The following is a 243,793-nucleotide window of genomic DNA, read 5'->3' as shown; positions in this document are numbered from 1 at the left end:
AAGAAATAAATCTCATAATTGATCGCGAATGGAATTTCACAGGAAAGAGTATCGTCATATTGTCTTCACTTAATAATGTTGACATAGTCACGGTACACACAAACGGCTAAACGACGCGTCAATTTGTGTTTAAGCAGTTCGCAGCACGTGACTTCAGATGATATTTCGTTATCAGTAGACTGCAAAAACATTATAAATCAATAAAAATTGAACGATTAAAAAGTACACAATTAGTTAGCTTTTGTACAAACATGAATGACATGAGTGTGTATCTATTTATACTGATACGTATCAGACTTTATTTATTTCTTTAAACGCGATTGCTATCATCTTCTGTCTATTTGTGCCATACGTATATAGGCACAAAATAATTAATTACATAGTTCTTACTCGTTACAATCTTTATTGATTCATTATCACACAGTCTGTTGCTAATCAGAGATTCGCGCTTCGAGTTACGTGCTGCAAAATAATTCCAATTAAGCATTGTAATTAACATTGTCATTAATATTATCCGTTCTTATGTCTGCTTTTCAGTATTTTTTTTTTTAATTATATATGCGTATGTCTTAAATGCAAAAGAAAATATAAGTTGATAGAGCGAGAGGAGACCCATGCACATGTCAAATCACATATTGTCTGATTTGATGAGCCAATTATTAACGTTATATTATTATTTTTTATTATATTGTGCATATTTTTAGAAAAAAGTGTTATGCGCGAAATTGTTTTGTTTGGCCTATATTCTCTTCGAAAATTTTTGGAATATAGTCAATATTAAAAAAATGCAGAATATGGTATTTGGCAGCTAGAGGAAAATATTCGAAAAATTTAGAGCATCTGTATCACAAGAGAGTGATGCGCAAATGCGCCTCGAGGATGCTGGCTGCATTGTTCGCGAAACCTAAAACGCGAACTCTCATGCCGCGTGCCTCAAGTGCTGGAAAGTAACTTACGTCTCGGCATCCCACAACTGTATTCCGTATAATGATAGAGATTGATACGAGTTAGGAAGCGCTTGACGAGCGAAATGGAGCGGCTGGTGCCTGCAAATTCGTCTAATTTCGTTGTTGCTCGTCTCCTTCCCTCCTTTTCAACACCGCAATTCCGAGAATTTGCGATTGACATATCTCTGAAATTTTGTGATACTCGTCCCGAAGCTACCTGACGCTGAGTTTTACAAGGCTCATTAACGCAGAAAATCTGTTGTTGCAATAATGTTGCAGAATGCTCGGTACGGATAACCGGATTATTTAATTAACGGACGCATTTAGTAGCGCGCGAAATTTCGCGAGCGGAGTAGCGGATGCGAACAGACTCTCAATCGCGTAATCCACTTTCAGCGAGAGTTATATTTCCATAATGTAATTGTAGAATTATGGAGATTGGATTTGGCAAGTTACGAATCACCCTTGCGTAACGAATATTAGCTCTGCAATAAAGTTTACATACTATTCGTTGCAGTATTAACGAAACATTTGGATAAAGATAGATATTCATATAGAGAACTGACAAAGAGCAATGATCAATTTATTAATAAATTTGGAAACATTCAATGCGACATTATTATATTTGTTATATTTTATATATATATATATATATATATATACACACAATGTAATATATATTTTGGATCAAATTTATATTTACATTATATATTTACATATCAAAATAATTAATGGCTAATGGCTAACATAAGTTTATGTTACCGGATCCATATATCAGTAATACGCCTATTTGCTTCTTGTCACAGTGTGAAGGAACAGAAAATTTTTCTCACAGTTGTGCGAAGGTAAATTTTCTACGAAACACTATGTGAGGATGCGCACGAGCCAAAATAGCAGCTCACCGTTATGCAAGCGACATTGAGTTTGTGTTTTACCCGTCGTTACACCCTATGATTGCACCAATTCGAGCCTCGCCCTGCTCGTGTGATGCTCGTCACTTTCCATCTTGTGACTCTGTTTTTTTGCGTTCGTTTGCATAATATAGGCACCGATATATCCTCGCGCATAGTGATTTTACAAACTCGAAAGCCCATGCCCGCTGTAAACATGAATTTTTCATTATGTGCGTTTCTAAACAATTGCCGTACTGCAGCCGAGAATGATTTAAATATGCGTTCTAAATGCATGCGCTCGTAGAAATAAACTATTGCGTAGAAAATAACGATGAGATGGTAGTAGTAATAATAGTAGTGATTGTAGTAGTACTAGTAGTAGTAAGAGATATCTTCTCTCGAGAATGTTCTGAACTCCTGCCAAAACGCCAATGAGAGATTGCAAATGTTTATCTCGGCGCTAAGAGATTCCCCATGACGTCAATTTGTCACGTGCCTTATATTCGACGCACATGATTAATTGCGCTCATAGATACACGGAATTTGCAGATTAGATAATCGAATGTTGCCTGTAGCAGGTACCATTACCGTACAGGTAGTTATATCCGATAAGGTTGAGTTACACATGTGCACCGGCTGTGCATATTGCGCCGTTTCGTAATGATAACGATGAGGAAAGACTTTTATCTCGATTATTTTCGCTAACGATTTGCACGCATAATTTAATATCCTCAAATTTTAGCGATAAATATATTTTTGTATTTTCCATTTTCGGTGGACGATACTGAGTTATTGAATTTTACGATATACCACAAATAGATCGTATAACCCCTGCAGCGAAAATTCGAATCAACATTATATAGTGCTTATCGTGGTACCGGAATATTTTGCAAAATTCTGGAAATAAAAATATTCATCCGAATGTATATATATTTGTCCATTCATTCGTTTTATTTTGCTGTGAGGAAGTGTGTGTTCTTATGTACGTATAGTACAGCTATGACGTCAGCAATCGACCACGCGAAATAGGTCTCGGCTCTCACTGAGACACAAATTTACGGATTGTGTACCAAAGTATACATTTTCTATCGTACTTAGAATGTATATACGTTATAAATAGAAATTATATTATTTGCGGAATTTTGTGGCACAAAGAAATCGCGGCTATATAATGAATATTGATAGCAGACAATGTAATACACATATTTATTTTGCACATATTTATTATCATATTATATATAATTACAAATGCGATTCATATATTATTAATTGCTCAGTATTATAGTTTATGAATTAATTTTTTTTTTTTTAATTGTTTATAGCAGAAAATGTCAAAGTTTATTTTCATGTGGACGTAAATTATTTTATTATTTACATAATTATTAAGGTAAATTACTCTTTCGCTCGAAGTCGAGAATAATGCATGAATGTTTTTTTTATTCCTTGTAATATATTAATTTTTACTTCACAAATACTCTGCTTTAGGAAATTCAAATTCATGTGCCACAGAATTTTTGTAAAGCAATGCATAGCGTGCGACAGCTGTGCGACCAGAAAATAGGAATATGATACAAAACCGATATATACCGCAATACAGCCACAAACAATCGAAAAATCAAGTACATACAGTATTGTCACGACTCATCGCCAAACTATTGTCGATACTATGCATAAATAAAGTATCAATACCATTTACAAAAAAAGTGTGTTAAAACATTAAAATGCGAAAGCAAAAGTATCAGCGTTACACATAGATATTATTGACACAGATATAATAAATCTTATTATGGAATTCATGCTTTTTAGATAATCGTTATCATATTATCACACATTATATTATCTCTTTCCTTTAATTATTATCGTATTTCTTTTAAATATTATTATAGCGCATCATAATTACAAAGAATAAAAGAACAATTTAAAAGAAAGAATTATTATTTCCGGCGATGATAAGTCAACACATGCTCATAATACGTACTGTTTTGAAGTTGAAGCATACTGCGACGCAAAATGATATGCGACGAAAAACATTACATAACAATTTAATATTGTTTGTTATGTTATTACGAGCACATACACACAGGCACACACACATGTACATTTACACATATATGTATATAGGTACATTATACATATTTTTTAACAATTTTTTAACAATTATTCAAAAAAAAAATATCTTAAATTATTAATCTCTTTTCTCTCTTTAAATTTAAATATATAGATATATGTTATATGTCGTTTTTGATAATTGATTATTTAATAATGTTCCTTCATTAATTTATCGAAAATTTACATTTATTTTATGTTTAGTATTAAAATGCTTATTTTATTTAAATTGCGTGATAATTCTTCTCTCTCGTTTCATTAAATTTAAAAAAATATTTTTAATTTGTCCCATATATATATATATATATATATATATATATATATATATATTCGATTCTATTATGTAAAATTTATTATACTATGCAACTTTATAAATTAATTGTTCAAATAATTTTTTAGCGTATAACATTATTTTACATTATATTATCCAAAAGATAATTGAGAATTTTCGACAATTTATACGCTTGGTTGCGTTTCACAGATTAAATTCGTTGATTTCGCGGGTATATCGTCTGTAATTGTCATTTGCGATTCCCCGCATGCGCCAAATAGGGAGTGAAGATGACTTCCTGAGGTGTATTTCGTGCTTATGTTCCGAAGCGGTTTACGATCGGTGGAGCGTATCCATGAGCATTCGTGCCTGATGTTGTGACACGTTGCACTGGTGGCAACGACAGCTCTGTTTCCAATACGCGCTATTACATATATGCTAAAACGGAGAGTATGCAGAAATAAATCCCAAATCACAATCCACTTTTGTCATCTGGCGTTAACAAAAGGTCTCTTCAAATGCAAAATCGATTGGCTACTATCACTCGCCATTTTCGACATTTGATAACTTTCTAGATGAGTTTTTAATTAAGAATCTGATAAAAATTGAAAAACATCGCATATATTCGAATTTAAATTTGAAATGAGATATTACGTATACATTTAATAATTTGAAATCACCAAAGATATATACATTTCAAAATAAAACTTTGAAATAGGTTTTTTAGAATAAAAATTTTAATTTTATTAATATTACAAAGATTACAACTCGGTATTATATTATTAATGGCAGCATTAATTACAACTCAGCATTATATTATTATTGGAAGTAGCCTTATATTACTATTGTTTTCCAATTCTATTAATAATCTCGCTTTGTGTTCGTAAAACAACTTGTGTCAGAATCCAGTCGTACATGTTACCAAATATATCGACTATGTTCTGTTACGGACATAATTTACAACCTTATAAATCCCATCTAGTCACGTGTTGCGGAGGGTCGATGAGCCATTGTCCTTCCTGTCGTGCACTACTGTGTTCCTTGCTTGAATATTACTACCAATTCATTGTTTCTTTATACTTAAAGCGCAATTAATAATGTTTACCTATAGCATTACTTACATCTGTCGCAGATCGGATGGAAATTTAGTCTGTATTATATTCTGTATTTATGTTTAAAAAATCTGGATATAATTGTATATCTATTATGTCATAAAACAAAACTTTTCTTAAATTATCCAAATAATCAAAAATATAGCAACTCTTTATTTATATAAGTATTTTTTATATATAAATATTATTAATTATATTGAATATGTAACTATTATCTTTTTTGTGCGCATAGTATAAATGTTAAAATTTCTCTCTGATTTGTCAAAAACTTGAAAAATTGAAACATTTTGAAAAAAACATTCAAAGAAAACATTCAAATTCGATATTTAATTTTAGTTAGAATTCGAACATTCGGCATACACAGTTGAAAGTTTAATTGAAGTAATATTACAGATGTATCGCGGAATCAATTCTGCGTAATTAATGGTCGAATATGCCATTATTAGATTTGATAATAATTCGTTTAAACAATGCAATTTAACATTGACGGGAATTACTATTAAATCGATGATGAGTATATCAAATTATTTTGATCACAGTTATTTCCCTGTGAGAATAGTCATTTGGGGGCTTGCGCTTGACCACGCAGGCACAGTACCGTTGTGCGCGATGTATCACGATTTATGATGCCTACAGGAACAGAGCTATGCAGGTATCGCATGGTATTCATCACTAGGATTGTTCAGTGAAAGGTTGTACTATCGCATGAATTTAAGCAATTTGCTGGGATACATATCGATCCCCCTTTGATAGCTGTACGAGCGTGGAGATTTCATATAGGTATATCTTTAATAAAATATCTCGCGTATCAGGCCGATACAATCTTCACGAGGGATATATCGGCGCTGGCGAGCGTTATTTATTTTGCACCCTGCTTCAAGAACGACTTTATTTACGATATAACAATTATTTAGATCGCATAATGGATGGATACACGAAGGTAAAGAGCGTCTAAAATATGTGAAAGTGAATGTAGCACGAATGGAAATGTTTGTATGTGTATCAGATATATTTTTCGGCCTTTTTTAAATACCGTGTCCTATTTTGCGGTTGTATAAATAAAAGGTGAAAGATAAATGATATATGTTGCTTATAAATCATTTTATTTTGATAGAAAGCATATGGTGGTTATTATAACAGATTCACTCGGTTTCAAGCGTAAATAAAGTTTGAAGAAGAATAACAGAAATTCTTCGGATGCATTAATCCTTCTCGTGAAAATGCTCGTTCTTACATAGGTTTGGTACAAAAGATTCTGCAAGAACTTTTTATGAGATTTTTTTTTTAACATTGAGATAGGTAATTGTTTTATTCGCGATAGAGAGTTGCTTTATTCGTGTGCCTTTTCTTAAGACTATAATGGAATTGTAAGCTCAGACATTTTTGTAAAAATGTGATGGATAAATTTTACAAATAATTAGACAAACCATTTTTACATATAAATGTATTACATATAAGTTTTATTTTTGGCTTCTTTTTAAATACTGGCTATATAGAATAATATAGAATAAGAAATATAACTTTGAATGATAATAATTATTTCTTACAAAAGTGGCATAATGTTTCTTTGTTGCTTTAATCTCTCTCGGTATAGATCTTTGAATTTTTGAGAGTATTCAGATAACAGAAGCGTACAGTTTATGTCGCCGCATACATAATGCATTGCAATGTTTGCCACGCGTTGTTCTATCGAACTTCATCCGCTATGTTGAACTTTAAGCCTCTAGGCAAAGCTCGAAATAGCTACGTACAGTCACGCACAGTTTCGCGAGCTGCTAATGTTACTGCTAGTACGTCTGTTAATAGCGCCGCCATCATGCGTACTGTATACTCTCTGTGCATATGCAATGAAGCACAATCAGGAAAATGCATCTTTTATAATGGATTCCGCAAACTCTATATATATACAGTTCATAAATGAGTTTTTATAAATTATGAGCAAACTTGTACCGCATTCATTAGGCTAACAATACGCATTTGATATAAGAGTTAATTTGTTTTTATATATAATATTATATATAATAAATTAATGAAGTTGTGTGCTTTTGCTTAGATGTATTAATATGCTAAAAGAAAGTTTATTATACATCTGGTATATGTTGTATATAAACGAATGTTCACTAAAATTACTAGTACGTACGTATTATAAATTAACATTTTCATATCGATATATCATTTAAGATAAATCATGAAAAGATAACAATCGTAATATATATGTATAAATAATTATTAAAATAATAACTGGGTTCTACATTTTAGTACAAAATTAACTTAAATTTAATTTTGAAAATGGATAGTGTATGTAAAATTTAATTATAAGATAAATTGATGTATGCTAGAAATTCATCACATTATTATGTATGTTTCAACATAGTTTATATAATCTTATACATTACTAAATCTTTACATTACTGTGATAGTTTGATATGTAATTCCCGCAATCTTGTTAGAGCTTCATTCATTATTTCTTGAAGTTGCAAGATGACTTTGAAGCTTCGAAACTTCATCTACAATGCGTTAACAATTTACAAGTTTGCTTGTGGAGTAAAATAATTTACACAGAAGGTGTATAACTCTCTCTTTCTCTCTCTTCTCTTGTACATAATAAATAATTACAATATCTCTAATTTGAAAGTTGATTTGACGAAACGTTAAAATATTTGCGACACATTTCCACCGTTGCAATTATTATAATCGAAGCTCTCCATTTTATAGTGGAACGATCAGATTATAAGCACATAATCATAAATATTCGCGATACGGTCGTGTATCATATAAATTTGTACGCTACTAAATGATAAACGTAGCATCACGGACATTCAACAATTTCCCAAGAGGCCGATATGTGTTCCTTGACAAATTCGATATCTTCGTATTTCGGCTCGTGCGTCACGGCGAAACGTATAGCGTTGATGTTACCTAAAAATCGATGCCCGCGATCGAGAATTGTGCTACCGGACGTATAGAGGAGCGCATTCGCAGACGTCACGTGTGCTTTTTGTAGGATCCGCCGCTATATGACAATGTGTGTGCGTCGGTCTGGTCGGCGAAGTTCTGCTCTATCCTTCTTCTGTGCCCGTTCCTCTTTCTTTTCCACATCCATGACGTCATCGCCACCCCCCTACCCATAGTCACCCGGTCACACTTCGACCCACGGCGATCTATCTCTGTCTTTTTCCCTTCTCTCTTTCTCTTGTACTCTTTTTCCCTTTTTATCACACCCGCTCGCACTCTCTCCCTCTCTGTCACAGAAAGAATCGCGAATCTGGCAGGGGTCGATACACCCCTGTCCCTACTCACACGATCCTGCCATCTCGACCGCCCCTGCGCGGTTCAGCCGCGCACACACATGGATTGCCGCATACGAACGCAAAAATTGCGAGAAAACGAGAGGGAGAGAGAAAGAGAAAAGAAAGGAAAAGGGGTTGCAGAGGGTGAGCGTACGAGAAAGCCAGGAGAAAAGAGAAGAACAGATGAGACTGGAGGAGAGAGCGAGAGGAGCAATGTACCGTCAATGAAGAAGAAAAATAGAAAAGTTTACTGAAAGAAGCGAAAGAAAGAGAGAGAGAAAGGGAACACTTGCGCGCTGGAAAAAAAAGGTGGAAGATAAGTGGACAGTGCAATGTATATACGTATAGGAAAACTTTGAAGCGAAACAAACGTGGCGAAAGGTGTCCTACCGTACGAAGTAGCTAGCACGTTAGAAAGAAAATAAGACAAATAAATAGCGTTAGAGCGATCACGTACTTGAAGATTCCATTGGGACTATGAGAAGAAGAAAAAAAAGAGAGAGTAGCACGAACGGGAATAAGGGTTAAGGATTAAAGGCAAAGAGAATCAAGGGATACAACAATAGATACGTACGGTAATGATTGATATAGAGTGGCGATGCGAATAAATGAGAGAGAGAGAGAGAGAAAAAAATAAAGAGAGAGGGTGAGAATTTATGGCCTTGCACACTCGAAAATTCGACAAGGATGCGGTCTAAGGAGAAAAACGGAGCGTTTTGAACGAAGTTGAAGCGCGGATAATGCAGGCGGAGAAGCGTGTGAAGAAACGGTGCGATTTATGGACGAAATATTAAAATGAGCGCGAGCGAGAGGAAACTAAAGAGGGATAAATATATGCGCTTCTCTCGAAAGTTTATCCAAGTATCCGCGTAAGTGAGCGAAAATCGGAAACGATCTAAATGGAGCGATATAAGGAGAGATCATTTTCTGCGAAGACGAGAGACGCAACCCAAGCGAAGGAAGAACGATTCGGTATAGGCGAAAGTGGGACAAATAAATAGCATTAGCGTGATCGCGTGCGAGTGAACTGATGGAGGGGAAGCAATTAGGATCAGGAAATAATTCTAGCGGATCGAAAAGATGAAGGCGTAGAGCAGCGAGTTGCAATCGACGCGAGTAAATGAAACTTTAAAACATCGCATAAAGAATGTTCGGTGATAATACAGGAAGACGATTGAATTATGGCACATTCTTGGTTGGAAAACGAGACGAATAGGGAACAGATGACGGTGAATGAGAAAAGGAGTCGCATTAAGCGATGGCGCGATGCCACCGCAAAGAGGATGAGGATCTCGCTCTGCAATTGAATAGCGATCTGCAGCAAGATATGTTTCTTTTTGCCTGTCTAACAGAATAGGAATCACTCGCTTTAAACTTTTGATAACGATGGAACTTTTAATGGAGCTTTATATAAAGGATCAGAATTATATATATATATATATTTCTCGCCAAAAGATCAAAGAAACATTTGCTTTTAAGATCGGGGACAATGGAAAGAGATTGATTCTGCGAGCGAATAATGTGCTCCCGTTAGCCTCAGTAAATTACAGAATGAAGAGTAAATAGTGACGCAGCTCGAGCGGACAGGGCAGAGGTTGAGGGAGAGTGAAACGATTAAATAACGAAAGATGTGGAAGGAACGGAAGGGGTGTCTTGGGGCGGCCGATGACGCGAGCGGTTTACGTGTCTGCGTGCAAACGCAATACGCACACACAGAGAAGCGCCCTCTGGTGTGACGTCACAAGGGCGGGGTTCACTCGTTAACGGCATTCGGCTTGCATCAGCATCCTGCAAAAGAATGTGCAACACGTGGGACGGGGCTGGTCCAGACCGTATCGTCGCCTGGCCCTGTCCTGAAAACTAATGTCGTTCTCTACCAAGGAGCATCATCTTGCCCTTCGGCAAGTGGTCGCGCGACCACGTCAAGGGTAAAAAGTCGGCCACGCGCGCGCCGTCGTCGTCGTCGTAGTTCTCGAGAGACGCACAACACTCGGTCCATTGTTTCGCGATCCCTCTTATTCCTTTTGTTATCCCTTAACAGCGAATTAACCGCAGCCTTTCGCTTGCCTCTCGTGGACGAAAAAAAAAAAAGTTTGCAAAAAAATCTTGATCGTCGTCAAATTCACAACAAAGAACGCGAGAATCATAAAGTTAATGGCTAACGCTTTAAATGTGCACGCGCGCTTTGTCGCGTTTCATAAGATCATTAAAAAGTTATTGCGGGAATATGATATTCTCGCGCGCGCGGGATATATTACTTCAACTACTTGTCACTGCGGTCGAACTATTCCTTTTGATGGAATAAAATTCCTCGGTATTCTCTCTACGAAATGACGATTGTGGCACTGTAATGAATGTAATGAGTTATATTTGGAGAGTATTTTTGCAAACGTAAAATTGAATTGATAATAACACGATATTATGTAAGAGAAAAGCGTCGTACGTAATCTTTTTTTTTTTAATACGAAATGAAACTCGAATGCGCTAAAACAGTCGGTGCAGCATTACGGTTTGCCGTAAATGCACTCGACAATTTGTTTTTTTTTTTTGTGGCGGAAAATGGTTATTTTCCGTTTAATGGCGCTTCTACCTGCGTTCGACAGTGCAGCATCGGGTACTTCGTCGTCCGTGCATCTATCGAAATTGTGCCTCATTTTCCGCCCTTCATCCGCACGACAGATTGGAAGAGCGTGTGCCGAGATGGCACATTAGGCACATCCAGTATAGACCGCACGTGTGAAAGGGCGCATACGGATGGAACGACGGAAACCGTGGTAGGAATTCCGTTTAGTAGTAGGATGTTCGAGATTCTTAGAACGCGAATGGCGACTTACGTGCACATCAGGCTACATGGAAAGCGCACTCGCTCCGTTACATATATATATGTATGTACGTACGTATGAGCATCGCGATCGACTGCAAGAACGGTCTGATCGCTCTACTGGGATCACGAAGAGGTATGTCGGGAAATCCTCGGTGCATCCGCGAAACTACGCCGGAAGATCGATCACGATCGTATCTCGTGGAGGAGGCATCGTCGAGCTCGAGGACGATCGCGACGCAATTGCGGAAGTAAATTCCGTGGTAGACGGAAATGGATGATTTGTTTCGAGCATGTGTCGGAAGCTCGGGAAGACGAAACATGGGGATGTAATAATGGATGCAGTTGAGAGACAGAGAGAGAGAGAGAGAGAGAGAGAGAGAGACAAGGAGAGCTTGTATTTCGCGACGCTTATCTCTGTTATTGGCATTTGATTAATGCATTACCTCTTGTTTAATTAGCTTGCTTTAATTTTTAATAGAGGCACGACAGAAAGAAAACGATTCTCGTATAACTTAAAATTTTTCGTAACTTAAATACTCTATTATCGTAACAAAATTTTCTTGAAGATGTACAATATTTCCTTAGAGATGCGACTAAAAGAAAGATTTTGTTGTTTCACATAAAAAGGATTTCGTTATCATATTATTCTATTTCATATTATTCGTGTCGAGAATTTATCTACGCAAATGTAAAAACAATTCTGCCGTTTGGAGAGAAAATACAAAACGCTACATCAACCTTTGCGTTTTCCGTATTTTTGTTAAAAGCCACAGTATCCGTATTAATGATTAATTTTTTGGGAAATTTTTTAACTTACAGGATAAAATTCCCTGAATTGTAGCAAAATATACTTAAAAACTCGGACGAGTTATTGACTGACGGTGTAAATGAACTTTAACCTTAGTCTTTTCACCTCTCGTAATAATTCTATTGAAAAAGAGGTGGAATTGTAGAGAGAATCTAGTCTTGCTAACTTATTTTTTATTTCTTATTAAATGCACAACTTGTCGGTCTCGCGAACTATTCTTGTAAAATAACAATTTTTTATGTACAATTTTTTATTTATATCTGCGATTTTATCCGCCATTTTTTAATAATTTATTACATTTATTATTAATAAATGTTCTGAAAATATATATTACTTAAACGCATAATCTTAAGACTAATAATAAATAAATGTTTTACATTCAGCAATATGCATGATCAAATCGCGATGACAAATAGTCATACGTTATCTCGGCCATGCCTATGCAATAAAATATATCATTTGATTGCATTTCCAATATTGCGTTTCTGCAATATTGATCGCTATTTGCCGACATATTTGTTACGTCTCTGTATTATAATAAATTCAGGTCATGACGCGAATATTTGCAAACATTTTCGGTACGCGTAAAGTATCAGCATAATAGGCAGAACAGAATTTTCCTTGACAGATGCTAATTAAAATACGCGTGCGCTGATTGTATTATTGGCTCTACCATTCGCGCGTGTTTCCGAGAAGTCAGCTGTGAAGTTTATGTGCACTAATTAAGAATTACGATATACAAAATTTGATATGCAACATTTTCTCTTCTTTGTTTGTATGTATACACACATGCATATTAATTGAATAAACATCAAATATCCTGTTATAAAAGTATAACTGAACGTGTTTTATATTTTTTTATACGATATACAATAAACTGATATACATTTTCCGATATTCGAAAAAACTTGGTCGCGTTTACAGACTTAGATATGGAGAAGCATTAGTATCGAAAATACTCGAATAGTATCTCTAAAAATGAAATAAAGCTAATATTTGAATTTGTTTCATTTTCATGAATCCACTGTGTGTGGACGGATATATAAATATAGTTCTCGCATAATTTATTGTACATCTCTTACGCTTAATGAAAATTGCACGAGTCTACTTGATCTAATTTTATCTCACACATTCGGGCGCAGTATATTTGCATTCTGATATTCCTGGCAACATCTGCAAGTAATAATCGTCAACGCGGCGTCTATAAATTCCTCGGATATAAGCATAATAGTTGTTTCAAAGCATTCAAGCATTGATTGATACTTGCAATTGATATTGTTGCGTATTGTATTCTCAGACTTACTCCACATTACAGAGTACGAATTAATCGACAACGCAATTGATTGTTCTACAAATTTTGAAGTTAATTGATGTTCCGATAAAATAACAATGTTAATTTTTATCAAATGTACATACATAGCGTTATTCGCAAGCATTCGCCGAGTCATCAATAAAAATCACTAATGGCAGATTTTTACAGCGCGCACAAAAAATTTCCTTCTTCCTTTCAAATAAGTTTCTTCAAGCGCGTTCTGGCATCTATTATATCGATGCCGGACAGCGTCCGCGTCGCTAAAGTTCAAATACGTCGAGGATGTTCTCGCTCTTGATCGGTAGACATCACCGACGAATCGGCACAATTGCCAACTGGCACTTTGTTGCAATCGAATTCGAGGAGATTCGATGCGCGTGTATATAGGTGTCTGTAGTATCTCACGATGTAAAGACAGGGCCGAAAGGGAGGACTAGTTTCGTAACTAGTTTCTCGGCCATGGTTGCATGTCCTCGAGAGCGAGAACAATGTCGATACACGTGCACGACGTCTTTCACCAATGGTCGCGCCAACGCGCGAAGGGAGCCACGGGCTTGCATGTCGTCCAGTAAGAGAGTTACGACGATATCCCGAACTTACCCGGACCCGAGAAACTTGCCCGAGAAACTTTTGGCAAAGAGGCGGACAGAAAGACCGAGAGAGGTACAGAACAGAGAATGACGGACGAGCAGGCGGTGCCGAGTCAACGTTGACGCGGCAGAACCAAGAAGAACGAAAATATATATATATATACTCGCGCGTTATACCTTTCCGCTCTATCGGATATCTGTATAAAGTTAAATGCCGAACGAGATTTGGAGGCTTTCGATTGGAGTTGCTGATCTGGCACCCCCAAAGTCGATAATTAAATGCGTAAATTAATTGCTCAGCTCTATATTAGCAGTTGTGAATTTATCAATTCGCACGTTGTATTATATTAACGAAGTCATTATTATTTTTCTAATTTAAAAAATCTGATCAATATTGCAATATTTTATACAAATTTTAAACCTAAGCGATACTAACATTTTTCTAAGTTTAACGCTAAAATCTTTAATGATGTCATTATGAACTACATTGTTTTTAATGTTATTATTTAAGCAGTTGCGGCTATAACGAAAAAGTTTCTTCTCTTCTTATAGACAATGTTATGCAGCGGCTCGTTATCTAGTTCAGTGATCAACATAAGGACAGTAAGAAAGTTTGTTAATTTTAAAGTTTTTTAATTAATCCATTGACAGATTGTCAATGCGTCGCATTAACTTGAGAAATATGTTAAAATGCGTTATCGGATATCCGGATATGATTTATCCATGAAAACAACAGGGGTGAATTAAAAGAAATATATTGGAATGGCTATTTTAAGAAGAGAAAGGTCGGATCTTTTCCAACTTTTATAAGCTTTGGATATATGATGCGGTAATTCAAACTAAGAGGTACATATTTTTTATACGTGATCGTTCGCAGGTTTAAAAGTTGAAATAACATCAATGGTAAATTGAGGTATTCGATTCCCTGCGAATATCATCGAAAGCATAAAATATACGAAAAAATATTTCAAGCGATGGCACTTTTACGGTATGAATAGCCTTTCATACTTATGCATTTATATATTTCCGAATAGCATTTCCAAAAGAAGAAATATTTGGACTTTTATAATAAATTATAAAAGTTTGCACACATTCCAATTAATTAAATCCGACATCCAAAGAAACGCGAAAAGTCATCACACAATACCCCTGTAATGTGAATTGAATATAAAATGTAATTTCTTCGGAAAAAAAGATAGTATACGTTCTGAAAAATATTGTTGAAAATTCTCCTGAAGTAGAAACATGTCATCGAATTCTTCTCTCAATAATAGTTTTCGACGGAGGGAGGGGAGAGGTATCTTTTTATTGACTGTCCATTTTCAACAGAAAAATATTCTTTCTTTAGAACTAGTCACGATTGAAGTAACTTTTATTGAAGGAGAATATAGAAAAATCCAATATTTATTTGATAAAATAATACTGAATTTTCTTATATGAAATTGGATTATAGGAAGAGATCAAGGTTCTGCTCGGGTGAATTAAGATTATCGGCCAATGCAGTTTCTATAAGAGAATCGAGCATATTATTTCTGCGAAGCGCAATGAAATGTGGTTTTCGCTGTAGATGTAATGTACAAAACATGAGTTTTTACAGTTTAAAGCGAAAATACACCACTCATGAGTTCGCAACTTGTAAATTTCAAAGTAAACTTTCTGTTTCTAACATTATACACCTTGATATGGAGCATATATAAAAATCGATTCGAGACGTAGAGAGAATATTTACATAAAGGAAAAGTTAGATTTTAAACTTAGATAAAATATTTTAATGTATACTTAGAATATATGCATTTCACTTGCGTTTCGTTATCCGACGATGGAATGCATTTTAAACACGCAATCAAAAAGATATGAACAGAATGCGAAAACAGAAGTTTGAATATGTTTGCACTAGTGTGCATAATTAGCGCGCAGCAAATAAAGAAACAATTTTTTATATATATGAATTCTGTCAAATACACATAATATTTGAGCTTAAATAATTTTTATAAAACTTAAATGACATGAAGTCTTTCTTAATTAAAGTTTATTTTCTCTTGAGGAAACTGCAGCAATCGATTACTAATGATATAAAGTCGACAATAATTTCGCTTTAGAGTGTCGTTATTAAAGGTCTACAATCGTATTTCTCCACTTGAATGAGATGTTAATTTAGCGAGAAAACATTAAGAGCGACCTTACCTTGTTATCGAAAATGATGGAATTGCTTTTCGTTTTTTAGATTATTTCTTTACCCCTTTGATTTCTCTGTCATAGAAAATTGTATACATCTATTTCGGATATAAATTTAAATAGAAATCGGAAAATCGGGTATGGATCTATTTCCCTCTCTCATATTTTTTTACAGACAGTAATAATTCTTTAGAAAACGGGAGATGTAAATCCATAAATATTTATATTTTATTACATTTTATACAATATTTGAGCGTCAATTTACTTTTTTCTCTTCCACATTACTCTTGGGAAAAAATAATGGTGACATACTACTATTCATAATCATGCAAAATATAATGCAATTAATATTTTTTAGCTGAATATCTATTTATGTTATATCTGGTTTAATATTTATTAGTGTAATATTTTCAATTAATTTTTTTACATCGCATACATTTTCTCAGTGTTCTCATTTTACGTTGATATGCCGAAGATTTGTAATGATCAAATATAGATTTAAATTTTGTTATTTATGAAGAAGGATTTATTAAAAATTGAATATCCTCTCCAATATTGTCGATAAGCAGCAACTGATGCACGAACTAATTATTGAGAGTATATATGAAACTGGTATTGCGTTTAGCTCAAATATAATCTCGCCTTTTGCATCAGGTATATGATGATATAGGAGAATCTTAACAATCTCACTTATTAGACAAATAGATAGAAACATTTTAACAAAGTTATTTAAAAAAAATTAATATATATAGTAATAAAAATAATATTATTAGAAACATTAGACGCTATAATAATTTGAGAAATTCTAGTTTCATAAATAGTAATATAATTACAATATAATTGCGTTCGCATAAAAAAAACGCAGCAATGACAGTAATACGAAAGGCACAATGGCCGATGGGGATGAGGACATTCGAAGTGACGTTCTTCGTGACAGAATTGGAGTAGCAACATATTTTCGTTACTGAGACCGATCGGTCGATGGTCCAAAGTCGACTGTCGGTCCGCGACGGTGCTGTCGGATACTGTCGGTGGCGTCCCGACGCTTGCGCCCCAGGTTCCGCTACTCAGACGGCGCCCCGACGCTGGTACCGTCGGACGGAGCGATCGGTCGGGCCAACAGTCAGCCTCCAGTGAGCCAAGCAAGCTCTCTTTCCCTCCCTAACGCTCCCCCCTTTCACATATACATGCACACGCATATATACAGGATATACGGCACACACCGATACACACACGTACACGCACCACAAGGAGAGAGAGAGAGACACAGACACACACACACAGACAGACACGTGCGCACGTATATACTCTGTCCGCCGACATCCTGCGAGAATTTCCATCCACCGAACGACACGAGAGGGAGTCCGAGTTCCTGGCTCCGTCCCTCACGGCTGCAGTGCGTTCCCAAACAGCCACGAGACAACCTCGAACTACTCGCACGCACGCACGCACACGGTGTTAAAGAGACACGAGGACGAACGAGACGTTCCCGAGGGTTCCTCGTGGTGCTGAGAAGTCGATGAGTTTGGCTGCTGGACAGCCCGCCACGCGACTGTGTCGTCGTTGATATCAACACTAAATGCCGTAATTCATAATTTCCTTTCCTCGTCCTCCGTTTAATTCTGTCATTTGTCTGTCACATATATTTAACCCTTTCTGTCGGTATCCGCGAGATGATCCAAATGCCGCGAAAAGAGCCTACACTCGCAAGCCAGGGTCCGCTCGAGTGAATTGTGCTGACTGTTTAAAGGACCGAAAAGTTATATACGTGTGTTTGTGGGGAAGACCCCGTGAGACCAATCGTGCTCCAATCGAAGTGCGCGAATTGAATTTCTCGTCCCGATAATGTCGTTTTGCAACGTATTCGATTCGTAATTTCGATTTTGGTGTTGGAATATTTGAAACGAAGAGTCGCGATAAAACAAACAAATAAAAAACCTCTGCGAGGATTTTTTTTTAAAACGCGATGCTATAAGCGCATAATACGGTATTGCCGAAGGTTTCTGCGTCGCTTTCAACGCCTTATAGAGATTCGCCCTGAATAAATACGAGGGTAGGAAACATACGTACGCGGAAATAACGACCCTCGTAGAAAACGAGACGCGCTCCGTCAGAAGCGAAATGTCTCAAGTAAAAGCTGATCTCCGATACTGTCAAAGCCGATGGAAAAGGTAGCACCGTTAAATCGTCAAGCGGAAATCGGATCAAAGTCAATCGAGTGGCATCAAATCAAAATTAAACAAAATTTTTTTAATTAAGAATTATTGACTATCTTAAGTCGCTTCGAAGTAGAAACGGCGCGATATAAAAGACTTACAAATCGGATGAGGTGAAACCAGGTTTTGCAAGGAGGAGACTCTCTCTTTTCCCATTTATCGCGTCAAGAACCGCCAAATCTAAAGTAGTAGTTCGAGCGAAGGAACGTCCGAGCAAATATCACGAACTGCCAGTTGAAAATCTGAAACTATATCGGGGACAACGAATTGTGTCTCGATACGAGACCTAGCACGCGACATTAACGAGATAAATATTTTCACGTTAATTCTCTATCACATTGCCGAGACTGTACAGTGTTTCGCGGTAGACAAATATAGATTATTCAAAGACGTGAGTGAATACGTGGACGGATCTGCTTAATCCGATGACCTAGTGCCGTATGAAGGAGGGTTAGAACGAGAGACAAGTAAACGAGACACGTCCCAAAGTAATGAGGTCTAATGACGTGTAAATAGGTGTACATACAGGGAAGTTCTTATATTATATTAACGCGCGTGATTTCTTTCAAGCAAAAGAGCGATTCTACTTAATTTTTTCTCGTCTTTCTTGGCTTCCTCTCTCTTTCTCTCTTTCTCGCTTGCTCTCGCTCTTGCTCTCCATATTTCTCTATCTTCTTCCTCTCTCTTTGCTTCTCTCTATCACTATATAAAATATATATCAATTATATATTAAGTATTTAAGTCTCACTTTATATCTCTATATGTTCTATATTCAATAATAGAGCTTAGATTATATAAAAATACACGCACTTGTGTAAGCATATACAAATTGATATATCGTTAATACCGCGTTACATTTACGGAAGCTTGTTCAAAATAAGACATGCACACACACACAATTCGCGAGTAGTACTTTTAAACTCGCGTTAATATACGTATTATACATATTACATATTACGTATATATATTAGCGTATATGAATACGTGTACATATAGTTCTATATACAATCTATAATCTCTGTCGTTCTAATTTTTCGTCAAAGTGTTTTCTCGCTGATTTTGTAGTATTCGAAAAGCAGGTCGGAGCAGTACGGGTATCCAGCGCTTAGCCTTTTAGCCCCGGCGCGATAATTAATTAGCTCGCGGGCATCGTTAGAGTGAAACAACGTCGAGCCGCGCCTAGGACTCGAGGAAAGAAAGCGAGAGAAGGAGCGACGGGAAACTCGCATTTCCGTCACTAAAGGGAGAAACGTACGAGCGCGTAATCAATTATCAGGATTTGCACGAAATCACGTCTCACGACCGTGTCAAAACGCCTGTCGTCTTGTGAAATTACTTTGGGGGATCTATGCTAGTCCTAAAGAGAAATTTTCTTATACGATCGTCGACACTTTCTCAAGAAAACTTTTCTCGCTTTATTTGCCTCCAGGCTATGTAGGCCGCTCAAGCTTAATGTAAAGGAAAGGTAAAAAAAAAACGGGGACCAATTTTTTACTCTTATTCTCACATAGACTATCTCTCTCTCTATATATATATATATATATATATATCTCTCTCTATCCTCTTCTCTCCTTTTCTATCTCTTTCTCTCTCTTTCACTTTCTCTATCTACCTTGATATTCTTAACTAAGTCGCCTACCGGACTACCCATAAATCTCTGTACGCTCTGTCCGTGTTAAGTCTGTTGTGGACCAGTGAATGCAGGAAATACGAGGAACGGAGTTGCGATTCATGCAAGCAATAAATCAGAGACCAACTACGTATGACCACGGCACCGAAGAAGTAACGGGAATAACGTTACAGCACCGTAGAAGCACGAAACCGAAGGTGTCAATCACGCCGAAATTAGTTAAAGTTAAGCTAAACTAGATTCTAAAAGATTTGGTCCAATAGAAAAAAAAAAAAGCGATTGCCGAAGACGAACTTTATTCGCACTTTTTAGCTGCGTTAGGCAAGGATATAAATACATACGCGAGTGCTATACGTGTAAATCCTAAAAGAAATTACACGAAATTGTAACAGCACGAGAAACTTTGAATTCGAGAGCAGGAGAAAGAGTAGAGGAAGCTAGGTTGAAAAGTACTTTTCTGATCGAGCATCGCGATATTAGATACAGCGGAAACAAAGAAAAAACGTGAAAATCCAATTGTCAAAAAGTAATTTCACGAATCGTTCGATTCCGAGCGAGAGACAACGGCTTCCCCAGGAACGAGCCGTGCGGAGAACGAGGAAGAGCGCGTGTGGCGGCATTTGCGTATTCGACAAGGATGGCATTATCCTGAAACGGGCATGACGCCCTTGGCCTCGAGATGCGACGAGACCACGACCCTCCTGTTATTGCTGCTACTCGAACTGGCACCCGGGGCACGTTGCTATTCGCGCGCGGCCACGACCTCCGCATCGTCCTTACCGAGATAGCATCTACAGTCCTCGGCGAGGGTGCGAGTGATGCCGCTTCTCGGCAGCATTATGACCATCGCCGTCGATAGTCCGACAACGGCGTCCACGAGCGTCTTCGAGGGGAACATGTCGTGGTCTCGACCAATTAGTGGTGGCTCTACGTTTTCGAGTAACGAGGCCCACCCGACACGTGCGATCTCGTACGGTGAGCGTCAGGTCGCAGCAGCTACCAGCGATCGCCTCCACAGCGGCGGAGGTGCTGAGAGAGAAGAAGCGAAGAACGAGGAGAATCCTGCGAAGAACAACGAAAAATACACCGAGGGCGGCGAGCGTGGCATCGCGACGGGGAGTAAGGGCGACGTGGCGACAAGAAAGGAAGCTTCCCACCATTGTGGCCAGACTTCAGAAACTCAAGTTTGTGGCAGAAACACCGTAGGCGCGACAAAGAGTGGGGAAACTGCATTTACTGGCGAAGAAAACGTGGCAGGGATAGGCACTGGGGGTGGCGGCGGTGAACAAAGTGTCGACGGTATAGGCAGTACTAACGATAGTGTAAATGTGAGTACAGCACGTGCAAGTGTATCGAATAGCACGGAGGAGGGAGTCGCGATCGAATACGGGAAGGGTCTGTTGCTCTTCGGTTTTAGCGACACGATGGAGGACATGATCGGTTCGTTCAACGACTCGTTCAACACGAGTCACCGTTATCCTTCGAACATTAGCTTGTATAACGAGACTTTGATCGTTCGGGGTGAGGGTCTGTATCCGTCGGGATATACCCTTCCGCACATTGTGCTCGCGTCTATCCTCGCGACGATGCTGATGATCGTCATCGTCGTGGGAAATATGCTAGTGATAATCGCCATCGCCACGGAGAAGGCGCTCAAGAACATACAGAATTGGTTTATAGCCAGCCTCGCGGTAGCGGACTTCTTTCTCGGCCTCGTCATCATGCCGTTCTCGCTCGCTAACGAGATCATGGGCTACTGGATCTTCGGTTATTGGTGGTGCGACATTTATTCCGCCATGGACGTGCTCCTGTGTACAGCCAGCATCATGAATCTCTGCCTCATCAGTCTCGACAGATTTTGGAGCATCACGCAAGCGGTCGACTACCTGAAGAAAAGAACGCCGGCTAGAGCGGCGCTCATGATTGCTCTCGTCTGGCTGTTATCGGCCCTCGTTTGTATACCTCCGTTACTCGGATGGAAAAGACCCACTCCGGAGGAAGAGTATCCCAAATGCGTGGTGAGTCGATATTTTTATATTAAACGAGCGAACCGTTATTTATTGATTTTAACTTATTGATTATGCGCATATCGAATATTAATCGTTATACAATACTTCAGAGTGTTTAATCTGGGCGATAAGTGGCGACTCGTAAGCCGATATCGCGGCGATAGTTGCATAAGAATTTTGAGTTACATAAAATTACATAAATCGTAGTTACATCGGAAGCACGGAAAATTGAATCGAATTAGGTTTCTATAATGAATAGGAAAATTGAAGTATCCCCGCAAACGTCATTTACAGTTCTAATCGTTTATTTGCCTTCTTCCGTTATTAAATTGTTGCAAGGGAAGAATTATTAGAGCAAAGAGGTCAGGCGTCGAATTCAATTACTTTAGGCAATTAGAATCTTTCTGCGTTGTACATGATGTCAGAAGCAAGGAATGAGTTAAAATTGAGATAAAGTTTATTTTTACAATCAAATTATAAATAAAACGGATTTTTAAAAAATTCCTTTTTTATGTAATCCTTAATCATTTAAATTAATTTATTCGCTCTTAATTTGATCAAGATCGATAAAATCTTGATTACTTTTTATAGCGGCACCGATGTAAATTCTTTTATCTTTATTTTATATTTATGAATCTCATCTCCATGGTAATAATTAACAACAATGATATCCCACGAAATATAATTTTATTTTCTTCATGTGACATTTTTTAAAAATATTTTACGAATAATTTAGCCCGCATGACTGGCGTTTTGATGCACTTCGATAAGTATGGATGGCTCGCGTTTAAAGCACTTTGATGAATTCATTCATGCGCAAAAAACATCGTAACGGGCCGGCCGTTATATAAAAGACGAAGCATTAAGCAACCCATAAGCCTCTTTCCCTACTGTAAGAGAAAACGCAGTACGGAATTCGCGATGGATTTTTACCTTTAAAATCCTCTTCAATCCGCGGGTGTATTACCGAGGCGGGTGAGTAGCCTAAAAGGCAGTGTCCCCGATGTATAACCAATTTCCAATCCGAATATTTCCACAACGTATCCTATCGTATACACGCGAGAAGGAAGAAAGTAAGATGTGGAACTCGGGCAGAGAGGCGAAGCCTTCCATGCAACAGCAAAACCCACCCTTATCCCGAGTCCCTTGAATCTCGATCACGCTGATCTCCACAAAACGGCACTGTGAATTGGATTCCTATGCCCGACAGTTCGATCTACTGAATTGGTATACTGAAATTCGTATCGGGTTCCTTACTATCTTGTATCATTTGCGTAACCTTCGTTATTTACTATTATTACGTTTTCTGAAACGTTCTTTAAAACGTTGATATAATAAAAAATGCGAATTTATGTATTAAAATATATGTATATAAAATATATAAATATATAGATATAATATATTTATAATATATTTATAATATATATTTATATATTTATATATACATATATATATATTTAAAATAATAATTATATTTAAATAATATCACTTTATATATATATCGCGAAAAATTTGAAATATTAAAACATATAAGATATGTTTTATTATAATTTATATATTTATTATATGTATTACGTAATTATTTTGCAGATGTAAATATACGTATACAAATTATTATGAACTTTCAGCATTTATTGCTTAAAAAGAATGTTTAGCAGCTCTTCGTCATTTATTACAGTTTCTTACAACGGGAAAATAGGTAATCTAAGCAAAAGAGAGCGAGAGAGAGAGATAGATAGATAGATAGATAGATAGATAGAGAGAGGGAGAGAAAGCAAAAAGTGCTTTCGCGCTATTATAATTGCACACGCTGGCGCATGATTGAGTGCACCCTTAAACTTCCAACGGAACTAATTACCGGGTATAATTGAGCTATACATTCCTACGGTGTATAGTTGCAAAACTTGTTCGTTGTGCGAATCGTTATGATGGATTATAAAGCATTTTGCGAATGTGCAAATACGCACTATACATATGTCTTCAGTGTTTTTTCATATCTACATAAAACACATTCGAATATATAAGTTTAATAACGGTAAACAAGTTACGTACTTTCCTCATTAAATCGTGTAACTTCTATATGACGGTCCATTACGTGCAACTCGCTTATCTGCTCAAGTTGAGCAACGATAATTATATAGAAAAGAATTATATTAAAATTGGCGAAATGGTAGAGCGCAAAGAAAAATAGCAGAGAAAGGAAAAGTGTAAACTCGATCATGAGTAGAGAGCACGGCCTCTTTGCTTGGTATTTGAATGAAGCGGCATATCGTGACGATGGAGAAGCGGTTATTATGTGCACGAAAATCGAGTCCGTCACGAAGACGTGACGGCAAGTGACGAGTCGAGATCTCGAGAATACATACGTCGACTTGGGCGAGGTTGAAGTGTATCGTTTAAGAATCGACTGAATCTACAAATGACATGACATATTGCTAAAAGGATTAAAATTTGTTTCTCGACTGTAGATTGACTTGCCATAAAAAAATTTAGTGTGCTGAATTGCAATATCAATCTTTCGGTATATATATCGCATCTTAGATATATATAATATATATATATATATATATATATATATATATATATATATATATATATTAGAAAAGCGCTGAGTGTTATATCTTATCTGATAAATATATCTTTAATATAAAAGAAAATAAGAATTCTTCCTTTTATATAATGATGAAAAAGCCAATTTTTTTTTTTTAATCACGTAGCCACTTGATTAAATCTCTAAAAATGTGAAAATATGAGATTTGTGATCCATTGTTTTATACACTAAATAGCAATTATGTGTTTTATCAATTTCACGCTTTATCTAAACAGTTAAATTGTCTAATAGTCAAAGAATTTAAATTGTTGTAATATATTACAAAATATAAAATTTCTATGTTGCATCGATATTGTCTACTATTTAAAATACATTTTTTTTTTATATATTTATATTTTTTATAAATTATATATATATATATATTCATATTTTTTATATATTATATATGTATATATATACATATATATCATATGTACGCGATATAAATATAAACTTACATTTATATTTATTATATTTATATATTCTTCTCATTTTTCTCCTTATTTATCGTCTCTTAATCGCACGAAGAGATGCACTTTCCATTCTCGTAATATTTTCCTTTCAGAGGCGCCCTGATGAAAGGATGACACGCGAACATCAGTTAAGGCGCATTTTACTATCTTTTTTTTACTCCACTACTTTCCGCTGTACCTGTCATTATGGCTCTGACAATCTTGTTCTACGATTTCTTGCTCTCTTTCATGTCCTCTTTCCTCATCCATCCAGCCAAAGACACGATGTGAGCCCTCCCAACCGACGATATTGCCATTGGATTTTTCTGACTGGTGACAAATGGAAGAACGACAAGTACCGTACGTCCGGAACGAAGGGGCGGACGATCGCAATCATCGCACTTTAATCTTTTAATGCGATTAGATTGCGCTTCTTTGGCTATTAACAACAGCGGATGGAAAGTGCGATTTGTCTTCTTCACTGTTTCCGCTTATCTTTATTTCACGAAGCTTGGTTGCTAAGAAAATAATACATTTTGTCTTGCATTAGAATAAAGTTATATGGAGAATCTCTCCTTCCCTCCCCCAAAAAATGAAGGATGTTCTTCCCCACAAATTCCATGGCAAAATTGTAGGTGATTTTTTTTCGTCAGGCATAATTGATGAGAACAAGCGGATAAAGTTATAAAATATTTTGTACCATATTCTATTTTGTATCATATATTCGAGAGTTGTGTTTAAAATTTAATGTGTGTATGTGTACATATACATATATAATGAGAAATTTAATATTACGAAGAAAATAATTGCCGTCAATGTTTTAACGCAATTAATTTGCTTTGTCGATGATACAATAGAATTAAAGAACAAAAAATGTGGCTTAATGCTTTTCGCAGTCTTGTATCTAGAATTCGAATAGAATAGATACCAAATTTTGCGCACGTGAACAGGAATTACTTAACGTATTTACTTTAATTATCTATTAGTAAACTACATCAAAGTAGAGAGATAATATCAAAGAGGAATTTAGCAAAATCTAGTCATTAATTCCAAGTCCTGCTTCTGACATAGACTACATCCGGAACGCGAGCACTTATAAAACGTTTTGCAAAGTTTATATCTTCATCATCCAAAGTATCTGAATTTGTTAAAGAAAGTACGCAAGAAGATAGATAGATAGATAGAGAAAGAGAGAGAGAGAAGGAGAGGGATAGACAGAGAGAGAATGAGAGAATATGAGAGAGTATGAGAGAGTTGAACGATACACATTCAGGAAGGAAGTAGTTCTCACTCTGCGTTGTCTTTTAATGCGATTAGTTTAACAACTCCACAACGATGCAACGATGTGCAACGCAGTATAAGTATAACCATTTACAACGAACTTGCAATTGTCCTTAATAAGTGACAATGTGTTTGCCACGTGACTTTTATATGTCGTTCGTACCATAAAAAAATGGAGGAATTTGCTATCAGTATATTTGAAAAATTTCATGCATTTCGATATATTTGTAACCTTCAATATAATAATCTTTCTTTTAAAAGAATATAACGAATTGTTTTTTAAAAATTTCTTTTCTTCCTCTAAAGGATATATCTTGCATTTTTAGTGTGCGTTATATATATTTGGTCTTTGTCTTGATACGAAGCGACAGTGTAACGCACAGTCTTTTGTGTGGAAAAATAACATTACAAATATAAATAATCTAATCATACAACGAAATATCGCAGCAAGATGTTCCTCAAATTCATTTCACTTGAAATAAGTTTGATAAATTGTATGCATAATGCATTTTTTTATCTGAATTAAAAAATGCATTTTGTTTATTCGTTCCGATTATATTTTCTTACTTTTGCTTTTTGAATATTGTTTTTAAAATCTAAATATTATGTATAAATCATTAGATAGAATCTAGAAACTCATTAGTGTAAAACTCTAAGCTGAATTATGATGTCAATTCGTCCAAAATTCCCCACGCAACGTTTTATTATGATTATATATAAATAATTCGTGAGCATATTTACAGAGAAATTCACTTCGACGACTCTTACACTAATAAACAAATTTATTCATATTTAAAAATACAAACTCGAAAATTCTGAAATAAATTCTACACAGTTTCTTAAGACTAAGCAAGAATGAAAACTAATTTTAAAGTTTTACGATTACTGCTTTATATTTATTGCTGGAAATGCAAAATGCATTAATTGATTGTGAAATATTCCACATTTTCATTAACGTATTGCAAAAAAACGTAATACATTACTGAAATAACTTTCTATAGCGTTATTATCTATCAAATTATTTTATTTTTATCATGGCATCTTAAAGCACGTGCATAAATAAATTTAATTCGCGCAAATAAAAATTGTCAAAGAAGTGAATGTTTTTTTCTAAATGCCGTTGCGCAGTTTAATCATCAAAGAAATAACTGCATCTCGATTTGTCGCCTACCAAGTAGAAGAAGACTGGATTAAAAAGTTGAATGGTTCGGGGAAGTAGAAATACTACGGAAGTTTTAAATAGACTGTCCCCAGGTATAATTGCAGATGTTTCAGTACCAGAAATGCTTTAGAAGTAGAATAGGAGTGTGAGTAACAGAAGTGATAAGAATAAGAATAAGAAGTGAATTGTTCATGTTCAATTTGTTTTTCTTCCTATGACACATCGATCAATTAATCATTTTTGATTTATTATATTATATTATATTATTTTTTATATATACTAATAGTATTTTTTTTCTTTAGAATTTACTATTTTTTTATTCTCTTTTTTCATGATTTCCAATTTAAATTATTACATATTAATAAGAATATGAAATATATATGTTATTTCGATTTTTTATAATGGGGGTGTTAATTTAACAAAAGTAAGTTTCGAAGCTTTAAAAATATTCATGAGCCGATTATTGAGTTACAGTATTTATTTAGTAATTGCCTTGGTAATTGCATTTAAAATTCGCATTATTTGTTACTTAATTCTTACAGTCTCAAATCTGCAAGCACACAAATATATGTTTCTTAATTTAATTGAATTGAATAAATTTAATTTTTTGTATATTATATGCGAGAAAATTTTACGTTAGCTCTTTAATCATTCTTCTGTACCCATTGAATCAAGTGTTCATTCACTCATTCGATACAATTACTATACGATTTGTCACGTGTACGCTAAAAATAGCTTACGATGCATAAAAAATAAATTTTTTAAATACCGTAAGCTATTTTTAGCGTACATCTGACAAATCGTATACAGTGATCATCAATGAATGATCAACACAAGCATTCAAAAAATCTCAAACTACTGATAATAATAACCGAGAGACAGAAATAATTCTACCAGTAGAGTGATTTCTAAGGTTGCGCCGCACGGGCTTATATAGCGAGAGCAAACGCTAAGCGCTAGCTATTTTTAGCGTACACGTGGCAAATCGTATAATAATCGTATTGAATGAATGAATGAACACTTGATTCAATGGATATAGAAGAATGATTTAAAGCAGAAACTGTTTTTCGCATTTCTCAATTACAGTCAGTAGTGTGAAATTTTTTGATTATTTATTATATGTAAACACAATATACAAGAAATTAAAATTCATTCAATTTAATTAGGAAGGAAATATATATTTGTGTGCTAGCAGATTTGAGAATGTAAGAATTAATTAACAAATAGTGCGAATTTTAAATGCGACTAAATAAATACTGCGACTCAATAATCGGCTCGTGAATATATTTTTAAAGTTTCAAAACTTACCTCTGTTAGGTTAGCACCCTAAAAAATCGAAATAACATACCTACATATATTTTCTCTCTTTAGATATCTAAATATTCATATTGCATAAATCCCATACACACACACACACACACACATTCTAGTGAAATTAATTTTGTACGTCAAAAGCAATCTGTTAATGTGTTTAAATAGCTTTTATACGCGTAAAAGCTCGCACTCTTGTTACATCTCATTGTATATGTAACAACATCCTATGTAAAGGTTTTAGTGTTTCAGATCATAGAAAACATTTTCTCCAATGAGTTTACAAAATTAACTTTAAAAAACGCCTCACATAATTAGTTTGAGTTGATAAAAGTTTATATGTTGTGAGCGATAAAAAAGCGTGGTCTTTCAGAATTCTGCACGAAACAATGTATTGTTTAAATAGAATTTTTATAGAAATTTAACGCAACATTTATTTTAAACGAAATAATTAAATTGAAGAAAAAACTACAAAGAAAGACATTTCCCATTCGAATTTTTGCTAAGGAAAAATCGATTTCAGATTAATCAAAGAAAGGGGCCGTAGCGCCGTAGCTGACAATGAGACATGTTGTGTATTCCCTCCGGCGCGGTAGTAGAGAGAGCATTTTCTTTGCCTGCCTATAGAAGTTGCGGTGGCGTTGGGCGGTATTAAATACTACGTGAAGCGAATAAATCTAGAGCAGGATGGACGCCCATGCAAATTTATTCCATCTTGCTGATTGAGAGTCACAATTGCTAAATATAAAATTATCCAGAAGATGTTGTATAAACTCTTATAGGAACTCATCATCATTCATGTGTGGTGACCTAGCTATTTGACATTTCATAAAATCTGAAAGTTCAGAGGCCACACGCATGAGTGCTACTATTTTTTTTAAAGATTGCTTTAGACAATGAGACTTCGCGGAAATGGAAAAATTTCTTTTCGCAGAGTTTCGTAAGTTTCTTCTTTAACGCGCCATATATCGCGCGCTAATTGCATATTGTTTTTAAATTATTTCAAAATTAATACCAGTTTCGATAAAAAAAATTGTTATTAACTCGCAAAAATTTGAGACAAATTCTTAATTTTTTAAAAAGTTTTAGTTAGAAAGGAATTTTATGTAATCAGTGATATTCACTGCGAATTTATATATATCATAGCGATAAGAGTTTTATCTTTTTCTACAAGTAGACAATAATCGAAGTCGAGAAAATAATATAGTATAATAACTAATATAATGTAAATATAATAAAAAATATCATATAATATAATAATATACATATACATATATATATAACGATAGCATTAGAAATGCTTATGAATAATTCGCGTTTTCGACATGTCGCGTTTCGCCGGGATTCTTCTCAAAGTTTCGACGGAAAAGATTGTCGATAGGGTACAGATTCTCTTCTATTGTATCCGCATTCCTCATGTCAATACTACTCATGACATTGCTGTATAAAACTTTCATGGAATTCAGGGGAAACCGAAGGTTCCCAGGGAAGGTTCCCACCTCGGGATTGCGTCACTTCCCAAAAGAGCAATTGCGGGAATCACTCCCAAATGCATTTCGCATAAATATATGCAGCTTGCTATCTTGTACCAGGCAGGTAAAGTATGCTCCAGGCATTAAGCTATCTCTATGAAATACATGAATTATTTGCGTCAAAATTAGCGCTTTCTCATGCATCTATATTTAAAGCAATAAAAATATAAAACAAATTAAGTTTATTCTCGTTAAAATTTACATCAATAAATGCCGTGGAGGTGTTTTTGTTCATTTTTATTATTATTATTTTTTTACGAAGTAAGATATTCATCATTGAAGCAACAGAAAACATTTTCACCCTAGTATTTTCTGTTTTACAAATAAGTTCTAATTATTTAGCGATGTAGAAAATATATTTGCATGAATATATTCACTTGACGATCTGATGATATATCTACGGGCAGATTACTAAAATACGCACGGTCGTGTAGAATTTTTGCAGTTGCAAAACTTTGGTTTAATATTTAATTTAGTACGTGACTTTCTTCTTCGCGCTGCGGAGATACTATTTTCTCTCGAACTCGTAAAACGCAAACGGAGCAGCAAAATATGTTATGCCGTTGTTTGGCACTCGGGGCATGCGAAATATTCGTACCTAGCTTCGTGCAATTACAAAAAGTAGCGTGCGCGGAACGTAAATGGCCGACTCGAGTTCCGCGATCGTTCATTTCAAAGATATTAACAAAACTTCGAACGCAGAACATTTTTTATACAAATGCGATTTGTATTTAAATTTTTATTTTTAGCCTCCGCAGAGTCTTAGATATTCAGGAAGCAAAGAGAGAAAGATGAAGTTCTATTGAATCTTGGGGCCGTGACCCGACTCGACCTCCTTGCACTCTCTCGCAGAGCTCGTTGGTTATCTATCGATTCTATTAAAAGGGAATATAAAAATGTAAGACTAACACCTGTTCCTCTCTTGTTTGGTTTCTTCCGTTTGCAAACAGGCACAGTTATCGTCGCTTCGTTAAGCCTTGGCAATAAATTCGTATTTAATCGGCCGCGGTATCCTGATTAAACCTATTAATAAAGTGCTAATGGTACACGTGATGCTTCTTTCTTTTAAAATAAATCACGAAGATAATTGCTTGGTTTAATTGCTTCGTTTTATAAGCGCGAAATTAACAACCTTGTGGTTTCAGTATTTTAGACTTTTTCTGTGGTTCCGTTCATGTCTATTTACTCTCCACTTAATTTGAAACGACAACAAGCCTTACTAGATAGCGCAATATTTGCGACAGTAATTCTTTGAAATAAATATTTGCAGTGTAATCTACAGCTTGGATGCAGGCCAGTTTTATCAGGCGATAAAATGAGAGCCTAAAGAAGCGGGAATAAAATCTTTGCGCGTAAATCATATAAAGTCGTCAAACTTTACTACTTTTAAACTGTTGTCCACGTTTCTTATGTGAAGGTACTCGAGATATCTTTCTTTATAAAACTACTGTTTTCAAAGTAATTTTATTTCAGCAATCTATCTAACAATATAAAGAAATATGAAACGCGATTTATTTTTATTCGATGTTATTTTATTTATAAATATTGTGTTTTTCTCTTTATATTGAAATCTGAAACGATTTCATGTTACGGATGTGATAGCTTTGAAAATATTGAAAAATAGTATATTAATTACAATCTATTTAATTTTGAATATAAATATATTTTTTTCACATGAGCAAATATTATAATTGCAAAATTATTTTCATTTGTTAGTTGAAATCTTGACAATTTTCGCAAAATTGTTGTTGTTGAAATTAAAATCATCACTACGATCAGAAAGAGAGATTAAATACCGCAGAAAGCACCATTGATTTCTCAGCAAATACAAGCGAAAGCATTCATCCACATGCTCAATCACGCGGAATTAACACTATCCTGATTTAGATTACGCGGTTAGATTGTAAATTGTAGATCTTGGTTGAAATTGACATCTGTTCGCTCCTCGTTACAAGAAACTCGGGCAATCTCAGCCGTGAATTGATGAGATAATTGCGTTGAATGCAGTTTAATTGAAATATCTCGGACTTTAACTGGGATGCATGAGACATGTATTACAATGGAATAGTAGTGAGAATGAAAAGTAGCGATGCCGATTCAGTACTTGTTTTGCTAATGCTTCTTTCCTTTTAACTCCCGCAATTCTGGAACACAGGATGCTCTTGCGTTATTTGTGGTACAGTTGTTTCTATACCGTGTCTCCTCGCGGTATTCTGCTGTGTCTTGCTTGCTGACATATTTAGGCGCGGCTTTATTCCGCCTGGCATTCACTAAAGATACTTATATGCAGTGCATGCAAATCGCTCATATCGTAATATCTTGCGATATTGCAAGACGTTGAAACGAATTGGCTGAACAAAAAATTAAAATATTGCAAATTTAGTTTTGTTACAATTATTAAATAATTATTAAATTACTATTAATAAAGATTAGATTTGCACTCCGTCTCTGTATCTCAAAATTGAAAATTCTCAATTCTCAATGTTGAACAACTTTCGAAATAAAAAATTAATAAAATCGCACTGTGTTAGAGGACGTGCAAATCAACTTCCGAATGCCATACGCATCGTATATGACGTTTGCGCATTCTACGCACAGCCAACCTTTTCACTCTATATACGCGTCCTCGGATCCTAGAGTCGACAGCATTAAATTTCACGAGGCAATCAGCAACGCGGTTTGCTCTGAAAATTAAATCGATACGCTGCCACGTATTGCCATATTAAGTCCGTACTACGTGACCGTCGCGCCGGCGAGTGCCAGTAGTGAAATCGAGGTCGAGTCAGCCAGCAGTCCGTGCGTCAGGACGAGAACATGCGGACAACCGCCTTTGTCGTATGCAGGGTATGTACGAACGATCAAAAGGCTAAAGAGCGCCAATTGAGTTGGGGGAAGGGAGAAGGGTCGATATTGAAAACCGACAGGAGAGCTTAAAAAAAAGTCGGGCAGGAGAAAACTTGCGGCTGCCGCTACACAAAAAAAGGCGGAACGAAAAGAGACGAGGGTAATTCATTTCAACGGATGTTACAGTCGAGCGCCCGGTTAATCGGCACTCGCATTCTCTCTCTTTCTTCACCCTATACCGCGGGTTCACATATACCTCGCTTCACGCACATCGGGTTTTATATTTCGTTTGTCTTTTTCTTCTTTTTGCTTCACACTTACTCCTTTCTGACGAGCGGGTTAATGGTACGCAGAACGGTTTTTCGCTCAGGTTAACCTAGTTTTCTCTTGAAAATCACGAGATACCTTTTAAATTATCGTATAACCCGCAATGTATTTTATTCCGTGTAATAGTATCTTGCTCGTTCACAAGCAGAGTAACATACCCAACTTTAAGATTAATACGTATATATAAATCCTGTTTTTGTCGGAAAATTCTGGCCCGTTGAAAATACAGTTGTTTAAGTTATTATATATTTCTCTGATTTATTATCTATTTTATTCCGCTTATTTCACCGATAATAAACCACGATGGGCAATCATACATATATTGCGAATAAATTAACTTAATTAATTAAAATATAGTTGTCTTATAAATTTTGCATGAAAATACATGATCTCTCTGGCTACTTCCTCGTCTTTATAATATTCAAACAAATTATTTCGCAACACCCACGCAAATTTCTGCCTTACCTTAGGAAAATAAATTCCTTGCGGTTTTTTATATGCGGTTTTGCCAGATACTGTTTATGAATAATTTCCAGTTTAAAACATAGTAACGTTGCGCTGCCTCAGGCTAAAAAACTCGTATGCTAAAAAACTCCATGCGTTAAAAAGTTTATTATTAAACAGCCATATTCCAACGCTCGCAACATCGAAGTTTCGCGATCTGCCTCACTACTTCAACAATAAAGTAATCAATTTGTAAATGCTGATTTAAAAGAAATATTTAAATATTTGATTTAATAAATACTGAATTAGTGATTTAGTATATATTTAGTATATATTTAAATATTGAAAAATAAGCGTTTAAATATTATTGAAAATTGAAGAAACATTATTTTTTTATATTTTTTTTATTTCTAATATTTTTAATATATAGATATTTAATTATTCGCAAAATTTATAAAAATAGAAAATAGAAAATATATATAATATATATAATAGAAAATATACCTACATATCTGTCGATTTATAGTTCTTTTCTGAAGCACAATATATATGTCATAAGAAAATGCATTGTTCTATATATTCTTTCGCAGTTAGATATATAGGTTTTATATTTTATTTTGAACTGAAGCTATATGCGCAAAAAAATGATCCTCGTTTCAATCAAACAAATTGAATAAACTGAATAAAGTCTGAAAAACTGAAAATCTTCTGTGAGTCATTTTGTTTCTTTAAAAAAGAAAAAAAACGAACAGAACAAGAAAAGAAAATATATATGAAAATACTGATGCTGATTTTTTAATTGAATACTTTTAAATTAACATATTATTTAGATGAAAATTATCTTATATCGTGAAAATGAGAGTAAATCCGTTTTTATTGTATAATGGCTTTATTTTTATCTTAATTATTCAGCATTTATTCAGACCAGAATTTTTTTATCTAGTCTCTTTTGGCTCCTCAGCGAGATCTCAATTCAGTTTCAAGATTCAAAATTCGGCAATTGTATATTTTCAGTACAGAACATCACAGATTAGAGGTAATATTTATGTGATTCATTTTCTTGTTTCAACAAACATCATTAAAGAGATTTTGTATTCGATATTTGTCCAGATTATCTGTTTTCTCGCTATTACAAGAGTAAATCGTTGATACTTATGTTCTCGAATAAGTTGTCGAATTTTCAAGAGCTCTTTACTGTCGTCAAGTGGAGTACGAGCATGCTCAAGTAGCTATTCTGATTACGTCGGTAAACTCAAAAGTTTTAATCTACTTTTATAAATTATGAAGACTTCATAACTTTCATCAAGTTCAGGAAGTTGTTCTTTAATAAGCTCGAACGAAAGCATGTGAAGATATGCTTGTTTAGAATGAAGTTTTATGAGTTAATATTTTCAATTGTTTCTCATATATACATATGGTGTGTAATTGTGTTTCTTACATATACATATTGCATCATGTCATTTAAATATAAAATACAAATGTTATATACATATTTATTACACATTGTTATACATATGTTATACATGTTTAATTAACAAGAATAATTATATAATATCTATATTAAATACACTCTCATTAGTTTAATTAGATTCGAGATTATTAAATGTCATGGTACCAGTGCCATATTTTATAATATAATATTGTTATAAATAAATAATAATACTAAAAATATATTAACTGCAAATTATAATTAAATGATTACAATAAGTTTTATCTTTTTTTTTGGTATATTATGTTTTTAATAAATTTATATATATGTTTTATAAATTGTCTATAGAGCAGAAGAACATAAAAAGACAAACATATACTATAGGCAGAAAAAGAAATTCAATACAATGCATATACGAAAAGATAGTGCAGCACATGCAAATAATCTCGAAGAAAAATTTACAGCAATATGTACATACGTATTGGTATAAGAAGGTATCAGTGGCTATATATTCAAAATTCAGAGAGAAATAAGAATATAAAGAAGAGAGTTGTTGTTAGCATATTCAATTCAATTTGTCCGGGAAATTCTATGCAAATGAATTTTTTTCAGAACACTTGATCTTAAGAGAATCGACGAGAACGAAAATGTCGTTCGAACGACGAACGTTTTTATGGGGAGAAATCGAGAGAACTTTTCTTTTAAATATATTCGCATCACGTCGAATCGCGCACGGAAGAATATTCCGCGGACAATCGCGGATTTTATCGATCAAGATCATCATCAAGATCGGTCGGCGAGGAATTATAGTTTTAAATCCAAAGTTTAAAACACGTACGCATGGGGTGAAATCTGTGTACGCGACACACGGAAAACATTAGTTTTTCCCTCTGCAAATCCATCCGCGTTAACGTTGCAGGGACGTGACAGCGGCCTTAAGCTCGCCGTTCATCGTGGCCGAGGGATGCATTTCACGGCGCGGCGCAACTCGCAAGCAATTCCGAAGTAATTCGCGGTGACGTACCGGCTCACCGTGCCGCTACACCGGAGAGACGTGTCACGTCGCTGTCGCGTACTTTATTAAAAAATTTCCCAGACAAGAGGCATTCGGCATACCTTGTCCCATCGAGAGAGAGAACGCGGTCGCTGCCTTCTTCCTTCGCGACAGCATTCAACCGCGGCTTTCTAATAGTAGTAGTAGCTGCCATAAAGGGCGTTTTTTAATAAGATCACTGCACGCCCGTCCTAGTTTTCACCTAGTCATCGCGCCTTCTTGTATTGCGTATATTTCGCCCGACTACTGCAGACAAGGCGATGCGCTCTAAATGCCGGTTCTCTCCGTGTCGGTATCCGGACTGCATACAAAGTCTACGTGCGTATATACGACGAATGGAAATACCGTAGCTTTACGGGGGTGAGTTGCATCGCGAGGTTCGCATTTTGACGAACGATCGGAGAATGATATACACCGATGGTCGGGAAAAAAAAGCAGGCAAAGGAACGATATTGGCTGCTGTGCGAAAGCATATAAACATCGAGATACGATAATCGCGGAAGAGAGCAGAGTTATTAGTCACGAGGAAACCTCGTTCCGCCTCCGTAGAAAGGATTACATTATGGATTCAGATTTGTGCGAAGCAGGCAGGTGTATATAGCGGGGCGAGTTAATGGAGGAAAGTAGTCAAGGGAAGAAGTATCGAGGATTCTGAGATTTTACGAGAATCGTACTTCGTTGTACTCCGAGATGAGAATGCATGCGTGGTAGTTTCCACGGAGTTTCAACCACGTGTGATCATTTCACCGCTTTTTGTATTTTTTATTTGCGACGGTTTCGCACTAATGTATATGAAATCTACAAGAGTGCAGAGACTCGTAGTAATAAAATTTTAATCGACCCTAGTACACATTGCGACGAGTAGTATTTTGTAAAAAATTAGTTTTATTTTATTACGCGTTGTCCGTTATTTAAAATTATAAAGCAAATTAATAAATAATTTCTATTTTTATATTTACTTTGATTTTTATTTTCTGCTCACACACACAAATTAATTTTATTTTGATTATTTTTATATACAGAACATCATAAATGCAGAAAAATATTATATATCGCTTTGTACTTTCATTTATCATCGTTTGTTTTCATTGTAACGTTGTACGTTCACATCAACGTAATGAATCTATAAGTATGTCTTCGCGTTTTCAATTTTTAATATCTTTGTTACACAAGGATGTGAAAAAATATATTTTCTATATTTTTATTAATACACCAAACGAATTTCTTTCAGTGAGTTATTTGGAATGCTATTTTACCATTAGGTAAATATGATACTTAGGTAGCCATAGAAAGGCGCGAGAGAAGAGAGGAAAGAAATGTAAATAGATAACACTAACGGCAAATCAGGAATATGTAGAAGAGAGGAAAAGGAAAGATATAACTCTTTCGGTTCTGCTAGATTCGTGCTCCGCTCTCGTGGAATCGTAATGCGTTGGAAACTTTCCGTCGAATGTTAGAAAGCAGCTAGTGCCCTATTCAAGGTGCGGATCACATGCCGTCAAGGAATTCGAAGCGAGAGAGGCACTCAACCGTAACTTTAAGAATGCAAAAGACCGATTATCTAAACGGCTGAACGGAAATAACCAGCTAAAAGCTCATCAATTATGTAGATCTAACATAGTCGAGCGTTCGATATGAATGTTGGAGAACACGATGCTGAACATGTATGTATAAAATGAAGAAACGAAGAAAGGAAGCATGTGTACCTATCATTGCTACCAGTTATTTCTGACTATATTCGACTTTATCATGAATTTACATTTGTATCGAATTTCCACTATATCCTCTATATAATTTACCAACTTTTTCCTTTAATATTAATCACGAATAGAATGGGCTACAGCATGTATTACGAGGAGGCAAAATTATCGTTCAGATCGCCAATTAACCGTGCAATAATTAACAACCATTGATACGCGGCTGACTAATCGAGCGCTTAATTAAAATTTAAACAAACAGCAGAAATCGCCGATATATATTCCGTACGCGGTATATGATCCGGCCGCTTTTAATTATTCGGCATCCATATCTAATTATTTATTTAATGTGCTTGTTAGAGTTAAATTGCGTCCGCGGCACGCCACTTACACATTTCCTCAAGGCACTAGTTTATACTAGGGGAGGGAAAACTGAGAGTTTAATTTACGCAAAATATTGTTAGATACCACCTTGCCGCGGCACTTCTAACTTTTCTCATTAGCCTCGAGTTTCACTCACAGTTATTTACTTAAACAAATTAGGCATACCCCTCGCGCGCTAGTCCTTATAGAATGGGACTTATCTACTGACGACGCAGCGTTTCCCGTAATCACATAATCTCGTTGCATTCCGCAGAAGAAGAATTTCAGTAGCATCTAATAACTTTTTAAACAAATAATTATCCCGACACACATTAATTACACTAATCATATACCTTTTTCGGTTAAAAGGAAAGAAAAAGGAGCTTTATAAATATAATATAAAAAAGAGATGTATATATGAATTTAATTTTAAGCTATGTATCTTTTACAATCTTTCCTTTCTCCCCTCTTATATATGTACGTAAGTCTGGAGTGTGTACTCGTCTTTTGAAAATGTCAGTATAATATTCAATATCGCACTATCCTCGGGGATTTTCCCGGTCGGTCAGTTTGTCCTTGATCGTTGAGACTTGTCATCGAATCAACAAACTGATACACAACCCTCGGAGAATTCGCTTACGGGCACAATATCTTCTCTCCTTTCTTCTGCCGCGCCGTTTTCTTTATTTTGACAATAAATCTTGCTTTGCTTCTCGTTCCGAGTTTCAAATCGCCGTTGTCGGGGTAAATGTTTTGCCGGGGACGAGAAAGAGAGGGAGGAAAAACTTTTGCTTGTGTGCTGGATGTGGTTGTGTTTTGATTCTTCGGGTGCTCATCCTTTTTCCTCCACTCTCTTCTATTTCGATAGTTACCGCAACTATGGCAAACTTACGAGAAGAAAGCACGGGCGATGTGTAGGGAAAAAGAGCGATAAGGAATTCGAGCCAGAACAGTGAAACCACTGACCCGGTATGTCGACCAAATCTTTCGGCTACATAACCCGTTTCTTCACTTTCTTTCTTTCGTCGATCGTTTCCGCTTGCACTTCGTTACATACAGCTTCCATATGATTGCATCTGTCATCTTATAGATATACATAACAGCTAAATATAATGTGCTTCTAAAACATTACTCGCAATTTACATGAAATCTTCTTTAAAAAACATTTTGTATATTATAAAATATTATGTAATATTGTGTACACATAAAATATTAAATATCTCTTTTTTTATATATGATATAAAGTAAAATTTGATATAAAAAAAATCAGATTTTTATATTTTATGTTTGATAATGTGTGTTTAATAATACTTTCATTTCAATGTTTAATAATATTGTATATTTAATCCAGATAAAAATTTAATAGATTATTTTAATTTTTTTTCAGTGACCTCTCTGTAATTACATTGTGGAAATACTAATTTCGCACGTAGATTATATCGCTAAAGTTTCATTACATATTGCTATTTGATTTTAAACTATAGTAAATATCGTATTCATGTTATCTTCTTTTAATGCTCTGTGACTTAATTAACCGGATTACAATGCATACTTGTTAAGCATTATCGAAAGCGAATACGCAATTATAGTATCACGTACTCGTGTTACGCTTCATTAAATAATATATAATAATATATAATATAGAACAGAGCAGAGCGTTGTAAAGATGCGCTTTGAGAGCGTGAAATATTCGGCGAAAGAGCAGTGGACAATTTTACGATGAAAGAGTGCATCCAAGTCTTCATAGAAAAACCTCCTCTTTTTTCATTACCTCCAATTTAGCTAAATGATGGCTTAAATGAAAGTTTATGACTAGTAGATTAACCCTTAGAAATATTACGTTGAGGCGAGCAAACGGTTCAAAAAAATAAGAGATCCAAAAAATTTGTTAGCAACGCTTAAAATTACTACAAATCGAATAAAAATAACATTCGAACTTCTGTTAGACCTAATGTAGAATTTCTATTTTTTTTTTGTTTGATTTGTTGTAATTTAAAGTGTCTCCATTTGTTGCTAATAACTTTTTTGGATCTCTTATTCCTTTGGAACGCTTGCTCGCCTCAACATAATATTTTTAGGGTTAATCCTCTAGACATAAACTTTCATTTAAGCCATTCATTTACCTCAATTGCAGGTGGTAAAAAAAAGATAAATTTAGTTTAGTCGCACTCGTTGCTTCCGCTTCGATGTAGATTTTTTGCTTCGCGTTTTCTCGCTTTATCTAAAGCAAATAAACGGCGCTGGTCTACAAATTGCAAACGATTAAATCCGCGAAGATTGATTCTCTACTGTGTGTTCGTTTCCAATTACGCGCTGTTTAATCGGCTATGTTGAATATAATGTTAACCGAGTTAGCCAAAACTATACACGCGCTATTGTAAAACACACAATACGTATAATATCCAAATATCATTAACGATAATTGCAAACCATATTGTAATGGATACAAGCGCGCGCATGACATATCGTATTGATGCTTCAATGACGTTGTCCATAATGCTAATTACACTATACGTAATTACTCACATTATTATACGTGAAGCGCAATTTGTAATAGTGATTAATAGAATGTAATACCTAAATACACGTATCAAATTTGATGTGACAAAAGTATTGATATACTGGCATCTTATGTACGCTGACAACTACAATCTAATCTTGGTACAATTTTTTATTATTAGAAATTTAAAGATGATGTATGTATATACGATGATGTTTGCAAATACGAGTGACTAAGTGCCATAAATATTTGATCAATTTTTGAAAATCCTAATTGACTCAAAATTATATATAAAAATTCATATTTTTTTGTTCTTATGTTTAAAGATGAAATAGTTTAATTAATATAATTATGAGATATCTACGACAGTTCTCGCGCACATACGCACAGATATATATATTCTTGAATTCGCTCGAATTGTTTCTCGAATTGAATTTTTCGATATATTTCAAAAAAGAATAATCTCATGTGAATCTCATGCGTTCCACAAGAATGGTTTATGCGATTTCATCTCTTATGATTTTTCACCTTTTATGATTTCCGCGAAATATTTTCCGACGCTATGATCGAAATTGCGAAATAACTCTAGGATAGAGACGTTAAAGAATCCTAACGCGCGAGACATTCAATTCATATAAATACAATATGAAAAAACGAAGAAAAGATAGAGAATAGTGCCACGTATCATCGTCCAATTACGATTCCGACGAGAAGTATCGGTGTCACGTAATTTCAAGCACTTCTACATTTACATGTCGCGGCGAACTGAATCGGAAAGCAGTGCCCGTAATGACAAATTGCGTAATACGATTAATGATATTTTCGAGTCACGTACAGCAACTATTTGTAACTATAAAACGGATAATGTTCAATTTCCGTCTCGTCGCCTACAGTGTCGCTCGAACCGATTACCATCCATGATATGCGTGTAAGTTGCAGATTGCATGTGCATTAAGATAGACACGAGGCAAGCTTTATCAACAGAAGAAGATGTTACAATTCTTATACGATAACAACGGCACGTAGCCGTTATCACCAAACGTATATTGATTGCGAATGATTATGCTTTGACGTAATCTCGTCCACGTTATCAGAGAGTTATAATATCATATCGTATAATTATTTCTCTAATTATCGTAATAAGGCATATTATTCTCAATACCATTTTTACGAACGAACAATTCTTTGGAAACTTGATTCTAGACTTATCGCTTGAGCAACTTCAACGGTGTTGAAGTATTCTTTTCCAAGTAATTTGAATAATTGCTCATCGTATAATATTACTCGAGAAGCACAATAATGATTCGTATCGCTTCAAAGGCAGCGTCATTTGAACTTGCACGTTCCATGATTTCCTTTTCGCAATGCTCCGAAGACATTTCGATGTACCGATTCTTCAACGGTGTAAAGTCTGGCTACACGAAACTTTCTATCGTGCATGATTGTGCAGGCGAGAGAAGGAATAGCTTTCCCTTTGGAATTCGCGTTATTTCGAAGTTGTTATGCACGATCGACACACCATTTTCACGGATGCAACCCGACGTCTCCGATTTCTGGAGTCAATTGCCAAGACGGGCTTCGTGCATCTTCGTTCGTTCGTTCGTTCATCTCTTCTCCTTCTCATTGACCCTTTACTCTTTTGCTCTTCCTTTTGCCGATACTCACTTCCGACGGAAGAAAACCTTCCCTCATCTCTCTCCTCGCCTTGGTCGAATCATCCAATCTATTTTTTCCTCGCATGATGATCGAATTTCGCTTAGCACGAGTAGTCACGTATATTCTGACCGTGCTCTGTCGACCCGTTTCAATTTCAATCCCTGTCGGACTTGGTAGACGAGCGGCGGGTGCAGAAAGTACGCTTATCACTGATTATTGCCGGCAAATCTTTCTGTTTCGATGCTTGGAGCGAGAGACATAATTTATAGAAGTCCTACGTGTTCTGCTTAGGGGATTAAAAATTTAGCGCGATTGATCGTAAATTTTGATATGATATATTGTAAATGACAAGATATAAAAATGTAAGATGAAACGCGCGAGTATTCTTTTATCTTGGATATCACATTGCGTGTGTCTCTTTATTATTATTTTAATATTTCTCTAGTAATTCTTAACTTCCGCATCTGTAGTTGCATTGATATGCAATAAAGCAGAACGATGTAATAATACATTTAAGATAAAACATTATCCATCGTGGTTCCACCCTTGTGGCCACCGCGTTAGTCTTGATCAACGTAATTTAGGTTAACACGCCATCAGCTTTAGCCCCTGAGCCTGTCGATAAATTGTGTTCATTATATTCCCCGCTGTACGTCCGATTCAAAATTTCTCGAGCGATTCTTGCCGAACCGTCTACTTCATAATTGGTGAGAGAATCCGTGTTTCGGAATAATAAATAATTTTAGAGAATAAACGAGCCAATAATAAATGTATCAAGATTGTTACAATAAGATATCTCGGATATAGTAAATATAATATGTATAATAATGTAACACCAAAAAACCACAAAAATACAAGGAATAATAATTCTAAAAAGAATTACTATAGATATTTCATACATTAAATCCCTATACTAATACTATCCCTATTGAATCCCTATACTAAGGCACAATAAACGCAAAAATCTCTTAATATCGATAATTATCATGAAAATTTAAAGTGACATACTGCGAAAAAAAGCATAGCATATTATATTTCAAATTGTTTAACAATACTTTACAAATATCGATGCATAGATTTTTTCTCCTCTCTTTCCCCTTTTCTCTTCCTCTCTCTTTATGTCATGAGAACGATCGGTGATATGAAGTTTACTCTGGAAAGTTTGTGGAGAGAGGAGAGAGTCATGATGAATTCTGGCAGCGGCGGGTACGAACGGGTACAGGATAGATGACCGAGAAGAGACAATGCTGAAAAGAGATGAAGGAAGGGATGGAGGAAGAGGCGGTTAAAGGGGGAGAGAAAGAGGAAGGGAAGGAAGGAAAGCTCGTCCTCCTTCATTACTAGGTCCTTTCCCTTGCTGGATAAAGGACCAGTTCGAAGCGTACGATCGATGTCGGAGAGGAGAACAAAACCCGGGGTCCGGATTTTCGCTCTATCTCAGGCTGTAGCGTGAGCAGCGGCAGATCGTGAAGCTGAGCACAGAAGCTGCTGGATACCCTTATCGGCAGAGGGATCGATATATACAATTCCAGTGTTTCCGTCTTATCTGCGAATATACAGCCGCCGGTGCTTGTGGACGACGCATCCTCATGCTCTCATCTCTAGAGAGAGAGAGAGAGAGAGAGAGAGAGAGAGAGAAAGTCCGTAATATCGCTAGGATCCGCCAAACGGCCAGAAACGCTATACTGATATCCGAAACGGTGGATCCTAAAACCCGACTAATTAAATTGAATCGACTATCGCAAAGACGATACAAGATTCGAGATACAAAATCTGTTTTTGAGAGAGTTCGTTCGTATTTTATCAGCTGTCTAAATTTTGCGAAAATTATCAAAGGCATATCGATCTGGCGATGAGTGATTTATCAATGTATGTATATGCGATCGCAAGATAAAAATTCACGACACAATTTTCGATATGCTAAATCCATTCGATTTTACGGAGAAAGTGTTGGGAGGAATAATCATGCAATTTATATTCTCTCTGCAACGAATTAATTAACATTAACGCTTAAGTGAACCTCTGTATAACGAGGAGATACCGAGCACAGAACTGATATACATGTCTAATGTTATATTCACATAGTACATAACTGTGTCGGCACTTTATGGCTACATGATTGTATATCGCGGAGGGTGAGCAAATTAGATAAACACATTTGTATATATATCGTCGCCAATAACATAATTTCTTTTAATTTACTAACATTATTCAAGGATGGGGAGAGAAAAGGGAAAGGGTGAGATATAGAGAGCATAATTTCTTTCTAATACAATTATCTTGTGTTTGGTATAGCTGCCAATTTCCGGGATTAAATTATTTCTGCATTTCATTTAAATGTAATAGTTTAATGCTACTATTTACTAATTAATTTGAATTGATACGAATTATTCTGCACTGTAATCTTCGTTAATGGCATATTTTACATCTAATATTTAATAAACACATTACGCTCTCTCTCAATTTATCAGTATAATTTAATTTTGCAAACTTTAACCAACATACTTTTAGTTTTACTATTGTTATTTACGATTAACTGAACATTAATATATACGAGCGCGAGATATTTGTTTAATGAGAAAAGGCTGATTATTAATTATTAATTAATCCATTAACTTGGAGAACACTGATTAGATAAATAGCTCGAGAATATCAAAAGAGTTTCAAGAAAATCGATATATTCTCTTTTTATTGATATCATGTATTTGTAATCTGACACATGTATGTATATACATTTAATACATCACTCGATATTTCGATTGCCTTGGCGATTAACTCACAATCAACTGTTATCTTTGATGATATTAGAAAAGTATCCGATTGATGTTTTCTCATTATCGATGTTATCAATAAGTAGATTTGTACTATAACAAGTTTCGGTATCTTTCAGAAAAAGATGATGACCGTGAAAACATGAAAACTCCGAGGGGTAAACCGCTGACCAAAATTGTGTACACCAATCCCTACTAATGCCCAATTATTGGGCATTACTGTACCCTAGTAATGCGTAATAATGCCTAACCTAACCCTAACCGCTTATAATAAACATGAAAATTTCTCTAAATTTTAAGTATAAAAAATATATTATTTATGAGGCGCATTGGACGAAAAGCTCGAACAAAACAATTTCTGTTCTAAAAAAATAATAATGACGTTAATTAATAGCTAATAAAACCCGGCTAGTAATGCCCATTAATGTACACCAATGCCCACCAATGCCCACTAATGCCCACTAATTCCCCAAATCTGTACACCGCAATGCCCTCAGCGGTTTGCCCCTCGGAAAACTCTATTCGTTTCTTTGCTCTTCGAACGCTAAAAAACTTGAAGAGACGCAAATCGAGCGAAATATGTATGCGTTTCCGAAGCATTACTTTTCGCCCGCGATTTTATACGCAATGCAATATGCTTCGTCGTAGTCGCGTTCGGAGATTAGATATATAAGCAAGCTCTCGGGCTATCCTTCATCATTAAGGAGAAGTCTGGCAGTAATCAGTGCCCATCCTTTACAGTCAGTGCCTTATCCCGCCGTAAAACGTAGCCTCGGCAGTTTCTGATAAACAAGTAGAAGATTGCTCGCAAAACGTCAGTTGCTAGAATCAATTTATTATATACTTAACTTCCTGACATTTTCAAGACTTTAATATACGAACGCATAAAGATACGGACAATTGAAAATATAGATGCACAAACAATAGAAATGTGAATTTAATTTAACATAAATTAGTCTCCTCGTCTTATAACGTTAGGATATACTGAAGGAATGGATATACTATAGGATATTAAATCTCCCTCTCTCTCTCTCTCTGAAACTAAATTTCTAATTTAACACAAGGAGAATTTATTATCGTGATTTCTACAGAAAATTTAGAAACCTTTTCTTAATATGTTAAAAAAACTAAAGAAAAAATAATATAATTTTAATCAATATTTTATGCTGCGGATATAATGAATGATATTCTATGTATCACATTCATTTTTCACACAGTACTTTTTACAAAAGGTTCAATCTGATTTTTCTTTGTCATATCCTAAGTCAACATTTCTCGATCAATATAAAAATCTTATACGGAAGGTTGACTAGTATATACGGATGACAGATTCGATATCAAAACCAGATGCGACTGAAGCAGACGAGGCGTGAAACGGATTAAAGAGACCGTATAGAAATAAGGATTGGAAGATTAAGATATGGACGATAGGCACGCTGTAAGGGATTGACGAGAGCGGTAGCAAAAATGATGGACGGAGAATAAACATCCAGCTAGGCGAATGGATGCCAGTGAGAATTCTGGCCTCTGCGAAAAGTCCCATCCTTGAAAATATATATACTGCACAAACCACTCGAGTCGGGTCAACCTCTTGCAAATGTGCCACGTCCAAGTAGAAGAGTAGAGCAAACCGTAAAGCCTTTTAAAGTTTGAACTAGGGGAGCATTTTGTCATGGAAAAGCATGACAAGGCGTATATGCGGATGGCTGGTCGCTTACTTTCAAAGTTAAATTTTTGATTTGCTTTTAAAATTTGATTTTAAAATTCGTAAAAAAAAGGTAATTTTATCTCGTCGTAGTTGTCGCGACTTTATCTGTATCGAAAGATCTAGGGTTCCATCTTGAAAGAGGAAAGAATGGAACTATTAAAATATTTAAAATTGCCACGATATTATTAATGCATAGCATCAAACTTATGATTTACATTCGCAATTGGAGAAACGGCGTAATATTCGCTGCATTTCCTAAGAAAAGTTAGCCTCGCACAAACAGACTCTGAAATCAGAATTAGGTAGCAGCATCTTTATTTTACAAAAGTCCGGATATAGAGAAAGAAACTTGAAGAACTTGAGACAGTAGTCTCTCAGTTCATTGTTACTACTTAAACATTCAAATAGAAAGCTTCAAAAGAAAACTCAACATCCTACTCGTCTAATCTTAATACTCTTGTATATGTATAAAGCCATCTTTTTATTTATTATGTTGTACAAAATGTTTGGCTACGGACTTCTTAACATAGTTACATTAGAAGAAGGTATTTTTTAATTATAGAAGTCGTTCTATTATATTTTTCATATTTTTAAAACTTTTCTTTCAAAGCATGTATATCATTTTATTTAAAAAAAATCACATTATACAGTAATTTTTATGGGCTTCTTTCCATGGTCGGGCTGGAATAAATGTAAATGTATACGTATACTATATCATGTGAGCGCGAAAAAGCAAGGGATCCAATATCGTGATGACACGATGAAACTTTGTCAGTTCTAGTCGTTACATATCCCCGAAGATTTACATGTCATGTTAACGTATGAAAGCAACTACATTAACTCTCAAAGCAAACGCGAAACTGGAGTTGGTGTTAAGTGTAATGTCAAACATTAACGATGTTTATAAGTATACAACTTCTGATTATATTTTTTAAAATATTTGATTATATTTTTGATTATATTTTTATATATAAAAAAAGAGAAGAAAAGAGAAAGAAACAAAGATATGCAAATTAAATATATAAAATATTAATTAAAGAGCCAATAAGTCATAGATATATATGTCATAAATATAGCTGTTGTAAGTGTGCATGTTTTTTTTTTACAATACAAAAGTTTTAAGTTTCAAAATTTGACAAAAGATTGCGATAAAATAACGATGCAAATCTGATATTGAACTAAATCATTGCTCGCAAAAGTAAAGTATAAAAAAGTGCAGTAAGCAATATTTTATATAGCACGATGAAATCGTTCGCGATATTCAGGAAATGTCATGTTTTATATCTTCGAATTTTCGTAATAATTAATGCGGCCACGATATGGCATTACGTTACATTACACCGCATTGCAAAGGGCAATTTCCGATAAATGCCATAGCGGAGTATGATTTCGGTTTTGCGTTTTGCAGTTTGTGGCCCTTTTGTTATTTCCGGTGTCGGTCATATACCATTTGACTATGCTCACAATATATGTATTTGTAGAGGAACAAATGCTAATATTGTCATGTATAAATCGATAGAGTTCAATGCATGATTTAAATGAACAATACTTTCCTTCAAATTATCTACGATTTTTAATAAAGATTTTTTTTATTGATTAAGATTGCTTTGGATGGTTTCTCTTTGTTTTCATCTATAAAATTAATCTACGCAAAAATTAATCTATGCAAGGGTAAAATTATTGAAAAATGAATGAAAAAGTAAAACCATTTTCTTTAAATCTTTACTGACGCATTCTCTCTCCGGCAGTTTTGCGAATTTAACAGAATTCACGCGTTTTATCGTCTATATTTCATAATACGACGAGAATTAACTCATTTTAGTTCACAGGGAGAAATATACCAACAAACATTTACACAAATGTATTTATATACAGTTTCGTTGCTTGTTGCGGGTAATTTTTATACGCGTTGAATATACACCGTTGTCGCATATCTCCGCAATTATAAATCTGGTCTCTGAATAGTATCGTGAGTTTAGCCGCCATAATAAAAGTAATAAGTGATGAGATTCGCACGTACGTCGGTGAACGAAGAGTGGAACGAGGAAAATGCAGACGTAAAAGAGGATCAGTGGCAGAAATATGGAATGGCTCGTACAAGTCGACGGAGCCCCGACGCGCTTTTCCCCCGAGTTTTATTTTATTTTTTTTTCCCCGCTTACTACTTGAGACTGCGTAAAGCCGAAACGTTCCGCAGATATATTTACCACAAATCGCAGCGGCGAAGAACCGGTGGAATATCAAATCGCTTTACAGAATTTTTACAGTCGGAATGATGAATCGTCGCATTAACCGTGTGTGCGAATTAGCGTGACTTTACAGTAAATTAATAAAAGAGTTTTACATCGAAGCAAAAAAAAAAAAGGCCGAGTATCTCTGAAAATAAGAGGACTTTATTTAGATTAAAAAGAACGTCTGATTAAAGCTTTAAAAAACTGCTTCCATTGCGCTTGTTGAAAAAATTGATCCTAAAAATACAACGTACAATAAGTATTTTATTTCGACGAAGCCACAATTTGATGAAGATATCAAACAGTAGCGATTTACAATAGTCTTGAGCCATTCTATGAAAACTGCAAGAAGGTCTCCGTTTCGGTCACACAATGCACTCGGCATGACAGGCAACGATTTATGCGATCACACGCATTATATTTCCGCGCACGTTGACGGAAGGAGAAAAGGGGTGAGAAAAGAGGGTTGGGAGGAGAGAGAACGCGGTGCAGAGAGCGGCAGGAGGAAAAACGATAGAGGTCAGCGGAGGTGGGTGAGTGGTGCTTTCGCGAGAAAGCCGAATCGTTTGCCGAGAGATTGTGTGGCGCGATGGCGGATTCCTGACTGCGAGCGCGCGTTATTGGCGAGCGGACAGAAAAATCGATGCGAAGTAGCACACGCTTTCGGTTCGGTTCGGTTCGGTTGAGGGGATGTCGGGGCATTTTCTCACCGCACGGCACTCGTATATATCTCACACCATCTCTCCGCTTGTGTATTTTCTTTACCCCCCTTCATTCTCTCGCGCCGCGTGCTTGCAAGAGACAGACGAAGAAGAAATAAACGCGCGAAATCTTTACAGAGAGATGCGCGATAACGAAAACGTAATTTACGAAAAATATTTCAGACTCTTTCGGACGAGGCGCACAGGTGTTAGAATACGGTGAATAAAATATGAAGGCGAAAAAATAAATCTCAGCAGATGATTTTGGGGAAGAGCGCAGAGTGGGCAAAGTGAAAGATGATTTCAGATGCAGGCGCACGTACTTGAAATCTTTATCTGTCTTGTATAAGTTAATAATTCGATCATAGAGAGATGCTTTCTTTATTTTGAGCGAAGGAGAGATGGCTCGCGAGAATAGATAGAATAAATTATTATCGCACATATCGCGCTTTCCTTTACTATTCTATACGCGGCTATTATGTTTTTAGAAGATTACCGTATTATAAATAGTTTTATCCTTGGTTTATCATAACACAAAATTTTATTATTTCACTTAAAGTAAAATTAGACAAAGAGAGAGATCTCAAATGTGCAAATATAATCTTTCTTATTTCAGCTATTTATTTTGTGTGTTAATTAAATTTTAAGTAAAGATTATATATAAATATATTAATCAAATTTATCGTGAGAATATTAAAAGTAACGGTAAAGAATTACCACTGCGCTATTTTTTCGTCATTAATTATCATGTTACAGTTCAAGCGCGATTATGAATGGATTTCCTCGAGTAAGAGGATCATACACAACCGATCGAACTAACTACAGAGCAGCATTTCCCAATCAACGTCCCAGAGCATTATACATCTTTTATATACCCTCGTGGCCACCCGCCACCCTCCACCACCGAGTTACAACTAGGTAGTAGTTCCCATCGCATTGATGGCGTGGTGCATCACTCGCGATATTAGTTTCCGCACTTCTCCAGGGGCTAAACCGTGAATTTCGGATGGATCGTGAGACCGCAGAGCGGACTTTGTCTATGTAGAGAGAAAGGCTAGAGCCGGTGGAACCTTCGCCGACTATACATCGCCTTTAAACAGTTAGTTGTTCTCCGCGGGCTGGTGCCCTCGAGCGTGGAAGTTGACAGTGGACATTAATATCCCATTTGGAGTTGAGAGTTTCGCGGTTTGCACACGCGGGCCACCGTTGCGGCTTCGCGTATTCACCACGGTAGCGTTTAACGCGATTCGATGGCGCGACAAACACCGGGAAGGGAGGATCTTAACGGATATGCTCCGTCATTTATATATACATACAGAATACGAAATGTATCATGTACCGTGTATTCTCTCTCGAAAGTTCTAAAGTTCTCTCTTAAAGAGTGTCGTCAGGTTTCTATAGAAAAACCTCTCCTTTTTTTTTTCCAATTTAGCTAAATGATGACTTAAATGAAAGTTTATGACTAGTAGATTAATCCTTAAAAATATTATATGTTGAGGCGAGCAAATGGTCCGAAGAAATAAGTGTTCCAAAAGAGCCATTCGAAGAAAAAAAAAAAAAAAGAAATAGAACTTCTACATTAGTTCTGTTAGTTCTAACAAAAGTTAAACTACCATTTAGCTCAGTTGGAGATGGTGAAGAAAAGGAAAGGAATTTGGCTGCACTCCTTTCAATCAATCTTTTACGCGAAAATTTTATTCGCTTGTTTAATTTGGATCTAATATTATTTCTCACAACTTCTTAATTTTTGGTATTAAATATCTTGTAATAATTAATCTTGAAGAGCTTGTACCAAACTTTATATTAATTAGAAATGTACTTGTTATATTAATGAATTGCTTCGAAAATTAAGTGCAACTTCCAAATGCTTAACCGAAAAGTTTTTGAAACAATTTCCGTGTTCCTCCGTCTTGTTTCCTAGTTTCAATAACTGAGAGAGAAAATACTCGAAATACTTTATTCGAGTGAGAGTGTTGAGTTTTAGCTCATTAGCCGCTGGATGGATTTATGGGGGTTATCAAGACGACAGTAACGGTGCGCGAATTTTATCAAGAAATATCCATAGACATCGCATGATCTATCGCGGAACGCACTAACGAGATATTAGAAATCGAATCTATCGTCGCGATCCCCCCGACGCGATATTATATATCCCTTCAACGGTGAAACGTGATGGCGAATACTGACGGCGAAAAGAGCACTCTCTCGTCGTTTATATCGGAAGATTATGTTCTATGGAGCATATCGCGTAAGTGTGTATATGCGTGTTAGCGCTTATTTGCTTAATACCCGAATATAGATGCTCATACTGAAGTTACGACCCGTAAATAGCATATAGCTCTTCGCTAGCTGAGTAACTTCCATACCGTGATACCGGATGCCGCAAGGCGGTGGATAGTCCTCTTACATAGGAAACTCTTAGTATCGCCTCGCGAAACTCGCCGATCCACGATGGAGATGTCGTTTGAAATTTTCGAATCCGATGCTTTTACCTCGCGACGTTTTTATCCCGAATTTCGAACAAAGTTTAGTTTCCCGAACGCGGCACCGAACGTTCTTGATCTCTTCCGGAATTGGTTCGCGAGGAATCGCAAACTCCGTTGCCCCAGTCAGATGGGATAACTGCTTGCGCCGAACGGGATGACCAAACTTTTTCTCGAAAAACAAAGATGGGAATGCCGAAGTGGAGCTCGATTTTTGTGCGATTCAACTTAAACGGCGCGGATCCACACGTTCCATCTATTCAAGCGGGAAAATTTCTTCGATTCGACGGGGCTCTCTCCTATCTCTCCGAGCTAGAAAAGTGCCGCCACGATTCAATGCGCTTCGTTTCCTCACTTAAAGTAGGTACACTATGCTAGCGCGTCAAATGCAAGAGAGAGAGAGAGAGAGAGAGAGAGAAAGAGAGAGAAAAAGCGAGATGGAAAAGCGAGGAGGCATACGATGGACGGATCGGGGATGATGGGAGAGAAAGACGTAAGTCTTTCGAGAGAAAAATCGATCGCGCAACGAAATTACAAATAATCCGTCAACCGAATCTGATTCATTCGTATAAGATTGCTTACCGACGACGTGGGGGGAAATTACTCTTCTAGGCGATGCATTATCACGCGCGACAACAATATCCGTTTGGAAATGTACCGAGATTCTACCGGGACAAAGTTTCTGTGCCGCGCGATATCGATGCTGGTGCGCGACTATAACGTCCTTATACAAGTATAGGTAACGACGATTTACGCGGAAGTTACACGGACTGCATTTTTATCCATTTTTTCCTAGATATAATCGAAGCTTCTATTCGCTATTCGTAGAACGATCGTGAATTGCGGCCGTTCCGAGGACGTTTTTTCGAGTTTACGACTTGCCAGGTAGTATTCTTCCACCACACAGGCTTTACACCGTGTTGCGATTTAATATTCACGCGTACGACTCATGAATACATTGTACACGTTGCGGTATCCGCGTAATACATGATTTCATAAACGGCACCAGGCTAGATAATACGCCAGAAGAAGATGGCGAGATAGGAAAGGCGGAGTTTCGGCACGGGCGCGCCGAAATATTCCCCGAAGAAAACCCTGCGAGAACGAAATGAAGTATCGGCGAGCGGAGTAAAGTGAGGAGGAAACTAAGGCGCGCTAAGGGAGGACGCGCTCGGATAAATGGACCGGGCAGGGATGGAAGAAGGAAGGTAAAGCGAAGGAAGGGAAGCGAAGGGGTTATAAGTAAAACGGAGGGCGTAGGGCAGCGCAGTGGCTGTCTTGGTACGTGGAACGAGAGAGCCTGCGGTATTTTAATATCTGACATTCCTGAAACGACCGATCATCCGACTTTACTACCACTAGCGCTGCCGTCCTACTACTACTATTATACTAGGGTCGACTATTACTACAGCGATCACTACATCGCATACGAGTATCTCTCTATTTTTCTGTCCAACAGAGTCCCCGTAACTGCAAATAACGAATATCATTATATTAGTACATACATACATACATATATATATATATATTTGACATTCGTCATTATTTGTATGATTATTATAATTCTAAGTCAATTACAGAGTGGATGATTACGTATACAGTGCAAAATATAATATACATGTACACATATACATATATGTACATATATAAATTATTATTAGAAATTTCCATGTATAATATCATAACAGACTGAATCTTACGATTATCATAATTCCAAGTCAATTACAGAGTGGATGATTCCTCACAGTATATACGTAATCATTCATTCTGTAATTGATTTGGAATTATGATAATCGTTATTACGATTCATTCAGTCTGTAACGATAAACAAGAAGATTTCTAATGATGAATAATTTTTTTTACGAAATTGAAAAAGCGTCGCATATTACGACGCAAATCGTTGTTACTCTTTTTTTGTCTTTTTCTCGAGCCTTTGCCGATCTTTTTAAAACTCCATCTACAAATTGCTGTGACGTCATTCCTCTTCCATATCTTTATATGCCATTGTCCTTTTTGCAAGATCTCTTTTATTTCTCTGAAAGTATTGTTACCATTACTTAGTAAGTGGTAGGTACTGATAAGAAATGCTTCTATCTGAGATGTTCCTTTTTATTAAAGATTCATCTATCAAAACAAAATTCTTCAGCGACTTTCAAGTATGTGATAAATAAAAGTAAGAAAATTTTATAAAATGGAAATCTATCAACAATTAAAAATTGTTCCATTGAAAAATTTTATCATTCTATGATATAAATAATAATAGCGTTAATAATAATTTTCACAAATTATTTATCAATGAATATTATAATATTGTCGATTTTTATTTTATTTGTCAAAAGAGCAAATTGCACAATTATTACAGAAATTAAAGTAAAACAGAAGATTAGAGTAAGATATTGCATGCAGATATTGATAAATGCACATTTTATTTCGTCCCAAAAAGCATAAATATGTCACCAATCGGTCATGTCGAGTTCTTTTCACAAAATTCCTTTAATGGTATATATGGTCTGCTGGTATTTCGACCGCAGCTGCCCCTCTTTCGCTTTCCCTTGTTCAAAACCTGCTCAGCGAATATCTCGTCGTTCATCCACCATGGCTTCGGCACTTACGCGCTCAACTCATTTATCAAATCCAATAGGATGCCACGAAACACGATTTCTCTACGTCCTACGTGAACAGCGAGTTCATGAGGCACCATTCAGCGGCTCGTGGTTTTTGCGGCTATTGAAATATACATCTCGGTCGTGGCATTGTAACTCGCATTTATCACGAGTGCGTTCGTTGTAACGTATAGTTTCATCGCGGATAAGACGAATGCTCTCTATTGAATTAATCCCCAGACAGGTTCATTCATATTTCAATCCCTAAAGGTGCAAAATGGTTCTTTTTATCAAGAAAGGAAATATTGCACCTTGAGCAAGAGTAATTAATTAATTATCTGCGTATCGCAAAAAAAATATATTATATTAGAAATTTGTAAAATAATATTGTTCAAATAAAATATGTATAAGGATCTTTTTTCATAAAATATCTGCAGATTAATGATTTTCGTATATCAAGTATTTTTGCATTTTCTTTAATATTTTTATTTCAAAGAATTTGAGAAAATATTTAGCACACTTTTTTCTATAATATATTTTAAGATAAAAGAAAGATAAATAGGAAAGCCAACATTTTCGCGCATACATTTCCCTATTTTTCTTTGTGTATCAATTGTTTTTAGCAAACTCTTCATCCTGCGAGATAAATAGATGGACGCATGTAGAAACAGACTGCATACACGTGCGAGTATAAGATCAATGAGAAAGGTGGTAGAGAAAAAACATCCCTTTGTCGGCCGTAAAAACAGAACGGAGAGAACACAAGCGGTTAAATCTTAAGTGCTAGGGAACGCTTGAGGAAAGGAAGGCAGGAATGGATTTCCCTACCTGATTTCTCCTCCTCGTTGAGAATTGTAACCTTTGTAGGGAATGGATCTCCTCGAACAATTCTTCATTCCGAGAACACGTTCACTTCATTCGACAGTCGCAGGATCCCGTTGCTTCGTGCTCCGGGGGAAGAGAAAGTACCTTTTCAATTTACTTGACAAATCCACGCGGATTCGCGTAGAGTTCCGATCGAATGTCGGACCATTCGTGACAATCAATGAGAAAGACAGAGGCGAGACGAATGAGAGAAGATCCAAGATTTTTGCGCCGTGTGATACTTTTTACGAAACACGCATTTTCGACGCTATCAGAGAATTCAAGTCTAGAAATTGAAAAGGGATATTTAAAAGTGCTCCCCCTTTTGTCTTTCTCTCTCTCTCTCTCTCTCTCTCTCTTTCCTTCTCTATTTTTCTCTCTCTTCTATTTCTTCCGCCTTATCATTTTTGCCACCAAGTTTCGCTCGCGTAATAATTGTGCATTAATTAACTCGAAAACGTAAATTTCTCGGAAGAGAGCTTTCAAGTTTCAAACTAGGGAATAAGGCATTTATTCTAACTTTTAGAAGCAAGGAATACGATCGATATTTCAAGGAATGGTGAGCAAAGAATATAAGAAATATAAGACGGCCGAGATAACAATTAAAATAATGGAACTTTATTTTTATGACAGTTTTCATCTGATGAATTTTGCGAACGGGAATATATATAAAGAGTGACGCCGCGAATTTATTTGTAAAGAGATCAATAAAATAAACAACGATATATAGAAAGGCTATATCATCTACTTCATAATCTACGCGCGAAATACTCCCGATAACAAGCGACGCGCGGAAATTTTGTCATCGTTGCCACTAATGCTGTGGGTTGCGGGCGGATAATTTCTCGCCACGATTGAATTGCGGTCGATAGTAGTTCCTGTTTTTGTTTCACCCGTTTCTACCATCCATTCCCCGGCCATTATTAGCGGACATATCCGCGATACATCCATACGTTCGCGTGAATAATTTAATTTGCAAAGGCGCATTGCACATCGTGCATTTCCGAGAGTTCTCTAAAATCGAAAAACACGGATCCGACAGATACGATCACGCTTTATGCGCGAGAAGAAGCTGGAACGACAGGAGAAGGGGGAGGGGGGGGGGAGAAAATGCAAATCGCGGAAAGGGGGGAGGGGCGAAGAGTGCTGGAATGAGCGAGCTCTATTGAAAGAGAGAAGCGAGGGAGAATCAGCGAGACAAAGCGCGCTCTATGTACATGGATTATCAGAAGGGCCGTCTAGGCATTCCAATTCGACATAGCCGCTTGACCCGACGATCGAATTCCAATCAGCCGCCCCTAAATCCGGCACTCCGCGCTACCCCGTTTCGTGTATCGAGCCACCACCCTTCTACCTCACGCATGGACTCCGTTGGCCCCTCCCGTTTGGCGGTGAAGCGATCTCGAGGAGATTAACGGCGCTGCGGTATGGCCCGTATGTTTGCTTTGGGATAGCGATCCATGATCTTCGGCTGGTGTTCAAGGTTTTCCGAGTTAACGCGTCCTGATACTACCCGGAATATTGTCCGATGAGACGATCATGTATAGCATCGCGATTAGCTGTAACAAGCATAACCTGGTAATGAAGATTGAGATACAAGAGACGTGATTTCGAGAAATTCGAGACTGAGCTACCGCGAAAGAGAAACTTCAATCCGAGAACTTTTTCCGAGGAGGCAGAATCGATTTAAAGCACAAGCAGTATCAATGAAGAAGGTAAAGTAAGCTATCAAAAAATTCCTTAGAAATTTTACTTATATATCTTAAAATTGAAAAAAAAAACGTCTATCGTAAAATATGAATCGAATTAGTTCTCTAACTAATTGCGGAGAAAGTAAAGTAATTGAACAGAAGGCTAACTGCTTAATGACTAGGGTGGTTACGAAAATAAATTAAACGGAACGAAAGGAAAGAATTTGCACGAGTGAGTTTTTAATCTAAAATCCGGTTCTCTTTCTTTCTCTCTAATTTTTTAATATCATGAATTTACAAAATGTGACAAATTTGACGCAAGCAAGTTTTAATTACACTAAAATGTTAAAATCAGATTCTATTCTCTCGTAATGTGAACATTCTTGTTAGATATCTTTTAGGTTCAATGATTCTGTTATCAGCTACTTGTTGCTACAAATGACGTTAATTTTCGTATCACTAAAGCATAACAAAGCTGCATTATGATTAAGTGAACACGATATACAGCTCGTAGAATGTGTGTATATGTGTACAGCTGTAATCTGGCGTCGAGAGACTTAAAAAAAACGCAAATACAAAAAGCAAAAGTTTATCCGAGTAGATACGAAGGAGCTTTCGATGTGGAACTTTCAAACTTTTTTATTATCTTGTCCTGAGATTCACGATGAGTAAACGGTAAACTTGCAGTCACCGCAACCAGTACTTTGTCCATCCTATTAACTCTTTCTATGACTGACTCGGTTATTCTTCTTAATTATTTGTATCTTACCTTTTTCTTTGAGCTTTAGCAAGACTTCATGTACTTGCAGTAAATTTAAGATTGCCGCTTCGTAATTTCTTTATAGTCAATAATATTTTTATGTCATGCTTAGGCTATTAACTGTGCTAATTTAATTTAAGATTATAATGTGCGTTATGGAATAAAAATTGAAACACCAATATATAAAATATTTATATATTGATATAGTTTGTAACTCTCTTATACAAGAAACGTATTTTAATAAAATTATCGATTTTAACTTATTAAAAAATATAACCGTAATTACATATAGAATGCAACTTATTAATATAATTAAGTTAAAAAATTTCTATACATTAAGTTTTAAAAATTTTGTGTTACTTGTTCACTACTATAATTTTAAAGAGCTTTATAATAACAAAACATTAACAATTTAATTATAAAGATATTTAATTTTAAATATTTTTAAATAATAAACAATAATCTTACACAAATTTTTATTCTGCGAAAAATTTTATTTTGACATAAGAATATCTCTATTAAATCTCTTCAATTAATTTCAAATAAAATTCAGCGAGCTAACAGAATTTTTATTTCAAGTTTAATTGCCGAGATATTTTAACTCTGTACAACTCCATATTTTCGAGAGAATTGCTATGTCCAAAGAATCGGTATATATATATTAAGAATCTGGCTGATCGCGCACGAATGGGTGACCTTTATTCTGCATATATAGGGGTTTTATTCTGTATGTGTATAGGATAAAGTGGAAACGAGAAATCGCAATTTTATAGCGGCCGGTGAAATAATTCGTTCGCTCGACGATGGACGATTCGTCTTTCACCCTTGAAATCACGCGTCCCAAATTCTTCCTATCGAGGGCCGAACTTGTAACGCCAATATAATTCACCTCGCGAGATCCTGACACGAGTGCGATTTGTAATACTCCGAAAGTGGAAGAGCCGTTCCCTACGTGCGAGCTTTGCTTTATTGATGTTCTTAAGGTGTCAAGACGAGCGGTTACTCTTGATTACAAAGAGCCGTTTCTTTGGGAAATCATATATTACTCGCTTAAATACAAAATTAATAAATAATCAATAAATTTACTATCTTCGTACAATTAACAAATTTAAAGAATACATTTTTATTAGCTGAATTAATACAGTATTAATTTAGAAAGAATTTCAATCATTTCAAAGGATACTTTAACAATGCATGTGTCACTTTACAATATCTTAACAGCGATAAAGCGCTGATGAAGAAAATTTGCATCCGGAGTGATCCAGCTACGAAAATTACATCGAAATTTATTATTACTCCGAGAAAAACTCACAGCTCAGATAGAGAACGGCGATAATAGAGTTTGACTGCTTCCGTCTGAAAATGGTAGAGAAATGGTACATATGTCCGGATCACGAACGGGAAATCTTCCACGTATAGCAAGGAACGAGAAAAACTCATTTCGTTCGGTCCACCTTGCTTCTTGGTCCGTCCATCTTGGCAGATGGAATTTACGAACGACTATCCTGAGTGGATCAAAAGAATTTCCACTATCGTTGTAGTATATTCAGTCATATGCAATCTGATCGAAACTGGATTTTACTTTCGCTGAGAATTCGCAAAATTTGCATTTATTATTATTAATTAAAAATAGATGTAGATTCTTGACTTCAATTAGTAGGACACATTGTAAACTTTTACAATATTACACATAATAAATTAGAGTGAAAGATACCGTATTGAAAAGAGATTGCCCTATTCTCGACGAAATCACACAATATTACGTTTTTACGTCTACGCGTGCTATCCGCAGACTTTATTTAATCTTGGCCAGCGGGTCTTTTTCTTTCCATTACGGTAAAGACGATACGAGAACGTGACGTCTTTCACTTTAATGCATCTACGAAGTCGATTAATTCTATTCACGTTGAATTTGTCTCTTAACGCTGTCCACTTTTTCCCAGTCTACTTTCTTTCTCTTCTTTTTCTCTATTCCGAATTTTTTTCCTCTCCCTCTAGATCGCCCCGTTTCTCTCCAAATATCACGTGACTGAAATACGGGCGAAAGAAAACGTCTCTTCAGATACGATCCATATACGATATCCAGCCACGTCCGCAACTAATCTGAAAGTGACACGAGCGTTTGCGATTTCTTTTTGCTTGCTCGTTCACGCTCGGCCGAAATGTCTGTGACAAAAACCGCGTGTACACGTTCAATTAATCATGAGAGGGTGACGTTAATGACGACGACGGAGTGTGTTGGATTAAAAATTCATAATGCCTCGGCGAACACAATGAACTCTTTCGCCACCGCGATGCAGCCGCCGTGTCATCTGTGTTTCGAATTAAATCTATCGCCCTATGCATTCGTGCACGAAGGTAACGTCACTTTGACAATGGCGACGCTCTAATGGACAGCGCGCAATTTCGAGGAAATCGCGATAGAGATCGATTTCGGCTTCCTTTCAAAAGGTTTTATTTTTCAGTAGAAAATTTCTGCTGCTCGAATCTTTTTGTTTGAAACTCATCGGGCAAAATAATCTGTACTTAAATTTTACGGCTGGAAATGCTTCTTTTTTTTTCACTTTAATCCTAACTTCTAAATTACTTGGAAAAGTAATTAATGAAATTTTCTGTACAACTAAGTACGCTGCCAAGATTTCGACGTAAAATTCACTTTTGTGGTTATAAGATATAATTAGGCAAAATAAATAAAATTCGAGAAAGAGAATTCAGTCGAGAAATTACGTATACTACTACTACTACTACTACTACTACTACTACTACTACAAAAATCATTTATATAAACGTATATAGAGTAAAAAGTATTTTTGTAGTTCAAATAATTTTTTATAATAAACTATTCGTATATGCAGATTACAAAAAAACTCAAAAATCATCATTATCATCATTACATTTTTTATTCTCTGTCTCTCTCTCTCTCTCTTCCGCTCTTAGCTAAATTATTTAAAATATTTGAGATTAATGTAGTGATATCTACATTATCTCACATACCGTCAATATATAAAATGGACATAATTACTGTTCGAAGTGCATAAATAAAGACGCTTGTGAACGTATAATGGAATGCGATACTACTGATATCAAACAATATTTGTCGTTGTACACAATGCGACATATGCGATGTTTAAACAGAGATAGAAAGAGAGAGGGGGGTGGGGGAGGGAGAAATTCGAAGCGGAACGGTATTCAACCAATTTCGGTACTTATCAAACACTATTACTCGTATGCTATTATGATTTGTAAATGGAATCCTTTGTTCGGTTCAGTACGATCACTGTTCACGTTTTGTCTTGCTGACGCGATTCATCATCTGATATCTATACATAATCCATCGTATTCAGTGGACTCTATGTGCATATTACGTTCAGTTTTTATGTATATATACATAATATTATGTATATATATAATTCACTAGCGGATCCTGACGTCGATAAGGGGGGGGGGGGTTTGCAAAATTATTTTATTTAATATTTTTGGGGTTTCATGATTAGCTTTTATTCCAGGATCAATGACGTCGATAGCTCTTTAATGTTTGTTTTTCTTTATTTATATTTTTTAAACAAATTCAGCAAAACTGTTTCTTTTAATTTGCAAGGGGGGGGATTAAACCCCCACCCCCCACCCCCAGGATCCGCCAGTGTATATATATATATATTATATAGATATAAAGAATTTCTCGCCTAATTATTTTCATGCAACAAAATTATCTCATCATTTCGTCCTATGTCTGACTTAATCTACACTTAACTCCTTGAATGCGTAATGAGTATAATTTACAATGTATCTTATACATACATATTGTACATATTATATAGATATAAAGAATTTCGCCTAATTATTTTCGTGCAACGAAATTATCTCATCATTTAGTCCTATGTCTGACTTAATCTAAACTTAACTCCTTGAATGCGTAATGAGTATAATTTACAGTGTATCTTATACTTTTATTTATATATATATATATATATATATATATATATATGTATGTATATTAAAAGAATTTCGCCTAATTATTTTCATGCAACGAAATTATCTCATCATTTCGTCCTATGTCTGACTTAATCTACACTTAACTCCTTGAATGCGTAATGAGTATAATTTACAGTGTACGTATCTTATACTTTTATATATATATATATATATATATATATATAATGTACATATAAAATATATATATATATATAAAAGTATAAGATACACTGTAAATTATACTCATTACGCATTCAAGGAGTTAAGTTTAGATTAAGTCAGACATAGGACGAAATGATGAGATAATTTCATTGCACGAAAATAATTAGGCGAAATTCTTTATATCTATATAATATATACAATATGTATGTATAAGATACACTGCAAATTATACTCATTACGCATTCAAGGAGTTAAGTTTAGATTAAGTCAGACATAGGACGAAATGATGAGATAATTTCATTGCACGAAAATAATTAGGCGAAATTCTTTATATCTATATAATATATACAATATGTATGTATAAGATACACTGCAAATTATACTCATTACGCATTCAAGGAGTTAAGTTTAGATTAAGTCAGACATAGGACTAAATGATGAGATAATTTCATTGCACGAAAATAATTAGGCGAAATTCTTTATATCTATATAATATATACAATATGTATGTATAAGTTACACTGGAAATTATACTCATTACGCATTCAAGGAGTTAAGTTTAGATTAAGTCAGACATAGGACTAAATGATGAGATAATTTCGTTGCACGAAAATAATTAGGCGAAATTCTTTATATCTATATAATATATACAATATGTATGTATAAGTTACACTGTAAATTATACTCATTATGCATTCAAGGAGTTAAGTATAGATTAAGTCAGACATAGGACGAAATTATCTCATTATTTCGTCCTATGTCTGACTTAATCTAAACTTAACTCCTTGAATGCGTAATGAGTATAATTTACAGTGTATCTTATACTTATATATGTATATACACTAGCGGATCCTGACGATAGCTCTTTAATGTTTGTTTTTCTTTATTTATATTTTTTAAACAAATTCAGCAAAACTGTTTTTTTTAATTTGCAAGGGGGGGGGAGGTTTAACCCCAGGATCCGCCAGTATATATAATACATGTATGTAAATATGGCTTAAAGGTATCTATATCTCCACACTATCAAATGTGCTTTCAGCCGCAGATGTTCTTTTATGAAATCTATATTTCACGCGAGTACCGAATGTATTTATATCCTTTTAGCTACTTTGATAAATTTTAAAGTCGATTTTACTTGTTGAAAATTTGGTGGAAGCATCTCACAGCTTTTCAGTTACATAAGAAATTTTGAATCTTTTTTTTTTCAAACATTAAATTTAAATTTAGTTAATTAAATCATCATTCTGTTGCATCTATAAAATGCAAACGTTATAAAAGGGATCCTAATATTAAGAGATACATTTCTTTTTTTTTTTGTGAATCGATAGATAGAAAGAGAGTAGAATTTCTTTGCTGCAGCGAATCTTTTCGAGAATTATTCGATTTCGCGAGATTTCAGTGGATAGAACTACACGATGTGGAGTCGTACCGACGATGGCGATGGAAAAGTTGATGTAACACGTGCCCAGAAATTGGTTCGATTCACCCATCCACTATCATGTGTGTATGTAGGAGATAGTGTTATCGCAAAACTCTCAACCATGTTGGTACGCGATCGTACGAAACTCTATGAATACATACCATAAGTTGGGATGAAATTGGTCTAGCAGGCTTATCTTCGCGATAACGTGGAGAAGGACGTTACCTTCTCTATCCTCTGAGAAAACAGTTATAGAAAGCAGCAGGCACTCCGCGAAAACTTCGTTGCAATTAATTAATTAATTAGTCTGGAAAGATTGATTCGACTTAAATGTGTGATAGAATGAAGGATGTGCGAGCAGTTGCGTTCTCATAAGTCGAATACATACACAGACTACTGAAGATGACAGTAAGTTGGTAAGAACAAGGCAGTGGTGTAGCATTAAATTAGTCAGACGCGCAGCTTCGCGTGCGTCTGACAGTTTCGCATGTATGTACATCACTGCCTTACGTCTAAATTTACATGATACATACATAACATCTTTATCCAGTTATATGACTGACGTGATTGTTAATTCTATTAACACGGTATATATTTTATTAATGCGATATATTAACATGTTCGATGAGCTATCGAAACTTTCAAATTTTCGAAATGTAAGCGATCGTAGTTGCATTATTCACAACTTCATGAAATTTAATCCCCCAATATTTTGAGCGTTTTTAAATATCTAGAATTTGAGAGGTATTGATACTTTCGCAAACAATCGTCATTTCTCTTAGTTGACTTCTGTCACGCGTGTTTCAGAAGCTTTGCAACAACCGTCATTTTTCTTACTTTTGGGCTGCGAGACTTTTATACGGATTATTCGCTGAGAAATTTTCGTCCCTTCTCATATATATATATATAGTTATTGTATACATTATATCGTTGTAAAAATAACACTTTAAACAGCAATATGGAAAGCCATTCAATTTCATCGAAATTGTATCATGCTCGAAGTATGCAAAAATAAAATGTACTGAGCAAAATAGTAAACGCTCGTAAGAACGATATTACCTCCCTTCACTATCTTTGTTATATTGCGTTCCATCTTCAAGAGAGGGAGGGAACAGAGAGAGAAATATAATCTCATTCACCTCAAGCATCACGTCTCGCTTATATATCAACTTTGTAACTTATTGTTAGTAGTTATTGGATTTAGCCGAAGACATTTTCGCCTTCGGTTCCTAGCCCAGACACTGTGAGTGTCAACAAGGTATTTCGCTTTTTCGAAATTACTTCGCGGAAACAGCCTTATACTTGGACCGTGCACTTTACGACGGCAGTAAACACGCACTACCGCAGCGATCAAGCGTGAAAATTAAACAGTAACGCAACAACAGTATATACGCTCAGCGTGGATCTTTCCACACACACTGAAACTCGGCTAATTAAATGCGTTGCAGGGAGCACGACAAGTGTGTATATAACGTAACGTCTAGCGAGTGGAGTAATAAAGTGTAACCAAGCGATAGAATCTTGTCAGAGTTAACTGCAGTCGAGAAATTTACTTTAGAACGCGCGTTTTCTTTCACCCGTCCGTCTCTCTCTCTCTTTATCTCCGCATTTCCGTCGGGATACTGCGATAAAATTTAAGCAAAATTGCTCCTTGTTAGAGTTCAAACAAATTCCTGCGCTCCGCTTGTTTCTCCATAGCTATGCTATAAAGCGCATGCGAGACGCGTCGGCTAAGAAAATGAGTGAGGAGCCCCTAAACTCCCCGGCTCGTCAGTAAATACCTCTGTCTTTTCGCCAGCAAGTTGATGCACAAGAGAAAAATCCCCCCGATCCCGCATATTTTCATTTCCCCATTTCCCCGCGTCGCCGTTGCATTATGTAATCGCGATACCGTGTTTGCGCAGAAATTGAAAAGCGCCTCGATACCATTAAGCTCCAATAGAATGCAATTCGATAGAAATATCAGAGAACGGTGCTGAATGACTGAACAAACGTTACTCTACTCTATAAATATTAGATCGCTCGTATATAAAGCTTATTGGTTCTTAATCAAATATTAAATTTCAATATATGTTAATTACGCGTTACATGTGGCAAATTTATTCGATAAAAATTAATTTTACTAATGAATTTTACGCAACAGAGCTTAATTCGTTGTTTTGTTATATTGTAAAATTCTGTTGTAATATCTACATACGGGTTTTTCCTATTTCACGGTAAATAATTCTTTAAAGATTCAATATACGAGCGATGCAAAGTTATCTGTTGCTTTTCGCGGATTTTATTCTCAGGAGAGTTCAATTCTCTCTCTTGCAAATCTATTCTTTCACTTAATCTTGTCTGTACTAAAATTTGTAAAAGGCACTTGTTAACATTTTCGTCAATATGATTAGTATTTTTTTCTAAAAATCAATCTAATTAGTCTAAAAATAATGGCAAGAAATTACACGATGGAAATTAATAATATCAATTTAATCCTCCATTCACAAAATTGATGTTTAGGAAGAAAATATCCATCAGAGAGTAATGATCACTTTTCATTTATATGTATATTATATGTTATTAATAATGATTTATTATTGACTGTATTTCTGTGTACAGATGCGACGAAAGAATCGAGCGGAATCAATTCTCGAAGATTTACTTCACCGCAATAAATTCTTTCGCACTTACGTGAAACGTACACACGAAAATATTTTAGTACCTCTTTCGCGCCACCTTTGCCATTAATGTGACATGGCACACGTGTAGAGAAAAATAGACGGAGCACTCCGGGTTGCTTGTCGAAGGTAGATCTTTCTCGATCGCGGAAACTTCAGCCTGGCACCCGGTGCGCGCCCGGGATACATCCTTCTTTCCCCGATTATACACCCTCGTCTTAAAAATTATCGTTCTTTGCGTATGAGAGGAAGCATCCGTTGGGAGCCGATCGTTTTGATTTATCGTTACGGCGGAAAAGGCACGTAACGACGACGAGATAAAGCGATGCAATTCGTCACCGCGACGACGTCGTCGCTATCGCGAGGAGGACAGGCGTCGAGCGGCATTCTCTCGCGTATCTTCGCGCGGCTTCTTCTCCTCGCGACGTCGAGGCAGCCGCGGAGAACCGAGCGCGAGAAATTGAAAAATATAAGCACCAGCAATGCCTTGTTTCACGACGATCGGAACGTATTTTAACCGCTATGTGCCGCAGGTAGTAGCCGCATTCCGCACGTCTCGCTCGTATTTCTTCTTTCCATCGACGAGCTCTCGCTCTCCTTTCATTATTTTTTTGTTTACCGCAATTCCCGAAGCAATTCCCGATATTGTACATTATACGGATTGATTCGACATGATGCTCGACATTTGTCGGAATTTATCTCGAGAGATTGTACGATTATTATTATCACGATAATCTCTATGCATGTTATTAATTGTTGTAAATTATAATGATTTTGAAAATGGCAAGATTTAAAGGAGGGATGAGAGTGCTTCGAAGCGAAATATCTTAGCTATAATATACATATAAGATATAGAAGAGAGAGAGAGAGAAAGAAAAATATATTATGTATAAATTTGAATTCTTTCAGCTTACAAATGAATAGAAAATTTTTGGCAGTAAAGCAAACCCTCACATTATATAAATGATTGCGTTTCTGATTCAATTATCGCCACTCTAAACTAATTCCATCAAACAATCCAATTCCTTTATTACATCTTTTCATTAAATTAATGATTCGCACTCTACGAAATACAGCGTTTTTGTGAATTGAATTACATTTTCCGCATAGAGTTAATGTTTATTGTTATGATATTTTAATTCGTAGAATATATCATATACTGTATTGGAGGGAGCTTTTTAATAATGCATGAATCTTCAAAAATGGCCCATTTGCGAGATTCTCTTATCAGAAATTTATTAGTGTTATGATAGAAATAAAAAAAGAAGACCCATATAAGAAAAATAATTTCACATAACTTAATATCAAGGCAACAATTTTCATACATTACGAATAACTGAAAATTTAAGAATTTTTAGGAAGTAAACTTTCGAGAGTGTCCAAATCGATAGCAAGAATTTATGCCTTATTTCATAAAAGAGATGCGTTTTGCCGATAAGGTGTAATCATAAAAAAAATATATCACTTTGTTGTATAAAGTTATAATAAAGACAATGTTTATTGTCAAGTGTGAAAAAAAAGTGATATTCTAGGATATATCTATTTTTAACTTTATTTTTACTAAATATTTATTGTCGTACCGTATATTCTCGTTTTAAAAATCAGAAAAGACTATAAAATAACACTGCAAAGTATATAACATTTTATATCGTATATATCCGCGGATTCTCTTCTTATATAGTGCCTTCCCATTTTACCACGAGGTAACCAACACTTTTAGTTTTATCACGCTCATTCCGTGTAATTCTATATCGTCGTCCACAGCGCAAATACGTTTTACGTCGTCCCCGACGACGCTAGGCTCTCGCGTGGACTTCCACACGATTCTACGTGACAAAAACTAAAAAATATAGCCACCATATCGTTTGCTATTTCGTTGAGGGTGGATCGAGGGGTAGATTCGCACGAGACGACCTACATCCATTCTCCTTATCCTCCCGTCTAACCCACGGAAAACCACAGAAGCCCGTTTCCAACGCGCCTTAATCCCGTTTTCCGCGATAAAGGCGGATGTTCGTGACCCTTCCTTCTTCTTCTTCTTCTTCGTGTTGAAAAATTGAGAAACAGTGAATATGTCCGCAAAGAAGAGAGAATAAATGTTTTGTGCCAGGAGGTGTAAATAACGCTGTTATATCGATCCGTGAAGAAGCGACGAACACACGACTTTCACGATACTTTTGCATCTATGAAGACTAATATTTTTATTTATTTATTTATTTATTTTTTCGAAAGAAATTATTACATATCATCGCATTAAAATCAAATTCGTTTCTGTTTTCTATCAGGAGTCAACGAAATTAAGGGATAATTTCAGGGCTCTCTCTCTCTCTCTCTCTCTCTCTCTCTCTCTCTCTCGATTTCAGAATAAATAACATTAATGTTTCCGAATAAAACAAATATAATATAAAGCGAGATTATGATTCACACTGCTTTAATTTTATACGATTTTTCTCTTATTTCCGCATTGGATGTGAACGAAATTTCGGATTGCGAATCGATAAAATTACAAGGGACTAAAAGCTTCTCTAAGTGCCTTCTCTCTAAGTTGTGTTGCTCTACATCATAATTACGGCGACCTGACAAGGTACTTTCCTTTCGCGCGATACGATCTTGTAACAGTGCGTAGAATCACAGTGTGATAATAAAGGTGGAAAGAGCGACGGTATTGTTTCAATTTCGCTGTTAGGTCGGTTACGCGTAACTGTCGACGAGCCATGTCAGCGAAATGAGTCTCGGATTGGGGACGAAAGTTGATAAAACTCGGATGATGAATGATGCTCGATCACGTCATGTCGCCATCGCTGCGTACGCGTTCAATGAAGAGGGGGCAAAATTAAAATGAATCACGGCCCTATACAATGAGAAAGGCTGTCGATGGCCGAGACGATATTCCCCAACTTTTAATTAAAGACGATTTGCGGGGAAAAAAGACGCGCTATTTGCGCTGCGAGTTTACGAGATAGATATATAGATATTTTATTTATACGCACGTGTCTGTGACAATAATGTGGTACACTGGCTGCTTTCTATTTTTAAAAGTCAAGATCTCGTTGACGTCTTTTCATGAGCTAATATTGATAAGAGCAACTGTGACGTTCGTCGCTTTATTGCCATTATACGTCCAGGCAGTGATAATGGACTTGGCGTGGGATATATTCAGACTCGGACGTATATATTACGCAGTTGCCTCGAATTTGCTCAAAATTTATGTCGGATTACATTAGGATTTCGACGGAAGATGCAAGATACGCCACGCCTCGTCGCACACACCCTGTCGGAATATACTAGATTTCAGTAGAATGTTTAGAATGGCCAATTCTAACTGGCATAACTGCGTATTCCGATTCTACCAAACTTCTCGGCCGATTATGTGTAAATCTAACATATTCTGACATATTATGGCAAATACTGACGTGTATATTAACACACACGATATTATCGTCCGTTTTCGCAAAGCAATTCCCTTGACTTAATCTGAATTTCGTTTAATACGCATAACAATGTGACCTATAATTGCCTATAATTGTGCCTATAATTGCGTACTAATTACACGCTCACTGGGACATGTTAATTAAACAATCTATTCAACTATATGTCATATATGTACATGCGTACACGCTAAAATTTCTTCGAAAGCATTTATATATTCGAATACATATATATACATATATGAATATAATATTTGTTAGAAGGTCGAATTAATTTGTCATACGAAACTATGACAAATGCATTGTGTGTACAAAACGAAAACTACAGATAAGAGAGAACGCAGAATTCTAAATTAAATTGATTAGTAAAAGTTATTATTTAAAAATCAAATCTCAAGACATTATAATTATTAATCACTATAATTGTTAGTAATTTTGCTCTATTTCTTTTATTCCATTCCGTTATGAAAATAGTTTGCCGCGTTATTTGGAATGCAAATTTTTCCCGCAATTGCTGACAAAGCCTAATATTATGCAAGCATACCTACGATGTATTATGCACGTGTCTGCAGGCGGTTCGCGCGTATTGTTGTTGCCCGCTCGTCGGGTTCTATTATTAGCATACTTTACACATTTACTTTTAGTATTCCCGCTTAACAATGACATCACGGCAAGAAAACTTCATTCTCGGCAAACGCTCTGCTCTCTACATTAAATCGGGGGGATATTATCCGATAACACAGCTATGTATTATTCTGATACTCATTGTGCCCCTATTACAAGTAATAGCCTAGCGAACACACAGAATTATATTTCACGCTACATAGCTATATACGGTAGCTGACGTGTAAAATACAGGTTAGATGCAATTTTACGCTGCTGTACATAACGGCGACTCGTCACGCGAGATATAATTCATTTCCTATCATATTCATATTTAATTTTTCCATGTATCGCATATTCGTATTAATAACTCGCGTCTCCGCAATATTATCCGTAGTATTATCAGTTTATGCGAACGTAGTATTTTTTCTCTCTCGTAGAGATATTTTATTCTTCTTGCACGTTATATACATTCGCTATATATATTTGACTTGATAGACACAACAGAGGAATAGATAAAACAGAAACTGACGCATATATTTTTCATATATTGTTGCTCCATTCTTTTTTAATATTCCGCTTTAACGTTTCATCATTTCGTTTTAACACTTTTTATATTTGTGTTCAAATCTGTATATTATATTCACGTTTTGAAAAGAATGTACAGAAAATGAATGAATAAAAACTCTAATCGCAATTTCTATATGGATAGTATGTTTTTTTTTTTCAGAAAATTTATGAACAAGGAACAAATTATAAAACGTGATTAGTGATCAAATCGATTGGTGGAACTGGAAAAAGGAAAGCCAGCAATTACATTTTATTTAATAAAGAGTTTACAACTAAAATACAACTAAAATGCAATTTCGTATATTCTCATTTTAATTAAACAGCGCGTTGAGAGGAGGATATCTATTAGATTTAGAAACTAGATAATGCTAGAGTAAATATAGCGAACACTATTTACGATCGAGCTTAACAAGAAATGAGATTCACATGCATTTTCACTATAAAGTAGCGAAAATTGCACATAGCGATATTTTACAGTGGTCTTATTAAAGGCGCTTTTCTACTATCTCTAATCCTCTTTGGTCGCAGCAAACATTAGTCGGTAAGTGTCTCACGGCTGTACTTTAACATCTTAATATTGTGAAAATCTTTTCCTTTTTTCCCGTTCCGGAATGTCGCGTTCTTTTTCGCGAACTTAATGCTTGCCGTTATGCATTTTCCTCGTTGCATCTCCAGACTTAATCTACGCGATTACGCGGTCTATATTTCCCGTTACGACATACGAACACGTTGTACGCAATCAGACGCGATGATCGATGAAACAGTAATCATATCCATTTGTTAGCAAATGTGCAATCAGTATAAGCTATAGATTCCATAATCAAGCATATTTGATATGATCGATGAATAGTTCAAAAAAAAAGAATTATCTATCTTTTAATTTTTATTTAATTTATACAGTACAAATTCATTAATAAATTATCAGTAAACTTCAGTTTATCGTTTTTGTTTAATGAAATCACACTTAATTGAATCATAGTTAATGTTAATGCATATAATTGCACGGTGTTCACGTAAATCGTAGATGTATATTATTGCGTAATTGCTGATGTAAATAATTAAAAGTTCTCGTCTCGGAGAGAATATGTTAAATCTAATGATTGGTGAGGGAGGGGGCGGGGTATAAATTTTGCAATTTAGTTGCGAAACGTAACGGACGAGCGATTATAAAATGGAAATCAAATCGTAATTACATCGCATGTACATCTAATGCATGCGCGCATCGCATGTACGTACATATGGTAGAAATACGCGCTTTACATAATAAATATGATTTCGCGATATCTGCAGTGTCCCCGATTGAAGTGACACTTGAAATTAATGACGTCATCCTAATGCGTTTACATACGCGCCGATTGCCATCGTATTTGCGGGAATCATTAAAAGTCAGTCGCGGACACTCGTCGTTCTTCTCTCGGCGCGGACACCCTGATGAAATGCATCGCGAGCTTTTTTTATCTAGCATGAAAAATTGACGCACGCATGACATTGCGCAATATCGCGGAAATTGTATTACCTTTGTAAATGTTCGTCTAGAAAAAAACTAGATTACGACACATAGTGCGAAAGAGCGCGCATAGTATAGTAAAGAGGCGAGAGATACGAACAAGATTTGCTGCGACGTCGCGCACGGCAAATTCGTATATTTTCGGCCGCACCGAAATGCAATGTGGTTCGCCGTCGTGGTTCGTGGTCGTCCTTTTCGTTTACGGGCATTTTAGCACGTTCTCGCGCCGGGGTTTCAGTTGCACCCGATACCGTGATCGATGCGACGACGATGGGGGAGGACGAACGAGGCGTTCGAGTCCACCACCGAAGCCAGGTCGGGTTTCCAAGCCGGAGAGAAGATCGACCCGATGCGATTTTTTTTTCTTTTTTACTATTTATATTTTACGCGACGCGCGTTTTTATCCTCTATAAATAGTGCGAAAACGGATAACAGTCAGAATGGAAAGGCGCACCCGGAGGCGGCCGCCGCACATCAACAAAAGGAGGGCAAAACACACATTCCCGCGCATTCCCCACATATATATATACACGTATGTATGTGAACGTGCTCGATGCACGTGCGAGCGTATGTATGGGAACGCACACGTAATAGAGCGCGTTCGTACGTATTTATGCGAAAATGTTCCTCGAAGACGTCGAGTCACGCCAACCTGTAGGTCTCTGTCCTCTCGCTTGATAGGCGATTTCGTAACTGCCTACCTCTACTACCTACTTACCTTCCGGTCCACGTAATAGCTACCCTCTCGCACATACGTATATATTTGCGTGGTGGCGCCTAGGAACCAAAAGGGAAGACCCCGCTCTCTCTCTCTCTCTCTCTTTTTCTCCCTCTTTCTGCCTCGTTTTTTCCTATCACCTTTAGAAATCGTAGCTTCATTTTCTTGGCTCGCAATAAGGTGAAGGTACATGCGCTGTGACCCGTTGCCAAACTCGTGCTGCTCATAAAAAACGTAAACTCGCGCTTATAGCTTTACTGTTGAGTGTGAAAAGTATGATATTTGTAGAAGTTCTATTCGTTGTTTTATTTGTTCTATTCGTGAATTTATTATCTGCGTTTTTTTCGGAAAAAACAATACAATATAATACAAATTTTTTTTATGTATTTGAGATTTGTATCTTTTAGAGTATCTTATTTTAAAGATGTTTCTTTTTAGAGGTTTTATATATGTTTATCCAAATAAATTAAAAATGTAATTGTATGGAGGTGTCTGAACCTTTTTCTAGAACTGATACACTTGTTAAGGTATAAATGTGTATACGTAATATGAATTATTTAGAATTACAATTAAAACTATCTTTAATATTCATATTTGCAATTGAAAAGTTAAATTGATAACTAAAATTAAAAACTTTAGAATTAAAATTTATAACTAAATATATTATAGAATAGTAATAAGAAATTTATATTCTTTTCTATAGCAAAACGTAATTGATTACATTATACGAATTAAATTTTGCATTGGTAGAGCCGCGGCTGCATTTAATGAAAAAGATGAACAGCGGTTATTCACTTCAATTTCTGATATGGAAATTATTCGATCGTGTACCAATTTCGAATAGATGTAGGAAGCATATTAGCTGAGAGATTATGCATTGGGGTTATGCATGTTTGACGGTGGTAATCGAATTAACTTCCGTTTCGATTCTAAAAGGAACCCGTTTGCGTGATGGAAGCCTATAATCACGTCGAAAGCAATACCGTGTCGATGCGAAGAACAATACGATAATTGATCGAACGCACAATAGATATGATATTGCCGCGGCATTCCCGGCTGACGCTTATCGAACCCTCGAATATCAATTCGTTATTCAGCTCGGCTTCTTATACAAATGTCAGAGGTATATGTATAATCCCTTGTTTTCTTTGCGCCACACTTTCCGATCAGCTTTTGTACTCCGCTGAAGCGGGTTACCATCCGATAGATGGATTCAGTTATCGAGAGTCATCGAGTTAGTAGTGCAAAGTCGATACAAGCCCGCCACGTGTAATCTTGTTCCGACTTTCGTCGTCCGTTCTATCGAGAAAAATGCGTTTAGAAGAGTGTTTCGAAGATGCAAACTTGAAATATTATACAAGATAGAAATATCAACGCGCGATACGTAAATTAAACTTGTAATATTTACGATAGTACGAGAGTAATTCTTACTTTAACAGAGAAAAAGGTATTGTGTAAAGTTTGAAACAATGTCTTTTCCGCTAATTTTTCATCCCAAAAATATGGACTGCTATTGAAGGAGAGAAGTAACTGCAACCGAAATCCGATAGCTCCGAAACACTTTGTAGGATTGATAGCGAATCGTAAATGATAGATGACCGTCGAATATCGCAATATCCTGGGCGCAGATTGCTCGTCGGGAGAGGAGCCGAGAGACAACTTTAAACGCCCGTGGTATATATAAAAATGTGTACAGTCTCTATGGAGGAAAGAAATCAAGATATCGCGTGTCTTGATTGATGCTCGGGCGGTACATCGGTTCGACGAGGTCACGCGAATCCCGTGCACCGACCGGCATGCACATGCAACTAACTCCCCATGCTGCATGTGCATCGCCCGCAATACACACCGTATCATCGGATATATAGATGCGCATAATTACGAAGGTGATGTCGGGGGAGTCGTGGGGCGCCGTATACCGTATTCGGGTCATTTGAGGCGAGTACACGTTGCCCGATGTATTCGGGCAATGTACCCGTATACCGCTCTCGGGTCACTCTCCAAGATTACTTTGTGTACGAAAGAAACGGGGGAAACACGGCCAATTTCCGGCGTATTCTCTGCGGCGGCATGGAACGCGGATGGATGAACGTAATATTGTGCCATGATTAATCGTTTCGCCGTTCAGTGAAATTCGCGTCGTTCACGTCAGCGAGATATATGTATATGTATATGCGCGTTACTACGCTTATATACATCGACGTGTCGATACCATAGATTGCGTAAAGCCCGGTTTTTGGATGCTGCCAGCGTAATATGCTGTATCGCAAGTTGTTGCCGCGTATAAATTATAAACTAGGGTGACATAAATTTTCCAAAAATAAAACTTGCGAATTTTTAGTTTTCCGTTATTTTTCAAGTTTAACGACACGTTTTCGACGCTCGAGTGCGACTTTCCGCACACAAATCGCTCCTTCTTCTAAAGCCATCATTCACAATCGATCACAAACGAAATTGAGTTTTGAAATGATTAAAGATAAACGCTCAAAATAGATAAACATGTGTGTTTTGCAATATTTATTATATCCTGTATACATATCATTCGTAAAAGCAATTTTAGCATCAGATGTTAACCTTTTAATTTTAACATTTTTTGCCTTGTCTTTTAATGCCATCAATCAATGAAGAATATTTTAGATATCAAACAAGTAATATTTTTAGCGAATTAAAGAAATTATATAAATATATATAAATTTTACAAAGGAACAAAGAAGTGAAAGAGATTATGATCAGACGGTGACAACGATAAAATCGCGTAATTATGCGAACAAGATTACATCTGAATCTCATCAATTTTGCTTGGCTTTTGTTGGACGGCGTGTTTAGCGTGCATTCTTTTTCCTCCCCCTTCACCCACCTTTATCGAAGATGCGGGTCGGCTTCATAAATGACCGTAAAAGTTCTTTTTTAAGCGAGCAACTTTTAATTTCGAGTTGACGTTCGCTTTAACCACCGTAAAGAAAAGTGGTTTAATATCGTCGGGTCGCCAATACAAACCAGGGAAAGTATAACTTTACGAAGCTGGGCGAGCGAAATTTCCACGTCCGAAAAAGTTGGAGTTTGCCGCGCGAATTTCGTTGCTGGTGACCTCCTTTTTTTTATCCTCCCTTCCCCAACGCTATCGACCCCTCCGGAAACTCTCTCTTTCTCTGACGTCTCTATCCTTCCCTTTCTCTCCATCTCCTCCCTTGTTTCGACTACGTCACCTGTTCATTACGCACACAGAGCGTAACATTTAATTGACTTGGCGGCCGGTTTGCTATACGGGGCGGGATGCGGGGCACGTGTTCTTTACTTTACTTTTTTTTTTTTTTTTTTCAAGATGTGACCTTTAGCGGATAAACCAATATATTCGCGGGATTAAATCGCAATTCTTTCCTGTATGGATTGCGCATTGTCATCGACCGTTTATCTTATCTTGATTTATAGCGGACAAAACGATCGAGAGCACCGAATGGAAGTTGAGTTTGCTCCCGTGAACTCCCTGGCTGATTACATCGTATTGGATACTCCCTCGTGCAGTCAGATAATATATCGTGCAGTGTAAAACGTGAAACTCATCATTCATATGCGATTCGTAATATTTTTCTGATGAAAAAGAACAAAGAATCAAAGTAACTCTTATTAAATCTTTGTGACTTAAATTATTGATATTATATTTAATGAATTAAATTATTAATTGAAATTATTAATAACAGCAAGCACACACAAAAATTTTTTTACAATTTATTAAAAATTTTATACGCATATTTACAATTGTCAAATATATTCGCTTTCTTGATAAATTGAAATATCTAAATGCACGAAAATTATCAACAAATAAATATTCGACAAACATTGATTATTATAAAAAAAGAGAGAACGAGAGAAAAAATACATTCTCTTTAATAATGAAATATTTCTCTTAGGGAATTCATTATGGTACCATAATTGCCAGTGCTGTCGCATTTACTCTGATTGTTGCAGTTACTCTTTAGCCAGGCTGAAATTGCCGACCCGTCTTTCGACCGTTGATAATTATGTTTATTATATATTCCTATTGTATGTGCACGCGCACAGGAACGGGTCGCATTCTCTATGTGCAATGTGCATTCCCGAGCAGCTTGATAGCGCTTTGCGTCCATTCGCTAACATTTTCCCACGTTAAACCGCGGTGGGAGGCCCTATCGTTCCGGGATCCGGCCGGAGAGAGTGACTCCTTTGCTTATTATGTACAAAGACTTAAGAGGGTAGAGCCGGAATGGCACCAAGGGGATGCGTGGGATATAGACCCTGCCGACTCTCTTTGTGCAACGGCATCGTGATTGCACATTATATATGGACGACAAAAGTGGCTTTTCTTTACGCATTTCTCTTTTCTTTGTCACTTTTTTCGCTTCTCCTTGCTTTCACTTGCCGCCCCAATTATTTGCATCGGCTCATTTTGTCGATCATCGCGTCTTTCTTTGATAGTTGCGTTGATAAACCGCTGACAGGTCTTTGTCATGAACCTTCGTCACCTCTGCGACGCCTACATTGAATATTGTACGTCACTTGCGTGACTATATTAACTTGAAAAAAATGGTGCGTAGCGATGTCAAAGGAGTGATTACGCATATACTTGGAATCGAGTAATATTATTTTAATTTTATACCAGTGTCTCCTCCGAGAGACATTACTTTCACTTATGATTTTGAACTTAATATTTTGTCATATTACTTTTCGATTGATTGAACTCGAATATTTGATAAAATTCTCGCAAACAAAATAGACTAAAAAAGTTACGCCATAATGCTTGAACGTTTTTTTTTTTCCTTCTACGTCCGGAAAACTGCAGGGACGATATATCAAATCGCGCTAGTAAGTCACCGCAAAACTATTTCTCTCGAATCGGCACGAGCATGTCAACGTTCAAGAGTCGACATGTCGTGACACCGATTCGAGAAAAATATCGCGACATCCATCTGAGATTGAGATATGCGACTGAGATAGGGTGAGTTAAATCGCAATGTTCGGATTTTTCAGTGCTGATGATACGACGATGAAAATGACTATACAGGAATTTCTTCGATCCGGCGATGGAAAATATTTGCAATGTCATTCCAATATTTGCGCGCCACCCTTCCGCGGATGATTACAATGGAGTCACGTTACGTCCGCGTTTTCCGTATCGCTGATTACGTGTGTACATAGGTACATCATACATACACGTTCGCGTGCGCGTGTGCACGGCAAACAGGGAGTCACTTGTGTAAATTACAACGACAAATGCGCGGATTGGGGCGCGAGCAACGGGCGAAATAGGGTGATGATAAAGGAGAGAGGGATTAGTTTTTGTAATGCTGGTGGAAAAAGCTTGACGAGTAGGTAGCAACCAGCTCTTTCCTCTCCTTCTCTCTTTCTCTCTCTTACTCTCTGTTTAGTTCTCTCAGCCGCTCAGCATCCATAGGCAACCAGCCAGCGGCATTAAAAGCGGAAACGGTAAACGGAACCGGATGCGGAAGCACACAGCTAGGCCGGAAGTGACCCGTTTGCCGGTGCAACGACGAAAATGGCGATGTCGGCTTCCGTTCGACGGATTCACCGCAGTTTATACGCAATGATCCTCGACGTACCGAGATCGTGCTTCGCGAGCTGCACGAGGTGACAAGCGATGCGGTCGACGGTAGAAACTGCAAAAGCTACCGGAGATATATATGATAGAATAAAGGAGACAAATATGCTTTTTTATTTTTCAGCGAGAATTTTGCTGAAATAAATTGCATCGCGATGAAGTATAGAAACACATTGTCGACTAATCTTTCAGTATATTGAAAACACACACATAGACTGGTGAAGAGCTTTTATTAATTTTCAACAAGTATTTCCTTCCTTTCAAGTAAAAACATCAATTAATTTTTTTATCCTAGAATTATTATATACCTTAGTAAAGATATAGTCTAACAAAAAGAAAAAAAGCAGGAAAGAATGTATTTCGTTTGCTCTAATGAATTATCGTAACGATTGACTGAGGAATAAAAACTGACGTGATAAGTCTCTATTTCTCCACAATCACTACGCTCTGTAATTTATCTTTATTCTTCACACTTGTTAGTAATGTAAAGAAACGTGACAAACAAAAATAAAAGAGAATGTAGAGCAAGGGGAGATCGAATTACTCGTGTAACCACACTATCGAAAGACGGATTGCGTCTTGACGATAATCAAAAACCGTGGGAATCGGTAGCCGGAGGCTACTGTGATTAGAGGAGGATTACGATGGTAAATACACGACGCTGTAGATTGGTAAAGGGAAGGAAGAAGTTGCGGGAAGAAGCGGAACGTTGGAGAATCGATCGTTAGGTTAATTTGATCGGACCTTTACGAGAGGACATTGAGAAGAAAGTGTGAAATAGTTGCGGAGAAAGAAGAACGGACAAAGACGAAGGATGTGAGATAATTCAAGAATGGTGAGAGAACGGGATGTGGGGGGAGAGAGAGAGAGAGAGAGTGGATAAACCGAGAAAGAAAAGCAGGGAATCCCAAGCGACCAGAAGCGAAATGGCTGCAGCTGATGTACAAGATTAAAAAGTCTTTTTCCTTCGTGTTGGTTTGCGGTGCTCTCCGTGGACCAGCGCGGCGGCACTTGTACTTGGTTTTAATTCCTAGAATCTCCCCCTCGCTTATCCCTTCATCCCTTCCTCCCCTTTCCAAGCTCTCGTTTTTCGCTATTCTTCATTCGCTTCATTTTCTAAACAGAATTCTGGCTTCTCTCGCACGGCGGTAAATCCACGACGGCCCCGTATTTTACAACAAATACGAGCTCGTCGGAATTGAATAAGTGCGCGAGCGATCGGAGAAATTTTTCCATTTACCTTAATCAATTACCGACCGTATCTCCTACCCGTACAATCGCGGTTTGCGTATGTACGACCGACAATGAGTTATCGCTCGGAAGTTATACTACCCCATTTTTGTCGTCGGAAAGGATCGCGACGTACGTATATATATATCACACGCGATATATAAATTTATCTAATTCTCCGTATGATTTGTAGTTTGAAGCTAATTTCATTTGCAGAAGCAAGACTCGTCGTGCGATTCACATCTGAGAGATTCGTGAAATATAATCAGAATATAAATTTATTACGATCCGTCACTGATATATTACGTAAGCATATTATATATTTTAGCTATTCAAATTTGTTCATTAAATTAAACGTCATCTAAATAATTTCTTGTTTCAATGCGTCATCGTGTCAGACAAATCATGTTAATAATTTTACATAATTTTTCTATTGACAAAAAAACAAATATATGTATATACACACATATATTTAGTTAATTTAATTTGTCGCGCGTATTGTTATAAAATAACAATTTTTATCTAAATATTCAAGTATTACCAAATGAGAATTGTGTTATTTGGTAAAGTAAATTGCAGAGAATGTTGGAGGAAGGGGCACAAATGCCCCTTTGAAAGTAGACTCTCTCTCTCCTTTGGGATTTCAATCGAATTATCTCGAGATTGTCGAACACGTCGAGACTCCCAGAATAAACAAACTGGATTGTATGTATAGAAAGATATCTCTACTCTAAATAGTAGAACGTTTATTTTAAAAGCAGAAATTTTGTAAAGAATTCATTTTTTAGATCCTATATATTCGCATTAATAAATATTGACTATATTAAATAATATTTGTCACTATGTACGATACTGCTATTGACAATTCATTTATTTTTATTAGCGCTGCTTTCTCTTTCCCCTCTTTATATATCTAATCCGCTAGCGTCCGTCCAATTAGAGTAATTAAAAAAGGTTCGCGTATATTCGCGCGCGAATATACGCGAAATATTTTAAATGAATACAAAATACCGCGCTCTGGTTTATTACACGTATGTAATTAATGCATCATAAACAGAACAGACGTCACATCATCCAATATATATATATATATATACATTTCGCATATTTTTCCGTTTTTTATTACGCGAAGTAGGTAGTATGCGATCGCTTCGCGCATTACAAGAAATTATGCTAATTACTCGGCATCGCGCGCATTAGTGAGAAACTGCGGCACAGTATAATTAAAAGAGATTTTCCTTCCCTCCCTCCCTCCCTCTCTTTCTCCCCTTCTCACCGTCCCTTCAACAAACGTAAATGGAAACGTTCTAATGGTGAAGTACTTCTTACGCTCTATTCATCCCCTAAGCAGCAGGCTCCGCCCATCAGTATGCTGATTTATGCAACGCGTAGGAAGATTAACATTTTTTTCCAAGTTCTCTCTCTCTCTCTCTCTCTCTCTCTCTCTCTCTCTCTCTCCTCATTTGCATTAATCCTTCCGCGGTAATAATTCACGCCGAAGGGCAATGATATTACACCGACTTCGTGCGTCCGCGCATACGTGACCCCCGCGATACGCAAATCAAAAAGCACCCGTTGCTACTACGTGCAAGAGCGAATATGTAAGAACAGATTTACAAACCGTGACGCTTGTTCTCAGTACCATAAATACCAATCGCGTGTGCGACACATCGGGGTCCGCGTGTCTCACGTGACTATTTTATACTGCCCGCGAGCCGCCATAGATTCAGATAAAATGCGCCGGATATCATTAGTAAAGAAAACTCAAGCTGACATGCGACCAACGTACGAAGATTACCGGCGCATTTACGCAGAAACAGTCTGCATCGTGTTGGACTTGCGAGTAAAAATCATGGAAAATGAGTATTTTCTTTTTAAATCAAAATTATGTCCTATTACGAAGACTTAAACTTAATCACACATACGTATATATTTATATAGCAAAATAAAATATAATATATTAATAATACTATTATGCATATATAATAATTAGTATTATTTTCTCTCTCGTTTGTCTCTCTTCTCCTTTTGTCAAATATTTGTGAAGAGTTATTAAAATATAGCGCTCGTAAATAAATGTACAATTGTATCGATTTCCAACAACGATAAGATGATAAACTGAAAATACCTTTGCCAACATCAGCACTATTTGTTATCAGCAGTAACGCTGAATCGAATTTGATTGAACTTGTCATAAAAGGTGAAATCATATTTGTGATGTGCCTGATATCATCGTTCGATGCTGGCGTAGATGAAGTAAATAATGTCGGATATTTGAGAGCGATTGTATTTAGTTTTATTGTTCCCTATATATTCGCACGTGTATATTAACTACGTATGCATTGCCGCGATCTCGTTGATTCATCGCCAATGTTAGCCCAGCCATTTAATTGAAACAATTGTAAAATGTATTTTAAAGGAACAATTCACGAGCAATTCAATAGCATTTAACAATAACGTATATAGTACATGTCAAATTCAGTTTGACTCGTCGATCATATCAGTAATTTTGTGGTATATTATCGAAAACCAGATATTTTTAATGTTCAATATGAAGTAGGAGATATGTGGTTTCTACATTATTTTGAATATACGATACTCCACACTTTGTATAATCCGACTAATTGTATAATTTAGAAATAAAAAATAATTCGCGAAATGTAAACACTTATTAATACGCGATGTTTAAAATTTTTTTATGGAAAATAGTTTTTTTTAGGCTGCAATGAAAAATGAGGCCGAAATGAATAACGTCCTTCTCTCAAAGGATAAAATCAGAAAATCTCCGAATTTAAAAGTCTGTTTTTTTTTTCAAATTACTCGTTATTCATGGCAAAGTTATTGCCAGCATTACCATTTAGAGTGATTAAGGATTCAGGAGATAGAATCGTTCTCGAGTATTCTGCGGTAGATCGATCCGCTGTCTGGGTAACCCCTTTTCTAGAAGTCGCTCACACTAACTTTATCGCGTGGCTGAGATCGCTCACTGTTCTTCTCGTTGCATTTTTTTTTCTCGTGCTCCCTGTGCTTTAAAGTACGCTCACACGCGGAACTCTCGATAAACCACTCCGTTACACAACCTCCAACACAGCCTGTGCGGTTCGGCCCCGTAGCGAATTTTCTGCCTGCTATTTTCTAGCTTATCACGACGGTCAACTTCATTTATTAAACGGATCAGCCTCTTTTATCGTTTTGCATATTCCTTGGTTACAGCACCCCGAGAGGCGATTAAATTTTTCCTTATACGAAGGCGCCGCCTTCAGTCGTCCTGAAATGAATTACTTTTCGCGACCGAATGTAACTTATTCGACTGTATTCGTTTGATATGTCTTCGGTCAGTCGCGCGTGTTTGCGTGTTTCAATTAATTTGTATGTAAATATTCAACGAGACGATAAGAGATACGGTTTCCAATGGAAACTCGGAAAAATTTTCCTCTCTCTTGTTGTTATTATCAGATTTAAAGAATTCTTAAAGCTGACGTTTCGAAGACTATTCAATTTTAGAAGTTTTTTTTAAAATTGGATTTTGCGATTATTAATCGTTGAAATTCTCTTCTATCAATTTAAAAATCCTTCCCACTGCAGAATTTTCCAATTAATTGGTTGTAGCATTATAACGTCGAAACAATAAAACCTTATAACAATTTCATACCCAGAAATATTTTTTGAAACTCATCGAAAAAAATGTATGATGTAATAAATATCTTCGTGAAACATATGAAACGTCAATCAGAGTTTGCACAATGTATGTTGCTTGATTGCATATACATATTGTATAGGAAAGCTGGTGGTATAGAGGAATATTGTTTCATTATACGAATAAAACGAAATCTCTCTTTTCCTGTTCTCGCAATAAATCTATATGTTCAAATAAATTTTCATTACGTAGATACATATTATATATGTTATAGAAACTACGCGTTAAAGAGTTTAATGAATTAGATTTAAAGTCAATTTTAAGTACAAATTATTTAGAAATTAGTTAATTATAAATATTTTTAAGTAATTGTAACACAATTTTTTTTAAAAGCGTGCCGAGTGATAATTAAGAAAATCACAACGTGAAAGCTAAAGAATCGTTGACGGAAAAGAAATTAAGCTGTAAGTATATAGAATTCGTTTTTGTTTTGCCGTGAAAATAAATGCAAGCATAAAAATAATATTAAGAGACAGGGAAAGACGAGAAATTAAATTGATTTTTCAATTAAATTATGCGATTGATAAAATTCTTGTATACAAAATTTTTACATACAAATTTTTATACAATTTCTGAAACACAAATTATAAAAATAAATTAATATAATAGAAAATAAATTATTCAAATGTGTATATTTTATATACATATATATATATAAAACATTCTTTCCGAGCTATATATACATGTATGTAGCTTGGAAAGAATGTTGTAGACTGAATTCTTTCTTTATCAACATATTTGAATTACATTTTCCTTCGAAATACGTGATATTACATCACATTATATATGCATAGACGTTTTGTACATGTATATAATTATTCGTTGCATAGAACAATTGCTTTCCACGTTCAATCAATCTACAAGAACTAAGCTGAGCGTCGCAGATGATCGCATTTAGCGTTAGATAGCGGTAGATTTCGAAATGAGCAAACACAGATGACACACCACGTACAAAACAATGACTAAATAATGGTATTTAGCCCGAGAGTTGCCGTCGAACTCGAGATCACGAACAAAGTTGCCGTGGAAACATCCAACTGCAGTTAGTCTGCGGAACAAATCTGCCTCCGGGACCCGTACGATATCTTCACGGATGAGTTCAGCTTTAACATTTGTCGTGTTTCGACAAGGGTCATTTCGTTCTCGCTTACGCAAAACTTGCCCGAATCGTATGCATCGCTTTCGGTCTTCCCGGTGATCTTACCTTAAGAGGCGAGACCTCCCTCGATCTTTAGTGCGCTCTGAACCGCTATTAGGGGTGTCGGTCGCATGAGAAAAGCGTAAAGCGAACAGATAAGAGAGGAATGGAATTCTCTCTGTGAAATTAACTTTCGCGAAATGTCCACCGAGAAAAGCGCACAATCGTGTCTTCTTCCACACCTACAGTGTCGTTCGCGGTTCTGTATTATCTGGCTATGTTTCTCCAGCCACCATTCAGCGGATTATTTCACCGTGAACTGTGAAAAATCGTGTAATGGGTTCTGCACGGCGAACGATCAAATCTAGAGGGTCAGTTAGCATATAAATTGTGACTTTTAATATTACGAAACTTTATAATATCTATATTTCTGTATAACTTTATAAAAAATAGTTTAAAAAAAAAAGCTCGAGAAAAGAATAAAATACAATAAAAAAAAAAAAGAATTAAAAATATAGTTAAAATTCTTTAGAGCTATTCTTGCGATCAGAGACGAAATTTATTGAAATTGAATAAAGGGCTCGTGGCCTAATGTTCGTTTAACGCTATTACACGTACGGAATAATAATTTTGCCAGATGCCATAATCCGTATACAGCATGTCGGAATTGGGGATAATAATCACATTGCATCCACACATTCGGGCCATTTCGCGCACTTCCATTTCGGCCTTAGTTTTATTATCCACCATGCGCAACGATGACAAAGTGGAGAACCACTCGTATCCGTTCGAGTGCTATTACATACCGCACTAACCGCGGTATACATGCATTGTGGCACATATTTCGCATCGCGTGATTTCGTTCTGGAAGAGAATTTCCGCGTCTGCGAAGGGATGCGTGTAATTAATTCGAATTTCGCTCGCGCGTTTTCACCGCTTGCGCGGAAATCTGTCCGATCGATTTCGCCGCGTTAATTCGCTTCTCGCGTTCAGCATTGTCCTCGTGTTTATACAGTGCGTATGTTCTTTTTTCCCCTTTCCCGTGAACAATGGACCCGCCTCTACTTCCCTTCGCGGTCCGATCGTGACCCGCGACCATTTCGACGAAATCCCGTCGAACATTCACGCGAGAGAGAGAGAGAGAGAGAGCTAATCCGGACGGAAGAAACGCGCAGAATCGAATTAGCTTTACTCTCGATTTGATGCACTTCGCACGGAACCGCATCCGCATCCGCGTTTGTTGCGATTGAGGAATGTGTTTTCCATCGATTCACCCGGAACGATTTTCCATTTACGACCCACCCTAATGTGATTTATCCCCTTGCCAGTTTCTGCGTAGATACTGTGGTGGCAATTCAATGGTTTGCTGGAAACCAGCTTTGTTCCGCCATGATTTTTGTACAACTAAACGATTCGATTAACTCGCTTCATGCTGTCGCCGTTGATTTACAACGACTATTTCTCTGCGGAATATTTTTACCACGAATTATTCGCGCAGTTTTTTACAAAATTGTATACGGTGTGTGTAAACGAGCAAAATTCTTCTATAAACAAAAATTCTGATCGGTAATGCTACAGTGTAATTAATTAGACAAACTGACAGCAACAGCTCGATCATCGCTTACATGCTGTACCATCCAAATTCAGTTCCTTAATATCCTAATAAAGCTATGCTCAAACACCTCTCTCATCTATCGCGTCAACTATGTTCCGAAATTAAGTTTAAAGATTAAACAGAAGTTTCGATTGTCGACCGTGTGACACGCGAAATAAGGAAATTCAGCGTAACAAATTTATCGTGTAAACAGTCGGACAAAATTTGTACGAAATAACTTGGTCGCGCGCGGTACAAAGCACCAAGAGAATTCATTCATTTCATTGTTAAATGAAATGCCGCGCATGGCATTAAAGCGCGTTTTACGCGATATGAGGTAAACCGTAAAGTAAATAACGCAACATTAAACGCAGAGATATTTATATCGCGTGCACAGTGGTTTTCCTAGTCCAGAATGCAGCCATCATTACATTGCATTAGTACAAAATCGAAGTTTATGACATAAGCGCTAAATGAATGCTTATATGGCAGCATGAAGTTCAACCAGATATAAATTCTCATATTCAAACGCATCAACGTATTATTTCTAAAAGCAGCTTTTATCTTTTTTAAAAAAATTCAGTTGACAAAAAAATACATAAAAAATATTTTCTAATTTTTCTATAAAATTGACGAAATTCAATGAAAATCGATTTCTTTTATTACAGAGTTAGTTGTAGATATATAGTAGTATATATAGTAGTATAGTTGTAGATATATAGTAGTATATATCTACATGGTAGTTTTACTGAAACAACATCGCGTTGTTTCAGTAAAACTACCATGTAGATATATGCGGCCCTCGAAAAATCCGGACGGCGAAACGAAAAAAAATTGTTACGAGTTATGAGTCAATTACGAGTAATAAGACGCGATTGCGACACTTAAAGGAGAAACCGACTCAGATATCTTCCGGACATTCTAAGGGAAAGAGAATAGTTGCTTCCGGGGTTCATAAATGGTTAAAGACGAGGCCGTAACTTCGCATTCGTCAAATTTTTCGCAAAAAAAAAAAAAAAAAAAAAGTTGTATTTTTCTTCATGTTGCAAAATTCTGCTTTTAATTGTGAATCCAGTTACGTAGAATGGCATGCGCCATGTTATCGATTTCTATTGGCACGCAATTTGTGCTATGGAATTTGGATAGCGTATTCGAGAACTTGGCCATCGATTATGGTATAGAGGATGTCTCTGGGGACGCAGTGATAAATTTTATCGGGTATCACTATTTTACTTATTCGGTGTCGGATACCACAGGAATCGAAGTATGCTATCGGATAGCTTCTTCAAATGCATTGATATCTTATAGCGTCGTTATCGGCTGATTGAAAAGTATAAGTTATAAAAAATTAATAGGATAATAAATAACTATGACTGAAATATTACTATGTAATATAAAAATATACAAAGAAAATGTATGTCTCGATAATGGTTGTTCGATAATCGTTTCTTTGATGCAAACGTAATTGATTTTTTCTTTGTGAAAATTTGTTTAGAGAGCATTTACTCTAAAGAGAAATCTTTTCATTTTTAACTTTCATTTTTCTACTTCAAATATCTTGAATTGAAACTGTTAATATTAAAGTCCTCTTGAAATTGACTCGAAAAAGATTCTGTCGCCCATTTACGTTCATGAGATTTAGTTCCCGAAACCTCATTAATCTTTAATATCAGTTATTAATTAAGTATTCCATTACATTTTTGTTAAGAAAAAGTCAATCTTAAATTCATCAAAGAATCTATGAGTGAAAGAGAATACGATAAAGTTTTTCGCAGAAGCAGAATTCCTAATATTCATTATTTCATGTTATCATTATACATATCAATTTATTTTATAATAAATCATTAATTTAAAAAAAACATAAAAGCATAAAAGAATTTCATTAAAATTAATACTTTTATCTTTTATTAAATTAAAAAAGTAATTCTAATAACTTTAGCTTCTGAAAATGGATTCTTCATTAAAATGATGTCGTTATAACAGGACTTTAGCTATACATGTAAAAAATATATAAAGAATTTAGGGTGCGCTATACTTAACAGATCAAATCTTAAAAATAAACAATTAAAATGTTCATAAATCATAAAGTGGCATTAATACTTTTTGTTTGATTGCTTATTTAATAACGCGTATTTCTTAATATGTGATACTTAAGAAAAATATAAACTCTTTTTTAATTGAAATTATACATGTAAGTACACTTCTAATAAATGTCACGTAGAAGTTTCATACAGGCTTTTGTTATGTGACATTTATTACTACCCCCATTCTCATTTTTTTCATACTTTTATAGAGAATCGATCCCTGAGTATCACTTGAATAGAAGCAACAGATTCACATATATGATATAAACACACATTTGCATTTTTGAATATATATTTATACATTTCAGTGAATTTTTGAAGATGGAGGAGCGGATATATGGTTATTTAAAATATTTAATTTCTATTTAAAATATTTTTGAGTAATTTCTCTACGAAAAGAGAAAATGGTTTCCGATTTTAGCTTACAATTAGTGCTGAATTCATATCGTGCTCATAATAAAAATGTCACATTTTTAAAAGAGTTGTCGGAATTTCGCGAAACATTCTATGTAAAAAGTTATATATACGCATGCCAGATCCGAGTAAGAGACTATGAGGTTTTAGCATACCTACCGCAATCGGTTTCGGCCCAAGTTTCGCAAAGCCGCTTCACCACGGATGTAGTGTAGTGGCGCAATAAGCATAATTAAATAGACTGTGTGCACATAATTATGCTCATAGTGTACAGCCGCGATTACAAAGCAAAATATACGTTGTGCGGTACATTGTACAGAAACGATAGCCTGCCTCTATTTACACTGAACGCGGAGAATGGGCTCTCTGCAATTTATCAACTGACCTATTTCCTAAAATCATGCAGCGAGTTGAACAACACATACGTCCATTGAGGAATTGAGATTTGACAGACTTCAGACAATGATTTTTTCACTTTCAATGTATCTTTTTGCGCTTTTTTGAAATATAAATATATTAACATACATATGTAGACCTTTCACGTATTAAGTATCGACAATTTTATGAGATTTCAACAAAAACTTACAATTAGATAAGAAATTTTGACGTTCAATGAATGAAAAAACTTTGCAAAAATATAAGTTTCAAATATATTTCTTAAGTCAGACATAGAACTATTACTGACTCAATCAAACTCTCTCTCTCCTTCCATAATTAATAGTAGACAGAGTCTACTAAAAATGTCATCTCAATAAAAATATCTTGACGGCAAAAAATATATCGTCTTTGAGAACTAGAGTGAGTTAACTTGCTGCTGATTATAAACGGTGTGTGAAAAAAAATACATCCTACACAGCGGACGCCTACATGTTACGGTGAAAGTATAGGCACATCGTAGTTACAAGAGACTCACTTTTTTATACGCAATTTTTATGGATAAGGGTAAACGGTGCTCAGATATGTTCATTGAGTCAGTGAGGAGCAAATGTCAGTAAAATTTCTAGAAAATTTCTTCTGGTAGATAGGGAGGATATAAAATCACAATATTATCTTAGGAAGACTCGAATAAATTTTGATTTTTTTTTTGTTCAAACTCGCCTCTAAATTTCGCGGATATCTCGCGGATGCTTCTTATGGAGTTTGTCACTGAATTACTAATTACCTGTGTATAATTAGCATACAAATCTCCTTGCGAAAAGAACAATCCGACATTGAGAAGTATCTTTCGAAACCGAAGGGATCCGAAGGATGAAAAGGAAGAGATATATCTGCTCCTCGTTAATCAGCATTTAAAAATAAAGAAAGAACAAGACGAGCGGCAGTTTTATCATGGCGCTCGTATTTCGGGGAACTGTAAAATAATGCGGTCAGAAATCGAAGGAAACACGAGACAACGAATTTAAATTACCCGGAAGTTTGCGATGTATGGTCATAAATTTTTTTAAGATTTTCTCGGCTTAGCTATAAAAAAGAATCGATAAGGATGTTTTTATAGAATGCGCCAGAGGGAAGTTCTTATCTAATAATAGAATGTAAAAAAGTAAACTGCAACAAAGTTGAAACGTCAAGTAATGTATTGATTACGTCATTTTGTACTAAAAAAACCTATGATGAAAGTTATATTAATATATTAGTATTGTTTATCAAGAAGTTTATCAATGTATTATTTCTTAAATCATAGTATAACTAATTATATTATATTAATTAAACTACTTTGTGCTTATAATAATATTGTGATGTAATCAATTTAATCAGGCAATAATGCAATGCATAATATTATTAAAAGAATATATCTCGATCATTGGCGGATTCGGGGGGGGAGGGGTTAACCCCCCCTTGCAAATTAAAAGAAACAGTTTTGCTGAATTTGTTTAAAAAATATAAATAAAGAAAAACAAACATTAAAGAGCTATCGACGTCAGGATCCGCTAGTGTATATATATATAAGTATAAGATACACTGTAAATTATACTCATTACGCATTCAAGGAGTTAAGTGTAGATTAAGTCAGACATAGGACGAAATGATAAGATAATTTCATTGCACGAAAATAATTAGATGAAATTCTTTATATCTATATAATATATATTATATATAATATATAATATATATTATATAGATATAAAGAATTTCATCTAATTATTTTCGTGCATGAAATTATCTCATTATTTCATCCTATGTCTGACTTAATCTAAACTTAATTCCTTGAATGCGTAATGAGTATAATTTACAGTGTATCTTATACATACATATTGTATATATTATATAGATATAAAGAATTTCGCCTAATTATTTTCGTGCAACGAAATTATCTCATCATTTCGTCGTATGTCTGACTTAATCTAAACTTAACTCCTTGAATGCGTAATGAGTATAATTTCCAGTGTATTTTATACATACATATTGTACATATTATATATATATAAAGAATTTTGCCTAATTATTTTCGTGCATGAAATTATCTCATCATTTCATCCTATGTCTGACTTAATCTATACTTAACTCCTTGAATGCGTAATGAGTATATAATTTACAGTGTATCTTATACTTATATATATATATATATATAATATATATATATTTATATATATATATATTATATATATATAAAAGTATAAGATACACTATAAATTATACTCATTACGCATTCAAGGAATTAAGTATAGATTAAATCAGACATACGACGAAATGATGAGATAATTTTGTTGCATGAAAATAATTAGACGAAATTCCTTATATCTATATAATATACATATATATATATATATATATATATATATATATATATATATATAAGTATAAGATACACTGGAAATTATACTCATTACGCATTCAAGGAGTTAAGTTTAGATTAAGTCAGACATACGACGAAATGATGAAATAATTTCGTAGCACAAAAATAATTAGGCGAAATTCTTTATATCTATATAATATATACAATATGTATGTATAAGATACATTGTAAATTATACTCATTACGCATTCAAGGAGTTAAGTGTAGATTAAGTCAGACATAGGACGAAATGATAAGATAATTTCATTGCACGAAAATAATTAGATGAAATTCTTTATATCTATATAATATATATTATATCTATATAATATATATTATATAGATATAAAGAATTTCATCTAATTATTTTCGTGCAATGAAATTATCTCATCATTTCGTCCTATGTCTGACTTAATCTATACTTAACTCCTTGAATGCGTAATGAGTATAATTTACAATATATCTTATACATACATGTATATATATTATATATATATATATATGTATATAAAGAATTTCGCCTAATTATTTTCGTGCATGAAATTATCTCATTATTTCATCCTATGTCTGACTTAATCTAAACTTAATTCCTTGAATGCGTAATGAGTATAATTTACAGTGTATCTTATACATACATATTGTATATATTATATAGATATAAAGAATTTCGCCTAATTATTTTCGTGCAACGAAATTATCTCATCATTTCGTCGTATGTCTGACTTAATCTAAACTTAACTCCTTGAATGCGTAATGAGTATAATTTCCAGTGTATTTTATACATACATATTGTACATATTATATATATATAAAGAATTTTGCCTAATTATTTTCGTGCATGAAATTATCTCATTATTTCATCCTATGTCTGACTTAATCTATACTTAACTCCTTGAATGCGTAATGAGTATATAATTTACAGTGTATCTTATACTTATATATATATATATATAATATATATATAATATACATATATATATATATATATATATATATATAAGTATAAGATACACTGGAAATTATACTCATTACGCATTCAAGGAGTTAAGTTTAGATTAAGTCAGACATACGACGAAATGATGAGATAATTTCGTTGCACAAAAATAATTAGGCGAAATTCTTTATATCTATATAATATATACAATATGTATGTATAAGATACATTGTAAATTATACTCATTACGCATTCAAGGAGTTAAGTATAGATTAAGTCAGACATAGAACGAAATGATGAGATAATTTCGTTGCATGAAAATAATTAGGCGAGAAATTCTTTATATCTATATAATATATATATATATATATATATATACTGGGGGATTCTGAGAGAGGGGAGGGGGTTAACCCCCACCCCCCCCTGTAAATTAAAAGAAACAGTTTTGCTGAATTTGTTTAAAAAATATAAATAAAGAAAAACAAACATTAAAGAGCTATCGACGTCGTTGATCCTGGAATAAAAGTTAATCCTGAAATCAAAACTATTAAATAAAATAATTTTGCAACCCCCCCTCCTCCCCCCATTATCGACGTCAGGATCCGTTAGTGATCTCGATATATAACGCGATAATTACATAGAAAGCACAAATCCATATAAAAAGCATTCTACTTGTTTGTTGCTTATTTATTCGAACAAAATATCAGTGTTTAATATTGTATATCATATAATGAAGAACAATGATAATGACGAGAAAATAAGTTTTTATTATATTATTATTTTGCGATTATGTAAAAGAGAAAAGAAAAAGAGAGATATCATGTTGCAAATGCATCATGGAATGAAAGAAAAAGGTCTGAGATTAAATTATTATCAACTATGGAACAATTCACTCGATGCTAATACAAAACCTAAAGCAAGAAACGATGATATTGCGTGTATAAATCAAATAGACAATCGATATGCTTATCTCACCCTTTCTTTGAGCGCTGGTTCTTTCCTTCATGCGAATATTTGCTTGTTAAATTTCTGAACTGAATTTTCTCAAAACCCAGTAATAACGCTATCAAAGATTTAATGGCATTTTTATCACATAATATCAATATTATGTGTGCGTAGCTTTACATTTTATTCATATAATGATACTATGATCATTTATATTCATATGCTTTCTTGAAGACAAACAATTTTTTTATAAAAATATTTATAATTTATTAAATATTTAATAATTTTTAATAAAATATTTTTTATTGCATAAGAAGAATGAATATAATGAATATGACGCTAACATAAATTTATTAGATATTTTTAAACAATGAAAAAGGAATGTAATTATTACGGATCACAAAGCAAGGAAATATTTGATATTCTAGCATTGTCTATAGAAGTTTGCATATATGTAATATATATGTCATATTGTTGAATAGTTTGTGACATCGCGAGAATGATACACGCACATTTCCTCAATTATTAGTATAATATGATGCGCGGTGATGCGGTAAACATGCTGATGCAGGTACCATTACCGTCATGTTTGTTTAATTATCCTTCGCTATATTATATTCGTTTAATTCATAATCCCTGTATAAGCCGCATTATAAATATATATATATATGTTGACAGTCATACGTTTCTCTTTTCCTTTCTTCATTGAGAAAGAGAAAGAAAGAGTATCATTAATAACTGAGCATATTAAAGCATTTTATGAATTAACAACTTTCATTAATCTTCATAAACGAGTATAAAGTAATTTTTTACTTTATCAGGCCTTTATATTGCCTTAATGTAATTTAATAAGTATTGTTATACATATGTTATACATATATTATTCTTTATAAATTGTTATATAACAGAATAATATAATTAGCAATATAGAAGAGATTAGCTTCTGTTAATTGTTCCTAAAGTAGTCTGACGATAGGTTTGAGCTGCAATGAGTATGCTCTTTGATAGGGCGGAAATCTCAGCTCGAAATTTAGCAATACAGAATTCATGTTTTGGTGAATACGCGCCCTTAACAATCTATTGTACTATAGAGAGAGCGCTATGTTTGTAGTCACCCTGTAGCGTAACCAATGGCGCTTATAACTACAGTATTAGGGTTATCAGGTTCGAATTTGGAAAGCAGGATATTTTGACAATAACTCAATTATAATATTATAACTTACTGTACAATGGCTATGACTTAACTTGGATGTAGAATTCAGACTCAAGCACCGATAGTCGACCTGACTTATCCTTTACCATTCGATCTCTTAGCAATTTGAAACACGTAAACATGGATATGGATGTACATAATTACAGATTTCGATTTTATAGATACACGTGTCATAATAAATTTCATAAAAAACACTATTGTGGTTCAAAGGTGAGTTTTAATGAATGATGATCAGCCGACCACTTCCTTGCAAATATTTACTACTTTATCTTCAGTTAGACAATGACGATTATCCGCAAGGCGGATGAAGTATGCTAATCAGTGAAATGACTATGAAAGTGGACGCATTTAATACGTTAATATTATTCAATGAAAAGCATGCAGCCTCTATGCCGTCGCTGATCGGTCGCTTGATGGTATCTTTACGGTTTGTTAGATGGTCACGGGTCATCACTCGGCCGTGCTGATGATGTGCGACCCATTTGCGGTGAAGCGGTCACCGTGTCGGACGGTCACGACCGAATACATCTATAATATCGCACTACCGGAACTCTTCTAACGCCCTTTCCAAATCGCGTATTATCCCCTGACTAATAAATCCGTTCGATATTTCGAAATGTCCAAATTGTAACGTTTATTTTTGTCGGCACGTATATCGCTTTCGATGAATGAAATTGTTTTATGCTGCGATAAATATATAATGTAACTGTAGAACAAATTAGAAATATATAGAAAAAAATCTTACTTCTTTCACATAAATTTTATTTTCTTTACTAAAGCTAAAATTTCATCTTAATTTTTATATATTATATATTTTTCATATTGATACATATTATCTTTTCATTTTGCTTGTGCAGAATATAATTGGAACAGCTTAACGAAATTAATGGCAGCATAAATATTACGTAAAATCTACGATCTGCTTTCTACTCCGTCATTTGTCTGCCAGAAAGGTGAGAAAAACTCGTTTAACTAAAAGCACCCGATGTTCGCTCATCAAATTCATCATCCTGGGATGAATTGGGTGTAAGCGTCGCTTAAACGAGGTTGATAAAAAAATCAATCACGTCATATAGAGATATATGCCTGATGCATCAAAGTGCATTAACGATGTGCATCGTTTAGATGCAACGTGCAATATCGGCTCGTACTATATGGAACGCTAACGCGTCATGGGACATTCAACGTCGCTGTTTGAAGGAGAATGTATATATACATTGTCAATGCGTGGGCTTTTGATTGATTTGGTACTAGAATTGGAATTAATTATAAGATACGCGAGAACAGGGTAGAGAGACTACTACCGTATAACATTTAAAAAATAGTTTCGCTATATTAGATCTCTTGTTCAATATAATATTATATAAATATATATATATATATATATATATATATGTATATATGTGAAGCTTCTTTTATCATGCAGTATCTAGTTTTACGAAAGCTAGAATATACGTAAAGCTTGCGTATATCGCTGAAATTGAATTTTAGATTGAAAGCTTAAATATTCGCTTAATGCGTCTTGTCTGGAAATTTATCATATGAGAAAATATATTACTCTGCTTAAAAAAAATACACATTTAGAGAAATACCAAAAAGATAAATATGAAATAAAAAATAAATATGAAATGTTATATATATAAAATGAATATAAAATAAAAGAAATATAAATATAATGATTTTATATACAACTAATAATTACACACACACACACAGTTTTTGTATTGTTGGCAAATAAAAATAAACTCAAATGAATATAATATCAGAGATAAATACAAAAATTAATATATATATATATATATATATATATATATATATATATACATATATATATAAAGTTTCGCATTGATTATGAAAGTTTCTCAATTCAAACGAATACCTTTTCAAATCATGCATTTAGTCAACATTATTTATGTTGCAGCAATACAAATCGTACCATTAATTAACGAAACGGACGATAGTAAGCCCATTTGCATGTAGGTAAGCTGCAATTATCTCCTAGGCGTTTTATTTACCTGACATTGAAATCCCATCGCATCCGTTAGTTACTTAGCGGAGCGCGAAAGCGAGGAGATTACGAATGTTATTGCATTTAATTAACTTTGCGCAATTCCCGCGAACTTACGGTACAGCGTAAACTATAGCGCGTGACATAGTTAGCGCTAATTACGTTGTCTCGGAGATTGGTCGAGTATTCAATAGTCTTCCTGCGCCAATCGATCGCGCAACACTATTATCCTCACGTCGATCCTGACGAATTTCCATCAAGTTTTTTGTTTGGAGGATTTGTCTTTGTTTACCGAAATGTCACTTTTTTACCTCGAATTCGTTATACGATACGTGACCGGTTTGGCGTGCGAATAAACTACACGGAGGAAATATTATAGTAAAAATTACAATATAATTTTTGCAATCGTGTGGAACGTACTAACATATAAAAAATTCACAATATTTTTATTCAACACGTATTATATTTTCACAAACGAGCATTGTATATGTACAATAATTTTTGAAATATTTCGATGCACAAACAATAGAACAAATGCATAATTTACAGTTTTTTATAGAAATAAATATTGTTAATGTCATATTCCATCTTTATATATTTTTCATGTAATTTGTATAACTGTACTAAATGTATTTTTTTATGTAATTTTTATTATACTAAATGTGTATTTTTCATGTAATTTTTACTATAAAAAATGTCCTTCTTATACGTGTGTCATATCGATCTTATGTAATGTGTACACAGACAGAGCTACTACCACATAACACTCTGCCCCAGGCACGATACATTAATAATTGAACAACTGTTGATGCCAATCAATAGAAAAAAATGAAAAAAACGTACCGACCGATCACTGCAGCCGTATGCATATGCAATCCCAATTCTCTCGGGAAAATGAAAGAAAGATTCATTTATTTTACCGCAGCTAATTGTCTTTTCGGAATTATTTATATACGACTGAATCCGTTCCGTGAAAGAGGACGAAACGCAATCGCAACGGGCTTTAGTCGCAATGAACCGTTTCTCTTATTTTCACGATTGACTTTCGATGTATTCGACAACGTGACTATCACTTGGTGAAATTACAGTACACAAGGGTCGATTAAATGAAAATCGCGCCACAGGCGCACTACATTTTTCAACAGAGACAGTAGACAACTTTGGTAGAGAATTGCATTCGACGATTCACCGATTGGACAATATACATATAGAAATAGAGAAAGAGAAAAGAGTAGTCTCCATTTACCATATCCATAAATCGCATACGGCGATATATATATATATATGCACATACGAATAATATATAAGGAAAAAGACACGCGCATCTACATTTGTTAGGAGAGTACTGAAGAGAAATATCGTTCCGACGAAACGTTTTATTTAATCCCTTGCACAGAGACCATAATCGCGTTTTTAGCATATTCTTCCGTATTTTTCCAAGCGTCGGTATATACCGAGTGTGTAAGTAACGAATGATTTAAACGAAATTTTTTCTACACGGCACTTGTCCACGCTTATTTCATGAATATTTGAGCATATTTCTCACTACCAAGCGTAGAAAATGTCCATGTAATACGCATGTGAACACGGTACAATGCTATTGTAATCGCGGTTATGTATACCGAATGCTTCCGTTATTTGAAGTCAAAGCACAAAAATTATTGTAATATTACGAGATAATTTTTCGCTACATATTTGAAATTTAATCCTGTTGTAATGCAAAACTACTGAACGATTTTATGCTACGAAATAACGCTCTGATCGAGTGTTGCGATAAATTAAGTTTGCAGAATATAAATTTTATTTTCTTTCAATCAAGAATTTGCACAACATTATATTTTATTAAACTCGTTATTAAATTGATGTTATTAAACGTTTTGATGTAACGTGTGTTCTTCGCCATTTGTTTTTACATTAAAAATATATGTGTTTATAGCATATGATTATTAGCACTCAAAATATATTTGCTAACGATGTATTATATGACTAAATCAATTTCATTTATTTACTATATGAGAATATTTTTGATGCAAATGAATCTGACACATGTATGAAACATTTGTATAATTCTCATATAAACTTTATATTATTTAATCAATTACAATATACTATATTTTGTAGCATGAAAATTATTTTGTCAGAGATGTATACAGTATACATATAGCAATATATATATATATATATATATATATATATATAATTTAATAAACGAGAAATTCGAAAGGAGACATAAAATAATTAATAAGACTTAATATACTTTTTTTATACACAAATGTGTTGCATTCATATTCTGTGTGATTATTACTATATTTAAAATTAATTATGATTTTTGTTATGATTATTAGCGAATCAATAAATAAATATTATTTATTAATATTTTACTGCACAGCTATAATTGCACAGGGGCATTGCATAAGTTTTTCTCGTTAGTAATATGCAAATATTATTATAAAGATGTAATTATATTTCAACAAATCGTAAAAAAATCTCTTTGTAAAATGCTTCATGTAATATACTTTTAAACCGCAACGGTAATCCCTGCAGTGGATTCATTAATAACGCAATACTGTTTTGAACCTGTGCAAACGTACGTTTAATATTTATTGGCCACAACTACGTATAAATACATTTCTCTCTTTTCATATAATATTAATAATTACCTCATGATTGCTTAAATTTATTTTATCATAATTTACCTTAATTTATAATGATTTCAAAGGATATTCAATAAAATAATAACAAAAAAAAATTATATTAATAATGGTAAAACGGATAATTAATGTATTAAAACTTGTGTATAGAAGAAAAATATATCTCAATATATCTATTAAATTTTTATATAGTAAATTAAAAGATATAATTGAAATTGTAAAGTTTACGATCATTGGTTTATTATATGATAGCGAACGAAAACGCATACATATAATTAGATTAGAAAAATTTAGAAAAATTTGCAATCCATATATTATATATATACGCATTTATATATGGATTACAGATTTCTCTCTTTTCTCTAATTGTATGTGTGTCAATTGCAGTAATTTCGGCGTATTTAAAATCTCTCTTTTATGTTCGTTGAGATTTTTCTATTCTCTGCAAATAGCACAAATTTTATTTCACTTTATCTCTAACAAAACCTTCCTGTCATCGGCAGCGCAACCTATTTCATTCCAGAATCGACTGATATCGCTTGGTAGCAAATTAGTCATCTTGTCATGCGCTTCTCTAATTTTGGATTAATACGAAATGAAAGCTAAAACTGAATTCAGGTTTCAGAAATATACCAAAGATAATTTCATTTTGGTTGTTGAAACATGCAACGTCTATCTCATCTGTTATTCCGTATGTAGTCTCTTATTGGTTTAATACGTTACTCGCTCTTTTATGTGAATCATTACACATTTCCGATGACATTTCGTAGTCACTTTCATGTGATTCCAAATATCCCGAAAATTCTTAACTTTACTAACCCTTTATTAACGCGCTTCTTTCGTTTAAATCTCTCTCACGGTGCTCTATTAGATATTTCCTAAATCTTTTAGCATCTTAACAAAAAGTTAAGCATTTATATTTCAAAAATTAAAAATACGTATTTTAATAACGCATCTGTATTATGTTAAATCGTCAATAATAAATATTATTCTGAAACGCGCAGCACTTTCATCAGACTTTCATCAGGCTATATTCATCAGTATTAATAATCATCAGACAATTATAATATCGAGAGCTATCTAAAGTTGCGCTTTAATAATTTTGCTAGAAAATAACGACGACCGCCTCGGAATAGCAAAGTAATTGAGCGATCTGCCGCTAAATCTCGCTTAAGTCCTCTTTTATATTCCCCTGACAGATCCACTCTCGGATGGAAGTAGTATACCTACGCTTCGTGTCGTCGAAAGGAGTTCATTCGCGCGAACGTCTTTAAGAGATAAACGGAATAATAAAAGAATAAAGCAGCGGAAGAGGAGTTGAAAGAAAAAGAGGAAGAGATAAGGTGGAAACAAGAACGTATATATGCACTGATACATAAATTTGAGTTACTTTTACATGAACGGATATTTTTCATTCACCCTGTAGATAAAGTTAGAACTATATAGAAAGAATATCTACAGTCTCTTATTATTTGTACTTTATTCTCTTGTATGCTCAAACAAGAGAATCACATAGTGATTTTTAGATGTCGCAAACAAAGTTAAAAACCAACAATGCAAAAGGAGAAAGAGAGAGAGAGAAAGAGGTGTACAACTTGAAAAAGGAAAATATGATATGAGAAAATACATTCAGAAGAGGATATGTTTCAGAATGTGAAATGGACAGTCAAAGACATTTCGCGTCGTAACGAATAAAAAGAAAAATGCAAGAAGAGAAAACGATGTATTGAGAAAGTGGTGGTCGATTCAAGCGATATCGGCGAGACAAAAGAAAGAATCGCTGTCTCAGTCTCAGTGCAAGAAAAAAGAGAGAAAGCATCCCGCATGAATGAGGTAAACGTGACGAGAAAGGAGGAAACAACCGAAGAAAGGATATTAAAATTGGAAAACTCAGAAAAAATGGCAAGTAGAATATGGAAAATCACTTAAAAATAAAGTTTGTTGCTAAATGACGTGGTTTAGTCTTTTATGATAGTCTTCTTTTTTTTACTTTTTAATTATGACGAGATTTATTAGAATACAATTATATATTCTAACGTGTTTTAAGTTAATCTATAATTTTAATTTATTCATCATATTTTTGTATATAATATTCTTAGAAAATTATTTTCACAACATAACGAATTTTTATTTGGTTCTATATCATTTAATATTTGGATGTTACATTTGTTATATGATACGATTCTTGTTTATCTTTAGTCTCATAGCGTTAGTCACAATTAGATGTAAGTCTTGAAACAGAGATCTCGTGTGCAAAAAAATAATATTGTATGTCACATACTTTCTTTTTGAAATGTTTTTTAAACTAAATTAATTTTGCAAGTGACTTATAGTGGAGTTGTCGCATATATAGGTCGTGGGATGAGGGTAAAGCTGCCAGCACCTACGCAAAATAAACTTGAACACGTACGCAGAAAATAACTATAAATAAAACGAGAGACGTCACATGTCATTGCGAGAATGCGATACATGCAGAGCTATACGCTTAAATTGAATACAATGAAAAGTCATACTTGCTTGCTACAAATATATATAAAAAGTTACGAAAAAAAAAATATGAAATATTAATATAAGGTATGAAAATAAGGTAGGAACAATTAGCAAATTAACGCTTTAATCAGTTGATTTCTGTCAAAAAATATTAATAAAGCGTTAATTTGCTAATTACATTTTAAAATAATAATATCTTATAAAATGTAAAATAGTAATATGTTGTAAATAATATGTTATAATGCCTTATCTGCGATTAATATTTTTTGACAGAAATCAGCTGATAACTGTCAAAAATATTAATCGAGTTTAAGGAATTATAACATATTATTATTTTAATATATTATTATTATTTTTATAACATATTTTTATTTTAAAATTTTAATTAACAAATTAACGCTTTAATCAACAGATTTCTGTCAAAAAATATTAATCAAGTTTAAACAAACTTTATATAAAAATATTATTCTTTTTTATATAAAATTGAGGAATGGCGCGCGTAGCACGCGCTTGTGTTGTTCTAGTATAGTTAAAATATAATAAAACGTTTTATATATATGTACATATATATAATAATAATAATGAAACTATATGTGATAAATTTAGTGTTTAAAATCACAACCATGTCAGTTGTTAATTAAATACTTATTACGTAAGATTCTTCTTAGCCACAAATTTTATTTTTGTGAAATCACGCAAGCTTTGTTTGAAAATTTATTATAAATTCTCAAATTTATGATTCTAAATCTATGATTTATATAATATGGCAAACATTACGTATAGTATATATGGATATTTTGTGTATGTGTGCATGTGTCCGCAAAGCTTGTTATATTGACTGAAACAATGAAAAGTAGCATATGTAAGCATTGATCGAGGTATATCGAGATATATTGTTTTAGAATTATAATGATTTTTCGATTGAACACAAAGGACGTTTGGATTGCGACCGATATTTTGCGTGATTAGTTTCGGAAATTTATCAATCAACTAAACCGACATTTGGAAAGTCAAATAGCGGTTACATTCATACAATAACCATTCTAATCGATTACGGTTAGCGAGTTCTATATGTTGCATATATTGAGTCAAAATATTAATGTCTGGCAATTAAATCCTAATAGGGTAGGATTTTCTTAATATAATTTATTGATGTAAATTATCAATACATTAGGGATCTTGTTTTAATGTTAATGTATTAATTATATTGATTACTATCGCTATGCATAATTGGAGCTTTACGCATAACGATTCATAATTATATAGGAAATGTATATAATCCGATTTATCAAATTTCTATCATAAATAGAATAGAAGATATATAATTGTATACCAAATTTCCATCGTAAATAGAATAGAATAGAAGATATACATATAGTTGTACCTCATGGAACATTGATAACATGAATATACTAACATATAAGAAAAATCATATTATTCAATAATATTCGTACTATTTTTTACAAAGAAGTATTGTAATTATTCAAATATATTTTGATGCACAAAAAACGCATATCTAGTCCTTAAAACAATAAGACAAATGCATAATTTACAATTTTTATAGTAATAAATATTTTAATGTCGTTATATTCCGAAGAAGCTTTAAAAAAAATGTTGAAAAGAGAATATACTTTTCATGTAATTTGTCCTTTAAAAAGTTTATCCGTCTATATAATATTTTTCATCAGCGTGCATTTTAATATATTCATATATATGCACTGCGAGATCAATTAATGCGCAATTAATGCGCTATCTCTAACATTACATGATATTATGTACAGAAAATTATTATAACAATGATTTATCGTTAGAAAACCGCGAAATCAGCATAATAACTACAGAACATTATAACGTTGTATATGTATTGCAAATCCAAATGGGAAACGTTAATAAGCCATATTACGTGAATAGCCGAAATTGGTTTTCGATGATGCGCTTAAGTCACCTGCGAAAATTGTTTATAAAAAATAAACGGTTCTTCGACATTTTATTATTCAAATAATCCCCATATATAATATTATATATATATATATATATATATATATATAATACTATTTAGATGGATTAATTATTCATCCCAAATTTGAAAAAGAGGAACAGTTTATTATTGTACAGCTATATATGAAGGAGAGATAATTGGATTTCTTCTGAAGTGACTTAAACTAAAGTTTATAGATCCCGTAACCTCTGCTTTACAGAAACTACTCTAGACAGTTTACTTGTGTCCAAGAATTTAACCATGGAACTACACGCCGAGTTTTGTTTCTCAATTTGTTTTGAGTTGTCCTATGCTATCACGTGAAAATTCTACGACAACATCAACTTGGGGAACTCGTGCGCTCCTGTCATACACGTCTTATTATTTTCTATTATACTAACATTATTCAAGGAATATATAACCGATAAATTCTGATATAACAGAATGTGTTTTCATTTAAAATATAACGGAAAAGTTTATGCAGCAAAATGTAATATGATTCATACTCTATTTTATCTGCTCTTAATTTATTTTATAAATATTGCAAATATTATGTGTGTATATAAAAGAATATATTAATCAATATTTTATATAACGTTTATAGCAGAGTAATTCTTAAATACACATTCTTCTCTCTAATTTACATCTAATTTAAATATTAAATATATGTAGAGTTCTCTGAAATTATAAAAATTAATAACTGTTACAGATTGTAGGTTGCAAATAGGTTTTGTTCTGGACTGAGAACGAATCTACAAGAAGGATTGCAAATCGAGAAAGAAAAGAAAAGCTATTTGAGTTTCCAAGTTTTTCGTAGAAAAGGGCGCAGTGAAAATATGTGTGTGAGAAAATTATCCAAGTTGGCAGAATTCACCTAGTTTTTAAAGTACCGCAGAAAGAGAAAAAGATAGAGAGTACGATTTAATATTTTTATTTCTATAAAATTGACCAACTCTGTGTGTGTGTGTGTGTGTGTGTGTGTGTGTGTGTGTGTGTGTGTGTGTGTTGTGATTTTATAGAAATTTGTTTTCTCTCTTCTCATCTCATATCCTTAAAGCCCATCCACGTCCAGTAAAGTATTATTAATAAAGAAATAAATGCATAAAAAAAGATTCTTAATATATATAATATATGGTAAGTTTAACAATACGAAAACAAGATTTTAATTAATTGCATGAAGAAAAATATAGAATTATATACAATTGTTGGCTTTAATCGTCATTGCCAAGTATGTCATTTGCCCATAACATTTTCATTTCATAACAGTAATAACCGAATTTATTGAAGGCGAGATTACGCGAAAATGCGAACAGCTGACGATTATTGTCGATAATAAGTATAAGCGATGCGAATTTCGCAAAATGCAATAACAATGTCGCTATTACTCCATTACGACCGGCGAATTCGAGCGAGAAATTAAATCTAAAACAGTGAGAGAATAAGCCACGCGATAAATCTCGTAAGGATATCGTATAAGCGCTTGTACGTCCCGTTCGCGTTGCATCGTTTTTCACCGACCAAGCGGAAATTAATGAAAATGGATCGAGAAATGGAACGGATGTGCCAACCGGCGTTAGCCGCATCCCGCTTACGTGGTCGTGCATGCTTGAAGCGACCGGGCGCATCTTCGCGATAGCGACGGCCGGACACTTTAAGCCAGAAGCTATGCCGCGGCACGTATCAACGCTCTTTATCGTCGTTATTGTTTGCCCGACACTGTACGTTTTTTGGGGAGGAAAAACGCTGGACCGCGCCACGCCTGTGGTCCTCAATAATAAACGAGCTCGAACGAGCGCGACGATGAATCCCTGCTTGTCGATTTTCACCAGGTAAACCGCAAAGTGCTCACGCAGCATTATAAAATTACATAAATTAAATTTTCCCCCTTTAAAACGGGGTTCCACCGGAAAGCGAAGGAAAAAGAGAGAGAGAGAGATGAATTTTTCTCTCTTCTCTCCCGCCTCGTCGTGTCACCGTGTCGTCGCCTCATCTCGTCGAGACTCACTTTTCGTCGCGACATCGTCTCCCCGCCATCGCCATCGCCATCGCTATCGTCGTCGTCATCGTCGTCGTCGTCGTCGTCGTTTTTCTCTAACCACTTCACGTCCTTTCATCCCCAGCCTCCACAATCCACCTTCGCCCGCTCTCTCATCCCTTTTCTCTTCCCCGTCCTTGGAGCAATACGGCTCCCGCGCGTGCGTATCATAGTATATTGCTTTCTTCTCTCTGTTCGTTCCTCCCCCGCGGCAACCACGTCTTGTTTTCTCCTTCGGGACCATTGTTCTTCGTACGGCTTACCGTCGCGGTCGCGGTATACTCCCGATAGGATCGAAATTACCGGCGAGCGCGAGCTTCGACAGCAACGAACCCGACCACAATTCCCCCGGTAAACTTCGCCAGAGCAACACGATGGTGGTCGAAACCGGCAAATTAAATTGACAAAAAAAATCATTAAAAGCTTATGACAGGCACGCCTCTTCGAGCATCGAGCCAGCGAGATTTTCTCTCTCTCTCTTGGCGCCCTCGACACTGATTCCCTAGCGGGACATTTACGCGAAAAGCCGAGATCACGGTAGTTAGACCTCGCCAATTAAATAATGTTAACGTTGCACGAGCAACGATAAATACCGAAACCTCATATGCACAAATTAATATATATGTATATATACATATATCTATATTGGTAGAAAATAATAAGCGTTAGTATTGGTATGTATATACCAATGTATGTACATATTTAGTTCCGGAGCTAATTTATTTGACAAGCCCCGTAAAATGATCTGCGGTGTACCTCGACCGCCCCTGTCGATTAATTAATATTTTACGAAACAAATTAAACCTCTTGATGGATATAATTAATGATGATACGAGGGAAATGTTATTTTCACATATGCGCGCGCGGGTTAATATCAGCTGATATAACTCTTTTGCGGAATCATCATTCTGTCTTTTTCATCGCGTGTTCTCTTTCTCTCTCTTTCTCTGGCAGACTATTCTCTCATGAAGATTTAGTGTTTCAATCTCGGACGTACGACATTGCGCTTCTCCTGATTTTCGCTGACTCTCAAATCAAGGAATCTCAGGTACACCTTTATTGCTCCCCGCGGTATTTCGGTGCTCAACACCGTCGTATGGTAATTCATTCCGCAACTTCATACATATATATCCCAACGTTTTACAGATGCATATTACGACGAGATACGGCAAGTTAAATTTACATGTATGCGATAGTAGTAAGAACGTATAATTAAAACATAAGATATGTATACGCGGAAGGTATAAAAAAATGTATTCTTTTTATCATTATTATTATTTTTTACAAACATGAGATAGAAGGAAAATAAATAATCAAACACTCATTAACGCAAAAAATATATAAGCGAGGATCCACTATTATCTCTTTCTCTATCTTCTTTTCTTTTATACGATATTTTTCATAATTTTATTACTCTCTGCGGTACCGAGGGATAATGTATATTTTTTATCCTCGTAAAAACCATATAATTTCTTGCAAAAGAAACTAGTAAAAGAAGGATATAATATTTTATCATGATATATTAAATTCACTATTTACATTTTTATTCGTGTGGAGATAAATTTTCATATGCAATTTTGGGAACATTAAACGATGAACTTAAATTATGCATAAAAATTATAAAGCTATTAGCGTGGAGAGACAATTGTGTACTGAATTAACGAAGGCAAAAGCGCGAGCGGCAGAATACATTTGAATAGAATATAAAATCTGCAGTGGTTGGGTAGATCTTATTAGCTATAAATGCAAACAATGACGATGGTCTTACACAATTGGATGAACAAACTAGCAAGCAGAAAAAATACTTTTATTGAAATTAATTATTATTTGTATAATAAGCCGGAAAATAAAAGTGGAAAGTTTCGCGTAATTTAAATCTGAATATTACTTTAAACAGAGTTAAAAACAACTTCGAAACCAATAATTTGCCTTCAGATTTGTTTTAATTTAGCATAACTTATGCATATTGAAACAATAGAGAATAAATTTTGTAATATCATTTTGATATAGAAATTGCACGTTCTGGATAATGTGAAAATTTACAAAATTTAAAATGTCTAATACGCTATTATGACAATATATTTCGTTATCATTTTGTTTTTTCATCTATCAATCTATACATCCAATTAAATTATTATACGATAATTGCAGGCAAAATTTCATGTATATTTAAATCATGTAAAAATGAAATATTTAACTCTACTAACGTAGTCGAATTCACTATTTAATTTTAATACACTCCATTTCATGTATTAAAAAATATTACGATTATTATGCTCGGCAGAATTACATTATAAACACATGAAATTACATACGATATCATAACCCGAAACGGCTCGATGAGATTTGGGTGTTACACGAAACATACCCTGTCGCGCTCAGTTCATTCAGTGCCAGGCAATAGCGGAGTTACAGCTTTCATTTCAAGCGATATGACACTTCGCGTGAAGATAAAACGGCAGACCGCGTATTTCCATATCGTTTCATATTCTCACCTCCACTGTTACCAGATATTCCGCCTCGTTATAACGTTTCCTCGAGTTGAAAAAAAGAAGAAAAAAGAGGGCAGAAAAGAGGCGTACTCGATGGAAAAGGGACATTTTCTTATGCGAAAACGAGGAAATAATCGAAATCCAGGTCGTGTATATTATACGCAGATTCGTTCTCTCGGTGCGTTCAGCGGTCCATCTTCTCTCTGTCAAACCGTTCTTTTTGTTGCCATAGCGACTCCAATATCAAAAACTTTTCATCTGTTTCTGACAGTCCTATTGATTATTCTTCAACGCGCTTCGGTTCTTCTTTCTTTTTTCTACAAAGCACGTAATTTTCTCGATACAATCGTACGTCGGAACTTTTCTCTCTCTGCTCCGACATTGGGAAAAAAAATCTCTCTTCAAGTAGTGCAAATATTCTTGATCTTAATTACGTGTCATTTTCCGTGTGTATTTGCATTTTGACGTCATTGCAATTCTTTTTTTCTCTTATAATCGCTGCGGCTTTGTTTGCAAGCCAATAAAAACGCGACTTTTGTTGTATTCATTCTAATAGAATAGCAACTCATTGTTTCATCGTTATTAAGTACTGTTTTGTACTTAAAAAAAAAATAATGTAGTGAAAAATCAATATTTTACGATTCGCTATTTCTAAAAATAAAGATATATGATGTCATGTCATAGTTATATATAGAAAATAATAGCATAAAAAAGTTTACAAAATTCTATTAAGATTTAATATTGAATCAAAGATTTTATACCTCGCTGCAATATATGAACATTTAGAGCACTATGTAACAGAATATGCAAAGTATCAAATTCAACATCGTATATCACAGAAGATCCATCATAACAATGTCCATCGTGACACTCAATGTTACTAAACTTTGATATGCAATCGTGCAATATATATCACTGTCATCTTAACTACGTACCATAACCGAAATTAATTTCTTCATTTTGTATCTTTATTCAATTAACAATGGAATATCGGTATCAATGTTGGCCAGATGTTATAATGCCAATGATCGCGTGACAAAGAGAGTATCAGTCGAAGCATCTCAAAGCGAAGCTGCGAACGTGAAAGGGAAGCGCCCTAAAGATTAGGGGTTTATCGGGATAAATCCCTAATCTTTAAACTTTGCGACAAAAGCGGCAAATCATAGGTCGATATTGAATCCATCCTAAGCCAAGAATTATAGGGGCACGCGTGATAAGCGACATAGCTACCCTCTTTCGCAATATAGAAATACATTTTATATTCCGAAAAAAATTGTATAAATCGGCGTAAAAATTTTATACAGTCGTAACGATAAATTGAATTTTTTTCAATAGCTTTTTATCAGAGATAAAAATAAATAACGCTAATAATTTCTTGCAAATATGACTGGTTGAAATAATCAGAGAGAAATTTACGAATGTTTTATTAATGTTATATATTTTTATTTTTATTTCTGATAAAAAGCTTATGAAAAAAATATTCAATTTATTATTACGATAAGATGATTCAGTTAATTAAATATCAATATAATGAAAATTAGTTCTTCTTAGTTAATGTCAGTTTTATAATTTATAATGTTCACATTTACGAATAGAGGAACAGGGGACAGGGGAGGGAGCCTCGCATTAGCTTAGACGAGTGACGTTAACGATCCCACGTTAATATACCTTCCGAAAACGTAATCTTTCAGTTACACATATACTCGCTCGTTCGATACAACAGCTGACGGAGATTTATGAGTTGAAAGCGTACATACGCAATCCTTTCCATCTTCTCCCTCCCAGCATGATGCCGACTTAAAAAAGCAATTAAGAGAAACAGGGAGAGAAAGATCGCGCACACATATACGATGAAAACTAAATGAAAAAGAATATCGATAGAAGAAGTGGGAATGAGAAACTGGCGATGAAAGAGAATATAGCGGGTAAGGAAGAGAATGGATTTTTTTATTTAATTTGGTCGGACAAAATGTATTTGCCGTTCGTTATTTTGGCGGAGGAGAATGGGACTGGGATATTCTTAATTTTTGGGAGTCCATTAAATATCATTTATGGTTTCGCGAATGATACTTATTACATTCAACGTAATACGTGCGCACGCGCGTATGAACAAAGACAGAAAATTTGGTACTTGCCAGCATCGTTATACTGCTCGTGCCAGATTCCATGGAACGTGAACGTGCCTGGATTGCCATAATTTCGCGGTATGAAATTGTACTTAAAAGTGTAACGATAACGATGGCAGTGGTAACTAATACTTTCGAGTTTATGCATTTTGTAATATTACGATATAATACGTAGAAAGATAATCTCTGTACAATTATTGATTCTATATGTGATTACCGAACATATGAATTTCTCGAGTTTCCTTCGATATCTGTTTATATCTGAATGATAGCTGATTCCCTATCTATGAGAATATTATCATTTAATCTGATTTTATTAATTCCCATTTTTTTATATATTTATTATTTTGGATTACTAGTGACAGAACAATATGGATTTATATTATTTTTTCTACGAGGTTCTATAACGGAATGAGTATCTCGCTGAAGAGGCAATATCTTTATATTGCTTCTTCACTGCATGTCCTTATAGTTTGTTCGACCGATTACTTCGGATATGATAGTCCCATATCGCCGATGTTCGTTTGTCATTAGATAATTACATCTCGCAGCACATACGGGAGAGTTCTGCAAGTACGCCCCGGTGCTATCATCCCTCGCAAGACAAACTCGAACAAATACGGGCGACTATAGTGTACAAGTAATTTCATCTCCTTCGCCTTCTCCTCGGAATGACATTAATCGCTTTGCATATCACTTTGTCCTTGAGACTATCGTCAGTCAGTGCGAAAATGAGGAGCTTCCAGTGCACAACTTGCCCTAATTTTCTATCCAATCCTAATTATACAACGTCCGGCAAACATAAAGGAAGTAGGACAGACGGACGTTTGCAACTCCGCTTCGCAAAAGTTGCACACTTTTAACCTTTAACATTCCGAAACGTTCGATTTGCACATATATGGAGCTCCCAATAAGTCAGCTCTTTTTGGCCGAATATTTCAAATATCGAGCGTGAACGCGCGCCTGTTTATTTTTAAGATAAATAAATAGAGCAATCGCTCCTGGCTTTTATAGCGCGCGATATATCCTATTATTTATTTTGCAAAAATTTTCTAAATTATACGATCGGTTTCATCTCAATTGTTATTATTAAATTACGTAGCAAATATATTTAGAACGTTTCCTGTTTAGTAGAACAATACATTGAAATCGGTAATGAAAATTTATCCATAATCGATTACCTGTTATTTTAGCTTTTGCATAATACATATATGTTATAATATATAATGTATGTAGCAAGAGACCAGAATTTATAATTTACAATATATAGAAACGTGTGGAAATATGGATTATGCTGAGCATAATTTATGCAGTTTTTGCGGTATTTAATTTTATTCATTTATAATTTGTCAAAAGAGCTTCGTGCGTAGCCAAGTAAAATGTGAAATATATTTTTTTTAAAACAATTTATACATATATAAATCCGACCGAAAAAAAGAAAGCGTGTGAGAGCTCCTCTACAAAAGAAAAATGCATAATATATACTCGAATGATCCTTCAATCCTTCTGTTTTTCCATTCAGAGGTATCACCCTCATTTTTTTTTCTCGCCAGTTTTTCGCGCCTGTTATTTCTCCACCCTCATCTATCCATCCTATCATTCTCCTTCTGCTATAAGAGCGCATAGAATTGTGAAGGCAATCAATTTATCACGTGCACACACGCACTCGCACAATGCGTACATATACATATTTACGCGGCGAAGACGTCAGAATGGCAGAAGGCTACGCATTATATATTGAACAGCGAATGTGCCGAATCATTCTCGCTATCTAGAATTCTCCTTTTCAACATCTTCGACTCGGATTATCGTTTCAATTATCAATCGTTAAAGGCGAGATTCAAGAGAGGCGAGCTCTCCCTCCGAGGTAATATTTTATCTCGTCGAAAACGTACATACATATAAATTACGGAGATGACACACGTGAATTTATATCATAGGGATCCTAGATAACTAACACGAATGTGCGCGAATTTTTGCGTACACTTTTCATTGTTTATCCGTACGGTGGAAAAGCACAAAGATCTATCTGGCGTATGTCCAAAGCAATCGTCAGAGTTCTCTCTCTGCGCGCGTTACTAGGAGAGAAATTCCTTTTGGATCATTTCTCCCCCGACATTCGACACGGAGGTGATCCGATCGCGGTGTCGGCGCATTTCTTTCTTTCTTTCTCGTTTCTGGAAATAGCACGCTGTCACGCGCGACAGGTATCTCCTCTGGGAAACGTTTCACGGATTTCCAGTTTTTTTTTTTTTTTTTTTCGAGACCGCCGCGTCGGTCTGGCTACACACGATCCGTCCTCACTGGCGCGTCCTTACTATTCATATTTTCATGAATTTTCATTCGCCGCTCGTGGGATTGCTCGTTACCTCGTGCGTATTCGCACTCGTATTAGCGATGCGACGACGAGGAGACTCCATTGGTTCGGAGTTCTTGCGAGAGTTCATAACGGAATTTTTTTTTTACTCCGATAAAAAGATTGTCAAAATGTAAATGCGCGAATCTCACAAACGGCGAAGGGGGTAGAAGCGCGAATAATCTTTATTCGACGAAAATGACATCGGATTATCCGCTTGGTCGGCTCTCCAGACTTACTCTTCAATTCCGCATCCAAATGGAAAGAATTCTTTTAAAGTAGAAAAATAATTCGTTTCAGGCTTTATCCTTATCTACCATTCTTGAGAAAATTGTAATAAAAATCTATTTCTCTCTTTCTCTTCTTTAGAAGCATTTGCATTTTAAGATTTTGTTAAGTAAAGGATCATAACTTTGGAAAATACAATGATTAATTGTTTTGAATATAAAAGCAGAGAGGAAGTTTCATTAAAATTAATGATCGACTTGAACTAATTCTCTTGTTAGCGATCGCGGGCTATGCGGGCTAAAGTTTTCACGCAGAAAAAATTTTTTCCCAGCGGAAGATAAAACGCATTTTCCTTCGCGAGATAGCCTGATGATTAAAAATATTTCACATACTTCTCAACGCGAGTAGACAAAGACAAACCTGTATTTTCGTGATAGCGTTGTATCGACAAATAAGCTTGGTTGGTGTTGCGCATTGACTTTCGCGGTTTTATAAATTTGAATCCTCTGACTGAAAATGTTGCTCGTTATCTCGTGCATTCGCGTTCATGACCGTACACCTGGTACCTTTAGAAATTTATTTTCCTGTCGCGATAAGAGCTGTATTCTTCCGCCAAGATACATTCAGAGAATAGATAAAAGGAAAAGAATAATAATAGAAAGTAAAACAGCGGCGAAAATATATAGAGCTAAAACCTAGAAATTACTGCCGAGAAATTAAATTCACGCCGCGTGTCTTTTAATTTCCGCCTTTGGCGAAAGGTTTTGAGTAATTAATATAGCCAACGGGGAGACGAATCTATCAAGTGCTAGACTAAGTCATTCTCGAACTTTTTTAATTTAAGACTTTAATGTGGACGAATTTTACACGTACAAAGTGCGATTGTAACACTTTGACAATAGCAAATAAAATTCAACGTCATACAGCTAGTGATAATGGATAATATAGCATTAACAAATATTTAGAATTAATCAATAGTTTTTATAAGTTTTAAAAATTTTAATTTTAAATAGTTTTAAAATTGTATGTAGTATAATCGTAAAAAATATAAATTGGACAAAAGCATAAGAGTAGTTACAGGAAAAAGATTTAATCGATTAACTAAAACAATGGTTTAACTAGTTGCAAAATGTGTCCCTGTCTATAATCGATATCGTACGACATTGAATGTATTTAGGAACAGAGTAAAAAGGGTGAACACATATATATAGCTAAATTCTAAATTAAAATCAACCCAGTTACAATTAAAAGTCCTGAATTTATTTCTTCTTTCGAGAGAAGAAAAATCTGTGCTTTTTTTGTACCTTATATATATGCTTTCAGAAGATAGCGCTTTATAAAAGTTTGCAGCTTTGTTTAACGCGCGCGTAATCTTAGAAAATAATTTATAAATGCACTCAAGTATGCTTTTACATGTTAAAGTTTTTATAGATGATCTTTTATATCATCATTTTTTTATACATCACCGTATTACTGTGCATTAAATATAAATCACTCTCTTGTGTCTAAATCGTCCGTCTCGTAATTCGACGTAATGAGATATTACGCCAAGTAGCTCAGCAAGTTTATTTCCCAGAAAGAGGGGAACGTACTAATAGTAATTACATTAACGGAAGTAAAGTCTACGACACGAGCTGAAAATGTGTGCGTTCGCGCGAGTATAAAACGATTCGCACGCGAGTTACGCGGCGTAAATTTGAATACAGTTTAAGGCCGGAGGGTTACATGCGCGACCGCACGTTGCTTCGCGCGAATTAAGTAAAATTAAATTCAGGTACTCATATTTACGCCCGACGGGCGTGTATATGCGGCTCTTAAAACGAGACTGCAACACGGTCCGTTGCACGTACACAGGACGGCGTAAACCCAGTTAGCCCCGGCATCGCACCTTCTGAAAGCCACTATATAAAAATGTTGTGCATCCTCTCGACATCGAGAGAAATCAGATCTTCCCAGAAATAGAGTGCCAAAGTTAGAGTGCCTTCCAGAGTTTATTTCAGAAGAACTCCTCTCTTTCTCTCTCCCTCTCTCTACATACCCACTTATAGATATCGAGCGTATCGTGCAGATGACAACAGAAAATCAATTGACCCACATAACCAGCAATTCGTTAAATGCGCCAATCGGTGGCGATACATCGTAAAGTGGTGGTAATGGAATGCGTTAATCTTGAAACATAGATTTATACAGTAAGAGATTTAAAAGGAGTTATTGCCTGATCCGTTCGCGCAAAGCTACAATTTTTGTTTCTTTTACGGAAATAGTATATATGTACTGAAGAATACTATATTTGAGAAAAAACTCCTTTCTCCGAATCGGAAAAAACAATTACAATATGAACATTGAAATTAATATTAAGTTATTGTTGAATATAAGAGCATTAATATTGGTGTGTGATGTGCAACATTAAAAAATTTACAAGAATGCGCTTATCTCTGTTTCAGCTATCAGAGGACATCGGGTACGTCCTTTATTCTGCCCTGGGCAGCTTCTACATCCCATCTTGTATCATGGTCTTCGTCTACATACGTATATACTTCGCTGCCAAGGCTCGCGCGCGTCGCGGCATCCGGAAGCAGCCACGTCCACGAGCGGCAGTTCCGCCGGAATCGCCCGACGTCAGGCAGACGAGCTTCACTCAGAGCATGCCGGCGACCGACACCAAGAAACCACCGGGATCAGTCATGGAGAATGTCGCCACAATCGAGAACCAACCGGTCCAGATACCAATTGTCACGTGCGACTTCGCAAGTGACGTCAGCACGTCGGAGGCTGATCCCGGTGGAGGCATCAGTATACCGATGGAAGAGAAGGACACGCTAAAGGTAAGATTTCTAACTGTGTTGAATAGCATTTCTGCGAAGATCGAAACTTGAAGCTTGACATAGAAGTATCGAGAAAGCTATATAGTTACTATACAGTTGAGGAAATATTATAGAGAGACGTGTGTGTATGTATATATATATATATATATATATATATATATATATAACAAAATATTATTTTTCTTGAAATCATTTTGTTGCAGACTTGGTTTTGCTTTTGGTTCAAGCCTCCAGTGTACGCACTTCTAATTTATAAACTTGGATAACTTGTTTAAATTACTATTACTATACTTTTTTACATTATGAAGTTTTTACTTTTTAATTACTACGATTTGCAATTAATTATCTAGTCATTTTTAATTATCATTTGCAATTGTTATTATCTTAAATTTGATGTCCATTAAACATATTAATTTTTTATAATATGTTTAATATGTTTTATTTTTTATCTCTGTTTTATCATATTTTTCGACTATTATTTCCTCTGTACAGATATCATTCACCATTACTCTATCAAAGTATATCTCATATTGTCGATATCTCGTAAGGGACGTTAAAGTAGAAGTAATAAATCTTCGGAATCAAACATTTCGTATTGGAATACAATCCGTGAAATCGAAATAGACGGAAGTTCCAGCGAAAGGGAGCAGAATACAACACCGTTATCAGTATCGCGGATCAGGATATGCGGTCAATCAATCATACACAAGCTTCTTTCGCCATACCGCGCTAGATTACTGTCTTTCATCGCTTCTCGTAAACTGTATATATCTCGATATCTTGATAAATTAAAGTCCATATCGAGAAAGGACATTCTGCCGACAACAATCATATTGCTGCTTTATGTCAAATATCATAAGATTGATACACGGGTTCTGTCTCTCCGACGAAGTGATATTCTCTATCGAGGTGCGTCAGTCAATATTCTCGATATATGCGCTCGGACGACAATAGATCTATAATTATAATACATATCGAAGCTGCTAATGCGCTAACACGTTTGTCATGCGTTCTATTAATGATTAATATTAATACCAGATAATTTGCAAATGAATATCCAGCGTTCGTGGAATATGCGAAACGTTTTCCTTCACTTAATAGCTTTCAATATTCGATTGCGTCAAGCATATCCTTATGTCAATGAATTATGTCAGTGAATAAATTGCTTGAGCATTAAATCACATTGCGAGACAGGAAAATTCATATTTTCGCAAGGTCGCATTTATTACGTACGAAAATACAGTAGTTTTACACCAGGAGAGAGAGATAATTGCGCGAGGATGAGTTTCCCATTCTGACTGTCGCGCAATTACACGGTACGAGGTCTTGTTCAAACTTAAGCGCCAAGAACATACCCGCTTTTGTTACCTCGGGTTCTACATAACAATTGCATGTCAAAGAGTCTCGCGACAATTCTACGTTCGTACGAAAATCATATATCGCAGATAAAAGCACTATAGACACGCCTAACTTGGTATATAATTCCATCTGAGAGTTTCTGAGATTTGAAGAAATCTGCGCCCATAGAAATAAATTAACTTTAATGTATAAAATATATGAATAAGTTATTAATTACGTGGGAGGGGGGGAGGTGCTTTTGATTTGTTAACCCGATACGATAATGCTTTGTTATAATCTTTTTTTAATAACTTTTTATATACTTCTATTACTCGGATTAATTTATTCCTTAATTTCATATAAAAATTTTTAAGTATGATGATTAAAGGCTTCTCTCATAGGAAATTTCAGTGTTTTTAACGTGCCTCACAAATTTACTACGCGCATATTTAAAACCTTATCTCGAAACTAACAACTAAGTTTATAATAATATACTGTATCTAAAAAGTCACAAAGAACCTGCTCTGGCAAAGTAACATGCTCACACAGCACTAGACAGTGCTGATATAGCGATCGTTACATCGTGCACATGCATAAAACGTGTACAGTACGGTTATTTTATAAATGTCTATCCAATTTTAAAATTTGACATAAATTTTAAACGAGTTTAGCTCAAAGCAGAAATAATTTTCTTCCCAATCCACCCAATGTGCATACCTATATTAATAAACTTATGAATAAAAAAATTAAAAATTCCACAATTCACGCGATTATAAAAAGAAGGAGAAGATAAATATTGAAAGAAGAGAGATGGTCTCTCCCTAAGATGTGTATACGAATTTTGTTGACAGGTGAGCGTACCGGTACCGGCGCAAAAGAGCAGCCTGAAGGCGACCTTGTCGGTGAACGGGGACGGACAATCGGGCGGCCAGAGTGTGCCGGCGCGATGCCGAGCGCCCAGCGTCGGCATCGACGTCGACATGGTGTCCGAGTTCGATCCCTCATCGTCGGACAGCGGCGTCGTGTCGAGATGCGCGGTGGTGAAACCGCTGAAATTGCGTCTGTGCCAGCCGATCTTTGGTCGCAAGCACATAGGTAAGTTGAAGAAGGAGCACGGCGACGCGGCGCGACACGCCGGCAAGGACGAGTCAGGCGGCGGCGACGCCAAGACGGCGAAGCCGCGCGACCCGGAGAGAGAGAAGAGGAGACTGGCGAGAAAGAAGGAGAAACGCGCCACCCTAATCCTGGGCTTTATAATGGGCAGCTTCATCGCTTGCTGGCTGCCCTTCTTTGTCCTTTACATCGTCAAGCCCCTCTTCCCCAAGTTTGAGATACCCACGCAAGCCTTCGTGATCGCTTTCTGGCTCGGCTACATGAACTCGGCGCTGAATCCTTTCATCTATACCGTTTTCAACAAGGACTTCCGCCGCGCCTTCCGCCGGATACTGTTTAAATGAGCGATGCAGTATAGCGTCGACCAAGAGGGACGCTAGCGATAGTTACACGTTTTCCATGCCTCGGGTACGCCGATACAAATCGTACCTCCAGAGGACGTCTTTCTCGATCGCATCGCGCCATGTTTCTGTTCTCTCGAATTATCCCCGAGAGAAACATTGATCGCAAGGCGGCGAGTGGAATTCTATGAAAGAACGCCTGCGAAATATGGAGTCGGAAATGCGCGAGAGAGTCTCACGACAGAGATGTTCGCGTTTCAGATCGAGAACCAAGTTTTCCAGCCGATCTTTTTTTTTCGAAATACGAAGTGAGCATTGAAAATGCGCATTGTGAAAAATGCCTTCGACAAGGCATACCTCTTGTATATCCCTTCGGGACCTTTGTCACCTTCCGAGAAGACGGATTCTTCTTGCGTCCGTCAAATGTACAATTTTACTCGAAGAAAAAAAAGATGGGAATTTACTCGAAGATGGCTGGCCAGGCAGAAAGTTTTAAGAAGAAGAAGAAGTTGAGATACGCAAAGGAAATTTTTCTCTATGTTGCTTAGCGACAAAAACTACGATAGAAATCTCCCTCTCGAGATGAGATATGTTTAGAGAGAATGTCTCGTTCAACTGGACTCCGTGAAATTACGCACATCGAACGCCGTAAACGAGATCAAGATCGATCAGGCTATCTTTACACAGCTCGCATAGATCTTGTAACACGGTGCATGGCGACAGATCAACGAACTTTCGATAAGTACGCTTCCAAGATGGCTGGCCAAGGGAACACAGTCCGCCATGCGCGGCGTACCCTCTCGGGTTTATGATATAATACCTTGCAAAGCGAGTAGCTTCGTAGACCAAGAGGCAGCATATCGCTCCTTCCTCCATCTGCGCATATTTTTTTTACTGACCATTCTTCTTCCACAAAAGAATAGAGAATAGCAAGAGAGAGATACGGGATGATACGCGCAAACACTATATGTATATGTACATATATATCCCGGCTGCCCCGGATGGAGGACACTATTTCCGTGCCTAATCTCTTGGTCACGTTCACGAAAGGCATGACAATCCAAAGTTGCGTATGCAACGCGCTTGCGTAGATATACACGGACTCGCCGCTATAGGAGGGATTGCAAATTCCGTTTGTGCGTTAACGCACAATCGCAGTAGCGGATGCAGAATCGCGTGAGATGCAATTTAGAGCGGCATTCAATATTCGTGTATACGCGATGGCGGCGGCGGCGGAAGACAACGATCGAAAGAGCATAAAAAAGATCCTGTGCGAACAACGATCGGCCGCATGAACACCAGCCAGCGTTGAAAAATCGTCGGCAGAATCTACTGACAAATAAAACGAGGATGCGCGAGAAGGTATATAAGATACGTTTCCTATATTATATATAATTAGATATTCGCGCGTCGTAGGTCCGCTTAAAAAGGGCCTCTTTAAACGTCCGGCGTTCCAATCGTGAGTCTTCGATGTTAATTTTAACGGAGGATTACACATGTGTAGGATTTAATAATTCTGTCACGTACGTGCAGGGTGTATGGAATTCGTGTGTCGTGTATATGTGTGCGTATGTGTGTGTGTGTGTGCGCGCGTATATTTGTATAATTCGTTTCTTTCGTGTGAAAAAAAAAAAAATACAAGAGATACAGAAGCTTCTTTTTATTTTCTATAGAGCAAGTTTCTTCTATCGGACAGCCTAAATATACAGCAATAATTAATTTTTCGTTCGTCGAAAACGCTCGTTCGTTCGTTCGTTCGTTTGGATGAGATATCACGAGGGAATAAATCGGCGCGAAACGATCAGTCGCGAATTGTATCTTCGACCATACATCGTCCGATACGTATGTGCATATGTAAAGGGTGTGCGTTTGCATATGTGTAAACACGTACACACGCTATCGATATACGATGAATGATCGCTTTGCGTCGAAGGGTCCAAAATTGAATGCAAATCTAGATAGAAATAAAAAAAAGAAACTGTATGTCCGTACATATATACATATATCGAGATATTCTCCCTTCTCCCCTTACTCAAATTTATTTTCTATCGTGACCGAAGATTTCAACCGGCGTTTTATGTTTGTTCGATTATATGGTGGATGGTATATATTTTATATCAAACTTGTGGGCTGGTGACGGAAAAAATGGCACGTCAAACAACGGAGGATGATCAAGAGTAAGCGGCTAATTCTCTCGAAGGGTACAAAGAATATAATAAATCGGCCAATTAGTGCGCTCCTTAGACAGAAATATTATTTCCGTAAGACGGAAATTCCATGCCTGTATTAGCAAACAGATACTCTCCAACATCTTCCTAGAGTACCTAACGTAACGAGTGAATTGCCGCTCGCAAAGTGATCATACGAGAAAATATGGAGATGTCGCGAGATGGAGAAGAGAGAGCAACGTCCCACGCACCTGTGCTCGTCATTCCGTATAATAACCGGGAAACAATATTTCGTCCGCATTTCATCCCATCAAGCCTGAGATCCACGCGCGAGAGAGGTCACGACACGACGAGAGAGAGATTTTGGAATTTTTCTCTTCCGGAATTTCTAAAGTGCCGGTGACAGCCCACTTTTCTCCGCCGCTCTCACTGGTATTTTACTTGGCAAGTGTGTGAAAGAGAGAGAGAGAAAGGAAAAATAACAGTAAGCTTTGGCACCATATATCCTATGCATCCGCTATAGCGTGTACATTAACGAAAATGTATGCGCTCGTGCACGTACGTGACGCGCAATACACCACAACGATAAATCGATAAACACAGTTCGCGCGTCTGGTCTGGTTTCGTGTTGTTTAAGAGTATGCCTGTTTGGATGCGTGCGTGCGTATGCTCTCGCATCTCGCTCCCTTGTCTGTTTCCTGTCTAACTTTCAAAGTCTTCCTTGGGATCCTTCTCTTAAATGTTGTCATGCTATCATTAGCTATAACTTTCCCACGACAATCTTGCTCGCGATGTTCGAAATTTATAATTTTAGTCCGTTTCTCTAAATCTATTTTTTAATTTCACAGCACCTTATATTATGACTAATTAATTTATTATACCTATGATAATGTTGTATACTTTTATTGTATAGCTCGGAGGATATATGACTGAAATTCTAGTCTATAAATTCTGCGGGTCTCCTGCTCCATTCTATCGATACTCCACTCCTCTTTCTCTCTATTTCCTGCGTTATCGCTCTCTTTTCCTTCTTTTATTATTTCGACCTCCTCTCTTTTTCTCCTTGATCCTGACGATGAAATGGTAATTGAAGTGGTTGAAAAAGACTAGGATGAGAAAGGGGTAATTCGTGAGAATAGCCGAGAGAGAGTGATCGCGCGCGGATGGTCGGGTATGAAGGAACCAATATGGAATTCGTTGATAAGACTGTGGCATTCGTTCAACGGATTATTAGCATAGCCGGGATCAATAAGAGCGCGCGCCTCACCTTTTTCACGAAGGAAGGAAGGTGAGAGTAAAAGGGACGCGTGTTTCCACACTATGGCAATCGATTGCACAAACGCGACGGTCGTTGGACCCGTAGTTATTTGCGTCGAACCGCCATACGGCAAATATGCTGGACGGAGATCTTGTGAAGTCGCACGTACTCGATGAGAATGTTTAACCACGACCGCGACTCGTTGATTACTCATTGATCGATACTCTTTCATCGAAAAACGAAAATTGAGTGATCTTCTTAATTCTATTAATGATAATACGATACACTCGCTATAAAAAGAAACAAATCGAATTTTTCAATCAACGTCGTGCTAGCATCGAAATAAAAATACTTTTCGTGTTTACCAGTATAATTTAATGTCATTTCTTGTCTTCTCGTTTGTAAAAATGTTTCCTTTTCACATTTTAATCTCCGTTTTTATTACAAGTGTGAGAAACAAAAAGCCTTTTGCATTAATATCTCGTATACGAAAACAAAGCAATTTCATATATATATATATATATATATATATATATATATAATAATTAATGCTTTATTTTGCACTAAGTAAAGTTGCACTTACTTCAGTTTATATCTTTCATTTAATATATATGTGCCGAACTTTTTCGATCATTTTATTTTAATGCTTAAAATTCATTTTCTATTATTACATTCCTAAAATGTTTATTATATTATTTATAATCTCTTTTAACAATTAAAAGATATATCTAAAGACAAAATTGTGCTAATGTGATCAATCAGTAATATAAGTCCAAGGATTAATTGAATAAAAACTAAAAATATATCATGTAAAATATTCTAGTCCTCGCAAATTTCAGGCGAACGGGAGATATATATATTTATCAAATATTATCCTACAAATATACGGTGAGTAATTTCACGGATGATTAAATGGAGCAAATGTCGGGAGCGAGATACGAATGTGGGCACATGTGATTTGAATAAACTATCGATAAATAAAATACATTATAAGAGCGTATAAGACATTAGCGAATAAATAAAAAAAATGTAAATGGCCGTGCAAAGAAATACCGTAAAAGCATTAAGAAATAAATTGAAATAAATTTAAATAGCAAGTAAGAATTATGACCGTTTACCAATTGTCATCAATTAATACGTGTAACACACCAGTCGCTTTAGGCGTGGTGCAAATTTTTTGCAAACAAGTCTTTCGGAAAAATCTCTGTGTGTCAGTACCCAATTATCTACTTTAATGATGTTCTCTAAGCAGCATATAATGTACAGTGACGATTTCTCTCGAGGTTAAGCTATCGAGAATCGTAATCCGCGTGTATGAGAACCGTAACGATCGCAACGATTTATATAAAAATTACTATGATCATTACGGTATTGCACTCGTATATATATATATAAAATCTAACTCCAATACGGTGCACAACACGCCACTCGCGAAGCGCTATACAATATAATGCGAACGCACTTGAAAACCGACATACATTGTACACATATGTATATTATATATTACTGTTATTACCATTATTAAAATATATATTAATTATTAATTAGGTATATTACTAATCAAAGTAGGGATCCAACGATTGACTCTATCTGTTATTTCCAATTCGCCGACGACGGTGATCTTCACATCGCGCGAGATCGTCGTTGCTTATGGTGCTTAAGTAAGTCCGGAAAAAAGGCAGAGAGTTCTCGAGATTTTTTCAAGAGGGAGAATACTAGCAGTCCGTGCGCGCTAGTTCGCCGACTTCGAGCCGTCCAGTTCCGATTGCGAGTAATTCGCGAGAAAAAGTTTACTCTCGTCGTAGAAAAGTATCAAAAGAGCGAAAGGAACGCGACGGTGGAGATGAGTGGCGATTCGCGTTTCTCCCGGGAACACAAATCTCGAACCCTCAGACTTCATTTGCCCAATTATTCCGCCCCCTGCGGATTAAGTATTTCGCCGAACTAAAACGCGCGATTAAGAACGTCGTCATAATTCCCCGTCGAATTTATTACGCCCGCGATAAAACGAGGTTATTTTCTTTATTTTAGTTTACGATCGAGGATCGCGCGTGCACGGTCGTTGTGCAATCTCTCTCTATTTGGCACGAATCTCCGAATTTTTCGGAGAGAACCGAACCGCATCGACCTCATGAAAGAATTTTTATAGTTATGCGAATCAAGTACGGGTGGAAGACGATATTCCGGATTATTCGAGTGTGGAGGAAACTTGTTTTGTGCAGTTATATGTACGATAAGTCGATTCCGTTGCAAAATCACGAGAAATGTCTCTTGAAAGAAGGACGCATTCATAGGTCGAGCCTAGTATTTCATTATTTTTTAACATGTTAAATTACACAATAATTATTAACTGGGTAAATAGATTATATACGAGAGGAGGCCTATATCGGTTTACCATAAATCTTTTGATGAAAAATAGCATTGCATTTATATGTAGTTTGGACGTAATTTACGCTTTGTTTCCATCGTATACAAAATTATTATTATTAATGATAAAACTATAGCAGCAATAATTATTAAACATGTTTCTGATAGGAAAAAAATTATCTATACTTTATAATTAAAGCTGCAAGTATTATTATTATTATTAATAAATTACAACTAATATCATGGCATTGAAAAAATAGAAAAAAAATCATTTAATTTATTATTCAACTGCGTTGTGTTTAATTAACTGGAGATAAACCGAATATTGCGTCAATTCGGCATATAGAGTTAACATAAATCTGCCATGCTTAGCTGCTTGCGCATTGCGAATAACTTCGGGTCGTATTTCACCGTACCTTTTTAAATGTTGCTCGTGCTCCTTACGAAGAGATCGTTTGTGTCGACCGAGATTTATGTTCCCATCATCGCCTCGCCAGATTTATGCACCGGACGACTCGGATCCGAAACGAACGATCGCGATCACCATGCGGATGCATTACGACGAATTCTCGCGCCACCGGCGGACTTTTATTCTATCGATAATATTGGAGCAATGAAATCACTGTGATATCACTAAAACGCTTTCAAAGTGTGCGACGGGATTGAAAACGACGCCACGTAAAATTGGCGCGGGCGAGAGAGAGAAAGAGAGGAGAGAGAGAGAGAGAGAAAATGAGGGTGAGAATGAGAGTGTGAGAGAGAGAATTAAAAATAAGATGAAAATAATAAGAGAATGTAGAGATTTACGCTATATCGATTATCATAAATTATTGTAAAGCGTATATTATATGTATATATACACACACGCATACGTACGAACGATTGACTATATAGAAAAATATTATAAAACTTGTATTATTAATCAGAAGAATCTATATATATATATATATATATATATATATATATATATTGAAGACTAAATTACTATTATTGTCGATATTATATCATTGAAACTATTATCATCATATTACGATTACTATCATCATTGTTAGTACTCACTATTATCGATGGAAAAATCCTATTGTCTAATAGCGTTGATTGTCTGTTATATATATAGAGAATGAGAGTAATGTTGCGACACAGATTAAAAAGAAAAAATTAAACGAATACAATTAATAGTGCTATTTATGAGAGAAACGTTTTACTGTACATAGAAATTAACGCCAGGCGCAAGCTAATTCTTCGCGATTAACACGAATAGAGCTGAGAAAAATCTGAGGAGACTCGGCTCTAGCCCGTGAGCGATTTTTGACGTAGGGCTTAGATATTATAAGGTATCAGTTTCCCAATTGAAAGATCGAATATTACAACAGTCCATTAAATGGGAATTCTAGAGACAATAGCGATCACGCGTTACGAAAGGCTAAGTCGGCACAGAAAACGGAGTTCTGAATATGGAGAACCACTAAGGGTCACTTCGACCAACTTTGATTAACTTTAATCGACGATTAAACTATATCTTTATCTCTTTTTAAGAACGTATCTGAAAAGAGACCAAGATATAGTTTAATTGTCGATTAAAGTTAATCAGAGTTGGTCGAAGTGGCCTTAAAACTTCGAGAGCGCGTTTAGCTATTCTAAATTACACACCATGCCTTCGTGTCAATCATAAATTGCTTAAGCTACTTTTTAGGGCATCACATTTGCAAATCTATATAAGATTTGCTCTTTTCTAGTTTCATCCAAATTTCATATAACATTATACGTCCACATATATTTTTACATTCTACAATGTTCAACATATTTCGTTTATATTTTAAAAAATATTAAATAAAAAGAAAAATTATTGCAAAATCCTATAGTAAAATAATTTTCTAAAGATTATTTTTTTAGATTGTCTAGGGTTGCGGGAAAATAATGATGAGTATAACTACTGCGAATGTGTTTCTGCTTTAGTGTCCCAAAGTATCTCAAGCAGCAAAATCAAAACTTTGCGGTGACAGCATGTTAAGTCGCGCAAGAAAGTTCCATGCAAGTGTAGATTTAAGATTTAATTTCACTTTGAATAAAAAGTTCGGTGTTTTTAGAGACAGTTCGTTAAGCTCGTTGCACACACAAATGCATATTTTCTTGTCCGCTGTCCTCGCAAATTGCAACGCATGTTATCCGGCATACAAAACAAGAGTCACTGCCTGTGAATTTGGTGTCTCGCGAGAGACAAACGCGGTATAGCCTGATTGATGTAACACGATTATGCAGATGATGAGCTTTTAGCTCTTCAAAAGAAGAGGTACGATTGCCGTGACGCGGATCAGGCTAGTTACATGTCGCAAAACACGTGCGGAAAATAGCACCGGATTTATCAGCGGAGAAGCAAACGATGCAAGTTGTAACAAGCTGCATGCATGGTTAAACCCCTGCGCTGCAACAAAATATTCCGTAAAACAAAGAAAACAAACGTCAAGCGCTGACTCTGACGCGATATATTTGAGAGCGTCACAAAATAATAAATCCCATTAGCGATTTATGACCTCTATTTTTTATCATACACTCGTGAATTTTGCTTCGCGCGACGTAGCACGCTGTTGTCGACCAACGACTGCAAATATATGATTAAGCTTAAGGAAGGTTGAACGCGCCTTCGAGGTTCAAAGTGCTGTGCCGGATACGCATTTTTGAGTCACCAGTAGCTTAAGCTGTTGTCACCTCGCGTAAATAAGGTGACGATCGTGGTGTGAGCGTCTAACGACTATCGACTCACGAGCATTATATCTTATCGCCGATACTGCGCAGCATGCACTTTTCAGCAATATGTGTTTCATCTTTTAGTCAATCTCGACGTTACAACGATTCCACCGCGCGGCAACAGTTACCGTACCGGCAGTATTGCTACTAAAAGCTTACCGCGATAGCGTGTCTTCGACGTGACGAACGCTAATGTGCCGTAAGAAGATAATGTAAGTCATGAGAACATTGCGCTATGATGCATATCATAGTTGATTTGTAAACAAATACTTTAGCATTTCACAGTTTATTCGTATATTTCAAAATTTCTCGAAAGTTTTCTGTCAAAAAATAGATAGACAATTTTCATTTCTGCAGTTCGAATATTCCTAGACTTACTTTCTCTAATACGAGAATTTTTCGTTAAATCTTTGATTCTCAATAGTTCTATTTCAGTATCAAGCTTCTGAAGCTTCTGAAGCTTCTGTTTGACAATTCCGCTCAAATAAAAATTTCAAACGAGATTTATTTTAGAATAAACTCATCGGGTACTACATATGAGTAAAATGTAGCCAGCCACACACACACACACACACACACACACACACACACACACACACACACACACACATATGTACATGCACACATTGACTTAATAATAATTTTGTAAAAATAGCATATGATAAACATGTATTTAAAAAAAAATATTTTTTATCAGAAAATAAAATGCATAATTTCCAAAAAATTAACAATTACTACTTCCAATATAATATTATATCAAAAGCAGGCCTTATATATTATAAACTTATTACACTCTTTACTCAATTCTAATATAAATACACCGAGTATTGTCTTTTACTTATTAATCATATGATTAATGCTCATTATTAATGTGTAAGCAATAGTGATTTATGCAAATTCAAAACTTAATTTTTCATTTGAAAGAAAAAATATTACTTTGAACTGCGGAAAATCTAATCATTTTATCTATGAGTTAAGAGTCGATACCGCCGATACTCGTTGTATTCCGCGCGGGATCTCTGAATTCTCGATCCACGATTCAGCATTCCGGTGCATCTGTCTACACGGATTCACCGTGACTCTAATGCAGATAAAAATCACTAAGTACCTACTAAGTATCCTGATAACAAAAGAATAATGCTTGAACAATCACGAGAAAAAAAAACCGTAGTATGATACGAAGTGACGTCTATCCAATGTCTATCCAAGCATTTTTACATCAAATTCTTTGACCTTTTTTTTCGCGAAGATGCATCTCCTCAACTTGCATAGAACGGCAAAAATATATCACGCTCTCCCTTCTTTCCCCGAATTTGTTGCGAAACATTGTCATTCAAATACGATTACGTTATCTATATTTCTCGTCGCGGAGAAACGAGAACCAGTTTTCCGGACACTCTTCTTCATCTTCGTCCGACACTACGTCATCCAGAATCCCTTGGAGCGTGTACCCCCGAAAATTACGTCGCTCGCATTGTAAATGCCGCATAAACATCTCCATTCATTAATAACGACGACTGAACGCAAGTTTTTCTCGACACTTTCGCTGAAAATTTACATCATTCGCGGTACGTTTCTTAAGATGACAATGTATCGTTATTAAGGTGCAGAAATCAAGCTGTGATTCAAAACTGCATGCGATTGCAAGAAACGAAAACTGCATTTAATTGTAAGATATAACGAATGTCAATAAGTTTTACAAAAATTTCTCTCTCCTGAGTAGCTAAAATGATAAGATGTCAGAATGTTCGTTAAATCAAATTTAAATCTCGCTTACAGAGATTTTAATGACGATCTATATTCGGAACCAAATTAATTCTTAATTCACAAGTTTAACGCGCGCTTTTTGACGACACCAATTTTGACATTAATTATCTACTCAGCCAAAAAAGTAATCTTTATTTGTGTGTGTATGCATGCTCTATAGTATTGTTAGCAATGTCGATATTGTGGATATATTTCGCAACATCTCGTAACATATTCAACACGCATATGCTGGCTTCTCTGGCAGCAGTAAACATAAAATTGTTTTTCGTCGTTTTATATTACGCAGCGAAATCTAGTTTACAACATCGCCGAAATCACACAAAAAGGTCAAATCAAATTTTAGAGTCGTTAGCACAACGGGATAATGGAATTCCATGTAATGGAATTTACGAAATAAAAGCTGTAAAAAGTTCTCCGCTTTTGTTCCCTGCACATATACGCATGTAAAAACCTACACGCAATACTCATTCTTTGTTTCATTACGGTAATTAATTTATTATCGCGATAACAATCAAAACATGTAATCAAGTTTTCATAGCGTGTGTGATACTTTCATTTATACTTTAAAAGCGATGAAGAGATATATATGTATATGAATACACAAAAGAGTCGTTGCTTCTTTAATATAGAGAACAGAAATGATGTCAATAGAAAATATCTGGAAATCTTTTTTCTGCAAAATTATCGATTTCAGAGACATGTTTATTTTACTCTCTTTCTCTCTCTCTCTCTCTCCCCCCTCTTTCTTTTTTTTATCTTTCTCTTTCTCTCTTATTTTTTCCCTTGGAGTGAAAATTGAAAAGTCTACGTACAGGGATTATAGTCTGTGTGCAATTTCGAGTTGTCAGCGAGATGATTCAGGCGTTATTCGACACGCGTACACTCGGATCCGTGCGGTGAAAAAAAATGAAAAATACTAGTCTGTCTTCGTCCGTAACTCATTTACATCCCTCGCGAGGCACATAAACGTATATACACGATGCAAATAAACGTGCGCGTGACCGTGTCGAAGAATACGCACGACCGCTCTCCGAATTACACGTATGTGTACTGAATATAATACATACGAGAGGGCCAATTTTTATCACGTGAACGTCCCTGGATTTCTTCAGTCTCGTCGGAGAAAAATTACGAGTGTCGAAAAGAAAGACAACAATAACAACGACGAACAAAGCAATAGGTTTTATGCACAAGCAACGCGCATCCGATTAATAATTGCAACAATGATCATGAATAATTTCTATTACATGCCTATATATGTATAATATATATATCTATATAATATATAATAAAATTTATCCCGTAAAAAAAAAATAGAGAGATTGAGAGTAAAGAATATGTTCAAGAAACATCATTGACGTTTTTCTCCATTTTTCATCATACGCAATTGGATCATTTTTACGATCGTACATGCGCACCGTAATAAATCACTGGAATAAAGAAAAATAGAGAACGCACATCCATACGTACAAACACACACACATACACACATGTGCTCATACATACCAATTGCACATATATTTTGCGTACGAAATATGTATAATGCTAACGTTCCATTTCCGAATAAAGAAGCTCTCTCTCTCTCTCTCGATATGCGGAATTCATTTTACATCTTAATCTATAAAAGTCTTCCATTCCTTCCTCGACGATATATTCGTCTGTGTCTATATATTCGGCCGACTAGTTACGGATACACGAGCGTACATTAGTAAACAGAAGAAGAAAAAGAAGCGCAGTTTCCTCTGTTCTCACCACATTTTCGTCTAACGAACGGGCTCGGCAATTTGTGTATCGCGGTCGTGGAATTTCTCGATATATCGTTAAACAGTTTGTTGAAAAAATTCCAATATCGATTAATTCAATGTTGTGCCCTCCGTTTATCAGTAATTTGGCGAGCCAACGAACAGGGCTTATTTTTATGAAAAATGTTTGTCGTTTATAAAAAAAAAAAGTATACATACTCTTTTAAACTGAATATATACTCTCTTAAACTAAATCAGTGAAAATATCACCGATTAAAGCGGTGGCAAAAAGTTTCATCGAAGATCAGTGATAATTCATTAACTTTCAGTGAAAACATTTTGCTCTTCCGTCTTATTTTTTATGATTATGATAATAAGATTTCGCTGAAAAATATTGCTAACTAATTCTTCTCAGTGAGATTACATTGTTTGCAATACTATTACTTATAAATGAAATCACTGCTTGTTATGTTGCTAATACACTGATCCCAGATTCTACATTGTATATTTAAGAGACAATATTGAAAAAATTATAAACTCGCACATTCCTAACGTGTTTTCTGCATTTTAAAAGAGAAATATGTTTACAACTGTTTAATGCAAACGAGCCGACGGAAAAGTATACACAATATAAAAGAAGCGATTGTATAGAGAAATGGTCTTTTCTTCGGTACAAAGAAGGATGATAAATCGAGAAACGCGACGCAATTTAAATCACGTTGTTATGAGAAATTAAATTTTCGTTCCTCTTACATTTTCCCTTAAGCATGTTTATTACCGCTGGTACGGACGTATTTATCGGGAATGAAGGAAAGTTCTGTCTTACACAACGAATTTAGTTGTGCCCAGGAGCGATCGGGAGGCCAATTTACGCCGTCAAGAAATTGTGCGAAATCCTTGCGATAGTAACGCGTTAAAGCTTTTATCCACTTTGACGATAAACCGAGTTTTCGCGAAACTTTCCTGCAAGTCTTCTCGCGCGCGCTCTCTCTCTCTCTCTCTCTCTCTCTCTCTCTCTTTCGTTTACAGTGAAAAAGTCTCGCGCGCATCCGGCAAGTCTGACCTCGCGAGGCCTTTTTCCACTGATTTCACGATTTCAGAGAGGCGAGATTCGACCCACGCGCAGTCGAGATTACTCGATCGAGAATTATCGTAAACATCAAGAATCAGAAATACAAAATGCTCCTTTTGTGCATCGTGCGAAAAATGGCGATGAGCAAAACGAAAAAAAAAAAAAAAAAAAAGTTTTTGCTCTCTGCACGTCACATAAATTTTTACGGCGGTCTGCTCATAAAAGCTAACGTAGTTAAAATTTAATGGTAAATGCGTGACATAAGTCGTAAACAGTGCCAGCGGTTATCATTATTATTTATGAGCTAAGGAGGAAAAGAAATCACACATAACGAATTTACGATAATTTTGCGAGAAGCTAGTAACGAAAATGTCGAGCTTGACGTTAGAGTTCGAAAATGGTTCGAGAATGAAAGAAGATACATTTGAATCGCCGAAGACTGATTTACGCGGATTTTCCGATATCCGTTCACTCTTCTCGCGATGATAAAAACAGAACTATTATGTTTACGAGAGATATCTAAAGATAATTTAAAATTTTTCTCGCGCCTCATAAACGCGGATATAAATGTTATCGAAGCGCGGACAGCGTTCGGACAGGAAATCGCGGGAGGAAATCGTGAAAGAAAATCGATAAATTCGCAAAACGCGGACATAAGTAGAGTGAGAAAAAATACGAGAGACGTGAATGGCGAAAAAAAGGGAGAACGTGCGAGTGAGAAACAATGATGTGCATTGTACGTTATAAATACTTGTATAACACACACATTTGGTCCGCAATAAAGATAATAATTTTTGTATAATATGAATCAACTTAACCGTATTAAGGCGTAATATTCTCTATCTACTACTCGTATAAGTTCGTTATGTACTAAAGAGAAAAATCATTTAAAAAAAGGTGGAACACAAATTGACCAACGAGAAGAGGCGGAATCGTTGTAATACTGCGTAATAATGTTATAAGGCGTTAAATAACCGATAGAGAAAAAAAATGCGAACTATATAAGAATGACCGATGCATTAAATGAAACAAATTATTTTTTTTTAACACAACAGTACTTCTCTCCGAGCGAGTATTCACATACTCTTCCTCGTTGACGCTTAAAATAACTGACGGAAAGAGGGAAGCAGAGAAAATAAAGGAAGAGATATGTACGGTAAGAGAGGTAAAATGTATATGTGTATGCGTGCGTGTGTGTGCATGTGAGAGATAGCATAAAGGAAGAGAGAGAGAGAGCGAGGGGATGGTAGAGAAAGGGAAGGACAGAGAATGGCGAGAGTAATCAAAGTACTTCAGCGACGAAGAAATGCGCGAGATGCGAGAATGACCGAATAGCTTTACTGATCTACGTTCGCCGTACCTTGTGCTCAAATCGCATATTTTCAACAGTGCGCCAAAAGACGGGCGATCGATCAATCTCGACGCGGCGATCTCGAACGAATGAGATGCGAGATGGACCGAACGTTTTCATCGCGAGCGGGGTATATGCTACTAAGGTCAAGAAAAAAACAAGAGTAAACTACTGATACTGTATACTGACATTTAAAAAATCTATCAGTACGCGCTATACGACTTGGTTTTATAAAAAAAGAGATGAAAAAAACTCTCATTGTGTCTTGTTCTTTTTATTGTTTGTCACCACTCTCTTTCCACGCTTGATTCGCGTTATGCGTTTCTCTTCGCGGAGAAATTAAGGAGAGAAGAAACAAGCCGAAGTTGTTGCCGAGAGAGGATGGGGGTAAGTAAACGAATTAATTACAAAACTATTCCCATTGTCGAAAGAAATTTATCGGCTTTCGTCGCGGCGACTAGCCTTTAATCCGTTTCGTCGATATACCGATTATATTTAATGCAGAGGGATTTATAAAGGCTTACGCAAAGCTTCTTACAGTAAAGATCTTCTAACGAAGTTTCCAACGGGCGAAACTTTCTAAGTCCGATAATTACGTGCAATGAAAACACCGTCGAACGACGACAAATTATCAGTATCGTGTTATTCGCGCCCGTTGTTAATCGGCGAAATGTTCACTCATTACGATTACGTAAAATACTTTTGATATTTAATATTCTCATGACTCGTAAACAGCGGAATAAATATGTATTTAATAAACAACCAAGTTTGGTACTACGGAAAAAAATTTCCTTGTATGTTTCAGCTTTCTATGAGGTGCACATTCTCTGATTATGTGTTCCAGTTTCTTTGATGACATTAGATTGATTTTGAAACTGTTCAATACGCGAGAAATTAATTGGAGAACTTGTGCGAAATCATTTTCTAATTAAATCAACAGTAGGTTGAAATATTGGATTTTATTATGCGTTAAGAAATCGACTAAAGCTTTTTGACGAATTATTTACGAAAATCTTGCGACACAATTTTTTTTTACTTATTACTAAAAAATATTACAAGATATATATAACAAAATTTGAAACTTTCTTTAGCGGCTACAGAGAATCAAATTCTATTTCAAAAGTGAAATAAAAGTAAAATATCTTCTGCAAATAAAGTTTTACAGAGACAAATAGCATAAATTCTTCCTAGTTTGCTTCACCTCAATTTAACGAAGTTAAATTAAAACCTTGTGTTACTAAAATATTTAATATCACGAATTATAAAAGAATCTTAAAATTAGTTTTAAGAGAATATTAACGAAAGATAAAATTCGAGTACACACAATAATAATAAAATTTCTCATGATAAAACGTTAAGCATTATTTCGTTCATTTCATAATATCTTTGTAACTATGTAATTAACTTTTCTATTATTCATATATCTCGAAATGTTATTCATATGTCGTCATATACATATAGATAGGGACGAATACGTGACAGCTCGTCCATGCCTATTCCTTGCGCATAATTCACCGTGTTTTGTGTACGCGGGGCATAATGTTGACTATACATCACAATAATTCGGAACATGAATGCTGGGTTCTCGTCTCGATGATATGCATTTCCGATCAATGCGTAGACGAAACGCTGTCGTCATTGAGAAATTGTAATTAATCAATATCAATCGTCAATAGGATCAATAGCGGCAATGGCAATCGACGGAATTGAGTTTCGTCCATCGAACGGAGTCCAGGTGTAAAATTGCTCGGAAATAATCAATTTGAGAAGATGCTATAGAGCACGTTACAGTCCTCATTATATCGATCGAAATTCGATCTTACTCAGTTGCTCGGAAGATTACGTATCTATGAATGTTTCATTCTAAATCCACATTAATCATATGGTACGCGATTTGCGATCGTTCATATGACGTTTGAAATAATTAATCAAGCGAATTAGGCCGACCGGCTGATAATCTATACGATATATATATATATCAGACACGTGGAGAATTGTGGCAATTAAATCGAGAAGTACATTTCTTTATTTAATGATTCGCAATTATCGTTTATTATTTATTAATTATTCGCGCGACCTTGAAAGGAGAGGACAAATTCTTTGCTTAATGTCTTATCCTTCTTCGTAAATAGAAAGTATTATTAACTTTTTATATAATTAAGGATAAAATCCAAAACAGAATAAATAATCGTATATGTGTAAATTTCTGGCGAGTCTATTTGAGATATTTAATTTACTAAGCTTCTTCCTTCAATTTCTAGCTCTTTTAGCAAAATCTCTTTTTATTATTAAATCACAGCGGGAAAGGCAAGATAAATGTCACTTCGCGCACAGTCGCAATCGAATTTCATTCCGCCAATGTAAAAGGTCACGCTTAATAAAAGCATGGAGTATCTTTCCGTATCTAATAGAGAATATTGTCTTACTGTTTCTTGTCGTCGGACACCGACCTGGGACAAACTTTGCTCATTGTAAGTTCTCGGCGAGCCGTGATCGAATACGTAAGTAAAGCAGAATCCTATTCGACTTGAAAATTCTATCAAAGGGATTCTGATCACCATGGGTGGTCATTTGATCGAGACTGAAGACGCGAAGGGAATAGGATTCGACCGGATTACATAAGAACATCAGAGCTTGCCTTTCTTCGTCTGGACGACATTTTCAACTTCCATCGAAAGAAAGTAAAGACGTCATTCCTCTTACCACGAGCGAATGAAACGTATCGCGGCGAGTCGGGAATATGGAAAGTTCGCAAAGTAAATTTGAACGAGCGTGGAAGAAGAGAGGACAACTCGATTTTGAGTTTTAATCCAATCTCCCGCTGTCTCCCGAGTACCTAGACACCCCCCGTTGTTGACGTTCCACACGGTGTTTTATTCACTCACCCGTCACCCGGATTCCCATCTCTCTCTTTCTCTCCGTTTCTCTTTCTTTATCTATTTCTATCTTTCTCTCCCCACCTTTTTCCGATTTTTCTTCTTTTGTATAACACCTTCAACCTGCAGTTCGTCTTCTAAAGTCCGTAGCGGAAGCATCCGCTCTCGGGCAACGAAGCAGTGGAGCAGCTTTTCCGTCCGTAACTCTGATTTGTCGCGCCAGTATCTCATGTGTGACTACACATGCGCAAGCCTTTTCATGCCGCTTCAGAGATTTTTCTGACTCGAAAGCGGCAATGAATTTCCTCGCTGAATCGCAGGAAATGTGAATGCATGACACAACATGACTTTATATCGAAAACCAGCTATTCATGATTATTTGAAAGTATTCGAGATTGAATTTGGCTAATCATTAGATGTTGCTGCAAAGTTTGAAAATACGACATTTTGAAAAAATAGATTGTCTAATAAAAGACGTATCTTTGGCGTATTTTTTTTTTACTATTCTCAATATAATATAATATTTTATTCTTTTATAATTATATGAATTTTTTTATTAACTTAATATTTATTATCAAATTTTTTATTCGGTAAAATTTTTCTGTAACTCTCTTTCTCTCTGTTTCCTTCTCATTTGAATATTGTCTTTTGAGAAACTTGAAAAATTTAATACAATAAAAGACAATTTTTAAATTATTTCTATATCAACAGCATTGTTATTTTTCAGACTAATAATCTTATAAAAAATCATACATAGTAGGAGAGAGACTCACAAATAATTTTTTATATTTTTAAAATGCTCGTATTCTTAATTTTAAGGTTCTGAAGATATTGCAAAGCCCCGTTCATTAAAATACATTTTAGAAAACATTATTACAGCTTTTGTAACATAGACTTCAATGGAAAACTTTAAGGGATTTCAATGTATCTACCACACAGCAATCGATAGACCAGATCTGTCTTCATCGCCATATCTCTACGTAACGACCTGACCTTCCCCGTTCAACGAACGTCTTCTTCGTTCAGGGAAAAGAAACTTCAAGCACAGCGTGCGAGTGAATTACGCTGTCCTGTATATTGCGTGAGCAATGGGCGTCCTTGATCGGAATAAACCCGCCTAGCGGGCGAATCCTCGTCAAGGATAAGAGAAAATCGAAGTGTAGATACATGTCGCAAGAAAAAGAAAAGAAAATAACATGATCCTCGAAAAACATACCAGGCTCTGCATGACATTCTAAATGTTTCATAGAGAATCACTCGGAAAGCAGAGTGTAAAGCAAGACCGCAAAACTGCAAGTTTGATGCGGATTCAATTCAGTTATTGATTCACCACGCGACACATTACTTTCTAGAAAAGAAAACTTTTTTCTTTTATTTATATTTAATTTTTCGACAAAATAAGCCAATAGTTGATCGCGATCAATTTTAATATAAATATGTATAAAAATAGATTAATTTTATTATTATACTACTATCACTCTGAAATGAGGACATTAATTTCTACCGCGAAGCAACTTGTTTTGATCAGCTGTCGAAACAAAAAAAATGTCATCTATTATTGTCCTTTTATTAAAAAATTATTCTAATGGGAAACGATATAAAGTTGAAGATATTAATAATACGTATGTATATATCCTTAAAAAGATGTGTTTCGTCAAGGCACAATTTAAGGCTTAAAAGAACTTTTTTATGTGAGAGATTTTTATTATTTTTGATTAAAAAATTAAAATGTAACATTATACAAATTAATTAATGTAATACTATTTTTGCAATGCTTTATATTTTATCCTAAATTTATGAAAATTTAAATATTGTAAACTTGGTACTGTTTAATTCGATATCGAAGCTTGATACACGTGTTTTTCAACAAAACTAATTATTAGGGTATGAAATTTGTAGTTTCAATGTTTTCGCTTAAGTCTTCAATTAGCTATGGACAGAGGGAAGAGAGATCTGTTGACGGTAAACTAATGCCTTTCCAGGTCGCTCTAATTACTAGGCAGACGAAGAAAAGAAAACTCAATGACGAGCGCCTTTCATCATACTTCCAAGACATCCGAAGAAAGGAAACACTATTTTCGCATGATTGGATAATGGACAGGAATTATTCAGGTCGCTCGGGAAAATTACTTATTACGTGTGGCCTCGTTACTCTGACGTATTAGTTATTGACGCCTAACGTAATGTCATGCGCACAAAGGCGCGACGGTGAATTCGGCCACGCGGCGATAGATAAACGGAATAATTGAGCTGTATAATTATATTATTTCGAAATCATCCGAAGAATATTACCAATTGTCAATAATATCGTTATAATTGAATACGATCGTTCGATTGCTCTGTTGACAGAGAGATTTTTCACTACTTGCGTAAGCACAAACTGCGCAATAAACGAGTAATGACGTCAATAATTATACACGTGTCTATTAAAGCCTGATTAAAAATGGATAAAATGTTTAGTTGTCCATTAAATGTGTATGAATCGGATGAGAAAATTTGGTCGGCAGCCTCGTAACTGTCGCGTAAACATAAAGTTTTACAAGCGAACTTCCTCTGCGTAGCGATAATGAAGGCATAATGTCAAACATCCGCGAAACGGTTTATATCTATACGACAGCGATTGTAGACATAATTGAATAAAAGGAGGCCTGCAAGTTAGGTATGTGGAACGTTCATGTCGACCTCTCAGTGCGCGCTATACCTTCTATCAGAGCCTATTATAACCCTTTATCGAACGAGTTACCATATGCTAACGATATTTAATTAGTGTCACTAACGGGCGACGTTTCTCCGGGATTTGGGCCTATAAGCAGGACAATATTAAATGTCGCGATTACAATATGGAATGTATTGAATTCCAATAAAATTTTCTTAATTAAAAGACTTCGAAGATATGAAAAGAAGTCTTAAAAATTTCAAACTTATTTTCGTTTCTTAGAATAATACCTTCCTCTTTATTTGCGCAAGGTGTGAAGTATATAATTAGTTCAACTATATTGAACAATATTATATTATATTTTAAGAGTCTGAAAATTTGCTGACACAGCGTAAAATGTAATTTTCTATGAAACGCGGAACTGTGTCTTACAATACATCTTTTTAGTCGCTAATGTCCTTGTTGAGCTTTAATCGCTAAGGCCATTATTGTAACCAAAGTTACATATTTCTTGTCCGTTATCTACTTGTCATTCTCAACAATAACTATTATGTCTCATCTTTCAATCTCCATCGTTTAATATCTACAATCTCATATTTACTTTTGACGAAGGATAATTTATTTTGCCGAGCATTATCAACTTGCTCTTGAATTCGATCAGATTCGATTTTCTATCGAGAGAAATGACATTGAAACAGTATAGTGCTTACGTACCCTCCTTTCGCGTGAGGAAAGAAAATTGCAGATTGTCGATAAGAATGACTAGCAGGTTATAGCTACGATAAAATAATGATCGCAGTAGGATTCACATTGTGAGATTTTGTTACTTTTCCTTCTTTATATAATAACATCAAGAGAATAGTTCATTTTTTCTTTTCTTAGAATATAGTTTGTAATAATTTAAACATAATTTGTAGTATATATTGTAAATATTGCAAATAATGCAATGATTAAAGAGAAAGGAAATATTTTTACACAAATTTGATTAAAGACAAGAATAGCTTTATTTTCACTATCGTTGGACCGTCATTTTTTTCATTATCATGCACAAAGATTTAATTAGAATGCAGTAATTGCTTCTTTTAGTTATTCTCCTTTTTATAAATTTTCTAAAACAATATTTATTTTTTTTACAGATTATTCTCCAAGATAAAGTTAAAATGCATGAAATTCTACGGCTTCTGTTATATATAAAACAATTGTTTGATTCAACTTTAAGTTTTCCTTCAAAAGATAATATAAAAAAATATATCGAGAATTTACAAGCATATAGAAAGTTGTAAATGTCTTTCAAATATTATAAATATTGCTATTCTGATAAGAAATCGTTATTCTATGCTTTGAGATCGTAAATAAAAAGACCGCTGTGAGTCGTAAAGAAAAAGACTACTGTGATCAACAGATATCAGCAATAAAATCGCGCGTAAGTTTTTATATTTGAGGACACCATAAAATATGCACATTAATGCATTTAATTCAAATCGATAACTAAATATCGTCCTCGACCATTTATTACATTGCACAAATCGGCTAACGGTTAGATAGATAAACGAGTAAAAGAATATTTTAAAATATATTTTATATTTTAAATATTTTAATATTTATTAAAAATATTTTGAAATATTTCTTTATATCTTTTAATCTTTTATGTTATACTTTCGAATTTTTATATTTATTTTAAAAAAGATTAACTCCCTATAAGTTAAGTTGTAATCAATTTCTACGAAAGCTAAAAAGTCAATCAGTTTATCTAGGTCTCTCTACACTCTTTAAAAAAAAAAAAAAATAAATAATTTCGTTAATTCAGAGCTATTTTGATATGCTATTATGTAACATTTTAGTTCAAAGACTTCTACGTTATATAGTAGGCTAGTATGCTACAATTCCTGATGATGTAATCTAAGGCACACGAGACTCGTTATGAAGATGATAACGTAGACTGCCATTTCTCATATAGAAACTCATGAATACAAGCAACTGAGAAGGATATGGCAAGACGAACTCTGACAATAAATAGTTCACATGCGCAAGATGTTCGAGACATTTCGATTGTATATATTGAAAACGCAGAATATTTTTTCAGCGTCGAAATATCAATAAATTTTAAAAAGTAATTAAAAATAAATCGTTTAATGAATTAAGCCTCGACAATATGTACGCGTAATAGATAACAAATTCTTATTTATTACTATATTTCGTATAGATAATAATAATAATCCAATAATAATCTGAAATTTAGTTATCAACATATTTTATGTCAAAAATAAAACTTAATTAATCTTTAATTACGATATAAAAAATGCTAAAGATGAGGGCAGGACAAATAAAATATCCAGAGTACTATGAAACATTGTCAACGTTATTATATGATATCTCGCTGAAAGTATTCCGTTATTAAGCTATTAAAATGCATCAAGAAAAGATATTTTACGGGTTTAGCGTGTTACGGTCGTTTGCGTCATCGTAAATCTGAGAAAGTGATATAAAAAAAAACCTTGGTCTCTCCACGAGCGAACACTATAAAATACGATAATAATTTTAATTAGAATAAATGGCATCTTTTTATTCGTATTTAAATAAACATATTGGCGAGAGATTCGAGATACGTCCGTCACGCGCTATTATTTTGCGGATATGTCGCTTAGTTTCCGGAATGCGCTCGTTGAGTTTCGCGAGAGGCGACGATTCGCCGGCAAAAATTTCATTCGGCAAACAAAACGGCGTTAAGAGTGCGCTGGCAAATCTCGATTATATAATATTTTGAGGTGGGGATGATCGATCACCGCGATGCCGTCACACCGCAGATGCAAAATTGTTTTCACGAAGAAATCAGAGAATAATATCGCCACCGTGAACTGACGTTAAGCCGATTCTGACCGCATTGTTACTCTTTTTTTGCGTCATACATTTTGTCGGTCAACCACAGTAGAGCCGTTTTGATCTTCTCTCCAATTTTGTCGTTCACCGAGAGCGTCGATTTAAACAAAAAAAAAAAAAAAAAGCGCGTTTGTCGCGAATGCGTTAGTCGGATACCAAGCTGCGAATAACGTGAACGAGCGCGAGTTGGATTTTGCGAATTTTCGCGATGAAACTTCCATCGATAGTTCGCGAAAGTTTAACTTCACGTTTCCTCGTTCTCTTCTCGTTTTCATACCCGTCTCTCCGTTCCCGCCATTTACTTTACATGGAAATAGTGCAGGAAAACCTCGATACACTGCAGCGAAAACGCATGACAGATTCGAAGGTACGCATGCGGCATTAAGAATCGACATTTATTTGATTGCATTAAATTCAATGCATGAAATCCGTTGCATATATATATGATTCTTTCCAATCGGACGAAGTTCTTCTTGATAAATATTGCGATACACGTTCCAGAAGCCATCTGGGAGCTATAACGCGATACATATTGAGTTTCGAAATATATAATATGCAATATTTTATCCAATATTTTATTTTTATAGCTGCACTATATTTATAAATTAACGTAGAATACGATGGACCGGGGAGCGAAAATGTCAAAGAGTTGAAAGGGCAACCTTCAAATTTCAGACTATTGCGTGTATCATCCTATCGTTGCTTTAAAATCGATCGCACTTACAAATATATAACTGCAATGAAACGTTTATCAGTATGTACGTTCCGAATATCATATCGCAATATGTAGGACAGATTTTACAACATGTAACTGAATGGTACTTGTGTTGATTGGAAAACAATAACAGATAGATTGAAAATTAACAAAAAGCATTTACGAACATGCAGTGATACAGTCGCATGTTGCAACAATCCTAAGTGTTTTTTGACAGTGATGAGGAAGCCCTTTAATTAATATACATAATAGAAAGGAATAATTCAAAAAGCCACAGCCCCCAGGTTTTACTATTGCGATAATTCGTAAAGCCGTAGCAAGATTTTATATCGAACTGACGTAGGGAGGCGACAGGTTGCATTACATTCACGCAAATGAAATTATTCGACCCGACTCTGACATTGTTGCTCATTTCCAAAGTAATCCTTTCTTCGCAGCATCTTCTGTTCGCTTTCTAATCAAGTTGAGTGATGTTCTATGTCTACGTGGTGAATTGCCAAAACGATAACTTGGTTTTATTATTCGATTAAGGTCAGGCGCTCGTTAACTAAATGACGAGTTAAATTTCGCGAAAATCACATGTCATAGATAGATCGATCGTGGGCTTTTTTTAAGACTGACGTCCTTCAATTTAAGCCTCGTAAAAGCTTGTCGGCTTTTAACTCTGAATAACGTTCCTATCGTCGTCTTAGCACTCTTTATTGGACAATGCGCAATTTTACTATGTTTTAACCGAGAGAGATTTCTCTAAAGAGGGGAAAGCATTAAAAGCGGAAAAGAGATAATAGCTTCTCGGTGACAACTAGGTTCAAAGATATACAGCAAATACTGTATTCGCGACAATACTATTTCATTGCACGATAACATATATGTATTAACGTTATATGATAAGCATTTTAATTATCTAATATGAAAATTAATCAGATAATTAATTTCGAATCAAGTATTTATCACTTAGCATCTGCTTAGCGTGCCGCGTACAAATTACAGACGCGAAAAGACTCGTGCGAATAAAATTGAATTCCTCGCAGTTAGAGATCCGACAGCCGCTTGATGGACGACCTCTTCAAACGGATTCTCCTAAATTATCTTGGTGACGTAATCGATCGCAAATATCATACTGCAAATTCCCATTACCAATCATCTATTCAAAGAAACTGTCTCGCCGTTCGTTTCCACGGCCAACTAATTGAAAATCGGGAAAATGAAATTTATTTCCGCGAATAATATCTCTGAACAAAATCTTTTACAATTTCTTTAATATAGGTCGAAAATTTTCTTTCTATATTTTTTTATAAGACTGCAAATGCCCGAATTGTAAATGCAATGCATCTTTATGTAATTAAAGCAATTTGCTCATCAATAGGCTATTTCTTCGTAATATTGTTAATATTATATAACAAATGCTATTAAATAATTACTATTAAATTGCAAATTCTATTCATAATTTTTAAATTTTCAAATGCATAATAAAAACTCTGTAATTTTGTACATAAAATTATCGGCATGGAAAAGCTAGCATGTTTACGATCGTTTTCATATTCAGGTTAATGCGTAATATCTTGATAAAGAAGTACCTGCTGAAAAAAATACCTAACGAAAAAATTGTTATGTTTAGTGGCTAAAGAAGTCCTAAAAGCTTGTCGGTGTCGTTCAGAGCACGCCATACAGAATGATTCAAAGTTACCGGACATTTTATTTCGCTACAAAATCTGATTTAAAATAAATTTTTCCTCAAAAATATTGATATATAATTTTCGATTAATTAATTGAAAATAAACTTTTTTCAAACTAAATTTCAAGAAAGAGAATATATGAAAAAAATTATATTCTTTACAATTAATTTCAGATGTATATTTTAATAAGTCTAATAAAATTTAAAACTTAATAAAGAAAAGTAATAAAAATGAAAGCTTCTCCTGACAATTTCGTAAAAAAGAATTGTTTGCAAATTGGTCGCAGAAGCTGTGTTAAAAAGTCATTCAATGATGACCATCTTGTAAAACGTACGATATCGTGCTATGTATACCGGCGTTTAATAGTGAAGGGGTTTTGTGTGATACGGAGAGTGTAAAAATAGCTGAGGAAATGAGTTTCTAATCGGGACCTTATATCGTGCGCCTACTTTGCGTGCCGCCTTTACGATAGTCTAATTTAAAAAAGGGGTGAAAAGTCGGAATTAAACAGAGGAATTTTCGGTACCTCCATCGAATCGGATCGGCGTATCTCTCGGTGCCTTAATCTCCGTGACGTTAACGATTATGATGAGTGTAACGAGCTAGATCGACAGAAAACCCGATTCGCCTCGATTTCAATTTACGCCTCCTGATCTTCCTCTCTTCCTACTCCGGCCCTATTCGGCCTTCTCTATCCCGCCTCTCTCTTCTCTCATTTTCTGCGCTTTATATGCGCCAGCAAGAACGCCTTTCCTCGACGATGGGATATTTCCCTGGTTCGATATCGCTTATAATGCCGACGGCTATTATGAATATTATTCTATTAACGTGGCCTTATCTTGAAAGAGAAACCGGAAACTAATTAAAATCACTCCCGTTCCGCACTCAAAGCTAATGTTTAATACACACGTTGCTATATGATGTTCTTGTTTTATCTTTTAGCACTTATATGGCGTTATAACGAGCCTCCGTTTATATATGAGACACAAGAAAATTTCGCTACCGAGCGAAAATATTTTTAAATAAAGGGAAATTACACATTTTTTGACATGATATCGAGAAGCTGATATCTAGATATCATCTTTCTCCATTGTTTTTAACGTGACAACTTAGGGCCAATTTCACCAACGTCGGTTAACTTTAATCTTCGGTTAAACTATATCTTTGTCTCTTTTCAGATACGTTCTTAAAAAGATACAAAGATATAATTTAACTGGAGGTTAAAGTTAATCGACGTTGGTGAAATTGGCCCTTAGTAATCGCTAGAAGCGTTTAAACTTTGACGTGCATTCAATGAGTGCTATCAAAAATATTTAAATAATAAAAAAATGAAATATACATTAACGCTACAAAACATTTTAAAAAATTATAGTACATTATTTTTAGATATTTTACAATCTATAAATTATTTGATAAAACGGTATATCATACATTTATATCACATTTACTAGTTACAATCATCTAATTTAAAAAGCAAAAATTAAAGATCATCGTAATTATGCTTTTTATAGTAAATTTTTCCGTATCAAACAAAAATAAAACGTATTGTGTGATATATCTTTTTATACAATTATAAATATGCATTAAGTGATAGATGCTAAATAAATCCGACAATCGTGCAATGTAAGTTTATCGATCACGGTTGCCAAGTAAAGTCGACCTCGGCTTAAGCTTGGTGAAGTTTTGCTCCCTTCCACAGCATCGTGATTTTTATTAATCGTGTTATAGTTTATCGGATAACGTAGACCGCAACGAGGTATAATAAAAAATTGTAACTATGTTTGAAACAAAATCATATTTATATATTTGAGTCATTATCTAATAGAATATTTTTGAAGACTTAAAAATTCCAAAGGCATACAAAATTTTTATAATAAATAAAGAAAACGATATAGTATAAAAACAGTGTATTGAATATATTTCAAATATTCGAAATAGTAAATTTAAAATCGCATATAAAAGAAGTAGCAAAATCGCAGTATATCCCAGAAAATCTAAATCTACTTCTGGCTCAACACGATACTGCAAAATTTATTTAATTGCGCATAATAAGATTATCTTTTAGCCAATCCTGAATATTGGAAACTCGTGTAGAATGATTTTGCTGGTTTATCGACACGGATATTTCTCTCCGTGTGAGTCCTGCATGATATCACACACGGTACTCATGGTTTACAACTTCGTAAGCGTGGAAACCTTGATCCTTTTGACGGTTTTATCTAGCAGCCTAAGATTGTGCAGCATTTTTATGTTCTGCATATTTATACTGCTTTTTTTGTTTATATAAAAATATTTCTCATTGGATTCTGTCGTATTCTGTTTATGTATAAGCGTGTGTATGTGTAAGCGTGCGTACGCGTGTGTGTTATGATATTTTATCTCTCATTATATATATGTATATACTACATTATATTATGCAGAGTATGAATAATAAAATTATATGAAATATAATATATTGCATATAAAATATAAAATATTTTAAATTAATTTTCTGTTAACGCGATACATTTAAATTTTTGTTAGTTTAAAATTTTACAGTTGAGTATATTATAATATTTTTTAATGGTTATATATTTTTATTTTAAGCTACTTTTACATCGTCCATTGTTCGTTCATTTTGCAAAGAGTTGTGCAATTACTATACAGTGATATTACGTAATTAATCACTTGATGAATTACAATTTGAGTAAAGGATTTACGGATACACAAGAAAAATTGGAGATATAAAATATCGGAATGCCCTAAACTCATGGTAAATCCAAGATTTATATCTCCCGTCATTATCTTGTCCTTAGTTCACTAGAAAGTTGGAATTACATCTCAGATCTGGCAAATCCTTCTTCCTTCCTACTGGAAACTGACGAGATACAGTGCAAAGCTATTTATCCGCGGACGTCGCCAAGGACCTATACGCCATTTATTCCAGAACTTTCAAAATAAGCAAAATTTCCATCGACAAGCAAATCTGATTGTGAGTCTAGTATCTTCTTTCTCAGCAACTTCTTTACGACAACTAGTACGGACTCATATGTCACAATAATTTTAAAATATCAGCATAAACAAACTGAAGTCAAATTATATGTGTAAAAAAAGTTAGTTATCATAAAAGAGAGAAGCATCGTTATATAGTATTCCACCTTCCACTAATATTTCTCGAAACAAGATTCGGCGCCGGTACAATTACTTTTAATTAAATGAACCGAAACAGAGAATCGCGCGACAAAACGACTTTTAATGCACTTGCTAATGCGCGCGCGATCTTCCACTCTAACTTGGAAGCTGTCGCAATTTCGCGAACTTAGTTACTCTTAACATGTTCTGGTTCTGCAATGAAAGTACGTGGCCTGCTTTCGGTACATCAGGCCCGCAGTTAGCCATCTTATTGCAATTTTGGGATACCAGAACGACACCCACCGACATTCACCGCGGCAAAGAAGCGGTCTTTCCCCACATCCCTAGCTTAAGCGTTGGGTAAATCCAGGATTACGGGTTGTTTTACGAATCCTCCACCGAGCTTTTCGCCTATACACACCGAATAGAACATTGCTATCTGATGGTTTCTTACGTTTACACACGTTCACGAATTCCTTAATACACCCTATCGTACCAGCTCGAACACTTATTGTTTCAATTCTTTCCAAAAGAATGTTGAGGAGATACAGCTGTCAGTTTTTCCACGCTTATATAATTTTCTATATAATTTTCAAGACAATAGATCCCTAACTTTCCCTAATTATTTGAATTTTTATTTTCTTTTTATATAATAATATTTCTTTTTATAATAATAAGTATAGAAATTAATAATAAACCCTGATTTTTTTCAAATAATTTATAAAAATAAGTCATAAAGACATGTATATATATTGTTGCAAGTATATGTTGCAAATTTAAAATTTTATACACTGACATCTAAATAATATTCGCCAATATATCATGAGATTAAAATAAAAATCAATTTAAAACTCACCGACACGATGCGCAATGGCGAAGTTGATATACAATGCAACTGCAATGATCTGTAAAATACAAAAATTTATCCAAATTATATAAAGCAATGTTATTTAATTATAATTAATATTATAGAAAATAATTATTGCGTGCAATTAAATTTTCTATTTTTTCCATTAAACAAATATTTAACTAAAAAATTATTTAATTTGCAAAGAGTTTTTTTATACAAGCTTCTGTAAATTTCAAAAATAAAAATTTAATTTTTATATATATGAAATAAATAATTATAAGTTTTTATAGAACAATGTTAAAATATTTTATTTATACATATAGAAATATAAATTATTATAAACATGCTATTAAATATTTTAAGAATTTTTCAACAAAATCTAAAATATTTTATATACACAGTATTATATAATAATTGAAAATAGAATATTATCATTAAATAAGCAATTTATTTCACAAATGATAAATAATAAATTAACAAAATTATAAGTTGTTCATCTTATGCTTCGCTGTTGCCCGATGCCTCTCTCGATCTTCTTCTCTTTTTTTGTGTTTGTCCATTATTTTTTTATAACACTCATAAAACAGTCCTTCACGAAAATACATTTAATTACGGGCGCACTAATCAGCGGAATATAACTGCGCGGCATGTTTGAACAGCAAATGACATTGTAACTTCTCGTTCTGATATTACGCAATACTATGAGAGTCGAGTTAATGCCTAGTTATAAGACACTATAATCGCGAAAATTAATCGTGTAAATTTATAATTGTTAATTGTAATGTAATGTAATAATCGTGTAAAGAAAATGGTCGTCTTTTCGACATTTCTTACTTTAATACTTATTACGATCTCATTTCAAAGGATAATACGACGATGTATGAAATGATTGCTGTTCGAGTCTTATCACGCGACTGACATAATGAGGCGATCGCACATAAATAATATAATTCAGAAATAAGTTTCGTATAACAGTATAACATCGTTTTAAGTAGCGCGTTAAATATTTCGTGGCAACAACAAACAATCACACTGTGTTTGTACTTCATTTCTCGGCGTTATTGTTGACACGCGATGGTAACCTCGTCAGTTGGGTAGCGAGACTCAAGTAGGAAGGAAATAGCTCAAGACGCTTCGCATATCATCGTATTATCCTATAAGAAATATTTATTCTCTACAATTATTTTACTGTCTCGCATTATAATGCAAGCATGAATAAATATATAAACTAAAATTAAAGATAAAATATATTCGCAGAATATATGTATATATAATCAATCTCTATATATGTCATTCTTTACACATATTTTCTATACATCATTCTTTACAAAATGCATATTCTGTATCATTTTATATCATTCTTTACAATTATTAGAATTAAGTTTGTCGAAACGGCTGTTATTTATAATATTATGCGAAATATATGTATTACTGAATTTCGAGGGTATATTTTCGAAAGGTCCACCATCCACCATACGTCTTTACTTAACTGACATAATATTTGTATATATCAGATATGATATGATATGAAAATCTTATCAATGTCATTCCCGAAATTTTCAATCATTAACAAAGCATCGCGAGTGCAAATCGATTCTAGTCGAACGGCGTTATAATACAATTCATTAGGAAATACAGTTATTGTTTAAATTACATATTTATATTATTATGTATTTTAATATTTAATGCGTACCATAAATTTAACGTTTGTATGTCATTGTAATTTTCCAGAACGTGTATTTTGCAAAATTTATTCTATCAAAATCTGTCGTGCAAACAATCAGCAAATTGAATATATTGTCAAATATTGCAATTACAGTTAGCGTAACACATGCTTGTGTTATAACGCGAGACATTAAAATTACTCTAAAATCTAAGCTTGTATTATTTATTAATAATAGAGATATAGCATTGCCACAGTGTAAATTTAGGGCTTAGGGCAGTATAATTTTACTAACAAAAATCAATTACTCGTTTAATTCCATAATGGTCCATTTTGAATCATTGTGTAATATAATGTATAAAATATTCTAGATTTTATTTTAAAAATTCTTAAAATATATATTTCCTAAAATTTGAAGTTCCGTTATTAATATATTTGAAAAATTTAATATAATAGTAATTAGAATAATATAAATAAAGATAAATATAATATTTTTTTATTGATCTTTCTCTTATATCTATATTATTCTAAAATTATATACACACACAAATGAGTGCAATACAAGTATTATGATATTGAATTTTAGCCACATACAACGCGATTTTCATCGATTGCGTAAAACTCTCTTTTTATTTAAATATCTTTTCGAAATAATCTGTTTAGGTAAAAAAAAAGTGACATCGCATTGCGAATAGAAACAGTTGGAAAAGCAAAGTAAACGTGATACTATTGCAAATTTCACTGGTTCAATTCGCAAATTGTACAAACGCGAATCCACACTATTCGTAAGCCGTGATATCATATTGGCGAAACGAAGGAAATCGAATCTCAAGTTTAAATTGTCAGCTTCGTAACAGTAACTACGCCGCTTTTCATCGCCAAAGGAATGAATATAAAATCTCAACACACAACAACTCAACACAACAATTCAATGCAAGCTCATAACGTTTTCCAATATTAAAGTCTGAGTTGAAAGAAACCAATGTATCGAATTTAAATATTATATTGTCATCGATTGATTCATAGAACAATCTTATCTAGCTAAGACATAATTGAGAATCTGAAACAAAAGAATTTCGCCGAAATTGAAATATCCGATTATTGGATTTTCTTTTCGCCTGCAATTTTTCATACGAAAGAAAAGCAAAATTAAAGAAGATGTTACTAAAAAATGCTTCGCGGATACTCAATCGCGGAATATCGGAATATCTCGCGATACGTGAATGAATAAAGTATGAGTAAGGAGGTTTCGCGTGTAATAGTATAGCTGAAATTTCGTATTTATTATTTTCTCGACGCATTTTGCATATCATGCGGGAAGCTGCATAAAATGATGCCTGGGCTCCGCGCAAAAGCTCCCTCATCTAGTCATCAATTTCTTGAGAAGGATGATCGATAGGGTACAATTTTTCTCATATCGACTAAAGGTTGCCGAGAATTATGGGCTGCGCCCGACACGCATACACGTGTGGTTAGCTTTCTCTCTCTATAGTTACATATACATATCTAAAGGCATACATCAAGATAAATAGCCGCGCGTCAACTTCATTCGTAAGCCGTCGTTTCTCGTTTAACGCATTATTCTCCGAACGCCGAATTATTTCTTCCCTTTTTGCGCCGGATTATAAATCGCTTCTCTTAATTCGCGACGACACATTCAGCCTCTCTGACTCGGCATAAATAATATTACCAGGCCCCCTCGGCGACCCTTACGCGTTTTCCTTCTTTTTTTTTTCTTTTTGGCCTACCACTTTTGGCCACCCCTCGTAATTGCTGCTGTGTTAGGATAGTTTAACAATACGCGTTCCCCGTTTTACGGAGATTTTAGCGGGTCAGAACGAGCTATCCTTCCGCAGCAGGTAGCATAAATCCGGTATTTCCCTAATTTTCCTGAGTCACGTTTTGAAGTAATCGTTCGCAGCTGTCACCATCCTTCTTCCGCAGCGCGCGCAATATATATATATATATATGTATACACGTTCCGTCTTTCTCAAAGGATTCTATATTCAAAATTTCAATTACGTAAAGCGACACATACGTACAACATACACAATCGACGAAAATATCTTTCTACATGTGAAATAAAACCGATGTAACTTCGTTTTTTTACATATCTTTAAGTAAAATAGTAATTACATTTTCCTTAAATTTTGTAGTGTATTTTTTATTTAATTTTTGAATCTGAATAATCTTGAGATATTCCGGGATCTTCGACAAAAAACTATTTTTTGAGAAAATCGCGTTACTTCTCGAACTTTCATTTCGAATAGTCGTTGGTGCAAAGTTTTTTGTGTAAATGAAAGAAAACATAAAGTTAAATTCGCACTCGCTTCGAATCTTCGGCAAACAATTAGTTCCGTCGCTTCCGTCTGCACTATAAAATCGAGTTAATAGAATTTGCGAGATTATTTAATAGCGGAACATCGGTAGCTCCGTATATACGTCGCGACGGGATAGTAAATCTACGAGCAAAGTACTAAAGTTTCCAGTCGTATGTTACGCGAAACATCCACGCCCCCATTAAATATTTCTTTGTTAGACTCGGGGGAAACTTTCTAGCGGAGAACGAGAATATTTCATATCGCTACTCGTCTCAACTCGACACAATCGTAATTCCCCGGCTTAATTTTAATTTCTGACACACTTGCTCATGCGTGACATGCCATTTCATTCATTTGAAAATTTACATACGCCTTGCCATCGTATTCGCACAGACTTGAATTCCACTAAAATTTATGGTATCCTCGCAAAGCGCGCGTATGGAACATAACAGTTACAGTTAAAAGCTTTTGGAATTCTATTCAAGCTTCTCTTATGCATAGTGGTCCTGTATTCAAATGAGATGCAGCATTTATTTTATGATGCCAACCTATATATATTTACCTAAGCTGTGAACTATAACAAGATGATAAAATTAAACTTTAAGAGTAGATTCTTTTTCCGAATAGAAATATTTTTTTGTAACAATAAAATAAACAGCAAGACGTGTCGCGTTACAAATAGATATAAACATCAAATTTATTTAATGTCAAATGTTAATGGATTGCGTAGATTATTTCTACACAAAATTTTAATTTGAGGTTCAATTATGATATTTAATATCAAAAATTAAGGAAATGTGTAAAAAATAATAAAATTATTTTTTAGTATAAAGAAATGATAAAAGATGTATGTTTGTAAATTTTCAATTAATCAATTAATTATTAATTCTATATATAGGAGTGTTACATATTTTAAAACTTCAACAAAGAGTTAAATATATATAATAAAGTATAAAAAGGCAAATCAATCTCGAGTTGATACTACAATAAAAAAATTAATAAAAGATTTTTCTTACAAGCATGTACACACACAATTGAACCGTTGATTCAATATGTAAATTTAAAAGTAATTAAAAATAAATGATTTATGAAAAGATTTATGAAAAGATTTATGAAATTTATGAGAAGAAAATACCTTTGAGAAATACAGTCGAAAATATTATTCTAAAAAATATAAAAATATCTACATTACATAGCCTTGTCAAAAACTCGATAAAATCAACATAAGCTCGAAAAAATTCGTTCTTTTATTAAAATGTGTTTGTCGTTTGTCATAATTTTGTAAAAAATCCGCCTATACAGCAGAAATTTAACTGTTATACAAATCAGATTGCGCCAAGTCGCGAAAATTTATGCATTCCTTCTATGTGTTGCTCGTTCAAGAAATATGCATTTAATATAACTACCTGCAACTCCATTCTCTCTCCGACGTGATTTATGCTTTTAAGCGTACAAGTAGTAACGTTTATCATAATGCTATTATGTGTACGGGAAATGCATTCAAATACATACTTGTACGTTCTCACAACAAGTTAACGTTGTTTTATAAGTTAAACAATTCTTACATGCAATTCAGAAATTACTTTATTTCTTAAAGTTTCGCATTAAATATGCATAATGCAAACAGTTGTTATAAATGGTAAATGTTATTTTAATATGAATGAATATTTCAATACATGCACAATACATATATTAATAGAGATTTAACCATATAAATTGTGCGCGTATTCTAAAAATTATATACATTCCATGTAGGAAAAATTTTTTATTTGATACGGAATCAATTCTTCCTTTTTTATATTAATTGATAAATCTCACATTGTAAATTACAATACATTTAAAATATAATGGTATAAAACTCTTTTGTTTCTTGATTATGTTATCTCCGTTAAAAAAAAATATCCTATTTCTCCAAGCAAATATAATACTGATATAACAACAAAACGCGAGAGAAATAAACGATTACATTGTTTCAAGTACTCTTGAAACTCTCTAAATAGGATAGCTAACGAACGCGAGAAAAGTTGTTAAACGTTGCAGTTGTCGAGCGCGAAGGAATGAAAAAAGGTTATTTCTCTTCGTTGACTTGCACGTTTTTCTGTTGAAACCGTTTTACGACCACCAACAATTACGTGATTGCGGGTCTAATCGAAAGTTTTCCGTGATCACTTTCGCGCGCTTCCGGGACGCCGGCCGCGGTAATGCGGTAAACGATAGCTTGTTTAAAAATACCACAACGAAAATACTTTTGTTACCGTAAACGCTGCTAATCTGTTGACGGGCAATTCCATTAGCGCGTCATTAGCGTGCTAGCCGTGACATAGCGCGAGTAAAGGTGCGTAGTAAACAGGATCAAAAACGTTTCCGTGCGAATGTGAGCCAAATTAATGTCATTAACGCCATTAGGCGGATAACGTATCATCATAGCTGTATTTCGAGTATATTTGATTCTGTGTAATTATCCCTTGATCTATACTACACCGCTTCCACTGTTAAATAATGCTCATAAACAAGGGAGGGAGACACTGAGGGACATTGCTATGACTTCACCGCGAACGCGATACGGTATATATGCGTGCAATGTATGAACTAGAGTCGAAATAATCTCTCTCTCTCTCTCTCTTTCTCTCCTGACCATTGTTTTTATTCGGAAATTTTTACGTTTAATAGCGAAAACTGGATGTGTTTAAGCCGATTTTGCCGTTATTAATCCTTCGCAATATATTGCGATCCGGTTATTGGCTAACAGTTATCGGGTTTATCAATTAAAACGACTAAGCCATTCGTAACAGGATTACATCAATGACATGGACTGTACGAAAATTTTACAACATAACTTGAATATATGGGTATTTATTTTTATTGAAATATAAAATCATTATCTAAAGCAATGTGTTCTTTATTTAAGAAAAATATGGTGTGATCAAAATTTAAACCGATAGGATTTTTCATATATCTTGTTTTTTGTATTTATTCAGATAAGATAAATAAAAATGTATAAAAATATGTAGAAAATACGCTACACTCTTTAAAACGTATATGTTTGTATAAAATTAATTTAATGTGTAAATCATGTCTAATATTATTATACATAATTGAAAGTCTCATTAGTCTATTCATTTAATTTGCATTAAAAAAATATTAATTAAATATGCAAATAAATTGTATTATAAATAATGTATTTTAAACAATGTATTAAAACAAATATATAACAAACAATAAAAAATTTTACGAAAATTTTCCCAATTAATTAAATTAAAGAAATAATGTAAAAAATACAAAATAATGTAACTTTATTAATTTTTTTCATATATAAAAAAACATGTATTAAAATTTTGAAAGTACATTTTCAAAACAAACTTTAAAGTAAATTAGATATACATTAAATATGAAAAGAATGTCTATATAATTATAAGACTTATTAAAAAGTTTTTTTTTTATTTTATATTCAATATTGATATTTAAAAGAGATGTTGATTCAAATTTGCGAAATATACCGCAATGTTAAAAATTTTCAAACTTTTTACATTATTAGATACGACACATTCGTCCGTTTTTCTCTCTGTCTAGCTATTCATATACAATGAATTTTTACCTAAATATGCAGTGATGTATGCAAAAATCGTATAAATCTCGTTTCATGTAATATTGTTTCAATTTGAATTGTTTTTTCATTGATAGAAAAAAAATATCAAGTTATGCTTGAATAATGCACGGCGCAAATACCGGGGATTATTTTACCGAGTTCTATCGCATGATATGAAAATTAGAAAACCCACAACGTGAACATGCCTCGGTCGTTATTGCGTATTCCATCTCGCACCGAATCTAATTGCAAATCGCTTGCGTGTAATGGCTCGAAAGCCAAAGCCGTAGTGGTCTATCGATTATCATGGGTTTACAGTCACCATTAGACCCGATTACAGTGAGTTTGTCCTTAGTCTAACTAATGTCGATATAACGTCATTCGATGAAATAAATCATTAAAACTTTGTAAAAAAAAACCAATTTTTCAAATATGATGGAAAACATTTAAGAGTGTACCAATATAGATAACTAAATTTTTATATATTTATAATATCTAGCTTTTAATTATTTAATCTACAGTTCTGCGCTATAATATTCTCACATATTATTCTTCTCATTTGCATATAAAGTGGAAATTCTGTGATAGTGTTAGTTTTTATGTATTTAAATTAAGATTTGTCTATTTAAAAATATAACATCAATATAAATAAGAAATATTGAATCATTAAATTATCTATTTTATTCTTTTCTTTATCTGTAATATTTATTTGCGCAGCGCGACTCAAGCGAAAAGGAAGGTAGTGTGTCCGTATATTGTCGAATCTTTTTTCGAAATAAAATCCGTATATTGTCGTGATCGCAACAAATATCGAGAAATAAATTTGCTATAACCATTACAGTTAACGATTAATCAACTTTTGATGATATCGTTTGTATCAAAATGCTTATTTCTCACGATATATTCTTTTATTATTTCCAGTAAAATAAAAATAACAAAAATATTATAAATTATCATTCTAATTTTTATGGGGGAGAGAAATAATAATTATATCTCTAAAGCACAGTAAGAGACACAAATCGAATGATTAACGAAAGCCTCCAATATATAAATCATGTGTGCGTTTAATTAATTTAAAATTGAATTTATAATTTAAAAAATATAGCATATACGCGTACGTATATGTATGTTACGTTATAATGCATAAAATATTTCGACAAGGAATTAAATTGTATATATATAGTGTTGTATTTGGCTTTAGTGATATAATGTTTATGTGCCGCTGGAATCTTGTTATCATTCACGCAATAATACTCGAGCGATAAGATAGTGGTACGAGACGGGGGGCTCAGTCGAATTCTAAACGCGATCGCGATTAATATCGAAAAATTATTTGCAGTACTAATATAATTAATAAATAATTAATTTTTACAAATAATATGTAACTATGTCAATACATATATGGTGACGATAAAACTCGAAGCGCATTTTTGGGTAATTTATTCATTTAATCAAATAAGAATATCGAAATGATTCGAGTAATTAAAATAAGGATAAGCTCTGTGAGATAAATTAATCGTCTAATAGATAATTAATCTATACTTTAAAATATTTGTATTATTTAATATTCCGCAGATATATATATCCTTTTCTAAAAAAGATATGTAAAGTCGATACTCGCATATATTGAAGTTTATTGTTGTCGCTTCTCCGCGATGCTTATTGGCTGTCAAGATTCGCGTTGTGCGTTATATTCGTAGCAACGAAAGGCTGTCATCGCGAGGGTTAGCAGTTTGACAGTTTGTTCAAAATAAAATTAAATAAAATAATAATATTAGTTTTAAATAATATGTTATAATACTTTAAACTCAATTAATATTTTTGACAGTTATCAGCTGATTTCTGTCAAAAAATATTAATCGCGGATAAAATATTATAACATATTATTTCAAACATATTATTTTATTTAATTTTATTTTATTTAATTTTATTTTGAACAAACTGTTAAACCCTCGCGATGACAGCCTCTCGATACTACAAATATAACGCACAATGCGAATCGAAACAGTCAATCAGCATCGCGGAAAAGATGCAACAATACTCGCGAGAATCGACTTAACATGCCTTTTTTAAAAAGAGATGTTATAATATTTTAAATTCGATTAATATTTTTGACAATTATCAGCTGATTTTTGTCAAAAAATATTAATCGCAGATAAGATATTATAACACATTATTTAAAACATATGTTACTATTTTAATATTTTCAACATATTATATATACCCCCATTACCGCTATAGAAATATTATAAAATAAACAATTTCTCACTCACCGATACGTGCAATAGCAGAGTTGTAGTACACAGTACATTGATCTGAAAACAAAATATTCAAATTATGTATATACATATGTGTGTGTCGAATATCTCATAAACAATGCAGTTTAGAAAAAATGTTTTATTTTGCATACCTCACAGTTGCCCCGATGTCGCCCGACGCCTCCCCGGGCCTCCTCCTCCTCTCTTGGTCCTTCGTAGCACTCACGACACTCGCGAAAATACGAATAATTACGATTGCCCGAAACTTTACACGGCACTCCCGACGCGCGACACTTTACACGGCACTCCCGACACGACGCGTGAATCGCACTGTGTATCGCCATGCAATCTGTAACAAATAAAATACATACATATTAGAATAATCTTATTATTTCGCATTATAACATACACAATATAAATATGTAAACTAGAATTAACGATAAATATATCCACGGATCGCAACACATTCGCACGCGCGACAACAGATTAAGTTGGGTTATGTTGGTAAGAGATTTTGCATCGAATTTTTCGCGAAATATGCGTTTCGAACAATTACGCCTACATATTAACGTTGAAATTATGATATGCGATTGATAAATATTACAATACAAAGGTTAGAAATCGCTTCTAACGATTATGCTTACTAATTAATCACAGCGGAACGCAGCTCCAACTGCCTGATACTCGCGGCGTTTCGGTAATGGCCGAAGCTACGAACATCGGCAACTTCATTCTAATAGCGCGCGCGATACTATATACATGACTTAATATTAATAATTAATTAAAACTCGAAGGAGATTCGTTCGAAAAGATATAGCTTTAGAAAGAAAAAATATTAATCGAGAATATATAAGATATTATAACATATTATTTACAACATTTTATTATTTTATAACTTTTACCATATTATATAATTATAAATTGTAATTTTATTATGCGCAAAGTAAGAATTTAGATAAATTCAGTAATACGAGTCAACAATTTCTTACTATATTCAGTCTTTTCGTCGCGTAATTACTCTGCCATAAGCATAAAATAATAAATACGAGTCAAAAATAATAAAAAATAACAGACATTTTATATATCATAATTTTATTATTCATAAAGTAAGAATATAGATAGATTAAGTAGTACGAGTCAACAATTTCTCACTACGTTTAGCCTTTTCGTTGCGCAATTATTTAATCATTAACATAAAATCATAAATGCGAGTTAAAAACAATAAAAAATAACACGCACTTTATATATCGTAATTTTATTATGCGCAAAGTAAGAATTTAGATAGATTAAGTAGTACGAGTCAACAATTTCTCACTACGTTTAGCTTTTTCGTCGCACAATCACTCAGCTATTAATATAAAATAATTAATACGAATCAAAATCAATAAAAAATTATACGCACTTTGTATATCATAATTTTATTATGCGCAAAATAAGAATGTAGATAGATTAACAATAAGTAGTACGAGTCAACAATTTCTTACTATATTCAGCTTTTTCGTCGCGCAATTATTTACGAAACTCGCGATAGGTTTTTATCAAAGTGCGTATATTCCGTGCGACTATTTATTATTTCAAGTAAAAATCGATGTCACAAGGATAAAAATTATAGATTATAAATTTTTTTTATAAAAATTATTTTGGAAAATTATATAAAAAAATTAGAAAATTGTTTCGTTACAATTCTTATGTTTCTTGACAATAATTATTTCTTTAACGATATTTTGAATCAAGTATATTTTGTTCTATGCTTTAAATGTTTGGTCAATCTAAATGTAAATTGTCTTGCTCATTTGAATTGAATTTGTGTAACAAAACATAAATTGCAAGGTCAATGAAACTAATTAAATTAAATGCATTAAAATAATGAAAAGTAGTAATACATTAATCGTGTAATTAATAATTAATTTGAAATTCAAAAAACAGAATATTCATGAAAATTCGCATAAATTTATTCTGTATTGTGTTGTAATATAATATTTTGGCGGCGATAATGAATTAATTTACTTAACATTTAACGCTCATTTTCTTATGATGTAAAATGTACTATTATGTATCGCGAGATTTATTTTTTCGATCGAAATCTATCATGTAAATAATCGGCAAATCTAATTAAAGTCTCGATTATTATAATCCATGAATATTTATTTTTAATTTTTATTTGTATATTTATTATATTTATATTAAAATGCGATGTAGATATAATTTCTCAATTGTCAAATCAATTACAAAATTATATATTATATTATAAAATTATACAACCTTCCTAATAATAAGAGAGCGTATCTAGAAAGTTTATCCTGAAAGGGAAGCCAAATGCGATTAACAGTTTTTTAAGCCTTATAAAGCTTGTTTTATCGATATCTCTTTTCGTACTTGTAATTGTCGCCGACGATCACATTTTCGATACTAATAGAATGGCACATCTCATTGAGAAATTACTGGACAATGCTCAATGAAAGTACACTCGACAAACGGTTCGATTCAAATCGATTAGAATTCGGTTGATTGCCCGATAAGAGCAGGTGGGATCTTTGCCTTTTTTGATGTCCCTCTCTTGTCATATACCATACACCAACGATGTCGCCATATAATCTCTTTGTGTACCTACCGAATACCACAGCTTCTTTTCTTTACTTACTCAAAGACATTAAATGTTTTGCCTCGACTAGCTGACTAGAACAATTTCTACAATATCATAACATCTATAAACTACTATGATATACAACGAATCGTGTCTAACAATAAATGTAAGCGATTCACTCTGACAATGAAATCTGAATATATACTTTGAGACAAGAGTCGGGGCAAATATCACTTGCGTCGATTTTGTTCATCGATTCCGTCTTCTTCCACTTCGAACCCTTAGCTCGAAGTTATCTCGTTAACTCGAAGTGCGATTTGGTATATTGCTTCGCGATCGCGGAATTCGAAAGTGCCGTGTAAAGTGTCGTGCATCCCTGTGTAAGAGTATCGTTCAAAGTGTCGCGAGTTCACGTGCAAGAGTGTCGTTCAAAATGTCGCGAGTCCACGTGCGGGAATGTCATTCAAAGTATCGTGCATGTGAGTCAACGGAGCTTAAGAACCCTCAAAGAGATTTAAGAGAAAGAGGAGAAATATCAGGCATTGGTGGAGCAGCCCTGAAGTAAGTAATTTAATATTTGTATATTAGTTATGCATTAATTGCGTACGTGTGAGACTTATTGAATTACACAATTAATTTTGTTTGTTTATTTACATAATTTGAATAAGAAAAAATTAAACAAAAAGTCTTTTATATAAAAGCTATAATTCTGCAAAAGTTTCCACCTAATAAGAAGTAATCTTTTCAGAATTTATAAAAAATTAGTTTATTTGATATCTACTTATTATTATACGATCATTGGCGGATCCTGGGGCTGGGGTTAAACCCCCCCCCCTTTCAAATTAAAAGAAACAGTTTTGCTGAATTTGTTTAAAAAATATAAATAAAGAAAAACAAACATTGAAGAGCTATCAACGTCAGGATCCGCTAGTGTATATATATAAGTATAAGATACACTGTAAATTATACTCATCACGCATTCAAGGAGTTAAGTATAGATTAAGTCAGACATAGAACGAAATGATGAGATAATTTCATTGCACGAAAATAATTAGGTGAAATTCTTTATATCTATATAATATATATATATATAATATATATTATATAGATATAAAGAATTTCACCTAATTATTTTCGTACAACAAAATTATCTCATCATTTCGTCCTATGTCTGACTTAATCTATACTTAACTCCTTGAATGCGTAATGAGTATAATTTACAGTGTATCTTATACATACATATTGTATATATTATATATATATAAAGAATTTCGCCTAATTATTTTCGTGCATGAAATTATCTCATCATTTCGTCGTATGTCTGACTTAATCTACACTTAACTCCTTGAATGCGTAATGAGTATAATTTCCAGTGTATCTTATACATACATATTGTATATATTATATAGATATATAAAGAATTTCGCCTAATTATTTTCGTGCATGAAATTATCTCATCATTTTATCCTATGTCTGACTTAATCTATATTTAACTCCTTGAATGCGTAATAAGTATAATTTCCAGTGTATCTTATACTTTTATATATATATATAGATATAAAAGTATAAGATACACTGGAAATTATACTCATTACGCATTCAAGGAGTTAAGTGTAGATTAAGTCAGACATAGGACGAAATGAGATAATTTCGTTGCACGAAAATAATTAGGCGAAATTCTTTATATATCTATATAATATATACAATATGTATGTATAAGATACACTGGAAATTATACTCATTACGCATTCAAGGAGTTAAGTGTAGATTAAGTCAGACATAGGACGAAATAAGATATTTTCGTGCATGAAATTATCTCATCATTTCATCCTATGTCTGACTTAATCTATACTTAACTCCTTGGATGCAAGGAGTTAAATATAGATTAAGTCAGACATAGGACGAAATAAGATAATTTCGTTGCACGAAAATAATTAGGCGAAATTCTTTATATCTATATAATATTTACAATATGTATGTATAAGATACATTGTAAATTATACGCATTCAAGGAGTTAAGTATAGATTAAGTCAGACATAGGACGAAATGATGAGATAATTTCGTTGCATGAAAATAATTAGGCGAGAAATTCTTTATATATATATATATATATATATATATATATACACTGGCGGATCCTGGGGGGGGGGGGTTAACCCCCCCTTGCAAATTAAGAGAAACAGTTTTGCTGAATTTGTTTAAAAATATAAATAAAGAAAAACAAACATTAAAGAGCTATCGATGTCGTTGATCCTGAAATAAAAGCTAATCATGAAACCAAAAATATTAAATAAAATAATTTTGCAAACCCCCCCCACCCCATTATCGACGTCAGGATCCGCTAGTGTATACGATCAAATATAAAATTTAATTGCGTACAATAATAATTTTTTAAAATATTAATTATTTTAGAAGCTATTACAATTTGGATTTTCTATTTATATATTATTATAGATCATCTTTCAGTAACATCAACTCCACTGTTGCGCATCGGTCAGTAATTAACTTTTATTTTATATTAAAGCATTTTCGTAGATATTGTAGACGAAAAGATCGTAGTTTGTATAGAGATCCGTTGTGTGTGTGTGTGTTTTAAAGTGGATGGACTTATAACGAATTAAGTCAAATAACTTTTGATTCTTTTAATACGTATTAAAGCATATTACAAGTATAAATTAAAGCATATATTCAAAAAAATAAGAAAATTTAATTGAGACTTTATTTATTTTATTTAATAAAGAATAGTAATGTTATTAATTGTAAAATAATTTATTCTTATAACGCACGTCAATTTTATATTTTATTCTAATTTTTTGTAGTTTGTCTATGTAATATAAAATTTTGCTTTAACTGATATGTACTCAAATTACCGATCTATTGAATTACACCTAATGTAAATGTTAAATGTTATAATATAAATGTAAATATATAATATTGTTAAATATATGTTAAATATATAATATAAATATTAGAATCAATTTTATTTTAAGTTTATTATAAATTTAATCATAAGTAATATTATATATTATTATAAATATATCAATCAATCCATTTTGATCGATGCCTGGTCATTTGTATTAGTCACAACAAAGTTATATCAAAATGACGTATCATTAAACGTAATATTTTGATCGGACTCGAGCGTCAAATTACGCGCATGCACCGGCGATAATAATTAGCCGACAACAGAAGGAGAATTTTTCTCCTTCATTGATCTCTATAAAGTCGAAGATATATCTCTAGCTAGATATAGCCAGAATAAATGCAGCCAGGAAAGATAGGTCTAATACTGGCTCCAAAAATGATTTATTTAAATTACGCATGATCAAAACTAATCAATAGATGTAAAAAATATCTGAAAGAAAAATTGAATGCATTTTGTATATCTACATGCAATGATACGCAATCTGAACGTAAATAAACAGAGACAGAAAAATGCTACTACAGTGCATTCATAAATTAAATCGCGATTAAGTCATATGTAAAGGAATGTAACTATGTAACAGAAGAAGTTTCTATAGGTCCAATATTGCCCTATAGAATCGATAAATATATTTTTAAACTTTTTTAGAAAGATTTTTTTAGGGATTTTATCTCTTGACATTATAAATTATAAGCAACATTTTTCACTTTGCTTTTTTCATAAACGTCATCCATCGATCTTATCATCAATTTACTGAATGACAGAATGCAATATAAGTATATAATAATATTTACTTGAACATATTAGTGTGATACTTGTATGCTTTTTTGATTGGAAATTGCCTAAAATCATACACTCTAACAATGAAAGCCATCAAAGCTTTGTTATACATAAAAAAAAACAAAATTTCGTAATTGTTCATCTTATACTATTATTTATTTTTCACGTATCACGTTATTGTTACATTAATAAAAATCTAATTACTACTTTATTTATTACTTTATAAATTTTTTACGAAATATTAACTTTGTGGGATGCTTGTGCCAGTGTTGTTATCGTGTCGTTGCCTAATGAGTCATCGTCTAATTAGTCGGTCGCGTTATTGGTGTGGAATTGTGTCTGTGTAGTCCGCTTTCTCGGAGCGGATCGTTTTGTCGAGCGAGGGAATTTCGCGATACGCGTTATATCGCGAGTGCTTTGCAGGTTCTCGACGTGCTCGTGTCGAAACGACATGACTCTTGGCGAGTAAATTGTAGGTTTTCAGAGTTACTTGACCTGAAACAAGCTGCATTAGCAAACTAAGACTTCCTCGTTTCTACCAAGGATAGCAACCCTTTTTCAAGCTTTGATGGCGCACCAGATAATGTTGATTAATTGTATAAAGCAAACATTTCCTTGAAGCAAGCAACAATTCGTACTTGTAATTACAGATTGTAAATGTTGACTATATGTAGAATAATATGTAGAAAAGGAAGAGAGAAAAAGATAATAGCGTTAAATTAGCATTAAATTAAATCAAGAATAGACAGAAATGCATCTTTCGGATATTATATATTGCGATGTTTTTCAGATAAAATGACAAGAGTTTATATGTATATATCAGAATAAAATTAATACTGTTGCTAATTAATAAATAGACATAAAAGTCTTTCTAACGTAAAACCAATGTAAAATAATGGGCATTACAGCTATAGCTATTTCGTCGCCCTCATCATTTGTTTCACTGTAATGTTTCAATTTGTCGGTTGCTTACTCGTAAAACACTGTAGTATTTCATCTACTTTTCTCGTGGCTCATTTTGCGATGAAAGCCCGTCGGGACTCGTCGAGCTTACATTAAACCACAAGAGTTCGACGGCAAAGTGACACGCTGATTGTAGAGAAGGGATTTATCGACTAGACGATAGGCTATGAATTCTAATAGCGTTCTCTTCAAAGTCCTCGAAAATCCTAATTTATTATTCATACCAACAAGTTTGTAGACCAGTAATAGCGCGAGCAATTTATACGGTGAATTGATAAAGAAGACGAATAGATAAATAACGAGTAAGTAAAATGGACTCGCAAGATCCAATAATTGTTTTGAGAAATATGACAGAATTTTTAAATTAAAGTGTAAAGAATCGAAATAAACTTAATTTTTTATTTAAAATTGTACACAAATAGAATTTAATTTTAGTATCTCTACTATAGCTATCTTTGTTACATCATTTAATATTTATTTTCGACGAATTTTTTTATCGTGTTTATAGAAATAAGATTCTGAGTGTAAAGGACAATTTTATACGCGATGCATTTCTTCACGTGTCAATTTCGGCGAGCTCCTTTCGATATAAATATCTGTCGTGCTCGTATATAACAGCAACACAGCTACGCAGTAGCGGCGAGAGAAGGCTTTCGGCAACGTGCGGAAACCGCGAGGAATGGGTGGTTTATCCTTACTCTCGAAACGATCGATCGATAGTAGATGGGGGTACTCAGGGATATACAGAAGACGTCTCGGCAAGATACCAGAATGTACTCTCGAGATCCGCTTTGGATAAGAAACGTCGGTCAGCCTTTGTTCATCTGTCTATTTCTCCCGGATAAAACGTTAAACGTGCTGTGATTACAGCGCGAAAACCACTGATACGCGTTTGCTCGATTTTTTAATAATCTTGATAATTAATTGCCTTTCTTGATTCACGATCCTTGCGTAATTATTATGTCCTATTGTAGTATTCTTACATTAACAGTAAATTGGATCGATAGGGCGATCGCTCCAATGTGCTTTGAGATTTCTCTCACGTTCTATGTCCTATGTTTTATGAAATTTTTATTTAAAAAAAAAAGTTATTTGTACACTAAACCGACATATATCTAATATTAAAAATCAATAATTTATTTTTATAATATATTAATTCAATTCAATTCGATGGAATCAGATTTTTTCCAAAATGCAATTTACTTTTTATGTCATACATGCTTAGGTAGTAGTAGTGCGATAATTTATGATGCTTATTATTTCGCTGTCATATATAACGTAGATCGATTCGACGTGTTCGACGAACCACGATTTTAATAAAAAGATAATCCGCATCAACGCTGTATATGCGACGAACCGTAAATCTGACAGCGACCTGCATGCAAATCCATAATAGAAATTTCGCTCGGAGCCGCGGCGGAGCTTAAATAATATAACGGCGCGTATACAAGAAAAACATTTTCCTTAATGTAGTCGGACGTTTGATTACACAAAGTGGAATAATCCCGATTTAATCCGAGACTTACCGCGGGCTTTGGGACTGGCTTCCGTTTCCCGTTTCAGCTTGGATTTCAATGAAGCGGGAGAACAGGTCGCCGCGCGTAGGACCAACAGAATTTTAGCTAAAGCAAATGCACTGAAATCTAACCCCGACGTATAAGCAACTTGCGACCTACACCGTGACTATCGTCTCTCTCCACGTCACGAGGCTAATCCAAGGCAGTAACGCGAACAATAGCCGCTATCATGTGCCTCGCACGTAACGAGTTAGTTTGTTAATGCATCATAAATTGAAGAGCGATGTTAATTAATGATGCTAATTATTGCAACTGTATACTATATGCTTTATTAATATTGTATGATCAATTAAGCGCACGCGCTTGCGTATGAGATAACAAACGCATTGTGAAATTATAGTGGCAAATTATTAAAAATGTCAAAAATGGTAGCGAAGAATTTCATCGAAAATTATAATTTATGAGAAAAGAGAGAAGAGAGATACAAAATTTAATTCTTGTGAACGCTGTTTCCTCGATTTTGAAAGTACAATTGAATTTACAACACTTACGTATACAAAAGTGAACGATCGAAGAGAATGGAAAGTAATAGAAAACGAATTAAACAATTATAAAACAAATATAGCAATAAAATGTTTTGGAAATTTTATCGGACAGCACTCTAACAACTGACCCAGAAACATCGAATCGTTCATTTATTCACAGAACAGGAAAATGTCATCGTATCGCAACACAAACTACTCTACAAATCTCGACACGTCGCTCTCAAATTGTAGCAGTTGTGCGGTGAGGCATGATAAAGGGAAGAATATCGTGATTTCGGATCGTGGAGAGATCGACTCACTTACCTGCAGGCGTTAATATTCTGCAGTCGCGAGATTCGTAGGGTAGCCACTGCTAGCCCAACCAACCAACTCGGTCTAGTGGTTCCCGGTTGCATATATATCGTTGAAGTAGTCGGGGTTGAAAAGGGATCAGAGTCACGTATCGCAACTCTGAGAGAAACAAGATACAATACAATATGTATACATATATACGAATACTGCGCGCAACGTACAATTGGTTTTTCAAAATTGAAAACTCGATCCAACGTTAATTTTTCTCTCTCTCAACTTTTAAATATATTTATTATATTAAATATCTTTGTAACTAACTTTCTATTGTGCCAACTTATTAACTTCTATCAAAGTTAACTGAGGAACACAAAGTTTGATTATCTATCTGTAATTTATACATATAAGAGACATATGAGAGACATACAATTAAATCCTTAATACTTTCGTTAGAGAAAACTCAAATTCAGATTGTTTAAAATATTCGTGCACGAAAGGACCGATTATCTGAGATTGGTCAGATATCTTTCTGTATATACATTTTATATACACGCACACACCTACAAACGTTTACGGTGATTCGACGCGTGTCAAAATTAATTGCACGGATCTCGATTAGCGCTCGATTAGCTTGAAGAGATTAACCGTACACGTCTCATGGACTTGCACTCAACTACCAAGAGGCTTATATTAAACATATTAGCCGTAAATAGAGCTATTTCTTGTTCGATTTCACTATCAAATCCACAATATTGCGAACAATTAATTGTTCGATAAATTGAGTAACCAATTCTATTACATTTTAACCCCGAAAATTAGTGGAATTAAAATAACGAAATTAAAATTATTATTGTCAGAGAGTTATAAAGAAAATATATAATAGAATCCACACACACAGATATACAATATAATAGAAACTTCAAAAATTGTAGCAATGTATCATCTCAAATTATAATATGTCGCAAACAAAAGATGTTTCTTTTGTAAGCAATATTTTTATCATTCTAATTTATTTTTTTATATATAACTATATTTTTATTTACAAAACTAATCCTACTTTACGTTGCAGTAAATTCATTTGTCGCCCTCTCGGCGACAATGATTGAACATTGATTTTTAAAGCGCTGAAAATTAATGAAAGTTTTATGATACTATAAATTTTCTTGTAATTATGTTGTAATTTTATATCGTCGACATTTCATTAAATTCGTAAATTTAGTTAATTTCGGCGTACAGGATATTTTTATCTCCTAGAAATAATACCGTCATTAACATATGACATTTCGCATTGTGACAAATTCGTCAATTTATTTTCTTGGCGGAAGAACGGGAGGCACAAATAAACCGCTACTTTATATTCTCAATGAAATTTCGCGTGAAAGTTTGCTTACATTAAAACTATTCATTTATTTCGCGCGATATTATGCGAAGATTAATGAGCCACTGTAATTCTGTCGGCTCTCAAAATAATGCAACATCGGGATTATGTTATTTGCGAAGGGCAGAAAATACGGAGGACGATAATGTATATAATCGAGCGTTCCTTTTAACTTTTCATTTTACAGTTACGGTGTGTTGCACGGACCTCGGCAAATTAATTCGGCGTTATAATCGTTGGCATTTCGCTTATCCGCATAAGCTGCGAGCAGCGCCATGTAAAAAGTCTCGTTCGCCGGCGACAATCAGCAGGAACATGAAAATGGCCTCGTGAAAATTACGCGCGCGTGCGAAAGGTCAGCTTTATGGTCCGTTGTACGCGCCAAGCGGGATCACCGCGTTATTCGCTCTTACCGCCGTTAATTAAATCACTCATCAGCGCTAGTGTGGCGTTTCGACCAAATAATTAGTCTTTATTACGATATAAAGGATATGGCGTCGTCAAACCACAAGATAAATCGTAACCTGCGTGTCCCGTAGCAGCGGGTTAATTAGAGGAAATATAGAACGAAGATTTTTTTTGTATGTGTGTGAGATGCAATTTATTCATTTTTATTAGTTTATACGCGGAGGATAGCTTGATGGCTGCTCGTTCGCATGTTCATTCGCATTGTATCACAAAAATTAAATGAATATTTTACCTTAAGAAATATATTTTGTGTATATATGTGATACGAATATATATATAAATATATTTTATAAAATGAGGAACACGCATAGATGTAATAATCCATAACAAAGTGAAGCACATACTTTATTAATTAGTTACACGTGCAACGAATAAGGTCACAATTATCGAACAAAAATTTCGTTTAACAAAGTTATTAAAATTAACGAGTAGTCGAGCTTGCAATTTCAAGCGTCAACGATATAAAATTACAAGCATAATTACAAGAAAATACGTATTATAAAACTCTCATTAACTTTTAGCGCTTCAAAATCAATGTTCAATTGTTCCTGCGGATCAATAAAACGTTCTTATAAACATGTTTATCATTATATTACATTGATATGGTGTTACATTAAAAATCGTGTATACACTGAGAAAGGAAATACATATATATGTATATAAAAACTCTGCAATTTTTCTCTGCAGAGTGAATAAGTATATCGAGAATTTAGCTTCTCATCTATTAATTTTAATTATTTAAAAGTTTTTTTATTATCGATCAGACATAAATTAATTAATATTTCAAATCAGTCAAAGGACTTATAAATAAAAAGTGACTCGAGAAACTAAATCTAAGATGCCCAATCTAAGATACAGAATATGAAATGCCACAGACTGCGTCAGCTTCTGCGCTTGACGCAGATTCTTAAATCTGCGCGGAAAGAAACTTTAATCTCCGGTTCTCTCGGGCTTAGCGAGAATATGCGACGTATTTCATAGATGACGTATATACACGCAGTCACATAGTCGGATAGTGACGATCTGACGCGTTATCGACGATCGTGAAATGTCGAAGTACATTCGCTTTTGCGCTTTACGGCCTACCATTCAAAGTGCCGTAAGCTGAAATCTCTTTCCGTCAGCGAGGACGTGAAATGCCGGAATTGTCTGACCGAACATAAACCACGCGGAATTTCCCGGTAACCGCTCTTCGATCGCGGTATAACTAAATAACAAAGTGATGCAATCGCGCGAGAAGAGCTCTCGTTAAATCCTTTGAGACTCAGATGTTTCATTTCGGAAAAGCGTTATTGGGACTTGTGGCGCGAACAGGGAATGATGGCGCTGCACAAATAAAGTTTATAAATAGAGAGGGGAAAAAAATGCATTTGGCTGCAGCAAAAATTTGTTGGTGCGCGGTGCACTTTTTAGTTTTTTTTTATGTTCTTTTTGATAACGTATAACATACAATAATATAAAATAAATCTTTATATTGTATAAATTTAGATCAATCAAGAAGTTACTTGACTATGATGAAATTGGACATTAGTTCGAATTTGTAGGTCCTAAAAAAATACACAATGTTTATAGAGTCGCACGTTATTTCGACTCCCCTCGTCAAACAATTGAGATTGCGGGTTGAAATAGATAGCTACGCGACAAAGGAGACACGTATCTCGTCGTTGCTATAAGAAAGAGGGTTCTCGATAAAATAATAAGGAAATGATTAAATTCAATTCTCACAGACACGTAAATGAGAGAGAAAAAGAGACCTACGTGGTTGACATCACTAGACTAGTATTAGTGAAACATAGCAACGTGGACTATCCTTACATTACGAGATGGAAACGTGCGCCGCATGCCTGATACAGAGAAAACGGGGATGGACAGGGATGCTAAATGAGGTCGGCAGTGAAAAAAGAAAAGAGATAGGGGGCATCTTCCCTTCTCGTTTCCAGAAACGAAACTTTACGGAGAGAAATTGTGTGTAAAATATATGTGTGTGTATGTGTGTGTATTTATATGTGTAGTTTCGGTCCAGCGCGGCACACGGATGCATTTTGTATCGGAGATATGTTTCCGAACTTTCCTTCCCTCTGTTTTTTTCCCGAGTAGCTTCGCGTCAAAGCGGAAAAAAGTAGGATCGGAGTGGAAACAGCGCTAAATATCAAAAGACCAACAAATATAAAATATATACCAATGGTTGCTGCAGTATCACTGTACGCTGTGCTTTGCGAAATACGAATGCTTTATTTTTCTTTCTAGGAATGTAACGCAGTATCAATCGACCATGTGATCCATCAATAGCTAACATATCAATTACTATTCAAAGTGGATATCAGTACGAAATCAGTATTAATCGATCTTCGTTTTACATGACATATCATACAACCTTTCTTCCTTGTGAAATGATTGATAGATATCTTATTCATGTTAGTATATGAATACACATCTCTTTCATATATCTAGTATTATACAGAGAATAAACATCTCAGTTTACAATTTTGGTTGCGATGACCAAAAAATATTCTTTTTGTATGTATCAAGCTAAGCAAATTGAGTAGCAAAATCCATTGTAGATAATGCATATAAAGATAAAAAATGATATAGATAATATAATATCTACCACTTAGTGATAATATATATTTACTATCTTCTTTAAAATTTCGATATATGTATAATAATATATATATCAATCTTCTACTTTCTACTAATTCGGATATATTTCTTCGTCGATAATCGTCATTTGACATTAATAATAACTTTGTTTCAACAACAATATACTTTTATTTTAACGAGAATATGATACGATAAATATACTTATGTCACTTTCTCATGTTTCTTACTTGACTCGTATTTCACTCACATTTCATATTTGTTTCCTACTGAGTTTAAAAATAAAAATATCAAGACATGATGAAATTCACGCGACCGCAAAGACACATAGAATGCAACACAATTTTGTCGAGAATTCTCACGACGCGAGTGAACGAAAAGTTTCCCAAGAGTGCTCACATAGTTTTCGGTTAACGTTGTCGCGTCATTCCAATTCAAACGTAAAAGAGCATAAATATTTCACTTTAAGTAAAGTCAAGTGTATTTTTCTCATGGCGAGAAAATTACTCCTGACATCGCTATTACGAGAATAAAAAACAACGCAACAGCTACATTAATAGATAACATTGTTTATGTTATGTCTGTTTTGCGCGCGCGTGGTTCTTTATAAAATAACTCTATTTCCAGTTTCTTTTTCATTTATTCGTTTATCCTATATTCATTTTGTTCATTTCGCGATTGTATATTCTCTTAATCATTTAACTTATTACCATTCCCGCACACGTAATTTTCCATCATTCGCTATTTCAATTACATATCACTGATGTATTATTTTCAATTTGGAATCTCGGTTCGCTTAAAATCACGGTCCAATACATCTTTCTCGTCTTATACTTCTTTGAAGCTAGTTTGTTGAAGTTAAACAAAGTTCACTAAAGTGTTGTTCAATTCAATTTCAAAAACTCTGCCTGCTTCTTCTTATTTTGACCTATGTATTTGGAAGACCTAGTTGTACAAAGAAAAATAAGTGATATAAATCCCGAATTAAAACAAATTAAATATACAAATATATATTGACTAAATATCTTTATATTATTTCTTTCAAAAGTTTTATTTTGTAATTTGCAGAAGACTTTTTATATGCCGCGATTAATTATTAAAAGACATCAGGTACAACAAGGTCTTTGACGCTCGCAAGCTCATGCAAACAACATCTCAGAGTCAGATTAGGCAACGTTTCTCTTCGGACGAATCGAGGCTCTAAAGAGGCAAGTTATGAATCCCTAATCCGGCTTATGTACATTCGGTCATGAGATCGTCTGCAATTTCGCGCGTATTCGCAATGCCTTTCAACACAGAGACACAACTTCTATAACTCACTATGTTAAACAGACAGTGTCGATTAAGCCTTGCGACATGTCTCATGTCAGTCAGTAGGTATTACATTTTACTAAACTGCACGTAAATTATAATGCATATATAACAATGGCAGTCTGAGCAAAATAAAACTCTCAAAGGATTTTTTAAATAAAAATTATTCTAGAAAAAATTTCGTGCTTTTAGATTAAATTTTAGAATTCTCTTTCGCGATTATTTGGTTTATATTTAATAAAACTTACTTACGCTGTCGTGTTCTTATCATTCATAATTTATTCTTGCTGCATTGTACATGTGACTACCTCTCGTCATATTTTAACATTTCACTCAAGTTAAAAAGCTGAGCGCTTTAGTGCATACATATTATAGGAGTTCGCGTGAGCAGAATGTAGAAAGTTAACACCCTCTCCAAGTACTATATAGAGTAGCGGAGATCTCTGAGTCTCGAACGCGTTTTCAGCAACGAATCGAGTTAATGAAATTATCGGTCTCTACTAACGACTGAAGAGTTGAACATCAAAAGCACGTCTCGCTAAGCTAGAGCCTCGTCGGCCGTTCATCAAAACTGTCTCATTACTACTAGAAGTGAATAAAAAGTGATTAGAAACACTACCGTATTTTCCCTTCTCAATGCCAGCTCACAAATGCGTAGAGACACTTAAATCGCTATTTAAAGTCAAGTAAAATCAACATTAAACATTACTTTTTAATCGCAAATATATTCAAGTAGCCTAAAATGTCATGATTATAAATAATTTTACAATAACTCAATTTTCTGACCAAAAAATTAGGAAAAAACAAATAATTTGGTATAGTTAAATTTTTTTAGTATCAATTTTAATCTAAATATCAATTTTAATTTTGATTTTAGATTTAACTCTGATCGTAGCTTCATATTAAACTTGAATTTAAATTTAGATTTAAACATGATTTTTGTTTTAATTTCAATCTTATTTTCAATTTAAATTTTAATTTCAAATTTAAATTTAATTTTAATAATAAGTTAAGGCGTGCCGTATATATTGATCAGGCTCTGATTTGAGTGTCTCTAGCTTTGCAACGCGGTACACCGGCTTCCTCGCTTTTCACCACGTTGCCTTGGTCGATCGTCGCCTCTCGGCCGCACCGCGCGCCTCACACTCGCCTTCCTTCCTTCCTTCCTTCCCGGATAGAACCGCTACTCTACGCCGCGTAATTGGCTAGAATATCTAATGGATTCGGTTAACCCCTTCACGAAGGGCTGGCGGTTGCACGACGGCGCCGGGATTGAGCAGATAAAGTCCGAGTCTCGTTCGTTCGCCCCGCGCGTGATACGGCAATCGCGATAACTTGCTATATAGAGGACTAGGCTGAAGGAATTCAACGATAAATTTAGATTTAGTTTTAGTAGAGAGAGAAACACACGTGGAAAGTGAAAACTAAAATTCTCGACACTTGTGACCAGGATGCGAATGATACACATTTTTGTACATAAAGGATACATAAATTTGTTTTTTTTTAACTTTATATCGATTTTTCTGAAGCGAATTTCAAATAAATAGTTTCTACTGTATGTATTAGAGTTTGTTATACCTATACTAAATATAAACTGCAAATGTGTAGGGAGAATTTATTTACAATGCCATGACTTCTCTTAGGGCGAATAGAATGACTTGCTTTGGACAATTCAAAATCCGTAGTTGATATATAGAATACTGCACTAAGTAAATTAATCTTACTAGAATGAATGGCTGGTATCCTACATTGAAAAAACATCTTTTTCGGATCGATAGCTTTAAAACGTTAAATTATTTATCGATGTTCTTTGTTCATATATTGAATATATACAAAAAATTGTAAGATTATAAAGATTCATATTTTTAGATCATCCTCTTAGTTTATCAACACAACATATATATTTTAAAATTATACAGCAGTACTGACACAATCAAATATATAAATATATATAATATAAAGTTGCATAATTAATCTAATTAAGTGAGTAGAAAAGATTAATTATGCAATTATTATATATATGTACATATATTTATATATTTCATCAGACGATTAAGATTAATTAGATTCTCTAAAATGCATCCATTGCACGCAGGCATTTCACACAAGTGAATTAACAACAAAGTGCAAATATATTGAAGTTTGCTTTTTACCGTACAAGATATAGTACTTTACTTTAGGTAAAGCACCCCTGTTTTATTGCGTCCGAATGCGAAGAGCCGCGCATTTTTCGTAGCGCGTCGGTGTAATCCGTCCTCTTTCCACTTATTCCGGCTCGTTTTTCTTGTTCGTTACTACTCCCCAGGTCGTGGCCGCGGAAATTGCAACGGTCCGAAACGTCGCTCGTGGCTGCCGCGCGCACGCCACAGGTCGGTGATAAAGGCGAGCCGAAACATCCGACAAAACACGTGTGTGTTGCGCGACTTCGGAAAAGCGCTGTCGATGCGAATTTAAATGGGGCTTACTGAATTCAAGTTTAATCGGACCGTAAGCATAAAAAGAAATACGTTTGCTGAGTAAGTGGAATGAGTCGAAACTGACTCCGAGCGCGAGAGGAAACGGGAAATTTTATTATACTGATAATCCAAAGGGATCAATTGCGGTCGTGCGGTTTTCTCGTTTATATTGTAAAATCTTCGATATGGTTAAATTGTCCAATCTCGCAGTGGAATATATTATCTTTCGCTCACTTTGTACATTCATCCGTAATACGATACATATTATTAATCATTATATAATTGGTATTTGTCTCTTCAAAAATATTATAATTATTAAAGTTATTTTATGAGAAGACAATAATAAAATAATTAAATAAATAAACAAACACAAGTAGAAATAAGTAATTAAAATAATTAAGAAAATATAATTTTTAGCGAAATAATTCTATAATAATGTTTCTATTTTTTTTCTAACAATATGTTCTTTAAGAATTACTAGCAGAGATAAATAATAATTAAAAAATGCGATAAATAATAATTAAAAAAATGAAAAGTAAAAGACTGAAAAGCAGAAAGTAATGATGTTTATATTATAAAAAGCTATATCGAAACATTCGTATTTGAAAGTCGAAATTTTCAGAGTAATCAACCGAAATTAAGCCGTTTAATAATTTTCGCTGTAGGAATTTCTGTCACGCGTTTGATACGCAACATCGTCATCGGCATGCAACGTGCCGAAAAGCCTCGGGAAACTTCGAAAGACGTAGAACCGTCGAACTCCGTTACGGCGTTAAAGTTTATAGCGACAATGAAGAGTGTTTCGTAGCAAACTACGCGTACTTCAGCGTCAATATGGCAAGGCAAGTTTAACACTTCAGAAATTACTAGGACACAAGTGTTTGTATAACAACGATCTTCTTTGGAAACGGAGTCGATGGCTCTTGATGATGATAGATCGGAGAATCGAATGCAATATAAATAAATTTCAAAAATAAATTTTAACCTATTAAGGAGAACATTTCTAATAAAGATTCTGAAATTTTTAATAATAGTTTTAAAAATAACTGTTTTCTTTTAAATTAATATTTCCGTCAATTCACAAAACGACATTCTAAAAAATACTTTTACTTTTTTAAAACTCATCATCCTCGTTCTTTGATTAAAATTTTTAAACATAACGAAATCTCGCGAGATTTAATTCTGCATGGCAACTATGGTCGCGCGAAATGAAGTAAATGTTTAACCTTTCCATCATGCAAAGAACCAATATTGACGGACGATAAGTGCTCAAAAATCCTATATGAAAATATGAATAATCCACCAATATTCACAGAGGTGAATAAATGTAAAGAAAAAAAAAAAATTGACGAAAGGCGTCAAAAAGCTCGCATTGGAAAATACAATCGTATATCAAATTTTAATGAAAACGTACATAATTCAAGAAAAACACAGAGACATATCTTTATCATTTTCTAACATCACACAATTTCAGTTTTTATCTTTAAAAGTATTGCTGAAAAAAATTGATACTTGCATTACGATCTCGTTTAATTTACTCGAGCGCTTATCGGAAGAAGGGACAAACGAGCTTGCTTAAGAGATACATGTACTTGGACCGCGAATTAACGGCATTCCTCATCATCATTGTGCAAGACTATCGCATTCCGCGTTGCGAGATGGCACGCCGAAGTCGGTCCGGCGGAAATACAGTAGGGCGAACACACAAACAGACTCAGACGATATATACAGCAACGTCCAATTAATACTTTGTTGATCTGTAATTGGAGCATCGTGATTAGACTACTGTGTGTTGGTCGATGTAGCTTAGCCCCGGGCGATGGGGAACGCTGTTCTCGCAGTATATGCAGATGCCCTCGCCGACCCGCCTATCGTAACAACCTACATGCAGGCAACTCATCCGAGACAAACTGCAATTCCTCGTACTACTTACGTCGTACAAGATACAATTTCGAACAAAGAGGGAGGAGGGAGGAGGTCGGGAAGAGCAACCTGCTCTCTATGGGAATATTTCACGGTGATTAATGACCGCGCCGCGTTCGCGTCCGCTTTTTGTTGCACATTTTTCTTCATTGCGCACGCTGTAAGTCCCTTTAGGGGGATGAAAATCGGTTCAAACGTGGATATGAGCGAGAACTTCTTAAAGTTTTGCCCGGCTAAAAAAAGAAGAAACAATTTTCCCTCTCTCCGGGGACGACGCTTCTTCGAAAGTAAAGGAGAGACTCGCGAACGCGGAAATGTCGTCCGTATATATCGCGCGTCGTTATTATTAATGTACCACTCATGTAACACGCGCGAGCGAGTTAACAAGTGGCAATATATATTTTGGCGAATATATTCTTAGCGTAAGAACATTATATACGCTCTCATCTTTTTTTGCTACACCGGAACGCGATCGTAAAGGACCGTAGGACGAAGGAGGAAGGGTAAAGAAGGGCTGCTCGTCAGTTGAGATTTGCGCTAAAGACGACTCCTTTTATGCAAAAGAGCTTGGAACTTCCGACGAACTTGCTTGGTAGCAGCTAGCATCTCAAAGCGTATCGGATTCCAAAAGCCATCCCTTCTCGCGATCAATGATAGCTCTCGGGAGTAAACTTTAAACGCTTTTCAGCACCGATTCCCGAGGATCAGGAAATGTTAAATTCCCAAAAGGCTTTCGATTAATTCCGATAAGAAACTGAACTCAATTACCGCGATTAAATGCCGATCGCGGAGGAAATTACGAGGAAGAGGTTTACTCCTACTGACGAGATGAAACAGAATGGCTGCGATAAAATAATTCACCGCAAGGAGAGAAATTCAATGGAATGTGCGAAATAACGTTGAGAAATACGCAATAAAATTTATGACCTTTTTTGTTGCCCCGATGCTGCTGTATAACATGCACCGGTGTTATATTCCCCTTCGCCCCCTCCGGAATACTCTACGATAACCGCTGTCATGGGGTGACACATTGCAAACGGCGGTTTTAATTGTATGCGATACTGTGAATATGGGTTAGTTCGCGCGTATGTTTTCAACGCATAAAAATATGAGACACGCATTTTGCAAGTGAGTATTAATGTGCGCAAAAAAATGCGCGGAAAGTAGGTTAAAGTCTGATACTTTGCAAGGAAGTGCAGACAAAAACCTTTCTCTTCCCCTCTCTCTCCTTCTGTCTTACTTATTACATAGAGAAATAATTTGAATTTTAACAGCTCGATTGTACATTTTAGCATTATGCTAAAATACGCTGTGCAAGTTATATTAAATATGTTTTTGCGACATTTTACATTAAAATTATTAATGCACCTAATTTGCTAGCAAATTGGTCTTCTCTGAAAACGGTTTTTCTCTAATACAAACTTCGTAGAACAATAATTAAATGCATCACTATAAAATTGAATTTGTTAGTAAACTTTGTAATCTTCAAAGTTTTAATCGATTTAAAAAAATTATCTTTACTCCACATTTGTCAAGAACAAATAGTTTTGTAGTAATGTAGCATTTGAAATATACACGTACATATTATATACACGCGCACACACCTTATCTGAAACATCTTTAAACCGTTTTGCAGCCCGCTGTTTGAGGGTATCATTCACCACAATTGTCGGAAAATCACACGGTCTCGGGACGCATAATGTGCGTTCCCATGTAATCGTAATACGGCACTCCTAACGTGTAAATGGCACGACTACTCGCGGGAGTAGGCACGACGAGGATTTTATCGCCGATCGCCGCCGTCGGCAATTTTCGCTTTTATCGCCTATCAACTCGCCGGAATCGCTCGCCTATAAGGGTATGCCTCGCCTGGGGGTAAAACATCCCCATAGTCATCGAAACGGCTTAGCGACGTCATGTCTCAAGTATTTACGTAAGCAGACGAGATATGGAGTCCAGGGACACGTCGACGACGCTCTCTCGTGCATGCTGCTAGGAATGCGATATTGTTTTGTGTGCATAATAACATTGTAAAAACAAAATTATACGACGGAAAGAGGCCAGATGTTCTTTGTCGCGTAATGCTTTATTTAATCCGACCCGTTCCGCGAAACAGACCGGTCCCACATGAGTTGTATATTAAATCAAAGCCTTAAATACCGCGAAAACATATATTTTTTATACTTCTTTTATATACATATCTTTTCATTATCACAAGATAACTTTAAAACAAAAGTTAAAAAATAGCTTTTTTTGCACTTTTTGATAATAAATATATCTTATGATTATATACTTATATACTATATACATATACATATATATATATATGTGTATGTATATAAGTATATGTATATCGTGCTTATAAGTGTAAATTCGACATATTTTAATTGTACAAATTAAATAAAAAAAAAACACACGGTGCATATTAAAAATTACATTCTTTGCACTTAAAGACATGATAATTTAAACAATTAGTTCAAAATAATTATAATTTTTCTCTATCAACATTTTATGACAATTTAGATCAAGTCTTAATGAATTTTATAGATATGACATTAACTTGTGGCATTAATTTGTGCAATATATATTGCAAAAATTTGATTTAATTACTATAAAATTAATTGCAACAAGCACATCATCGAAGCTTTATATAGTATCGCGAATTAATGAGATTGTAATCATTATCGTGAAAATGTGTTTCATCCGTTGCCAAGGCTGAATTATTGTGTCTATGGATTAATCATCAATTTGCATGTTGAGTATGGATACAATTAATATCCGCTTTCACATTTCAATTTATTGAGAGATACGTGTTATTGGTATCATTAATTTATGAGCATTTTATGAATTAAAATAAAAATGTTAAAACATAATTTAAAATATTTGTACAAAAATAAGATCGTAAAAGTTTTCTATATATAAATATATAAAATGTGATTTTTAATATATATACAAATGCACCGGAAGAACATCTATCCTCTAAAAATGCGAAAATTTTTAAATGACCTTGAGCATGTGCTTGTCCTCATTTTATGGTTCTGTTGTCCTCGATTGGGAGTAGGAAAATTTAATCGAACGTTAATCACTCCCGCCCGTAAAGACGGGCTTATTGACAATGAAATGTCACAAGATTAATTGCATGTGATTCCATCAAATTATAAGATTGATTGACTTCGAAACTACGATTGGGAAAATACGCGCCCGAGCACGAAACGATTTGAGAGACATTTTCATTCTATATATAAGTCCTACAATAACACGCACGCACGAATGCAAGCTCGCACCATTAAGAGAATTACATGCAGATTTATGTCTCTTACGCGATGCATGAGTATCCGTTGTTCGTGCCAAATTGAATTCCTTCGCTACGCGTATCGCGTCTTTGATTATTTATGCTCTCTAAAAAGTTTTTTATGTCGTGAACGAGAGGTGGCGAGATATATACAATAATTTGCAAACGCGCGTAACTCTGTTCGTTGCGCACGCTAAGCGGTGTCTAATTTGCTAATGTATCACGCCATTATGGCGCATTTTACATCTGCAGCATGCATACTGTCTATATCTACCAAGGACAAATGTCATTTTTTATTGGACAGCGAACTACATCCATCGATAAACTCATCCATTATATAAAATGAATGAACTTGCCATTTTGCAAATTAGAAATATGCTAGATAATAGAGTTGACACAATTTCTTTTAGTCTTAGAGGCAAAATCGAGGAATAATGAGTTTCTTAAAATAAAATTATCTTTATAAGTGCCTCTTCGATTGATGAATCAACATTGCTTTCTTTTTTCTTTCCCGCACACACACACACATCTTTGTTAAATAAATTTACATTTATATTAAATTTACATTTTTTATATTTTCTTGTTATTTAAATATCACATTTGTAAAAGATATTTACAGATTTTGACAATCTAAAAAATATTATAAGCCATTATTGCTACTATATAAAACAAAAATTTATTATGTATTGCACACGTAGTATATTGATATGAATAAAAATCTTTGTTTAAGGCACTTGTTCAATTGAAATATTTTTTTAGTTATTATTACATCTTGAATTTAATATTCATATATTTGTTAAGTTGTTTACTGTTTAATTAATAAAATAAAAGTTAATAAAAGGAAATTTGCAGAACAATTTTGTTATTCACCAAATAATGTATGGACCTCGATTTTGTTAGAATGTCAATGGCCGCGAAACTTATAACGCGAAACCTGGTACAAAGCCAACTTTATGGAAAAAGTTTAGATGTAAGATTTGAAGCTTAAGAAAGTTCAGCATTCCACAGATGCGCCGCGACATTTATGTACAACTTAAAAAGATTTAGGAATCAAAGTCGGAGCTCTTTGGCTCTCTCGATGCGCCGTATTCAACGAACCATATCCGGAACTTTACTCGGTGTTCATCATATTAATAACAATGTCAGTACTAAAGTTTGAATTTTATCGTTTAAAAAATTGCATTGCTATTACAAGAACAGGAGGAATAAAAAAAACTCGTTAATTATATCTTGTCAAATAATAGATTACTATAAAAATTCTATTTTAATTCAATTTTTTTGTGTTTATAGTTTTTGTATTATCCTGAATTTTTTTAAGCTTAAAAAAAACATGTTTATCGATGAATAAATGTTTAACTGTCATAAAGAGAAATATTTTATAAATCTCAAATATTTATTATTTTATTTTTCTCAAAAATTATCGACAAAAATAGAGCGAAAAAGAGATATGGAAATGCAAGGATTTTTGAAACCTCTCTTTATATTATGACAATGGAACATTTTACCTTCATGTGTGGAAATTACAGTTAAATGGGCTCACGCTTGCAAAGTAGACAGTATAAATTTGCAATTATAGTTCCTCTACGGAGCGCAACTGATTCAAAATACAGCATCGATATGCCGACGCTTGTGTGTCATTGGTATTAAAGGCTGAATCTTCATTGCTGACAAGACGGGTTTATTCGTAACGCAATGATAATCCTCGGCTCCGGTTGTCAGTATGAATATCGCCAATATTGTACATTATGGAAGACGGTCGGGATGTCGATATAGGAAACGATACCGAGGAAACATCAGCGTAGAACGAGCCGCGTGGTTGCAAATCAATAATCCAATACAAATGTCGGCAATCTGCTTCCGGTTAATAAGCTAGTGAGAGCCTTTTCTTGAATATTAATGTATGTCAAAGAGTATTTTCGGACGCATCAGCCAATTGTTATATAATTGATATATTAATCCAATGAATGATTTTGCATTGTGAACAATTTACTTAAAGCAGCTGATTTCTTATTATTTATTACTGACGTCTCCTCAGGTTTCCTCAGAAATAAGCTAGTATACAGAGAAGAAATTGAATATCATGGAATTTATGAACATTCAATAACAATAAATTTCAAGATTCCAGAAACCATTAGGCATCGATTGATCCTGCATCCCTTTATCTTCCATGACAGTACAGTGCAAAACAAAGGCTTTGCATGCAAAAGAACTGTATTATGATTGATACTCGATGTTTCAAGGGTCGTCGCGATGAATCAATACTTCGAAACGAGAATAAGAACAACTTCGAAACGAAGAAAGAGAGAGAAAAAAGAAAAAAGATAGAAAAGAGAAGGAAATAATTTATATATAAAATCTAAGGAAAAATCTCTTTTTTCTCTTTCTCGCGAGCGCATACATCTTTCACTTCCGTGTCACTGAATGCTATCAGTTGTTCTCGCTCGAAGGTGTTGAAATATTTCCGCATGACGAGAATGCAGTTTATCCGATTTCGCACGCGTATCGTATCATACGTGTCACGTCGGCATTTTTCCCGGGAAATGAATCTTTTATCTCGGTGGATTACTTGTCGACGCGATATCAATATCTCATTTTCAGTGAAATATAGTGAAACGGCGCGGTGTATACGAATTAAACCGACGGTGTTTTATTGAAACCAGAAAGGACGGCGAGTTGCAAATAACATGCGTAAACGGGAACTAGATAACCGCCTACGTGCACACACGGCAACCTGACAATAAAACGTATAACGCGGAGCGTCGACTTTGGTGTTTGCGATAGCGACGGTCATCACATATTTATCCGCCTGGCGTAAATTACCGCAATGATGGCACCGAATGAAATTCGCCGATATCGATAACCCAGCTGAGCGCTCTTATTTGATGTCGGGCCTTACGCCGCCGCTATAATAATGTAGTTTATTGCGTTTATTGCACACCCATTCGTTAGATATTCGCGCAATATCACACAAGCATCGAATTAATCTCTTGTAATTCAATCGTAGAATTTGAAACGGCAGCATCGTATTTTCACGTCGATTCCGATCGATAGACAACAGCGTATTTTGTACAATTTGTTTTACATACACTTATTTATTTATATCGATGATTGTCATTGATAAAAATGCGGAAAAGTCAAATATAGCTGTTTTTTTTTTTTTTTTTGGATAAATTAAAACAAAATTGTGTTAAGATTTCTTAATTTTGAGAGTTATCATTTTATTTGTGGAAATTCATTGCACCACACATATACACATACATTATCTAAGATATATTATTCATTTATTTATGCAAAAGATAAATTCAATTTTTTTTCTTTTATTTATTTATTTATTTTTTACTTAATAGCGACATATTTTTTGTAATATCAATTGACTCGCGTTTTTATCATTATCGTTAAAATGCGACTATCAAATTTCACGAAAACTTATTTTTTAACTTTAGGATTAAATGACACATCATAACATGATTATAAAAGCGTCATAAGACCGTGTTATGCATGAAACAGCTTATTAATACCACATATGCAGTGTAACCAACTGTAAGATGAGGAACATCATCGAAATAAATGCCAATATGCAAACAGCATGAAAACATCGGCATCAAAGTTCGTTGTAAAAGGTAGTAACGCAGCTTTTACTAGGCAAAGAAACGAGCGTGTTACAGAGAAAACGTGACTCGAAATTCCTAGCAAAAATCAGCTTCTCACCGGCGTGCCGCGGGAATAACGGCATCATATTGAATCCTATCAAGACAGTAGATACTTTGGGATGCAACGGCTGCGACCTAGATTAATCCTTCGGATTTTCATATTCGAGCAAAAGAAGTCAGACAGAAATTACCTTCTTTTTTTGCAAAAATTGGAATTTGCCAATTATTCACTGATAAATGTCGGGAGAAAACGAAGAAGTATCTCAAGTTAAATCGATCTCATCCAATCTACATAAATTGTTTTCTTTTCTTTTCGTTTCGCTTTAGTTCAATTTCATATTATCCTTTGTTTTATATCGTGCGATGGAATTAAACGGGCTTGGTAAATATATTATCGTATAATAAAATATCGTCTCTGAGAAATATATATCATACGTTTATCTTCTTCAGCACTCGATCATACGAAAAGTCACGTAAGCACATAACTTTGTTGTCTCTCAATTACTTCAAACTTCAAATTTTGTCATGCTAGATTGCAGTGTCGTGACATAAAATATAATATAAAGTATATATATATTTTTTTCTTTGTCTCTTAGTACACAGTTGGCATCGGTTGCTCATATTTCAGAACATTGAAATAGACTTTCATTGTTGGCTAAGGTATAAATTGTAGAATTTATGTTGGTGGCGGATGTAATAGGATCCACTGGACCCATTTAATTCCATTACACGACACTTAGAGCCGTAACATTCGGAATGTTCCGGACAAACTTTCGCGATTTTGAGCTTCATACCGGCCGCTATCGCCCCGACTCGAAACGCTTATTCAAATGTGCGAGAGAGCTCGATTACAATGGATTTCGTTAATTAGGATTTTACGTGAGGACGAGCACGCCGTCTCTGGCCGTTAGCGTTATCCTTTCTCGCAAACACGAAAGTATTCAGCGCGAGTTTCGCGGGTCTCCGACCCGAGATCGTTGGAATCCGGTTAGCAGTCTGGGCAAAAGAGCCGGAAAAAGGGAAGCGAGAGGGCATCAAGTTGAAAACAAAATACATTTAAGTTTTCCTTTGAGTTTCACAATGCACATGTGAACATGCAACGTATAAAGTTTCTTCAAACTATCGAAATGATAGCACGCCGATTCACATTGACAGGTCAACCTTGTTTCTTCAGCAATATAATATCAGTATTTTCAAGAATTATTATTTTGAAACTATCAACATTTTTTTATACATTCGCGTTAAATATTTATTGATTAATTTTAATTCTAAAGAACATCAAATACGAATAAAAAATGTATTTAAAATATAATTATAAAAGTATAATAAAGATCATCTAAAAAAAATTAATAAATAATTAGCTATATAAATATACAGGGTGTCCGGTGGTTCGCGTTTCACCTGGTCGTGGGCAGATTCCTGGGATCATTTGGAGACGATTTTTCCTCAGCGAAAATGTCGAGGCACCAATAATTTTCGAATTATAAGCGATTGAAAATAAAGGGTTTTTCACAAACTAAGCCTTGTGGAAATAAAATATTAACAAAATCACATTCTTCAGTTAATTTCAGATAGAGTTTATTTTAATAGAATTTTAATTTAAGGCTTAGTTACAAAGATACATGATGACAAAAATTGGGAACATGCAAAAAATGATGACCTCCCTCGACATTTTCGCTGAGGAAAAATTGTCTCCAAATGATCCCAGGAATCTGCCCACGACAGATGAAACGCAAACCACCGGACACTCTGTATATATGAATTAATAAATTTTCTCTTTATATTAAGACGCTGTTACACCGCTGACATCCATTAATTGCTTCGTTCGTGCCAATTTGATCGGACACTGTGTTTCAATACTACCATATATCAATTTATAGATATGCATATTGAAAAAGTGCAATTAACTGCAAGAAGAAGAAATAATTGCTTGCATTCAATTTTCTATTGTCATATAATATTACCAATTCGCAATTTAATTGGTAAAAAATATTACTATAAAAAAATGTGTTACTTTTTTGAATATAAAGACTTACATAGAAATAACATAATAAAGATAACGCGCATATCATTTCGCCTATCAATTTGATATACAAAATTATTACCATAAATGCAGAAAATGTAAATCCGGCTTTAGATGATACATTTTCATGTGCATTAAATGTGCTATACATACGTATAACAGATTATCCGTATGTGTGTGTGGGCATATATTTCATATATATAATACGTATATATATCAATATACAAATAGTCCATTTTAATATACATAAAATATTAAAAGATAGACTTACATCATTCAAGTTAAAAAAATTGATATGTAAAAAAATCATTGAATCCCTCGTTTCTAAAAAAAAGGCATATTCAGTCGATTCTCGCAAGTATTGTTGTCTCTTTTCCGTGATCCTGTTTAGCTGTCTCGTTTCGCATTATTGTGCATTATATTTCTAACATCGAGAGGCTGTGATGCGAGGATTAGCAGTTTAACAGTTTGTTCAAAATAAAATGGAATAATAATATGTTTTAAATAATATGTTATAATACTTTAAACTCGATTAATATTTTTGACAGTTATCAGCTGATTTCTGTCAAAAAATATTAATCGAATTTAAAGTATTATAACATATTATTTAAAACATATTATTTTATTTTATTTTATTTTGAACAAACTGTCAAACTACTAACTCTCGTGATAATAGCCTCTCGATACTACGAATATAACGCACAATGCGAATTGAGACAATCAATAAGCATCGCGGAAAAGATGCAACAATATTTGCGAGAATCGATTTAACATGCCATTTTTAGAATGGGATGTTATAATACTTTCAATTCGATTAATATTTTTGACAATTATCAGCTGATTTCTGTCAAAAAATATTAATCGCGGATAAGGTATTATAACATATTATTTAAAACATATTACTATTTTAATATTTTCAATATATTATTTTAAAATTTAATTAGCAAATAATGCTTTATTATCAGCTAATTTCTATCAAAAAGTATCAATAAAGCGTTAATTTGCTAATTAACTTTTAAAATAATAATATGTGTGTGAAGCTGGCGTATATAATAGTTCTACTATTGAAGATAAAGCCAGAACTCTTAATTATTTATGAGTTTCCACGAAATGAGACGCCAACTTCATACACTCCCATTATCGCTATAAAAATGTTATAAAATGAACAATTTCTCACTCACCGATACGTGCAATAGCGGAGCTGTAGTACCTCTGATCTGAAAACAAAATATTCAAATGATGTATATACATATATACTGGCGGATCCTGGGGGGGAGTTTTGGGGTTAAAACCTTCCCCCCCTTGCAAATTAAAAGAAACAGTTTTGCTGAATTTGTTTAAAAAATATAAATAAAGAAAAACAAACATTAAAGAGCTATTGACGTCAGGATCCGCTAGTGTATATATATAAGAATAAGATACACTGTAAATTATACTCATTACGCATTCAAGGAGTTAAGTATAGATTAAGTCAGACATAGGACGAAATGATGAGATTTCATTACACGAAAATAATTAGTTGAAATTCTTTATATCTATATAATATATATTATATCTATATAATTATATATTATAATATAGAACAAAGAATTTCGCCTAATTATTTTCGTACAACGAAATTATCTCATCATTTCGTCCTATGTCTGACTTAATCTATACTTAATTCCTTGAATGCGTAATGAGTATAATTTACAGTGTATCTTATACATACATATTATATATATTATATAGATATAAAGAATTTCGCCTAATTATTTTCGTGCAACGAAATTATCTCATCATTTTGTCCTATGTCTGACTTAATCTACACTTAACTCCTTGAATGCGTAATGAGTATAATTTACAGTGTATTTTATACATACACATATTGTATATATTATATATATATATATATAAAGAATTTCGCCTAATTATTTTCATGCAACAAAATTATCTCATTATTTCGCCGTATGTCTGACTTAATCTACACCTAACTCCTTGAATGCGTAATGAGTATAATTTACAGTATATCTTATACGTACATATTGTATATATTATATATAGATATAAAGAATTTCGCCTAATTATTTTCGTGCAACGAAATTATCTCATTATTTCGTCCTATGTCTGACTTAATCTAGACCTAACTCCTTGAATGCGTAATGAGTATAATTTACAGTGTATTTTATGCTTTTATATATATATATATTTTATATTATATTTTATATATATATATATATATATATATAGTATATATAAAGTATAAGATACACTGTAAATTATACTCATTACGCATTTAAGGAGTTAAGTGTAGATTAAGTCAGACATAGGACGAAATAATGAGATAATTTCGTTGCACGAAAATAATTAAGCGAAATTCTTTATATCTATATAATATATACAATATGTATGTATAAGATACATTGTAAATTATACTCATTACGCATTCAAGGAGTTAAGTGTAGATTAAGTCAGACATAGGACGAAATGATGAGATAATTTCGCGGCATGAAAATAATTAGGCGAAAAATTCTTTATATCTACATAATATATATACATATATATATATATATATATATATATATACACTGGCGGATCCTGGGGGGGGTAACCCCCTCCCCCTTGCAAATAAAAAGAAACAGTTTTGCTGAATTTGTTTAAAAAATATAAATAAAGAAAAACAAACATTAAAGAGCTATCGACGTGGTTGATCCTGGAATAAAAGCTAATCATGAAACCAAAAATATTAAATTAAATAATTTTGCAAACCCCCCCCCCCCCATTATCGACGTCAGGATCCGCTAGTGTACATATATATGTATATGTGTGTACAGGGTGTTTTAAAAATCTGGAAACGGTCGAATATCTCAATACAGTTTAGAAAAAAATGTTTTTATTTTGCATACCTCACAGTTGCCTCGCTGTCGCCCGATGCCTCCCCGGGCCTCCTCCTCTCAAAAGAAGTCCATGGTAGCACTCACGACACTCGCGAAAACACGAATAATTACGATCGCCCGATACTTTACACGGCACTCCCGACACGCGAAACTTTACACGGCACTCCCGACACGACGCGTGAATCGCTGTGTATCGCAATTCGCAATGTTATCTGTAACAAATAAAATACATACATATATTAGAATAATCTTATTATTTATCTTATTCGCATTATAACGTATACAATATAAATATAAATATGTAAGCTAGAATATTTAATTAACAAATTTTCGCTTTATTAATATTTTTTGACAGAAATCAGCTAATTAAAACGTTAATTTGCTAATTAATTTTTAAAATAATGTTATAAAAATTAAAATAATAATATGTTTTAAATAATAAGTTATAATATTTTAAACTCGATTAATATTTTTGACAGTTATCAGCTGATTTTTATCAAAAAATGTTAATCAAAAATGAGGTATTATAACATATTATTTACAACATATTACTATTTTTATTTTTATAACATATTATTTTAAAATTTAATTGGCAAATTTTCGCTTTATTAATATTTTTTGACAGAAATTAGCTGATTAAAGCGTTAATTTGCTAATTAATTTTTAAAATAATAATATGTTATAAAAATTGAAGTAATATGTTTTAAATAATATGTTATAATATTTTTGACAGTTATCAGCTGATTTCTGTCAAAATATATTAATCAAGAGTAAGGTATTATAACATATTATTTACAACATATTACTATTTTAATTTTTTACCATATTATTATTTTAAAATTTAATTAACAAATTAACGCTTTAATCAGCTGATTTCTGTGAAAAAATATTAATCGTGTTTAAACAAACTTTATATTGTTTTTTTTTAATATCATTCTTTTTAACATAAAGTCAAAGAATAGCGTACATCTAAACGTACATCTATTTCTTTAAATATTTAGAATCGATAACGCTATAGCGACAGTATAATTTCAGTATAAGTTTAGAACACAGAAACCCACATTATCGCGATTCTTTATTGCAGTTAAATTATCTATAAATCTCATAAGAGATTTTGACATACAATTAAATTATTGAAGCAAATATTAAATTTTTTCTATCACATGTAAAATAAAAGCCAACATGAATTATTCATTGTGTATCTTCCTTCATTTACGATCGTGCATACTAACTAACGCAATATCGCGATCAATTTTTTCTTGGGTGCCAGTTTTCTCACACATATACACAGGCACGCACATACACATACGTGCATGCATGCACACATCTACACACGTACACATACACACACATACATACACATGCACGCATATTTCCTTCCATTACTGAATATGAAATGCGAAACTCATGAAGGTGCGTTGAAACTCGCCTTGGCAAATATTTGGCAAGTGACCTAGCATTGTCTGCCAGTAAGTTGGTTCCTCCTAATACGACTAGCAATAGTTAAACTTTGACTGCTGTTCTGGGTAACGACATAGAGTTTAATCTGAAGAATATATTCGTGTAGTTCTATAGATCGTACATATAACATGCCCATTTTTTTACGATACCAAATTAAGACAGTAAACTTAAAGTTACATTATAATAAAAAATATTAAGAAAATAGAATATAGAAATATTTATTTTATATTTTTTTACGATAAACTTGTCTAAAAAAATAATAATAAACAGATATAGAAAAATTGCTAACAGTTTCGGATTAATACATTGCAATAATTCGGTAATGCATTTCATATTTTTGACATATAGGTATTTGCACATTTTATATGAAAACATTACGAATATCTCACTTTCAATATAAAAGAGATTAATTTTAGATTTATTTTAAAAAATTTAATTCTATCATTGAAATTAAGAATATTGTTTCTCTAATAATCTGTACACTATCACGCGAATGAAAAAGTGCTTCATACAATGCGATAAAAAATTCCTCAAGGCAAAGAGTTAATTTAACGATGCATCCTGCTAGAAAAAAAAAGTACAAAATGTTACAATGTTGATCTATTAATAGAAAACATCGATTTTCAATACAGATACCGGATCATAGCAAAAAGCAGGTATTGGATGTTGGTAAACTTTTTGCAATTTGCCGTGGTAACATGCTACGATATATTCATATAAAAAGACAGCTCGATATCAGATGACGCGGCTGCACCCAAGGTAGATAAATCACGAATCGCAAGAAAGGAAATCGAATGAAACGAGGAAATCGAACGAAACAAGAGTGCAACAAAGAGAGTATATCAATTAAGCCCCGGGTTTCCGCCAATAAAAGTTGCAATTTTACTTGACGATTTTATATCGACCTGTTGCAACCCATTTGTTACCCAACGCAGGCTTTACTACGGCGATACGCGATATATATTTTTTTTACGAGATATACTGTTTTGACAGAGCATAACAAAACCGAATTAATCCGCGATCCCTATTTCCCCGAACTAATTGGGGAAAGCATGGCCGACGAAATCCGACATAGCTGTCGCGTAATATCGACGCTTGTCGACAGTGCCCACAGATTCGCTTTTTTTCGTCGAAAACAAATATGTTCGTTCGACCGGGACGCAGTACAACTCGTAATGATTTAATCGCGCCCGATTCGTTTAATCGTCGAATACTAATATTCTATAAATCGGATTGTGCGTCTATTACTTTGACGTAGATTTTATTTGATAAAGAAGAGAAGAGTCCCAGCAGGATGGTTTTCGGCGACTCCCTAAGCGTAATCTTACCTTTAGAATCTCTTTTTGATATAGAAAAAAGAAAAGTAAAGAAAAAGCAATTTTTTGACAGCCTTTATTCTACGATATAATCTCTACTCTAAATCCGTTGAACCATAATCTAAATGGCAAAGCAGGATCTGGTACTAAGATAACAAACCCTTTAACATGGTATTTACAATATTATCGCGATGTATATTTTCAATTTAAATTTTTCGGAAATTTTGTTTGACGTCACACTCCTAAAAAAATTTATTTTACAATCTACGTCTCAATCAAATTATTATCACTATTCCATTATCACTATTCAAAGTTTTGATATAAATAGCTACTGAAAGAAGTAATTAAATTCTCGAGTCGCGAAAAATCCTCCTGAAATTCTTCTTCGCGGGAAAAGAGGATTGGAAAAAGAGATTACGCGTCGAATTTCTAAGTACTTGTAGGCCCTTTGAAAACTCATTACATTGCCGTTTTAATAAGAGTGCTTTCGCAGAAATACCCCGCAGAATTACGTTCTACAAATTCTCGGTAATGTAACCGGCGTGATTACTCGCGGTCTTAATGCCGAAACGCTTATTACGACGATGCACAAGCGCGTCGACAACAGCTTAATTATCTCCTCGCGTTTCGAGCGCTCGATCGTGTACGCTCACTCTCGAAATTTCCCCATTGTGTGGCCGACTCGAAATTTTACTCCTATTTTCAACTTCTATTTTTGCACGTCTATGGATTCTGGAGAATTTTGATAGGTTTCATTTACATATATAGGAATTGTATTGTATTAAGCTCCTACACTTTTTGTACCTAGATAATGAACGAAGTTTTCTACTTGGAGATTTAAAAAGAAGCTTTCGACAAAACTAATCAATTAAATAGTTTTAGGGTGATCTGATTACTTAAAATACTCAAAGAGATGTTAGATTAAACATTGAGGTAGAAGGAAACTTTCAATTTTTCGAAAATTTCGTGCGCATGATTTATACGTATGATACTGTAACGCTTTAGGCAGTCCGAAGTCGCGTTAATTACGCGAAATTTTTTGTGACTAACGATGAGACATTCTGAAAATTTTGTCTTTAAATACGAACATTGTAACGTTTCTCATGAAAACAATTCAATGAATTTTAATTATGATTATATCGCTCCATATGTTTCTTCCCTTTACGTCAAGAGAAAATATCTATAACGAAATGCTTTGCACATTTCAGAGTCGTTAATTATGCACTCTCTCATGATTAACGATAACATGTTCAATTTGGAAAATTTCATCATAAGCGCAATGTTGTATATAGTAATAAAAACAAAAAAATTTAATTATGTGGTCATATAACAATTTTATACATTTTTTCTCGTTTTTTTCACATCAGAAAAATTCTTTCTATGACTTTGAAGGCTTTAATTTTGAAGGATTCCTTATATTCCTTGCACGCAATCAGATATCCACAAAAATATGCGAACGCAGGTGAAGGAAGATCCGCGATTAATAATTCAGAACACGGCGATGTGTCCAATATACAGAGTTGGAGAATAGTTCTTAATTCATGTGCAGAGCACTTTCGTAGCTATTTCGAATAGCCAATGTGTTTTTTTGCGATTTGACCAACGAATGTTACATAACTCATGTTATCTCCGCTTTCACTGAATATATATTCAGCTCACTAACATAAAAAAAATTCTGAACGCGAAGAATCGAACGAAGAAGAATAAAGATTACTGTTATTGGTGTCAAGAGAGAGGGGTATTTGATCCTTGCGTTAAATATACATGAAATGAATCAAATATCACACACTTTTTATCGATTATAAACGCTAAGATTTAATTTAAAGGAAAAAATGCCATTTAATATTGAGCATTAAAAATTAAATTTAAACAATCACATTTATCATTAAACAAGGCAAATATTCGTACAGAATACCGGTCTCAAAATTCAAATAAAGTTGTTTATCTCGAAAAAGGCGAAGTAGAAAAATCACAGTCCGTGGAGATCATTGCGCATACAGTTTCAGAATAGCAAAGTTTAAAGTTGGAAAAATAGATTGACTGAACCGAGATAGAGTGTGGTTGAAAAGTCATGCGGTAGATTTCTCTGACACTTTGTAAAAGTAAGCAAGCTTTTATAAATAATTGTTCTTTAATATCACGTGTAGTTTATCAAATCGTTAAAACTATTGCAAGCTAAAATAATCATGTTTAAAAATATATTATTCTCTCAATTTTTCAATGATTAAATATTCCATCCTACGGATAAAGAAATTGTTCGCTCACTATTACAAATGAGATATGTATAAAATATACTCCATGACATGTAAATATCGCCTGTCGCGTTATTTGAGATCGAATCTATAAATAATTATCAAGCGAACGCGCTTAGGAAAATGTCGAACGCGCGATGCGCTCTGTTCATACTAAATTATACCTAAATCCGGAATACGAAATCGGAACTAAATGTGTGTTTCGAAACGTTAATACCGTTAATTCCACGAGGGTTGGTGTTTCCGCGCAAGCCTGTGAAACATTCGCGACCACCCATAAAGTCGATATTCAAAGCCAAATGAAACGGTCCAGCGAGCAGGTAACTCGTCGTCGCTTCGATGGGCGTTCGCTTTATTGAAACAACATGGATGTGAAAGGATTCGATATCCTAATGAAAATGGGTGATCTATGAAAATATCCGGGATACAAAAATATGAAAATTGCCAATTGTGGCGCTTAATAACGCTAATTAAAATCGGCTCTTCCGCAACGTTTAACTCATCGGTCAATCTGACGAATTCGGGATCGACGAAAGGCTAGTAAATGCATACGATTCGCGAATGTCAGTATAAATCTCTCTCTTTCTTTCTCTCCTACATGCGACACAATTGATTTAAAAAAGTTTTCTCTTCTCTTTTTACACAAATAGAATAGTAATATTTTTCAAATCATGAACAAACATGCTATATCGTCGATACTACATTTTCAATTGTGAATTTTATAAAATTCTAATAAAATTTTTTTAAAATAATTTCTAAATAAAATTATAAAAAAACAATAAATATATCGAATAAATTAATTTTACGCGAGTATTTTATTTATATATTTATATATAATTTTTTTTTCTCTCTCATTATCTACACACTATTTTTCTTTCTCTCTACATAAAATAATAATTTAAAGCAATAACAATTTATTGTTATTTCCACGCAGATACGATAAAACTGAAATAACTTTAGAACTTATTTATTCAACCGCGTTATTCCATTATTGTGTCAAAATAAAAAATGCAGATAAAAAAACTCGTAAAATTGCATCTGTGTGCACATTTGAAAGTTAGACTGATACACATCTGTGCGTGCGAGCCCGACATTATGGCTGTGCTGGATTTACGCGCCGCGACTGCTGGCGAGCGTATGTTCCCGCCGTTCGTCGATTCGTATCCTGCCATCTCGGCAAACCCGTTCACGGCCGATTTCGACGCTCTCTCTCTGCTCTCTCTCTCTCTCTGTGTCCCCTCGACTTTTATTCATGAAAACATTTTAAATTCCGATGGCAAAATTGGCTCGATATCCCGCTCGCGGTCGTCACGCGAGCTCCACGCGATCTCTTGACAATCGCGAAGATCATTCTTTGCCTTCTCTTTGCCACAAAGATCAGTCCTGTTTCCCCGTTTTCTTCTTCATGCAGATTGGATATCGATTAGTAGACATACATGCATATACTCGGCGGATGTGTCCCGTGTCCTCTCTTATTCTCTTCCTTTCTTCCTTTCTTCCTTTGCAGTATGCATGGAATATGCGGGCAGTTTGCTTTGAAACGGCGAAATTTCATCGTACAACGAGAAACCGATCGCGTATAAAGTGCCAGTATTGTCATAAGCGGGTGGTAGAGATATATAGCGCAATATGTGTGTTTTGGTCAGAGATATTTTTGGCTGAAACTTCGACTACCGTGTTGAACGGTCCCTGTGGACAGTTACCCCTTGTGGTTGTTTACGAAATTTGATGTAATAACAAGCACACTTGATACAGAAATTTATGTAAAATATTGATATAATCAATATTGATATATTTTAAATCCTTTGAAAAAAAAACACGGATTCTTATTTCAACAAAAAAGAAATAACAATTATTTAATGCTTTGCCCTTGATATCATGAATTTTGTTAATATATTGGCAAGTCACCATTCAATTTCCAAGAGTATATTATGGAAAATGTATCACAAAATATTTTATTATATAACTACAGTCTAAAATTTTACAATAAATATTCACTACAGACGAGTTTCCATTTTCTATATTGAGAGTTTCTAGAACCCTTAGGGGCTTTCAAATAAGGGGATTCTGTGCGAATAAAAACTCATATGTATTATGTACAACTATTACACATGAAATACATTTTTGATGCGTCCGTGTAGAGATGATGCGAGAGCGTAAATAAAAAAAGAGAAGTCCGCTATTTTAGAATTTGTTATATCGGAATTTAATCAGCGTCTACTTTCATTTGTTGTCTAAACCGTGTTTCAATTTCTGCCAACAGCATCCTGCTACGATACCGGAACATATGCGAGCCGTGCGCAATATATTACTCCGACGTTTCACTCCTAAGCAGATATGTACAGGATCACAAGTCTTGCCAAAGAAGCTTTCAGAGGCTTACCTATACCTGCACGCGCATAGAATTACGTATACGATGGCTATCTTCGAAATACGGCGTTTGTATAGTTACACAATATAATCATGATTAATTGCAACTGTACAGAGTTTCTCGAAACTATCCTTCGTTTTATTCAGAAAGTTTTCAATCTGTTAGAGAGAAAAAAAGAGAGAGAGAAAGAGAAAGTCTTTTTATTAAATTGTAAAAATTGTATATGTACGTATACATATACATATATACATATATCGAGAGCTATCCTTTTTCCAAAAAGATATCTTATGTCCAATAAATTGTCCATAGCCAATTCTCAAAAATATTGCCATTTATATTCTCAGTTATTCTCCGAAATTCTCTAATATATGTATATATTTAATAAAGAACGTTTTACACATATTTCACGACACATCCACTATTCCCTCGTCAATAATATTATTATTCAAGAAATTCTCTTTTTTTCATCATTACCGAATAACTGTATCTATATATGTGTCACGTTATTTCCATGAAATTCAATTGATATGACATAATGATGAATAATTTTATAAAAGCAACATTATGTGTCGCGACACTTTGGCGACATTAATATAGCAAATATTTTCTCTCGTTCGTCGAATAAAATTATCCAAAATTTATTTTCATACGCGTTCGGTCATTGATTTCAAACGCGCCTCCGTGATATAACAGACCCGGCGTTGTAGATATATGCAGTGTGTGTTTGCACGATCTCTCGTTCGCGCCACTTGCACGGAGTTTTATTATGACGCGACGATATCGGTGCTTTCATTGGACAGCTCCAATTTAACGGCGCAAAATGGTAAAGTGGATTTACAAATATGGTACCGAGTCGATTGCAAACATATGCGCATTCACAGTCTGGCACTACGCTCGTGAACAAGCGATGTAATTTTTAACAACACAATAATTCAACGCGTTACAGAATATCACGTAAACGCAATTCGACGAACAAGCCCCGAGGAACCGTTTGAAAGCTAGAAATTGATACAAATATATGAATAATAAAACCTTTATAAAAAAATTATAAAAAAACAAGAAAACATGTACATGTCAAATGTACTCTACCGAAAAATAATTTTCAAATTGTATAATGTTTATTATGAAAATAATAAGAAATATATTTACATATTTCAATATTTTTAACAATATTTTTATAGTATGAATTATGCAAAACGACACACACGATCTTGATTCTAAAAGAGATAGAAAAATTTGATATTAAAATTTAATGCAATGAAAAAAAGAGATGTTTTATAATCGTAAATTTAATGTGCATAAAAAATTATTGTTTTATAGTAATATATGGTTATAAAAGGAAATGAGATTATATAGTAATATAATAATACTTTATAGCAACACTAGGTAATGAACACACACATACACAATCGAAGAATTGTATGCGTATATTTACCCATGCACTAACGTTAAATATCAAATATTAGATCTGAGATCGAATATATCGCGTGTTTACGTTATTTACCCATAATTTACAATAGCGTCATTTACACGATTAAATCAACTATTTTTTAGGCCAATGGACCTATCTTTATTGGCCACAATCATTCTGGCTACATCTAGTCAGAGATGTAACTTTGACTTCTATCAGAGCTATCTCAATGCAGATGAGAAATTCTTTCCGTTTCCGGCTAATGATCATCGCCGGTGCATAAGCGTAATTTTACTAGTATTCCTTTTTATATATTAGTATAGATATAGATGTATTATCTATTTCTTTCCGCAATGTGTACTCGTATTTTATTCGCTGGTGCGATTTCGTAATGGAGCTTTTAGATTGAAGAGAATGTCGGGGCAAAAGGGGATATATATCGTTCGTAACTGCGATGCCGAAAACAATGGCACGTACTTAGGATGCGCTTTTAGTAGTAAGAGAAAGTGAGAAAGAGAGAGACAGAGGGAGTTCGACCGGAAGAGATGCATAAGCCAAATGGTACGAATATCAGGTGGTAGTTTGAAAATTTCATTTCGGACGCGGAGCTGCATGAACTGCATCCATCTCCATTATGAGGTCCGCTACGCGCGCGCCTTCGTCTGTTACAATGCAGACATTAGTCGGAGATTTGATTTATCGACCCATTTTAAAGCTCCGTTACACGCGAATAAAAGGGCACTTACCGCTGTTTCAAGTGTAGAGCGTGTGCCAGTGCATTATATGTACTTAAGAGCCGTTAAAGGTTGTTAGTAACTTCAACACGCCAAGACGATCGATCGCCAAACTCACAAATCAGCTCTACTGACAATCTCCGGAAAGAGGATAGTAAATATACCTACATATATATAATCGAAAACGTAAATGTTTCTACAGCTTGCATTTAAATACCCTCTCAAATAAATGTTTAATGTCTTGTGACACTTTTACTTCTGTTCTTAAGATTGTTTTTTGATTAATATTAATTTTAAAATGCTTTAAACTCTTGCCTTATCTCTTAAGTTTTTCTTAAGTTTAACTCAAGTTTTTCTGTACATACAAAAAAAAATGCAAATCTTGATGTATCTTTTTACCACCTATATCTGCATGAAAAGTTTGCAGAGTATTTGCAAATTTAAATGGCGTAAGAAAAAGATTCCAATTTAAATTTTAACTCCTCAGAGAAAAGTATGAAAATGACATCATCTTTTTAAAAAACGAGAAAGGAGAATTCTGCATATAATCTTACGCAAAAACATTTTGATTTAAGACTAAATATTTTTAATACAATTTTCTATATTTCAAAAAGAAGTTTAAACACAATTTTATCGATTATATTCAGTTTAATAGAATTTTAATATCCTCTTCCCTTATTACGTAATAATAGCGTTTTGATCATGAATTGTCGAGGACACTTAATGAAACTTATCGCAATAACAGTGGCAGCAGATCATCTCATTATTAACAAGCATAAGGATTAATGTGCTGCTTTGATGTAACTCATTTGTCAAATATCATACTAACTATGGCGTGTAGCGTGCTAGTCTAATTTCGAATTTTATTTTTCTTACAAAGATCATATTCATATTATAATCAGCTGAAAAATATATTATCGTATTTAACGCATAATGCGTTCCGCAAATATTAGCCTTTGTTTCGGTCGGTTCGCGAATACTGTAATGTTCACGCGAAATTACCTTGATTATTTTAAAAAGCACGCTTTTAACAGGGTACAGGGAAATAGTGCAGTGCAGAAACCGTCGCAGATGTTAAAGAATTAACGAGAGCTGTTACAACCAGCTTCGCATAGCAGTGAAAGGTTAAATGGAAAAATGACGAAGTATGAGGTCGCTAGAGTGACAGATCGTGACGCAAAGTATATCGTTTTAATGAATGAGATTAAATTTTAAACTTAATATCTGCTGGCACTTCTTTTTCCTCCGTATTCCGAAGGAACTATCGAAGAAATGTTCGTAATGGTCTCTCTTTCTCTGATTGTGATAAAATTCAATTAGCTAAAGTAATGAAAAATATAAGATAGATGTTTTTTGTACATTTTAAAGTTTATTGGCTCGCGAAATAATTGATCAAGATTTTATTTTAATAAATATCGTCCGAGAAAAGAAAGATAAAAAATGTCAGAGATAAAAAATAAAATATTTAAAAATTTTATAATATATTACTTTAAAAACCATTACACACAGACATACCTTTAAAAAATTATAAACTATTTTTATAATATTTAGTTTTTTTTAAAATACATTAGTATAAAATATTTGTAATACTTTATAAAAATGTATTTTAATTTTTTCATTTTTGATATTTAGTTATAAATATCTCCGAATGGAGTTTTAAATTTGCAACTTATATTGAAGTATAAAAAAATTATCTTTTTTAAAAAAATTATCTATTTCGCAACTTGTTCAACTCGTCAAAATCAGAGAGAGAGAGAAATGTTTTCCTTGTAAGACGGAAGAAACATAATACAACACGAATAACTCAGGTTGCTTGCTAATTAGTCGAGTCACTTAACGGCACGAGCGAAATGGAGAAAACATTTCTTAGCCGCGTCCAATGGACAATAGAAAAAAATTAAAGTAATATACATATAATAACAATAGTTTCGGACAATAAAAAAAAATAAAGTAATTTATAATAATACTTGAATAGGGAATGTCATAGTCCAAATAAAATTTTTAAAAAATTTCCTGATATTTTTATTCATTCTAATTTCTACTAATCCTCCTAGAGTCCCTAATTTATTCTCATAATTCTCATAATTAAAATATTTCTTTTTTATATCAATTTAATTCATTTTCCGTTTATTTGGTTTTTTTTTTTTTTATAGAAGATAATTAATAACATATATAAGATAAACTATATAACAACTTAAAATATTTTAATTAAATTAAAGCAAATATCAAGATATTCTTTCATGATAATTTCTAAATAATTAATTTTTCTTGTAAAATTCGTGCATTTTTATGTTATTTTTTTTTCCTTTGTGACAATTCTTTTGTCACCAAAATTACATAAAACAGACATTCGCTTTTAGCATCGTTAACATCCATCGAAATGTTAATTCATTCTTTTGAGGACAAGAGATTCAATTAATGCCTTATTGCTTTTGTCAGACTTTCTTTATTGCTAATCAATTATTTTCGCTACAATAGCACTCGCCTGCCGCCTCCTAACTTTTTTATTTCTCGTTTTTTCTTTAGTTGCCTGTAACGGACGTTTAGTCCTTGATATCTACCACATCACCAACATCCCCACGAAAAAACTAGAGTATCTCATTTATTTCTTGCGAGCGCTTTATAAGAAGCGTGTCTATAAGTATTTACTGAGGAACTATAACACACACTAATGTGAATCTCTACGTACCTTCTTTTCTTTTGCGAACTAGAATATTGGTTCTGTTTTTTGTGTAGTTCCTATTAGAACTACACAATTATTAGAATCCATGTTCTATTGCAAATGTGTTCATTTTCCTTTAAAGAAATGCTTCGTCGTCAGCTATCTAAATATAATATCCATATCGTTATTATTGAAGAAAAGTGTGATTTTATCACTTTTCGTTACAAAATTAATATTAATTCTAATTGGCATAAAAAATTGTATATCATATAATTTTATTTGTTGTAAATCTTGTGAAAAAATTCTCAAAAAAAATATATATACATATACATATGTATATATAATTTTGCATCTTATCAATGCATTTGATTAATTGTATATCTCCATAAAAGATCAAAAATGCAATTCAGTATAATCTTGAATACTATTTTGTGATATTGTAAAATATAAAAATATTCGATAATTTAATTCTTACGTTAAGAATGTTAGCGATTTTTAGTTTGATTTGTAAAAATGTGCAATTATAAAAAAAATACGACTTTACAATTCCTGACATACCCTCGAAACTATTACAAAACGACATCATATATTTTTAAACTGCAATTTAGTCCACGCGCTAACTTCAACAGAAAGCTAGAAATATAATGTAAAAGTAGAAATTGTTTTCAAAGTTACACAAGGACATACAATATCGAACATTTTTGAGATTGCATCCTTCACTATTACGATATATAAATTATTACGATTACATCTCGTAAACATGGAAGTGATTTATGCTTACAGCTTATATAGATGGAAGTCGGTATTATTCTTGGCTGGTCTTGTAATATCGCTGTCGATATTTACGATTACGGCATCAGATAATATCTCGAGTCTGCGATAATTTAAACTTTACTCTGCTTAGCACATGCAACCCTCATGCATCTTTTGCATAAGCTCAAAAATTCACAAGTTCTTTTAAAACTTATGTCAATTTCAAAATAAGATTTAATTCATTATATTATATATTATTATATTTTAAAATTATTGCAAGAGAAATGCGGCTAGAGAAATGCTAAATGGAACAAAGATAATTCAAACAAATGTATATAGTCGAGAGGGAGAGAGAGAGAGAGAGAAAATTGCAATAATATACAATTATATCTCTGCATTTAGATCATCATTTAGTAGAAACATACAAACTCGACCTTGGAATTTATCGTTTACAGTAGAATGAGTGATCCTTTCTGCGATTGTTTCCAAACTGAAATAGACCCCTAGTGGAATCTACTCAATCTAGTCTTCATGGATATTCTATTTTGGCATGCTGAGAAACGCGATGCTATTTTCATGCGGCTTCTGCAGATAAGCTAAATTTACGAGATATGTCTAATCGACTGCATGGACGTGCAGCGTTTACGTTTATGTACTGTGAGAAATAGACGAATTAAAAGAAATTGAAAGAGACTTATTTCCGTGAATCTGAAGACCTAATCTTCGAAATAGCAGATTGGTCCATAAATTTTTTTGAATGCCTTCTATTCTTTTTTTTTGTGTGCTCTCTTTTGCACTCTGCTTTTCCTCTTGATACCACTTAGCTAAGTGTCGAGTGGGAAATGGAAATAATTTTACATTTGTAAAACAAATACCTGATTTCAAAAATTAGAAATGCAAAACATCACAAAATGTATAAATATTTCTATCAATTCTTTTTTCAATTTACTTTAATTCTATTATTTGCGGAGAAATAAACCTACCAAAGTAACACATCGTCTCAATGAATAATTTTAATCTTCTCCCAATAAAAGATCACTAAATCTGATATTTCTTTCTTCTTAAATAGAATATCTTCGTACTGGATATAATCGATAAACCGAAGATAGATATTTCCCTTTGTCTCTCTCTCTCTCTTTTGAATGCGTCCATTACTCTTATATTAAATGAAATTTCTTTCTTTATTTATCTAGAAGTTTTTTCTTTTAGATGATTTTAACGAATGTTATTGCAAAGTTAGTAACATCTGCTGTTCGTAACTCAAACGATATCTCGTTCAGTCAATAACACACTCACCGCGATCGTATTTGCGAAAGTTTCGACGATCAACGATGCTTTTCGTTGCAGAAACGTCGACAATTGGAAAGCGATAATCCTCGCAGACGAAGAATCGGCAGCCCGCGAGCACGATTTCGCGCCGGATATTTTATCCGTGAATACTGCGGATTACTGCGCAGACTAGCCCGATAGCTTTTTCCGGCTTGGTCGGGGTACACATCGTAAATTGCAAGCAGTTTCAGAAACTGTTACGCGCATATATTCCCCCTCTTAGTAGGTAATTTCCTTGGTATATGTGGGCATTTTCACCCTTTCGGATTTTTATCCTATCATCCGACCTTATAACGTTCAGCTCGCAAATTGTTTGGCCAATTCGATATGGTAAGGGATGAGAGAATGCCACCCTTCTCCCTCCGCCCCGACTTTAAATAAGTCTTGATACGACATCGTATGGTCTTCTCTAATAGAAGTCGACGAAATAAAGACGCCATTGGTTGATATTATCAGTGTAATTCAGTTTCGTTGAGATTACAGTACTTTGTAACAACAAGATTTCTTATGAGATTACATGGGAGAACTAGAATATTAAATAGCGTCTTGATTTTAACAATTTCTTCTTGAAAAAAAACCAAGACGCAGATGATATCATTGTATTATAACCGAATAAGCTCGTCAGAGTGTGTTATGCTCTGAAATACTGGTTCTGGTATACTCAGCTTATCGCGATATAATTAAGCACTGCATATATTATGTTAAAAAAATGACAATATCTGATTTTAAAAATTCGATCTTTTTTATCGATTTAATTATACTTGGCAACGAAATATTCGCAAAATGTTACCCGCGATCACTTTCAGGAAATCAAAATGCTTTCGCATCTTAAATTCTAATTTTCAAGTAATAAAAGGGTAGGGGTAGGAAGAACATTGAGATGACGAAGTTGGAAAAGTTCCTCGCGCATTTAACGATGGCGAGTCATCCAAAGAACATCGACTAAATTACTACAGCAATTTTCGGAATTAATGCCTGAAAACGATAAAGATGAAGGTGCAGATGAGATAAATCCCCTTAATTTACCGTAGCTATTTTTGACCGAAACTTTAGCGAACAAGCGATTACGATGCACAGATGTTGCTAATTTTTGACATTTTATTACCGATATATGTAACAACGTCCGTCAACAATTACAAAGATGTCAACGAGCATTATCGCTGTCATATTGATTTATTAGATTCATTATTGTCGTCATTGCATTAGTGACGATACGTATCCGATTTAATGCATCGATCTCGTCAGACCGTTCGATGCTATCAGACGCGCGGCTGACATGCGGGCCAAGTGGATGGCTCTGATAAATTACAATCGCGCGTTCTCTCCCGCGTTCGACCGTGTATTATGCAAATTCCATTGCTCGCCATTCGATATATCGATAACAATAGTGCGAAAAAAAACCCACGCTTTAAGAACGGAGAATATAATGTACTGCTATTAAAAAGATGAATGCCCTATTTTTATACCATTCTCTCTTGACAAACGCAAAATCGAATTTTTGTTCGGTTATAAAGTTTCAAAAAACTGACACTACAGTGTGATTGCGGTTTGTCCCAGAGCTACAACGATCAACACCTATCTGACAAAATTTTTTGTAAAAATTCCAGGTCAGTTTTTCTGTTTTAAAACAGGACAGTGGCGTACAAAGCTGCATTTTTTTGTCGCGTTGCACGAGCTATTATTGCAGTCCGTAGTAAAAAAAAACAGAGTATACAAAAGATTTTTTAATCCTTAAGGCTATATAAAAAAAATAATTTGTGGAGATGAAGCTTAAATGCCGGGAATAAATAAAAAATTGTCTGAAGTCAGAGCTTTCGTGATTATTTTACCGTGATTAATGCCGTGATTCTTATTGCTCCTTTTCCTATATTAAATGAGATAAGCCGCGATAAGCAAGGAAGTTATTATTTTTATATATTCGCGAGATTTCTCCCAGCTAAGACAATGCCTTCGTTGCATTCGAGAGAATAATCGCTTCTTCACGTACCAATAAATCCTGAATCAAAGGTAGCTTGCACGTCAGGTGCAACTGCTGAAATGCAACAGCGGCATACCAATAAGAGCACATTAATGCAATAGGACTCGTTCTTCGGATGTGTTCATCACCGATATCTATGTGCGGTCTACTGTAAAATTCAAATCAGCGATTGAAGCGCAAATGCGAAATTTGATTCTAATATTAAATTCTCTCTACAGCTCTCCGAAATGTGCAAAAATGTTCTATCTCTGTTCCAAGAATTATACGTGATAGTGACTTTTTTGTTACAGACATTCATTAACGTTTGTAACAGTTGCCGAACTATTAACGAGCTTTAATTTTTTAAGGATCACGCGTTTAAAAATTTTCGTAATAACAATCTAAACTTTCGCCTGCATATACAGAGCACTATAGGATAACGTCAAAAATGAATATATTTTTTATAAATACAGTTAGCAATTTTTTATTTAATTTAATTTAATTTTTTTATTAAATTTAACTCTGGACTTATAACCATTCTTAAAATATTTGATTTATATCATTAAAGAAATCTCTGAGACAAAATATCGTATGTCTGAAGCAAATAAAAAATCTGAACGATTATGACTGTATATAAGATTATAACTTTTCCGTAAATTTGCAACAATACGTTTCTGTAAATGTTCTCATTCATGAACAACCCTTTTCGATCGCAGTTTCCTTCGATACTCTCCACGCGTGAACTCTATTACCTGATATCAGATAAAATTCCTTTCATGACACGTACATATAGCGATATGCAAGTCGAAGCTGACGTTTCGCTCGTTCAATATCGCCGACTAAAATATTCTTCCAGCGATAGGGATCGTCAGTAAAACGTCAACACGTCAGTAGCTCAATCGCAGATTTGCACGTCGAAAAGTTCGCATACCTAACCCGAACAGTTTAATTAAAAATCGATGCGAAAATGTTATTCATAAATTTTAACAAAAAATTAAGTCGAAACATTAGAAACTACTGCTAATTTGTATAAAAAAATTTAATGTAAAATTACTTAAAATTCAAATTTAATATCAAAAATACTAAATTTTAAATTCAGACGACCACATTTAATGATAATAATTATGCGAAATAAATGAATGCATGTCTGTAAACATTAAATTAATATCTCATCATATGGTATTCTGTCATAAATTTGATAATATCTCTATAAGCTGTATAATTCTTAATTATTGTTTATTTGCATAATGTTTCAAACAATGAAACAATATATAGTATACTAATGATTAGGGAAAAAAATAATGTTAGATATAATCGTAACAAAAATAAATTACTTAATTGCTTTCTACGTCCGGTTACATCGTTGTAAATGTCTGTCCGTCGCGAGAAGATTGCGTCGATAAGTTCGTGGCGAGCATACGGCAAGATTAACGTGTCCGTTGGGTCTACCTTTTATCTAAATGTATCTCCCAGTGCTGAATTTGCAGTTCCACGCAAAAATACGAAAGTGATAACGCAATTTAACACGCCCATTATATCTGATACTTTATCCTACCTTCATTCATTCAATTCTAATGTATTCGGGAAACTTCACAAATAGTATCATTATTATTAAGCTCTTAAAAGTGGACATTCTTGAGTGAAAAACTTCATCGTTCATAATCATTGCAAAATTTGGGGAGTAATATCTGAAAGAATTTTCCGTTGTATCCCAACGCTCAAAAGCATCGCGAGTGATCGCATATTTTAACGGAAATTTCATTAGATACACGTCCGGAATCTTCGATATGTATAGGGGAAGGGGAAATTGGAGTTCCATATTTTCCTGCTCATCATTACCTTCGGCGAGCGATGCTGGCGCGAGAATAATTTAAATAGGAAATCGGAATGCCGCCGTTTCTCTCGCATTTTATCGCGCGACTTTATTAGACCGAGGGAGGAAGAAGCCTACCAGGACGAAATCTGATAACTCGTAATTTACGTAAAAAGAAAATGCAAAAAAGTAGAGCTGAGCTAATTTAATGAACGGCAGATAATGAAATTTAAATCTCTCTGCCGGTTTTTATCTCGCTATACTGTCAAATTTTCTCTCGCCAAGCGAGATGAGATTCGCTCTCGTGTCGTTGTCAGAGATTCAAATAGCACCGAAGCAAGACACTTCTAAACATGGCAGCGCAGTAATGTAGCCTGTCAGGATTAAAGTAAAAAGTACAAACGGTCGGCGCGCACGCAATCTATGCGCTACGCTCTCGTAATTTCTCGAGAAAGACAGACTTATTGTTAGATATTTATCGAAATATGTCATATTTATACACACGTAAATAACGAGCATTGTTCGTTTGAATTATCTAAAGATAAAAGTTAAAAAAAAACTAAATAATGAAAGAATAAAAATTCTTTGCTTTTTATATCTTTATATTAAATATCGGCGATATATTAATTTAACTTAATAAAAAAATTATGTAAACTTTATAAACTTATAATTTAATAAAAATTTATATCTTTGTAATAAAAAAACAAGTTGTTTTTAAAAGAATAATTTTGGAAACAATGTAAAAATATATAAAAATATCAGTAAAATATATTAATGTTTATATTTAGAATTAGAATAATCTGCGCGCAACTATCAATCCGAAAATATAAACCTATATATCTAAGCAGAAATAAAATGTAGTTACAAATAATACTATTTTTTAGATTATGTTTCTTGTAGATATAATAGAAACTGTAACTAGTGCTGTATTTCTAAAGCAGTTTGACAAAAAACACGATTGAAAAATTTTCCTATTAAATTCGTTTCGTACAAAAGACAAAATATATATGTGTACGATTGTAATATAGACAGGGATGTGCAAAATGTCCAAACCCATTTAAAATAGAAAATGCGAAATAGTTAGAAGCTTTTCATTTGAAAATGCAAAATGCAAAATGCTTTTCAGATACTCATTTAAAATAGGAAATGGAAAATAGGCATTTTTAAGATGGTTTTTTAAAATAAAAATGGTTTTTCATAAAAAATATTTACATTTATAGAAATAAGAATTTAAATTCTTATCTATATATTTAAATTCTTATTTCTTTATTAAATTTTTATAAACTTTATGAACTTTCTTTATAAGCTTTCTTTATAAACTTTCTTTTATAAACTCTTTAAACTTTATAAACTTTACATAAACTTTATTTTTATATACTTTATATATTTTTAATATAAACAAAAAATATATATACATAAATATATTTACCTGTGGAATTACAATAAAATGTTTATCGTTGTTTGCAAATATTTACTTAATGATTTCTTTAATAACATTTTAATTATTATACATATTATTGATATCTTGATTAATTTTTAGTTTGCAAGAAAAATGCATTTGATATAAAAAATGGGTAATAAAAACCATTTAAATGTAAATGTAAAATAGTTTTAGCATGTATTTTAGATACAAAATACAAAATAGGCATTTTACATTTTATATTTTTATTTTAAATGCATCTATTTTAAATAATGCACATCTCTGAATATAGATTTGCGTGTGTCTGGCATAGCCATAGTAAAACCGATTAAGAGATGACCTGTACAAACAAGGAAAAATGGACATGACACCCAGCTGACAATCGTAAAACTCTATCTTTTTCTATTTCAAAACTTTGAAAAAATCTGTGTGTGTGTGATTCAAATTACTAAATAAATTAAAAAGCTTTACGATATACAAATATTATACCATATGCATATAAGATGATAATATATAAAAATACATAAAACAAAATTTAGAAAACAGTTCAATTTTCGTTCTTTTAAGATATTAAAAATATCACATTTAAAAATATTTATGCAAATTATTTGTTTATATTCTTTGAGTGAAAATAATCCCATACCTAAATTCGAAATATTACAAACATCACTTTTTTACGCGATTTTTTTCCCACACTACAATCTATAGCATTCACTTGTCCTTCTACTTTTATTAGTCGAACACGGTGCCTGGGCTTGAATTTACCCGGATTAGTATATATCAAGACCTAAGACCTCAAGGTCGACAGGGCAGTCGATTTCGAAAACGACTTGGCACGCTCTTGGAGAGCAGTTATTTAGTACGGATACGAGGCAACGGTGGTCTAACCAGTTTGTTTGTCAGACCCAGACCCGGTCAATTCTCGGGGGACTGATTTCTCGGTGGCAAAGGTGGTTTTCCGGGTCTCACAGTGACCACATCGAATATTGTATTCGTATTACTGTGCTCGTAAAATCGACACTATAGGGCCATTCGGATAATAGGAAAGGTGGTATTGTCCTTAGGATAGAAATAAAAATTATATTCTTTTTTAAAATACATATAAAATTCGTCTCGAAAAATCGAGACTAAAATCATTTCAGATATATTATATAGATACATAAGTAAAATTTGTATATTTTTTAGATAATTAAATATTATTCTCCACGTTTTAATTTTAATTATTAATTGTCAAAAATGTAACATTTAAGATTTTACATACAAATTTTAATTCTACTTTTGGGGGAATATGTTTTTTAATATATTAATGCCATGTTTACCTAGCCACTAAAACGAGATAATAACTCTATTATATCATATTGTACTGGATATTAAAAAGTCTCTTTTGATGTGTACTACGAGGCACAAGAGGGCTTTTATCTACCTAGTAATAGAATTTTGTTATTTCCATTAAAAGTTAATTTAAGAGAGAAAGAGAGAGAGAGTTAACTGGGTAGAAAGCCGCTTTGCATAGTAAAGCAAAATATACGCTGCTGTATACATATCTCATTTTAATAGATAACTTTTACAAGAATATAGAAAATTAGAGTCATTGTTATAGAAAATGATAAAAACAGAAATTTATATTGCATCCTCACAAGTTTATTCAATAATCATAAAATAATTTTGCTTTATAAGCAAAGATTAAATTTTTAAATTGTATAATTAAATAATTAAATTCTTCCATGTATTTAAATTGAAAAAAATTCGTTTTTACTAAATAATATATATACATATATAAAAATAAAATTTTCATATATAGGTATATTCATAATTAGTATAAATAAATGTTATCAATTCAAATGTTATAAATATATAGAATATTTAATAATATAATTAAAGATTATAAAATAATTGCAAGATACGTGTGTTCAAATAATTTTCATCAATAAATGTTTATTATTTAGTGTAAAAAAAATTTTATCAATTCGAATGTTAAAAAAATATACAGAAAGATTTAATTATTTAATTATATAATTATATAATAACCTATAATTATTTAATTATATAAATAATTAAAAGTTTTTCCGCATATGTTTTAACATCTGAGTTAATAAAATATTTTTACATTAAATATAATAGACATCTATACATAAAAATTATCATATAATGAATATCTTGAAATTATTCTATAACCACTTATTTATTTTATATTGTAGCGATAATTACTTTTTCAAGAGAACGCAAACGGAGATTTAAATACATCAGAGAAGAGAGAGTGGAATGCGAATGCTCTTGTTTGAAAACACGAGATATATTGCCGGAGAGCACTCACAAAATACTTGTGCTGGATAATTAGAAGAGCAAAAGATTATATGTATTACTCTATAAATTTAAATTATTAGAAGAGAAACAAAGTTTAAGCGATTAAAATAAATCTGTTATAGGATTGGTCCCGTAAAGCAATTAGTTAAAATTAACTGAAGCTTAAGTAATTCTTTCCTTTTCGCTAACTTAATCTTCAGAAAGAGATGGAAACAATTAGATTAAATTTCCAGTTAATTTTAACAATATAATATTTACGGAAACGAATCAAAAATATATTTTAATTCAATGTATAATTCTCAAATATTTCCTTTATTAAAATATTTATTAACTTTAAATTTTTAAACTAATTAAACTGTAAAACACGCGTAATTGTTGATACGATTTACGGGCAATGTAGTAGATTATTTAGAAAAGTTTTCATGTACAGAGAGAATTTTCTCTTAGAAAAATACCCTGAAAATCATGGTAATTGTGGGACAATATGATATGGAAAGAATTTTAGGAGAATTTCTCTGATTATATTTATCACAATAAAAATAATATCTCTATTACAATAAAATATAAAATATGTTTGATTAATTTTACCATGCAATTTAGTAAAATCTATCAAACATGTTTTATATTTTATTGTGATAGATATTATTATTTTTATTGTGATAAATATTAATCAGAGAAATTCTCCTAAAATTCTTTTCATACCATATTGTTCCACGATTACTATGATTTTCAGGGTAAATTCTAAGAGAAAAGTTCTCTCAGAGTGTAAATAAACGTAAAATGATGAGATTATACATACGCGCGTGTGTATTATTGCATGTATAGCGAATATTCAGGGAATCGCGCAATTCCGGAAACACACATTGAACGAGACGCTGCATCGATGTTTTTTGCAGCTTTAATCCGCGACGGAAAATATTTCATCACGCGGCCTTAGCTATATCAAACGCAAGATACGGCGAAACGGAAAATGGCCGGTAGATTAAACGAGGGCGCATTTTGGCTTTGTGCTGTGCGACAGCGCGGGGACGATTTGCGCCGCGGAAATAAATCTGTTGCAATCGCGCACAGCTGCGGTCGGCTACTTTATATCGGCCGCAATCACTGTTTTCGAAACAAGAGAAACAGTCGACAAGTTTCAATCATCGAAATAGCAAATACGTTTCGCAACGATGAATTTGTCTATTCAGCGCGCGCCGCCTCTATATCGGGGCGTCGCGTCGTTTCAATTTTTCCTTTACACACGCAATCGATATTTCACACATATATTTTCTATCTCGCACATGTATTATTGTATCATAACCTACTTCATTTATTGCGTGTCTCACAGAATGAAAGCTCAAAGAGTCATTAAAGATAATAAAATAACGATTATCATCTGAAATCGATTGTCGCCAAAGTGGCGAAAAAATTGGACTTGAATTGTCCGTTTATTCTCGGAGACAAGTTTAGAATCTCTGTATTTTTGTAATACTTCCCATACCTTTTTCCGAAGACTCGAGGCGAATGCGAGGCAGAGACATGTAATATTTCAATTCCAATCGATGGGGCTCCTCGATCTACGACGCAGCATCCCGTTTTTTTATGCCGACCTCTCGACTATAAAATCTTCCGCTTCACTTTTATCGTTATTCTAGCGCGCGAACAGGTTTGCCAACTTCGTAAAAATAAAAATCGATGCACTGTAATCTAGAGAGGAAACTCGACTGAAAGAAAATACTTGAGCAAGGTTGCAAGTTCCTAGGGACCTAAATTTCCCTAGGTTTCCTTCCGCTCACGCTCGACAGAGGTCGTCGCTGTAGAAGTGAGTGGAACAAGGTTAGTGGGAGGCTTGTACAGTGCAATACGTACATCCGGGACAACATAACCTCGAAGCGGAGATAGATAACCCGCTATCTGCGGATGAACTGTCAATTCCGGTGGGGCGTGTTTTTGCGAGCGTCAGGAGAGACCGGGGAAATTCGTGTAGACTGACCAGAGTCCGCGAATTTCCGTGAGTGCTGTCCAGGATATACGATTGCTCGGACGCCGGAATTCTCTCGGTTTGGCAAAGTTTAATCAGCGACCGCGCCCGTCGACCGTGTTCGTGTCAAGTGTCCGCTGATTCATTGCTCGATTCGCTGATTTCTTCGTTCACGCACTAGGCGTCCCGAGGCGTCCCTTTCGCAAGTAGCGAGCACGAAATGACGGAGGTCTATAACTTCGGTGTCGAAGCCATCAGTTGTCATGCGTGGAATAAAGATAGAACAGGTACGGAGGTGTCCGATATTATTATTATTATTATTATTATTATTATTGGATATTGAATATTTAATTAAGCAGCGAGGCGATAATCGATTCTTCGTCTTCTTCGCAGAAGTTGCCATATGCCCAAACAACAATGAGATCCAGGTGCACAAACGTACTGCATCCGGATGGAAGTTGCTGGAGACCTTGGAGGAACATCACATGGCTGTCATGGGAATCGACTGGGCGCCAAAGACCAATCGCTTAGTCACTTGTTCCGCGGATAAAAACGCTTATGTATGGACTCAAAAGGAAGATGGCAAGTGGGATCCTGCATGGGTTCTCCTACGAATAAATCGAGCTGCTACTTGCGTAAAATGGTCTCCTCTAGGTATGGTATACATTTGCAGAGTATATTTACTTATATATATATATTTATTATATATATTTGAATTTATATTTATTTGTGATTATCTTTACAGAAAATAAATTTGCTGTTGGTTCTGGGGGACGAGTTATAGCTGTTTGTTACTTTGTATCAGAGAATAACTGGTGGTTATGTAAACATATAAAGCGTCCATTAAGGTCCACGGTAACTACCGTTGACTGGCATCCGGATAACAAGGTTCTGGTTGCTGGATCTACGGACTATAAAGTCCGTGTTTTCAGTGCATTTATCAATGATATGGAGGATGCTCCTGGTACTACTCCTTGGGGACACAGTAATACCTTAGGAACTTTACTGGCTGAGTTTCCTAATACACCCAGCGGAGGTAAGACTTTTTTTATTATTTATTATTAAAAAATACAGAATTATGTTAATTGAAAAATACAGAATTGTGCTATTTTGAAAAATTGAATTGTATATAATTATTGCTTTTATGCATTTAGGTGGCTGGATACATTCAGTAGCGTTCAGCCCATGTGGCAATAAAATCTGTTGGGTGGCGCACAACTCGTCTATATGTGTCGCCGATGCTACTAAAGGAAACGCAGTCGTGAGACTGTATACAGAGCACTTACCGTTTCTAAGTTGCATTTGGATAGGATCTAATAACATTGTTACAACGGTAAATAACGCAACTTTTAAAATTATACTATAAAGTTATACTATAAATTATACTATAATGTTCTTTCTATACTATAAAGTATACTATAATGTATAAATGTTCATTATACTAACTAAGAATCTCTATTCACATATAGGGGCATAGCTGTATGCCGATGTTATATTCTATAGACGACAACGGACAAATATACTTTGCGTCAAAGTTGGATAATACACAGAAAAAAGAGATCGCCGGATTGTCTGCCATGCGAAAGTTCCAATCATTAGATCGGCAAGCGAGGAACGAGACGAATGATAACGCTTTAGATAGCTTGCACCAAAATACAATCAATTGCATTCGTCGGGTGTCCGATCATGAATTTAGCACAAGCAGTTTAGACGGACAAATTGTAGTTTGGGACTTAAAGGTAATTTGTGTCATATGCATTATTTCAGTATTAATAATTATGATATATTCTAATCTATCTTTTTTTTTTTTTTTAAATTAAGCTTTTAGAGAATTCCATTGCTGGTCTCAAGATAGCGTAAACATGAAACTTTTTTTACATTGCAAAGATCAGAGATATTACATCCAATACAACGATGTATAAATGTTAAAATGAATACTATACAATTTCTCATTAATCAATCACCTTATTAAATTTTCCACGTCGCGACCTACCTCCCTGGAAAGAACTTCCATCCTTCGTATAATATATATGGATGAAATATTCAATAATGCATTCTTATAAAAAGGCAACATTAGCTATTGACGTCGCTCGCACGTCATCGATAAATACAAGGTGTCCCGAAAACCTGAACCTGATAAAGTCTCCATGATCCATATGGTATTTATTAATTTTTTATTTTATGTTAATAAAACACAATGTTAAAATATCTGTTTGTTAAAGACATAACAATTGATAGTTTATTTTTTCTTTACATAGTTTATTCGTTTATCCCAATGCCCGATCGCAATTTTCGGGACACCGAGTGCAGGAGAATGTCAAGCGGCTCGAAGGGTAAAACACGAGTTGTATGCGACCAGGCGCACGACTTTGTCGGGCGGTTCATCAGTCGGCAGGCATAAGCGGCTGACACGCGCCTAGTAGACCCTCGGCAGGGGTGGGGAAAAGGCAGCCGGACAAGATCAGTAGCGCGAATATCGATTCAGTCTCGCGCAAACCACCCCCATGTGCTGCCTGCAGCGCGCTTGTACTCCGCTTCGCTGCCATGCCCGTTGTAATAAACAAAAGCGCACGACGACGCGAATATTGTCAATACAAAGTGGCCCGTCGTCGTCGTTAAAAACAAGCTAGAAGAACGGACGAAATCGACAATATTGCTATCGTCGTCGACGACGCAGCCGTCCGGATATTCCGTGAATGTTGGGATTATGTCGCGCCGATCGTGATTATTGATTCTAAGGGTGACGTGTTTGTTCTTCCTATTTTTTTTTAATAATCTAGAGAAGGAGAGAATCATTAAAGGGGAGGTAGCGCGCGCTCTCATCATCCCTTCGTATCATCACCGTCATCATCCCCTTGCGAGCGCGTCGCGCGAACAGGAAGCGCCGCCGCTGCCGGCGCGCGGCGATATTATTCGGAAAGGAAGCTCATCCTCTGCGCCTACGTGGGACTATCATCGTCAAATATGATGCGACCTCGTCATTCGCAGACCGAGCTGTGCCACTCTTGACTACGAATCACGGGCACCAAGGAACAAGTGCGGAACGGGACGAGAGCTGACGAGCACCCCGTCGAGGTGGTACCATGTCTTCGATATCAGCGCAGGGTGTCGTCGAGCGTGCCAGCGCCGAACTGACCAAGCGAATTAACGGCCTGGGATTGCGGACGTCGAAGCATCATGGTCGGTGGTGAAACGTTTACGTATATCCTTGTATTCCTTTGTGTCCATCCAGTGTGTTTCTCACCATCCTTATTGTTCCTACCCCTTCTATAGCACCCCTATTATAAGTTTCCACCACCTTCTCCTCCTCTTCCTCCTCTTGCTGCTCGTAGTAGCGTGCGTAACACGAGCGCGTCGTGTAGATTCCGCGTTGAATTCGCGTTGGCTTCGATTTTTTTTTCCGCGCTATCGGAAACAGAGACTAGAAGGAAGGATCGCGCGCTTCGGATCGGTGTCAAGTTTATCTTCCGCTTGGACGGCGTTGAAAAATAAAGACGCGCGGCGCAAAGGGTTGCCGATGTCGACCCTTTACGATTTTTCTCACTCTGTGCGTTCCGTAACGACGTAAATCCCCTCGGTTCAATCCCGTTACGTAATCAGGATAAAGGATTGATTTCTTTGTGACAACCCGTCTTTCGCGCGCCTCTTTCTCTCCCTCTCTCCTTTCTCTCCCTCTTGTTTTTATTTTTTATTTTTTTTTAATTTATCCATATAGCGTTCAACGTGTATATGTATATATGTATATAAGACGCGTTCGTTATTTTACACGCGCAGGGATAAATCTCGCGCCGTATACTTTATACACGCGATATATTTTCCGTAATTTATTAAGCGATACCGCTACGTGACTCTTTCGTCGTCGCAATTTTAACTGCAATGGAATCGATATGTACACGTTCTCGGTTCTCGTGCACGCGAAAATAGCAAACTCGAGCATAATGAGACGCCTTAGAAACGCATATTTATTCAGCCGTTTAGCATCGCGTTTCGCAGCAATCCCTGACAACCTGATTCATTACATTGATAAGATAATTGCAGCCAAGTAATCACGATTGATCTAGGATCAAACGTGTTTTATTCGAGTTTAAAACATTAAACACGCTGATGTGCGTTGCGGCCGATCGTCACTTTCGGCAGTTTAAAGACGCATCGTCTTTAGATCGACCGCGTTTACATTCAGATGCGCAAATAGTCAATCTTCGTGATTGGATAGATGCCAGTCCCGGGTTGGCAAAACCGTGATCAGCCAGAGCAGAGACGGATTTGGTTCTGAGCAAAAAAAGGCATAAATAGGATCTCTCTTTTTGCCTCAACCAAATATATACGCATAAAGAATCAGATTTAATATATGCCGAGATAAGAAGAGAACAAAATTATGGTAGTCATTTAATTTAATCGTCAATTAAAATTGATATATTACATTACATTAAAATTTATATATTACAGTCATATTGTTTTTTATCGATCAAAAAATTATAAATATAGAATAGAAATATTGTACAAAAAAATATATACACAGAGTGCGTAGAAAAGAAAATCTTACACAATATATATAATCTCGCTTATACTGGTCTTTATTAAATATGATTAGTTAATTTTATTATGCCTGAGTATAAAACTATATATCAAATGCAGTTACTAAAAATAAAAATAATTTGCAAGATAAATGGCAAACAGGAAATAGCGGTGCGCCGCGAGCCAAATAGGACGTATACAGCTAGGAAATAAAACGAGAATACTCCAGGGAACCTTAACTCATCTCAGATTTTTCTCTAACGAAAAATTGTGATATAATTATGCTTATGGTATCAATTCAAAAGCTATCGAAAAATTCTATCCTTTGATTCAGCTGATAAATCACTATCTTATATCATTATAAGTTATAAGAAAAATGTAGGCTTCTACTTCGAAATTAGTAAAAAAATTCATATAAATATATATATCCAAAAATACATTGTTTTCATGTTACAGTCAGGTGTTTGCGTTAAAACTTAAGATATTACAAAGCGTATTATTTTATTTTCAACAATACAAAACAGTAGTAAAAGTTTTAAAAAAGATGTCCATAACAGTACCTAGTTATCATCCAAAAAAAGTAAAAAATTATCAAGTGTTCTTCCGATAAACAAATAAAAAACTAAATTGTCAGTTATATTAAAGTTAGTTTGATGTAAAAATATACATGTTGTTTAACTCTAATGCTTATTTTGTAAACATGGAATATTTTTTACATTTATTTTCTTACACTTTTATTTTTTACTGTTTTGTATTTATTGGAAATAAAATAACATGCTTTGTAATTAATCTTAAGTTTCTTCTCAAACATAACTAACGTAATGTAAAAACGACACATTTTTATGTTTATATAAATTTTTTTGCTTATTTTAATTAGTATAGAATACGCTTCTATATAAAGTAGCGGCCTACATTTTTGTTCCATTTTGTATATTTTGCAGTAAAAATGTACCGAATGCGTCTTTGAAGAAATTCGGTTATTTAAATATTCGCGTTAAACATTTTATAATTGCTCTTGATGTGCATCTTGCTCAATATCTATATAATATTCAAAGTTCCATAAATCCTTTTTCTCACAAATTTCCTTGACCTTTAATTCCATAAATCATCGTTCTCATAAATTCTTAGCGTCATACAAATTTCGCACGCAGTTTTAAAATTCTTACTTATATTTTCAGGAGGCGGAAAAAGCAGTGTCATGGAACGCGTGACAAACGTTTTTTGCGGAGGAAGTGGCAGTGTCGCTTACATGAATTTACAGAGCGCGAATAATGCGAACGCGACGCCCGAAAAGCCCAGTCGAAGTGTCGCGCAGACTATCAACAATGTATCGGCGGGCAACAATAAGGAACGCTTGAATAATGTCACCCCAAGCAGAGCCAGAATACCCAGGAACAGAATAAAGATGACCGTACCGCTGGCCAGCGGAGGAACCGGGGGGTACATGCCACCAGTTACGTGGGAGCAGCTGATACAGGATGACAATTTCCTCGGGCGGTTTTTTCTCTATTTCAATCCTTCAGAGAGAAGAATTTTGGCTCAGGTATACGCAGCGGATGACACAATTTCCCATTCACAAAATTCACAATCAAAAAATATATAAATAATACAGACAAGCTTGCAATTTTATCGAAAACGTGGTTCTTTCGATTTTTGTGATAATGTTTAACAAGAGATTTAATTTTAAAAAAGATATTTTATTCTCTATATCATTGTTTTTTCATGAGATATCTGATTAATAAATATATGGCAAAAACGTATATCTTAAAAATATAAATTCTAAAATTAAAATATATGAGTTATAATTTTTTTACAGTTGTATCAATATGACAGTTAGATATCGAACTTCATAAATCTCTTGTTTACTTTGATTCTCAACCCCTTTATCTTTAAATCTATATGGCTTGCCTCTGATAATAGACCTACTCTCTATATCCCCTCGTAGAATATTTGCATCATAACACACTGTGTCTTTGTCACAGCTCTTCTAATCAAATGCATATCGTTGTACGCAGGTTTGTACGAGATGGAGAGACATTCTGTATGCAAAACCGCGTCTTTGGACGGGTTTGGTGCCAGTGATACGATGTCGCGAAGCTCGCGCTATGCAGCCGACCTCGCGTACCCGGTTATATGCTTCCTTAGTAAGAAGAGGTTTGGATTCCTTGGTCCTCCTAGGTGCGACCGACGAAGATATTCCGGAATTAACGCGCGGCTTTCCATTGGCACAACGATACGTGCATTCTTTGTCATTACGATGCTGCGCGGTAACGGATAGAGGTCTAGAGGCTCTTTTGGATCACTTGCAGGTAAATTATTTGTATAAGTTTTCTCTTCTCATGTGCCGTTTGCTATATTGGTTTATTATCAAATAAACTAGAAATTTATCGCGAACCTCTGCATCTACAATAATGATGATTTTTCAATCATAATTTATTAAAATTATTATCAAAATTATATAATCAGATTTTAAAAAGATGAAAAGAAAAATTACTATATTCGCGTGTACAAGTTCCATTTAAATGATGTGTTTGTATTCCCTGATAATAAATATGTAAATATTTTATATATATAATATAATAGGAATATATAACTTTTATGCAAACGCAGAGTGCTATTTATTCAGGCATGATGTCGTTTTATATGGATATCACTTCGCGGCTCGAAAATTCGATAGCTAAAAGCACAAAGAGTCAGTTAATTGGATTACATAGAGTAAAACGATACGAATACAATTTTTTTGTGTGATTATTCTTAGGCTTTGTACGAGCTTGAATTAACCGGCTGCAATGAAATAACGGAGGCTGGATTATGGGCATGCCTCACCCCTAGAATAGTATCATTGTCTTTGTCGGATTGCATCAATGTGGCCGATGAGGCCGTCGGCGCCGTGGCTCAGCTATTGCCAAGCCTTTACGAATTTTCTCTGCAAGCTTATCACGTTACTGATGCTGCGCTTGGTTACTTCAGTGCAAAGCAAAGCAGTGCACTCAGCATCTTGAAACTGCAATCCTGCTGGGAGCTCACAAATCACGGCGTAGTAAATATTGGTGAGAATCGTTATTTATTCACTTCTGTTATTTTGATTTTATTTTTCACGTAGATTTTTTTTTTTTTTTTTTTATTGAGTCGTTGCAGCATATTCAAGATATAGCGATGCTATATAATAATATCAGATGCTTGAAATATTTTGTATAAAAATATAAAACTATCGGTAAATATTGTTTTAACTTTACAAATGAAAAAAAGATTTATTTTGATTTAAATAGATAATAAAACTTTATTCTTCGATTAAAATCAGATAATGACAATTCACATTAAATTATGATAATGTATAGATTACATGATATTATTCTCGACAACCGTAGGCCGTTTGCCAATTTTAAATTTTGACCGAGATTCTCTGTGAACGACAAAGGTAAATGAGATGTACAATAGTGATAGGCCGAAATTAAGACAGATGCATACGTGCTTGGCATTAAATTTAGAATGAAGGAACGCAGCTTTATTTAACTTTCAAATTGTCACGAGTAATTCCTTGTCAGATTGGAATTATACGTATAGAAGTACGCGTGTGTATATTTTACAGATAATGATCTGTGATACCATTATTTAAATAGATATCGCAAAAGATAATTAAGAACAAGATTTTATATCTCATATTTTTCTGAAATGTGAAATTTATTTATATTAATTAAATTTATAAAATTATTAAGATAAAAATGTAATAGTGATAATTTTAACATAAAAAATTATAATTATATATTTCTTTATAACTTTTACTCTAAAGAATAAAGATAAGATAATAAAAAAATATTGTATTGTAATCGCTCAAAACTTTTTTATACTTTTAAAGTATTTTTCCTTGCATATGTAATTTTTTTAGAAATATTAAATTAATATGTTTGTATTTGTTTTAGTACATTCCTTGCCCAATCTGACTGTGTTGTCACTTTCTGGATGCAGTAAAGTGACTGATGATGGTGTCGAATTAATTGCGGAAAATTTGCCAAGACTTCGTTCCTTAGATCTGAGCTGGTGCTCAAGGATTACAGATGCAGCCTTAGAATACATTGCCTGTGATTTGAATAATTTAGAAGAACTCACGTTAGATAGGTAAGAGAAAATTACTAGAACATAATTTTCAAAATATCACTTTTGACAATTAAAAATATAGTAAGTCTATAAAAAATCACTATATATATTTACATAAAATATAAAGAAATGTTGCACTTTATATCGCATAAAATGCTGTCAAAAAATCATATTTCATATGTATATATATATATACATATAGATTTTTTTTTTATATATATCTTTCTTTGGAAAACATTAATGTTATTAAAATGAAGACATAATTTGTTAAAAAAGCTGCATAACTTTTGAAAGGCATCTTCTAGTTACCTAACAAGTATTTTTCTAGACATTCTATTTAAGATCGCGCATTACATAATGATCTGACTCATATGTCACAAAGTGACAGAAAGTCTAGAGCTACTAGATCCGTAATTATCTTTAGCCAAGCGACTATTTGCTATGGCAGTAAATCTTATCTATTATTTTGTACGTCTGACATATATATGTAATTTATTTCGGTATCGCATTTGTATGTCTTTTGCATTGTATTATTCATACTATTGTACAGGTGTGTACACATCACGGATATCGGTATGAATTACATCTCCACGATGGTCTCGTTGAGCGCCTTGTTTTTAAGATGGTGTTCGCAACTTAGAGATTTCGGACTTCAACATTTATGCGGTATGAGATCTCTGCAGGTGTTGTCCGTGGCAGGTAAAGTATCATCTCTGAATCATAGTTTTATGCAATTTTTCTTATACATACACGCAGTATAATTAAATAATTATATATATAAAAGCTGTATAAGAAAAATTGAATTATATAGATCTAATTATATATATTTGATACAAGGATATTTACTAAATAAAATCTATTTTATATAGGTTGCCCATTGCTCACAAGTAGTGGTTTATCCAGTCTGATACAGCTTCGACACTTACACGAATTAGAACTAACTAATTGTCCAGGAACATCGCGAGAATTGTTTGATTACCTACGTGAACATCTACCGCGTTGCCTAATCATCGAATAAACGATGTTTAATGAGGATATATCCACGACAAAATAAGATTCTTTATATGCGAATAGATGTATGTGTCAAACAAAAAATATTAAGCTGCGAGGAATAGATCTTAATTGCAGGAATTTCGCAGAAAGCAATATTTCGAACGAAAAACAAAAACGGTATAATTAAAGGGAGCAGTATAGACAGATAAGAATAAGCAACTGAGACGTCCAGATAATATGAAAGAACAATATGTTTTTTCCTCATAATGGTCTAAGAAAAAAAAACACTAGCCCTCAAAACGTGCAAAATATTAACGCATAGACATTTTTAATAACGTCCCATGCACTTTCGTTCGTATTTTTTTATTCGGCCATGTAAGATTGCAATTTATTGTGTCTAATATCGATTAGACGAAGCAAAAAAGAGACTCTCATGTCTATGCATTGTAATGATCTTGTACAGAAGTGAATTATCTCGATATTGTACATTAGAAGAGATTGATAACGCATCAGAAAGAAGAGAGTCCTTTTTTTGCCTCCTAGTAATGTAGAGAAAGCTCGAGTAAACGTATGGCAAGAGACTCAACAGTTAGGACTGTGATAAATTTATATTGTTCGTAATTCTAATTGATTCGCATACATTTAAACGACTAAGTCATCGAGGCGCGCACACAAAAGTCGTGAAGCAATTGAATAATTATTCGAGTATGTATCGATTATATTTAATTGTTGCTCGATTGCTATTCCCGCCGAATGCGCCCATTTAAAAGTGCGCATTGTCCCATTTTTTGCGATTGTAGTTGCAACACATTACACACATGTTGCTTGAAAGAGAGAAAGTATACGTAGCAGATATCGATTACACAGAAGGTAACATTCCAAGCCATTTTACCCTCAGCAATCTATTTATGAATACGTGATTCGTGTTATTTGTTTGACGATACATGTTGTAGATGGAGAATTGAGGTTCACTATTTATTGCACCCACAATAATGTGGAATCGTCATTTATATACGTTATCTTTATATATATATACAAATATATCCCTGTGCAATTAGTGTTTTCTAAATTTAAGACTTTTCGCTATATATTCTTTGTGGTTTTTGACTAAGTATACATATATTTAATGTAACATATAATTAGACAAGATGTTTTGCATGCGTTTCAAATGGATAATTTTAACAATTTATATCGTAATTTTAACAATTTACGTCGATATGTATTTATATATCCTTTATTAACATTGTATCAAATAAGTAGATTATTATTAATGTATCATAATTTATGATTAAACTAGTACATCATATTTATCAATTTAATCGAGCGCTGCATGTTTGAGTTGTGTATTAGAACAACAGCAATAACACATGCCAAAGAATACGTCTTAATTTGTTTAAACAAAAGATATATGCAGTGTAGCATATATTGTGCAATCAGTATTATATATGTATATTAATATATTTTCTAAGTTTAAGATGTTTCATTAGCTTCTTCTTTGTCGTTATCAATTAGTATATATTAACGTAATTAGGTAAACCATTTTGCTAATGATAATTCTTAAATTTAGAAAACATTTATTACACAATATATCACACTTCATGATATCTTTCATCAATATAAAATCCATCTTTAACATAAGTTTTATTAGAATGCTATGTATTTCTCACATAATACAGTCTCAGTAATAATTCTAGCATTCAATTCTAAGATTTATTCTATTAAATTGAGTTATGAAGTAGATGAAGTAGATCTCTCAAAGCAATCTGATAATTGTGTGCAAATATAATTTCTACGTGTTGTCACATGTTTAGCACATATAACGCCTTTGTACATACTGTACAAATTATAATTGATAATTCTGTTATCAATCAAAACTAAGATATATCTACACAGGTGGTTATATTGGAAAACTAAGTCACATTATGAAATATCATTCACAGATGCAACGTTAATTGACGATACAGAATAATATAATGGAATGTGCTGTAAAATAAAAATTTATTGACCAGAGTTTATTGTACTTTAATCATATCTTTATTTTATTTGGGATTCTCACTATAAAATAAATTATACATCTTTCCACCAGATAAGTAGACCTAAACCAGGTTCGTCAATTGATCCCTATCAAATATATATTGAGATATTGTCGAGATTAAAAATTGCACATTGATTAATGTGACATTAAAAATTCGTAAACACTTACTTGTAAAATATATGGTGCTACATTACTAGTTTCTGGCATTTCACCTCCATCACGTGCATTAACCGTAGATGATAAAGGTGTCTCTGCAAACATTTCCTCCACTACCCTGAATCGTATTGCATCTCCTAAAATTAAATATCTTAATTTTATATATGTGACTTATGTTTAAGCCAATATATATGCTAATCCTAATTGCATTCATGATATATATACCTGTTTCCATATACAAATTATGCTCCTTTCCGTCTTCAGTCTTATATACCCAAAACCACATTTGTTGTGTTTGATTAAAATGTGATGGATGTTGTAACTTATGTGGTGGTATAATTATATCTTCAAAGAATCCTAATGTAACTGTAACAAGACATAAATGCTAATAATAACAACAAGAAAACTGTGTACAATGAAAAACTAAATTAGATAAACTAAATCAGATTGTTACCATGTACACCCTCGGAGCTGGAACTACGAACTTTTCCTATTAATATTTCTTCTACCCATGGACGGAACACTATAAATCGAAACGTCACTTTTGTATGTGATGCTCCGTCTCCTGGAAAAATATACGATTCTTCGATCTTTGTAATATCGTGCAACACAATGCAAAGCCCTACATCCTTGTAAACCTGTGTAATAATTAAATATTTAAAATAATTTTGTCATGTATATTTATAGTAAATGTACCTTAATAATTAGAAATAATTTATAATATGTACTTTATTAGCGAGCTTTTTGTTTAATTCGTCAGCAACAACATCATTTAATTTGTATTTAAAATTGCTCGGTAATATTCTAACGGTGTCTTTTAATTCTGTAAGCACAAACATTTTTCTGATCAAATATTTACAATTAAAAATGACAGTTCGAACTTTGACACCACGTGTTTGTACCAGGTTTGTACTTTTGTATGTATCTACACATATCGAGGACCCGGGGAGCTATAATAATAAAGTACATATATCAATACTATAACAGTATCAACCAATCAGAATGATCTCCGACAAACTCACTAGATTCTCGATCTTAGGCCGACAAACTTTTTAAGCGCATTGATTGGCTGCAGTATAGAAAATTTCTCAAGTCTCTATTTTGTAGCCAATCAATGAGCTTAAAAAGTTTGTCGTACGACAAATGTAATATCGGCCTTAGGGTGATATTACATTTCGTACGACAAACTTTTTAAGCGCATTGATTGGCTGTGAAATAGAGACTCAAAAAATGTCCTATACTGCAGCCAATCAATATGCTTAAAAAGTTTGTCGTACGACAAATGTAATATCACCCCACAAAAGGGGGATGATGCTCTGATCAGTATAGTATTTATTTGTTGTGTGACGTATGTGTATGGAAATTTGTCAAGGCATGTGCGAAATTTATGATTATTTGATCGAGTTCATCGAGTTTGATGACATTTAAATGGCACGATTGAGTGCAAGAAAGAACGATGTTTAATCGACATTAAATCGGATTGTGGGATTTTTAATGAAGTAAGGAATTGTATTCCAGTTGATTGGCAAAAAGTGCCAGTGACAAGAAAACTGTAGGTTACGTAGATTGCTGATACCATGGCACAATCAACAACAAGCGGGACTTCCTCACGACGATATATGAGGGAACCCGAGGTGCCCTCCTCATCACGTTGCATGGACAGCGAATGGGAGTCAAAGGAGGTGATTTTTATCAAATTTTATACTTTGCTCTCTGTAGATTAATCAGAAATTATTTTAATTTTTTTCATGATAAATAATATTCTAGGGATCAATATAATTCATGCTTATAATATTCAGAATTTTTATTATTAATCTTTAGTTTTAAATTGTATATATATAATGATGAGTTGAAGTTTTTAACAATTAATTTTTAGTAATACTTTAATATTATTTTTCAGTATTATATAAATAATATTTCTTAAAAGATTCAATTGTTTATTTATCAGTTAATTTGATCGCTCTGTGTGTTTCTTTGTCAAATAGGCTTTACGACAGAGGGAACTTGAAGAGGCAAGAGCACGAGCGGCTCAAATGGAAAAGACAATGCGATGGTGGTCAGATTGTACAGCTAATTGGCGTGAAAAATGGAGCAAAGTTCGGAATGAGAGAAATGCGGCTAGAGATGAAGCCAAAGCTCTCAGAGCAAAATTAGAAATTGCTGTCAAAGATGCTAACACTTTCAAACATGACTCTCAAGAATTGGAACTGCAAAATGAGCAACTGAAGAAGGAGATGGAAAAGATACATATGATACTCTTGAAACATGCTGGGCAATTTGACCAACAGATTTTTACCATTTTAGAATCAGACCCACAATTAAGAGCTACCTTGGGGTTAGATGAACAGTTGGAGTTTTATAGTAATATTGAACCCAGTGATACATTAAATACACAAAGAAATATGCTATCTTGTAAAACTTTACATGAAGCATCAGATGTTGCTTCAGGAGGTCATAACATCTTGCCAGAAAGGGATATTGAAGAGTATGTTTTGCAAGGTGCGGTGCCGAAACATGCAGTGGAATTGTATAAGGAAAGTGCTAGTAATTCACTAGATAAAAATATCATGAAATTAATTGCGGATAGTAATGCTAAAAAAGACTCGCTAGACAAGCAACAATTGTCTTTAGATACATATAACAAAGAATCTCTAACTCAGAAAATGTCAACGTTGCAACTTAAACTGGAAGAAGCAGCAAAAACTATTTCTGTGGAAAGGGAGTAAGTTTGTATAAATTAATACACATAAAAATAATTAATAACACATGCAAATTTATTTTACTTTTATTTTTTTAAGGGAAAAAGATTCTTTACATCGTACTGTGGAAAAATTGAAAGCTGAACTTAAACAATTAAGAGAACAATGTGAGGAATTATCTGAAAGTAGAGCCGACACAATGAGAGAATTGTCAGAGTTAAAAGAGCGATTTCAACTCGAACTAAATGATGAACACATAGCCGATTTAATAGACGATACTGGTAATGGAGAGGGTATGGATCGTCGTTTAAGTGAATTGAGAACCGAAGTAAGTAAGCTACTGACATTGTATACACTTGTAGTTACATTTCCTCTTGAACAGAAGATAGTCATTTAAGAAAATTTGTTAAACTCTATTTATGATTAAAAAGTAATAAATATTAGGCCTTTTCTCGAGCAGGAAATAAATAAATAAAGTGACGATGTTAATGTCTAGTATTGTAACTTAATTTATTTAATGCGGAACGTTTCGTGCATTTACTTATGACTTCTTCAGCCGCAATTCAATCCATGTGTACGATCACATTTTCTCAGTCCTTATTTTTTTTCGAGTATGTCAACCAGTAAAATATAAGTACGGAAACAGAAGTAAAAAGACTATTGGTACGAATAACATGTTTTTTAACTTGACCGAAGCTTAGTATGTCTGACAATGATCTATTTATGATCTCTGTTTTTGCACTATATGTATATATAATTTTATTTATAGATAATTTTATATTTTTATCATCAAAATTTCAGCTGGAGAGACTTCAGGTTGAAAATGCAGCAGAATGGAGTAAAAGAGAGAGATTAGAGACTGAGAAAATTTCTTTAGAACGAGAAAACAAGCTGCTGCGTCTGAAATTATATGAATTGCAAGAGAAAATAGAATCGCGACGACCACGACCGGTTTCTACGGCTGACACAGACACGAGACAATTACAGCATGAAATCCTAGTTCGCAATATGGTTCGCTATAATTCTATTTCAAATCGAAATATTTCCCAAAATCGTTGTTATTTATTATTTTGTCGTTTCCATACGATATTCGCAGGTACTACTTGAAGTGAAGCAGTATCAAGCGGCGTTAAAACAATCCTTAGCAGAAAAAACAACAGAATTATCACACGCGATGAGACGATCCGAGCAATATGAGGCAGAGGTGAAGCGAGTTAGAACGAGAGTCGAGGAGTTGAAGAAGGAACTTGCCGCTGCTCAAGATGAGGTCGACGCAACTACGAGTAACGTACGAAAATTGCAACGAACTAATGAGGATCTTATGGAACAATTGGAGTCTGCAAATGTGCAACTGGAACATTTCAGAAATAGGTAAGTAGGATAATCAATTCAATTTTTGAATTATATATTTTATTTATTATATATTTTATCAGCAAAAGCGAATCATGTGCAGCGGACACTGATGTAGAAGGAGCAGGAGAGCAAAAGTTCCAAGTAAATAATTCCGATGAATATGCTGAAGGTATGTTATTAATTTAATAAATTGCTTTTAGATGTAATATAATAATTAAATAAAAATATATAAATTGAAATGTTAATGAAATTAGATTTTAAAGCGAAACATTAATAAAATTAGATTTTAAATTAAAATATTTATAAATTATTAGATTAAAATATTAATAAAAGTTAGACAACATAAGTTAGAAATATATTATTTATTGTTTCAGTTTATGATCGACAGCAAGCCTAGCGATATAATACTAATTCGCTCGTGTCGATAGCAATGTGTTTAAATCAGATAATAAAAATGCAAATAGGTGATCTCTCTGTGGGCCTAAAGTACACAATTTAATGTTTTTTTGGAGGGAAAGGAGGGGAAGGGGGGAAATTTATCCGTTGAGCGTGATGCTCGACAAATTGTGTATGTCAAATAATTATTGTGAGTTACGCGTTTACTGTGTTTAATAGCAAACGTAAAACATCAATACTTCCAGTAGCATATATAAGTAAATGTATTATATATTGCTAGCATATTTTAATGTAATGTGCAATTTTAATTACTTGTCGATTGCTAAGATTGATGGTGATTATGTTGCAGTATTTACTTTTTCAGCAGTCCTTTACTCAACGTAAAGAGATTGTGTTCCTCTTTCTCATTATTTTCTGTAAATAATCATTTGATCATTACTCATAAATTTTTTTTACTTTTGTAAATTTTATGAATATATATTTTTTATTTATTATTTTTATTATTGAGACGTATTTTATAAACACTTTACATTCCGCGTTATTTGATATGTTCTTTTTTTAAACTGGTGTATATAAAGATATATTGTGTGTATATTTATATATATATAATATGATATATATACATAATGAAACTACATGTTTCGTCGCCTCGAAAAAAAAAATTAGTAAAATCGATTAATGAGATACAATATGTACAAGATACGATACCTGATATTTATAATGAAACTTTTTATGTCAATATCAAAAATCTATATAATATAAGTTAAAGCAATACTCCATATATAAGTTTATCATATCGTAGAATATTGAATTGTAGATAGAGATATAAAACGAATAAATCTTCATACATCACAATTAATTACATTAAATTTCGAGATAAAAAAAAGAAAAGATTATTATTAATTATATTTCTTAACGACAAAAAAAAAAAAAAAACATTTTTCTTCTAATTAAAATGTATTTTATTGACAAAACTTAATAAATAGTAGCAATTGATGTAGCAACATGTTTATTATGCTATACATCGATAATTTTTTCAATAAAGAAATATATCAAAGTATATACAACATTTACAACTTTCAATCCTATGGATTTTCCTAAAAAAATATAGTCTTTATTGATCCATAAGATTGAGGGTTTCCTGTCGTATCTGCTTTACTTTCACATTTATTTTACTTGCTGAAAGCTGAAGAGCGCGAAATATACCACTTAAATTTATGAATAGAATAAATTATAGTGCAAAATATATGGCGCGCGCATGAAAGCAATTAATAATTAATCAAATATGATCTAATCTATACTATAAGCAAACTTACTTAAATTTTATTTTCATGTTACAGGTGAATAGAAGAATGATTTAACGCATGATGCTTTACAGAAGCGATTATCAAAAATAATTAACGTCGCATCCCACGACGAATAAATCTTGGTCATTCAACATTTCATAGGCGTGCCATCGGGATACGTCGGCACTTTTGGCTTGCAGATCTTCGTTCTGCCGTTGGAGCCGTATACGACATTGCAGGAGAACGTAAAATATCCGCAAGTAGAACTCTTGGTATAATATCGATGCTCGTATTTTTTCGGCTCGTTGCTGCCGTTTAACTTACCAGCAAAACTATTAGTTACAGTATAATAACTCGGTTTCATAGCTGGAGTAGGTCTCGCCCGCTTATCGGGAGATGTATTTTGATTGACAAAAGAACCTTGGTTCTTACTGTTCGACGTATATCGGCCGACGTAACGTTCGTGATTGGATTGAAGCGACCTAGTTTCCGTGCCACGCGACTTGGTGTTATTTAGATCCTTTGGTATCAAGGATACGGTCTGCGATTGAGACGTGCCGTCACCTTGGGCAATAGTCTTAGTACCAGAGGTCGATACTACTCTACCGCGAAAACCAGCCGGGATGGTATATCCTGACACAGATTGTCCTGGTTGTAAGATATCACCCGTTTGCGGTACGTTCGAATCTCGGCTGACATGAACGTCGTATTGATTTCCTTTAGCGACTTGTATCGTTTGTATTTGACTGTGACTTGGTTGAGTAGTTTTACTGAGATGATCCGTACCTGACACAGTTTCCGAAAACTTTTCCTGGAATGTCAACCTTGAATCCGTGGAATAATTGTCTTCGTCCGCGTACTCGTCGTACTCCTCATATGTCGTATCGTCCGTCGTTCGCGGTTTCTCAGTAGCTCGCACCTTCTTATCACTGGATGGATTGTCCTTGGAATTCACAATAACAATCTGTTTCGAGGTTGAGCTACTTTGCAAGCCTTTCTCGCGATCGTCTTGTTTATTCTCGTAGCTTCGACTTGCTGGCGAACTATCGACGTTCGCCGGTTTCTTTGAAGAAGAATCCAGTTTGAAGGGCTTGAAGAGTTCAGTGTCGGTGATATTAAAGTTGAAAGGTTTCCGTGATGATGCGGCGCCGGAACCAGCTTGAGCCGCACCGGTATAGGTGATCCCGTATTGGAAAGAACCTTGCAGCTGCGACTGCGATTGACCTTGATGAATGCCGCTTTGGGCCGATGCTGTTCCGCTACCGCGGAACGGTGTCGCGTTTTTTTCCACTTTTTCATCTTCACTCTTCAAGTATGGCTGGAACCCGATTTGCGCTTGACTGGAAGTGCTGCCTTCGCCGTTAGCTTGAGCATCCGCCATTCCGCCTTTGGAGCTCGCTTGTACCTGAGAATTAGTACCGTGATTCCACCCGCTGCTCTGGGCGTTTGTCGAAGTAGCTCCGGAATCGGACTCCAGCTGAACTTGCGTTTGACTCTTTCCGCGATCTGCGATGCCTTGCGCGTTGCTGGTAGCTCCTTCTTTACCGCCATTTATCTCGGTCTGAGCGCTTTTGTTGGCGTCGCTGGTACCAGCTTGGGCAGAGAAGGTACCTGAACCACTGTATGTGCCCGTCACCTGCGATTGAGCTGTACCCGAGCCGTATTTACCTTGAGCCGATGCGCTCGCTTGAGTACCCGAGTCAATTTGCTGCACAGAGCTCGATGCCTGTGACTCGGCACCGTTGTCTATCACACTCACTGGTCTACTTGGTCCTCCAACTTGCGAGACTTCTCCGCTTCCTGCGGTTTCACCTATTCCTGGGTAAGGTCTTACTGGATACTGACCAGTACTTATTCCTTGACCAGGATACAAACCAGGATATTGTCCAGTGATACCAGTTCTTATTCCTCCAGGTGTCGCTTGACCTTCTGTTGTACCTATTGGGTATTGAATGCCTCCTGGTATGCCTGTTCCTCCGGGAATTCCAGTGCCTACGCCTGGATATTGTCCGCCTGGATATGTTGATACTTGACCAACTCCATCGGGATAGATTGCTTGACCGGGATATAAAGTAGCACCGGGAGAAATAACTTGCTGCGTATCACCAGGATATGTACCACCTCCGGGATATGTGACTGGTATAGTAGCACCTCCGGGATATATACCACTCGGATACGTAACTTGAGCACGTGGTATACCACCTGTTCCTTCAGGAATTCTAGATTGAATAGTATCACTAGGACCTGGATAAATTGCTTGTCCATCTGTTGTTCGACCACCTGGATAAGTTCCTATTTGTGTACCAGCTCCTACCGAACCTGTAGTGAGTCCTGGCAAAGTACTTGATGGAACGCCACCGGGATAAAGCACGCCAAGCTGTTGTCTATCACCAGGATAAATTCCTTGACCTATTGGTCTTCCTGGTGCAACGCCGCCAGGATATGTCTCGGCACTTGTTCCTGAGACGGTACCAGGTCGGACACCGCCAGGATAGATTTCGGCTCCGGGATAAATTCCTACTTCAGAAACTCCCGGATATGTTACGCCTGGTAAGCCTTTCCCAGGTAATACACCACCCGGATATCTATTAACGCCGGTAACAGCAGTAACACCCGTTGTTATTGAAGTTACCACGCCATCAGAAGGATAGATACCTTGTCCTGGTTGGGCTCCAGGTTGATATATTCTTCCTGGATACGTCCCAACACCTGTTCCAACTCCTGTCGTTACTCCAGGTAAAACTCTTCCAGGCTGAACACCTGCGGGATATGTTACACCAACTCCTGGAGTTACAGTGCCAGGCTGAACACCTCCGGGATATGTTGCACCAATTCCTGGAGTCACAATGCCAGGCTGAACACCCTCAGGATATGTTGCACCAATTCCTGGAGTCACAATGCCAGGTTGAACACCTCCGGGATATGTTACACCAACTTCTGGAGTGACAGTGCCAGGCTGAACACCTCCAGGATATGTTGCACCAATTCCTGGAGTCACAATGCCAGGTTGAACACCTCCGGGATATGTTACACCAACTCCTGGAGTCACAGTGCCAGGCTGAACACCTCCGGGATATGTTGCACCAACTCCTGGAGTCACAGTACCGGGCCGAATACCGCCAGGATATGTTGCACCAACTCCTGGAGTGACAATGCCAGGCTGAACACTTCCAGGATATGTTGTACCAACTCCTGGAGTCACAGTACCAGGCCAAATACCGCCAGGATATGTTGCACCAACTCCTGGTATTATAGTTCCAGGACGAACATCTCCAGGATATATTTTATCAGTTTCCGGTATCACAGTTCCAGGTTGAATACCTCCTGGATAAGTTCCTGGACTAATTCCTGGGACACCGGGATAAGTGCCGACTCTTCCGGGAATTACTCCGCCTGGATACGTTATTTGTCCACCAGGAGTAACACCATCAGGATAACGTACGCCTGCAGTTACTTCTGTTCCAGGACGTGTAATAACAGGTGTACCTCCAATACCTGGAACTTGTCCATATCTATCAGTACCCGTGGGCGGAATCCTTATTCTATCCGGACCTTCCTCTATACCGGGATACCCAGAATATCCAGGACAATCTTCACAACCTGGACCACTTGACGACATACTTTGCGCTTGACCCATACCACGGCTGCCGCCTGGAAGACACCCATGTATAAGGTATTTTAATGAAAAAAATTGTTTTTATTTTTTAATTTTAATAATTAATATTAATAATTTTAATAATTAAATTTTATCCGATATAAAATTCTTATTTACATACTCAATAATGTCTCTAATAATTCTAATTTCAACTCATCAAAATTTAAAGTCGCAGAAATTCTTTCAATTGAATTTACTGATTAAATTATTATAATGATATATAATTATTAGATATATATAATAAATAACTATACTTACTAACTACTGCGCGTGAAGATTGCTGAGTAGCTTCAGCTTCCGCTTTGCCCTCCTTCTGTTCATGATTATCGAGATTTAAATATTGAGATTGCGTTTGTCCACGAAATTTTCCTCGAAATTGATTCGTCTGTCGACGAACTAGTCGAAATCGATTAGAATTTTCCTTCAACTTCTCCCGTTGTTCGAGTTGAATTTGTCTCTTTGCTCGAGCTTTTAGTGGTGTTAAAACCACATCAACTATTCGTCTTGGAAAAATATCATTCTCGTCTATAGGGATTTCATTTAGAAAAGGATCGAGAGTTTGCCCAGGTATAGGTTTATTTATCTGCAGTAAGATGATTCTACGTCCATTGCAGAAATCAACAATTCGGCCTCCAACAAGTTGCCATGCCTATTTATATTTAGAATATTAAATCAAAATATTAATATACTTTCGTTGACATAATATTGTGTCTGTTATAGTTATATTTCTACATATAATTAATTAAATAATATTCTATTTTTATATATTTATTAAGCACCCCTGAGACATATATAAGTTTCTTATATATGTATTATATATAAGAAACATATATATGTATTATATATATGCTAATTTTTATATAATACATGCGTAAATTTTTTTTTTTTATTAAAAAGAAAATTTTATTTATAACTTTTATAATTTATAACAACATGAATATTAAATTGATTATTTATCGTTACCTCCAATTTTGTAAGGACTGTCGATGCATAGAGTATCTTTGGTTGTCGTTTTTTATGTGTTACATTTTGATCATGCTTTATATTCTCAAGATAGCAATCGTTCTCTTTCCTGCTCTTGTATGCAATGAATTGCTGTTTTTAAAAGAAGTTTCTTTTAATCTATATTTTAATATAAAAACGATATAACTACTTACCGTAACGTTGTCAGTAAAAGACCGTTGCTTTTCTATATTCCTCGCTTTGTGCTCATTATGAATAGAACGATCAAAACGCGTCTTTTCCTATAAATATTAATATCATTTATACCTTTTAATCATTAGTACCTTACTATTTTTTCAAAAATAATGTCGCGATTATATAAATTTTTTTAGTTTTAAATATAAATAACATATATAATTAAAATATCCTGAGATATATAGAAAATATTTGATCTCTATCTTGTTTTTTATATTTCAAACTTGATAAAAATGATCTTTTATAGCAATGCAACATTAAATATTGAAATTTTAATATTTTAACAAAAAGGGATGAAAGAAGACAGCGCTAGAGAATAAACTAAGCATACGCACATATACAATCTCTATCGTTTGCTTTATCTCATGAACTTTGATCTTCAAATCTTTCTTAAACGGTCTTTCTAATCATATGCATCATAGTTACAGCATGTGTGACCTGTGCCAATAACCTGCCATAATGGAATATTGTAATTGGACAGATTTATTAATATAATACTTAATTCAGAACGATGCGTTTTGAAAACACATAAATTTAAGAAACATCCCCTTTTTTAGAATATTATAATTTTCAATATGGAATTAATATATATATATATACATATCACATATTTTATAACAAAATATTCTCTAAAAATAAGTATAATTATTTTATATACTTTGCATGAAAATATTTTTTTCTGTTATACACATATAGCTAATAATTGTTTTGAAATTACAACTTAATATAACTCAATTTTTTAAATATCAAAAATATCTCACAGTGAATGGAATATCGAGCAAAGTTACTTAGTTGTATAAGAGATCACATTTCTGCGTTTAGCGTTGCGGGTAGATGATATATGCCGGCAATTTGCTGAATTTCACAACGCTGCGCGAAATATGGCAACGAGAAATGTCCTAAATTGTAATTAAAAAGGAGAGATAAGCAGCTATCTATTACTTTGAATGGCGAATAAGTGCCGGCGATATTTATAAAAATATTACTTTCTATAAATCTACGATAACCCAATTAATTTTGCTATATAAGATAGAATAATTTATATGCTTTCTCTGAAAATATTTAAAAATTAATGGCCTTTAAAATCTTGCACATTAAAACAATCATACGTTAATGAAATTCACAAATTAATGTAAAATTAAATAATACAAATAATTAATCTTATAAAATTTTTTATATAAACTAAAGTAATAAATATCACTTGATTAATTTGATGTATTGACTTTTTTAAAATTTAAAATAATACACAATGTTTTATAAAATTATTATTCTTTTCAATATACACAAGCTTTTAAGTATACTGTATAATTTACAACAATTAAAACTTGTCATCTCTTGAAACACTGCAAACACTTTAAAATTCATATTAAAAAGAATGTGACAAAATGTGCTCGATATTCCTTCACCGTCGAAAGGAAAGCGGTGTCGAGAAAAACTTACATGATATCTCGCGAGTGCTATACTCGCGAGGAAAATTAGGATGATGGGGTACGGCTGCATGGTTCGAATCTTCTGCGAGATCTTCTCCACGACTGACACGGACCAATGTCTCAACGATGATCCAACCCTGCTAGATCGTGACTCCCACTGACTTCTCGCTCTTCTTCCTCTACGTTTCTTCTAGTCTCTTCTTTGGTCTCATCATAGCTGGTCCCGCGAAGCGTCGCTGAGAATCATTAAGAAACCATGAAGCCACGAGGCGGGAGAAAGAATCGCGCTAAAAGAAGTTCTGAGAATGTGCGTCGTGATGTAAGTGCGTATAAATGTTTGTATGTATTATGTTATCTCTACGTCGTCTCTCGTTAGTCTTGTCAGTGCGGATCTCATTACCATAAGATATGCACTCATGACTGTTACTAACTGATACCTATAACTTGGGGTATCATCGTATTGTAGTTAGAAAAAAATCGGAAAACTGAATCCTAATATATCGTCATCTTCTATTACTTATGTAAAGGTGTCGACAAGATGTCTTATTGTTAATTAGACTTATATACATGTTAAAAAATCTTTGACAGAAATTTTCTTCAATCAAATTTTTCATTTTGCGTAATACAATAATAAAAGATGATTTTTTTTTATAGTTTAAATTATAATATATTATATGTATTTTTCATTATTCTACTAATTATATATTTAGAAATATTTTTAGGAGAGGCAGAATCATGTTTGGAGATAACCCAAATCTTTTTTTTTTCTTTTTTGCTTAATTTATTTCACATTATCAATGAAAGTTAATTTACTGATACTTGATACTTATATATCTTAATTTATGATATTAATGTATGAATTTTTTTATTTTTATTTTAAATCATAAATGTTTATCAATTAGGAGCGACATGGAGTTAACTTGATATGATTGATTTATACGACTATCGTGAGTTAGTCATTTTCGCTTTCGTTGGCCTAATTATTGAGTTCAATCTATTTGTTAAACACAGTTAGTCGTTGTTTATCCTACTACCAAGCGTAACTAGTGATCGCACGGTTCATCGGCGCGATAAAGTGAATTCAATAAGTAAAAAGGCGAAAGAATGTTGAACAGAAAGCTTTATGTGAATGCATGTACTGCAATTAGATAGATACGAAATTAAATTATTCTGACACAGCTTTTAAATATTATGTAATTTTTGCTTTGCTGATTCTGTCACACAGTAATCTAATTACATTTTATTTTCATATAAATCTTAATTTTATATTCGTGCTGTTTTTATATATTATATATAATGTCAATCTATAATATATATTACAGCACAGAAGCTACATTGATTAAATAACTCTTGCTATGCATTAGAAATTTATAATTCAAATTGACTCTTAACAAAAATTTTATATTTTTGGAAAATCTTTAGAAATATGAAAAAAAGAAGAATATTATAGAAAGAAAGATATATTAAAAAGGAGAGATAGGACAAATGTAAAGTGTTAATTCAAACGTATATCATTTCGTATATTATCCTCTCGTTACGATAAGACAAAATTTTTACAATTCGTACAAAAATGTGGGTAAATATTTTATGTAGGCACTCTGGTGTACAAATAGCACGTATAATACATACAACAGGCGTATAATAGGTCTAATTATCTAAAAACGACTATACCAACGTCTCTTTCGCGTCCGAATTCTAATGTACGTAAAAGTGGGAATGCTATTTACAACGTGCGATCAATACGACTACATCTTATAACGCTAGATCGGGATTTCTATTCTCATTCATAGGCAATCTATAATATCGGATCTCGAAATGACTAGGACGCGTCCGAATAGCTCGTTAATTACAATCTTTTAGGGCACGAGCAGATTATTCGGCAAACGCGACACAATCGGTCTCTTTTGTTGCGCGTGACACATTATTATACTTATATATGAAATCTTTATTATAACCGTCGCCATTCGCATAATCTTGCCGTCCGCCGAATCATTGAAAAAGAGACATGTCTCATCGATCTTTTTCTCGATAACATCCGTCGCGATAAAATAAATTACAAAATTGAGAGATTTGTCACGACGGCAGATTGCGTTCGTAATGACGGAACGGATTCGACTAGTTCGACACTCTGATCGGATACCAATTTTTTTTGGTATCAAAAAACGAAAGAAGAAGGCTTATTTATCATGGCTATAATTACTTCGCTGATGGAGAACAGACAACCTACGCTACGGCTCTAAACGATGCGTTTGATTGGATAACGTTTGTTTGTTGGCATTACATGTTACATGGTATTCTATATAATCGTATGTAATACAAAATTTATTACATATAAAATACTTTAGTAAAGGATCATCGGATTTAAATTTATTTCTATGATATGATATGAAATTTATATACATATATATAATATAATTAAATTTTCGCATTGTCTGGAGCCAGCTTTTTGCTTTTTGCAACCGGTTGCGCAATTCCAAATCACAGATACACGCTCTCGCGATTTTGAGAACATCTCAACACTTGCATCCTAAGGGGATGCAACATTTTTGCAACACAACAACGAACTTGCGCCGAATGCTGTATCGTTTTTTTCAACATTTTATGACCGAAAACGTAACTCTGCCCGGCTACATTCGGCTACACTATATTCTTACATACATTCATTGGGATTCATTCATATTTTGGAACTTGCCAGTTATATATACGTATCTACATTTTGTAAAGTCGATAGCTGCCTCGAAGAGCCTCGAACCTTTGTCATTTAATTCTAAAATAATAACACGTAAGGCATTGCAATTCTGTCCGCGTATCGACGATTAATTTCAATTTAATGCCGTGCGATAGCTACGTCTTTAAATAGATAAGGTCACAGGTTTGGTGTTTAACAAACTCTCGTCAAGGGCGATCTTATGCCTCGAAAATTTCTTTTTAAATATTCTCGTTCGCTTATATATCAATCTTCTTATCGGAATTATGTCGCTGTGTCGAATTATACACACGCTGAAGAACACGATCCAATATTTATAAGATACGGCTTTATATCAACGGATCGCTAAATTAACGGCTTATATAGATTTAACATTATGACTAATTACTAGATGGTCCCTAATTCTCGGAAGATGCTTGGAATAGTGTCTGTCACATGCTCTGTTGTTTCCTTACTAATTCGTAACTTTGTCTTGTCAGAAATAATCAACTTATTCAGATTATTATAAAAATAATCTTCGTTCGATCGCAATAAAGGAAGGCTGATATACAGGACAGATAACGCGAAAACCCAATTAAAAGTATGAAAATGTCTTACGAAATCATCATCATCATCATGTATGTATATGATAAAAAAATAACGTTTCAATTTTAATCATATTTTGATGAGAAAAGATTTATATATTATAAACTGGTTATTTAAAAAAACTGAAACTTAAAAGAAACGTCGGTAATTTTAGAATATCCTGTAAAATCGCTCTTCCAAATCAAACAGTACAACAAATCGTCTTTGTCAATTTCTCAATTAAATCCTTTCCTAATAATCTTATAAAAAACAGCGACCAAATTATTGATAAAGTGAATAATTTCAATAAGTGATTAAAAAAATTCCTGAACCTGCTTCAATTTTTTACAGAAAATTAAAATCTGCAATTTTCTCTAGCAAATCTCTGCAAATTTCTAATCGAATAAATTCGAGAGAATTTCTTGTTGTGGAATTTCAAACGAAAGTAAGTATAAAGTCAAATGTCTGAATCTTTTTAACATGACTGATTCGATCTGATTGCAGGTATCGGCCGATTTTTAAGCGACGGCCAGGTTTAAAGTCATCCCGGCGGGTCTCGAAAAGGCCGAGGATCTCGTCGGATTGGGATAATCGTACTTAGTCGAGGAACTCTTAACATCGTTTTCGAAGCGCAGATGCAGATGCTCCGGATTGGGAGATATCACCGACGTCCTGATGACCATCCTGGATACGTATTCCGAATCCTTCGTCGCCGAATCGGGGCTCTGCCTCTCCTCGTTCGGATCGTTCGGACAGGGCGTTCTCTCTTTGCAGGATCGCTTCGACGATGTCGTCGCGTCCGTCGTCCTGGTGTGCCTAATGATCGCGGAGAATGCCGACGACGAGCCCTTTTGGTCTCGCTCGAGTCCTAATCGAGGAACTATGACGCTGGTGGGCGACGATAGTAATGGGGCACTCGATTTCACCGATAGCGATGTCGTCTGCTGCTCGATTTGATCGGACTTCTCCGTGGACGACCGGTGATGAGCACGCATACAGGATGACTCTTCGTGCTTATAAAGGTAAGACTTTAAGGCGAAGGCCTTGCCGCAACGACCGCACACATGAGGTTTGGTATTCGAGTGTGTTTGTATGTGAGCTCGTAAGTTCGATTTGTCGGCAAAAGCTTTGTTACAAATGGTGCACTTGAAGGGCTTCTCGCCTAAAAAGAAGAAAAATTATTATTAAAAATTTTTAAAATTTTAGACGATAATTAAAAAGCTCATTTTTAAAAAATACTATTAATACAAAAAGAAATTCATACTTTCTTTCGAATAAATATATATGAAAAATAGAATATAGGAGAAAAAATATAATTTTTTAAAATTAAATTAAAAGTTAAGAAATGAGAAATAGAATATTGCCCAATTAATGGATTTTCCATTTTTCCATTTGCTCTTTTCTTTAATTTGACGGTTTCAATTAATTATTCTCAATGTACCACTTAAGGTGTTGAAGGATGTGGATATATTGCCGCGTGTCAACCAATCTCACACTGTATCTACAATTTGCATTTCTGACCGTGCCAAAATCACATTGCGAATAATTAATTTGAACTTGTCTTCATAGAAATTACCCGTTAAACTCTGTACTTTCTTCAAAAATAGAGTTTGCTTTAATTAGTTACGTAATATCTATTATTGTAAGAAAACGCAATCAGAGACTAAACGACAACTTTGACAATTAAACAGTTTAAGTGGATTAAATTAGAAAGACGAAAAAAATAGTTAATTTTTCAGAGTTCAGTCGTCTTTAATACATATGTTAATAATAATTATACATGTTAATTTATATAGGATATTTTATTTAGAATAAAAGTTATCGTCGAAAATGAAAAATGAGGCATCTTCAATATCAGAAGTGTATACCTGTATGCGTGCGTATGTGTCCCTGCAGAAGCCACGGTCTAGAGAAGCACTTGCCGCAATAATGGCACTTGCATCCCTGATTGTGGGTCCTCACGTGCATGCTGAATGCCGGCATGCTGACGTAGACCTTGTCGCAGTGAGGACATCTCCTAGCCTTTTTATCACCCAGTGATCTGTGCGTTTGACGATGTCTAGCCAGGTTCGACGAGGTCGAGTATTTCTTGCCGCAATCGGGACATTCGTGATCCTCGTTCTCCTCCGTCTTAGGCTCCAAGGCACCGATCGTCCTTCGAGCTTGAGACACGGTCGATGATAACGATACCGGTGACGGATCTACATCGACACTGGAAACGATCGGTGCTTTCGAGAAGCTCGACTCTTCCTGCGAGGAGCAGGAAGGATGTCGCGGCGAAAGACGAATTCCCAGGGTAGTATTCTCCTCGGATCGACCCTCGAGGATCTCCCTCTCGGTCTCGATTCGCTCGAAGAAGAGTCTCGTCCGTTCGCCCAAGACTTGGTCCTGGTTTCCCATGACCTGGACAGTAGATCGAGACGTCAGAGTTCTGCTGGTCTCTGCAGGATATTGCGCGACTCTGGGCGACACTGGTCGCTGATAGATGACATTGCTGTGGTGAATCAGGGTACCCGCCGCCGCAGCCAGGCTCACTTCCGCCAACTTCGTCAGATTATACAGTTCCTCAGGGCATTCGGACGATGTTTCGCTGCCGCACTCGCTGGCGCCATCAGAAGTTGGCTGACCGCTGCTGTAATCGGCCAGCCTCACGCTTCTCTCGGGACTGAAATCTGAGCGAAAATGAAAAAGGTAAATTGTTGAAATATCTTAGCAATTTCTCAATCAACAATTTTTTTATCATTAGTAATTTTTTTTTCAATAACAAATATTAATCTGCGACAGGTGTCACAGATTAATATTTTAGCTATCTTCTTAATTAGCCGATTAAAATAATATTCTTTTTCATATTTGGAAAAAATAATTGCTGTCTTTCCAATCTCTCGATAGTTTCAATTAATAATACTCAGTTTATATAGATTACAAATTCTTGACGCAGTTAAAGAAATAAAATTAACGAAATTAACTTTAATATTTTTAATTTTTAATTGGTTTTATACTAAAATGATCCTTAAATAGATATAAAATATATTTTACCTAAAAATATTTTACTGTATAA

At 34.4% G+C, this 243,793-nt stretch overlaps 8 protein-coding genes and 1 long non-coding RNA gene across 17 annotated transcripts in view; 5 read left to right on the top strand and 4 right to left on the bottom strand.

The window, feature by feature from the left end:
• Positions 1-17,418: 17,418 nt before the first annotated feature.
• Positions 17,419-134,011, top strand: Octalpha2r (alpha2-adrenergic-like octopamine receptor). 3 transcript variants are annotated; one of them, XR_014425845.1, is made up of 4 exons: positions 17,419-22,192; positions 116,101-116,481; positions 118,671-120,635; positions 133,782-133,872. XR_014425845.1 is itself a non-coding variant. In XM_083043988.1 (4 exons), the coding sequence occupies exons 1-4, from the start codon at positions 20,993-20,995 to the stop codon at positions 133,916-133,918; spliced, it is 1,962 nt and encodes a 653-aa protein (XP_082900114.1). In that variant the 5' UTR covers positions 17,419-20,992; the 3' UTR covers positions 133,919-134,011. The 3 variants fall into 3 exon arrangements, 2 of the variants coding, with proteins under 2 accessions (XP_082900114.1, XP_082900113.1); XM_083043988.1 differs by having other exon boundaries at positions 118,671-118,914; positions 133,782-134,011; XM_083043987.1 differs by lacking the exon at positions 133,782-133,872 and having other exon boundaries at positions 118,671-132,616.
• A 13,992-nt stretch (positions 134,012-148,003) lies between these two features.
• Positions 148,004-213,275, bottom strand: LOC145939318 (uncharacterized). Its single transcript, XM_083043549.1, has 7 exons — positions 213,175-213,275; positions 189,918-190,120; positions 188,214-188,249; positions 158,485-158,681; positions 158,348-158,389; positions 148,511-148,559; positions 148,004-148,065 (listed from the first exon to the last, which is right to left on the bottom strand). The coding sequence occupies exons 4-7, from the start codon at positions 158,674-158,676 to the stop codon at positions 148,004-148,006; spliced, it is 345 nt and encodes a 114-aa protein (XP_082899675.1). The 5' UTR covers positions 158,677-158,681; positions 188,214-188,249; positions 189,918-190,120; positions 213,175-213,275.
• A 251-nt stretch (positions 213,276-213,526) lies between these two features.
• Positions 213,527-215,610, top strand: Arpc1 (Actin-related protein 2/3 complex, subunit 1A). The gene is made up of 6 exons (XM_083043635.1): positions 213,527-213,941; positions 214,048-214,308; positions 214,400-214,690; positions 214,809-214,987; positions 215,124-215,393; positions 215,476-215,610. The coding sequence occupies exons 1-6, from the start codon at positions 213,875-213,877 to the stop codon at positions 215,512-215,514; spliced, it is 1,107 nt and encodes a 368-aa protein (XP_082899761.1). The 5' UTR covers positions 213,527-213,874; the 3' UTR covers positions 215,515-215,610.
• A 66-nt stretch (positions 215,611-215,676) lies between these two features.
• Positions 215,677-224,887, top strand: LOC145939372 (uncharacterized). The gene is made up of 8 exons (XM_083043634.1): positions 215,677-215,813; positions 215,913-216,834; positions 219,348-219,712; positions 220,185-220,478; positions 220,928-221,219; positions 222,090-222,285; positions 222,815-222,963; positions 223,134-224,887. Exons 2-8 carry the CDS (start codon positions 216,738-216,740, stop codon positions 223,280-223,282), a joined length of 1,542 nt encoding a protein of 513 aa, XP_082899760.1. The 5' UTR covers positions 215,677-215,813; positions 215,913-216,737; the 3' UTR covers positions 223,283-224,887.
• Positions 224,888-224,926: 39 nt separating this feature from the next.
• Positions 224,927-226,382, bottom strand: Polr3h (RNA polymerase III subunit H). The gene is made up of 5 exons (XM_083043636.1): positions 226,177-226,382; positions 225,903-226,086; positions 225,674-225,814; positions 225,461-225,585; positions 224,927-225,378 (listed from the first exon to the last, which is right to left on the bottom strand). Exons 1-5 carry the CDS (start codon positions 226,285-226,287, stop codon positions 225,325-225,327), a joined length of 615 nt encoding a protein of 204 aa, XP_082899762.1. The 5' UTR covers positions 226,288-226,382; the 3' UTR covers positions 224,927-225,324.
• A 394-nt stretch (positions 226,383-226,776) lies between these two features.
• Positions 226,777-231,361, top strand: LOC145940011 (coiled-coil domain-containing protein 102A). Of its 3 annotated transcripts, none has more exons than XM_083044762.1 (7): positions 226,777-227,130; positions 227,434-228,170; positions 228,247-228,475; positions 228,949-229,158; positions 229,244-229,518; positions 229,581-229,669; positions 231,237-231,361. In XM_083044762.1, exons 1-7 carry the CDS (start codon positions 227,026-227,028, stop codon positions 231,242-231,244), a joined length of 1,653 nt encoding a protein of 550 aa, XP_082900888.1. In that variant the 5' UTR covers positions 226,777-227,025; the 3' UTR covers positions 231,245-231,361. The 3 variants fall into 3 exon arrangements, with proteins under 3 accessions (XP_082900888.1, XP_082900887.1, XP_082900890.1); XM_083044761.1 differs by lacking the exon at positions 231,237-231,361 and adding an exon at positions 229,875-230,751; XM_083044764.1 differs by lacking the exons at positions 229,581-229,669; positions 231,237-231,361 and having other exon boundaries at positions 229,244-229,522.
• On the bottom strand, positions 231,331-237,605 carry LOC145940010 (uncharacterized). The gene is made up of 5 exons (XM_083044760.1): positions 237,475-237,605; positions 235,995-236,081; positions 235,801-235,932; positions 235,096-235,486; positions 231,331-234,833 (listed from the first exon to the last, which is right to left on the bottom strand). Exons 1-5 carry the CDS (start codon positions 237,532-237,534, stop codon positions 231,331-231,333), a joined length of 4,173 nt encoding a protein of 1,390 aa, XP_082900886.1. The 5' UTR covers positions 237,535-237,605.
• Positions 237,606-237,658: 53 nt separating this feature from the next.
• LOC145940014 (uncharacterized) overlaps positions 237,659-243,793 on the top strand; it is a 12,699-nt gene continuing 6,564 nt past the window's right edge. For 4 of the 5 annotated variants that reach the window (XR_014425940.1, XR_014425941.1, XR_014425938.1 and 1 more), the window contains exons 1-3: positions 237,659-237,783; positions 241,240-241,757; positions 242,799-243,426. This is a non-coding gene — a long non-coding RNA (uncharacterized LOC145940014). Of the gene's footprint in view, positions 237,788-241,239; positions 241,758-242,798; positions 243,427-243,793 lie in introns of all 5 variants that reach the window. The other variant, XR_014425937.1, reaches the window with a different exon arrangement.
• The window catches only part of LOC145940012 (uncharacterized), a 5,998-nt gene continuing 1,168 nt past the window's right edge, over positions 238,964-243,793 (bottom strand). Inside the window, exons 2-3 of the mRNA XM_083044765.1 lie at positions 242,604-243,407; positions 238,964-241,897 (exon numbers count right to left, since the gene is read on the bottom strand). Of these exons, the coding sequence (XP_082900891.1) occupies positions 241,254-241,897; positions 242,604-243,407 (1,448 nt within the window). The 3' untranslated portion in view covers positions 238,964-241,253. The remainder of the gene's footprint in view (positions 241,898-242,603; positions 243,408-243,793) is intronic.

Source organism: Prenolepis imparis, unplaced genomic scaffold, assembly GCF_030444845.1.
Source record: "Prenolepis imparis isolate NDT839.2.m4 unplaced genomic scaffold, iyPreImpa1.0 SCAF_8, whole genome shotgun sequence".
In the NCBI taxonomy this organism is placed as follows: Eukaryota; Metazoa; Arthropoda; class Insecta; order Hymenoptera; family Formicidae; genus Prenolepis; species Prenolepis imparis.
This window is presented reverse-complemented; position numbering and strand designations above follow the sequence as displayed.

Excerpts from the sequence above, each read along its gene's own strand:
- LOC145940011 (XM_083044761.1), top strand. The coding sequence starts at position 227,026 with ATGGCACAATCAACAACAAGCGGGACTTCCTCACGACGATATATGAGG. Across the intron at positions 228,476-228,948 it reads TAAGTGAATTGAGAACCGAA|CTGGAGAGACTTCAGGTTGA; the intron begins GTAAGTAAGCTA and ends TCAAAATTTCAG. Across the intron at positions 229,519-229,580 it reads CTGGAACATTTCAGAAATAG|CAAAAGCGAATCATGTGCAG; the intron begins GTAAGTAGGATA and ends ATATTTTATCAG.
- Arpc1 (XM_083043635.1), top strand. The coding sequence starts at position 213,875 with ATGACGGAGGTCTATAACTTCGGTGTCGAAGCCATCAGTTGTCATGCG. Across the intron at positions 214,309-214,399 it reads CGTAAAATGGTCTCCTCTAG|AAAATAAATTTGCTGTTGGT; the intron begins GTATGGTATACA and ends TTATCTTTACAG. Across the intron at positions 214,988-215,123 it reads CTAATAACATTGTTACAACG|GGGCATAGCTGTATGCCGAT; the intron begins GTAAATAACGCA and ends ATTCACATATAG.
- LOC145939372 (XM_083043634.1), top strand. The coding sequence starts at position 216,738 with ATGTCTTCGATATCAGCGCAGGGTGTCGTCGAGCGTGCCAGCGCCGAA. Across the intron at positions 219,713-220,184 it reads AGAGAAGAATTTTGGCTCAG|GTTTGTACGAGATGGAGAGA; the intron begins GTATACGCAGCG and ends CGTTGTACGCAG. Across the intron at positions 222,286-222,814 it reads GAAGAACTCACGTTAGATAG|GTGTGTACACATCACGGATA; the intron begins GTAAGAGAAAAT and ends ACTATTGTACAG.
- LOC145939318 (XM_083043549.1), bottom strand. The coding sequence starts at position 158,676 with ATGGCGATACACAGTGCGATTCACGCGTCGTGTCGGGAGTGCCGTGTA. Across the intron at positions 158,390-158,484 it reads GACATCGGGGCAACTGTGAG|ATCAATGTACTGTGTACTAC; the intron begins GTATGCAAAATA and ends TTTTGTTTTCAG. Across the intron at positions 148,066-148,510 it reads CGCCATTGCGCATCGTGTCG|GCGAAAAGCTCGGTGGAGGA; the intron begins GTGAGTTTTAAA and ends CGGTGTGTATAG.
- Polr3h (XM_083043636.1), bottom strand. The coding sequence starts at position 226,287 with ATGTTTGTGCTTACAGAATTAAAAGACACCGTTAGAATATTACCGAGC. Across the intron at positions 225,815-225,902 it reads CAGCTCCGAGGGTGTACATG|TTACATTAGGATTCTTTGAA; the intron begins GTAACAATCTGA and ends GTCTTGTTACAG. Across the intron at positions 225,586-225,673 it reads TAATTTGTATATGGAAACAG|GAGATGCAATACGATTCAGG; the intron begins GTATATATATCA and ends ATTTAATTTTAG.
- LOC145940010 (XM_083044760.1), bottom strand. The coding sequence starts at position 237,534 with ATGCAGCCGTACCCCATCATCCTAATTTTCCTCGCGAGTATAGCACTC. Across the intron at positions 235,487-235,800 it reads CAGTCCTTACAAAATTGGAG|GCATGGCAACTTGTTGGAGG; the intron begins GTAACGATAAAT and ends AAATATAAATAG. Across the intron at positions 234,834-235,095 it reads ATCTTCACGCGCAGTAGTTA|GCGGCAGCCGTGGTATGGGT; the intron begins GTAAGTATAGTT and ends GGTGTCTTCCAG.
- Octalpha2r (XM_083043987.1), top strand. The coding sequence starts at position 20,993 with ATGCCGCTTCTCGGCAGCATTATGACCATCGCCGTCGATAGTCCGACA. Across the intron at positions 22,193-116,100 it reads AAGAGTATCCCAAATGCGTG|CTATCAGAGGACATCGGGTA; the intron begins GTGAGTCGATAT and ends TCTCTGTTTCAG. Across the intron at positions 116,482-118,670 it reads AAGAGAAGGACACGCTAAAG|GTGAGCGTACCGGTACCGGC; the intron begins GTAAGATTTCTA and ends TTTTGTTGACAG.